This window comes from Oncorhynchus kisutch, linkage group LG20 (assembly GCF_002021735.2).
Source record: "Oncorhynchus kisutch isolate 150728-3 linkage group LG20, Okis_V2, whole genome shotgun sequence".
Taxonomy (NCBI): Eukaryota; Metazoa; Chordata; class Actinopteri; order Salmoniformes; family Salmonidae; genus Oncorhynchus; species Oncorhynchus kisutch.
Window position 1 is genome coordinate 46,170,987 of NC_034193.2, and position 288,358 is coordinate 46,459,344.

The following is a 288,358-nucleotide window of genomic DNA, read 5'->3' on the forward strand; positions in this document are numbered from 1 at the left end:
CTCGCACACACTTTTTCAGTTCTGCCCCCAAATTTTCTATAAGACTGAGGTCAGGGCTTTGTGATGGCCACTCCAATACCTTGACTTGTTGTCCTTAAGCCATTTTGCCACAACTTTGGAAGTATGCTTGGGGTCATTGTCAATTTGGAAAACCCATTTGCGACCAAGCTTTAACTTGTCTTGAGATGTTGCTTCAATATATCCACATAATGTTCCTTTCTCGTGATGCTATCTATTTTGTGAAGTGCACCAGTCCCTCCTGCAGCAAAGCACCCCCACATCATGATTCTGCTATCCCCGTGCTTCACGGTTGGGATGATGTTCTTCGGCTTGCAAGCCTCCCCCTTTTTCCTCCAAACATAAAGATGGTCATTCTGGCCAAACAATTCTATTTTTGTTTCATCAGGCCAGAGGACATTTCTACAAAAAGTATGATCTTTGTCCCCATGTGCAGTTGCAAACCGTAGTCTGGCTTTTTATGGCGGTTTAGGAGCAGTGGCTTCTTCCTTGCTGAGTGGCCTTTCAGGTTATGTCGATATATGACTCACTTTACTGTGGATATAGATACTTTTGTACCTGTTTCCTCCAGCATCTTCAGAAGGTCCATTGCTGTTGTTCTGGGATTGATTTGCACTTTTCGCACCAAAGTACATTCATCTCTAGGAGACAGAACGTGTATGAAAGCTGTGTAGTCCCATGGTGTTCATACTTGCGTACTATTGTTTGTACAGATGAACGTGGTACCGTCAGGCGTTTGGAAATTCCTCCCAAGGATGAACCAGACTTGTGGAGGTCTTCAATTTTCTTTCGATTTTCTTTCGATGTCAATCAAAGATGCACTGAGTTTGAAGGTAGGCCTTGAAATCCATCCACAGTTACACCTCCAATTGACTAAAATGATGTCAATTAGCCTATCAGAAGCTTCTAAAACCAAGACCATGACCATCATTTTCTGGAATTTTCCAAGCTGTTTGAAGGCCCAGTCAACTTAGTGTATGTAAACTTCTGACCCACTGGAATTGTGATACAGTGAATTATAAGGGAACAACCTGTCTGTAAACAATCATTAAAACGAGTTCACGGTTGGGATGGTGTCATTAAACGAGTTTTAATGACTCCAACCTAAGTGTATGTAAACTTCGGACTTCAACTGTATGTAGGCCTAGAAGTAGTAACTGCATAGAATAAGCTGCTAGTAGAAGTTGTAATAGCTACATGTAGAAGTACAGTAGCAGTAGAAGTGATAACTAGTTGTAACTAGTAGTAGGTAGATTTGCTATCAAACTACGTTTGGCGTTCAAAGGGACAAGTTGAAGGTCTCCATGTTTCTCAACACTGTGGCTACCTTCCGTGTGAACTCTCACCTCTAGAACACCCTTTCTGAGACATGCCTTTAAGCCCCGTGTCAGCGGTTATAAGGTGGCTTGGCTCAATACACAAAAGCAATTAATCTGGCCCTGTATTCCTCTGTGTGTGATTTGAAGCCTGGGTGACCTTCACCAGTAAATTGACTGCCAGAAAGACCTCTTTTCTAACCTTACATGGCAGTCTTGAACCGCGTCTCGGCATGAATGATCTGACTCTGTGTTCGTTGAACTGAAAAAGTGTTTCTGGAAAAGGAGGGTTGCAGAGCGCACTGGTGGTGGTGAGTCAAGGCTAGTTGTTTTCCGCTGGGTCATGGCTAAGGATTGTGTTCTGGCAAGATCATATTGGTTTGATCTACTCTGAACAAAAAGATCAATACATTTAGGCAGAGGCTCTTATCCAGAGGGACTTACAGTAGTGAGTGTATACATTTTAATTCACACTAGTCTCCCGTGGGAATCAAACCCACAACCCTGGCATTGAAAGTGCCATGCTCTACCATCTGAGCCACATGGGGCCGCCAACATGTAACCTGCAGCAGTGCTGGTCCCATGTTTCATGAGCTGAAATAAAAGATCCCAGGAATGTTTAATACGCACAAATTATTTTACATCGATTTTTAGTAAACATTTCTCCCTGGACCAGATAATCCATCCATCTGACATGTGTGGCATATCAAGAAGCTGATTAAACAGTATGATCATTACACAGGTGCACCTTGTGCTGGTGGCACTAAAAGGCCACTCTAAAATGTGCAGTTTTGTCACACAACACAATGCCACAGACGAGACGTCTGCACAAGCTTTGATGGAGCGGGCAACTGGCATGCTGACTGTAGGAATGCCCACCAGAGTTGTTGCTAGATAATTGAATGTTAATTTCTCTACCAATGTCGTTTCAGAGAATTTGGCATTATGTCCAACCGGCCTTACAACCTCAGACCACGTGTATGGCGTTGTGTGGGTGAGTGGTTTGCTGATGTCAACGTTGTGAATAGAGTGCCCCATGGTAGATGTGGGGTTATGGTATGAGCAGGCATAAGCTACAGACAATGAACACATTTTATCAATGGCAATTTGAATGCACAGAAATATAGTGATGAGATCCTGAGGCCCATTCTGAGGCCCCCTTTTTTTCAAAGGTATCTGTGACCAACAGATGCATATCTGTATTCTCAGTCATGTGAAATCCATAGATTTGGGCCTAATGAATTTATTTAAATTGAATGATTTCCATATAATGGGGGATACCTCCTCAGTTGTACAACTGAATGCACTCAATTGAAATGTGTCTTCCGCATTTAATGCAACCCCTCCGAATCAGATATGAACTGTAACTCAGTAAAATCTTTGAAATTGTTGCATGTTGCGTGTATATTTGTGTTTAGTATATTTCTTGGGCAACTCAATAGCTGTAGGTTTGTCATGGCCTCGAAATGGTTAGCCCCAGCAGCCTATAGTAATGGACTCATCGAACCTAATGTGGATTTCCCGTTTGTCTACCGATTGCTCTTCTCGCTGTTGACGTTTGACTGCCGACGACATTTTTGCACGATTCTACATGTAAAATGGTTTGTCACTCTGTGAGCAAAGTACTCTAGGCAAGCAAACGCTATTTGTGATTCCGAGCTCTGAAGTCGAGATAAGATCATATTCCCTAATCAACCAATTGCTCTTTTTGAATTGAGACAACTGCGTTTGCACGATAGGCAGTAAGTATCTTTACACATACAAAACATTGGTGATAATAATTTGGCCATCTCGCTTTTACCTATGGATCTCTACAGACAAAGCAACATACATTACATTCTGGATGAAGTCATCACAATTGACTAAGGTTGTCCAGAGACGGTATTATCACCTCGGTCCCTTTGCTCAATCATTATTTCTGTGTCTGTCTGTCTCTCTCGCTTTCTTTCTCTCTACTCTCTCTGGAAAACAAAAATGGCTTATCCGGTGTCCCATCTGAATGACATGGAGATAATTATCGAAGGAAGGCCTCATCGGAATTCACCAAAAGCCCCCTCTTTCTATGAGACAATGTTACTATTGTGCTAAAAATCCCCGTCAGCTATTTTGATCATATCAGCAGCCAGATCTGGTTGTCACTGAATTCATAGCAGAGAGTAATGAGTTTATAGGCTCTGGAAAAACAGGGCGGCGGCAGTCGACAGCTTAAACTAACCAACACCCTAGGGTTGTCTGGCAACTGAGGGGATGGAGGGGTGGAAGGATGTGAGTGTGGGGTGGGGGGGGGGGGTCAATGAGAAACATAGTTATAATCAGAGGGGAGAAAAGGAGATAAAGCAAAATATTACATGATTACTATTTCGTCCAATGACTGTTTACTGCGAGGAAACAAAATGACAGGCGACGGAGGTGATGAGTGTGATTAAGTCGTAGTCCCTGAGCGAATTAGAAGGTGAGCCACTGTGCATTAGGTCGGAGTGTAGATTTGGAATTGTGCAGATGACTTGTCGCTGTGTTCTCATTGGGGAAAACATTGAGAATTTCATGTACAGTATCTGTCATTAAAATGTCAATTACATGCAACACTGGGACTGTGCTTTTTGGCAGTGATGTTTTTGATAGTTTGGTGGCTTGAAGTCGGGCCCAAACTCTAGGCCCTACTCCTATAAGCAACCAAAGAGACACAAAAAGAGCAATAGTGTTTTATGTAGTGATAACTGACCTTAAGCTATATAGAATCACCAGTGCTTGACTTGGACTGAAATAGGTACCGGTACTCATTTTGGTTGGCGGTACTGTTTACATTTAGGTGCAGGAGTTCCACGCTACTTTCTATAAGAGGAACAGGAGCTCAACCGGTAGGTAGTGTGAGGTGCCTGTACTCAGTTCCGGTGAGCTCCTGCTCATGTCAAGCACTGAGGATCACAATAACATACCTTCATGGTTGAAGAGAACAGCCTACATAATCTGTAGCCCTCACGTTCACTACAAAAACACAGAGGAATGATTCAGTCTGTTTTATTTCCTCGCAACCCTATCCATCACCATTCAGGTGAGACACCTTTTTAATGAATCTGGATCACATCAAATGATCACATTTATCATGTAGACACGCGCAATCCTCCAAATTGTTGTTTGAAATGGAAAGAGGGACTGACAGGAGACATATTCCCCCATCAATCGTGCCTCCATCCTGGGACTAGAATAGATTTGAGAAGTGCCGAATAATAATGTTTTGTTCTCCCCATAGACACATAGTTAATGAAACGCGCTTTTGGAAATGTCGTTTTGTAAAGTAGCATGGAGTAGTCTGAGTAGTGCTTTATTCTCTTATCATCAAGTTGAACTGTATGTAGCTACTACAGAGGAAGACAATGAACAGCACAAGTAATCAAAATTGAACCAGGCAAACATTTAGTCGTGCAATTCATGAGAGGAAGCTTACATTTAAAAGGAATGTTGATAACAGGACACAGAGCATTTATTATGTTGCAACCGCCAAGGATGATTGGGTGGGAAAACATGGCACAATTGATAAGATTATTTGAAAAATAATCCCCAAAATGACATCTACAACCTAAATAGCCTCAACACCACTACAGTTACTTCCAACATATCACAGCATTTGACCACTTTGGCGTGACACTCAAATCAAATCAAATTGTACTTGTCACACGCGCCGAATAGAAAAGGTGTAGACCTTAGAGTGAAATGCTTACTTACAAGCCCTTAATCAACAATGCACTTTCAAGAAAAATACCTAAAAGAAAACAATAAATAAAAGTAACAAAAAGTAACAGTCTACACCCATCTCTAGCAAACGTCAACATGAGTAACCCAGACACCGATCTGCGTCAACTGGTGGCAAAATGAGGCAGTACAATCTCCTCATGAAGACTTCCTTGTTTTTCCATGGTGGTACCAATGATCCAACGATCCGCGGCTCTCTCGATCTTTCACGGCCCATTCAGAGCCTCCCATTCTGGAGGCGTGCCAGGTGAGTTGGTGAATAACCAGCTAGGCAGAAGACCACCCAGTGTTTATTTAGTACTGAAGGGGGGAGAGCGAGGGAGAGAGGGAGAGAGAGAGAGACAGAGAGAGAGAGAGAGAGCAACAGGGTTTGTTGGCAGGGAAGAAGGCATCAGGGAGATTGATGAGGTTGCTGGATTTAATTACTTTTATTGGTGTTTTTGGCACAAGGTATCTTTGAGCTGTTTTAAGGGAATACAAATCACAGGCGTTGCAGGATTCACAGAATGGGCTAATCTCTCTTCTTCTCGCTCTAGATTGTCAGTCATCATACCTGGAGAGAGACACATGTAAGACATACGTTCCTCTCTAGGAGGTGTGGAAATATCAACGACATACAAAGGTTTAGGAGAATTTCTGTCACCTTTCGTGTCTGTTTGAGGTGTCAGGATAGAATGAGCAGCGGCCCTTAAATTAACCCAATATAGACCCCTAGAAAGTTTTAGCACAACATGACGTTGCCATGTAAAAACACACTGTAATATTGATATCCAGGGGTCATCACTTTGTTATGATGGATGTTACACCCAGTGAGTCAATGGACAGGTGTTGAGAGAGAGAGACACATCAAGGGATAGAGAGAGAGAGACAGAAAGACAGAGACAGAGGTATATTGCTGAAATGACCCTTATATGTTGGCAGGTAATTATTGAGCCATATTGTTTGGTAGCAACGGTGAAGGACCTCAGCTTTCTCAGCTGGCATGAGATAAAGAATAGCTACATTAGAGGAAATTCATCTGGGTCCTGTGGGTGTGTGTGTGTGTGTGTGTGAGAGAGAGTGTGCAGGTCTAGAGAGCCTGTGTGTGTGCATATGCGTGTGAGTGTATTGGTCTAGAGAGCCAGTGTGCGTGTGCGTTCGTGTGTGATTTGGTCGGTCTAGAGAGCCGTAACCTTCAGAAGACTGGTAATCCCCCCTTAGCTGTCGGTAGTTGAAGAGACACTCAGTACAGGAGGCTCTGTTGATGTGGGGGTGGCTGATGACAATAGGTGTTGTTCTGAGGTGTGGATTGTACAAGAAAAGAAATGGTAGGGAGATGTTATGATTGTATCCACTACTAGATAAGTCTTGTAATGGGAATGATGGCATGGGTGTGTGTGTGTGTGTCTGTGCTTCCGTTTGTGTGTGTGGGTGTGTGTGTGTATGAACTAACTATTCAGCACATTGGTTTTGATAAGACCGGACATATGAGGTCTCTTAGGAGCAACAAGTAATGCAATGTTTTATTGTCAGATGTGGAGAGGACGAGCAGAAACAAAGGAATGATGCACCCACGAAGAACATGCTGATGCCCTGGGGGCAGAGTTCACTACTTCCATTTTGAGGCATCCTCACTGTCAGATTCATCCTCACTGTCAGATTTCAGTACCGTATCCCTCACCTTCCTCTGTTAGCATAGCAAGTATGATGGAAATGTGGAAAGTCAGAGTTCATCAGGAAATAGGGATCCCCAACCTCCAATTCCAAACATGAGATTACGGTGATCGTTTTTTCCGTTAGAGTGAAGTAATGACAGCAGGGAGAAAGAACTTCAAATGAGACAACATGGACTATATCACAGAAAAAGTATTGAATATGTAACATATTAAATCAGGGAATTTGGCCTCTTAGTTTACATGTTAATCTCCTGCAAACAGTCAGACACACACATATAGAGTACAGAGCCAAAACAACCAAAAATGTGTCACGGTCCTACTATTTTTGGACCTAAGTATATAACCACCTGTTTAACTGCGTAGCCGTACTGCTTACAAAGTATTGTTTGGTAAGGACAAAACATAGCATCCCTGAGGCATTGCTGTTTTCAGTGCATCAGAAGCAATCTGCCTTGCTCGACACTGTCTGTCTCCACATCCATTCTCTTTTCTCCTTGCAAAAAAATGGTGTGCATCCCGAATGGTACCCTGTTCCCTTTCAAGTGCACTTGGCAACACTTGCCCCTTTGGACCCTGGTCAAAAGTAGTGCACTATATAGAGAATAGGGTGCATGTTGGCACGTAGCCTAGTCCTGGGTCTCCATTAGTGATGCACTGCAAAAGAGGTAATTTGCAACAGATTTGTACCTTCAGGGCCTAACCATTGTCACCCAATTTCAGCTGTATTATTCTGCAACCCTAGAATCAAGTGACCTGTCCTCTGTCTCCTCTCCCCTTTTCTCCTCGTCATTTGCTCTAAAGAGAGAGAGATAGATGTGTGGAGAGTTCTGTTTGGGAGGTTATTTTGTCCTGGCTGGTGATTACACAGGCCCCAGATAGTGTGTGTGTGTGTGTGTGCGCGTGTGTGTATCCAACTTGAAGTGGCCCTTTGGTTGATAGCGCCTTACAGGACGCCCTGCTCTCTCCTAGAAACGGGCGAGTTTTCCTGTCTTCAATAACATATCTCCCCTGAGGAAAAGTCATTGTCATTTCTAGTTGTTTGTCTGCTCAGTTTTGAGGACGGTTACGTGTTCATCAGTCCCAGTTCTTTTCAGTTTGACACTATGCTGATACTTCGGTGTGTGTCGGGTTCCTGGAGAGGAAACGGGAAACTGAAAAGGATCCCCCTGTAAGACAGTCATAGGTGTGTCTTTTTGATAATGAGTGTTTTGAGGACTGAATCTGGCAATTCCACCGAAACGTGGGTCAGATTGACGAGGTATTACGCGATGTCATCTGGCACAAAATGGCAGAACATGGACAGATTGATGAGGCGTTAAGTGATGTCATTTGGCACAAAATGGCCACGAAGCACCTGAGGCTATTTCTCCCAGTTTCCTTAGGGACCACTGATTGATAGGTGTCACAGTGGTGGTAAGGTTTGTCCAGAATACCGCCCATTAACCTGGAAGAGGAAGTTATTCACCTAGGAAGAGTTATTCAACTTCAGTTTAGAGAGATGGAGGAGCAGGTCAGAGCTATTAAAATAATAAGCAACTGAAAATAAAGTTGATATAAACTTTAAAGGCCTCAACCTATTACAAAGTTTCCATTGTATAACTTGAACTATGTTGATTTTTCTGTTCAAAGAAGATAGTAAATATACCCTCAAATCATGAACCTGACTGCTATTGAGAGCTACAAGACTGATTAATTGAATGCATGTTTCCAAATCCGGAAGACTAAGTTGTAATGGGTCAACAGGAATATTCCATATACTTTGAGGGAAGAGGTCTTAAATTGTCGAAGTGTTCTTGTCCTAGCCAATTGAAGGATTAAGCTGGAGGGATCAAGGAGTGTGTGCATGCATGAATCAAAGATCTTGTTCAAATACACACTCTCTGTTTGGATTTCAAATGAGTGGAGGCATCAACTACTTTGATAATGCATATAGATTTTTTCCTTCTACTTTCACTTTGCGTTTCAAGGACTTTTGCAGAAGTGTCCATGTCACTTGGCTACACTTGCAAAAAGTAGTATATCTTACAGATGACAGAAAAAAATATGCTTTGCTTTTTAAATGTCAGGTTCGCTCTTGAAGTGAAAAATATTTGTTTGCAGGTGAATTTATTCTTTGATTGTGACAAGGCTGCGTTTCTGAAAAACATGTCCTGATCATAAATTGATCTGATGACAACTATACAGAGGCGAAGGCAGAAATTGCCATATGGCTGGGCTTGAGTAAAAGTGACTGGGCCAACATTTATCCAGCCAAAATACAGCAAAAATACCCAAACATCAGTCGTGTAGTTGTGGTGTATGGAGAAGTGGGTATACTCTAAATAAATAAAAATCCCAACATTTCCCAAACGCCCTGCCTGGCGAACGAAAGGCGCCCTGTGTAAAATATTCGATGAGGAGCAAATGTAGGCTACACTGAATGACCTAAAATCAAGGCAATGCGAAATACACCCAGCATTATCATCCAGAACTAAATAATAGACCTAGCACTTATGGCTGATATGTTAGGCTGAGGGACCAGATCAACACAGAGGTAAGAAAATAAACAGATTTCTGTGATGGTGCGTTGCATGAGAACGGGATACTGGGGGAGTTCCTACACTTCACAGCAGCTGAAAGCTTGGATGCTAGTCGCTGCTAGTTCATCTCTGTATTGTGCGTTTTGTAGAGGAGATTTATTGGTAAAAAAAAAAAAAAATGCCTAGGCTACATTCAATTCTATACACCTTGGTTTTCACATATTTCTTCCCTAATATTACTATTCTTGTATACCTTTTCCAGGCTGTAGTCGTTGCCACATGATGTCTGTAGGCCTATAGGCTATTTCATCTATAAGGGAAATGGTGATCGCTACCGGATCGAGTCCGGGCCCTGGCCTAAACCTCATAGCCTGTCCCTAAAGCTCTTCTACCGAGAAGCAAAATCAAGAGGCTAAACACTGTAGAACTCGTGAGACATGGGGGAATAAATGCACAACTCTCTTTTTGAATGCGAATATTAGGAGACGGAGAACAGAAAAGAGTGCAGAGCTGTCCAGTTCTGAAGTCTTTGATCTGATTCCCGCGGGCTCAGCTAGCACAGGGCCAAGCCACATTACCTGTCCGTGGGACTGAATAATATAGACCTATGCTATGGTTTCACACTCACACTTCTCAAGCAAGGATTGATTTGTGTTTTTGTAGGCGACTTTGTGCAGGATTTCTCTATTGTACTATATAATTGATAGGGTGTACACCTCCGCTACACCACTTTGACACGCATAAGTGGGGATTAAGAAAGACTTGAGACTAGCCTCCACTGCCCAACATATTTAAGGGGAAATTTGTGCAATTACATTGCATAATTTCATGCGTAACACAGGATAAAAAAACATTAAGTTGCCATGACAAAACAAGCCCGTTGTCGCAAAATAGGCAGAGCGAGTGTGCAACTACAGAGCCGTTTACAACAACGTTGCTTACAAAACAGCCCGATGAATGTCTGAATCTGACAGTAAACAAACATAATGAAATACACAACATGTCTGTCACTTACATATTCAGAGAGAGAGAGAGAGAGAGAGAGAGTGGGAGAGAAGAGAGAGAGAGTATCAGGCAAGTGCAGTGGTAAAATGGGATATGATATATTGTCACAAAATATAGATGACGGATGAAGCGTTCACTCCTCGTGAAATAATCAATATATTATCAGATCAGATCGACCACTCCCAATCAAAGGAGCGATCTACAGTACAGGTAGGTGGATTCTGGGAACTGGATTCAGGACCGTGGTCAGCGCATCTGCCGGACACCAGATTGCACTACTGCGCAACAAAGAATATAACGCCCTGAAAGTGTCACAATTTTTGCCATATGACAACAGCCAAACACAACACAATGCAAACACTTTAGGCTTGTATCTCAAACTGTATGGCGGGCATGACATGAATAGATTACTTTGAATAAGAATACGCTGCTGTATAGGCATTCAGGCATGAAAACATATTATCATTAAATACACTGCTCAAAAAAATAAAGGGAACACTAAAATAACACATCCTAGATCTGAATGAATGAAATATTCTTATTAAATACTTTTTTCTTCACATAGTTGAATGTGCTGACAACAAAATCACACAAAAATGATCCATGGAAATTAAATGTATCAACCCATGGAGGTCTGGATTTGGAGTCACACACAAAATTAAAGTGGAAAACCACACTACAGGCTGATCCGACTTTGATGTAATGTCCTTAAAACAAGTCAAAATAAGGCTCAGTAGTGTGTGTGGCCTCCATGTGCCTGTATGACCTCCCTACAACGCCTGGGCATGCTCCTGATGAGGTGGCGGATGGGCTCCTGAGGGATCTCCTCCCAGACCTGTACTAAAGCATCCGCCAACTCCTGGACAGTCTGTGGTGCAATGGTGGTGGATGGAGCGAGACATGATGTCCCAGATGTGCTCAATTGGATTCAGGTCTGGGGAATGGGCGGGCCAGTCCATAGCATCAATGCCTTCCTCTTGCAGGAACTGCTGACACACTCCAGCCACATGAGGTCTAGCATTGTCTTGCATTAGGAGGAACCCAGGGCCAACCGCACCAGCATATGGTCTCACAAGGGGTCTGAGGATCTCATCTCGGTACCTAATGGCAGTCAGGCTACCTCTGGCGAGCACATGGAGGGCTGGGCGGCCCCCCAAAGAAATGCCACCCCACACCATGACTGACCCACCGCCAAACCAGTCATGCTGGAGGATGTTGCAGGCAGCAGAACGTTCTCCACGGCGTCTCCAGACTCTGTCACGTCTGTCACATGTGCTCACAGGTGTGAACCTGCTTTCATCTGTGAAGAGCACAGGGCGCCAGTGGCGAATTTGACAATCTTGGTGTTCTCTGGCAAATGTCAAACATCCTGCACGGTGTTGGGCTGTAAGCACAGCCCCCACCTGTCGACGTCGGGCCCTCATACCACCCACATGGAGTCTGTTTCTTGTCCTTTGAGCAGACACATGCACAATTGTGGCCTGCTGGAGGTCATTTTGCAGGGCTCTGGCAGTGCTCCTCCTGCTCCTCCTTGCACAAAGGCGGAGGTAGCGGTCCTGCTGCTGGGTTGTTGCCCTCCTACGGCCTCCTCCACGTCTCCTGATGTACTGGCCTGTCTCCTGGTAGCGCCTCCATGCTCTGGACACTACGATGACAGACACAGCAAACCTTCTTGTCACAGCTCGCATTGATGTGCCATCCTGGATGAGCTGCACTACCTGAGCCACTTGTGTGGGTTGTAGACTCCGTCTCATGCTACCACTGGAGTGCAAGCACCGCCAGCATTCAAAAGTGACCAAAACATCAGCCAGGAAGCATAGGAACTGACAAGTTGTCTGTGGTCACCACCTGCAGAACCACTCCTTTATTGGAGGTGTCTTGCTAATTGCCTATAATTTCCACCTGTTGTCTATTCCATTTGCACAACAGTATGTGCAATTTATTCTCAATCAGTGTTGCTTCCTAAGTGGACAGTTTGATTTCACAGAAGTGTGATTGACTTGGAGTTACATTGTGTTGTTTAAGTGTTCCCTTTATTTTCTTGAGTAGTGTACAATACCGCAGAGGGTATGAATATAACAGCTCATTTGAATAAAAAACTATAAACCTGGCCTATCAAGGCAGGCATGAAAACATGAAAACATCACACACAGCCTAATATCACAGTGGGTATGAATACAATGGCCCACTGGAATCAAACACATACAGTGCCTTCAGAAGGTATTCATACCGCTTGACTTATTCCACATTTTGTTGTGTTACCACCTGAATGAAACATTTATTAAATAGATTTGTTTTCTCTCACCCATCTACACATAATACCCAGTAATGACAAAGTGGAAACATGTTTTTCAAATGTTATTCAAATGTATTGAAAATGAAATACAGAAAAGCTCATTTACATAATTATTCACAACCTTTTGCTGTGACATTCCAAGTAAAGCTCAGGTGCATGCCGTTTCCATGGATCTTCCTTGAGATGTCACTACAACTTGATTGGAGTCCACCTCTGGCCAATTAGGAGGAGGGGCGGCAGGGTAGCCTAGTGGTTAGGGCGTTGGACTAGTAACCGAAAGGTTGCAAGTTCGAATCCCAGAGCTGACAAGGTACAAATCTGTTGTTCTGCCCCTGAACACACTGTTCCTAGGCCGTCATTGAAAATAAGAATTTGTTCTTAACTGACTTGCCTAGTAAAATTCAATTGTTTGGACATGATTTAGAAAGAAACGCACCTGTCTATATAAATTCCCACAGTTGACAGTGCATGCTAGAACAGAAACTATACCATGAAGTCCAAACGGGCAAGAAGGACCTTGGTCAGTAAGGTGAGCGAGAACCCATGACCACTATGACAGAACTACAGAGTTCATTGACTGAGATGGGAGAACCTGCCAGAAGGTCAACAGTCTCCACAACACTTCTCCAATCTGGGCTTTATGGGACAGCGGCCAGACAAAAGCCACTCCTGAGAAAAAGGCACATGGAGTTTGCAAAAGGGCACGTGAAAGATTCTGAGAGCATAAGGCAAAATATTCTGTGGTCTGATGAGACAAAAATATAACTCTTTGGAAGGAATGCAGAGTGCTGGAGAAAACCAGGCACAGCTCATCACCCATCTAACACCATCCCTACCATGAAGAATGGTGGTGGCAGCATCATAATATCGGGGTGCTTTTCAGAGACAGGGACTGGGAGACTGGTAAGGATAGCGGGAACAATGAATGGAGCCAAATATAGGCAAATCATTGATGAGAACCTGCTTCAGAGTGCAAAGTACTGGGGGCAAGGATTTACCTGGACAATGACCCCAATCCTACAGCCATAGCAACACTGGAATGGCTTCAGAACAATAATGTGAAAAGTCCTTGAGTGGAAAGACTTGAAGATTGCTGTTCACCGTCGCTCCCGATCTAACTTAACAGAACATGACAAAATCTGCAAGGAAGAATTGGAGAAAATCCCCAAACTCAGATGTGCAAAGCAAATACAGACATTCAGTACCCAAGACAAGTCAATGCTGCAATCGGCAACAAAGTTTTTTTGGTAACACTTTACTTGACACCCTGCACCATAACGCGTTATGTCAAAATGTCATAACAGCTGACATAACTTGTCATAATATGGTCATAACACCTATATTTAGACCTGGTGTGACATTGTTCTGTTATTTTCTGACTGGACACGACACCACCTAAGGCAAAACATTCCATTACACCGTAGCCTACTTGTCAACAGTATGTTTATGTTATATAACATTTTCTGAAATTGTCCATATTAAATGAACATTGAAATTATGCACACATTGATGTCATGCACTTACCCCATGCACATGCACCTACCCCAATGCTCTGTTGCTGGTAACTGGGAAGAATGCAAGAGAAGATTTCAGGAGCAGGACAAGACACCCTCTTTTTTTTTTTTTTACTGATGACTGACATAAGAGCATAAGAGTATCTGACCTTATCATAGGGCTATATATCAATCTAGAACAGGATTATCTGTTTTGGATGCAATTTGAATGGGTTTGATGGAGAGAGAGAGACTGCAAGAGAGTTCTCATGCGTGCATTGATTTAAAGAAACAATATTCGAGTGATAGGCTGTTTTAAAACTCTTAAAATTAATTAAACAACAATTAAACAACAAGGTGGCTCCCAAAAGACAGGTGGAGATGGGTAAATTAGACACGCAAAAATACTCAACATTTATTTTTCAGCAATGGGACATTAGTCATCAGGATACTAGGAAGAAGAGGCTGTGTAGCCCGTTATTTTAACCTAGCTTGGAGACCCTCTTTCTCTCTTTCGTCACAGGCGTAGCCTTAGGTCATCAAAGGACAACAGGGCTACATTGTTGAGATGTGCAGTCTGCATGCAAGTTCTGATACATTTTATTATATGGCCTGTACTGGAGAAGAGTGTCTCAACAGTGCATGAAGTCATAGGAAGGGTGGCGATGGTCGTTAGTGGTCTATTGATGTTAGGGAAAATGTCAATGTCTACACATTTTTGAGAAAACAGTGTCTCTTGTTGAATTGTATTCACTCCAATAAAAATGTCCATACCACTTCCATGAAATTAAACAAATTCATAAAAGATTGGACAAACCTACTCATTCAAGGCTTTTTCTTTGTTATTCATATTTTCTAAATTGTAGAATAATAGAGAAGACACCAAAAGATGTAGTAACCCCCAAAAAGTGTTGAACAAATCATAAAGTATTTTAGATTTAAGATTCTTCAAAGTAGCCACCCTTTGCCTTGATGATACTTTGCACACTCTTGGCGTTCTCTCAACCCACTTCATGAGGTAGTCACCTGGAGTGCATTTAAATTAGTGTGGTGTGGTGCCAGGACAACAACCTCTCCCTCATTGTGAGCAAGACAAAGGAGCTTATCATTGACTACAGGAAAAGGTGGGCTGAACAGGCCCCCATTAACATCGACTGGTCTGTAGTGGAGCGGGTCGAGGGTTTCAAGTTCCTTGGTGTCCACATCACCAGTTCTACAGCTGCACCATCGAGAGCATCCTGACCGGTTGCATCACCGCCTGATATGGCAACTGCTCGGCATCTGACCCCAAGGCGCTACAGAGGGTAGTGCGAACGGACCAGTACATCACTGGGGCTTAGCTTCCTGCCGTCCAGGACCTATATACAGTAATAGGCGGTGTCAGAGGAAAGCCCATAAAATGGTCAGAGACTTCAGTCACCCAAGTCATAGACTGTTTTCTCTGCTACCGCATGGCAAGCAGTACCGGAGCGCCAAGTCTAGGACCAAAAGGCTCCTTAACAGCTTCTACCCCCAAGCCATAAGACTGCTGAACAATTATTCAAATCGCCACCCCCACCCCCTCATATTCGCTGTTTAATATTTATGCATAGTCACTTCACCCCTACCTACATGTACAGATTACCTCAACTAACCTGTACCCCCGCATACTGACTCTGTACCGGTACCCGCTGTGTATAGTCTCGTTACTGTTATTTTATTACTTTACTTTTTATTATTTTTTACTTTAGTTCATTTGGTAAATATTTTCTTAACTCTTCTTGAACTGCACGGTTGGTTAAGGGCTTGTAAGTAAGCATTTCACGTTGTATTCGGCGCATGTGAATTTTTTTGTTATTGATTTGATTTGATTTGAATTAACAGGTGTGCCTTGTTCAAAGTTAATTTGTTGAATTTCTTTCCTTCTTAATGTGTTTGAGCAAATCAGTTGTGTTGTGACAAGGTAGGGTTGGTATACAGAAGACAACCCTATTTAGTAAAAGACCACATCCATATTACGGCCTGAACAGCTCAAATATGCAAAGAGAAACAACAGTCCATCATTACTTTAAGACATGAAGGTCAGTCAATACGGAATATTTCAAGAACTTTGAAAGTTTCTTCAAGGGCAGTCGCAAAACCCATCAGGCGCTATGATGAAACTGTCTCTCATGAGAACTGCCACAGGAATGGAAGACCCAGAGTTACCTCTGCAGCAGAGGATAAGTTTGTTAGAGTTACCAGCCTCAGAAATTGCAGCACAAATAAATGCTTGACAGAGTTCAAGTAACAGACACATCTCAACATCAACTGTTCAGAGGAGACTGTGTGAATCAGGCCTTCATGGTCAAATTGCTGCAAAGAAACCACTACTAAAGGACACCAATGATAAGAAGTGACTTGCTTGCGCCAAGAAACATGAGCAATGGACATTAGACTGGAGGAAATCTGTCCTTTGGTCTGATGAGTCCAAATTGGAGGTTTTTGGTTCCAACCGCCATCTCTTTGTAAAACACCGAGTAGGTGGTTGTTTGAAGAATCTGTTGAACACTTTTTTGGTTACACATGATTCCAAATGTGTTATTTCACAGTTTTGATGTCTTCACTATTCTTATACAATGTAGAACACAGTAAAAATAAAGAAAAATCCTTAGGTGTGTATCCAAACTTTTGACTATATATATGCATATGAAGTCGGAAGTTTACATACACCTTAGCCAACTACATTTAAGTTCAGTTTTTCACAATTGCTGACATCTAATCCGTGTAAAAATTCTCTGTCTTAGTTAAATTAGGATCACCACTTTATTTTAAGAATGTGAAATGTCAGAATAATAGTGGAGAGAATAATTTATTTCAGCTTTTATTTCATTCATCACATTCCCAGTGGGTCAGAAGTTTATGTACACTCAATTAGTATTTGGTAGCATTACCTTTAAATTATTTAACTTGGGTTAAACGTTTCGGGTAGCCTTCCACAAGCTTCAATAAGTTGGGTAGATTTTGGCCCATTCCTCCTGATAGAGCTGGTGTAACTGAGTCAGGTTTGTAGACCGCTCGCACACGCCTTTTCAGTGCTGCCCACAAACTTTCTATAGGATTGACGTCAGGGCTTTGTGATGGCCATTTTGTAGTCCTTAAGCCATTTTGCCACAACTTTGGAAGTGTGCTTGGGGTCATTGTCCATTTGGAAGACCCATTTGCGACTAAGTTTTAACTTCCTGACTGCTGTCTTGAGATGTTGCTTCAATATATCCACATCATTTTCCTTCCTCATAATGCCATCCAATTTGTGAAGTGCACCAGTCCGTCCTGCAGCAAAGCACCCCCACACCATGATGCTGCCACCCCCGTGCTTCACGGTTGGGATGGTGTTCTTCGGCTTGCAAGCCTCCTCCTTTTTCCTCCGAACATAACGATGGTCATGTTGTCCAAACAGTTCTACTTTTGTTTCATCAGACCAGAGGGCATTTCTCCAAAAAGTAAGATCTTTGTCCCATGTGCAGTTGCAAACGGTAGTGGGGCTTTTTTTATGGCGGTTTTTGAGCAGTGGCTTCTTCCTTGCCTTTCAGGTTATGTTGATATAGGACTCATTTAACTGAAGATACTTTTGTCCCTGATTCCTCCAGCATCTTCACAAGGTCCTTTGCTGTTGTTCTGGGATTGATTTGCACTTTTCGCACCAAAGTATGTTCATCTCTAGGAAACAGAACGCGTCTCCTTCCTGAGCGGTATGACGGCTGCGTGGTCCCATGGTGTTTATACTTGAGTACTATTGTTTGTACAGATGAATGTGGTACCTTGTAAATTGCTCCCAAGGATGAACCAGACTTGTGGAGGTCTACAATTTTGTTTATGAGGTCCTGGCTGATTTCTATGATTTTCCCATGATGTCAAGCAAAGAGGCACTGAGTTTGAAGGTAGGCCTTGAAATCCATCCACAGGTACACCTCCAATTGACAAATGATGTCAATTAGTCTATCAGAAACTTCTAACGCCATGATATCATTTTCTGGAATTTTCCAAGCTGTTTAAAGGTACAGTCAACTTAGTGTATGTAAACTTCTGACCCACTGGAATTGTGATACAGTGAATTATATGTGAAATAATCTGTCTTTAAACAATTGTTGGAAAAATGACTTGTGTCATGCACAAAGTAGATGTCCTAACTGACTTGCCAACATTATAGTTCGTTAAAAAGACATTTTTGTCATGGTTGAAAAACAAGTTTTAATGACTCCAACATAAGTGTATGTGAACTTCTGACTTCAAGTGTATGTATATATATATATATATATTTTAAGCCATCCTGATTGGGTGGGCCAGTTCAAGCTGGCCCTGCCACGGCTTCGCCTCTGCAACTGTAGAAATTAACTGCAAAAATGACTATATTCTGATTTTAAACCCTATTCTCAATTTCTAGCTCTCAGTAGTTAGCAACTAATTTCACATAAAGTAAGCACACTCCTACAATATGTTATCCCTTTGTTCGAAAAATACATTATACAAAAGGGTGTAGGCATGAAAATCATCATTATTTAGTCAAGTTTACACATTACACTCTTCATGTGGCTATATAAAACAGAACGATCATGTTCGTACGAACATGAAACATTAACATTTTGCTGGCTTATGATTATGAATGAGGTTTTGAATGTTCAATAATGTTGTTCCTAGGAGATAAATTAATTCCAATAAAGCAATCTCCACTAATCGTTTTTATAATCCTCTTGGCTGAAGCACACTTCAGGAGCGGTATCTACTCCTACGTATTGTACTTAGGCTTCATGTTGAGAGGAGTACTTGTACAAACACCACAGGGACTATCAGTACGGTTGAGAAAAGACAGCAGCCACTAGATTCTATGATAGTTAATTCTCTCTTATATGCCAACCTAAGTCATTATACAATATTTTGAAGAGCCATTTTCCCTCGCACTAACTTACCAGTCAATTTGGATAATTTTCCATTCTGTTTGGATTCAAATCCTGCACTTTTAAGAGTCTACTAGGAATTTTAGAGCAGTGTGCCTTATTATGACAATTTAATATAGTCAGCTCACTATGCACCCCAACATGATTGGTTAGTTGATTAATTGACTATTGATTGACCCATTGGAATGTCTTATCGTCCATCTACTGTCCCTTCCCTCTATCCTGGGTAGGAACTGTTATGTTAGCTAATGAATGACTGTAAGGAGACTTGCGATTCCATTACAGTGTTGACTATAGCTACTGGATCTATATAATCCACAAGTGTTAAGGACATTAGATGCAATTGCATGCTGATTGGGTTGATCCTCGTTGATGGACACCCATTCATCCAACCAAATGTTGTCCACCCTGACCACATGACATATCTCACTGTGTATCAATCAATTAGTGACTAGTTGAAACTAGTGTTTCTCACATATACATGACCAAATGTACAACCCTTCTAATGTATGTGTAGTTAACATGCTTGGATATTTCAGTTACTTACAGTATACAGCTACAGTGCCTTCAGAAAGTATTCACATCCTTTGGCTTTTTCCACATTTTGTTGTGTTACAAAGTGGGATTCAAATGGATTTCACTGTTATTTCTGTCAACGATCTACACAAAATACTCCGTAATGTCAAAGTGGAAGAACAATTATAACATTTGTAATACAATACGAATATATCTTGATAAGATAAGTATTCAACCCCCTGAACCAATACATGTTAGAATCACCATTACAGCTGTCTCTAAGAGCTTTCCACACCTGGATTTCACAGCATTTGCCCATTATTCTTTAAGAATTTCTTCAAGCTGGGTCAAATTGGTTGTTGATCATTGCTACACCACCACTTTCAGGTCTGGCCATAGATTGTCAAGTAGATTTAAGTCAAAACTATAACTCAGCCACTCAGGAACATTCACTGTCTTCTTGGTAAGCAACTCCAGTGTAGATTTGGCCTGGTGTTTTAGGTTATTATGTCTGGTGCAAAGCAGGTAACCAGGTTGTCCTCTGCTTAGCTCCATTCCCCGGACGTTAACGGTTACAAGCATACCCATAACATGATGCAGCCACCACTATGCTCGAAAATATTGAGAGTGGTTCTCAGTAATGTGTTGTATTGGATTTCCCCCAAGCATAACACTTTTGTATTATTTGTAATGACTGGGTGTATTGATACACCATCAAAAGTGTAATTAATAACTTCAACATGCTCAAAGGGATTTTCAATGTCAGCTTCTTTTTTTTTACCCATCATTCACTGCTCGACTGAGGGAGGGACCTTACAGATAATTGTATGTGTGGGGTACAGAGATGAGGTAGTCATTCAAAAATCATGTTAAACACTATTATTGCACACAGAGTGAGTACATGCATTTTATTGTGTGACTTTTTAAGCAAATATTTACTCCTAAACTCATTTAGGCTTGCCATAACAAAGGGGTTGAATACTTATTGACTCAAGATCTTTTCAATTTTTAGGAATTTGAAAAATAATTGAAAAACATAATTCCACTTTGAAATTATGGGGTATTGTGTGACAAAAAAATATAAATGTAATTCATTTTAAACTCAGGCTGTAACACAACAACATGTGCAAAAAGATAAGGGCTGTGAATACTTTCTGAAGGCACTTGATAAAACAACATGTTTGGTGAAATCGCCATTAAATCGGGGCATTATCACCAGCATTGATCTGTGGCCAATTTGTAAATCAGCAAAAAAAGTGTTGGGTGTGGGGAGGGAAAAAACAGTCGGCCCACTGCCTGCCATGATATTCACTCGTTTATGAATCCTCGGAGGGTGTAAAGGTTAAGAACTGTCATCAGATTAGCCATTGATTCCAATTAGTGCTGCTTGCTACTGAACAACCTTTGTCTGTCTGCGATCACTGCTCGGGTATTGATTCGCCAGGCTTGTTCCATTATGTTTGATTGCTGCCGGGGCACTGTCTGTTCTGAGAACCTGATTACCGTCTTTTCTCGCTCCCCCACATTTCAAACCACCCCTTTTTTAGATAGATCCATGAATAAAGGTTTATAAAGGTTGCTAATAAGGTTAGCCCACGCACTGCTTTCCTATAGGTATTCCGAAAGGTCAAATAGAGATATTATGGCTGTGGTAAAGGAAACAAAAAGGCTAGGAATGGCTCATTATGAACCGGGTACAGAGAGGCCTGGGTATCTGCAAACAGCACAGTCAAGTCAGACAATACACTATATACACTGGCTGACTTAGAATAAGGACACAATACAAATAGTCTTACAGCAGTGTTATAATAGGACAGTAGCTAGTTGAAATACATAAAGTTATAAAGAGTGGTAAATCAGTTTCTGGTTTTGAAACGTTTTCTCAGATGATTCTGATTTCATGTAAAGATTGTGTTGTATTATTGAAGAGCAAAGATAAAACATTTCATCGTTTCTCCAACGAGAGAAAATATACTGATTTTTCCCCCCACACAAATGGAAGTCAATTAATTGGGCCCCCACACTGATCTACAGTACATCAATATTTTTGCCTATTCCACCATAGCCTATACTCAGTGACTAGCCATGCTAGTACAGGGCATTCAAATTGGAACTGAGCCTAGTCTCAAAATAGCTGCATCGCTACAAATGTCACCACCCCTCCGCTTGGTTAAATTAAACGCATTTCAGGCAATTAATGTTGTATAAATGTCTATTACCATTCTGACGCTTGGAAGTTATGGAGTTTCTTGAAACTTTGAAATTAGGTTATTGATCCTCTTTGTTCTACCTTTACCCCATTCTCTCGTCGAAATAAGTGTTTTCTTGAAAATATTTTATGTGTTTTTTCACTTTGTTATGTGGCTGAAATTGGTTAATTGAATACCAATGCAATTCTTTTTTGCTTGTCTGATGTATTTATCTGAGTTAACGATCATTTAATTAAATTCAGCAAATGGCAGATGTGATCTGTATAAGTGTACATGAAATCATTCGTTTTTACTCTGTGATCTGTACCACAGTGTTACTACATACCCCAAGCGAATCACTGATTAAGGCTTTAAAACGTCCAGCAAATGTTTTTTTTTTTTTTACATTGGCAGAACACTTTAACGGAAGAGAAATGTTTTTGTCAGACCACACTCTCACACACTCCCCCAAAATAAAAGCATTACTGTCATTTACAAGTGTTCGAGCCTTCACCCATTTCCTAGCTGCCCAAAAGCAATACCAGAACATCGCTAATTGGCCAGTAAATTTTGAATTTCCAGGTGGACGTTCAGAGAGGAAAAGTTATGTTGGTACTGTATAGAATTAATCAAAAATAGTCTTCTATAAAAATATACCCATTTTCCTTTATTCTTCATTAAGGTCCCATGAATTCCAAATAAAAAGGAATACTTAATACAAAGTATTCCAACTGCCTACAAAGGCCGCTCATTGCTGCCCGTTCACTGGGCTCTCATTTGAACTAATTATTCGCTCAAGAGAAGTCAGGGTGAGGTGTGAAGAATAGGAATCAATTACGATATTTTTCAGCTTTCACGTTTGTTAAAGAACAAGAAATGACTAATGGGCTAGTCTGGAATCACTGGAATTTCTTTCTTCCGAAGTCTGGCATAACACAAAGATACAGTACAAAGCTCCTCCATAGCTCAAAACCATTTACAAGCCACCAATCAGGATGATCCTTTTATTCTCTGCAGGACGTGGCGTTTTAGAGGACGGAGGACATTCCAGTACAGCTATACACAGGAGGAATCATGTAACCCTAGAAATGCCATCATCTTAATCACCCTCACCAAGCCCCAAAAATGGAAAACAGCATTGTTACACAGTACAGCAGTAGCCTACAATCTAGATATAGTCCACGTCTTACACATCCAATGAATTAGGTCCTGCTTTGAAAAGCCTCCATGACAGAGGAGGATGCCACAGACCTGTTACACCAGAGGACTGTCTCTCTCAGTGTGCCCGTCCATTCAGGTCGCCCGCTTAATCGAGATACCATTGCGATGATGGAACAAATATGAATGTTTTTCATCCATATTAAAGTCCTCTCTGCATCTCCCTTTGGGGGAATGTTTCACCCTTTCAACTCTGCGGAGGGAGAGTGGTTAGTATTCCGAGTGATAGATTACAAGGCTATAATCACGCCTCGTGAAAGGCACACAGTGTTGTAGGGATGGGATGCCACAGTGGTAGATAAAAGGATCTTAATGTCTAGAGCATTGGGGTGATTTAAATATAAGCAATGCTAAAACACAAAGTAGAATAGAGAAGAGTTGAAGATAATATTAATTTTCAAATATGAGCAAAGTGTAGCCTATCCCATTGTGACCAGTTTTGGCCCCGTTTGGGAAACATGTTTGATTTAAATGAGTTTTTTAAATATCTGAATAAGTCTTGTGGATAGGTAATGCATTAATACTAAGTGTAGTTAATTACAATAAATTGAGTCCATGTTTTATGCACAAGGGTAAACAGAGGAGCGGATTATACAGCATATAAAAATACATCTAAGTATAGTGTTCTTTTGATCAAAATCTTATTGTTAGATCTTGTGAATCATATTAATATGATTGAAGATGAAATGAACATTAGAAATTCAGTTAAAAATAAAACAGCTCTCTATGTTGTCTTAACTGGCGAATTAATAATAGCAGTATCAAAGGCAGTGAAGATCGCTTCATAAATCATAAATCATTTCAGGGCTGAAATATTTGAGTCCACATTTGATAAATCCCATTGAATTGTCTGTTTCAGAGGTACCTACCTATAGGCCAATATGAAGTCATGAGCTTTAACTAGAAATTCATTTGAGTCCTCTCCTTCGATCCCACTCCCGTTTACTGAGAAGGGAAGTCTATGACATTTGTACGTGTCTGTAATAAGCTTGTGGATTTACATATTGCACAAGCAGGGTTGTTTAATTTGTAAGTCCAAAGTCTATCAAGAGATATTTATGCCTGGTTGATTTAACACATCTGTAGTGCTGTAGCAACTATAGGGTTGCTTCCCAAACGGCATCCTATGCCCTCAATAGTGCAAGAGCCCTACGGGCCCTGTTCAAAACTAGTGTACTAAATAGGGAATAGGATGCCATTTGGGATACAGATAAGGATTTCTATGACTAGGAGGTTAAAAAAAAGGCCAGATTTACAGCATAAGTTTGCCAGTCCCCACATTCAGCTCTTTTCAGTAGATCTGAAGGATTAGCCGTCAGCTATCTGTCACGCCCTAAGAGCATTGAAGATGGGTCATGGCTGGGTCTTCCAGCATGACAACGACCCGAAACACACAGCCAAGGCAACTAAGGAGTGGCTCCGTAAGAAGCATCTCAAGGTCCTGTAGTGGCCTAGCCAGTCTCCAGACCTGAACCCAATAGAAAATCTTAGGAGGGCGCTGAAAGTCCGTATTGCCCGGCGACAGCCCCGAAACCTGAAGGATCTGGAGAAGGTCTGTATGGAGGAGTGGGCCAAAATCCCTGCTGCAGGGTGTGCAAACCTGGTCAAGAACTACAGGAAACGTATGATCTCTGTAATTGAAAACAAAGGTTTCTGTACCAAATATTAAGTTCTGCATTTTCTGATGTATCAAATACTTATGTCATGCAATAAAATGCTAATTAATTACTTAAAAATCATAGAATGTGATTTTCTAGATTTTTGTTTTAGATTCTGTCTCTCACAGTTGAAGTGTAGCCATGTTAAAATTGCAGACATCTACATGCTTTGTAAGTAGGAAAACCTGCAAAATCGGCAGAGTATCAAATACTTGTTCTCCACACTGTACCAACACACACATACTGTAACATCCATTCCATTTCATATACAGTGCCTTGCAAAAGTATTCACCCCCTTGGCGATTTTCCTATTTTGTTGCATTACAAACCTGTAATTTAAATTAATTTTTATTTGGATTTATGTAATGGACATACACAAAATAGTGAAATGAAAATAAAAATAACAAACGTAAAAGTGGTGCGTGAATATGTATTCACCCCCTTTGCTATGAAGCCACTAAATAAGATCTGGTGCAACCAATTACCTTCAGAAGTCACATAATTCACTAAATAAAGTCCACCTGTGTGTAATCTAAGTGTCACATGATCTGTCACATGATCTCAGTATATAGACACCTGTTCTGAAAGGCACCAGAGTCTGCAGCACCACTAAGCAAGGGACACCACCAAGCAAGTGGCACCATGAAGACCAAGGAGCTCTCCAAACAGGTCAGGGACAAAGTTGTGGAGATATATAGATTAGGGTTCGGTTATAAAAAAAAATCCAAAACTTTGAACATCCCACAGAGCACCATTAAATCCATAATTAAAAAATGGAAAGAATATGGCACCACAATAAACCTGCCAAGAGAGGGCCGCCCATCAAAACTCGGGGGAGGGCATTAATCAGAGGCAACAAAGAGACCAAAGATAACCCTGAAGGAGCTGCAAAGCTCCACAGCGGAGATTGGAGTGTTTGTCCATAGGACCACTTTAAGCCATACACTCGACAGAGCTGGGCTTTAGGGAAGAGTGGCCATTGCTTAAAGAAAGAATAAGCAAACAAAGAAAAGGCATGTGGGAGACTCCCCAAACATATGGAAGAAGGTACTCTGGTCAGATGAGACTGAGCATTTGGCCATCAAGGAAAACGCAATGTCTTTCACAAACCCAACACCTCTCAGCACCCAGAGAACAACAGTGAAGCACGATGGTGGCAGCATCATGCTGTGGGGATGATTTTCATCGGCAGGGACTCGGAAACTGGTCAGAATTGAAGGAATGATGGATGGTGCTAAATACAGGGAAAATCTTGAGGGAAACCTGTTTCAGACTACCAGAGATTGAGACTTGGACGGAGGTTCACCTTCCAGCAGGACAATGACCCTAAGCATACTGCTAAAGCAACACTTGAGTGGTTTAAGGGGAAACAAAGCCCAGACCACAATCCAATTGAGAATATGTGGTATGACTTAAAGATTGCTGTACACCAGCAGGAACCCATCCAACTTGAAGGAGCTGGAGCAGTTTTGCCTTGAAGAATGGGCGCAAATCCCAGTGGCTAGATGTGCCAAGCTTATAGAGACATATCCCAAAATACTTGCAGCTGTAATTGCTGCCAAAGGTGGCTCTACAAAGTATTGGCTTTGGGGGGGTGAATAGTTATGCACGCTCAAGTTTTGTGTTTTTTTGTCTTATTTCTTGTTTGTTTCACAAGAAAAAACGTTTTGCCTCTAAGTGGTTGGCATGTTGCGTAAATTAAATGATACAAACCCCCCAAAAACTATTTTAATTCCAGGTTGTAAGGCAAAAAATTTGAAAAATGCCAAGGGGGTGAATACTTTCACAAGGCATTGCGTGAAAAAAGTATGAAAATGTATGCTTTCGTTACCGTAAGTCGCTCTGGATAAGAGCATCTGCTAAATTATAAAAAATTAAATTTTTGGGAGATAATTTTTAAATGCAAACTTGTAATGCATTCCATGTTTAAAAAGGCTCCTAAAATGTGTAATTTATAATTTCAGATTTAATTTGCCCTCATGAAAAATGTATCAACCCCTTCAAAAATGATAAATCACATAATAATGAGAATGCCCTGTTCTTGCAGAGTTATTTTCCTGCTGGGAGAAACTGGTCAAATTAATACATACTATGTCTGTAATATAGGCCTAGTCAATACAAATATCAGCAAACTCTGAAGCATTGTTGCTATACAGTCTGTTGATGTTGATCCAGTTAAAGCCCTCCCATATGTTACAAAACCAGCCAGCCAGCCTGTGAATAAATCTACTCTTGCTATATCTTAGGGTCCTAGGCCTGCCTAGCTATGTCTTAAACCAGTGTTTCCCAAACCTGGTCCTCGAGTACCCCCAACAGTACACATTTGTATTGTAACCCTGGACAAGCACACCTGATTCAACTTGTCAACTAATCATCAAGCCCTCAATGAGTTGAACGAAGTGTGTTTTTCAAGGGCTACAACAAAACTATATACTGTTGGGGGTACTCGAGGACCAGGGTTGGGAAACATTGCCTTAACCTGTTTGAATGTGTGCATTTGTATTTAATCATACATTATTTCCCTATCCATTCAACTCTATTTGGACAACAAGTGACTTAGTTTGACAACATTTGCCCTTGTAAATACATCTACAGTACCTTGTGAAAGTATTCGGCCCCCTTGAACTTTGCGACCTTTTGCCACATTTCAGGCTTCAAACATAAAGATATAAAACTGTATTTTTTTGTGAAGAATCAACAACAAGTGGGACACAATCATGAAGTGGCACGCCCAATTCTTCCGTTTTTGATTTGTTAAAAAAGTTTGAAATATCCAATAAATGTCGTTCCACTTCATGATTGTGTCCCACTTGTTGTTGATTCTTCACAAAAAAATACAGTTTTATATCTTTATGTTTGAAGCCTGAAATGTGGCAAAAGGTCGCAAAGTTCAAGGGGGGCAAATACTCCCGCAAGGCACTGTATAATGTATTCACATTGCACAGAAAATTCCATTGCACCCCCCCCCCCTCTAAGTGCTAACCAACTGCTGATTTGTAATTCTAATTCAAGGTGGGAAATAGCGGCGTTGTTTTCTTGTGCGAGGTCTAGCTGGAGCAACTGTGATTTAGTTTGCTCTGATACCCACCTCATTATAATGACTGCAGCTCTTGCGAAACAACAGGGAATAACCATCACCTAACTATTAACTCCAATTAGTAATTTCATGCAGACTTCTCATGCCTATAACAGCCATGTTCATATCAGAGCGTCTAGATCCATCAACATACGATACAGTATGTTACACATGTAGGACATGATAACACAATGTTCTTCCCGTGCTGCTTCGGTCCCCGCCTGTCACAGGAACGATTATCTCTCACACTAACAGCATAACCAGTAGGGTTCCCCGTTTCATTTGCTCAATGACAGAGGACAGTAATGAGCCTTATTCAATTTTCCAGCATGTTGTACAGTACATTAAGGTTGCGGGTAGAGCTTCAGCCCCTTTATCAATGTTCTTGGACGTTATGAAGGTCCACACGTGTTCTGTTAATGTCTTTCTGATAAACTCTACCGCCTTGTAGACCTTAAACCTTGTAAACTGGAGCGAAAATAAATCCAACATGTATCTGCATTCATCAATTCGATCTAATTCTGATGAACAGTTTTTGATTACTGGATTATTATGTAACAACATATTACTGGAGTAGTCACACAGTTATTGCACAGGTACGCGATCAACTTTATGTAAAATAGAAATTAGAAAATAAACTTAATGTAAAGGTAGAAGAAAAACATACAGTAAAGCTATAAGAGAAACTTAATGTAAAGGTAGAAGAGAAACGTAATGTAAAGGTATAAGAGAAACGTAATGTAAAGTATAAGAGAAACGTAATGTAAAGTATAAGAGAAACGTAATGTAAAGTATAAGAGAAACATAATGTAAAGTTATAAGAGCAACTTAATGTAAAGGTATACGAGAAATTTTATGTAAAGTATAAGAGAAACTTAATGTAAAGGTATAAGAGAAATGTAATGTAAAGTATAAGAGAAACTTAATGTAAAGTATAAGAGAAATGTAATGTTAAGTATACGAGACACTTCATGTAAAGTTATAAGAGCAACTTAATGTAAAGGTATACGAGAAACGTAATGTAAAGTTATAAGAGCAACTTAATGTAAAGGTATACGAGAAACGTAATGTAAAGTTATAAGAGCAACTTAATGCAAAGGTATACAAGAAACTTCATGTAAAGGTACAAGAGAAACTTAAAAGGTCAATTGTTACCCAATAGCATCATAGTTTTGACATGTTTTCATATGCTAATTAGGAACCATGGCCTTCTCCACTTGCAATCTCACTGGCAAGAAGCCTACATACGTAGCTCTCAAGGCCTTTCACACATGCAATACCTTAATTCACCTCCTTCTCCTGGGAGTTTGTGTGTGCAGCAAAGGGCCCATGATTGACTTCCTTCTTGTCTTATTAAAGGGGAAGGAGCCAGGTTGGCTCCCCTAAGCCTTTCCCCTGGCCTTTATTAGAATCTTGAGCAAACACAAGCCAAACAGAGACGGATAAAAAGGTTGTATACGAAGCCCTTTCCTGCAATCAAATGACCTAGTGGCCTCATGTGTTGAAGGTTATTCTTATTTTTCATAACTTCATAATTAATCAACATAAAAATATATAAAATAAACACCAAACATCTGGTGTTTCTATGTCAAACTGTTTAGTTATAGTTCAGTGTTCTGTTCAGTATATACAACATGTAATATTGGGAGGCAAACCCAAAACGGAATACATTTCAACTCCATATCTGACATGTGAGGTGTATACTTTTGTTTCAAACTAGATTTGTTTAAGACTACCAAGAAACCCTTTGTGTGACCCTGATTTAGCCCACCGCAGTAAAAGGTGTTTTTATTTTCTCTGTTGTTCATTAAGGGTAAATACTACTTATGCATTATACGACAAGACTTAGAAGATGTTAATAGGACTCGTTATGTGAAAGTTTAATGAATTAGCACAGTAAATTGACTGAAATAACAACAAACATACAAAAACTCCATTCCTTTGAATTACTATATTATTGTCAGCGTCGTGTGTATAGGTGGCAGGGAAGTCAGGCGCAGGGGATTCAAAATGGAGTGTAAATGGAGTCTTTTAATACATGTCCACGGAACATGCTCCATCACACTAAAAGTACAGACATGAACAAACATGGGTACGAGGACCCGTCGCGCACCAACCCAACAACAAACAACACTGACAATAAAACAATCTCCGACAAAGACATGAGGGGAAACAGAGGGTTAAATACACAACAGGTAATGAATGGGATTGAAAACAGGTGTGTGAGAAGACAAGACAAAACCAATGGAAAATGAAAAATGGATCAATGATGGCTAGAAGACCGGTAACGTCGAACGCCGAGCACCGCCCGAACAAGGAGACACATCGACTTCGCATCGACTTCGGCAGTCGTGACAATTATGCACATTGTTATTGATTCAATCATAAACTTCATTTTTTGGGATGATGAATGCAATTACAATTTGTGGCTGTTTCTGTTAATGTTAAATCAAATGCCATATCGTATATCTTGGGCTACTTGCTCCGTGTATCCTTCACATTAACCTCTTGGCCCCAAAATGAAGTCTAACTGTCATCCAAAATACTCAGCTCACATTTCATATCAAGACTTGGAACTGGGGGCTTATTGTTCCTATCCAAACAAAAACATAGATTTTTTGAGCATTTTCTTCTTACTTTCTCCTTCTGTTCTCTTGATCTGTCTTGAGGCTTCTTAATGCAGCAGTGATTTGTGAGGTCCACAGACAGGGTTGACTATAACATCCTTCTGGTTCAGTAAAGCGTGTGGGTTTAACAAGTTCATGACAGCCAATGTTCAAGAATTGAATCCCTCCGGGGAGGCAACAGAAATTTTCCCTGTTGCTTCTGTGTGTTTGTGTGTGTGTGTGTGTGTATCATACCTCACACACACACGCACACACACACAATCGCACACACACGCACACACACACACACACACACACACACACACACACACACACACACACACACACACACACACACACACACACACACACACACACACACACACACACACACACACACAGATGAGCGCATGCATGGATGCACACACACACACACACACACTACAGCACTTCTCTGCTAACAGTACAGAGGCAGTACAGTAAGCAACCTTAACTGAACCCCCCCCACCTCCATTAACGCTCTTGGCTGCGCTGGCAGATTTCTTCTTCATGGGTCCTATTTAAAATAACGCTGACGTGCTAACAAATCTAACAATTAGCTCTTTTTCTGTTTTAGTAACTCCGCTGCAGTAACAAAGAGTTCATATTTCCTTCTACTCCACCACATGCCAAGGAGGGTGGGGACCTGAAGGAGAAGACGCCCCCGGAGAAGAGTAAATATAGACGTCTTATGAGCAGTTACCGCGGCTTCGCTTTGCGACAGGCGTTTTTTTAAACGGTGGATATTAAACACTACCTGTGAGAAAGTCACTGTACACAGCAGAGTACTCTACATGTTTCTAACCACGCTATTGGCAGTGCAAAGCAAGACCTTTCTACAGTGTCAGTGTGTATCATCAGTGGCCATGGTTCATTTGACATTTTGAAAACAATCTTACCCAAAGCAAATTACAGTAGTGAGTGCATACTTTTTCATACTAGCCCCCCTCATGGGAATTGAACCCTCAAGCCTTGCATAGCAAGCGCTGTGCTCTACCAACTGAGCCACATGGGACCATATCTGATTTTGATGAGAGAGCAAGGGATGTTGTGTTAACATGCCCTCAGCCTGGCCTACTGTGGAGGTATATTATCTTGATGTCCTAGCTACTAGAGCCTGCTCATCCTCCCTTACATTCATTCGACTCCCTGTGCTATAGAACATTTGTGTTTGCATTATCGTCGGGGATCTGGACTTCCGCGAGGGATTGCAGACAAAGGCATTCAATAATCTTGATGAGTGAATATTTAAGTGTACATTGCAGGCCCAGTTGAATGGACCGGGTCCTTTTGAAGAGAAATCCTTCACAAACGGTGCTACTGTCTCTATGCCTCCGGGTCTCCTTGTGTGTCTGAATGCACCGTCTCCCTGCTTTGTATTTCTACTCACCAAAAATGATGTTTCTGACACTCCGAATATAAGCAATAATTGAAAACCGTCTTTGAAGAGGTTTCTTGCAGCGCTGTGCAAAAAAATGACAATGATGTATAGGCCTACAGTGTCACTCTCTAACAAAAGAGCATTGTGCTAATGCATCTAAGCTACAAAAGGCATATGATTTTATCAAATTAGTTGGGCAGAGGCATGCCATTGGCTCTTGGCAACAGTTGCTGCGCTTCTGTCTTACTGGCACATGCTAATTCCTTGGCGTCCACATCACATTAATGGGCATTCATTTTTAAAAACAAATTCAAATAGTTTTTATGTGGTACCTTCCCAATAAGACACATTCATTTGTTACGGGTCAAATGTTCATTTCAGTTGATGTGACTGGGAGAACCCTTAGCCTGGCACATTCCACTTCATATTAAGTTACCCTTCGCCTGTGTAGTTACACTGTAATTAGGCTAGTAATAACATGTTAATAACTGTGACTTTGAGGTTCCGCTCACATCATGTGCATAACGTGGTAAACTATTGGTGAATATTTGATTTTCCACACCACCTCCACATTTACAAAGGCAACTCTCCCATATGTAGTCAGTATGGTTACCATTCACAAGATACCAGGACCAAAGAGTATTAAAATAATACAATATAAGAGTACTTTTTCAAGAATGACATAAAACATATTTAATTTACAACACGATCAAGGTGGTTTTTAAAAGATAGTGTATATTAAAAGGTATAAACGAATCCAATCAGAACAGGCTCACAAAGAGCTTGATGTTTCAATAAACGTCAAAGCCTCAAAGAGCCTGCGTTTGGTTTTGATGCTGAAAAGAAACGTTATTCAAGATACTGACAATGTAATATGCCAGTGCAACCTTGATGTGTTGGCCAAGTAGATTGTTTCAAAGAGGGCTTTTGAGCTGAAGCTCAGTTTTTTCTACTTGAAGGCAATATCGTTGTTAAGAATCTCCTCATCGACAAAGATAATAGTCAACAGTGTCAGGGTAGTTGTCGGGCTTGAGATACAAGGAAGAGGACATGTAACTGGTCACTGGTGATGACCAGAATCACTTGGTCTCTGATAACCGTACTAGGTCATGTACGGGCCTTAAAGGGAAGTTCAGTGTTTTATAACATAATGTTTGGATGGTTCCTCACATTGAAAGCAATCTATTGGCCTGGAGAAACCATCAACCATGGTTTGGTTTTCTTCAAACAGCCACTGCCATGTCAACTACCAGGTCACGTAAGGTGCTTAATTCAGTTGTATACCAGCACATGTGTTACCCAAAAGTTAGCCTATACAAAAGCGAGTGTGACCAAAATGACTTTTCATCAATGGATGCTCAACTTATGTCACTTAAAACCAGTTGAAATGCCTTCAATCTTAATCAGCAAAGTTGTCCGTCAAGGAGCAGGAAATACGTGGCAAATCGTATCTTTCACGAGCAGTAAAGCATGTCGACTAGTCTAGTGGCTGTCTTAATATTGGCAGACGAAGGTGAAAGCGCTTTCGAGACAAAAATAAAATAAAATTTTAAAAAACGTCTCTCAAGAGTGTTATTGTCCGTGACAACTAATCTCCATTCATCTCTATGCATTATTAAGAGACTAAACCAGAGAGTGATCGAGAGGAAGGAAGAAGAGAGAGCGAGAAGAGAGAGAGAGAAGAGAGAGAGAGAGAGAGAGAGAGAGAAGAGAGAGAGAGAAGAGAGAGAGAAGAGAGAAGAGAGAAGAGAGAAGAGAGAGCGACGAAGGAAGAAGATATGCAAGCCGATGCAAGCCATGGCCCCACATTTTGATCTAGAGGACTCGTGTCAAAAGCGGTGACATAAACGATGTATCTCGCAGGGCCCATCAATAACTCCCAAAGAGCTCCTAATGGAGGTATAAAACTGGACAGATAAGAAGTTTGGCCAGGAGCATCCATAAATCACCACCTCAGAATGACCTATATAAAAGTGAATGGCTGTGACAGGCGCACATAAATTACAAATGGATACTGTATTATAAGAAGTATTACTATTATTATAATTATCAAGGAGCCATAGACACCTTAAGTACATATAATATATTAAATATTCTGGAAAAGTGCTGCGGGTTACAGCACATTGAGGCCTATGTGATTTACAGTACATATCCAATATTGTCAGCAATTGAGGCTTATGCTATAGTGATTGATTGATTTTTCCTATTAATATCAACACTAAAGTTGTAATTTTTGGTGTTAGATATCTGTTTTTGCATGACCATTATCTCTGGGCAATTTCCTAGAAAAACTATATGTCTGGTTTACCAAATATCCTTTGTACAAGGCTTTTTAACGAACTAAACTAACTAACTAACTAATCCCTGTTGTTTACATGTGGCTGTATTTGTTTGATTAATCAGCTAATACAGTTTGATGCGTGAGGATTCTATCATGACCTTGAAAAGAGAATGACTTTGCGGTTTAGAGTTGAATCCCTGGGGGATACTCCATTTTGAGGCTCCAACCTGTTTGACATATGAGGTATATTATCCCCTACCTCTTCAATCTAACAAGAACATGACCTTTCAACATAACATAAAGTTGGAGATGAGAATGAACTCATCAAAGATGAATTGCAAAACCACGTACACTGCCTTCGCACATCAAACTTCACATCTTGCCTCAAGCCACCATTTCAAACCCCAGACAAAATTATGTCTGAATCTTCACTGTAGAGCCAAACATGGAACGAATGCCATTTGTGATGAAATTCTACATGATCGGTTTGATCTCACAGTGCATTACTTCCCTGCTCTTTTAATCTTTCATCAGCATCAACCCCTTGAAAAGCTCCAACCGTACTGTCCCAATCACTATTACTGTGATGAAGAATGCTCCACCCTGCCTATTTATGACTAGAGCCGACATCAGCAGTATGGAACTGAGTCAGACAGTAGTTGCAGTGAAACCTAGGATTTAATGCTTCATACTCCAGAATAAATGTAATGTCCCAAAGACGTAAGGTTAAAACCTTTTGGATGTCCCAAAACTCCTACCAAACCCCCCTCTTCCCCATTCAACCCATGATAAGATGTCTGGAATTTGCAGGAAATTCAGCTGAACTGCAAACTTGCATCATTTTCCCCGTCCCCTAGCATAGGCCCGGTAATCAAGTGAAACTGGTTGAGACAGCTCTTCCACCTTGCATTGCTAACAGAGCTGAATGAAAGAGTTCTGGCCGCTGACTGGTGGGTGAAGTAGTTTGTCCCGTTCTGTAACAAGTTCGGTCCAATGCTTGAGCAATGGGAGAGGCAGCCGCCTTTGCCTCACTCACCACAGAGAATGAGAAAGAGAGTGGGAGATGGAGAGACCGAATGAATGAGAGATCAAGAATGAGAAGAGAGACAAGGAATGACAGACAGAGAGAGAGAGAGAGAGAGAGAGAGAGAGAACAAGACAGAACACCAGAGAGAGAGAGAGAGTTAAAGAGAGAACAAGAAAAATGTAAAGAGAGCGAGAGAGCACTGAAAATAATTTAAAGCTAAATGCCAACTAAGAATAGACTTTGAATCAATCAAGCACAGCTGTCTGGTGGCAGAATTAATATGTCCCTTAGAAAGCAACGCCTTCCCCCAAAGTCTGCAGCCTGAGCCAGACATATGTTTTCACAGCACATCGCTGATATATTAGCACGGTCACAAGACCAACATTTTTCTACTTCTAGAACTTCACTTTTGTGAACTGCGATAAGAAATTAGGTAAATCTGAAGAAGATCATTACTTTAGAAACAATGAAATGGTCGATAAACAGAGCATCTCTAAAATATTAGCAGTCAAAACACATATATATATTTTTTTAACTTCTTCTGCTTCACTGAGCCTAGTACCAACCATATAAAACACAATATCCTACACAAATTGGGATTAAGTATCAATAAAGAAGAGTACGACTTGGTCGATAAACGACGGGAACATTGTGTTTTGTTGATTCCTGTTGCCTTTTAGCATGCCATGTTTTCACCAGATACAAATACCTTGATGAAAATAACTTTCTAACACATTCTATTATTGACCACTTATAAAAGAACATGAAATCCATCATATAGCAACTATATTCAAAATGTCCCTCCAAACAGCTCCCCTGCCTTTGTACCAGAATATAATTTACTGGTCTTCTTGCTTTGACTTAACAACCCAGAGCTGAGAGTTACCTCCTGAGTTATCTCCTACACTAGTTATCTCCTGAGAGTTAGAGTGACCTGTCCTGAAGGACCACTGTGATTCCAAGCCTGTGTGATGGACTCTCTGTATCCCTTCTCACCAACAAAAAAAGTTCCCTTTAAACCTTACAAGCTAGATGGAGCCCTGCAGCTTTGCACATTTCTCAGATGTGTTTTGTAGAATACAGGTCTAGTTTCTCAGCACTTCCAGCTGTTGAGAAAGAAGCCACAAGAAGTCCTGGAGTCTAGACATTAAAGACAACAAAGTCTGGTCCTTAACTTGCAGAAATACACTTTTTGCATGTTTCTCTCAGAGAGCTATGTATAGTTTTACAAATAATATTTAAGCCTCCTTCCACTTGTGCGTGTGAAAGGCTCATCGCTGCTGTCACGGTCGTCTTGAATCGGACCAAGGCGCAGCGTGATATGTGTACATTCTTTATTATTATAAGAATGAACACTGAACAAACTAACCAAAATAACAAAACGACACGTGAAGCTATACAAATGAGTGCTGACAGGCAACTACACATAGACAAGAACCCACAAACACCAAAGGGGAAATGGCTACCTAAATATGATCCCCAATCAGAGACAACGATAAACAGCTGCCTCTGATTGGGAACCATATCAGGCCACCATAAACATACTAATACCTAGACCTACAAAACCCTAGACATACAAAAACCCTAGACATACAAAAACCCTAGAAAATACAAAACCCCTAGACAATACAAAAACCAGCGAATCCACCCTAGTCACACCCTGACCTAACCAAAATATAAAGAAAACAGAGATATCTCAGGTCAGGGCGTGACAGCTGCCAACGATGCTATAATGGATGTCAAGTGAAACACAGTCACGCAAAAATTCCCACGTCCCCATTTATCACTCTAAATCATTTCCTGAAGATTTCTCAAGACCACATTTATTGAATGCATCTATCTTTCTCTTGTGGAGCTGCAGACAGAAATGGATGGTCAAGGAGCCTGAATATTTAAGGACTACCCTAGCCCCACAGAGCAAGGTTGATAGTTCCTAATAATTCTAAATGCTAACCACTGTTCATATCAGGCACACATTTTACCAGCACACTCCCACACAGACACACATGGCTTGAGAGATACAGTATATATATAGTATATTCAACTCTGTTGACTGGAGTGCTTGAGATCAACAATGCTTGTTTTTAGTGTTGTGAAATGTGAAGTGCTTAGAACAAATCAAAGGCATGTCCTGTAGCCTACTGTAGTAGCACAGCTGCAAATTGCCGCTCATCAAACATGGATTACATTTAGCTAACTTTAGGTAACCATGAATAGCTGTGACAGGTTGATACCAGTACAGAAAAAAACACGTTTGATGCTATGCTTTGTAATTTAAAGTCTGCTTTAAGATAATGCTTAACACAGCACTGTGCCTGGAGTCTCAAGCTCAACCACTAAATGGGTTAAAGAGATTTCCATTTGCACAATTGAAGATATTGACCGCAAGCGTTAACTATGCCCCCTCAGTGTTCTGTAGCTTAAAATTACTTGAAATGCATTCCGCCATTATGCATGAGTGTACCCTTGCACCCTCTCGACCCCTCCTCCGTAGGAATTGTTTCCTGCTTTTGCATGTGACCAGCCAAGAGGTCGCGACCCTCATTAAAAGATGGAGTCGGAGAAGCGGAGAGGGACCTTTTTTAGATTGCTGAATAGACTGCAGCCGAATTAGAATAATGCTTTGAAAAAAGGTTTGTATGTTGAGCTGGCTGCTGCTGGCTGCTGAGAAAATGTTTCCTGTTTCGCCCGCAGTACCATTTCTATACGTAATCACCTAGCTCATGAAAATTGCAAAGGCAGCGGTGAATTATTTAAAATGCCTAGCGTTGAAAATGATGTGATGCACGCTGTCATAACTCTCTATGGTGGTCCAGAGTAGACGTGGGAGTCAAAGAAGCGAGGGGAGTAGATAAAAAAGAAATCTTCGTAACTGATTTTTCTTTCTCATTCATTTATAGTGCCTACATTTGGTATTCCTCAATATTTCTTTATTGGTACTCTAGGGGCATTCTTAAACCGAGCCAGGGTACTGTAGGACTGGAGAAGAGATGGAACGAGGAGAGAGGGAATGGAATAAGAAGTCGGAATAAAAACATATATGGGTATTCGACATTGCTAGAAAGGGGTAATATATACTTGTATGTTTCCTAAGGGTTATTTACGTCCAAGATTGTTTACCATAGATACACTACAAATGTGTTGTTTTTATCTCATTATACCATATTCATTAACAGTTTAAGAATTTCTTGTTTTCTTTCTGCTGACCAAAGAGGAAGCACAGTCATTAGGAGAGAAAACATTGAAAATAGTTTGGTGTTTAACACCAGGGGAGTTCTGGGCTGATATGAGGTGATTAACTGCAGTCTTAATGTAATCCTTCAGGTTTCTGACCTCTTCCTTGTTATACAACCTTTTGCAGTAAGAATATAAATAGGTAGGAGTCGAGCTAGGCGTAAATTAAAACTATGCTTCATATTGTGTTAGTGCAGATATATAGGTTATTAACCACGAGAGTAATGCTGCAATGTTTTATGATAAGGTAATGGCTATATTGTGTAATCGCAACAGCTATCAAACCAAGCCAGGCGTGCATTAACTATGGGTTGATTCAGACAATATTCATTTGTAATGAGGTCATAAAGCATTATTCGTCATAAAACTGTGCATATCTGGCCCAGTGGTTCTTGTGCTTGTTCAGTCATGCTTAGGTCCTGTCACGCCCTGACCTTAGTATTCTTTGTTTTCTTTATTATTTTGGTTAGGTCAGGGTGTGACATGGGTTATTATATGTTTTTGTCCTGTCTGGGGCTTCTGTATGTTTATGGGGTTGTTACCAGGGGTTTTGTATGTCTATGGTTGCCTAGATTGGTTCTCAATTAGAGGCAGCTGTTTATTTATTACTCTGATTGGGAACCATATTTAGGCAGCCATATTCCTTGAGTATTTCGTGGGTGATTATCTATGTCTATGGATGTTGCATGTTTGCACTCCGTTGATAGCGGTCACGTTCGTTTTGTTATTTTGTTTGTTTAGTGTACTTCGTGTTATTTCGTCTTACATTAAAATAATGTATTCCCTTCACGCTGCGCTTTGGTCCTCCGATCCTTACTACTCCTCCTCGTCAGAAGAGGAGGAGGACAATCGTGACAGGTCCTCATAATTCTGGTGGCTTATGAGGTCGGTCCTCATAATGCTGGTAGTTGATGAGGTTCTTATAAATACATATTAATCACTGAAATATGAATCACTTTCTGTCTGTGAAGACAGGGATGAGGACGGAATGGGAATCTGGCATTTGAATGAAGGTACAGTACAGGCTGAAATTCATGACCACTGCAGCAGAGGGGAAGTACTGTAGGTCTTGGCTTTGGTTCCCCTAGCAACCTTTTCCTGCCTTTTCTATGCAACTAAAGCCTCACAACCACCAAGTCAATTAAGACCTAGCTCAATCACAATGATGTCTTTAAATACAGTTATGTGGTTTGGCCAGGAGAATAAGTGTGATGACATATTTCAACACAGATATGTAATTAGGCAATGACCTTTTTAATGATGTCTGGTGATTTGAACTGTTATTTTCTTCCGCCAAAAATATATTCTAGTCAACTCACTGCAGCTACGGTGATTTGCTTTTCCCTTAGATCTAGTTACTCAGCCCAGGGTAGCAACTGGCCTCACATAATCACTGCCTCATGGGCATAGCCTTCACAGCATTTATATGCAGATTGCTTGTAAAAATTTGAAGACTGAACACTACCAGTGCCTTGGCAATTTCCCAACCAACCTAATGTCAAGTGCAGTGTGCGTTTTAAACTGAGCCCCAATTCCAGAGTATCTATATTTTCATACAGAAATCTTTAATTAACTTTCCATAACTACCTAATAAAATTGACAAACTTTGTCAACTCCTGCCACCTTTTCCCCTGCTTCATTAGTGAGTTTTTCACCGCCCAAGTGTCACTGGCAAATTTACATGCTTTATTTAATTTGGCTTTTTATTTTAATAAGACAACTGAAATATTATCGGTGACATAATCCATTTAAAAAATGATCCTATGGTGATGTATATCTCATTCCGAAGTCTTTATGATGAGCCATTTTCCCTGCAATATACGATCCGAGGTTGTGTGTTTGTGTGTTATGAATAACCATCCATCTCATTCCCATTTAAAAAGCCAGTTCCCCAGCTGTATTCTCAAATATATATTAATACTGCAACGGATGAATAAGAGGTATAAATTGTGCATAATGGCTCATATTTCATGGCAACCCTGAAAAATATTAATGGCTGTATACCGAGGTGTTGCCATGCCGTGCACATCAATAGTGGAATCAACAAGTAAGCAATCATATTTCTTGAAGATGTATAAACACTGTAGATTCTGTGACAGGCCTACTGGAATGGCTGTTTTGCATTGTTTTCCCTAAGGTTTAATTTTGGCTGCTACATGATGGTTAAGTAAATCAAATCTTTAGTTTCCCCATTTTCCCTTTAAATGTAGGTCGTGCCTCCCGAGCAGAGCAGTGGTCTAAGGCACTGCATCGTAGTGCTAAAGGCATCACTACAGATCTGGGTTCGATCCCGGGGTGTGTTACAACCGGCCGTGATTGGGAGTCCCATAGGGCGGCACACAATTGGCCCAGTGTCGTCTGGGTTTTGGGAGGGTTTGGCCAGGGAGGCTTTACTTGGCTCATCATGCTCTAGCGACTCCTTGTGGCGGGCCGGGCGCCTGCAGGCTGACATCATTGTCAGTTGAACGGTGTTTCCACCAACACATTGGTGCAGCTGGCATTCGGGTTAAAGTGAGCAGGTTTGATGGGTCATTTTTCGGGCCCACCAAAATATGAAAAGGAAATAAAAATTACAAAATTGAAATTTAGGTCATAACCATTATCCTCTGAATGTCTAAACGTAGGAGTTTTTAGGTACTCAATGGTATATAGTGAATGACTTGGAAACACTTAAGTCATTACTTGCAATAAAGTACAACTGACTTTTCTGTGATGCAGAATCTTCAGGTCTTAAACACAGTTGATTAACTCAAACCTCTACTAGTTGTTGCAACATGTAGGCTGCATTTTCTACCTCCTCATTACCCATCATCCTTTGCTCCCTTAGCTCCTTCTCAACCCACACGTTACAAAACAAAACAACAACCTCAATCCGACTGTAAGGTTCTGTATTTATTTTCTTAGTCAACCTTGTGTTCTGTTTCGCTGTGTTCTTGAATGTAGCCCTGTCTTTCATTTTGTTCGTTACTAAGCCTTTTCCTAGCTTGTTTGTGAGAGCCAGTTATAGCCTTCAGTCCTAGTTTTCACCTGCCTGTCACCTGCCTGTTTGCCTACCTGTGTATGACCATGATTCCTGCCTTCTGCGAAGGCGAAATATACACCTGCCGCTCTCTGCGCGTGAATCTACACCTTTTTCATTACAGAATACCTCACCTATAAACGGAATGGATTCAGCGGAGCTACAGCAGCACCTAACCCAGCAAGATGAGCGTATGGAGGAAATCTGTCATCTTCTCCGACAGCCTATCCCTACTCGTCCGATGCCAGGTATTGTAACCCATAGCCCTCCATTCGGATGGGGCCACAGTGTCTCCTGACCCCTCTTGTCTCAGCCTCCAGTATTTATGCTGCAGTAGTTTATGTGTCGGGGGGCTGGGGTCAGTTTGTTATATCTGGAGTACTTCTCCTGTCCTATTCGGTGTCCTGTGTGAATCTAAGTGTGCGTTCTCTAATTCTCTCCTTCTCTCTTTCTTTCTCTCTCTCGGAGGACCTGAGCCCTAGGACCATGCCCCAGGACTACCTGACATGATGACTCCTTGCTGTCCCCAGTCCACCTGGCCATGCTGCTGTTCCAGTTTCAACTGACCTGAGCCCTAGGACCATGCCCCAGGACTACCTGACATGATGACTCCTTGCTGTCCCCAGTCCACCTGGCCATGCAGCTGCTCCAGTTTCAACTTCCACCTGACTGTGCTGCTGCTCCAGTTTCAACTGTTCTGCCTTATTATTATTCGACCATGCTGGTCATTTATGAACATTTGAACATCTTGGCCATGTTCTGTTATAATCTCCACCCGGCACAGCCAGAAGAGGACTGGCCACCCCACATAGCCTGGTTCCTCTCTAGGTTTCTTCCTAGGTATTGGCCTTTCTAGGGAGTTTTTCCTAGCCACCGTGCTTCTACACCTGCATTGCTTGCTGTTTGGGGTTTTAGGCTGGGTTTCTGTACAGCACTTTGAGATATCAGCTGATGTACGAAGGGCTATATAAATAAATTTGATTTGATTTGATTCATATCCAACATTGATGAAACACTCAAACGGTTTCATTCGTCCTTCTTCGTCTTCTTCCCTGGCTGCGTCCAACTTCTTCTTCATTGGAAAAAGGGACGGTGGCCTCCGTCCATGTATTGATTACCGTTCCCTGAATGACGTCACAGTCAAGAACCGTTTCCCTCTTCCTCTGATCCCAGCGACCCTTGAATAAGTGACCCACGCCAACATCTATACAAAACTCGATCTGCGAAGTACATATAACCTTGGTCATATACGTGAAGGCGACAAATGGAAGACGGTCTTTATCACCGCACGAAGGCACTATGAATACCTGGTCATGCCCTATGGCCTTAATAACGCCCCCGTCGTCTTCCAATCCTTTATGAACAAGGTTTTCCAGGAGATGATCAACCACATTCTCATCGTCTACAATGACATCCTGATTTACTCCCCCTCCCTGAAGGAACACATACAGCGTGTGCAAAATGTTCTTCAACGGCTCCTTGACCAATACCTTTATGTGAAGACTGAAAAGAGCAGCTTCCATGTAACCTTGGTAAACTTCCTCGGTTTCGTACTGACACCTGGAGTGGTCAGCATGGATGAGAACAAAGTCACCGCCTTCAGTCCCTGGCCCAAACTCACCACTGTTAAGGAACTCCAACGTTTCATTGGGTTCTCCAACTACTATCGCCGGTTCATTCGGAACTTCAGTTCTACTGCTCGAGGAGTGTCGCCACTGATTGGAGGGCACACAACATCCCTTTCTCATCCTAACAGATCATTGTAATCTGGAATATATCAGAAGGGTCAAGAGGTTAAACTCCAGACAAGCCCACTGGGCTCTCTTCACACGCTTCCATTTTCATGTTACTTACATCATTGGAAAGAAACTTAAACTTAAAAGCTGATGCTCTCTCCCGCCAGTTTGACCTTCCGACCAGTAACTCAGACACCCATTCTTCCTTCCTCTTGCATTATGGGACCTGTACAGTGGGAGGTTCACTCTGCCATACAAGAAGGCCTAACCTCAGACCCGGCTCCTCCTGAGACAACAGTTGGGAGGAGTTATGTACCAGCAGATGTTAGACCCCAACTGATGCAATGGTGTCACACATCCTTGGGGTCAGGACATCCGGGCATTACACGAACAACCGAACTTCTAGACCGTAAGTTCTGGTGGTCCTCACTGGCATCCGACGTAAGGGATTATGTACTCTCCTGTCCAGTCTGTGTTTCCAAACCAAAAGCCCTCGTCATCTCCCTATCGGTAAACTTCAACCTTTGTCAATCCCTCACAGACCCTGGTCCCACATAGCTATTGACTTCATAACAGACCTTCCTGAATCCACTGGTAACACCACCATCCTTGTCATAGTCGATCATGGTTCATCTTCCTCATTTACCTAATGCCATTGAGTGTATGTTTCAGTAGGTGTTCCGTCTGTAGGGGATTCTGAAAGACATCGTCTCTGCCCGCGGGCCCCAGTTTGTCTCCCGGGTGTGGCGAACCTTCTGTGACCGACTGGGTGTCGCCCTCAGCCTCTCCTCCGGGTACTAACCCCAGGCCAAAGGGCAGACGGAACACCTGAACCAAGAAATAGGGAAGTACCTCCGCCAACAATGTTCTGCCTCTCCACACGACTGGAGTCAATATTTGGCCTGGTACTGTCCCAGCTGTCAATGACTGGTTTCGGTGGAGTGAGCAGGTCTGGGATACCACTCATCTGCAGGAAGCCTCTAATACCAGGAAAATGCATTGCCGACAGATGCCACCAACCTTTCATTCTTGCATTCTTGCATTCTTTCACCACGGACAGTGTTTGTGGCTCTCGACCAGAGACATCCGGCTCCGCCTCCCCTGCGAGAAGTTCTGTCCTCGCTTCATTGGTCCCTTCAAGATAACCCATCGTAGGCCTCCCGGGTGGCGCAGTGGTTAAGGGCGCTGTACTGCAGCGCCAGCTGTGCCATCAGAGACCCTGGGTTCGACCCAGGCACTGTCGTAACCGGCCGCGACCGGGAGGTCCGTTGGGCAACGCACAATTGGCCTAGCGTCGTCCGGGTTAGGGAGGGCTTGGTCAGTAGGGATGTCCTTGTCTCATCGCACACCAGCGACTCCTGTGGCGGGCTGGGCGCAGTGCGCGCAAACCAAGGTTGCCAGGTGCACGGTGTTTCCTCTGACACATTGGTGCGGCGGGCTTCCGGGTTGGATGCGAGCTGTGTTAAGAAGCAGTGCGGCTAGGTTGGGTTGTGTATCGGAGGATGTATGACTTTCAACCTTCGTCTCTCCCGAGCCCGTACGGGAGTTGTAGCGATGAGACAAGATAGTAGCTACTACAACAATTGGACACTACGAAATTGGGGAGAAAAAGGGGTAAAATTCAACAACAAAAAATACAACAAAAAAAAATAAAGAGAACCCATCGCATCAACTGCAAGGCAGTTACCCCTTTTTCTCCCCAATTTCGTAACCCCGTCAGTATAAAATCTCCTCGTCCTTCCCCGTGTCTCTGTTAAAACAGGTCACCTACAGTCCCCCTCCAGTCTCAACCCGCAACCCCCAGTCTCAACCCGCAACCCCCACCGCAACCCCCACCGTTGGACATCGCCTGCACAATTTAGGCCCTCCTTGATTCCAAATGCCACTATCTAGTGGACTGGAAAGGTTATGGCCTGAAGACCGGCCCTGGGTCCCCGACCACGAACACACCGCACGCTCCACCCTCCGGTGCTGTTGGGTCGTCAGGAGCCTCCCCTGGGGGGTTCTGTGTTTATTTTCTTAGTCAACCTTGTGTTCTGTTTCGTTGTGTTCTTGAACGTAGCCCTGTTTCTTTGTGTTCTTGAACGAGGCCTCTTTCATTTTTGTTCATTTTGACTCTCCTAAGCCTTTTCCTAGGTTGTTTGTGAGGATCAGTTATAGCCTTCAGTCCTAGTTTTGATTCACCTGCTTGTTTGCCAACCTATGTATGACCACTGCCTGCCTGTGACCACGATTCCTGCCTTCTGCGAAGCTGAAATAAACACCTACCGCGCTCTGCGCGTGAATCTACACGTTTTTCTCCCTGAGTGTAAATTACACTGACACAACCCTATTTAGGCTGCTACAGTGAAATACTCACTGACACAGATTTGGCACCTTGCCCTTCCAACCAATTTGATTAAAAATAATCTCATTGTCCAGGCCGGGCTAATGAATGCTAGCGCAATATGAGTCACCTTTGTCCAATAAACACTACAGCCGGCTAGAGGAACATGATCTCTTGAAAATGCATCCAATCTGATGATATATCAGCCAAACAGAATGATTGATTGACTGTTTTGCTCACCAATTCCTTTTATAAAGCCATAGATTGCCAATCCGCCGTCTTAGCAGCCTTACCCAAAACAACGATTCCCGCAGATAAATCGTCCATGCCGACCAACAGGGCGACTATTTAGTCATAAATATGCATATTGGACTCAATAACTCAGCATGTCATATATACACCACAGTCCTGGCCAACAGTCTAAGCCTCTGCGTAAACAAATGTGTTATTTATTTAGGTTCATGTGTGGGAGTGAAGACTGTTTGCAGTGTGAAATGCTATGGTCAGCTGTTTTCAGGTGATTTGTTTTTCTACTGTGTGTGGTTTGGGCCTTGTTAATATGGCAAGTGTGTACGAGATATTTCCATGATTGCAAATGTTTTTGTTATAGCCCTACTGGAAATAGAACACTTAGTTGTTTCTCTTTAAGGAACTAGATTCCTTCCATCATGTACACACTGCAGTATGTGTATCTAACATGCTGGGTTTTCAGACGATTTGGTAGTAAACTAAAACCAAAACGCATTTTATATGTACAGAGCTCTGTCTGCTTTAGGGAATAAACATATTATCAACACATTGAAAATTCCGAACCACAAACTCTCTGACTGAAGTCATTAGGAGGAGCATGGCCATGAAGATCCCCAGGAGACCCAGTACTACTGCCCCTTGGTGAAACCAAAGGAAACCCCAAGTGAGTGGATCCATGTGTACTGGTAACAGCTTGACTCTGGGCTAGATAGTTTACAGTCACAGAGCTGTGGAGCCGGGTGCTGCGATGCAAAACAAATCATGAGATCTCTCTACAGGCTACTAGCATTTTTCACCTCTTAATTACAAGACACGATGCATTAAACCCGAACGTTACATGTTGACAATCTTGCATAGTAAACAGGTGGCGAAGTCAGCATCATTAATTAACACTCTGAAAATTCCTCCCTTTGACATTAATATTGATACATCCACTTGTTTTATTAATTGAGTTAATGTGAAATTACACAGTCCAAAACATTGAGGGATAATTTGGATTGTTCCTCACATTGGTGGTCAAAGAGGGACTAAAGGTGAGAATGCTATGACGGCAAAAATAATATTAGACTCGCTTCTCTGTGCAATTATTCACCAACGCACCACAACAGGGGATCAGTGCTAATAGTTATTGAGAGGCAAAATCTCTTAAACATTTTTCTCAGACTAGCACAACAAGAACACCGACTGTGTTGCAATTAAATTCTGGCCCGTGCCTCGTATTAGTGCTTAATTAAACTTTTCACAATTATATAATTTGCAAACTCTTCCCCGGGTCAAAGTTGTCAGGGTGGCGAGGGTGTAGAAACTTAAAGACATCATTATCTCGGTTCCACTAATAATTATACTCTCAGGCTGGTGACTCTGTTCAGATGTGAGGTCAATTACAAATATACTGCATAGAGGTGCATGCAGTAGGGGTTGCATATTCAACCTGATGAATGACGACATTGCTACCCTGCTGCATAAATTCCTTCACTGAACACGTTTGGTACATGGTAATAGGAGGTGGTGTGTGTATGGACCAACTTAGCATATTAGCTTAGTTTTGTTTTTAGTCAATACATTTTTGCTTAAAGGCCTTTTTAAAAAACGAGTTTTCGATCGCCTCACTGTAGATATGGACCCCTGCACAATCTTCACTTGTTGTAAATACACTTCGAGGCCCTGGCATCTCAGGGTGTGTGCAGGGTCTTTCTATCAGACTACCTATGCTCTCAGCGTTGGATATCCTCACTCCATCCATATGCAGGTTGAAGCTCTTGTATTGTGAGCCATTGATCTGCTGGTTTAAGGACAGCCAGTGGTCGTGAAAAATAAAGGTGTCACTCTTTCAGCTCTAACAGTGTCACAGCACTGAAACACTGTCGCAGTGTGTAGAATAGCAGACACAGAGTAGCCAATGGAGTTGATAGGTGGGAATGAGGAGGACCTGTAGTTGCAGAACATTTTTTATATGATAGGTTTCACATTTTGGATTTTTTTTTGAGGAAACATGGCTTGGCTTTAGTGGCGGTTCTAGACTTTCCAGGTCTATGCCCAAACAGTTCGAACTTCTAATTTTTAAAATTAATCTCTCCAGAAATAAGTCTCTCACTGTTGCCGCCTGCTACCGACCCCCCCTCAGCTCCCAGCTGTGACCTGGACACCATCTGTGAATTGATCGCCCCCCCATCTAGCTTCAGAGTTTGTTCTGTTAGGTGACCTAAACTGGGATATGTTTAACACCCCGGCAGTCCTACAATCTAAGCTAGATGCCCTCAATCTCACACAAATCATCAAGGAACCCACCAGGTACCACCCTAAATCTGTAAACATGGGCACCCTAATTGACATTATCCTGACCAAATTGCCTTCCAAATAAACCTCTGCTGTCTTCAATCAGGATCTCAGCGATCACTGCCTCATTGCCTGTATCCGCTACGGGTCCGCGGTCAAACGACCACCCCTCATCACTGTCAAACGCTTCCTAAAACGCTTCTGCGAGCATGCCTTTCTAATCGACCTGGCCCGGGTATCCTGGAAGGATATTGACCTCATCCCGTCAGTTGAGGATGCCTGGTCATTCTTTAAAAGTAACTTCCTCACCATCTTAGACAAGCATGCTCCGTTCAAAAAATGCAGAACTAAGAACAGGTCTGGTTCACTCCAGACCTAACTGCCCTCGACCAGCACAAAAACATCCCGTGGAGGAGTGCAATAGCATCGAATAGTCCCCACGATATGCAACTGTTCAGGGAAGTCAGGAACCAATACACTCAGTCAGCCAGGAAAGCAAAGGCCAGCTTTTTCAAGCAGAAATTTGCATCCTGTAGCTCTAACTCCAAAAAGTTCTGGGACACTGTAAAGTCCATGGAGAACAAGAGCACCTCCTCCCAGCTGCCCACTGCACTGAGGCTAGGAAACACTGTCACCACCGATAAATCCGTGATAATCGAAAACTTCAACAAGCATTTCTCAATGGCTGGCTATGCCTTCCTCCTGGCTACTCCAACCTCAGCCAACAGCTCCGACCCCTGCAGCTACTAGCAAGTGTGCTGAAAGAGCTGCAAAACCTGGACCCATACAAATCAGCTGGGCTTGACAATCTGGACCCTCTATTTCTGAAACTGTCTGCCGCCATTGTCGCAACCCCTATTACCAGCCTGTTCAACCTCCCCTTCGTATCATCTGAGATCCCCAAGGATTGGAAAGCTGCCGCGGTCATCCCCCTCTTCAAAGGGGGAGACACCCTGGACCCAAACTGTTAGAGACCTATATCCATCCTGCCCTGCCTATCTAAGGTCTTCGAAAGCCAAGTCAACAAACAGATCACTGACCATCTCGAATCCCACCGTACCTTCTATGCTGTGCAATCCGGTTTCCGAGCCGGTCACGGGTGCACCTCAGCCACGCTCAAGGTACTAAATGATATCATAACCGTCATCGATAAAAGACAGTACTGTGCAGCCGTCTTCATCGACCTGGCCAAGGCTTTCGACTCTGTCAATCATCATATTCTTATCGGCAGACTCAGTAGCCTCGTTTTTTTAAATGACTGCCTTGCCTGGTTCACCAACTACCTTGCAGTGTGTCAAATCGGAGGGCATGTTGTCCGGTCCTCTGGCAGGCTCTATGGGGGTACCACAGGGTTCAATTCTCGGGCCGACGCTTTTCTCTGTATATATCAATGATGTTGCTCTTGCTGCGGGCGATTCCCTGATCCACCTCTACGCAGACGACACCATTCTGTATACTTCTGGCCCTTCCTTGGACACTGTGTTATCTAACCTCCAAACGAGCTTCAATGCCATAGAACACTCCTTCCGTGGCCTCCAACTGCTCTTAAACGCTAGTAAAATCAAATGCATGCTTTTCAACCGTTTGATGCCCGCACCTGCACGCCTGATTAACATCACTACCCTGGATGGTTCCTACCTAGAATATGTGGACATCTATAAGTACCTAGGTGTCTGGCTAGACTGCAAACTCTCCTTCCAGACTCATATCAAACATCTCCAATCCAAAATCAAATCTAGAGTCTGCTTTCTATTTCGCAACAAAGCCTCCTTCACTCACGCCGCAAAACTTACCCTAGTAAAACTGACTATCCTACCGATCCTCGACTTCGGCGATGTCATCTACAAAATAGCTTCCAATACTCTACTCAGAAAACTGGATGCAGTTTATCACAGTGCCATCTGTTTTGTTACTAAAGCACCTTATACCACCCACCACTGCGACCTGTATGCTCTAGTCGGCTGGCCCTCGCTACATGTTCATCGCCAGACCCACTGGCTCCAGGTCAACTACAAGTCTATGCTAGGTAAAGCTCCGCCTTATCTCAGTTCACTGGTCACGATGGCAACACCCACCCGTAGCACGCGCTCCAGCAGGTGTATCTCACTGATCATCCCTAAAGCCAAAACCTCATTTGGCCGCCTTTCATTCCAGTTCTCTGCTGCCTGCGACTGGAACGAATTGCAAAAATCTCTGAAGTTGGAGACTTTTATCTCCCTCACCAACTTTAAACATCTGCTATCTGAGCAGCTAACCGATCGCTGCAGCTGTACATAGTCCATCGGTATATAGCCCACCCAATTTACCTACCTCATCCCCATACTGTTTTTATTTTATTTACTTTTCTGCTCTTTTGCACACCAGTATCTCTACCTGCACATGTTCATCTGGTCATTTATCACTCCAGTGTTAATCTGCTAAATTGTAATTATTTGCTCCTATGGCCTATTTATTGCCTACTTCCTCATGCCTTTTGCACACATTGTATATAGAATCGTTTTTTTCTATGTTATTGACTTGTTTATTGTTTACTCTATGTGTAACTCTGTGTTGTTGTCTGTTCACACTACTATGCTTTATCTTGGCCAGGTCGCAGTTGCAAATGAGAACTTGTTCTCAACTAGCCTACCAGGTTAAATAAAGGTGAAAAAAAATGGAATGTGGGTTGATTTGGCACTCGAGCATCAATACATTACGCATACCCTTACACTGTCAACCAAGAGTCACGACTAAACCAATTCAACCTCGGTGGTGTGCAGACTGGTTTTATATTATTCTTAACGATTTCGAACAAACCAGAAAAAAATGCAACAATATGCATGTGAAACTATATATTCACAGTATTATGAATGAATTGTGGCTTATTTGGTAGCATTTCTTAGTGTGACTGATTTTACTTATTGCATTAGCACTGTACATGTTAGAGTTGAGCCCCCCTCCCCATCTCGTACTTCTGAGTGGGAGACCTCCCAGGCAGTAGCCTGTCTAGCTCACAAACTAGAAACAGGTTTCAAGGGGTTTGTTTGAATTTACAAAATAATCCGTTATTTATTTTGCTCCATGAAGTACAGTGCATTCGGAAAGTATTCAGACCCCTTGACTTTTTCCACATTTTGTTACATTACAGCCTTATTCTAAAACGAATTAAATAGATTAAAAATCTATCTATACACATTACCCCATAATGACAAAGGAAAAACAGTTTTTTTTTTGTTGAAATGTTTGCTTCCTCATTATGGGGTACTGTGTTTAAATAGAAACAAATAAAAAAAATCATCAATTTTAGAATAAGGCTGTAACGTAACAAAATGTGGAAAAAGTCAAGGGGTCTGAATACTTTCTGAATGCACTGTAATCCAACAACGTGTACGCCGCCATCTTATCTATTTCAAATCATCTCGTATTGATCAACACAGGATAGTGTCATGACATGCAGCACTTTCGGGCATACAAACACCCATCGCAATCAATGAGAGAAGATTGGACATAGACAAGATGGTGGCGTACACATTGTGGATTATATCATGGAACAAAACATTTATTTTATTTAATAAACAGGGCAATTTCTCAATTCTATGTCCCTGCAACTTCACAACATCACCTACCTAATAATGCCTTCCAGCCAGCTGGAACAGTAATAATGGTCTGACTAGGCAATATTTTTAATAGCAACCACTCAATAGGGTTTCACCTGCAGCGAAGACTAGGCCTAAATGCTAAACAGCACAACTAGGAATTACCCATTTTCCAGCTCTAAACAGAGCCTACTGTAACACTGACCTTTACTAGGACTAAGGAGTCCACCAGTACAGCTAAGGTCAACAGGGAGCCAGTTGTAAAATTGAGTTCAACCCTGAGCTGAGAGAGAAGGACAGCATTTCTACCTTTGCTCTTAAAGCTCACCCACAATGATTAACCAATGAGAATGGACATTTAATTGTTGATTAGACAAGGCAATACTATAGAAAACATGATTTTAGTTAATTGCATTCATTACTTTAAATTACCATAGTTAGTCAAGTACACTTTAGTTTAAAAGACACAGAGCTGCATAAAATAGAACATGATTAGAGCTACTACTTAGGGACACTGAAAGCAAGGCTGAGCAGCACACTAATTATCTAATTCACCACACCTGTGCAATCAACATTGGCAGCAAACAATAATGTATATAAACTCTGCAGTACAGATTATATGTATTGGCCAATGAGAGGCTTAGAAGCAACCAGTCGACCATATTGCCACTTCCCAGAAAAAGCAGTCCTCTATAGGAATGTTTCAAGGTGTCACGACTTCCGCCGAAGTTGGGTCCTCTCCTTGTTCATGCGGCGCTCGGCGTCGCCGGTCTTCTGGCCATCATCGATCCACTTTTCATTTTCCATTTGTTTTGTCTTGTTTTTCCTCACACCTGGTTTCAATTCCCTCAATTACTTGTTGTATATTTAACCCTCTGTTCCCCCCCATGTCTTTGTGTGGGATTGTTTATTTGTAGTTCTTGTGCACGTTCCCCATGAGCGCTCGACGGGTGATTTTTGTGCCTAAGTATCTTGTTGTTCTGGATGCCGTTGGTTTCGCATAATAAGTATCCGGTTATCACCCAGTTCTGCTCTCCTGCGCCTGACTTCTCTGCCGCAAATTACGCACCCGCTACACAAGGACAACATTTCATGTGTTTAAGTTGTTTTTTGTTGTTGTAGTGGGGACAGTAACATTAGAACTTTCAAAAAAATATGTATATGTTTAGCTTACATAATATACTTTAAAAGTATGCATTAACGTGTCTGTAATAAAACAAACATGGAAAGAAAACAATTTAGACGTTAATATATGCATTTATTAAGCCTCCAAAATATGTTTTACTATAGTGAGGAAGTGCCAAGGTGTAACGGTTTTCATTAGGTGAAGTAGAGGCGGACCAAAACGCAGCGTGGTTATATTGATTCATGTTAAATAAAATAAAAAAGAACACTACAAAAAAATAAACGTGGAAAACCAAAAACAGCCCTATCTGGTGCAAAACACAGAGACAGGAACAATTACCCACAAACACACAGTGAAACCCAGGCTACCTAAATATGGTTCCCAATCAGAGACAATGACTAACACCTGCCTCTGATTGAGAACCATATCAGGCCAGACATAGAAATAGACAAACAAGACATCCAACATAGAATGCCCACTCAGATCACACCCTGACCAACCAAAACATAGAACACACAAAGCAAACTATGGTCAGGGTGTGACACAAGGTGGAGGCACAGAGCCTTCAAAACAGCGCCCCAAGTCAACCATCTAGTGTATATATAAATCATTGGTAGCAAACAATACAAAAAAAGGTTTATAGTCAGAGATCTGTATATAATGACGAGGTGCTCATGTCTCCACCCTAACAATGGGAGTCGTTGTCCCAAAGGTAGGAAGGTAGAACGTCACTAGTTACCACAGCCACAATGTCTAAACCCTGCCCATTTCTACAATCTTTGAAAGGATGTCCCAGCATCAGTGGAAGAGAGCGAGAGACTGATGCGCCTATTGAAATAAAAGCCAGGCATCTGTCCATTTTTAAAGACACTCGATTCATGAATAAGTCATCATAGAGGAGCAGGGTTGAGGTAAACAATTTTTTTTAAAGTCACAACTGCAAGATCTAAAACTGTGATCCCATAACAGATTGATCTGTTCTTGTCTGGTGAGTCCCAATTTGAGGCTATGCTTCCCCTTTTCAGTACAGTAGGCTTCTGAAGTAAGAGTCATTAATAATTATCATTGCTTCACTTTGAAGGCTCCCGGTAATGTTCCGTCTGCAGCAAAATATTAATATTTCAGCCCCGGTAGTGAAAGCTTTTAAAGTAGTCGCTCATCTAATCCCTCAAATGGATTAAGAGTGATCTTTTTCCCTCTCTTACCTGGGCTCCTCCAAAAAAACTTTTCAGCAGCAGATGATGTTGATGAGAGTGCTACTAAGTTTAGTCTAGAGCTGTGTTGACAGACTTATTTTTTTCTGATGGTGGATGGCTCATCTTCAGTCCCTTTGTTCTTTCCTGTTAAGCAGGGCACTGTAGCAAGTTTAACTAAATAAAACTAAACTGTAATACACTGAACTAAACAAAAACTGAACTGTAATAAGTTGAACCAAATAAAACTGAACTGTAATAAGTTGAACTAAATGTACAATAGGGCTGTGACGAATCAGTATGACATATCAGACCAATGCGCAGCGTGGTAAGTGCCCATGTTAATTTATTAACTGAACACACAAAAACAAAATAACGAAGTGAATGGAAGACCCGAAACAGTTCTGTAAGGTGACATACACTAAACAGAAAACAACCACCCACAAACAAGAGTGGGAAAACAGGCTATCTAAGTATAGTTCTCAGTCAGAGACAACGATTGACAGCTGCCTCTGATTGGGAACCATACCAGGCCAAATACATAGAAATACCAAACATACGAACAAAAACATTGAATGCCCACCCCAACTCACGCCCTGACCAACATAAAATAGAAACATACAAAAGGAACTAAGGTCAGGACGTGACAACGGTAGTTTAGTGACATCAAACAGACTTGATGGAAATTACATTTTTTTTTTAAACAGAATATTCAGTACTCTATAAGAAATTGGAGTTTCTAGAAAGCCTGAACAAATCTATAGAATTAGAGTTTGTGTGTGATTTGACTTGATTTATTCCTGTTAGCCCCTAGTGGAGCAAGGGCCCTCATGCATCTAGCTTTCTTTGTGAATTATACTTATTTCCTAAACCTTCTCAAAGGAACCACTGTGTATAAAAGATAATTCTTTATTCTCATTGTTGTTGATAATAACTGCAACCATTTACAAAAGCAGCTCGATAGTCCAATTAAGTACCCTGCAAGAAAACATACATTTGGAGGCTTAAGTGAATTAAGGAGAGTACAATAAGGGCTTGATCAAGTACAGGTGGGTTGCTCCCAAATTGCACAGTGTGGCAAAACAAACCTCTGTTCAAGATCACCCAATGTGAAAAATGTAAAACAAAATAAATTGTATTCACTCTCCACAAGGTAATACATATATTTTTTAAACTATCTGGCATACTAACACCCTTCAGTGTGTGTCACACCCTGACCATAGAGAGCCGTTGTTTGTTTCTCTATGGTGTAGTAGGTCAGGGTGTGACTAGGTGGTGATAGATAGATCTATATCTATGTCTATGTTGTGTTCTAGTTTCTTTTTCTATGTTGGTGTATAGTATGATTCCCAATTAGAGGCAGCTGGTAATCGTTGACTCTAGTTGGGGATCATATTTAAGTAGTTATTTTTCCCACCTGTGTTTGTGGGATCTTGTTTATGTGTAGTTGCCTGTGAGCACTCCATTGTCTTCACATTTCGTTCATTCTTTATTGTTTTTGTGCGTTTCAGTTAATACAACATGTGGAAACCATATCATGCTGCACCTTGGTCCGATATTCTTACGACGAACGTGACAGTGTGTTGAACAAGAAAGTCTCTGACAGTATATTCTATTGGCTGGCTTCAGTGGGTCCTTGTTATAACAGCTACTGTACATGTATAATGCTTTTATGACCAAGGCTTTTGGTTTCAGCTGGATGACATCATTGCTAAGCTATGGCTTTGTTCATTAGGGGAGATCTCTCATTGCCATAAAACCTGGGTCTCTCAGTTCTGTTTAAATGGATAATCCAATTATCCATGTCCCCAATGCCTCACTATATCCACCAGACCTTGGGGTCGATTCAATTCAAACTGAGCCAATTTAGAGGAGAGGAATTGAAATTTGAATCATGAATTGGAAACGGGGGTGTTAACTTAACCACCCACGGTCAAGCCTACTTTTGTGACTTTTCATTCATAGCAATTGGGCTTCTGATTCTCCCAAAGTCTGACTTTGAGTTTGAAACCTCATATTGTTATGGATGGACGGTCGGGCAATTAATCTTTCCTAGAAACAAACATCCCAAAACAGTGGAAATTGAAAGTGTTGAACTCAGCTGTTGAACTCTTCTCAATGAGTCACTGTCAACTGATTGCTCCTGACCCGACGATTGAACCCGGCAGAGCCCCACAGAGGGTGAATACCAAATAAATGCTGTAATACGGGAAACATCTCCATTCAATAGAACTCTCTGTTTGAGACTCCACAAAGTGGAAAGAAAAGAACCATTCACTTGATCTCTTGTCTTTTCTAGCTTTTCCTGGAGCTGGAGCCTTTAGATTTTTTTCCAAGACTTCAGTTCCTCCTTTTCCCCTTTATTCTAGTCACCACTTGTTCTCTTCTTACCCCTTTAGAAAAAGATCCCTTTGGCTGCGTTTAGACAGGCAGCCCAATTTTGGTCTTTTTTCCCCACAAGTTGGTCTATTAACCAAAATATCTGATGTGAAAGGATGTCATGTGATTGGTCAAAAGACCAATAAGTGGGGAAAAAAATATCAGAATTGGGCTGCCTGTCTAAACGCAGCCTGGACAACTTCCTTGTTCGAGGGCTACTTTTACGAAGGGAATGTTTTGGCATTTAACTATATAAAAAGCCATGGCTTTTCTAGTTTGTGTCTGGCGATTTCAATTACTTGTTTGTGTTGGTGTTGCAGGCCTGTTTAACAGAGCCAAGGGTTTTTATGATAGGCTATCTGTGGCTGTGGTGTTGAAATGTGGCCCTGGGAGCTTAACTAAATCAAATCAAATGTATTTATATAGCCCTTCGTACATCAGCTGATATCTCAAAGTGCTGTACAGAAACCCAGCCTAAAACCCCAGACAGCAAGCAATGCAGGTGTAGAAGCACGGTGGCTAGGAAAAACTCCCTAGAAAGGCCAAAACCTAGGAAAAACCTAGAGAGGAACCAGGCTATGTGGGGTGGCCAGTCCTCTTCTGGCTGTGCCGGGTGGAGATTATAACAGAACATGGCCAAGATGTTCAAATGTTCATAAATGACCAGCATGGTCGAATAATAATAAGGCAGAACAGTTGAAACTGGAGCAGCAGCACGGCCAGGTGGACTGGGGACAGCAAGGAGTCATCATGTCAGGTAGTCCTGGGGCATGGTCCTAGGGCTCAGGTCCTCCGACAGAGAGAAAGAAAGAGAGAAGGAGAGAATTAGAGAATGCACACTTAGATTCACACAGGACACCGAATAGGACAGGAGAAGTACTCCAGATATAACAAACTGACCCTAGCCCCCCGACACATAAACTACTGCAGCATAAATACTGGAGGCTGAGACAGGAGGGGTCAGGAGACACTGTGGCCCCATCCGAGGACACCCCCGGACAGGGCCAAACAGGAAGGATATAACCCCACCCACTTTGCCAAAGCACAGCCCCCATACCACTAGAGGGATATCTTCAACCACCAACTTACCATCCTGAGACAAGGCTGAGTATAGCCCACAAAGATCTCCGCCACGGCACAACCCAAGGGGGGTTGTATGAGTAAAGTTGTATCTATGTAGCATGGAGGCCCAGTTGATCAGCTGTCACAGAAACTTCTAACCAGAAATAACAATTCTAGCCTAAAAAAGGGGGTTCTGTGACTAAGTTACATTTCATGTAACTATTTGGGTTACAAACGAGACATACATTAGCTTGTTTTTGAAAGTCCTCCAGTGACGTTCGTTATATGTCCTTTAGCATTCTTACTCAACATATTCTAAGGATAGTCTGAATCACCCACACTTCTACAGTCCTCTACAGTCACCTTCAGTCAGATGGCATCTTAAACTTAACCAATGTCCTTATGCGTCCTGATACTGTCCCTCCTTTCTCCCAGTCCCTCTGTCTGTGTGACTCATTGACCTTGTCGTGCATTCATAGTCCACGTGCATACTAGTACAGTCTGAATATCATATTCTGCAACATCCTCCAAATCCATTTCTGCTATTGACAGGGCATTGATTCTGTGTGAATGGATGACGTGTCCAGACTTGGATGTGAGATGATGGGGTGTGAGACTGTACCACCCACTCACACACATGCAGGTGCACACACACACGCACACACACACACACACACACACACACACACACACACACACACACACACACACACACACACACACACACACACACACACACACACACACACAGCGATGGACATGATGATGGGAGTGATGGTGATTGAAGAGATGGTTGCCTGGCCGAGTGTGTGTGTGTGTGTGTGTGTCTGTGTGCACACTGGGGGAAGAACCACTTGATAAGTGTCTTCCAGCCACATGGGGCCTGTCCATCACAGGACCATTAATCCAATCCAAAACGTCTGCTTAATGCAGTGTGCCACGGAGAGAGGCAATACTTAATTTATTTTAGGTCTATGGTAGGACGACAGGGGATTTAACACTTTAGGCCACCAAGAGGGAAGAAACATTCCAGTACAATGGGAATGATATTGGAATTCTATACCAATGATGAAGAATGAAATGTTAAAAGTACATGTTGGGAATTGGATAGCCTACCACTGATCACAGTCCTTAAAAAAATACCATGGTTTTTAATCTGAGGTCGATGTTTTAGGCTACTTGGATGAAAGCCATGAACATATTATGCACAGTAAACCTAGGCCTACTGGTACATACAATCTACAGCTGTTAGGGATATTGTCAACAAGACCATAGTAACAGCCAACAACATTAACAAAGGACTCCTATACAAAATAGTATTTAAATATAAATCGAATAAGATTACTATTACATACGTACGATAAATACTAACAAATTATTTATTACGAAATGATTAATGCGTTGTACTGGGTGAGGGGAAAAAAACAGGCGCAAGAAGAAATCTCGCCTATCTTTTCCCCCGGATACTGCCAGCTCCTCCCCCGCGCGCGCAAGGCTTCATTCGATCAAATCCTTCATCTGGGACCACTTCGCCGAGTCGCACTTTTTAACACTGCAGAACAATTGGACGAGCCACAACTTGCGACGAGTTCTGTTGCTTAACATCAATTACAGTCACAAAGGGGAGAGAAGAAGAGAGTAAAAAAAAGACTTGTATCCAGACTGAGTATCTTTCTCTGCCACCAGCTATGGAGAGGGGGGTCAGATTATGCCCTATTTGGCACACCAGCGTTTTCTGGTTTCTGCTTTTGATAATGCTATCTTTCTTTCTAGCCGCTAAATCAGAGATAACTTGCAGATCATGTCAGCCGGGAGATAAGGGGCGTATTAAGGAATTACTGCTTAAAACGGACACACGAGAATTCGCAACAGGGCACGGAGGGGAAGTTATTGGAAATGGAGACGGGACAACTGCTTCACGGAGTTTAAATTCTGCAAGTGCCGAAACTCAACAGCTTGATTGCGCAGCTAGATCCGATGAATGCATCCAGGGGAAAAACATATACTCAAGGCGAAAACGGAATACTGACATACTGCTCCGTTCCAAGAACGCACTACTCGATGGAGGAATGCAATACGGTGGTGGTAAACAGAGAAAATTCACCCCGCGCGGTGAGTACAAAGTTTCCAACCTGAAAATGAACCGTCATGTAGGCAATACAGATGTCGGGAAGGCTCGCGCAGATTTAATTCCCGGCGTCTCACACGAGCACCGAGTTCGTAGGGACAGCCCGGGAGCTAATATTGGGGATGTTAAAGTGAAGTCCTCCGGTTTACCCCAGAGAAGGGAGACACTGCCTCAGAGTTACTCGCGAGAGGGCATCACCTCACGGACTGGGCGCAGCAGAGTGACACGGTCCGAATTGCGATGGAGCAACGAGGACAGAAGAGCGGCCAGTTCGAGGCAGGACGAACTCAAACTCACCAGTTCAACCTTCGCATTGACCGGAGATTCCTCTCACAACCAAGCCATGGTGCACTGGTCTGGGCAAAACAGCAGTGTAAGTGAATACTTGTACAGTTGTTTTTAAATAATATTTGGCCTATGTGCGCATTCACGCAGCGCATCAATGGAGATAAAATGTAGCCATCAGTTTGACTTTGATGAAATTGCCAATAACTTAGGCCTACGAAAGGTGTGTGCGTGCGTGCGTGAGTGTGATGGAGCGCGCATATAGTGTGAGATTCCCAGGATTCATTCCGAGGCAACTGTGCATGCTGTCATCCCCAGTATAATTGCCAAAGCCTATTCGACATGCATCTCTTTTGTTGTTAAGTGATATCATCAAGTGACTGAACAATCATCGAACAAATCATGGCAGAGACAATCAAGACAGTTAACACAATCACCTCAGCATTTACTTCTCCGAGACAGTTTCCCCATGCTTTGCAGAGAGAATCGGTCTGACCCTCCTCCCATTCCTCATTACCCACTCGTAGTCCTGTCTGTAACGAACCTGATTTCATTTCAACACATCACCAGTCCCCAGTCAGTCATGGCAGAAGTGACATCCCCCATGCCTCCAGGTGTTTCTGAGGGGGCATGAAAAACCAACTTCCAAAGTTTGACCGTATGCACTTGTGGTGGGGGGATATCAAATACACCAACATATATTACCTATTTCTTCTGTCGAGGCAGTAGTAACTAATGGTCATCCTAGGCTCTTGTCAAGGGTTTCCCAATACAAAGTGGTGCACATTTTTGTTCCTACCCAGCGATAACACTGTACTGTACTGAACTGTACTCTATACTGTATTGAACTCTACTCTACTGAACTGTACTGTACTGAACTGTACTCTAGTGTGCTGAGCTTTGATGTCCAAACTTATGATTGGTTCAGATTTGTCCGGTTTCTACTCTACTCTATACTGTAATGAACTCTACTGTTCTGTGCTGTGCTTTACTGTGCTGAACTTTGATGTCCAAACTTGTGAAACATAGACATCTATGATTGGGTCAGATTTTGTCCGGTTTGGACCAACCAAATTGGGTTTTATTTGGGGGCAGAGCTCATAAAAATAATAGCCAGTGTGTGGAGTTATACCCAGGGTGTAAGGTCCTGGGTGTCGTGAGGGTGAAATCAGGCGCAGGAAAGCAGAATTCAATAAAGTGCTTTTTTTTATGCACACACGGTGAACTATGGTCACCCCACTTACGGGTGCTCAAACCAAATGCCCCAGACACAGGGAAACAAAACAGTCTAGCACTAAATACACGAACAAGTACATCTAATGCAAACACCAGGGTTACAATAATCAATCCCACACAAAGAACCAGGCGGGCCGGCTGACTAATAAAGCCTCACTAATTATAACCAACTCAAAACAGGTGTACTCAATAAACACATAAGGAGGGGGAGAAAATAATCAGTGGCAGCTAGTAGGCCAGGGACGACGACCGCCGAGCGCCACCCGAACGGGAAGGGGAGCCACCTTCGGTCGGAGTCGTGACACAGGGACCCATGATGAAATTCCATTTCTGTAATTCTGTTACCGAGTGTAAATTCAAGTCAATAGCTGTGTTCGAATACTCATACTAACTAGAGGTCTACCGATTATGATTTTTCAACGCCGATACCGATTATTGGAGGACCAAAAAAAACCGATAGCGATTAATCGGACGATTTAAAAAATATATATATATATCTTTTAAAATTATTATTATTATTATTTTTACAACAATACTGAATGAACACTTATTTTAACTTAATATAATACATAAATAAAAATCAATTTAGCTTCAAATAAATAATGAAACATGTTAAATTTGCCTGCTGCTGCCTACCATCGCTCAGTCAGGCTGCTCTATCAAATCATAGACTTAATTATAACATAACACACAGAAATACGAGCCTTTGGTCATTAATATGGTCGAATCCGGAAACAATCATTTCGAAAACAAAACGTTTATTATTTCAGTGAAATACGGAACCGTTCGGTATTTTATCTAACGGATGGCATCCCTAAGTCTAAATATGCTTGTTACATTGCACAACCTTCAATGTTATGTCATAATTACGTAAAATTCAGGCAAATTAGTTTGCAATGAGCCAGGCTGCCCAAAATGTTGCATATACCCTGACTCTGCGTGCAATGAACGCAAGAGAAATGACACAATTTCACCGGGTTAATATTGCCTGCTAACCTGGATTTCTTTTAGGTAAATATGCAGGTTTAAAAATATATACTTCTGTGTATTGATTTTAAGAAAGGCATTGGTGTTTATGGTTAGGTACAGTTGTCCAACGATTGTGCTTTTTTCGCAAATGCGCTTTTGTTAAATCGTCCCCCAGCGTTGCATCGATTATATGCAACGCAGGACACACTAGATAAACTAGTAATATCATCAACCATGTGTAGTTATAACTAGTGATTATGATTGATTGATTATTTTTTACAAGATAAGTTTAATGCTAGCTAGCAACTTACCTTGGCTTCTACTGCATTCGCGTAACAGGCAGTCTCCTCGTGGAGTGCAGTGTAATCAGGTGGTTAGAGCGTTGAACTAGTTAACTGTAAGGTTGCAAGATTGAATCCCCGAGCTGACAAGGTGAAAATCTGTCATTCTGCACCTGAACAAGGCAGTTAACCCACCGTTCCTAGGCCGTCATTGAAAATAAGAATGTGTTCTTAACTGACTTGCCTAGTTAAATAAAGGTATTAAAAAAATCGGCGCCCGAAAGTACCGATTTCCGATTGTTATGAAAACTTGAAATCGTCCCTAATTAATCGGCCATTACGATTAATCGGTCAACCTCTAATACTAACTTTACTATTTGTAACGTAAATTGAGAATGTAGTATGCTTATTGGTCATAGTATGAATAGAGTTAGTATGCCAAAAGTTCCCGGATGTTGTACTACATTCGCCAAAATATGAAGTATACACTATTTCCGTACTTTTAGGGCCGATCATGCAATTCTTCAGGAAATGGGCATGGCTTCATAACATTTTCAGATTTGAAGAAAATGGAGGAAAATATGCAGCTGAAGTCCAAAGATAAAAATGTATTGTTTTAACTAATTATGACAGATGGTAAGCAATGTAATAAAGTAATACTGCACGTTATGTTGGTTGACAATGTGTTGGCTACGCTATCCTTACGAACTGCATAGTATATCATTACAGCAGTAGGTACTACCGGTATGTTAGCTAGCTACCTCGTTAGTTGGTTACTAATACATTGAACTTGCCAGTATATTAACTATATGCTATCTAACTAACTACCCAATGTTTATTGACTTGATTATTCACGTCATTCTTAGCTAAGTGGTATAGTAGTTGTGATTTCTCAATGGACATAAATTCACTCTGGCTATCTACTCCAATTTCAGAGCACTCTCGTCTGAGTGAGCCAGAGCGTGGAAAAACGGATGAATTTACGAACGCTCAACATATGGCCGGGGTCATTAAACATCGGCAAAAAAGCCCAATTAAATTGTTGCCAGCAGCACAGTTACAGGCACCAACGCTCTGGATAACATGCAAACAGCCTAACCATCTCTGCTGTGGCGAGAAGAGGTTGCATAGCAACAGAATCAACTTCCGGTAGACAGTATGCTCAACTGAAAGGATATCGTTTGTTTACAGTAAAATGAACTAATAGTATGTAGTATATACTCATTAAGTATGTAGTATACAGTATGTTAGTATGGCTGTGTTCGAAAACCCAATCTGTCATGTCATAGCTTACACCCCGTTCTTTCTGCAGACATCGTTGCATCTGAATTCGAAGCAGATATTTACATTTTTGGGGAAAAACGTGGACACAAAAAAAAAACAAGGGAGATGTTACCAAACTTAGCATCTGCACAGTTCTTCCACTAAATGTGTTGGTTTGTTAAACTTTGAAATCAATGTTTTTTGTTTGACATACATTTGAATAGAAAAAATTGAGTCTCAGCGTAATTCTGTAACCGTGGAATTGCTCAGCAGCATCACCACCATCTAGTCACATGGAACCTGTGCTGTTTTGTGATATGAATAGATTGGGTTCTAATTGTGTGCAACTGTGAAACAATTCCCCCCTCTCTTCTCGCTTGTGACGCAAGCAACTTTGGAATAAGCAAGAATAGATCCTCTGCATTAAATATGTAGAGTTGTTGCTGTATGCGGAAATAAATAGAGACTTAGATTTTTCCCATCTGAGCACAAATGTGAATAAACAGATGAGTTGACGATGCTTCATGGAGCAGAAATGGAAGTGTCTGTCTGTCCGTCTGTCGTTATATGGGATGTATGCTGCTGCGGCTGTATATCTAACCTATTGGGCATTTACATAGTTAAGGGTATTAATGTTCCCATATGCTTTGTGTGTGTTTGAGCCAGATTTTAATATGAAGGAATGTGCCTTCTCATGATAGCCCAAGAGACAGTGGTGGATTAAGTGATGGAGAGATGGAGTCATGCAGTAGAAGAGATGGGAGGTCTGTGTGTGTGTGTGTTAAATACTGTATGATTGTACATGTAGATAATGGATGATTCATCTGATCATAAGTAAGATGAAACAAACTAAAAAAGTTCAATTATGGAAATGTTTGCCTCAAAAAGGAGCTGAGATAATTTGTACATTCTGATCATTGTTAGGAGAGGCGTTGGGACAAGTTTGGGATTTTAAATCTCATGGAAAGGTTACAGCAAAAATGCCAGAGTCCCAACGGGGGATATGTGGCACTGGCATATTCCTTGCATGCACATAAAAGTGTGTCAGGAGACTGCATATTTACATTATTGAAATGTCAGGGCATTAAGTACTTTGCTTGTCACTCAAGATAACAAGATGCAGCCTGACATATAGTCAATCCATGTAACAAGTTTACTCCGCAGCTTTGGACTGCCTCGGAAGATGTAGAATGTGCCCACATGCATCATGGGTATTAATATGGATTGAGTGGTATGGAAGTCAATGGCTCAATCCCAAATCGACCCCGCCTTATCCACTTGTGGAGATCTGATAGGTTAGGTAGAAGTTTTACTATATTTCTTACACCAATCAAATTCTCTCAGATCTCCACAAGTGCGTAGGCTGTAGGGCTTAGTGGTCCATTTGAGATTAGGCCAAAGTAGCGTTGAAGCTTCATCCTTGAATTCATGTTGCCACAGTACTCCTCAGTATCGGGTATTGCTCAGAAACATCTTCACTTTAGTCATAGCAGATCTGGGTTTAAATAGTATTTGTTTTCTGTCAAATACTTCAGCTGTGCTTGACTGAGCTTGCCTGGCGCAATGGAACCAATGGAATAGTCCCAGAAGTGCCAACCCCGCCCATCTGGGACTTCATGAACCCAGGTCTGAGTCATAGAACCAGAATCAATGAACCAGAACCAAAGCCAGACTTGAACAAAGCCAGGAGCCATACTCTGATTCCATTTTCCCAGTTGAGGCAGTTCTTTCTCAAGACAAAGACAAAACCCATACTGAAAATGAAACGAGTTCTTAGCCATACAATGATCAAACAAAAGCATTTGTCAGAGAAGTTTATTTTAGAGCCGAACAGAAGAAGAAAATCAAATGTTTTAGTAGCCAATTAGTGAGTGAGTTGATCACATGAAGTTGGTGGAGAAGTGTGTTGTGAGAAACCATCTCTCACCAGCTGTCTCGGTTTGACGACGCTCTCACTCTGGCTGTTCCTATGTGTTGAAGGAATCTATTTATGGTTCTGTATAGCTGTCGTCTCGTACAGCAGTGGTGGCACATTTACAGCATAAAAAAGAGAAACAGTCCTCTTTCAAACTAACATCTCTGATGTTTTTCTGCCTCATCAAATGTTCTGTAATTTGCTCGTTTTCCAACAATTTGATGGTGTCAACGGGTCCCGCTTTCAATAGTGGCCATGGCGTAGCTAGTTGTGTTAAACCAAGTACAACCTGTTATCCAAGATGGTTGAAAATCAAACAGGCAATTTAAATGAGCCGTATGGTAAACTGACAGACCCACACAATCAGGGCCACAGCAGTTGAATAAGAGAACACAACCATTGAAATGTACTATTACATATTCATTGGCCCTGTCAGAGAGGAGTTTGTGTTTGATGTTGCTATTTCTTTCCATTCATTTGTCACTTTATTATTATCCTGCACCACCAACTGTGCTGTCCCTGTATTCCCACTCCTCACACCCCAACTCCCATGTACAAAACAGTGAGTCACGGAGTGATATCACTTGAATACGAACAACAATAACAGCAGCCTAACAAAGGGCGCAGTGCAATCCACTCTTTCAATTGTCCCCCATCTCCAAAAGGAAGTAGGTATAGAAACACATTTACTTGCATTGCAATGGGATTCCCTCCACACTACAGGGGCTAAGGATAGGACTGAGCAACGGGTAAATATCTGGTCATATTCTATAACAGATACAAATGTTGTCATTATGTGCTACATTCAACAGTTGAATGTGGTGTTTGGTTGGTGGTTGTGGGACTTTACACTAATATTTATTTGTGTAGACAGACATACAATCTTCTGATAAATACTCTTTCAATGGCATATGATTGGCTTATTATCTTACTAGAGAACACTTCCCAAGCTCTGCCCCCCCCCCCCCCCTCCCCCTCCCACTGGTAGGAGAGTTAACTCTGGTGTCTGTGTCTGTCTGGGATAATTGAGCCGCAGGGTATGTGCTGGGTCAGGCACTGATCAGGTTGGCGGGCCCAGGGAGGCCGTCACGGTCCGCTAGCCAGCGTTTATTTACCGGTCTGCCTAACACAGCCCTCCCTCGTTTGCCTGTAAACAAAACCCACCAGGCCCAGGTTTGCTCTTCGCTTCTCACTTTTCTTTCTCAGACAACTCCCAGAGGATTATTCACAAATAATAAAGACGGCCTGAGTTGGAAAACCTTATTAACCAAATCTAGTAGCGATATTGAAAGCATCAGCTTTCCTTGTTGTTATAGAGCCCCAGACTCTGCATGCATGGACAAATAATAAAACCGAGTTTATGAGTAATGTACCTGGGTAGCACTCTAATCCTCACCCTAGGAGGCCTCAGGAGTGCACACTTAATTTCAGTAAGTACCCTTCCCCTACCTCCAACCCTCCTTCACTCACACTGGCTTTTGGATCCTGTGTCAATCATATTTTGATATGATTTCATCATCTTTCATGTTTGCTTGCCCTGGACAATATTCCAGGTCCCTATAGTGTTAAGTGAAGTAGATTAGTTATTTACCAATCAAGTAAAAGCCAACTGGTAGATAATGCTTGCTGAGAGCTTGGGGGTAAATAGATTGCGGGGCTGTAATCACTGGTGGTTCAATTTCAAGGGTTATCAGTGTAATGCTATGCTATTTCCAGGGGATTGTAGGTGAAATAATTGGGTTTAAAATGCATGGTTTGGTGTCAAGAAGTTGGAGAGCAGTGATGGGAAGCCATTGTAGCACATTACTGCTGTAAAAGAAAATGTACTTATCTATCTTATCTGTTGTTAACCATACAATTTATTATTTAATTCAAACCGATTCATTTGGAATATGTTTACAGATTTTAAGGTTTGCACGAGCCAATTCAGCTGAAATGAACAACAAAACATTTGTCATATTCCTTTTTGAAAGTACCCCTTAGTTGACCTTTTTTGACAAATGTTGATTTATTCAGATACCTACAGTGCCTTGCGAAAGTATTCGGCCCCCTTGAACTTTGCGACCTTTTGCCACATTTCAGGCTTCAAACATAAAGATATAAAACTGTATTTTTTTGTGAAGAATCAACAACAAGTGGGACACAATCATGAAGTGGAACGACATTTATTGGATATTTCAAACTTTTTTAACAAATCAAAAACTGAAACATTGGGCGTGCAAAATTATTCAGCCCCTTTACTTTCAGTGCAGCAAACTCTCTCCAGAAGTTCAGTGAGGATCTCTGAATGATCCAATGTTGACCTAAATGACTAATGATGATAAATACAATCCACCTGTGTGTAATCAAGTCTCCGTATAAATGCACCTGCACTGTGATAGTCTCAGAGGTCCGTTAAAAGCGCAGAGAGCATCATGAAGAACAAGGAACACACCAGGCAGGTCCGAGATACTGTTGTGAAGAAGTTTAAAGCCGGATTTGGATACAAAAAGATTTCCCAAGCTTTAAACATCCCAAGGAGCACTGTGCAAGCGATAATATTGAAATGGAAGGAGTATCAGACCACTGCAAATCTACCAAGACCTGGCCGTCCCTCTAAACTTTCAGCTCATACAAGGAGAAGACTGATCAGAGATGCAGCCAAGAGGCCCATGATCACTCTGGATGAACTGCAGAGATCTACAGCTGAGGTGGGAGACTCTGTCCATAGGACAACAATCAGTCGTATATTGCACAAATCTGGCCTTTATGGAAGAGTGGCAAGAAAAAAGCCATTTCTTAAAGATATCCATAAAAAGTGTCATTTAAAGTTTGCCACAAGCCACCTGGGAGACACACCAAACATGTGGAAGAAGGTGCTCTGGTCAGATGAAACCAGAATTGAACTTTTTGGCAACAATGCAAAACGTTATTTTTGGCGTAAAAGCAACACAGCTCATCACCCTGAACACAACATCCCCACTGTCAAACATGGTGGTGGCAGCATCATGGTTTGGGCCTGCTTTTCTTCAGCAGGGACAGGGAAGATGGTTAAAATTGATGGGAAGATGGATGGAGCCAAATACAGGACCATTCTGGAAGAAAACCTGATGGAGTCTGCAAAAGACCTGAGACTGGGACGGAGATTTGTCTTCCAACAAGACAATGATCCAAAACATAAAGCAAAATCTACAATGGAAGGGTTCAAAAATAAACATATCCAGGTGTTAGAATGGCCAAGTCAAAGTCCAGACCTGAATCCAATCGAGAATCTGTGGAAAGAACTGAAAACTGCTGTTCACAAATGCTCTCCATCCAACCTCACTGAGCTCGAGCTGTTTTGCAAGGAGGAATGGGAAAACATTTCAGTCTCTCGATGTGCAAAACTGATAGAGACATACCCCAAGCGACTTACAGCTGTAATCGCAGCAAAAGGTGGCGCTACAAAGTATTAACTTAAGGGGGCTGAATAATTTTGCTCGCCCAATTTTTCAGTTTTTGATTTGTTAAAAAAGTTTGAAATATCCAATAAATGTCGTTCCACTTCATGATTGTGTCTCACTTGTTGTTGATTCTTCACAAGAAAATACAGTTTTATATCTTTATGTTTGAAGCCTGAAATGTGGCAAAAGGTCGCAAAGTTCAAGGGGGCCGAATACTTTCGCAAGGCACTGTAACTCGCACTCAACAGTCAGTGGTGCAGTCATACAAGTGCTAGTTGTCCCTCTCAGCACATCACACATCTGGATGGGTTCCCTCTTCATAGTATCCAGTGACACGTCATATACCAGGCAGGTAGTGGTGGTGGCATATTATCCTAAAGCCATCTCACGTGCACACACATACACACGGAGGCAGACGGCGATGGACATGATGATGGGAGTGATGGTGATTGATGCCTGGCTGTGTGTGTTTGTGTGTGCTGTGTGGGAGAGATGAGGGGTGCTTAGCAGGGCCATGCCATTAGAGGTGCATTGAAGCGCGGTGCAAAGGCCTGGCTTCAAGGTGGAACACGATCAGGCTCTGTGAGAATTCATCACTGTTCGGATATCGGCCTATGATTTATGTATATACTGAAGAGTAGGCAGACATCTGAGGATGACTCAAATATGGAAGGGGATAATAAGAATGACTGAATTATGAGTCAGGTTTTTCCTTCTGCAGGTGTTTCAGGAAAATAAAATAAAAAATGTATTTCTTTATTTTACTAGGCAAGTCAGTTAAGAACAAATTCTTATTTTCAATGAGGGCCTAGGAACAGTGGTTTAACTACCTGTTCAGGGGCAGAACGACAGATTTGTACCTCGTCAGCTCAGGGATTTGAACTTGCAACCTTTCTGTTACTAGTCCAACACTCTAACCACTAGGCTACCCTGCTGCCGACTTATCATTGAGTAGGAAATAGTCATCTGTATATTTGTTGTGATGGCTGTTATGGTTGGTGTCATGCATCAGGTTAGACTACTTTAAAACAAAAACCCTGTTGACTTCTGGTAGAAAAGTGATGTGTTCACTATAATGCGGTTAGTGTTGATGTCCACACCTGCTTCAAAACTGCAAAAAGGCACGGAAAATATGAATCATTGGTGGCATCATATTCTTACAATTAGGGAAACAGAAAATGCATTATCTCAAGTGTTGGATTTCCTTGATTGCCATGCTATTGAGTTGATTATCTTGTGTGTGCTTACGTCTCTGCTCTCCATATGGAATAGAATGGGCCCCAGTGCAGAGTTTTTCATATTAGATCCATTTGGTCAGATGTATTTTTTCTCATTTCAGATTTGATTGTAATTGTTGAGTTTCACATTCACAAGGCCTAGCCACTTTGGCAGTGAGTTGAGCCACTCATGTCCATAGCTCCAGTAAGTGGAGTTTGTCCTTTTAATAACCAGAACTGGACAGAAATAGTAGCGGTCCCAACCGCCCAGTAGGAGGATGGTTGAGTATCTGGACCGTACATATACTCACACATCGTGCTAATCCCATTGACATTTTGGACATTTGATACAGCATGAGGAACATTTTGATACATCAAGCCACTTTTCCATGTCTGTCTTGCAAATCACATCGAGAAATTGAACGCTTTATACGTCCATCCAGCAACATTTCCCCCGGTTGCGAGATGAGGCGTTTGAACGACAGCTTTGTAAAGCTGCACGATTCCAGATCTGATGATTATGTCCCTTCAGTAAATAACTACAGAGAGATCAAGACGGATGGAAAAAAAACAATATGAACTTTTATTGAATAGGTTGTTCTGCAACACACGGAGCTGCAACACAGTCCTCCAGAAACATACAGTAAGCCCTACATCAAGCTGCCAGAATGGGTTCAGCTTTCAGCTCGTCTTCTACTCTCTCCTCTTAATCTCAGGCAAATGGGAAGCAATTGGGATGAATCGCTGTGCACAGAGTGTGTACACATTAGTAGTTTCCTCGGAGCTCGTAGCAGCTCGTGTCCCCTTTCGCCATTCAGATTGACAGGGATGATTGTTGGCAGCTATTGAAAGACAGTCGGAGGTCCTCTTTAGGCAGCCAGACAGTCCCATCTAGGCCCATCTCCGCACTGATCAGGTGCAGAATTGTATGTGGCACAAATTGAATGCCAGGCAATCTGTAACCCCGAGGAGTATGGCTGAAAGCGAAGATAAAATGAATTTTTTTTCAATGAAGAAACGCTGGGGAGGCAGACGGAGTGAAAGAGATGAGGTGGGATGAGATGACTGGCTCCAGTTAATTGACCAGGTCCAGATAAAGCAAGGAGATAGACCGGGGAGGAGGGGGGGAATGGTAACCCACCCCCCAAAAATATAGAATGGCATTTGCTCTCCTTAGGAACCATCAGCCGACGTGTTTCTCCTTTCAATAAGCGGCTGGTTATGTCTGGCGCCGTCTATGGGCACAGCGAAAAAATCAAACTCGAGATGAACCTTGTTTTTGCCCCACTTATGCTCTGGGAAACCGACATTTCACAATACAAGGGACTTTCAGATTCAAAACAAAAAGCGAACAGCAAAGTTCTCCTTTTACTTCCACACCCACTGGAGGTGGTTTTAATAGATTACGACGGACGACCTGAGGAGTGCTTAACAACGACTCTCTTTCTATGATGACCGGTAGGATTCATGTCTATACTTTCTCCGCTGTACGTGACTTGGCTCTGTATCAGCTTCTCTATGCTATTATAGAGAACATATATACAGTTTGGATTTTTGTCACCCAATTTTTTTTAAATATATTGCACGGGTTAGTTAAGTCCACACAATATTTCTCCAGCTGCACTGAAGGCCATTCTGTTGCGTGTGTGTGTGTGTGTGTGTGTGAGTGAGAGAGAGAGTCAGAGAGAAACATCGGTAGATAGAGGGCGAGACAGACAGACAGAAAGTGAGAGAAGGAAGGAGGCCAGAAAGACTAATCCATCTTACATGTGTAATTGACATTCCCCCTAGTTGTTATTAAACATGCAGCACGCTTTTGCCCAGAACAAACAGAGAATTCTAGCTGCCCGCTTCCGTCGCTACCCGCCGACAACCACCTGACAACATTAAACAACTGGAAAAAGTTTTCACCACAATGGTGTGGTTGCACACAAAATGGATTGAGTACCTGCTATTGGTTACAGTATTCACTACAGTACAATACTGGATTATGTTCCTGCTACTGGTTACAGTATTTACTACAATACAATAAATACTGGATTGTGTTCCCGCTATTGGTTACAGTATTTACTACAGTACAATACTGGATTATGTTCCTGCTACTGGTTACAGTATTTACTACAGTTCAATAAATACTGGATTGTGTTCCTGCTATTGGTTACAGTATTCACTACAGTACAATACTGGATTATGTTCCTGCTATTGGTTACAGTATTCACTACAGTACAATTGTTACGGTTTTCTAGGTGTGAAGGATAGTCGGACCAAAATGCAGCGTGTAGATTGCGATCCATGTTTAATGAATAACGTGAAACACAAAACAAAGAACGTAATGAAAACCGAAACAGCCTATACTTGTGTAAATAAACAAAGAGATAGGAACAACGAGACTAAGGACAATCACCCACGACAAACTCAAAGAATATGGCTGCCTAAATATGGTTCCCAATCAGAGACAACGATAAACACCTGCCTCTGATTGAGAACCACTCCAGACAGCCATAGACTTTGCTAGATAACCCCAAGACAAAACACACCACAATACAAAAACCCCATGCCACACCCTGGCCTGACCCAATACATGAAGATAAACACAAAATACTTAGACCAGGGCGTGACAACAATACTGGATTATGTTCCTGCTATTGGTTACAGTATTCACTACAGTACAATACTGGATTGTGTTCCTGCTATTGGTTACAGTATTTACTACAGTACAATAAATACTGGATTGAGTACCTACTATTGGTTACAGTATTCACTACAGTACAATATTGGATTATGTTCCTGCTATTGGTTACAGTATTCACTACAGTACAATACTGAATTATGTTCCTGCTATTGGTTACAGTATTCACTACAGTACAATACTGGATTGTGTTCCTGCTATTGGTTACAGTATTTACTACAGTACAATAAATACTGGATTGAGTACCTACTATTGGTTACAGTATTCACTACAGTACAATATTGGATTATGTTCCTGCTATTGGTTACAGTATTCACTACAGTACAATACTGAATTATGTTCCTGCTATTGGTTACAGTATTCACTACAGTACAATACTGGATTGTGTTCCTGCTATTGGTTACAGTATTCACTACAGTACAATACTGGATTGTGTTCCTGCTATTGGTTACAGTATTCACTACAGTACAATACTGGATTATGTTCCTGCTACTGGTTACAGTATTTACTACAGTACAATAAATACTAGATTGTGTTCCTGCTATTGGTTACAGTATTTACTACAGTACAATACTGGATTATGTTCCTGCTACTGGTAACAGTATTTACTACAGTACAATAAATACTGGATTATGTTCCTGCTATTGGTTACAGTATTTACTGCAATACAATAAATACTGGATTGTGTTCCTGCTATTGGTTACAGTATTTACTACAGTACAATACTGGATTATGTTCCTGCTATTGGTTACAGTATTCGCTACAGTACAATAAATACTGCATTGTGTTCCTGCTATTGGTTACAGTATTTACTACAGTACAATGCTGGATTGTGTTCCTGCTATTGGTTACAGTATTTACTACAGTACAATAAATACTGCGTTGTGTTCCTGCTATTGGTTACAGTATTTACTACAGTACAATACTGGATTATGTTCCTGCTATTGGTTACAGTATTTACTACAGTACAATACTGGATTATGTTCCTGCTATTGGTTACAGTATTCGCTACAGTACAATAAATACTGCATTGTGTTCCTGCTATTGGTTACAGTATTTACTACAGTACAATACTGGATTGTGTTCCTGCTATTGGTTACAGTATTTACTACAGTACAATAAATACTGCGTTGTGTTCCTGCTATTGGTTACAGTATTTACTACAGTACAATACTGGATTATGTTTCTGCTATTGGTTACAGTATTCACTACAGTACAATACTGGATTGTGTTCCTGCTATTGGTTACAGTATTTACTACAGTACAATAAATACTGGATTGAGTACCTGCTATTGGTTACAGTATTCACTACAGTACAATATTGGATTATGTTCCTGCTATTGGTTACAGTATTCACTATAGTACAATACTGGATTATGTTCCTGCTATTGGTTACAGTATTCACTACAGTACAATACTGGATTGTGTTCCTGCTATTGGTTACAGTATTTACTACAATACAATAAATACTGGATTGTGTGCCTGCTATTGGTTACAGTATTTACTACAGTACAATACTGGATTATGTTCCTGCTATTGGTTACAGTTTTCGTTACAGTACAATAAATACTGGATTGTGTTCCTGCTATTGGTTACAGTATTTACTACAGTACAATACTGGATTGTGTTCCTGCTATTGGTTACAGTATTTACTACAGTACAATAAATAGTGGATTGTGTTCCTGCTATTGGTTACAGTATTTACTACAGTACAATAAATAGTGGATTGTGTTCCTGCTATTGGTTACAGTATTTACTACAGTACAATAAATACTGCATTGTGTTCCTGCTATTGGTTACATTATTTACTACAGTACAATATTGGATTATGTTCCTGCTATTGGTTACAGTATTCACTACAGTACAATACTGAATTATGTTCCTGCTATTGGTTACAGTATTCACTACAGTACAATACTGGATTGTGTTCCTGCTATTGGTTACAGTATTCACTACAGTACAATACTGGATTGTGTTCCTGCTATTGGTTACAGTATTCACTACAGTACAATACTGGATTATGTTCCTGCTACTGGTTACAGTATTTACTACAGTACAATAAATACTAGATTGTGTTCCTGCTATTGGTTACAGTATTTACTACAGTACAATACTGGATTATGTTCCTGCTACTGGTAATAGTATTTACTACAGTACAATAAATACTGGATTATGTTCCTGCTATTGGTTACAGTATTTACTGCAATACAATAAATACTGGATTGTGTTCCTGCTATTGGTTACAGTATTTACTACAGTACAATACTGGATTATGTTCCTGCTATTGGTTACAGTATTCGCTACAGTACAATAAATACTGCATTGTGTTCCTGCTATTGGTTACAGTATTTACTACAGTACAATACTGGATTATGTTCCTGCTATTGGTTACAGTATTCGCTACAGTACAATAAATACTGCATTGTGTTCCTGCTATTGGTTACAGTATTTACTACAGTACAATACTGGATTGTGTTCCTGCTATTGGTTACAGTATTTACTACAGTACAATAAATACTGCGTTGTGTTCCTGCTATTGGTTACAGTATTTACTACAGTACAATACTGGATTATGTTTCTGCTATTGGTTACAGTATTCACTACAGTACAATACTGGATTGTGTTCCTGCTATTGGTTACAGTATTTACTACAGCACAATAAATACTGGATTGAGTACCTGCTATTGGTTACAGTATTCACTACAGTACAATATTGGATTATGTTCCTGCTATTGGTTACAGTATTCACTATAGTACAATACTGGATTATGTTCCTGCTATTGGTTACAGTATTCACTACAGTACAATACTGGATTGTGTTCCTGCTATTGGTTACAGTATTTACTACAATACAATAAATACTGGATTGTGTGCCTGCTATTGGTTACAGTATTTACTACAGTACAATACTGGATTATGTTCCTGCTATTGGTTACAGTTTTCGTTACAGTACAATAAATACTGGATTGTGTTCCTGCTATTGGTTACAGTATTTACTACAGTACAATACTGGATTGTGTTCCTGCTATTGGTTACAGTATTTACTACAGTACAATAAATAGTGGATTGTGTTCCTGCTATTGGTTACAGTATTTACTACAGTACAATAAATACTGCATTGTGTTCCTGCTATTGGTTACATTATTTACTACAGTACAATACTGGATTTTGTTCTTGCTATTGGTTACATTATTTACTACAGTACAATAAATACTGCACTGTGTTCCTGCTATTGGTTACAGTATTTACTACAGTACAATACTGGATTGTGTTCCTGCTATTGGTTACAGTATTTACTACAGTACAATGAATACTGGATTGTGTTCCTGCTATTGGTTACAGTATTTACTACAGTACAATACTGGATTGTGTTCCTGCTATTGGTTACAGTATTTACTACAGTACAATACTGGATTGTGTTCTTGCTATTGGTTACAGTATTTACTACAGTACAATACTGGATTGTGTTCTTGCTATTGTTTACAGTGTTTACTACAGTACAATACTGGATTATGTTCCTGCTATTGGTTGCAGTAATCACTACAGTACAATACTGGATTGTGTTCCTGCTATTGGTTACAGTATTTACTACAGTACAATACTGGATTGTGTTCCTGCTATTGGTTACAGTATTTACTACAGTACAATACTGGATTGTGTTCCTGCTATTGGTTACAGTATTTACTACAGTACAATACTGGATTGTGTTCCTGCTATTGGTTACAGTTTTTACTACAGTACAATACTGGATTGTGTTCCTGCTATTGGTTACAGTATTTACTACAGTACAATACTGGAATGTGTTCCTGCTATTGGTTACAGTTTTTACTACAATACAATACTGGATTGTGTTCCTGCTATTGGTTACAGTATTTACTACAGTACAATACTGGAATGTGTTCCTGCTATTGGTTACAGTTTTTACTACAGTACAATACTGGATTGTATCAACGAATAAAGCCAGATAGAAAAAAGGAAGAGGAAATGACCTTCTAAATTTAGATGAGATCTCAGCTCTTAAAGTGAAGAGGAGAAATGATTAATAAGTAGAATCAACAAATTAACATGATGATTTATCTGTAGAATTAACCTTTTCGTGAACAAATTCCACTCAGTCCTTTATGGTATGTAAATTACATCATATCAGATGTTAGATGAAAAAGCACATCAGCTGTACCTGGCACGCACCGGTGACTGTTCACACTCTACTGATCATTTCAGTCTATATTCCCTTGGCAACATCCATATTGGACTAACTCTACTTACAATTTCAGTACACGCTATTCCCTTGAGAATACTGCAGATTGGACTGTGAAGAAGTAACACTTTCAGCTGTCCTTTCGTGAACCTGTAAGGGCTCAATTCTTCCCTCGGTAGTTTTATATATTCTAGTCAGGTGAGTGGTGGCCCTATTAGCAGATTGAATAGAGGTATTAATATTAAATGAGGATGTATGGAAGAAAAAACTTCCCCTAGAATGCAACATCAAACAGCTGTGAGTGTGGAGAGGAAGGGCCCCCTGTCTTGAAAAGGCGAGAGACGTATCAAAGGCAGGTATGAATTAATATATTAAATAAATCATGCCCAGAAAATGTTCATTCCTTTTGAATCTCTAAGCTGGTGCGTGCATATGAAAATATACACATATTTGAGGCTCAAAAACAAACCGATGTCTAATCTCGTTGTTTACACAGTAAAATAATGTTTGTTCAGTGAATTAGTTCAGCGTGTTTTTGTGGTGTGAGAAATCTGAGACTGACTGGGCTTGTAAAGTTGTTTTTTAGCGTTCTGATATGTGCCTCTGACCGGCTCCCACCGTATTTGATAGATCTGGAAACCGGGCCGCCATTTTGGTTCTGTCTTTGAAGTAAGGAATGGTTTGGATGCAACTGGCAGAGATACGCCTGGTGCTCTTGGCAGCTCCCATCTGTGTCAAACCTCATTGAAAGACACGTCGGAGACTGATGAAGGCATCTGGAGATACTACCTGCCACATCTGCCTGCCACAACTACCCGCATCCAAATGTGTTTACCTCAACTGGCCTCATCACTGCCGAATTACCATGTAGCCTTCAGATGACGCTTTGATCGGGCCACTCTCAATGCCGCAGCTCCAGGAGCCAACCGGCAACCATCAGTCTCCATTAGCTGCCACCAAAGTGACTGTTTTGACATCCCACATAGGCTAGGCTTCATTAGAGGCTTCCTGGCTGGACTTTGTCTTTAATCTCTATTCTCATAGACTAGAGACCGGCTGTGGATGTCCGCTTGTCCCCATGTCTGTAATCGTAGGTGTTCAGTGGCCTTGAATCCCATCACCGTGGGCTAATCGTCATCATTCACCAACCTCACGGTCATCACCATCTAGCAGATCTGATTTCCTGCATCTAAACATTGTTACATATTGAATGTGCCTAGAGTATAGTTGCATTAAAAGGGATGCTTTTTGGTGTGTCATTTCAATGTAAAGTTGTAGTGGGGGTGCATGTGGCGGTTGATTGATAGTGTCTGACTACAGCGGGGCTAGGCTCATTAGTATTTCTGGGCTTTCGATTGGTGCACCAGGAAACAGGGGCTTAATTAGTTCATCCACTCAGCAGCGATATGCTCCCGGGGTTCACCGGGCCTTAATAAAGGCTTCTACCATTCAGACAGAGATGAATTCTCAGCCCTCTTCGTTGACGTGGAGTTCAAAGGAAATCACCCAAGACTAGATACAACGTCTGGCGGTCTTGGTCAATTTAGTACTGTCTCTGTGTATTACCTGTTTCATACTTCTTTGTAATGCCAAGATGCTCCAGATAGATGAGAGAGACAGGGGATAGGGATATATTACCTTCACTCTTTCCCATAGACCTTCATGGAGGAAGCTTGAGTGAGTCCTCTTGCGAGATTAGGTGATACTGTATTAGATTATTTTAGCATGAGTTGTGATTTGAGAAGGCACATATGTCAACCTGCCAGGTAGGGGCTCATGGGAGCCCTGGTGGTGTAACACCGTATTACCTCCCAACTGCCTCCAATGCAGAGGTGGAGGATCGAAAGGAGTTTGTTTGTACATTCCATTATTCATGAATCAGTCATTTATTCATTATACATAGGTGGGGGGGGGGTTTCAAGCAGGTGGGCTTTTTGACATTTAAATTATGATTTTTAATGGGATCCGGCCTTCATTTTGATTGTGGAAAAACAACATAACATGCTTGACCAAACATCTGGAGTGTTTCTTTGTTTGGTACTCGGGGGGAGTGCTTCAATGACTCTGTCTTTTCTAGGGATGTTTTAAGAGGCAAAACCAGACCAATATTTTCAGTCATTTTAACAATATACATCACCAAGTCTGTTTCATGCCCTTTCTTACTTATCTCAAGATTGGATCAATTTACACAGCAACTGTATTATAAAACCTTATTGCTATTCACCTTTATAATATAATTATGGTAATTTCAAGTAATTTTGTCATTTTAACAGTTAAAGAAGATTACATCCATTTTCATTTACATCTATAAGAGCAGACTGAACCATAATCACACTCATCTGTCATTTTGTAATTTACAATTTGACAACTGGTTAAGATGTTTTTTCACACACCGCTAATTAACATCTACTTTTTAATCAAGTAAATTATCTAATTAGGGGAACTTTTGAATCTAAGTTAAAAGCCTGTGCTAGCAGACATGAAACCATAATGATTACTTCTAACACACACTATGATTATAACTATAACTATAACCAAAGGTCTTTGGTAATGAAATCACTCCTACACATACATAGTCTGTCCATTCAACACCATTCAATGCTTCCAATTCCAACTTGTATGTGGTATTCCCCTTTAACAGAGAAATACAGAGGCATATGTACACCTGCAACCAGTAGGAAGTCACCTTTGACCTTTCCTCTCCACTTGGTACCCTTCCAGTCAGAGATGGTGCCATGCTGGGATGTACCATCCAAATCAAAGTGGACTCTTTCCTCCTTCTGGCGGTCTGCCAGATCCTACTATGCCAGGTTTGCCAGGTGCTCATGAGCCCGACACAAGGACCCAAGGCAGGTAGCCCTCCCCAGTCCCCAAGCCAGATGGCCCAACCCTGAGGCTACATCACCGAGACCTCCCCCTGGGGCTGGCTGCCACGGACCGCTGGTCATCATCACCAGGGTTGCCAAGAAAACCCATAACCATCCTGTTTAAATTTAAATCAGAGAGATCAAAGAATCAAGAAACTGAGCTTTTAGTGAACTTAGCTACTAACACATGGTGCCTCAGATCAGTCACTTTCCTAGCGCTACTCTTCCCTGGTCTTATACACTGCCCATTGTGATTTAGCTCACAGAAGGGGCAATCAAGGCGGGTTTCATCTCAAAATGACTTTGCCATTAACATTAAAGCTTATCAATGTAGGATAGCAAGGCAGAGGACTCTAGGCTTTACACATACTGTACCAGCAGTGCTTGATTGCAAGTAAATCAAGCCACGGACAATCAAATAGAAAAAATACAATAGCATGCAGAGGATGGCGAGAGGTGCTCAAAGCAAAACCGTCCAGTTTTCTCACATAACGCACACACCCTCCAGGCTTGTCCAAGGTCAAGGTCGGCCGGCAGAACTGACTGTGCAAGCATATCTATTCGCTTCATATCTGTAAAAACTTTAACTGGTTGTCTCATGCGAAATGACCCAGGGTCTGCAGAGCTGTTGCCTACAGTGTTATCTCTTTGGATGAAGAGATTGTGGAGGTGGATAACAAGTTTAAAATGGTGTTCATACAAAATGTGGATGATTCCCCGAGACGATAAATGCTGTGTTTAAATGCTGTGTTTAAATGTTGAATGTGATTCGGAATAATTGTTTGACTACCAAACCATTTGCACAAAGACAAATAAAGATTACACTGAATGTAATCAATTATGCTGGCATACACACATAATAATATATTGAATAAAAATATGAATGCAACAATTTCATTTTTTCCCACTAAAGGGCTTCATTACAGCTGTCTGGGTGGTTGGTCTCAGACTATCCCGCAGAGAAGAAGCCAGATGGGGAGGTCCTGGGCTGGCTTACACATGATCTGTAACTTTTAGTCCGGTTGGAAGTACTGCCAAATTCTCTAAAATGACGTTGGAGGCGGCTTATTGTAGAGAAATTAACATTACATTATCTGGCAACAGCTCTGGTGGACATCCCTGCAGTCAGCCTGCCAATTTCACGCTCCCTCAACTTGAGACATCTGTGGCATTGTGTTGTGTGACAAAATTGAACATTTTAGAGTGACCTTATATTGTCCCCAGTACAAGGTGCACCTGTGTAATGATCATGCTGTTTAGTCAGCTTCTTGATATGCTACACCTGTCAGGTGGATGGATTATCTTGGCAAAGGAGAAATGCTTACTAACAGGGATGTAATCAAATTTGTGCACAACATTTGAGAGAAATAAGCGCGTATGGAATGTTTCATGAAACATAGGACCAACACTTTACATTTTGCTTTTTATATTTTTGTTAAGTGTAGTTTGTAGGCTATTGTTTGTACTTTCTATTTTGTCATAATTTCCTTTTTTAATTTTGCTGGATAAGCTATGTACACAGCAGTGGAGGCTCCTCAGAGGAGAAAGGGGAGGACCAACCTCAGAGAATTTCATAAAAATGGTCAAACATTAAAAAAGTAAGTATTTTCAAAAAATGATATGCTAAATATAATCACGTCACCAAATAGTTGATTAAAACACACACTTTTGATTACCAAAAATGACGAGATGGCCTACAGGGAGGTGAGGGCCCTTGGAGTGTGGTGTCAGGAAAATAACCTCACACTCCATGTCACCAACACAAATGAGATTATCGTGGACTTCAGGAAACAGCAGAGGGAGCACCCCCCATCCACATCGACGGGACAGTAGTGGAGAAGGTGGAAAGTTTTTTATTTTCCTCTGCATACACATGACGGACAAACTGAAATGGTCCACCCACACAGACAGCGTGGTGAAGAAGGCGCAACAGCGTCTCTTCAACCTCAGGAGGCTGAGGAAATTTGGCTTGTCACTGAAAACACTCACAAACCTTTACAGATGCACAATCGAGAGCATCCTGTCGGGCTGTATCACCGCCTGGTACGGCAACTGCTCTGCCCACAACCGTAAGGCTCTCAAGAGGGTAGGGCGGTCTGCACAACGCATCACCATGGGCAAACTACCTGCCTTCCAGGACACCTACATCACCCGATGTCACAGGAAGGCCAAAAAGTTAATCAAGGACAACAACCACCCGAGCCACTGCCTGTTCACCCCGCTATCATCCAGAAGGCGAGGTCAGTACAGGTGCATCAAAGCTGGGACCGAGAGACTGAAAAACATCTTCTATCTCAAGGCCATCAGACTGCTAAACAGCCATCACTAACATTGAGTGGCTGCTTCCAACAAACTGACTCAATCTCTAGCCACTTTAGTAATTCATAATTGGATGTAATAAATGTATCACTAGTCACTGTAAACAATGCCACTTTATATAAGGATTACATACCCTACATTACTCATCTCATAGAGTTGAAGTCGGACATGTACATACACATTTAAACTCAGTTTTTCACAATTCCTGACATTTAATCCTAGTAAAAATTCCCTGTTTTAGGTCAGTTAGGATGTCCAGTTTATTTTAAGAATGTGAAATGTCAGAATAATAGTAGAGAGTGATTTATTTCAGCTTTTATTTCTTTCATCACATTCCCAGTGGGTCAGAAGTTTATATACAACTCAATTAGTATTTGGTAGCATTGCCTTTAAATTGTTTAACTTGGGTCAAACATTTTGGGTAGCCTTCCATAAGCTTCCCACAATAAGTTGGGTGAATTTTGGCCCATTCCTCCTGACAGAGCTGGTGTCACTGAGTCAGGTTTATAGGCCTCCTTGCTCGCACACGCTTTTTCAGTTTTGCCCACAAATATTCCGTAGGATTGAGGTCAGGGCTTTGTGATGGCCACTCCAATACCTTGACTTTGTTTTCCTTAAGCCATTTTGCCTCAACTTTGGAAGTATGCGACCAAGCTTTAACTTCCTGACTGATGTCTTGAGCTGTTGCTTCAATATATTCACATAATTTTTCTGCCTCATGATGCCATCTATTTTGTGCAGACCCTCCTGCAGCAAAGCACCCCCACAACATGATGCTGCCACCCCCGTGCTTCACTGTTGCGATGGTGTTCTTTGACTTGCAAGCTTCCCCCTTTTTCCTCCAAACATAACGACGTCATTATGGCCAAACAGTTATATTTTTGTTTTATCAGACCAGAGCACATTTCTCAAAAAAGTACGATCTTTGTCCCCATGTGCAGTTGCAAACCATAGTCTGGCTTTTTATGGCGGCTTTGGAGCAGTGGCTTCTTCCTTGCTGAGCAGCCTTTCAGGTTATGTCGATATAGGACTCGTTTTACTGTGGATATAGATACTTTTGTACCTGTTTCCTTCAGCATCTTCACAAGGTCCTTTGCTGTTGTTCTGGGATTGATTTGCACTTTTCACACAAAAGTACATTAATCTCTCGGAGACAGAACGCGTCTCCTTCCTGAGCGGTATGACGGCTGCGTGGTCCCATGGTGTTTATACTTGTGTACTATTGTTTTTACAGATGAATGTGGTGCCTTCAGGCTTTTGGAAATTGTTCCCAAGGATGAACCAGACTTTTTTTTCTGAGGTCTTGGCTGATTTCTTTTTGTTTTCCCACGATGTCAAGCGAAGAGGCACTGAGTTTGAAGGTAGGCCTTGAAAAACATCCACAGGTACACCTCCAATTGACTCCACAGGTACACCTCTACCTCCAAATGATGTCAATTAGCCTATCAGAAGCTTCTAAAGCCAAGCTTCTAAAGCCAGTTTGAATGACTCCAACCTAAGTGTATGTAAACTTCCGACTTCAACTGTATTTACTGTACTCTATACCATCTACTGCATCTTGCTTATGCCGCACGGCCATCACTCATCCATATATTTATATGTACATATTCTTATTCATCCCTTTACACTTGTGTGCATAAGCTAGTTGTTGTGAATTTGTTAGATTACTTGTTACTTGTTAGATATTACTGCGGAACTAGAGGCACAAGCATTTCGCTACACTCGCCTTAACATCTGCTCACCATGTGTATGTGACCAATAAAATATTGATTTGATTTGATTCATTCTGTAGATTCTGTTGAAAAACGTTTCTTAAACGGAAGATAAACATACTTGAATTTGTCCAATAGAAACGTGCGTTTGCAACTGCTGGACGAATGATAACACCCTTTATCAGCTAGATGCACTCAAGAGTGTGCAAGTCGATATTGAATGTCACTGTCATCTCAAATGTGTCTCTCTACCTGTGTGCAACTACATTGTAAACTACAGTTTACAACTACATTGTAAACTCATTCATAGGCTAGGTTTCAGCAACCTCATGATGGGTATAGGGGAAATGTGAGTATCATGTAGTAGCCTTAACCTATCGCTGTTACATTGAACTAGATGAATGGAATATGAGTGACAGTCATCCAATATGCTGTAATAGAAATAAGGCCATGCTCATAAAAAAATTGTCCTCCCTCATCTTAAACAACACTGACCGCCACTGGTACACAGGTGAATAGTATCTCACCAGGGAATAGTACCATCAACTCAACAACATTGTCTATAGGGAATAACAGTAATATTAGAGACCGGTAAAGGTACTACTACAATACACTCTTAGAAACAAGGTTTCCAAAAGGGTTCTTCGGCTGTCCCCATAAGAGTATACTTTTTGGTTCCCTCGGGGGAAAGGGCTCTACATGGAACCCAATAGGGTTCTACCTGGAACCAAAAAGGGTTCCTCAAAGGGTTCTCCTATGGGGACAGCCGAAGAACCCTTTTAGGTTCTAGATGGCACCTGTTTTTGCTAAGATTGTATGGTAGCTCTTGTATTCCTCTGTTCGGATCGGATAAAGAACAATATTTGCTTTGTGTGTTGGCACCTCAATGCCAGATCTCTCTCTCCCTCCTTCTCTCTCTTTCTCCTGTCAGATTTTGACTGAATTGGGTTAGACATGTGAGGCACAAAAACAGAAGCATCACTGATGGAAATGACAATGCATCTGTCGTGTTGTTATATTGAGATGTAAAAAAATAAAAAAAACTCTCAAAAGCAACAGCAACTTGTGTAACCCCGGCAAACCACAAACTTCTGGGACAGTTATGTTGCTTACATACAAACATACTGTATAGACATTGTGAAAAAGTTGAGATTGCTTATACTACATGTGGTATGCCTATGATGAAAACTATCTAGACAATGACATGCAGAACAGTTTGGTACTGTTTCAACAGTAGACTAATGAACAGAAACAGAATTCAAGATATATTTTTTTACTGAACCCTATGGATATCAATGCCTGAAAGTGTGCTGCGGAATAACATATTTAAAGTCTATTCTGTTTGGAGTGGTAGTGTGGCGTCTGTATTCTGTGTTCAAATGCCATAGATCGTGGTGTCGTGCACAGGGACCTGTCTTGTGTGTTGGTTAGTAGACAGGGCCTGATTCCTCCACCATGTTGTCTCTTGTTTCCCTGCCTGCTCCTTCTCCATGTTGTCTCTTGTTTCCCTGCCTGCTCCTTCTCCATGTTGTCTCTTGTTTCCCTGCCAGCTCCTTCTCCATGTTGTCTCTTGTTTCCCTGCCTGCTCCTTCTCCATGTTGTCTCTTGTTTCCCTGCCTGGACCTTCTCCATGTTGTCTCTTGTTTCCCTGCCAGCTCCTTCTCCATGTTGCCTCTTGTTTCCCTGCCAGCTCCTTCTCCATGTTGTCTCTTGTTTCCCTGCCTGCTCCTTCTCCATGTTGTCTCTTGTTTCCCTGCCTGCTCCTTCTCCATGTTGTCTCTTGTTTCCCTGCCTGCTCCTTCTCCATGTTGTCTCTTGTTTCCCTGCCAGCTCCTTCTCCATGTTGTCTCTTGTTTCCCTGCCAGCTCCTTCTCCATGTTGTCTCTTGTTTCCCTGCCTGGACCTTCTCCATGTTGTCTCTTGTTTCCCTGCCTGCTCCTTCTCCATGTTGTCTCTTGTTTCCCCGCCTGCTCCTTCTTCATGTTGTCTCTTGTTTCCCTGCCTGCTCCTTCTCCATGTTGTCTCTTGTTTCCCTGCCAGCTCCTTCTCCATGTTGTCTCTTGTTTCCCTGACTGCACCTTCTCCTCCTTCCTGGTTTATCTTTGCCACATGCTTTCCCACCTCCCAGAATAAACGTGACAGCTAGAAACGACATTGTGCCCGTGCGTTTAAGATGCCAAAGATAAACTGCTGAACATGTTCAACTGTTAAACAGTGACGTTGTTAACGTCTGAAATACACGGATACTCTCTGAATCCTCTCACAGAAAGGTAGATGTGAGGAAATACAAATAAATGGTGCATTTGTTTAAATGAGCTAATGTGCTTCAGACGTCTGGCCTCCATCTTGAATTTGTGTTTTTATGACTCATGCCAGAGAGCTGATTAGATTGTTTTACGATGCAGTCTGCTGTACAGCGTAGTTTACTGACTTAGCAAATTTCACCATCCAGATATTTGTTTGTGAACAGGCGAGACATTTGGCCAGAATTTTCATGTGAGATTATGTTATTGCATCAGATTTACTTCTTACTACTAGAGATTAATTTAAGTATTGATTTAATGATATCAACAAGGGAGTGTGTGGGTGTGTTTTTTGTGTTGGTGCAATCCTTGAGAATTCACAAAGTCTGGACTTGTTTGAAGTGATCTATTTTTATCTGAGGGAAATGTTTGTTTATGTGTGCCTCGTATGCAAGAGCTTCCTCCACCTGGGACTTTTAAATATTGCTGGTTTTGAGCATTTTTACTTTTTAACAAGCACATTTGCAGTTGTTGCAGCTTTTTTTTATGCCTCTGTTTCCACTGCTGCTGAGGTCTTACGATGCGCTCGTTCGCTTGCGCTGTGTTTCTTAGGTTTTCCCTCTCCTCTCGCTACACCTCTTCATCTGAATAACTCCTTAAAACCTGAGTACCTCAGCTTCCCCCAACTCCTATGGCAGGGCCATGTAGATAGAGAACAGGTATGCTACCTAATGAGATTTCCTCTATCTTTTCCCCCTTGCCCGGGGGTCTACGAAACAAAAGTCTGCTTAGTTGAAACGGGTAGCTACCTTTATTACCGTATTCCTCAGTCGAAGGACTCCTTCAGATTCACACCTCAAGCAAATTCCCATCGTGTTTGATCCGTCAGCCCCGGCTGAATTGATCTGAGGTAAATCAAAGGTGCTTTACTCCGGCAGGATGAAAGGGAGGAGACACGCTGCGCACCACAAGACTTCAACTTCGGCTTTCCAAGCTTTTTAAAATTAACTAGAAATAAAAATATATATACTCTACCGTTCAAATGTTTGGGGTCACTTAGAAATGTCCTTGTTTTGAAAGAAAAGCACATTTTTTTGTCCATTTAAAATAACATCAAATTGATCAGAAATACAGTGTAGACATTTGTTAATGTTGTAAATTACTATTGTAGCTGGAAACGGCAGATAAAAAAAAAAGCAATATCTACATACTGTAGGTGTGCAGCAACCATCACTCCTGTGTTCCAATGGCACGTAGACTTTCTTCTGAAACTCGCCAGTCTATTCTTGCGGCGCTCCTTGTGGCTGGGGACTTTAATGCAGGCAAACTGAAATCAGTTTTACCCAATTTTTACCAGCATGTCACATGTGCAACCAGGGGAAAAAAAATCCTAGACCACCTTTACTCCACACACAGATGCATACAAAGCTCTCCCCCACCCTCCATTTGTCAAAAATGACCATAATTATATCCTCCTGATTCCTGCTTACAAGCAAAAACTAAAGCAGGAAGCACAGTGACTCGCTCAATACGGAAGTGGTCAGATGATGCGGATGCTACACTACAGGACTGTTTTGCTAACACAGACTGGAATATGTTCTGGGATTCATCCAATGGCATTGAGGAATACACCACATCAGTCATCAATAAGTGCATCGATGACGTCATCCCCACAGTGACTGTACGTATATATCCAAACCAGAAGCCATGTATTACAGGCAAAATCCCTATCGAGCTAAAGGCTAGAGTTGCCGCTTTCAAGGAGCGAGAGACTAATCCAGATGCTAATAAGAAATCCCGCTATGTCCTCAGATGAACCATCAAAAAGGCAAAGCGTCAATACAGGATTAAGATTGAATCCTACCACACCGGCTCTGACGCTCGTCGGATGTGGCAGGGCTTGAAAACTATTACGGACTACAAAGGGAAACTCAGATGCGAGCTTCCCAGTGACGCAAGCCAACCAGACGAGCTCAATGCCGATCATGCTCGCTTCGAGGCAAGCAACACTGAAGCATGCATGAGAGCACCAGCTGTTCTGGATGACTGTGTGATAACGCTCTTGGTAGCCGGTGTGAACAAAACCTTTAAATAAGTCAACATTCACAAAGCCGTTGGGCCAGACGGATTACCAGGACGTGCACTCAAAGCATGCGCGGACCAGCTGTCAAGTGTCTTCACTGACATTTATAACCTCTCCCTAACCGAGTCTGTAATGCCTACATGTTTCAAGCAGACCACCATAGTCCCTGTGCCCAAGGAAGCGAAGGCAACCTGCCTAAATGATTACCGCCTCGTGGCACTCACGTTGGTAGCCATGAAGTGCTTTGAAAGGCTGGTCATGGCTCATATCAACAGCATCCTCCCGGACACCCTAGACCCACTCCAAATTGCATACCGCCCCAGCAGATCCACCGATGATGCAATCTCAATCACACTCCACACTGCCCTTTCTCACCTGGACAAAAGGAACACCTATGTGAGAATGCTGTTCATTGACTACAGCTCAGCGTTCAACACCATAGTGCCCATGAAGCTCATCACTAAGCTAAGGACTCTGGGACTAAACACCTCCCTCTGCAATTTGGATCCTGGACTTCCTGACGGGCCGCCCTCAGGTGGTAAGAGTAGGCAACATGTCTGCCACGCTGATCCTTAACACTGGGGCCCCTCAGGGGTGTGTAATTAGACCCCTCCTGTATTCCTTGTTCACCCACGACTGCATGGCCAAACACGACTCCAACACCATCATTAAGTTTGCTGACGACACAACAGTGGTAGGCCTGATCACCGACAGCGATGAGAGAGCCTATAGGGAGTAGGTCAGAGAACTGGCAGTGTCGTGCCAGGACAACATCCTCTCCCACAATGTGAGCAAGACAAAGGAGCTGATCGTGGACTACAGCAAAAGGTGGGCCGAACAGGCCCCCATCGACAGGGCTGTAGTGGAGCGTGTCGAGAGTTTCAAGTTCCTTGGTGTCCACATCACCAATGAACTATCATGGTCCAAACATACCAAGACGCTAGTGAAGAGGGCACGAAAAAACCTTTTCCCCCTCAGGAGACTAAAAAGATTTGGCATGGGTCCCCAGATCCTCAAAAGGTTCTACAGCTGCACCATCGAGAGCATTCTGACCGGCATTTGACCGTAAGGCGCTACAGAGGGTAGTGCGAACAGCCCAATACATCACTGGGGCCAAGCTTCCTGCCATCCAGGACCTATATAATAGGAGGTGTCAGAGGAAAGCCCATAAAATTGTCAGAGACTCCAGTCACCCAAGTTATAGACTTTTCTCTGCTACCGCACGGCAAGTGGTACCGGAACGCCAAGTCTAGGACCAAAAGGCTCCTCAACAGCTTCTACCCCCAAGCCATAAGTCTGCTGAACAATTCATACAATTTACACTGATCCCCCCCCTCCCCCCCTCCCCCTCCCCCCTTTTGTACACTAGCTGTTTGTTTGCTATGCATAGTCACTTCAACGCCACCTACATGTACAGATTACCTCAACGAACCTGTACCCCCACACACTGACTCGGTACCGGTGCCCCCGGTATATAACCTCGGTATTGTTATTATTATTATTGTGTTACTTTTATTATTACTTTTTATTTTAGTCTACTTGATAAATAATTTATTATTCTTGAACTGCACTGTTGGTTAAGGGCTTGTAAGTAAGAATTTCACAGTAAAGTCTACACTTGTTGTATTTCGCACATGTGACAAATAAAATTAGATTTGAAGGTATCAGTTTATGGTTGGATTGAGATAGGTCATTTCCCATTCATTTATATGATGGAATTCTTCAATTGAACACTTACAATAGGTCGCCTAACAAATGGAGAGGTCTTCGCCATTGGATAGCACCTGTCTGATCTTTGTACTGTACAATACTTTGACAGACTTTAACACTTCAACCCCAACGCGCAAAGGATGGATTTTCTGCTCAAGGGATGGATTATTTTTCCCAACTAGAGGAAATTGAGGAAGTCGTGATTGCCAAACAGATGACTTAACATATTGTGGAATTCTCTGATAATTCTTTGGCATTCCTTAGTTATTCATGAGGTTGTTATGGCAATAGTATCAGAGACAACGTTAGGATTCGTAGGAAAGAGAGAGAGAGAGTGAAGTCTCTGCTAATGGAATCTGCTAATGAATAGAGTGAGGGCAGTATTTTCATGACCATCAATCATTTAATTGTTAATTTCAATGATTAATGTTGGCTTCAGTTTCATCCACCAGAGTTGCCTATCTTTTGCTGCACATATTCTGTTCGTAGAATGATTTGAAAGCCTGTATAACTTGGAAGGGATGCACAGATCACACTCCAATGCAGTGCTATGTGTTTGGTGGTACATGGACCTATACAGCGACAGAATTCAAATGAACGAATGACCAATGTCGACTAAAGAGGGAATAGATTTTTCCATGTACTTCAAGTTTAACTGGATATATTAATTACGCAGCTACAAGACAAGAACCAGCTTAGTAATACACTATATATACACAAGTGTATATATAGTGTATCAAATTAGTGGATTTGGCTATTGCTGACAAGTGTATAAAATCGAGCACACAGCCATGCAATCTCCATAGACAAACATTGGCAGTAGAATGGCCTTACTGAAGAGCTCAGTGACTTTCAATGTGACACCGTCATAGAATGCCACCTTTCCAACAAGTCAGTTCATAAAATGTATGCCATGTTAGAGCTGCCCCGGTCAACTGTAAGTACTAGGAGCATCAACGGCTCAGCCGCGAAGTGCTAGGCCACACAAACTCACAGAACGGGACCGCAGAGTGCTGAAGCGACACTCCCTACCGAGTTCAAAACTGCCCCTGAAAGCAACGTCAGCACAAGAACTGTTTGTAGGGAGCTTCATGAAATGGGTTTCCATGGACGAGCAGCCGCACACAAGCCTAAGATCAGCATGTGCAATACCAAGCGTTGGCTGGAGTGGTATAAAACTCGCAGCCATTGGACTCTGGAGCAGTGGAAATGCGTTCTCTGGAGTGGTGAATCACGCTTCACCATCTGTCGGACGAATATGGGTTGGGCGGATACCAGGAGAAAGCTACCTGCCCAAATGCATCGTGCCAACTGTTTGGTGGATGAGGAATAATGATCTGGGGCTGTTTTTCATGATTCAGGCTCCTTAGTTCCAGTGAAGAGAAACCTTAAGCTTCAGCATACATTGACATTCTAGATGATTCTGTGCTTCCAAATTTGTGGCAAAAGTTTGCAGAAGGCCCTTTCCCGTTTCAGGATGACAATGCACCCGTGCACAACGTGAGGTGCATACAGAAATGGTTTGTCGAGATCCGTGTGGAAGAACTTGACTGACCTGCACAGAGCCCTGACCTCAACCTCATCGAACACTTTTGGGATGAATTGGAACGCCGACTGCAAGCCAGGCCTAATTTGGACTATAAATAGTCCGCACGCTCCTGTCTAACAAGTGTCTTGAAAGATTGTATAGCTTTTTTCACTGTCACTTACAAAGCTCATCAGCTGTGCAAAGTGACCTACTCTAATTTGACCTACGGTAAACCGTGTCAACTGTGAAATATGTGAAAGGAGTGGAAAGGCTAAATTCTATGGATTGATTTGCTTATTATACTTAGGAACACTCTACCCGAACCCCCAGTCAAACAGCCCACGTTATTAATGTACCGTTAATTGTGTCACAACAAGGTACCTTGGAGTTACGACAACTGTCTGTTTATTACATAGTTTAATGCCATCATTTCCTACACTGTTGGTGGCAAAACGTCAACAGTTAATTCTAGCTCCAGCATCAAGCAGGTAGGGGGTTCCTATCTCTTTGATATACGCTATATGCAGTGCACATTTACATAGCAAAGCATGGCTTTTATTTAAGTTTCCGTCTCCACTTATTATTACTGTTCTTATTTTGGTGTCGTTATTCATAGGTTTTTGCAATCAGAGGACTAGTATAGACCATATCAGCTTAGGATAAGATTAGATATTTTTTTACTTACTCATATACGGTAAAAAAAGAAGCTTTCAGATCTTTTTATTAAGTGATTTAAATTCCACTCTTTTCTGCTATGTGGACACAGTGTGATACGAAGTGACAAAATGGCTCTTGCATATATTTTCCGCAGTGTGCATTAGTAGTTCCTTTACTTTGAGAACATGCTTTCACATCACAAGTGCATCAGCAATTTCTTAAATGAAAGTGCTGAAAGTTATATAGGAAAGCCATTTTTTTTATCTATAGGTTTAGGCAAGTGGACCCAGTTGAAGTGAAAATGTAAGTTAAATTAAACTAAAAAGATACAGCAAAGAAAAGATTAAGTCAAAAGTAGTTACTCTTCACTTGGATTCATATGAATCTAGCAAGCGTGTTACGGAGATATTACGTAATAGTGCAAAACAACAGGCGTACTAATGTTTTTAATTGGACATCTGAAGACTGTTTTTAGATTGTATGATAATTAAGTGACGCTAGATCTTGCTGAAGGTGGTATATTATCTGAAAACATCTAAATATAAGCCAAAAATAGTTTTTATATTGTTTTGTTTTTTTGTGATTATTATTTGACTTTTTATGCGTCATGGATTTATTATGAAACATTGTAAGTGCTTATTTTGTTGTTTGTAAAGGTGTTACCAGATAGTTAAATCATTATTTTTGTGGTATAACTTATCCTGGACACAGAGAAAACCAGTTTGATTCAATAGTGCTGGAATTGATCGTTTTCTTTAAACACACAGCAGGCGCCAAGGCAACCTGCTGTTGAATTTGATCGCTTTGTGTTTGGAGTTGTTTCCTCTATCAAAGGCAGTTGGATGATTAGGGCTTTACGCAGGAAACTAGACAGCCCTGAATAATTTGGCCAAATGATGCACTGTCATATGGCACTCACTGCTAAAAGCCTCACTGGGCAAATGTTTGTGTTTCTCTCATGTGTTATTGTGAAAGTCATTTTGTCAGGGTTTTAGGGATAACAAATCAAGAAGTTAGGTGTAAATTTAGTTAGGTTTTAATTTAGGTAAGAAGCAATGTAATGTTTACACTGTAATGTATGCAGAACGTTTTGTTTTTGTTAGTCACAGAATTTAAGTGCCAATTTACCTGACTTTTCTGAAGGAAGATAATATTTACTGATGAACAGATGTTTTCTGATAGTAGATATCAAAATAGGGTAGCTGTAAGGAGGGCTGGCACAATAACCGTATAACCATGTAAATGACGGGTGTGCATGAAGACCGTCGTGAAAATAAAATAACCACCATCGTTACATTTTTGTTGTGTTTCCTTATAGTTTTTAGGGGGGAATGAACAGCTGACTGAAGTTTCTGCGATAACATGGACTCTTTAACAATGTGATGAAACTTGCCCTTTGCTGAAAGAATGAATATAATGGGCTTGGAATCCTGGCAATCTGTCTCGAACCATCAAAAAGGCAAAGCATCAATACAGGGCTAAGATTGAATCATACTACACCGTCTATGACGCTCATCGGATGTAGCAGGGCTTGCAAACTATTGCAGACTACAAAGGGAAGCACAGTTGCGAGCTGCCCAGTGACACGAGCCTACCAGACGAGCTAAATCACCTCTATGCTCGCTTCGAGGCAAGCAACATGAGAGCATCAGTTGTTCCAGATGACTGTGTGATCACGCTCTCCGTAGCCGACGTGAGTAAGACCTTTAAACAGGTCAACATACACAAGGCTGTGGGGCCAGATGGATTACCAGGACGTGTGTTCCGGGCATGTGCTGACCAACTGGCAGGTGTCTTTACTGACATTTTCAACATGTCCCTGATTGAGTCTAATACCAACATGCTTCAAGCAGACCACCATAGTCCCTGTGCCCAAGAACACAAAGGCAACCTGCCTAAATGACTACAGACCTGTAGCACTCACGTCTGTAGCCATGAAGTGCTTTGAAAGGCTGGTAATGGCTCACATCAACACCATAATCCCAGAAACCATAGACCCACTCCAATTTGCATACCGCCTAAACAGATCCACAGATGATGCAATCTCTATTGCACTCCACACTGCCCTTTCTCACCTGGACAGAAGGAACATCTATGTTAGAATGCTGTTCATTAACTACAGCTCAGCGTTCAACACCATAGTACCCTCAAAGCTCATCAGCAAGCTAAGGAACCTGGGACTAAACACCTCCATAGGCAACTGGATCCTGGACTTCATGACAGGCCGCCCCCAGGTGGTGAGGGTAGGTAGCAACACATCTGCCACGCCAATCCTCAACACTGGAGCTCCCCAGGGGTGCATGCTCAGCCTCCTCCTGTACTCCCTGTTCACCCAAGACTGCATGGCCAGGCACAACTCCAACACCATCATTAAGTTTGCTGATGAAATAACAGTGGTAGGCCTGATCACCGACAACGACGAGACAGCCTATTGGGAGGAGGTCAGAGACCTGGCCGGGTGGTGCCAGAATAACAACCTATCCTTCAACGTAACCAAGACTAAGGAGATTATTGTGGACTACAGGAAAAGGAGCACAGAGCACGTCCCCATTCTTATCGACGGGGCTGTAGTGGAGAAGGTTGAGAGCTTCAAATTCCTTGGTGTCCACATCAACAACAAACTAGATTGGTCCAAACACACCAAGACAGGCGTGAAGAGGGCACGACAAAGCCTATTCCCCCTCAGGAAACTAAAACGATTTGGCATGGGTCCTGAGATCCTAAAAAGGTTCTACAGCTGCAACATCGAGAGCATCCTGACCGGTTGCATCACTGCCTGGTACGGCAATTGCTCGGCCTCCGACCACAAGGCACTTCAGAGGGTAGTGCGTCTGGCCCAGTACATCACTGGGGCAAAGCTGCCTGCCATCCAGGACCTCTACACCAGGCGGTGTCAGAGGAAGGCCCTAAAATTGTCAAAGACCCAAGCCACCCTAGTCATAGACTGTTCTCTCTACTACCGCATGGCAAGCGGTACCGGAGTGCCAAGTCTACGAAAAAAAGGCTTCTCAACAGTTTTTACCCCCAAGCCGTAAGATTCCTGAACAGGTAACCAAATGGTTACCCGGACTATTTGCATTGTGTGCCCCCCCCGAACCCCTCTTTTACGCTGCTGCTACTCTCTGTTTATCTTATATGCATAGTCACTTTAACTATACATTCATGTACCTACTACCTAAATTGGCCCGACCAACCAGTGCTCCCGCACATTGGCTAACCGAGCTATGTGCATTGTGTCCCACCACCCGCCAACCCCTCTTTTTACGCGTCTGCTACTCACTATTCATCATATATGCATAGTCACTTTAACGATACCTACATGTACATACTACCTCAATAAGCCTGACTAACCGGTGTCTGTATATAGTGTGTCTTGCTAATGTTGTCTTGCTAATGTTTTTTCAAATGTCTTTTTACTGTTGTTTTATTTCTTTACTTACCTACACACACACACACACATACAATTTTTTTCGCACCATTGGTTAGAGCCTGTAAGTAAGCATTTCACTGTAAGTTCACCTGTTGTATTCGGCACACGTGACAAATAATCTTTGATTTGATTTGAAAGAACAAGTTCCCATTTGCAACTGCGACCTGGCCAAGATAAAGCAAAGCAGTTCGACATATATATATATATAAAATGGGGTGCAAAGGAGCAAGATAAATAAATAAATACAGTATGGGGATGAGGTAGATCAGTTGAAGAGCATACATTTAGTTTTACTTGCATTCAAGAGCAGTTGGAGGCCGCGGAAGGAGAGTTCTATGGCATTGAAGCTCGTCTGGAGTTTAGTTAACAAGTGTCCAAAAAGCTAGGACATGTTTTCCTTTCTACTTGCACGCCTGTACGCACACACACACACACACACACACACACGCAGACAGATAAATCAGTACCATGGACAGCCACATAATATATAGCTTATGTTGATTGGACGAAACCATTTTTGGTATCTTTGAGTTGTTACTGTATTAGACTAAGCATAGGTGATTTGTTGATGTTGAAATGTTGATGTTGAAATGGTTCTGGAATAGTGGAGGCAGTTCCTGTTTTCTTTGCGTCTTGCGATAACTCTCCGTGGTTCTAAATCAGTAGTTGATTATTGGTCCGAAAATGTTGGAAACATGACCTTTCTTGACCATGCTGTAGGTTCTGCAACTCTTTGTTACATGCGCAATGTTTTGTGGACTTCACCGGTCAGATGTTACTCTTCGGTTTTGTGATAAAACAAAGGTGCGGTTCAATTTATTTTGCCTCTGTGTCTTCTTATTGTCTCGGCCTTAGGCCTATACATCACGATGTCAATGCATATGAACTAACGCCGCAATTTTCACAACACAGGTTGAAACTGACTTGAAAGACGCCCGACCTATTCATTCTATTGCTATGGCAGCACATGCCATAGTAATAGAGTGCCATTTGAACGGTTATTTGGCTGGCCAATTACCATAATCCAAAATGTATTAACTGTCACAGCCCTAGCCCGAAGTCAATGTTTGTTTTCTTGAGATGCAACTGTAGGGTACATTGCATTATAGAAAGAACATTCACTCAGTGGTGTAAAATAACCTCCTAAGACATCTAACAACCTCTATGCATTTATTGATTTATTCCCTTTTTACTTCCTCCCCGTTCTTTGGCTCAGATCGTGGAATCCAAAATGAAAGACCTATGTAAAGAATGCCTTTTTCTGGGAACACATTTGTTATTAAATGATGACTGTAGGTGTATGACACCACAGTGATTTCTGCCAACACGTACACCACATGGTGTGGGCTGCCATCTTATTCAAAGTACAAGCTTCTGTAGCCTTTTCTTTCCAAAACATCTGAAAACAACGGTCATAATTTTGCGTTGGATTTTTGAAAATATACATTAAATACAAGTTTCCGCTTAATGCAATATAAATAGGGATTTATATCTGGGACAATATTGTTTTTAATATTCTGAGGAAACAGAAGCACATTATTGGCAAGGTAAGATGAATGTGAGTCACTTCAATTGGAGTATGATTACAATCCAGATCTCCAGAAATTGGTTACCTTAGCTACATTGTTCCCACCAAGTCCCGAGCCAAGTAAATTAAACCCTGAATAACACTAGCTTTAGCTGCCAGTCTTAAATCTGTCACTCGGTGCCTCGAGAGATCCAGAGCTATAGGCCGGAGCTAAATTTGCTGTCTGTAGTAAGTTGGCTTTGAGAATAGACACTCTACTCAATTCAGGGCTTCTAGGCATTCCAGAACATACCGCACATGATTTATGTGGATTTTCACCAAAATCCCTATTCAGTGAAGAAAATCCAAGAACAGTGTCTGAGGGGCGGAACAACCTGTCATGGAATGAAACCTAACTCTCTCCTCCTAGCAACCACTCTCTGCAGTGCTATGATATTGTCATGGTCGGCTCTGGATAATCATTGAGTCTTGGAATATTTGAAATCAGTACACGTTGCTTATTATTTGGCTAAATGTTGTCTTGAAACAAGACCTGGGTTCAAACAGTATTTAGAATCTTTCAAATAGTTAAGCTGTGCTAAACTGATATTGTCTGACACAATGGAATTTACCCAAAATTGCTAAATCCACCCATCTGGCACTCTTGTCAGGTTCAATCAAACAATCAACCTATTCAAAAATTGCATTTGAACCCAGGTCTGAAACACCATAAATTAGGCATAGTAATGACCCATAATCCAATAACACTTTATTTGGATAGTCTGCTCTACAGACTATCAGTAACATTTCAGCTAACTATCTACTAACCCTTGCCCTAACCCGAACCCTTTTATTAATGACCCCTAATGTTAACCCAGACCTGAACCCTTACACTTATTCTAAACCTAACCATAATCAAATAAAATACATTTGTATTGGTAAAATACACGTGATTAGCAGATGTTATTGCGAGTGTAGCAAAATGTTTGTCCTTCTAGCTCTGACAGTGCAGTAATATCTAACAAGTAATATCTAGAAAATTACACAACATATACCCAATACACACAAATCTAAGTAGGAATGAATTAAGACTATATACATATGGACGAGTGACGTCAGAACCGAACGGACTAAGATATAGTAGAATAGCAAAGAATACAGTATATACATATGAGATGAGTAATGCCAGATATGTAAACATGATTAAAGTGACTAGTGTTCCATTCCTTAAAGTGGCCAGGGATTTCTAGTCTATGCCTATAGGCAGCAGCCTCTAATGTGCTAGTGATGGCTGTTTAACCGTCTGATGGCCTTGAGATAGAAGCTGTTTTTCAGTCACACAGCTTTGATGCACCTGTACTGACCTCGCCTTCTGGATGATAACGGGTGAACAGGCAGTGCCTAGGGTGGTTGATGTCCTTGATGATCTTTTTGGCCTTCCTGTGACATCGGGTGCTGTAGGTGTCCTGGAGTGTGGGTAGTTGCCCCTGGTAATGGATTGGGCTGACCGCGCCACCCTCTGGAGAGCCTTGCGGTTGCATGCGGTGCAGTTGCCGTACAAGGCGGAGATACAGCCCGACAGGACACTTTCAATTGTGCATCTGTAAATGACATAGGTGAGCGCTATGGAGTGATAGTCATTAAGTTTAGTTACCTTTGCCTTCCTGGGTACAGGAACAATGGTGAAGCATGTGGGGACAGAAGACTGGGATAGGGAGAGATTGAATATGCCCTGAAACACACCAGCCAGTTGGGGTGCGCATGCTCTGAGGACACAGCTAGGGATGCCGTCTGGGCCGGCAGCCTTGCGAGGATTAACACGTTTAAATGTTTTACTCACGTCAGCCACGGAGAAGGAGAGCCCACAGTCCTCAAAGCGTGCAAAGAATGTGTTCAGTCTGTCCGGAAGCAAGACGTCAATCTCGGTGACTTCGCTGGTTTTCCTTTTGTAGTCCGTGATTGTCTGTAGTCCCTGCCACATACAGTGGGGAGAACAAGTATTTGACACACTGTCGATTTTGCAGGTTTTCCTACTTACAAAGCATGTAGAGGTTAGTAATTTTTATCATAGGTACACTTCAACTGTGAGAGACGGAATCTAAAACAAAAATCCAGAAAATCACATGATGTATGATTTTTAAGTAATTAATTAGCATTTTATTGCATGACATAAGTATTTGATCACCTACCAACCAGTAAGAATTCCGGCTCTCACAGACCTGTTAGTTTTTTTTAAGAAGCCCTCCTGTTCTCCACTCATTACCTGTATTAACTGCACCTGTTTGAACTTACCTGTGTAAAAGACACCTGTCCACACACTCAATCAAACAGACTCCAACCTCTCCACAATGGCCAAGACGAGAGCTGTGTAAAGACATCAGGGATACAATTGTAGACCTGCACAAGGCTAGGATGGGCTACAGGACAATAGGCAAGCAGCTTGGTGAGAAGGCAACAACTGTTGGCACAAATTATTAGAAAATGGAAGAAGTTCAAGATGACGGTCAATCACCCTCGGTCTGGGGCTCCATGCAAGATCTCACCTCGTGGGGCATCAATGATCATGAGGAAGGTGAGGGATCAGCCCAGAACTACATGGCAGGAACTGGCCAATGACCTGAAGAGAGCTGGGACCGCCGTCATGGATTAAAATCCTGCAGCGCATGTCCAGGCCCGTCTGAAGTTTGCCAATGATCATCTGGATGATCCAGAGGAGGAATGGTAGGAGGTCATGTGGTCTGATGAGACAAAAATAGAGCTTTTTGGTCTAAACTGCACTCGCCGTGTTTGGAGGAAGAAGAAGGATGAGTACAACCCCAAGAACACCATCCCAACCGTGAAGCATGGAGGTGGAAACATCATTCTTTGGGGATGCTTTTCTGCAAAGGGGACAGGACGACTGCACCGTATTGAGGGGAGGATGGATGGGGCCATGTATCGCGGGATCTTGGCCAACAACCTCCTTCCCTCAGTAAGAGCATTGAAGATGGGTCGTGGCTGGTTCTTCCAGCATGACAATGACCTGAAACACACAGCCAGGGCAACTAAGGAGTGGCTCCGTAAGAAGCATCTCAAGGTCCTGCAGTGGCCTAGCCAGTCTCCAGACCTGAACCCAATAGAAAATCTTTGGAGGGAGCTGAAAGTCCGTATTGCCCAGCGACAGCCCCGAAACCTGAAGGATCTGGAGAAGGTCTGTATGGAGGAGTGGGCCAAAATCCCTGCTGTAGTGTGTGCAAACCTGGTCAAGAACTACAGGAAACGTATGATCTCTGTCATTGCAAACAAAGGTTTCTGTACCAAATATTAAGTTCTGCTTTTCTGATGTATCCACATGAGTATGTCATGCAATAAAATGCAAATTAATTACTAAAACATCATACAATGTGATTTTCTGGATTTTTGTTTTAGATTCCGTCTCTCACAGTTGAGGTGTACCTATGATACAAATTACAGACGTCTACAAGCTTCATTTACCGTCATCTTTGTAAGTAGGAAAACCTGCAAAATCGGAAGTGTATCAAATACTTGTTCTCCCCACTGTACGTCTCATGTCTGAGCCGCTGAATTGCAACTCCACTTTATCTCTATACTGACGTTTAGCATGTTTGATTGCCTTGCGGAGTGAATAACTACACGGTTTATATTCTGCCATATTACCAGTCGCCTTGCCATGGTTAAATGCGGTGGTTCATTAAGTTCAGTGACCTTTGCCTTCTTGGGTACAGGAACAAGAGTGTCAATCTTGAAGAATGTAGGAACAGCATACTGGGATAGAGAGAGATTGAATATGCCCGTAAACACACCATGCCGTCTGGGCCTGCAGCCGCGTGAGGGTTAACACATTTAAATGTTTTACTCACGTTGGCCACAGAGAAGGAGAGCCCACAGTCCTTGGTAGCGGGCCGCATCGGAGGCACTGTGTTATCCTAAAAGCGTGTGAAGACTGCGTTTAGCCTGTCCGGAAGCAAGACATCGGTCTCGGCGACTTGGCTTGTTTTCTTTTTGTAGTCCGTGATTGTCTGTAGTCCCTGCCACATACGCCTCTTGAGACGTTGAATTGCGACTCCACTTTATCTCTATACTGACTTTTAGCATGTTTGATTGCCTTGTGTAGTGAATAACTACACTGTTTATATTCTGCCAAATTACCAGTCACCTTGCCATGGTTTAATGCAGTGGTTTGCGCTTTCAGTCTCGCGCAAATGCAACCATCTATCCACGGTTTCTGTTTAGGGTTGGTTTTAATAGTCACAGTGGGTACTACATCTAATATACACTTCCTTTTGAACTCAGTCACCGTATTCGTGTATCCATCTAGACTATTTTCGCAAGCTACCCGGAACATATCCCAGTCCACCTGATCAAAACAATCCTGAAGCATGGATTCCGATTGGTCAGACCAGTGTTGAATAGTACAGTGCCTTGCGAAAGTATTCGGCCCCCTTGAACATTGCGACCTTTTGCCACATTTCAGGCTTCAAACATAAAGATATCAAACTGTATTTTTTTGTGAAGAATCAACAACAAGTGGGATACAATCATGAAGAGGAATGACATTTATTGGATATTTCAAACTTTTTTAACAAATCAAAAACTGAAAAATTGGGCGTGCAAAATTATTCAGAATTACACCATGAGTTGTTAATCGTGAAACACACCCCTCAGCCCTTCTGCTTCTTGGAGAGATATTTATTGTTGTCTGCGCGATGTACTGCGAATCCTGCTGGCTTTACCAACTCTGACAGAGTATCCCGAGAGACCCATGTTTCTGTGAAACAAAGTATGTTACAGGCCCCTTAGTTAGTTGGTCGTATGCCCATCTATAGAACATCTACAGATGGGCAATCAGGACTATCCAAATAAAATGTGACCCACAATCCTTCTCAATGCTTGCGAAACCTGTCTTTTCTCAGTGAGATGAGTTAGCAGCGTTCCCTAGACCTTTCATTTGTCAGTGGCTAACGACCAGCGTCCCTCCCCTCCGCCCGGGTGTTGTTTTACCTATAATAGTGGATTGATTTGTGACTCCCAGGAAAATTGTCTGGGAGTGAGCGAGTCGAAAGTTGGCATTGAACTCATTAAAGTTTGTATTATCCAGTGTTTAGCACACTGATTAAGGAAAGAGGAGCCATCTGCTTGAGGGACCAGGTCTCCCCTAACAGCCCTGTGTAATTCAACCAAACAAAGTTTGCCTCTCCATCCAAGATGGCTGCCCTGAGGGGAATAGCCAATTCTTCTGTTGCTCTGCTCTGCACACTACAGGAGCAGGTGTATCTTGTGATTGAATCAACAGTAGTATGTGGCTGTTCCTTTGATGTCTTCCCTTCCTGCCTCTTTCGTCGCTATCCTATTGGCCAAACATTTTATTAATGAATTTTCTCATTAATCAGTTCCACACAATAGGATTGGCTGATTTAAATTGAGTCACGGTGCCTCGTCAGGGGGTAATATCTCAGGGTCCCCCCCCCCCCCCTGGACACAATGACACCATTTATCTTTGGTTCCTATTCACAGGCTTTGACTGCTGTTTGGCAGCTGTGGATGACACATTGCTGTGGATGACACATTGCTGTCGAGATGGGCTGATATTTAGGATAATGATCGTTTTCTCCTGAATTTATGTGTTATGCTTGATTTTGCCTGAATTGATAGCAGGGGAGTTGACACACGGTTGATTATAGATGATGGTAACCTTTAATGGGGTAAACAAGATAAGCAAAACAATGAATCACTAGCAAGACAAATAGTGCCAACAGTAGGTAAAGAAAGCTGGAGGTCTACTTTTCCCGTCTCTTAAAACTTTTATGAAAAGTTTTATGAAAACTAGGACAGCAGACAACCATTAAGTACCTTCGTACTTTTGACAGAAGAGGTGGGAGTGAATTGATTTGATTTGATTTCTCTGCTATTTCCTGGATTACTGCTGAAACATTCAACAGAGATGGAGAACGCACACTGGCTGACTGCTGTTATTAAATCAACAGAGATTAATGATTAGTTAGGAAAAACATTTGTAAAGTGACATGCCCTGTTCTTATCCCATAGATGGGCTTTCATCACTCATGTATTGGAGAAGAGTTTTTTGGAAGTTTGACAGGAAGTTTCAACAAGTTATGGTTGGTTGAGCGTCTGCCCAAGACCACAGCTCTTCATTTGTTCAATGCAAAGACTTACCAGTAAGGTCGTCTGATATGTTTACGGGTATCTAATATATTTAGTAGTCAATTTTAGTGTCTTATTTAAGTGCCCACTCCATTTCTCACAGCTAATAAAGCCGGGAATCTTGTCAGGGGATAAGAAATGTTCATTACCTTTCAAAGTTCAATGGGTTTTTATATTTTCTGTTAAGAGGGTTTTAAGCGCCTTGTTAAGTTGCCCATTTAGTCAGTCCATATTGATCTCTCATCGTGCGCTGGAGTGCTAGCCAGCTATCATATTTCCCCAAAACTACCTCTTGTTTAAATGTTTACATACTAATTATTTTTGAAAAGTTGAACCTGCGCAACCCCTTACTCAAACCATTAGTGATCAGTTGTTTTATATTTCACTGTCAGTGGTAGTTATTTGTACTAGTGTTGCAATTACAGTGCCTTGCAAAAGTTTTCACCCCCCTTGGCATTTATCCTATTTTGTTACATTACAACCTGTAAGTTAAATGGATTTTTATTTGGATTTCATATAATAGACATACACAAAATAGTCCAAATTGGTGAAGTGAAATAAAAAAAATAACTTGTTAAGAAAAAAACTCTAAAATGTGGAAATGTGGTGCATGCATATGTGGTGCGTGCATATGTATTCACCCCCTTTGCTATGAAGTCCCTAAATAAGATCTGGTGCAACCAACACACATCATTATTTAAATAAAGTCCACCTGTGTGCAATCGAAGTGTCACATGATCTGTCATATGATTTCAGTGTATATATATACACCTGTTCTGAAAGATCGCAGAGTCTGCCACATCACTAAGCAAGAGGCACCACCAAGTAAGTGGCACCATCAAGACCAAGGAGCTCGACAAACAGGCAGGGACAAAGTTGTGGAGAAGTACAGATCAGGGTTGGGTTATAGAAAAATATCCAAAACTTTGAACATCCCACGGCGCACCATTAAATCCATTATTATGGATCAATCACCATATTCTTATCGGCAGACTCAGGAGCCTCGGTTTTTCGGATGACTGCCTTGCCTGGTTCACCAATTACTTTGCAGACAGAGTTCAGTGCGTCAAATCGGAGGGCATGCTGTCTGGTCCTCTGGCAGTCTCTATGGGGGTGCCACAGGGTTCAATTCTCGGGCCGACTCTTTTCTCTGTGTATATCAATGATGTTGCTCTTGCTGCGGGCGATTCCCTGATCCACCTCTACGCAGACGACACCATTCTATATACCTTCGGCCCGTCTTTGGACACTGTGCTATCTAACCTCCAAACAAGCTTCAATGCCATACAACACTCCTTCCGTGGCCTCCAACTGCTCTTAAACGCTAGTAAAACCAAATGCATGCTTTTCAACCGGTCGCTGCCTGCACCCGCATGCCCGACTAGCATCACCACCCTGGATGGTTCCGACCTAGAATATGTGGACGTCTATAAGTACCTAGGTGTCTGGCTAGACTGCAAACTCTCCTTCCAGACTCATATCAAACATCTCCAATCGAAAATCAAATCAAGAGTCGGCTTTCTATTCCGCAACAAAGCCTCCTTCACTCACGCCGCCAAGCTTACCCTAGTAAAACTGACTATCCTACCGATCCTCGACTTCGGCGATGTCATCTACAAAATGGCTTCCAAGACTCTACTCAGCAAACTGGATGCAGTCTATCACAGTGCCATCCGTTTCGTCACTAAAGCACCTTATACCACCCACCACTGCGACTTGTATGCTCTAGTCGGCTGGCCCTCGCTACATATTCGTCGCCAGACCCACTGGCTCCAGGTCATCTACAAGTCCATGCTAGGTAAAGCTTCCGCCTTATCTCAGCTCACTGGTCACGATGGCAACACCCATCCGTAGCACGCGCTCCAGCAGGTGTATCTCACTGATCATCCCTAAAGCCAACACCTCATTTGGCCGCCTTTCGTTCCAGTACTCTGCTGCCTGTGACTGGAACAAATTGCAAAAATCGCTGAAGTTGGAGACTTTTATCTCCCTCACCAACTTCAAACATCAGCTATCTGAGCAGCTAACCGATCGCTGCAGCTGTACATAGTCTATTGGTAAATAGCCCACCCTTTTTCACCTACCTCATCCCCATACTGTTTTTATTTATTTACTTTTCTGCTCTTTTGCACACCAATATCTCTACCTGTACATGACCATCTGATCATTCATCACTCCAGTGTTAATCTGCAAAATTGTAATTATTTGCCTACCTCCTCATGCCTTTTGCACACATTGTATATAGACTCCCCCTTTGGTTTCTACTGTGTTATTGACTTGTTAATTGTTTACTCCATGTTTACTCCATGTGTAACTCTTTGTTGTCTGCTCACACTGCTATGCTTTATCTTGGCCAGGTCGCAGTTGCAAATGAGAACTTGTTCTCAACTAGCCTACCTGGTTAAATAAAGGTGAAATTACCTCTCTGAACCACCCATCCCGGATCCGGTATAATTGTCATCAGCAACGCTGAATAGCATAGCGCCACAGTCAAATAATATTACTACAAAATATTCATATTCATGAAATCACAAGTACAATATTACAAAACACAGCTTAGCCTTTTGTTAATCCACCTGTCGTCTCAGATTATGAAATTATGCTTTACAGCGAAAGCAATACAAGCGTTTGTGTAAGTTTATCGATCGCTCGAGTACACTTAGCATCAGGTAACTTGGTCACGAAAATCAGAAAAGCAATCAAATTAATCGTTTACCTTTGATGATCTTCAGATGTTTTCACTCACGAGACTCCCAGTTAGACAACAAATGTTCCTTTTGTTCCATAAAGATATTTTTTATATCCAAATACTTCCGTTAGTTTGGTGCGTTATGCCCAGGAATCTACCGGAAAGATCGGTCACGACAACGCAGACAAAAATTCCAAATTATATCCATAATGTCCACAGAAAAATGTCAAACGTTTTTTATAATCAATCCTCAGGGTGTTTTCAAATATCTATTTGATAATATATCAACCGTGACAGTTGGCTTTTCACTAGGACCCGGAGTAACAATGGCCGCCTTTCTCTTTTGCGCACAACTCACTCTGAGAGCCCCCACCTCTCCACTTACGCAATGTGGTCGTTCACGCTCATTCTTCAAAATAAAAGCCTGAAACTATGTCTAAAGGCTGTTGACACCTTAGGGAAGCCATAGAAAAAGCCATAGAAAAAGGATTGATATCAGATTAAACAGAATATCAGTTCTGTTTAACTCACAGACAAAATGTTGACAGTTTTGGAAACGTTAGAGTGTTTTCTATCCTAATCTGTCAATTATATGCATATTCTAGCATCTGGTCCTGAGAATTAGGCCGTTTACTTTGAGAATCTTATTTTTCCAAACATAAAAATAGTGCCCCCTAGCTTCAAGAGGTTAAAACATGGAAGGAATATGTCACCATAACAAACCTGTCAAGAGAGGGCCGCCCAACAAAACTCACAGAGAGGCAACAAAGAGACCAAAGATAATCCTGAAGGAGCTGCAAAGCTCCACAGCGGAGATTGGATTATCTGAATATAGGACCACTTTAAGCCGTACACTCCACAGAGCTGGGCTTTACGGAAGAGTGGCCAGAAAAAAGCCATTGCTTAAAGACAAAAATAAGCAAAAACGTTTGGTGTTCGCCAAAAGGCATGTGGGAGACTCCCCAAATATATGAAAGAAGGTACTCTGGTCAGATGAGACTAAATTGAGCTTTTTGGCCATCAAGGAAAACACTATGTCTGGCACAAACCCAACACCTCTCATCAACCCGAGAACACCACAGCATGATGTCGCCACCACCATGCTTCACTGTGGGGATGTTTTTAATCGGCAGGGACTGGGAAACTGGTCAGAATTCAAGGAATGATTGATGATGCTAAATACAGGGAAATTCTTGGGGGAAACCTGTTTCAGTCTTCCAGAGATTTGAGACTCGGACAGAGGTTCACCTTCCAGCAGGACAATGTCCCTAAGCATACTGCTAAAGCAACACTCGAGTGCTTTAAGGGGAAACATTGAAATATCTTGGAATGGCTAGATGTGCCAAGTTTATAGAGACATATCCCAAGAGACTTGCAAGACTTGCAAGAATTACTGCAAAAGGAGTAATTAGTTATGCACACTCACGTTTTCAGTTTGCATCTTCAAAGTGGTAGGCATGTTGTTAGATTTTTGGGGGTTTGTATCATTTGACTATTTTAATTCCAGGTTGTAAGGCAGCAAAATAGGAAAAATGCTTTCGTGAATACTTTCACAAGGCACTGTTGGTACTGATGTGAAGCGGAAGCTCTTTATTCAGGTATTGATGTACATGTTTAACTTTTGGCACAGAAGCGAGAATTTGACCAGGAAGTCAGGATTAATCAATAGGACTTGATCTTCATTTTTTCCTCTCACTCTCATGGCTCATCCTTCATATTTCTTCAATAGACTGCCATATTGATCATATGTCATGCAAACGTCTTACATGTTTCCCTTTATTCTATCCAGTCACTATTCCTTATTACCAACAGCACAAGCATACAGTACAGTAGCACTCCTGTCATTCCCGAACCAATCAATACAACTTTTCTCACCCGTCCCCATAACTCCCAAGTTCACATCAGAAAGCAAAGTCAGGCACCGTTGTCATAAACATTCCTTCCTAACGTTTCTCTCTGATTCCCTCCAAACCCATCCTTCTCTATCCTCGCATCCCTCCCCCTGCTGGGAGATGTAGTCAATTATAGCTGTAGGCATCCGTCCATCTAGACCCCTCCCGGCCCTGCCAGGCTCTAGGTGATTGATCCTGGTTCCCCAGCGAGGCTCGGCCCCTGCCATGGCTCCGGCCCAAGGCACCACCACACGGTCACCTCTCAACCTCCCTTCAGGGGGAGACCTTTTGTTCTCTTCACCGCTGAGAAAGATCTGAGAACGATGACCTGTCTGAAGTGATTGAGCTCTCCAGCATGTGAAACGGTGGCGGAGGAATACATTTCATACCTAGGAAGGAGGGGGAGGGATGGAGGACTGTACGCCAGGGGGATGGCACAGACGAAGGTCACGGGCAAGGCAGGGAGGCAGACGGGCATCACTCAGAATATATGACAGCTGGTTTGACACTTGTCTGATCGGGGTGTTCGAGGGTTGTAGCGATGATGGAAGTGGTACGTAAACTTAGTTACTCAATGTTGTTTGTTCTAGTGTGTTTGTAAGATAGTAACCTTTTTGATTGGTAATTTACTTCCATCTAGAAATCATAAATGATGCCAAAATAGTTCCAACAGATGTTGAATGTTGACTACTTGAAGTACTTCACTTTGTCACGTTGGTTTATGCGGTCAGCTTTTGGATATGCTTGTCTTTTGTATCCTACATAGTTATTAAGAGACCTGTAGCAGCCTGTATCGTGTGCGCTGGGAGTCAGGAAGCAAGTTCAGGGAGTGCACAATTGAATAAACAAATGAACAGAAACATGAACAATGCACGGACAGGAACCTGAAACAGAAACAATGACGCCCGGGGAAGGAACCAAAGGGAGTGACATACATAGGGCAGGAAATCAAGGAGGTGATGGAGTCCAGGTGAGTCTGATGACGCTCCGGTGCGCATAACGATAGTGACAGGTGTGCGCCATAATGAGCAGCCTGGTGACCTAGAGGCCGGAGAGGGATCACACGTGACACAGCCCAACATGATGGCTTTGTTCCAATATAAACACTAGCATGCCACTTAGTATGAAGCAATGTATCGAGATAGTGGTATGCTACTTTAGTATAGACTAGAGGTCAACTGATATATTATTTTTCAACGCTGATACCGATTATTGGAGGACCAAAAAAAAGCTGATACCGATTATTCAGCCAATTTTTATATAAATATTTGTAATAATGACAATTAAAACAATATTAACAATGAACCCTTTTTATTTTAACTTCATATAGTACATAAATAAGATCTATTTAGTCTCAAATAAATAAGGAAACATGTTCAATTTGGTTTAAATAATGCAAAAACAGTGTTGGAGAAGAAAGTAAAAGTGCAATATGTGCCATGTAAAAAAGCTAACTTTTAAGTTCCTTGCCCAGAACATGAGAACATATGAAAGCTGCTGGTTCAATATTCCCAGTTAAGAAGTTTTAGGTTGTAGTTATTATACGAATTATGATTCGTTGACTATTTATCTCTATACCATTTGTATTTCATATACATTTTGACTATTGGATGTTCTTATAGGCACTTTAGTATTGCCAGCCTGTTCTCGGGGGTTGATAGGCTTGAAGTCATAAACAGCGCTGTGCTTCAAGCATTGCTAAGAGCTGCTCGCAAATGCAGTAAAGTGCTGTTTGAAGGAATGCTTATGAGCCTGCTGCTGCCTACCACCGCTCAGTCAGACTGCTCTATCAAATATCGAATCATAGACCTTATTATAATAAACACACAGAAATACGAGCCTTTGGTCATTAATATGGTCAAATCCGGAAACTATCATTTCGAAAACAAAACGTTTATTCTTTAAGTGAAATACGGGACCATTTTGTAGAGTCTAAATATTGCTGTTACATTGCACAACCTTCAATGTTATGTCATAAGTATGTAAAATTCTGGCAAATTAATTACGGTCTATGTTAGGAAGAAACACAGTTCACAACGAGCCAGGCGGCCCAAACTGTTGCATATACCCTGACTCTGCTTGCACTGAACGCAAGAGAAGTGACACAATTTCCCTTGTTAATATTGCCTGCTAGCATATATTTTAACTAAATATGCAGGTTAAAAAATATATACTTGTGTATTGATTTTAAGAAAGACATTGATGTTTATGGTTATGTTTATGGTTAGGTACAATGTAATCGGCATCCAAAAAGGCAGATTACTAAAAACTTAAAATCGCCCATGCCGATTAATCGGTCGACCTCTAGTATAGACATTGGAACGTGGCCGATGTTTTGTTTTACAGCTGTGGATAGCTACCACTTCATATGATGTGGTTCAAAGTCAGAGACATACAAATGATCTGTTAGAACCAAAAACAACAGGAAAAACACAATTATTGATGTCAATGCTGTATTGCCAGTCATGCAGACTACCTTGAGTTGGCACGTCCTTAGCACACTCTGTGTTGATCCTTTGCTGTGCTTTGTATTGTTTACTGTTAACATATACTGTAAATTTAAGAGAAGTTGGCTGTGAGTTTATAGCTAAGATACTATTGGTCAGCTCTAGAAAGACTGATGTATGTAAATGTTTGAAAGGCTGTTGTAAGTGTATACAGCATACATCAACCCAGTTGCATTATTGAGGGGAAAATGATCCTCTCACATTTGATCTTTCTACACTCTAGTCGTTGTTTACACAGTGTACAAAACATTAAGAAAACCTGCTCTTTCCATGACATAGACTGACCAGGTGAAAGCTATGATCCCTTATTGATGCCACTTGTTAAATCCACTTCAATCAGTGTAGATGAAGGAGAGGAGACAGATTAAAGAACGACTTTTAAGCCGTGAGGCAATTGAGACATGTTTTGTGCATGTGTGCCATTCAGAGGGTGAATGGGAAAGACAAAATATTTAAGTGCCTTTGAACGGGGTATGGTCATAGGTGCCAGGCACAAGAACTGCAATGCTGCTGGGTTTTTCACGCTCAAAAGTTTCCTGTGTGTATGAAGAATGGTCCACCACCCAAAGGACATCCAGCCAACTTGACACAACTGTGGGAAGCATTGGAGTCAACATGGGCCATCATCCCTGTGGAACACTTTTGAAACCATGCCCCGACGAATTGAGGCTGTTCTGAGGGCAAAATGGGGGCGCAACTCAATATTAGGAAGGTGTCTTTAATGTTTCGTACACTCAGTGTATATTTCCATTATAAAATGACTAAGTGGTATGCAGGGACACATTGTGCATCATTGCGTTTGTAGAAGTTCAGTCACACACCCATAATGACAAGCGATTTATATAGAAAACAATTTCCAAAAATGCTCATATGCAACAACTTTGGAAACGAAAGCTCCAAAAACCCACCTTTAATTCATACGGGTTCTAAATATTATGCAGCTGCTCCCGGCTTCTCCAAACCTGGTTTAGAGTGGGAAAATATGGCATTGATGCATGATCATTTGCTGGTGGAAATGATTGATACCAGCCATTGGATGGACTAAATTGCCACAATTTGTTTAGATCCCTCTGCAGAGAATATCTGAGCATTAATAAATCATTATCAGTCATTAGTATGGAACTGAGAGGGATCGTGTGAGCCCCGGCACAAATTTGTCTCCTCCTGTTTCTATGGGAGACGTGCTACCCGGCAGACCTAAACATATACGTCTTGTCACTTACGATCCGCCCATGCCTGAAATTTTAAACAAGCCCACCAAAAATGTGTTATGTATGAAGATTGTCGTGCTTATCGTATCTAAGTGAGGATTAATGGGAATGTGACTTACTGTCCCTCCTGTCTTCTATCACCATTCATTTCTGTATTGTCACGCAATGCTCATAGGATTTGCCTTAATTTATCTCTGAAGAATATGATCAGATGAATATTGACTCACGTCTGTGAACCTGCGATGCTGTATATCCGGAGGTATGTTGTATTACGTGCACCTATCATTTTATGGTCAATTGACTAATGTCCCAAGTGTATGGGGAGGGCAATGCTAATGATACTGAACAAACAACCTGCCAGCATGATTTCATGACACTTCAGCTAACCAAGTTCCTGTGGGAAAGAAATGTGTGGAAAAAGAACCAAGAACCAAGAAAAATCATCTCTGCAGAAAAAAAATGTTCTACCTCGTCTTATGTTAAATATAGAGGACAGCGTCAAGGAACAGAGAAGGCTTCAGAAAATAATTAGTCTCCATAGAGGGAGAGAAGAGACAGACAGGCTCATTTCTCTCCATCCCTGGGCCTTTTTTTTGTACAGGACTTTCTTTTCCATCACTCCCCGAGAACAGAGTTACCGTTCCGTTCTTTTTACCTGTGATGTTTGCATCTATTTGCTCAGACGTGAGCATCTGAGGTAATTAAACAATAATCAACACAGACAGGCAGGAAAACTGGGGAGGAAATCATTTTTGCCTTCTCTTCTTCGAGAGCTCAACGGGCAGATGATACCGCTGTCGACTTTGTTGCTGTTCCTCCAATGACACCTGAAAAACAGAGCTGTGCAGAATAACACCGACTGGCCTCAGCATGGGAAGACATTTATCGACCAATGATTATTAGACACATGTTGCTTTGTGGAGGAGCTTGTAAGTGACAATTCTAGCTTCATCAATGCAGGTGGGAACCTCTGCAAAGTTATCTCTTACACATATCCCTATCTCATTTTGCTATGAACAACATCCCCAAACTGAAAAGGTCTAAAATGATCGAATAGAGCCATCACTATTATCATCACAACCAAGAACAAAAAAAAAAGTTAAACTGTCGAATAGCAATTCCCGGTAGTTTCTTTCATGTGTCTGGTATAATAGAAAGATTTAGGCGATACTCTCCTTTCCTGATTTAGCGACCGATATCGACACTGCTGGCGTCTATTCAATTTGGCAGTCGCCAGGGCCCCGACAATGGTCCAAATGCAAATTGAGGAGACAGCATGACATTTAAGTAAGCACCATGCCTTCTCCTTTGACTTCAGCTCTCCCTCCAGCCTCTAACCCCTGTCTCATCTTGAAAGCTGATGCAAGCGGTGCGACGGCTTCGGTATTGGATTCCCTGAAGGAGGGATGGAGAGTGACTCAGTGTCAGTCTTTTATTCGGAAGGCACTGTGCTAAAGGAACAGGCAATCCGGAACAGTATGAGAGATGCATTGTCCATTGCATGGCTTTTATAGTGGGAATAGCAAAGATGGGTTTTGAGAAAATCATGTTAGACTCCATGTAGAGTTCATTGTAGAAGACTTACTCTGGGCGGACTGTGGTTAAAGCCGATCTATGGTTACCACTTGTGGCTGAGTGAACCATGTTCACAAATGTGAAAACCCCCAGCTATTACAGGAGCTATTCATGAACCTCAATGGACAACAATAGGGGGTCAGCCTCACATGGGTAGCCTAAAAGCTGTAGATATCAAAAATATTGGATATATGAACTGTGTACCATTGACATTTTAGTTCTGGTCTAATTAACTGGGTGTGTCTCCCATAGACACCAGTGCAATAGCAGCTGGATCTGGTCTACTTCCTTGACTTTCATCGAAACATAAATACAACTGTGAGTGGGGTGTCTCGCCCCCTCTTCCATCTCTGGTAGATATCTCTCCAACCCTTTCTGGGTTGGTTTTCAGTACTTACACCTTAGCATGGAGAGTTTCTACAGATCTTCTACAAATCTGATGAATATCCACCCCACTGGTCGCCTGAATAGCCTCTTAGCTTTCTCCTCATGTACCTGGAATACACTTTTTTTAAACTCCAGTGCCAGCCCTTTAAAGAGTGTGAGGTGCAGGATGCAGGTGTGTGGTTCACTGGCCTCGATACAACAGGGCAGAGGAGAGGTAGAGAGCTAACTGAACTAGCCACTACCCTTCAACCCCGCTGAGGCTTTTTCATTGGACCCCAGCTGACAGCTCCTACACTGCTCCCCAAGAGCCTCCACTTCCAGGTATTTAAGATAAGGTCCAGGAGGAGAGGAAAGACCGGCAGAGGGAGGAAAGAAAGAGAGAGAGGTAGTCAAAGTGAGAGCGAGAGAGGGAGAGTAGAAAGAAGTTGAGTTGGCATGTCCATAGCATACACTAGTTGGCTGTGAGTTTATAGCTAAGATACAATTGGTCAGCTCTAGAAAGTTTGAAAGGCTGTTGTATACACTTACATCAATCCAGTTACATTATTGAGGGCGAAATGATCATCTAGCTCACGTTTGATCGTTCTACACTCTCTACTTGTTGTTTACACTGAGTGTACAAAACATGAAGAAAACCTGCTCTTTCCATGACATAGTCTGAACGGGTGAATCCAGGTGAAAGCTATGATCCCTTATTGATGCCACTTGTTAAATCCACTTCAATCAGTGTGGATGAAGGAGAGGAGACAGGTTAATGATAAGATCCAGGGATAGAGGAAAGACTGGCAGGGGGAGGATAGAAAGAGAGAGATTTTGTCAAAGTGAGAGGGAGGGAGGGAGGGAGGGAGGGAGGGAGGGAGGGAGGGAGGGAGGGAGGGAGGGAGGGAGGGAGGGAGGGAGACAGACAGAAAGCGGGAGAGAGGTAGACAGGTATTCAGAGAGAGAGAGGGGTAGTCACAGAAAAGTAGGGAGGGAGAGCGAGAAAAAGAGAGAGCTAGACAGAGAGAGTGTGAGAATTTTATTTTGTTATCAACCGTGCTGGCGGCTGCATGGGATTTCCCATGGGATTGAGCGCAAACAGACTGTATGGGGAGTTGCGTGCTCTCCTAATTTCTCCACCTGCTTCTCCGCAAACCATTGGGGCTCAACGTTCGGTGTTTGTGCGAATTTTAGTTAACACATTTTGGGTGCCTTCTTTACTGACGTCTCCCCAGATTTGAATTGGCACTGTACATTTTAATCCCCACCCCCTCCCCAAATGATAACCTCCCTTTGAAATCAAAGAATCTGGACAAAGTTGTCCCAGAATATGAGTAGTAACACAATGCAGCACAGATGTCTTGGCCCTATGTAGCCACAGGAGCCAGCATTAGGGTTGAGATTTAGTTGATGGCATATTGCCTTTAAAGTCCTTGGCATATTGGGGCTAAAGTCACAGTCCTCAGTTAACACACCGTCAGCACTAAATGATTATTTCTAATCTATTTTATCTAGTTTATTAAGCAATCATGCTTAAAGGCCCAGTGCAGTCAAAAATGTGATTTCCTGTTTTGTGGAGGATATTTCCACGCTGTGATGGTAATGCACTTTTTGTGTAATAGCTGTATGGAAAAAATGCCTGGAATTTCAGCCTTTTCTGGTGGGAGTATTTGGCCGATGCATAACGTCACAATACGATCCGATTATTACAAACCAATGAATGTTTATATAGTTTAATTTTGCTTATATCCTCCTAGTTCTGGCGCTGGCCCAAAAGCAAGAGAAACTGAAGTATTGCTGTCTTCCATCCGAACAATCACTTCGTCTGATTTGGCTTCGATTTATTTTTCATAATCAAGTGTCAAGAAATGAAGTCCGAACTGCCGCACGTGCACAGCACACTTCGCTTTGGACTGATTTGGCTAGATACACACGTGGATTTCCCAGCAGTTGCATCAATGTTGCCGCATGGATCTTGAAACCGGCGGCAGCAGCAACCATTCATGAAGTGTTTAGATAGTTAGTTTTCTATTATAAGTAAAGGACATGCTTTCATGTGTTGTATGCTTCGTCACAATATTGTCTTGAACATTCTCTTGAGTAGTGATGCCCGGACTAACGTTCTACTACTCAATCAATGCATTCTCTGACCTACACTACACGTTCAACCCCCTTGGCGTTTTTGTTGCATTAGAACCTGTAATTTAAATGGATTTTTATTTGGATTTCATATAATGGACGTACACAAAATAGTAAACATTGGTGAAGTGATTTATTTTTAAATTATGGAAAAGTGGTGCGTGCATATGTATTCACCCCCTTTGCTATGCCCCTAAATACGATCTGGTGCAACCAATTACCTTCAGTCACATAATTTGTTAAATAAAGTCCACCTGTGTGCAATCTACGTGTTGCATGATCTGTCACATGATCTCAGTGTATATATACACCTGTTCTAAAAGACCCCAGAGTCTGCAACACCACTAAGCAAGAGGCACCACCAAGCAAGCGGCACCATGAAGACCAAGGAGCTCTCTGAACAGGTCAGGGACAAAGTTGTGGAGAAGTACAGATCAGGGTTGGGTTATAGAAAAATATCCAAAACTTTGAACATCCCACGGAGCACCATTAAATCCATTATTAAAAAATGGAAAGACTATGGCACCACAACAAACCTACCAAGAGAGGGCCGCCCCCCACCAAAACTCACAGACCAGGCAAAGAGGGCATTAATCAGAGAGGCAACAAAGAGACCAAAGATAACCCTGAAGGAGCTGCAAAGCTCCACAGCAGAGATTGGAGTATCTGCCCATAGGACCACTTTAAGCCTTAAACTCCACAGAGCTGGGCTTTACGGAAGAGTGGCCAGAAAAAAGCCATTGCTGAAAGAAATGCTGTGGGGATGTTTTTCATCGGCAGGGACTGGGAAACTGGTCGGAATTGAAGGAATGATGGATGGCACTAAATAAAGGGAAATTCTTGAGGGAAACCTGTTTCAGTCTTCCATAGATTTGAGACTGGGACAGAGGTTCACCTTCCAGCAGGACAATGACCCTAAGCATACTGCTAAAGCAACACTCAAGTGGTTTAAGGGGAACCATTTATATGTCTTGGAATGGCCTAGTCAAAGCCCAGACCTCAATCCATTTGAGAATCTGTGGTATGATTTAAAGATTGCTATACGCCACAGGAGCCCATCCAACTTGTAGGAGCTGGAGCAGTTTAGCCTTGAAGAATGGGAAAAAATCCGGATGGCTAGATATGCCAAGCTTATAGAGACATATCCCAAGAGACTTGCAGCTGTAATTGCTGCAAAAGTTGGCTCTACATATTACTGACTTTGGGGGGGTGAATAGTTATGCACGCTCAAGTTTTCTGTTTTTTAGTCTTATTTGTTGTTTGTTTCACAAGAAAAAATATTTTTCATCTTCAAAGTGGTAGTCATGTTGTGTAAGTCAAATGATACAACCCCCCCCCCCCCCCAAAAAAAAATTTAAAGGCAACAAAATAGGAAAAATGCCAAGGGGGGTGAATGCTTTCCCCAAACATTACTCTTTCAATAAATGTATTGTTTTATTCATATTATGCTATTTGTGTATGTCTTTCCTGTTAGATTGCGTTCTGTAATTTGTTTTGGTGCAGGAATGTATTTAATTTACTCAAAATATTCCTTATTTTGTAAGGATCAGAATATACATACATTATACTGTGAGTTATACCTTTCAGAGCTTGAGTTGTAAAACAATAACTTGAAAAGATACTTACATGCCAATGTTTTGACTTTCATTATAACCTTGTTTACGATCTGTTTATTCTGTTATGTAAATAACTGACGAGAAATTATGATGACGACAAGCTTTCATTTCAGTCTGGTTTATTTATTTCCCCTCAATAACAGAAAACATTCCGGAATGTTTAAATCGAGTGTTTACTCATTAGAAACATTTAAATAACTTATCTCCAGTATCATCACAAAGTCTATCTTGCAAGAAATATGAAATAGACTTTGCGATGATACTGAAGATTAAACAGCAAGTATTACTTAGTGTGTTAAGCCTCTGAAGCAGTGACCTACAGTATGGTCTGCCCTGTAGATAATCATGGCATTCTGCAATTAATAGACGGCAGGATGGTCTACCATGTAAACAGGCTGTTCTTGTCCTGTGTCTTCTGGTGAGCTCGTGCTTGGTTTCCCAAACTCGCCCCCCCCCCCCAGAGTTTTATTGGAAAAAATCAACACACAGTGATGATTTAAAAAGACTGCATGGGGGCTCTCAACATCAATTGTTTTTGGAGGAGAAAAACACTGAAGTTAGCCTCCCTCCCCAACACCATTTGTTGAGCTTACTCTGGAAGGGAGGGTCTTTTTAGTCCTGGTTGTGTTCTTGAGGGGAAGAATAAACATATTATATTTTAGTGTTTCAGGTTGTCAGCCCTCAAAGGTAATGCAGTGAGCAGACTTAGAAAAGGAATGATTGATGTGTTACCTATGAGATGTCTTGATGAAAAAATGACTTGATTCGATAGTCTATCTATTTCCTTTCAGAGAAAATCTTCATATGAAAACAGTCACTTCTCTGAGATTGCAGGTTTAACTTTGGCACCAGAGAAGAGTGACATTGGCATCTAAAGCAAAGTCCCCAACCCCCTAGTGGGACGAGGACACAATTTACATAAGTAACATCTTGATTTGCTGTAACACGAAATTAGTGCCTCTGTTATGTTCAATTAACTCTGCGGTTGTCGTTGTAATTAAAAACTCCCGGTCCCCTACTGTTCAATAAGAAGCCCTAGCCAGGAACTAGGCAAAGGAAGAAAAAATTTAATAGTTGAAAGATGAACTGCTGGTTCATCAGGTTTTCATCAGATACGACCTTGGCAATCCATAATGGAGTCGGGTTCAAGATATCTTTGGAGGAGAGCCACACTATCCATAAGTTGAAAGTTAATGGGGGAAGCATCAGCTGTGGCCAGTCCCCTGACTCCCTGTTATGGAACCCCTTGCCAGCTGTTACGTGGAGGAAGTGGCGGTTGGCTTAGTTGCACCCCCTTACTAGACATTTCTCTTTAAATTGATTACATTGGGGAGGGATTATGTTCCGCCGTATTATGCTAAGTAGTTTAGCTTTTTTGAGGTTAACAATTTTCCAAATTCACACTCGAGCATCTGGAGCTTCCTTTGCTCATTGGTAATTGCCGTAATGCTGTGTTTAAGAGCAAGTGGGAGGGAACCTCCGTCGTGTTCCGTTTCACATTACGTCTTTATCTTACTATCCCACTGGACGTGCTAGGAGGGAGAACCAATGAACTTCTGCTGACTAATTGCCTCTGATTAGTGTTTTGATTGTCCAGAGTCTAAATGAGGGGGCGTTTCAGGGTCCCCAGCAATACTCCATAGTGGAGTTTAGGTCTGTCACTTTTGTAACGATGCCACATTGTGATTGATTAACTGCAAAGTAGAGAACCCATGCTGTCATTGTAATATGGAACTATTCTACAACACACTATTTAGCTCCCATGCTTTCCTTTTATGCAAACCATTCATCTTTATTTTACACTGAAGCTGAAGATGGGCATTTTATTTTTTGCTAAAGTCTCTCTATCTCTCTCTGTGCCTGTAACAGTATGCATCTAAGTGGTTGTTTTATGGGATCAGTTGCAGAACTATAAGCCATAATCCCAAATGTTTTAAAATTGCTTTCAAATACTTTTTATGTTTAATTCATGAAGTGGTAATATGCAGGTAATAAATCTGGGAGCGAGAAAAGCCAACCCAAACCATATTCATTAGGCATCTGCACCAGTTACACTGCGTTGTCTTACAGTATATATGGTACCACTCTTTGCTTCACTTACTTTTATGTGAAAGTCTTTGCTGTATCTACAGTTTCTTTGAGTGGATTAATATAGGCCTGTTATGCTCTAGCTAGCTGGTTGAATATAGGCCTGTCTGTTGAATGCTCTAGCTAGCTGGTTGAATATAGGCCTGTTATGCTCTAGCTAGCTGGTTGAATATAGGCCTGTCTGTTGAATGCTCTAGCTAGCTGGTTGAATATAGGCCTGTCTGTTGAATGCTCTAGCTAGCTGGTTGAATATAGGCCTGTCTGTTGAATGCTCTAGCTAGCTGGTTGAATATAGGCCTGTCTGTTGAATGCTCTAGCTAGCTGGTTGAATATAGGCCTGTCTGTTGAATGCTCTAGCTAGCTGGTTGAATATAGGCCTGTCTGTTGAATGCTCTAGCTAGCTGGTTGAATATAGGCCTGTCTGTTGAATGCTCTAGCTAGCTGGTTGAATATAGGCCTGTCTGTTGAATGCTCTAGCTAGCTGGTTGAATATAGACCACCTGTTGAATGCTCTAGCTAGCTGGTTGAATATAGGCCACCTGTTGAATGCTCTAGCTAACTGGTTTAATATAGGCCACCTGTTGAATGCTCTAGCTAGCTGGTTGAATATAGGCCACCTGTTGAATGCTCTAGCTAGCTGGTTGAATATAGGCCACCTGTTGAATGCTCTAGCTAGCTGGTTGAATATAGGCCACCTGTTGAATGCTCTAGCTAGCTGGTTGAATATAGGCCACCTGTTGAATGCTCTAGCTGGCTGGTTGAATATAGGCCTGTCTGTTGAATGCCCTAGCTAGCTGGTTGAATATAGGCCACCTGTTGAATGCTCTAGCTAGCTGGTTGAATATAGGCCACCTGTTGAATGCTCTAGCTGGCTGGTTGAATATAGGCCTGTCTGTTGAATGCCCTAGCTAGCTGGTTGAATATAGGCCACCTGTTGAATGCTCTAGCTAGCTGGTTGAATATAGGCCACCTGTTGAATGCTCTAGCTGGCTGGTTGAATATAGGCCTGTCTGTTGAATGCCCTAGCTAGCTGGTTGAATATAGGCCACCTGTTGAATGCTCTAGCTAGCTGGTTGAATATAGGCTACCTGTTGAATGCTCTAGCTGGCTGGTTGAATATAGGCCTGTCTGTTGAATGCCCTAGCTAGCTGGTTGAATATAGGCCACCTGTTGAATGCTCTAGCTAGCTGGTTGAATATAGGCCACCTGTTGAATGCTCTAGCTAGCTGGTTGAATATAGGCCTGTCTGTTGAATGCCCTAGCTAGCTGTCAATCCTCCCTATGTCTATCAACATTTGGTGCCAGTAGTGCTTCCTGGTCAGCTCACATGGTCAGAGAGAACTCCTGACCATATTTACATATAAAAGTTGGGGCTAGGAGTTCATTTCTTGACATTTTATGTTTTAACATTTTTGTCATTTATTTAACAGACGCTCTTAGTGCATTCATCTTAAAATAGCTTGGTGAGGCAACCACATATTACAGTCATAGTATGGCCTGAACCGGAAAACTGAATTCATTGTGAAGCTAACATAAATAAGTGAATAGTTTGCTTTCAGTGTGACTATAGCAGTTAACATTAAAAAAAAGATTATCCCAAATTGCCAGATTACTGACCTTACCTTGTCCTACGCCCCAGACGTATTAGAATTCCATGGCACCCCAGTTACCTTGATACCATGTTTTATTCATCACAGCAGTAAACGTGGCTTGAATTTTACCGTGTATTTATATTTCTAAAAAAGTCACGCTCATTAGGCTTGAGGTACGGTTGTTTAAGTCAGCGTCCAATTTTGGGACCTTGAACATTAGAATAATCTAAGTGCTCATTAACATGTTGGTAAAGACCAGCTAGACCATATTAATTTGTGCATGTTTTCATCCAAGTTGGCAGAGCAGCTTACACCTGCACTTTCCAATACAAAGCCCAACAGGCCCAGCATACTATAAAATGAGCTGCATAAATTACTTCTATATTAAATGCTGCATCCTTGCTGCTGTACTCAGGAAATGCATTCTCTCCATGGGGATACCAATGCACTCTATTTATACATAGTGGATTCATAATAGGCTAGTCCGAGACTATACTGCTAGTCCACTTTCAGAGATAATGAACATTTTCTGTCATAAATCCAGATCTGGCCAATTAGCTATATTGGCATATTAACGGCATGTGACATGACTGCAGTTTCCCCTGTATACTTACACAATCAAGTAGTTATAGATTATTAGTTAGTGTGTCGTCTTAAAATGATCTCAAATCAAAGTTGAATGGTCAGGCACACAGATCTGCTGGTGCAGTGAAATGCTTATGTTACTAGCTCCAACAGTACAGTATAATCTCTCAAATACAAATACACAAATAATCAAAAATCAAATCAAGAAATGACAGAACGAGTCCAATTAACAATCCAGGGGTAGATATATTAGAGTGAGTATGTGTCGGAATCCGTAACAGAACACCACATTTACACACAACCTTTATTGAATACCTCAGCTTTGTATTATAGAACAATTAGGATGACAAAACCACCCATCTATTTTTGGCCCAAGGTTTACTGTAAGTGCATCTTCAGAACCAAGCATCCCGCTGTGGAACGCTGTTTGTGGATATTATAGATTGCTGACAACAACCTGGCAGGTACCGAGAGTCGAAATGTAAGTTACAGTCTAATGGCGGAGGCTACCCGTGGCAGGAAGACAGGCATGCGTGCAGTGCCTCTGTGAAAGAGTAATTTATCACCAAAAGAGTTAAGTCCCAATCAATGAAAATGTAAAGCAAGGCAACCTTTATTCTATTTGTGCTGATACCAGCTCAAAGCACCGCTATTGAAGGGGCTCAGAATCCATTTGCAAGCCCCTGGCACAACTCCTAGTCATGTTCCGAGCGGAGCAACCCAGATACTGTTAAAAAGGCTCCCTTTATATGGTGAAGCTGGGAGATGGAGGCAACATTGGCAGGCAGGTGGCGGATGGAAAGCAGTAGAAGAAGTGGAATCAATGGGAACAGGGGCACCTGCACCAATTATGGCCATGATTTCAAATGTAATCTCATAACACATATTCAAATACTTTTCCTGTTGATTAAATTTTACATGGCACAGGTGATTATTCCCAAGTCTGGAAGCCAAATAGTGTGACAAGGTCTTTTTGTAGCTGGAGTGTTAGCGGTACCCTCTTAGCATCGAATACATAATGAATGTAATTTCAAAAGCTGCTGTTTAGGTATAACAAATTCTTCCTTTCCCCCCTTTTTTTGTCTCCTGATCGGGTTATGTATGTTTCGCTGACGCCAGTGTTTTTTCCCACTTAGTCGTCAAAATGCACGGCGCAGCTTGTTAGGGGTAAGCTAGTGTGTCAGCCACTGATAAGGGAAACTTGAGACATAATTCACCCTTGAATCTTTATGGTTCGCGCTAGGCGCTAGCGTTTGAAAGTTCCAAAGGAAGTCTTGATCAAAGTGATTAAGGCTGTGCAATAATGACAAACATTAATAGTAATCTCTGCATTATGCATTCTACTGATAATATACAGATCTTTTCAATGAACAACCGTACATACCCTGAATACAACAATGCTGAACATCTCTAAGACAATCCTTCAGCAAGTGTCCCTCAAACAAACCTTGTTCATTTAGCAGTCTTTATGGTCCTCAAGCTCCACTTGACAAAGACATAAATACCTCTTTGTTGGATACTGAGGAAAAACACACTCAGCGTTTAATGGCCACTTTTAGTAAATGAAGACAAACAGAATGATGATGCCATGCAATATAAAAGTTGCTATATAATAATATCCAACTGTTATGGTGTAGTGGATGGATTCACAGTCAATGGAACGCTGATGACATAAGGCGGCACTATCGACGACTCACCCTCATTAAAGCTAGAATTCTTAGTTGCTACATCCATTTCTGGACTTATAAATGAATGATATGTACCTATTGGTTCTTGAAGAATATAAATGCCTCATGAGATTAGTTCTGTTTTACCCCTTCTGAACCCCAAAATATAAGCTTGTTTTACTCCAATGTTTGTAAACAATGTAAATGTTACCAAGCACTGTATAGCCTCAAAACATGGTTAAAACTATAATTTTGATATCATGACCTTGCATCCAAAGCTCTGTGTATGATTTTGAGAGTGGTTACATTTCTCCAGGGCCATCCCTCAATGTTTTACCAAAACTATTTGATTAAGGATTTTTAGCTTTATCAGTGATCACAAAAATTCAGAGTATAACACAACTTTCATAGCAGAATTCCTTCCTTATTGTTCCTCAAATGCAGTGTATGATATACAATGTTGTATCTCTGAGTCTCTACTTTTATATAATGTAAAACTACTATATTTCAAATTTTGCTACATAATCCAGGTTGGGAGTCCCGCTGAAAACTTAGACGGATATTGTCCTAATAACCAAAACCTTTTAGGCCTTTTTACTATAGTTTATGTGATGATATGGCATCAGAGGATACTTGAGTGTCAGCTGCATCTTGACACTTCTACCCCATAAATCATCTATGCAATACCTTCCAGAGTGGTTCCTTGGTAAAGCTAAGACTCCCTGTACAACTCTACCATGATGATAAGGATTAACACCTGTTTGTATAGCTGTAGGTACGCTGTTTCACCTTCCAGAAATCTTAATTATGCATCATTTGATGCCATTTTCACAGCGAAGTAATGCAATTATCCCAAAGGCCTCCAAGCTTAGCCGCTTCACATTTTTGCTTCATAACCGCCACTGATGTTTTACCGAGAAACTGTTGTCTTTGAGGGTTGTTGTTTTTGTGAAGGTTGAGGTTTTTTTGAAACCGTCTTCTCTTTTAAACTCTCCAGATTTGTTTGTCTGGTAAGGAGGGATTTGGAATAAATTTAAAGCGATCATGTTTTTTTTATTTTTTTAAGTCTCTGCACAACAGTTTTAGTCCTCTCCAGAGATGTCCGCATAAACCAAGCCGTCTGTTCAGAATCATTAATACACTAGTTTCCCTAGCACTTCACTATGTGACGTAAGACATTCCATTTCATTTTACCCCCATTACGTTCATATTCTCTTCGGGGTTTAATACTACAACTAAGGCAACTGACAAATAATCACATGATACATTTCCTCTGCAGATATTGTGCTAGAGTTATATTCCATATATATTTTTTTACAAACATTATTTAGATGTCAATGTAAAGATGGTATGCTAACACATAGCCCAGTCACAGGAGGGATCAGGCTTTAGAGAAGGGAATCAGTCAGAACATGGACAGATGAAATAGCAGACAGATTAGATATCAATAGGCTTCATGTTGACAGTCGGAAGGTAATCAGAGAAGATGTGATTCCATCTCAATGGAATCATAAGCTCCTTGGCCGTCGGTGAGGATTCGCTGATCCGCGACCTTCTGTTTTAAAGGCTGAGGATTTTTAAGTAATGAGATACATGCTATGATACAGCTTCTACCCCCAAGCCATAAGACCTCTAAACAAGACTGCTAAATAGCTAATCAAATGGCTACCTGGACTACCTGCATTGACTTTGTTTTGCACTGACTCAATTCACACGCACTGGACTTTAGCCACACATACTCACCCTGACATCCCAATACACACACACACACACACACACACACACACACACACACACACACACACACACACACACACACACACACACACACACACACACACACACACACACACACACACACACACACACCCACACACACATAACAATGCACACGTACTGGACTTTAGCCACACATACTCACTCTGACATCCCAATACACACACACACATTACGTACACCCACACACACATAACATGCATAACATACAGGGTACTTCCTGTATACAACCCTAATATTTTCTACTGCCTATATATAGCAATGTCATTTTTACTCTCTATTTTTATTTGTTATTCACTGTGTATGTATTCCTCGGTCACAAATAATTTGTATGTTAGAAAAGGACCCGTAAGTAAGCATTTCACTGTTTGTCTACGAAGCATGTGACAAATACAATTTGATTTGTTTCTGATGAAACGGCTATATCGCAGACTTATACAGACAGACGCTGGGCTCCACCATAAGGTGTGAGTCAAAGCGCATCAGATGAATTTTCCCGAATGTAGAAATATGCTGTGCCAGTGAAGACGCTCGGGTTCTAGGGCAGAAGAGGGGGAAATTCACATTTTGTCATCAGGAAATGAATTTGCCATGATATTTAATGTGGAGAGCTTTCTCCTCTCCTTTGCAAATGACCCCGTATTGGAAAAATCAGATGGTTTAAGAAATCCATGAGATTAGATTCTGATACATTATGGACAGTGAGGGAACAATATAAACACAACACTTAGTTCTGCTGAAGAGACAACTGTGTTTGTGCTCTCCCCCGGAATGCGGAATGTGGTTTAACCCTCTCAGGTCTATAAGTCATTATCAATACAACGTCACAATAAGGTGCAGAGTGTTCGATATTCCTGCAGGGGGCATTGGTCCCCAAGCTCCGTTAAAACCATTGACAACTGTGTGACGTTTTCAAGGGATTGTTAAATAAATGTCAATTATTTGGTTGTAATATAATGTAATGTAATACCTCTTGAAGAACATACATTCTTAGAAAAAAAGGTTCCAAAAGGGTTCTTTGAAGGGTTCTCCTATGGGGACAGCTGAAGAACCCTTTTAGGTTGTAGATAGCACCTTTCTTTCTAACGGTGTAGTCAGAGCATCAGATTTCCAATTATTTCATGCAAAACAATTGCACACATTTAGCTCTATCATCATAGTTATGTTTAATCACAATTGCTGCTGACAGACATTATAGGCTACATAGATTGATGGACCAGGTCAACTTGGCTAGCTAGCTAATAACAGATCATGTCAGTATGGCTAACAGACTAGTTAACAGGCTAACTTTCAGGGGATAAACTAGATGACTATATATCCAAATATTGTTTGATTTGATTGCCATCTATGGTGGTGATGACAGTAGGCCGACTGATCATTTTACCAGGACGAGGACTTGTTGATGTCAATCACTTTCCAAAAGCCTAATCTCTGATGAAGCAAGCTAAATGACATGTTTTTTTGCTTAGCGCGGCTACATGCCCAACGGATAAGATACCGTCACGTATCTGAAATGACATGATCAATTGATGTTTTCTGATCATGAAGATCATGCAGTTACTTGCTGTATAACTCTGATAGAACTAAATGTGGAATAATCTGAACGGTGTAGTTCTGACTATTCTCTTCACGAGGTAATGATATTAAAACCAAACAGTTATAACATTTATTTAACAATCCCTTGAAAACGGCACATAGTGTTCAGTGGTTTTAGCGGAGCTGGGTGTCTCCTTGCCCCCCGCCCACCCATCCACCCAAATGGACAAGGAACATAAATGGACTCTTTCCAAGGAACTGTTCATGTGTTAGCATCCTTGTTTTCTAAGACATCATCTCTAGCATCTCAAGGTACAATAACAAGGTCAAAAAGTGAACGGGGCGATGCTTCAGAAGTCTCCTCTAATCCTCCAACCATCCCATTAGACCATCTCTCCTCTTTCTCTTTCCAGTCAGCACCTAATTGGTCCCTGCTTGTTATTTCAGCTCATAAATGATCTGATAGTTAAAAAAAGAGGCAGTCTTTTTCATATCAGTGTGGAAAGATGTGAAAAGCTTGACTCATTAATAAAATCCTGCTGTCTCCGTCATCCAAATGAAGGGGAATATTTTTTTTCTCCAAAACTCTTCAAGAAGGTCAAACAGCTCAATATGGGGAATTACGCACGCACGCACGCACGCACGCACGCACGCATGCACACACAAACGTAGAGAGAGTCTTTTAAAATGCTGCCAGCGGTACCATTCATTCCATTCATCTAATTAGACTAAATAATCATGCATCCTGTTATTTGATCTAATTTATTTCATAGATTTTTATTTTCAACTGAACGTGGGAGTTTTAGCTGGTTGGAGGCATATTTTAGTGTCAGATTTGCTTGACATTGACAAGCATTTTAATGTGATGTGGGTGGTGTGTGTGTGCATGATTTTTTTGTGTCTGACAGAGTGTGTGTATCTGTTAAAAATTCATGCTGTCTTTCCTTTAGTACTCATCACCAGAACTGGTGTCAGATCCTATGATGTCGTATGTCGAAGCTACTATGTCAAATAACTTCTTTCTCCATCACTAATGAAAGTCCGATTCTCTCTCTGTAAATTCCCCATCGCTTTGAACCTTCCGACAAAGTAGTCGTCCTCAGTTAATGCATGTACATGTATATTACCATATTGCGGGTCAATAAGTGTCAATTCCATTTAGAGGGTTACTAAAATCATAATTTATTTTCTATTAAAGTTCAGTGAGATGTATTGACTGTATTACTAGGCAGTGTATAAGGCGGTAATAAGGTATACCTTTGATTATCTCAGGGGAATAATTGCGGTCAGACCAGATCATACCAGTCTAGGGAAGTAATTTGAAGTAATTTACTAATGTTTGTGTAAATATGCCGAACATCTATCTGTATGACAGACGGTCTGATGACAGAGAATGATGTTTCATATTAGCTAACTGTAACACGCCCACTGTTTAAGTTCTCCAACCAATCAGTTTGTGATGAGACAGGACATCCTTGTCTTACCACTGATTCTGCACCTGTCCGTATAGATTCTGTTGGCTCAGTCGTTTTTTTAACCTATGCAAAGATATGATCTTGTGTGTGTTTGTTTACCCTCAACACACATCTGTCAGGTTAGGCAAACATCGATTGGAAACTGAAACGGCAGCAGCAGAATGCCTAGCATGTTAAAAGCCTCTTAAGGATACGCCCCCTTTTTTTTCAATTGTCACCTAAAATGACAGCCAAATCTAGCTGCCTGGAGCTCAGGCCCTGAAGCAAGGATATGCATATTCTTGATACCATTTGAAAGGAAACACTTTGAAGTTTGTGGAAATGTGAAAGGAATATAGGAAAATATAATGCATTAGATCTGGTAAAAGATAATACAATGAAAAAAACAACCTTTGAAATACAAGAGAAAGGCCAACATTTATTATTCCAGCCCATGTGCAATTTAGATTTTGGACACTCGATGGGAGCAGTGTATGTGCAAAGTTTTAGACTGATGCAATGAATCATTGCATTTCTGTTCAAAATGTTGTATCAAGACTGCCCAAATGTGCCTAATTGGTTTATTAATTACTTTTAAAGTTCAAAACAGTACACTCTCCTCAAACAATAGCATGGTTTTCTTTCACTGTAATAGCTACTGTAAATTGTGCAGTTAGATTAACAAGAATTCAAGATTTCTGCCAATGTCTGATATGTCCTGGGAAATGTTCTTGTTACTTAGAACCTCATGCTAATTGCATTAGCCTACGTTAGCTGAACCATCCCATGGGTGGGACACCGATCTGTAGAGATCCTTAAGAGGTCTAACCACTTATCAAGCATAAAAAATTGACTAAACATTCAAATCCTGTTGCTGACGGATTATTTTGCTGTGACAATATAGGTCAAATTAAGATCCTACATCTGTATCAAAATATACTTTAAGGGGATCATTTGTGAGTGGAAAAATGACAGCATCAACAACTATCCAAAATCTACCCAAAGACACAAACATTGCTCACCGCAGAACTCAAATACACCATCAACACCATCAACCCACTCATTTGATGAACACCAGGTTTTTCATGACGTTTTAGCCTCATCACATGTTAGCAGCCACCCGTGATCTAGTGCCTAGCGCTAAAATGGCGGATGGGATCCTTATAGCAATCATCCCATAGCATGCTGATGGGCCATGACGTCTGCTTGCTCCAGTTAGCTCCGTGCCTCTAGCCTAGCCGTGGAAATCTGTCTCGTCTGTCTGTTTCTGCACATCAATATGAAAAAAAAGTTGTGCCTGCCATCACCATCGAATGCCGGTATAAAGAGATGGAAGTGATTGGATTGAAGAATGGGAGTGGGGGATGAGAGGAAGGCTGGAAAGCTTGTTTGGCTATGCACAGACTGGATGTATATTGTATTTATATATAAAAGTCAGTCGGAGAACAAACTAGCTCTGCTTCTGATGAGTCATCCGTTTTGTGTAAGTACTGTATCTGTACTTTTACAAAGTAATAGTGTTGAATAGTTTTGGTGTAACATTTATACAGAATCATTACAACTATTCCCGAGGAACCCAGATAATGATAGATAGCAAACAAAAGTGGAAATTTGCGAAACACTTTTAAAAAAGTACTTTTTTTCTTGCAGATAATATTCTCATTTTCCATTCATCTCATTTGAAACCAAGACAAGTGGGAAGCTTGTAGTACAGTGGGTTCCGTATCATACCTTTTTTTCCCTCCTTTATTTAACCAGGTAGGCAAGTTGAGAACAAGTTCTCATTTACAATTGCGACCTGGCCAAGATAAAGCAAAGCAGTTCGACACATACAACGACACAGAGTTACACATGGAGTAAAACAAACATACAGTCAATAATACAGTAGAAAAATAAGTCTATATACAATGTGAGCAAATGGGGTGAGATAAGGGAGGTAAAAGGGTAACATTGGGTAACATTTACCTCCCGTGACCTCGCCAAGTCAATACATCCACTTATTACTAATTGCATCTGGTAATACAGTAGACTGTACAATTGAAAAGGTAAGCGAAGTGCTGAATTGGCAGAATTTGGAATGCTGGAAATTCATTGTAATGAATGGATCAGGCTTGTTTTCTTCATTTCTGGTTTTCTCCCACATCCCTTTGCTAATAATAACCATATCCCCAGGATACACTAAATGAATTACATTTAACTGAACTTTGCGTAGCTGTATAGCACGATATTGTACAATAAAGCCGCTCTACATTTCTGTAATCATAAAACACATTTCAAATGCGAATTCCCTCCATGTGTTCTTCAGATTTATAATGAATTTCTTCGGGGGCCCACAAATCAAATTAGCTGGCGACCTTTTTACAGTTCGCACAGATTTGAGGTTGAAGATTTAATCATCAGGTAACAACTGTCTAGGGAGAGGGAGTTTAATTTCACAAAGCCAGTGTCAAAAATGACAACTTCAAGAAGGTTTTGTTTAAAGTTTATAGATTTAAATGCAGCAATTTAGAATGGTATTTGTACATACTGAACAACAGTATGTTTTTAGAGTTTATTAATTAGTATGCTCAATCTCTTCCACTGACACTTTGCTCCACAGACTGGGCTGAACTTTAGTCCCTGAAAAGTAAGCAGAATGTCCCTATCTGCTAACGGAGCAGCTTATTTTAGCCGTGCCTTTCAAACGGGGCTTTTCTCCCCTGCATTACAAGAACATGTGGACCGATCTGCAACACCAAGGTGAGCTTCCCTTGGCTTTCTATGGATCCTGCCTCAGTCTTTGTCGATTAGTCAATAGATAAACACTTTAAACCAGTTATGCGTCTCTCAATTGTGAATTCCCCTTCCCATAATCTCCCTGCTATCCCTAAGGACTCATTCGCTCTCCTCCATTTTAGCTGACCAAGGAGAATCCCATTCCCTTTTTCCTTTCTCGGGCCTATAGAGGTGAGTGGATCTGTGTGTGCTGCCGTATGTATATGTGAAGTCACAATAAACAATAAATAGACAAGAGGATAAGGGGAGTGGAGGTTTATGTCCTACCAATAACCCCCAGGGTTTATTGCTTTCAATTGTCTCCTCGCGGAGGAGTTCCTTGTATACAGTAGCCTCCTCTCTCCATCAGAGATTGAACAACTCCCCTCCCAGTGGCCTGGCCTATTAATTTATGCATTAACTTGGACTCGATCCAGTCTCACATTTCCAAAATGCAGCCAGTCATCAGCTCTCCAAGCCCAAATAATTATTCTAAGTAATTGGATATAGTGTCAAGAACGCCATTAAAAACAGTAAAAGGGGTTGGCTGACGCGGATCAACCAATCAATCATTCCCGATCCCTAACCACTAACCAATAGGGGCCTCCCGCCTGTCCGTTACACGACAACTCTTTGTTGTTGACACTTTAAATAGCCATATGGTTCCACCTGGACTTGCCCAGGCATGTCCCTCTGTAGTAAACAAATACACAACGGCTCACTAACCCCACTATATACATGATATACTGGGACATCTATGCAAAGGGCAATGCTAAAGGTGTCACGGCAATTCTGAGTTTAGAGTACTACTGTTCGTGGCGTGTAATGCGCCCCCCCATATGATGATAAACCATAAGTAATCAAGGAGGTGATAGAGGACTATAAATTGTACTTGAAGGGAGTTTACATTACAGTGAAGGTGAGACTGTTTGTTAAGCGCTGTGTTGAAAGGAGAGGCCTTGGGGTGACGGACATTGATCGTGTTTACATCATGTCCCCTGTATTATCCCCTAGTTAATGACACTGTTCAGATCAATGAATCTGATTGCACCCCCTGTAAATGGCTTCGGTGGATGGTAGCCAATGAGATCGTCTCCAGATGACACTTTAGAAATGGGTGCCATTGACTCGACAACTGGTTGTGTTTTCCTCCTTGCAGGCTACAGTGTTGGTCTCCTCTGGTCCTATCAATCTTTTGGCCCTAGCATGGCGGCTTCCCTTCTGTCCTTGTTTGTGTGTGTGGCCTTCTCAGCCAAGGCTGGCACTAACGGTCTGGCCTTGAATGATTTCCTGTGTGGGCTGGGTTGAAATCTTGGTCAGATCTGACATCATGGGGAGATTGATCAAACTCCATTGAACCGTGATTGAAACCAGAGTTCTGTCTTTCTTCTCCTTCCTCTTATCTTGTTTTTCTTTTTTGTTGTTGCTTTATACAGGACATATTGACTATTCTGAATACTGCTATATCTCTAACATTGGTGACTATTCTGAATACTGCTATATCTCTAACATTGTTGACTATTCTGAATACTGCTATATCTCTAACATTGTTGACTATTCTGAATACTGCTATATCTCTAACATTGTTGACTATTCTGAATACTGCTATATCTCTAACATTGTTGACTATTCTGAATACTGCTATATCTCTAACATTGGTGACTATTCTGAATACTGCTATATCTCTAACATTGGTGACAATGTTGACTATTCTGAATAATGCTATATCTCTAACATTGGTGACATTGTTGACTATTTTGAATAATGCTATATCTCTAACATTGTTGACTATTCTGAATACTGCTATATCTCTAACATTGGTGACATTGTTGACTATTCTGAATACTGCTATATCTCTAACATTGGTGACTATTCTGAATACTGCTATATCTCTAACATTGTTGACTATTCTGAATACTGCTATATCTCTAACATTGGTGACATTGTTGACTATTTTGAATAATGCTATATCTCTAACATTGTTGACTATTCTGAATACTGCTATATCTCTAACATTGGTGACATTGTTGACTATTCTGAATACTGCTAAATCTCTAACATTGGTGACTATTCTGAATACTGCTATATCTCTAATATTGTTGACTATTCTGAATACTGCTATATCTCTAACATTGTTGACTATTCTGAATACTGCTATATCTCTAACATTGTTGACTATTCTGAATACTGCTATATCTCTAACATTGTTGACTATTCTGAATACTGCTATATCTCTAACATTGTTGACTATTCTGAATACGGCTATATCTCTAACATTGTTGACTATTCTGAATACTGCTATATCTCTAACATTGGTGACATTGTTGACTATTTTGAATAATGCTATATCTCTAACATTGTTGACTATTCTGAATACTGCTATATCTCTAACATTGGTGACATTGTTGACTATTCTGAATACTGCTATATCTCTAACATTGGTGACTATTCTGAATACTGCTATATCTCTAACATTGTTGACTATTCTGAATACTGCTATATCTCTAACATTGTTGACTATTCTGAATACTGCTATATCTCTAACATTGTTGACTATTTTGAATACTGCTATATCTCTAACATTGTTGACTATTCTGAATACTGCTATATCTCTAACATTGTTGACCATTCTGAATACTGCTATATCTCTAACATTGTTGACTATTCTGAATACTGCTATATCTCTAACATTGGTGACATTGTTGACTATTCTGAATATGCTATATCTCTAACATTGGTGACATTGTTGACTATTTTGAATAATGCTATATCTCTAACATTGTTGACTATTCTGAATACTGCTATATCTCTAACATTGTTGACTATTCTGAATACTGCTATATCTCTAACATTGTTGACTATTCTGAATACTGCTATATCTCTAACATTGGTGACATTGTTGACTATTTTGAATATCTCTAACATTGGTGACATTGTTGACTATTTTGAATAATGCTATATCTCTAACATTGTTGACTATTCTGAATACTGCTATATCTCTAACATTGGTGACATTGTTGACTATTCTGAATACTGCTAAATCTCTAACATTGGTGACTATTCTGAATACTGCTATATCTCTAATATTGTTGACTATTCTGAATACTGCTATATCTCTAACATTGTTGACTATTCTGAATACTGCTATATCTCTAACATTGTTGACTATTCTGAATACTGCTATATCTCTAACATTGTTGACTATTCTGAATACTGCTATATCTCTAACATTGTTGACTATTCTGAATACGGCTATATCTCTAACATTGTTGACTATTCTGAATACTGCTATATCTCTAACATTGGTGACATTGTTGACTATTTTGAATAATGCTATATCTCTAACATTGTTGACTATTCTGAATACTGCTATATCTCTAACATTGGTGACATTGTTGACTATTCTGAATACTGCTATATCTCTAACATTGGTGACTATTCTGAATACTGCTATATCTCTAACATTGTTGACTATTCTGAATACTGCTATATCTCTAACATTGTTGACTATTCTGAATACTGCTATATCTCTAACATTGTTGACTATTCTGAATACTGCTATATCTCTAACATTGTTGACTATTCTGAATACTGCTATATCTCTAACATTGTTGACCATTCTGAATACTGCTATATCTCTAACATTGTTGACTATTCTGAATACTGCTATATCTCTAACATTGGTGACATTGTTGACTATTCTGAATATGCTATATCTCTAACATTGGTGACATTGTTGACTATTCTGAATACTGCTATATCTCTAACATTGGTGACATTGTTGACTATTCTGAATACTGCTATATCTCTAACATTGGTGACTATTCTGAATACTGCTATATCTCTAACATTGTTGACTATTCTGAATACTGCTATATCTCTAACATTGTTGACTATTCTGAATACTGCTATATCTCTAACATTGTTGACTATTCTGAATACTGCTATATCTCTAACATTGTTGACTATTCTGAATACTGCAATATCTCTAACATTGTTGACTATTCTGAATACTGCTATATCTCTAACATTGGTGACATTGTTGACTATTTTGAATAATGCTATATCTCTAACATTGTTGACTATTCTGAATACTGCTATATCTCTAACATTGGTGACATTGTTGACTATTCTGAATACTGCTATATCTCTAACATTGGTGACATTGTTGACTATTCTGAAAAATGCTATATCTCTAACATTGGTGACATTGTTGACTATTTTGAATAATGCTATATCTCTAACATTGTTGACTATTCTGAATAATGCTATATCTCTAACAATGATGACATTGTTGACTATTCTGAATAATACTCTATCTCTAACAATGATGACATTGTTGACTATTCTGAATAATACTATATCTCTAACAATGATGACATTGTTGACTATACTGAATGCCATATATTTTCTTACTATACAATGCTCTCTTGTGCTGAAATTGAGTGTGCCTATTGGTGTGCAGCGTGTGTCTCCTATTCTATTACCAGGGTATGAAGCTCAGCAACAATTGCTCCCGTATCGATACAGCTGTCTGTGTACACGCTAGAATACGGCTTGTTCCAACCCCCCAGGGAGCCGTTTTATCATCTCATTACAGTGACGTGCGAGACGAGGTTAAGACCCCCGTTGATTGTAATTCTCATTCCTCTGTGTTCTCGTGTTAACGGCTATCTCTTTAGCCACCTCAGCTACTTGAAAATCTTGTTTCTCATTTGTATCGTTTTTATCCCTCCACGTAATACCTACTTTTGGTTTGTCTTAACGTGTTTTTCTTTGACGCAAATTAAGCACGTGAATGATGTTGAGGTGCCTCACACAATGGTTTGATACACAATGGTTTGATACACAACAGAGCCGAACAACAACAGAAAGGGAGTCAGTGTCATGGCGGTGGTGAGTGTTGGCGGTGATTGCAAAACTAGCAGTAGGTGGGTGGGCCGCGATGATTCCAAGGGAGGGAAGTATTGGTTTAGACTGGAGCTCTACTGCTAATCACCTTTAATCACATGCAAATGCTGGGAATCAGGAGTCTTTGATTCTGAATAATGGGAACAAAGAAAGAGATTGGCAGAGAAGAGCTTGTTAGCTACTACCACCATCTCTTCTTCCCCCTGTCTCTCACTCTCTCTCTCTTGCTCTCTCCCTCTTCCTCCTTCGCTCTCTCCCTCTTCCTCCTCTCTGTCTCTCTCTCTACCGCTCTCTCTGTCTCTCCCTCGGCCTTCTTCTCTCTCCCTCTTCCTACTTCTCTCTCTCGCTCGCTCTCTTTTGCTCTCTCTTGCTGCAAAGCCTGGAGGGACAATTCATCTGCCTTCTGCCCCTAGTACTCAAACTACCCAGCCCCAAACTGGAGGCCAATCAAGCAATATCAATGAGACAAAAAGTGGACCGATTATTTTGCCTCCGAGGGAGAGAGAGAAGAGAGGGAGAGAGTGTCTTTGCCAGATAGATAGATAGATGTAGCTTTGTAAATACCTTTTATTATCCTATTAGTGAGCTGATGCTACTTCTGAGGATGAACATCTGAATAATTAATCTGCGATGAGCGAGATTCTTTTTTAGTTTTATTTGTCACGCTCCATCTGGCTAGTAGTGTAGCGACTGTAGCTAATAATCTCATGTAGGTTGTGCTGTTAACACATAGGGGAAAAACAGCCGCTAGACTAGCCTCTTGGGCCTCTGCAGTCTAGTACCAAAATCCAAGTCAGCCACAGCATTTTACTCATAGACTCGGTTTCATAGACTCGGTTTGTGTAATGCTTTCATCATATCCGCACCTTTCTGTCACCGCTAACATAAAAACTTGATTTTCAACTCGTTGAAAATCATATACCCACAGACTTCTCATTCCCATTCAATACCACTAGAAACTTTGAGTATGTCTGTGAGTTTCATAGTGCTTTCATATCCACACCTTTCTGTCACCGCTAACATAAAACTCGATTTTCCACGTTGACAGTTCCAAGGTTTTATGTGTTATTGCAATATCCCCCGGGGATATGTGAGCGGGTTCATCGGATTAACATTCATATATTCAGTTTTATTTGTCAAATGATCAGGAGTGAGCAACCACATTCCTCTCTCGCAGTACGGAAGTGATGTACTATATTTAACCAGTGGGTGGATTGTAACCTACTTTGGAAGTTAAAACTCAATTGTTGGAGCTCGGGCTTTTCATTCTACGCAGGCAGGAACTCTTACCTACTTGGGATACGGTGAATAGTCCCGTTATCTTTTGTCTAAAGCGAGAGTGTCCATGAATTCAATTTCAATAATTCTGTCAAGTGTTATCTTCCCCTTATTTCAAAGTACTAAACAATGATTTATTACCCGAATCGACATTGTTTTCAGATACATCATTCATTTGAAGACCCATGTGCGCACAGACACGCACACGCTCATTCGCACTCGCACACATGCACATTTGCACTCGCATACAAGCATGCACACGCATGCACGCACACACACACTCAAACCCCCCAAAACAATAGATTGTGAACAATCTCTAGAGTCTATGTGCATAATTCATGGCAGTATACAGTAGCAGTCAAAAGTTTGTACACATGCTCATTCAAGGATTTATTTTTATTTTTATTTTTTACTATTTTCTACATTGTAGTATAATAGTGAAGACATCAAAACTATGAAATAACACGTATGGAATCATGTAGTAACCAAAAAAGTGTTAAACAAATCAAAATATATTTAAGATTCTTCAAAGTAGCCACCTTTTGCCTTGATGACAGCTTTGCACACTCTTGGCATTCTCTCAACCAACTTCATGAGGTAGTCACTCTGGGGTCCAACTCATTCCAAAACAGCTCAATTGGGTGGAGGTGGAGGTCGGGTGATTTATGGAGGCCAGGTCATCTGATGCTGCGCTCCATCACTCTCATTCTTGGTCAAATAGCCCTTATACAGCATGGAGCCTTTTTTTCTGTACAGCACTTTTATATATCAGCTGATGTAAGAAGGGCTATATAAATAAATTTGATTTGAAAGATAAATGTTAATCCCACTAAGCGCACACCAGATTGGATGGCGTATCGCTGCAGAATGCTGTGGTAGCCATGCTGGTTGTGTGCCTTGAATTCTAAATAAATCACAGACAGTCTCACCAGCAATGCACCCCCACACCATCACACCTCCTCCTCCATGCTTCACGGTGGGAACCACACATACAGAGATCATCCGTTCACCTACTCTGTGTCTCGCAAAGACATGGCTGTTGGAACCAAAAACCACAAATTTGGAATCAGACCAAAGGACAGATTTCCACCGGTCTAATGTCCATTGCTTGTGCTTCTTGGCCCAAGCAAGTCTCTTCTTCTTAATGGTGTCCTTTAGTGGTTGTTTCTTTGCAGCATTTCGACCAGGAAGGCCTGATTCACACAGTCTCCTCAGAACAGATGTGTCTGTTACTTGAACTCTGTGATGCATTTATTTGGGCTGCAATCTGAGGTGCAGTTAGTTAATTGTCGATTTCTGAGGCTGGTACTTTTGACTAGTGTATATACAGTAAGTGAATTCAACAGTGTTCAGTTGAAATTAAGTCGGGGTGCCCAGTAGCTCGTTCATCTAGACACACACACACACACACACTCACACACACACACACACACACACACACACACACACACACACACACACACACACACACACACACACACACACACACACACTAGCTCAATGTCTTCCCCTGTTACAGTGATCACGCTGTGAATAAGGCGAATCCTGCCATCTAATCAGGCCAGTAGCATTGCAGGTTGCAGAATCAAACTACAGCAATGAAAATCTGCATTTGCACTTTGGATGTGTTTTAGTAATTTCAGAGTCTTCTTCCCACCACAGTGCTTTGTGTTTATCTGTTCTTCTGCTGATAGGGCTAAACACATACAAGCATGGCAGATAACTACTAAGTACAGTTGAAGTCGGAAGTGTACATACACTTAGGTTGGAATCATTAAAACAGTTTTTTCAACCACTCCACAAATTTATTGTGGAGTGTTTTGGCAAGTCAGTTAGGACATCTACTTTGTGCATGACACAAGTCATTTTTCCAATAATTGTTTACAGACAGATTATTTCACTTATAATTCCCTGTATCACAATTCCAGTGGGTCAGAAGTTTACATACACTAAGTTGACTGTGCCTTTAATCAGCTTGGAAAATTCCAGAAAATGATGTCATGGCTTTAGAAGTTTCTGATAGACTAATTGACATCATTTGAGTCAATTGGAAGTGTAACTGTGGATGTATTTCAAGGCCTACCTTCAAACTCGGTGCCTCTTTGCTTGACATCATTGGAAAATCAAAAGAAATCAGCCAAGACCTCAATTTTTTTTGTAGACCTCCACAAGTCTGGTTCATCCTTGGGAGCAATTTCCAAACGCCTGAAGGTACCACATTCATCTGTACAAACAATAGTACGCAAGTATAAACACCATGGGACCATGCAGCCGTCATACCGCTCAGGAAGGAGACACGTTCTTTGGTGCGAAAAGTGCAAATCAATCCCAGAACAGCAGAAAAGGACCTTGTGAAGATGCTGGAGGAAACAGGTACAAAAGTATCTATATCCACAGTAAAACGAGTCCTATATCGACATAACCTGAAAGGCCACTCAGCAAGGAAGAAGCCACCGCTCCATAAAAAAGCCAGACTACGGTTTGCAACTGCACATGGGATCAAAGATACTTTTTGGAGAAATGTCCTCTGGTCTGATGAAACAAATATAGAGCTCTTTGGCCATAATGACCATTTGTTATGTTTGGAGGAAAAAGGGGGTGGCTGGCAAGCCGAAGAACACCATCCCAACCGTGAAGCACGGGGGTGTCAGCATCATGTTGTAGGGGTGCTTTGCTGCAGGAGGGGCTGGTGAACTTTACAAAATAGATAGCATCATGAGGCACGAAAATTATGTGGATATTTTGAAGAAGCATCTCAAGACATCAGTCAGGAAGTTGAAGCTTGGTCGCAAATGGGTCTCCAAATGGACAATGACCCCAAGCATATTTCCAAAGTTGTGGAAAAATGGCAACAAAGTCAAAGTATTGGAGTGGCCATTATAAAGCCCTGACCTCAATCCTATAGAAAAATTGTGGGAAGAACTGAAAAGCATGTGCGAGCAAGGAGCCCTACAAACCTGACTCAGTTACACCAGCTCTGTCAGGAGGATTGGGCCAAAATTCACCCAACTTATTGTGGGAAGCTTGTGGAAGGCTACCCGAAACATTTGACCCAAGTTAAACAATTTCAAGGCAATGTTACCAAATACTAATTGAGTTGTATGTAAACTTCTGACCCACTGGGAATGTGATGAAAGAAGCAAAAGCTGAAATAAACAATTCTCTCTACTATTTATCTGACATTTCACATTCTTACTCTTCTTTACTAGGATTAAATGTCAGGAATTGTGAAAAACTGAGTTTAAATGTATTTGTCTAAGGCTTATGTAAACTTACAACTTCAACTGTATATCAGTACAATATAACATCTTATTTCCAGTAGTATCCAACCTGGAATATATATATCAACATACGATATCCAGCCGTGAATAGAGAGATTGTGCATACTGTGTGACAGATCTTGACTAAAACCCTGGGGGTATGTCAACAAGTTGGTTTACAACACTGAATATGTTGGTCTTAAAATATACAGAAAACTGTGGTTTCGGGGTAATATTGTCAAAAGAAAAAAAATATATACAGACTTTCTATTAGACTAGCTAATTAGGCCCCAGAAATAGGCATCCCAAAACCCAGAACATTACTATGCATGTTTGGTATTTATACTAACATTCCTTTGCCTGGGACATTGCTCTCAAATGACACGTTTTGATCCTCAATGGAGACAGATTTTTGGGGGGATATCCAAGAATTTGACAGATGACTTGAAAATCCAGGTTCGCAGCAACATTTTACTTTCATATCGGGGATAGGCATGGATTGTGAAATATTTCCAAAATATGAAACGACAACAGCTAATCCTACAGAGAGAAGGCATGTTGTCACAATGATCCCTCCGGAGTTTGACAGATTCAGGTTTTTGAACATCTAGGAAGATGAATCATGTTTAGATATGATATATATGTATTTGACTAACTTGTTTTTTCTCGGGAATATAATAGATATGTAGTAGCGTGCAATGCATTCCTTATAGATTTAAAAACACAGAGAAGCATTGGGTGCGAGGACTCAAGACTACAGTATCTGAATATCTGAGACGATACCTGAAACATTAATAAGAGTGAGGAATACAGAATTGTACTTTAGCATGCAGTCAGAAAAAAACATGACTAAACTCTCTCTCTCGTACAATTGAGTGAAAGAAATACAGAAGAAGACGAAGAGTTTTATATGAAGTGTGTGGTTAACATGTCTAATGTCTGGGAGTTTCACAGTCAGACAAAGCCGTGGTTAGGATCCCTGTGTTTTCTATTTGTTTGCTGTTCTGGGCTCTCTGTTGCCATAGGAGATCGTAATTATTATTTGTATATGCGTGTTTGGGGATTTTGATCGTTGTTCATCATTTTAATTTTTTCTCCCCTTGTCAAGGACAATCACCAGATAGCGGGAAACACAACGAGCCGTTTTCTGGCAGCAAAGACACTCAGTGTGTGTGCGTTTTTTCTTTCTGTGTGTGTGTGTATTCATGTGTGTGTTTCTGTCTCTCTCTGTGTGTGTGTATTTGCGTGTGAAAGAGAAACTCTAAGCACTTAAGTCTTTGCAGAAACACAGCTGTTATTGATCCGCACCCTGAGCTCAAACCTCTCTTTGCATTTCTAATACCCCCTAAAATTCTGCCAACCAGACTTTGCATAACATTTGCAAACTCCCTCAAACTGGCCTTCAATGCACTTTGAAAGTTTTACTTATCCGAAAGGGAACACTTAATTACAAACCTCGCCAGGCCTACCACCGCGAACGTTCTTCTGAAGCCCAGTGACATACTTCAATGTGGGGTTTTCAGCATAATGCATCCATAAACAGAGCTGTCGCCTCAACCTGCCACAGCCACGGAAACCCAAACGCCTCACAAGCTAAAAGTCAGTCTTCCATCGTCTCTCCCTCACACAACTCTCTCCCCTTTGTTAGTCCTTCTCAAATATCTTCATTTCCCAAAAGTCTGTTTTTTCCTTCTATTGCTCGGCAAAGGTAATATTTACAGTAGGAGTCTACCCACGGGCCTAATTGGCAAGCTCGGTAATGTAGCATATGCACTTTCCAGCGGGGAGACCATCTGACACGGACGCACGCTGATGGCCACCCACATTAGGCTCCATATGTGGCAGACCGATGGGTCCGCATGCACACTGTCCTTCAGCTAATGATGCCAGCTACACAGCCAGCCCTGCCTGGCCTGCTCCGCTTTTACAGCTCTGCTTACTTTGCTTTTAAAGGACTTTATCTGCCCAGGTTATTGGTTGTTTGAGCGAGGGCGAGGTGATAGAGAACCTGGCTCTAGTACACAGAAACAGGCAGAGGTGGAGGCATAGGCATGGAGTACAGAGATACAGAGATACATTGGTACAAGGGCACCTGCTCTGACAAACAGACATAGAAAAACTGAATTTAGAGGTTTGGTAGAATTTAGGAGAGAGAGAGTAGGGAAGGAGATCGAGGGAGAGAGAGAAGCCTTGTGGAGGTGGTTGTGTGTGTGTGTGTGTGTGTGTGTGTACGCGCCTGTGTACGAATTCTCCCTCCAGCTGGCCAGCGAAATGGACTGGGTCATTAGCATGCATTGGTCTCATCTGCACATGTGAGGTTATTCATCCCCTGGGGTAAATCTCTCCTCACCGGAGTATCTACCACTCAGACGCTTTGAGGAGACGCCGGGCTACGTTGTGAACAGGCTCTTCATTTAAAGGAGTTTTGTGTTGATGTTTTCTTCTCTCTAACCTTAACTCCTCCACAGGTCGACCCAAAGCAGCCGTGTGTGTGTGTGTGTGTGTGTGCGCGCGTGCATTGGTTCGGTGCGTTCTGAGGCCGCAGATGTTGCCTCATACATAATACAGCGTGATCAAAGGGGCCTGCCTCACAATGTAATTCCCCGCTGCAGAGGTGCATCTGTTCTGGCGTTGTAACTCACTCGCGGGGCCCCCACGCTGGCGGAACTCACTTCACAAAGTCACACAAGTTCCACGGTGGTGACTCCTCTGCCACGCCTGTCTCTACAACATGCAGCGGGGGGTAGACTCAAAGGTATCCGAGGGACAGGGAAACAGTTGGATGTTGCCATGACGCAGCGTGCAGCCAAGGAACATTGTGTAGCCGGTCTTGGAGACGGCATGTACAAATTGTTTATAGGCTCCGGTTGTTTTGTTTTTGCTGTACACTATGGACTTGGGACGATATTCCACAGAGTTTTTTCCCCTGAATATGCAGTTCCCTGAAGTTCCTCTTAGAAGTTTCAGACTGCCTATGGGTGTTTGTGTATGGAGGGGGAAAAAATAAGCTATGTAGATGATGCTAAGGTCATCTGGATGACATGAGGCTGATAAAGATAGACATAACACTGCTGCTGGATCTGTTCGACTTGTCCATGTTGTTACTGACCTCTGTGTTGTATGACATCCACACGCATTTGAACAATCCTGAAACTGTCAAACCCATGACATCATACTCCAGGCGATTTCACACAGTTACCAACATGCTAACAGACAGCAAACATTGCGTGAAACGTCAGGGGCCTATAGTACCAAGTCAAAGTAGACTGGTAAACTACAGGTGTGCTTGGTGAGTAGCTCCTTCGCACACAAATTGCAATGCATTTCAAATATACCTCGAGTCATAAAATAAATAGATTGCGAGGGCTTCTGTAGTTCCATGCTTCTGTAGTAACATGCTTCTATAGTTCCGTGCTTCTGTAGTAACATGCTTCTGTAGTTCTCATTCTGCTTCGGGCGGAATGCGATTTATCTGTCTTTTCGTTTTCCCCCGAAGACTTGGATCGACCCAGATTTTCCTTCTAAATCCCATGCACTTTAAGGGTGTTACAGTTATAAAGAATATTTACAGTGCCGCGTTTAGATTGAATAGGATATGATTAAGTAATGAGCTCTAAATAATTAGTCGTCACACGCTGTTCATCTGATGTATCTTTTAGTTCTTCTCGCTGACAGTTCAGCTGAGCTTGCTAGTCAGTAGTCAGATCCCCTGAACAAGCTAGGTGGAGGACACATTTGTTTAATGTATTCTCTATCAGGTAGGACCGTGAGTTTCCCAAAGACGGGACTATGCCTTTCATGTGTGGCTACAGAGGCTACATATCAAACATTTAATAGCTTCCTTTCTCTGTTCCTTCTGTTTTCTATTTTGAAAAGGATGTGATAGGTGATTTTAGAAAGTATGGAAGAAGCATCTTGTCTTACACAAGTGATCATGAAATAAAGGGACACCATTTGAACGTGGGAAAAGAAAGGGGGAGACCTAGTCAGTTGTACAACTGAATGCATTCAACGGAAATATGTCTTCCGCATTTAACCCAAGCCCTCAATCAGAGAGGTGCGGGGGGCTGCCTTAATTGACATCCACGTCATCGGCACACGGGGAACAGTGGGTTAACTGCCTTGCTCAGGGGCAGAATGACAGATTTGTACCTTGTCAGCTCGGGGATTCGATTCAGCAACCTTTCGGGGATGTTAACAGGCCAAATTGTTGATGACCTGTGGCTTATAACACCAATAACAGATCATTTCCTTGGATTTCACATACTGTAAAAGAAACACGGTCTCCTTGACTGCTGACAATGTAATTCGGGGACGAATCGTCAAATGTTTGGAATTGCTTTGTGAAATGCGATTACACCTAAGTTTAAGATGAATTGTTTGTTGAAACGTGCATTTATTGTAGGATCCGTGTTAAAGTGTATTCATAAGGATTCTCCCTTCTGTCTTGCAGGTGATTCTCATGCTGACCAAGCTGTTTGACTTCAACCTGAACAGTGTCACAGAGAGCTCGTTGTGGAGGTAAGCACATCATGCAACGACAAAGTAAGTCTTCTGTGTACATTTCTGTGTCAAGTCTTCAGCGACTGCCCGTTATATTGGATTCTCAGCTGCAACAAGGTTGTGTTTCATGCTCTGTCTCCTTTGTATACCACAAACATTATAAATGCATATAATAAGTATAAGTACATCGCCATAAGAGGTTGACAAATCGAAGGCTTACACAAAATCACCTTGAATATTTAAACGGTGCAACTTGCCCTCTCCTCATTGAGGAGACTTTTCACCCGAATAACGTGCACCTGTCTCCAGAACCTTCCAGCTGACCGACCAGATGTTTAATTCATCCCAAAGCAGACAGGCATTAGTGTGAATATGAGTCACAGCTACTCACGGGCAGCCAATGTGCTCTCCAGTGTTGTCCAAGTGCACTTACTTTGACTGGCCTTGAGTGCAGCTCAAGCGAGGCTCGTTGCACTTTCAGCTCAAGGGTCTCCACCGCATTACTGAAAACTGAATTCATACATAATCCACTCCCTTGGCTATAGTTGTAATATCTTGTGTTTGTAGGTCTACAAGTTGTGTTCTTGCTACCTTGATATTCGGTTCCCAATAGGTTATTTATACAGTATGACATTCTGTGATTCTGTTCAGAGTCACGTACAAGTATGTTTGAGACTTTGCCGAAAATGTAAAGTGCTTGACTGTCCATTGGAAAGCCCACAGTTAAAGGATTTTAGTTGTTCTTCTATAGACTCCTTTCAGCGGAGCATGTTTTGTGACGTCTCGCCTTATTTTACCCCGGTCTTTTGTAAAAAAAAGTCAAATTGAAAGCTCTTACATTTGTTCCACTTGGCAAATCATCAAAGTTGATTGAATGCGGGTTTTGGCATTTTAAGAGACTTCGGAAACAGTAGGCCTGTCAAATCTGTACAAATCTCAGCGGTGCGGGTCTGCTGGAACATTGCGGCCCTCATGTGAGAAAGAGGAAAACAGACCTCAGGACTTTCCGGTGATTTCAGCGGCCCACAACTGATCCGTGGGTCCACCCCCCAAGGCCCATCTCCCAACCACAGCAGTGGTAAATGCAGCGTTATGTGATTCTCTATGTAAGTCCTAACCACTAACCGTTAGTGGCTCAAGGCCGTGGATGGCTCAAACGTGAACGGGCGTGATACCTCATTACCCTGTTAATGGTGCGTCTAACATCGAGAGAGAGAGAGACTGTCCTGGTAGTTTAAGAATGGTAGACAGCCATCAAACCTGGGGCAGAAATGGGAGGGGGGTACAAGCCCAACCTGCTCCTCTCAAAGCGGAGTGGAGAGAGAGAAATGCTATCGGAGTGCACCGATGCAATTCACACATTCATTTGGAATACTTAGCAAAGCTGCCATCCGTTGGACGTTTCAAGCTGTTTATTGTTTGTTGCACCCCGCTAATGCAATTAGCGACCTCTCGCTAACCATCTCCAGATACCCCCCACTCATTGATTAATCAAACTCCAATAGGGAAGACAACAGGGCTTCGGGCTGCTGCTGTCATAGTACAGTAGATATATGGGGGGAAATCTAATTGGGCGTGCACTGGGGTACTCTAAGTCTCCTCCCAAAATAAAGTTGTTGTCCTTGAAAAGAACCCAACAAGGCAATATCACATTAGTACGGTATGAATAAAAGAGCTTGAAATTGAACCCTCACCTAAAACAGAGGAGTAGCTAGGTATATGATGTGAGGAGTAGCTAGGTATATGATGTGAGGAGTAGCTAGGTATATGATGTGAGGAGTAGCTAGGTATATGATGTGAGGAGTAGCTAGGTATGTGATGTGAGGAGTAGCTAGGTATGTGATGTGAGGAGTAGCTAGGTATGTGATGTGAGGAGTAGCTAGGTATATGATGTGAGGAGTAGCTAGGTATTTGATGTGAGGAGTAGCTAGGTATATGATGTGAGGAGTAGCTAGGTATATGATGTGAGGAGTAGCTAGGTATATGATGTGAGGAGTAGCTAGGTATTTGATCTGAGGAGTAGCTAGGTATATGATGTGAGGAGTAGCTAGGTATATGATGTGAGGAGTAGCTAGGTATTTGATCTGAGGAGTAGCTAGGTATATGATGTGAGGAGTAGCTAGGTATATGATGTGAGGAGGAGCTAGGTATATGATGTGAGGAGTAGCTAGGTATTTGATGTGAGGAGTAGCTAGGTATATGATGTGAGGAGTAGCTAGGTATATGATGTGAGGAGGAGCTAGGTATATGATGTGAGGAGTAGCTAGGTATGTGATGTGAGGAGTAGCTAGGTATGTGATGTGAGGAGTAGCTAGGTATATGATGTGAGGAGTAGCTAGGTATATGATGTGAGGAGTAGCTAGGTATATGATGTGAGGAGTAGCTAGGTATATGATGTGAGGAGGAGCTAGGTATATGATGTGAGGAGTAGCTAGGTATTTGATGTGAGGAGGAGCTAGGTGTATGATGTGAGGAGGAGCTAGGTATATGATGTGAGGAGTAGCTAGGTATTTGATGTGAGGAGGAGCTAGGTATATGATGTGAGGAGTAGCTAGGTATATGATGTGAGGAGTAGCTAGGTATATGATGTGAGGAGTAGCTAGGTATATGATGTGAGGAGTAGCTAGGTATATGATGTGAGGAAGAGCTAGGTATATGATGTGAGGAGTAGCTAGGTATTTGATGTGAGGAGGAGCTAGGTATATGATGTGAGGAGTAGCTAGGTATTTGATGTGAGGAGGAGCTAGGTATATGGAATAACTCAATCACCTGTAACACAATACACAATCCCCAGTGATCCAAATATCACAGTGAACCAGATCACTGTTATCAGACTCGCTTTACATTTGTATTCATTTAGCAGACGCTGGTACAGTATCCAGAGCAACTTACAGGAGCAATTAGGGTAAAGTGCCTTGCTCAAGGGCACATCGGACAATTTTTCTTTCACCTAGTCGGCTTGGGGATTATTAACCGATTTGAACCGCTAGGCTACCTCCCACCCTGTTATTCTTGTCTCTTTATAATATTCCATCCAACACATGAACAATCCAGAGAATTGGCTGGCTGAAACCAGAGGTCATATGGAGAAGATAACAGCAGAAGGACAGGGGTAGAGCCACCATTTCACAACCTCATAACCAGCACAGCCTTTTCCGCAATCATTGTCCTTGAGCAACCAAATGGGGGGGAGGGGGACGATTGTATTGGTTTCATTGGTTCATGTTGAGAGTTGCTGCACCACTAAAAGTAAGTCATTGGGCCTTAAATCACAGCAGGTGTATGATAGGGTTCTATGAGGAGCAGATCAATAGCCAGATGATGTCATTGTCCTGTGGTCCAAAGTGTCGATGGATCCACCCGTTGATAGATGTTACCGCTGGTATTCAGGAGTTCACCGAGAGACGCCCATATTTAATCGACATGGAAACCATCCCATAATAAATCTGAAAAAGTACAAATGAAAGTCACGGGGCTGGGCTGTTTGTGTGTTTCTATGTGTTGTTTGTCGACTTCACCAGAAGAAAAAAAAACTACTTAAAAATTGTAACGGTTCCATTTCAATAGAGTTTCCAAAATCAGGATTTAACATTTCTTTAAGCACATGATGAATGAAATCCCTCTATCGAAGTCAGTGATTGCTTTGTTTGTAGTAGGGACAAGCATTGTAGGGTGATGCATGCATGGTGTATTTTTTAAGCTTTGCCTGCTTTGAATGTGTGTGTGTGTGTGTTTATGTGTGTGTTTATGTGTGTTTTAGCTGAACATGAAATGGCTCCTTGATTGAGCCTCGCTTCTCTATAAATAAAATGAACCTGGCAGGGGAGATAAGTTGTTCAAACTTCGAGACGTTCTGGAATGTAACATCTCAGACAGGACACAAATTTCACATTAGTACTCTGACCATCGCTTAAATATTTCAGCACAATCCCCTTTCATCCACCGTTAGCTTTGACTCAACTGTTGGGATCCATATTGGGTTGTAGTTTTATGCAGACAGACATGGCGATACTTTGAAACCACAGAGTTGTGCTACCTAGACACGACCTCCAAAAAAACTTCACACATTATTTAGCCTTTTCAGTATTCTTTACCAAATCCACTCAAACATTGATGTTACTTCCTTTAAAACAGGAAGCTTTGTGTGAATGACAATGCAGGAGGCCGTGTGAAAACTTTGCATAAAGCTAGTCTAACTCATGGTCCAATGGCTTCATCTTTGACAGTCCACTTGAGACTATGCAGCCAGTCTTTCAAATGTACGTGAAGTTTTGCACTTCGTTGTGTCTTTTTCTCCTAAAAGATTGGAATGAAGGAAAAAATTACATGATTTGACTTCAAGAATCTTGTCCTGGATCATAACAGAGCAACTATTCCAGAAAAATTGCTATTGTTCCTGGTGATGCTGTTTAAAAAAAATTCTGTGCCATTTTAAAAGAAGTGATGGTCATTGGTCAGACAGTTGGAGACATACTGTATTTCAATGAATGTTGAAGTAGTTTGTTTCGACGGCCACATATAGCAGAGTGTGAAGTACGGAATTTGCCAATTTAGAGGTTGGACATCTGTTTCAAACTGGTAGGAGACTATATGTCAACAAGTGTCACAATTTCAAAAAAATAAGTATTCTACTGAGCTAAAAAAGTGGCTAACAAGTACATACTTTGCTGTGGAACTATTTAACTGACATTAAAATGGACAGTCCTATAGATGTAGGATGTTAATTTGACCAGTTTCTGGTCAAATCATCCTGCTGCATCAGAACATATACACACTTTAGAAGCCTTTTTAAACCTTGATTACACTACCAGTTTGCATTTCCTGCAACAAACACTGTGATCAAATGAAGATCCTTCATCTGTATGATTCATATGAAAATCAAAGATCAAAATGGTTAACTATGCCAAATATGTGCTGTAGTGATATGTAGAGCCCCCTATTCTAACTATACGTTACAGGTACTGATATTTGACGCTTAGGCTTATACAAAACATGAAGGTCAAACTTCCCACTTGAACCCACTACACCCTGGCTAGGTTATGGTGGATTATCCTGTGTAATCTGAGTGTGTCGTCGTAGAACAGCGAACCACAAGGAGGTGGGACTTAATTGTGCATGCTTTTTTTTTCTCTCTCCTACTAAACATTCTCCAGGGGATTTTTTTAATTACAACAAGTAATTCATCAAGTCTTCATCAAATACTCTGATTCAATTCCAGGTCAACCGACTACGGAACCACTTACCAGAAGCTCAATGAGAAAGTGGGGGCGAAAACAATCCTCAGCTACTTGTACGTCAGTCCCAACAACAAGAGAAAGGTAATGTGCATTTATGTGTTTTGAGGTGTAACGTTCTAGTTCTCTGTCTGCTTTCCAAATGTCTCTCTGTGTGGGGTTGTTTCTTACACTGTTAAATGCTGACAAATGTCCTAGCTCATATAAAACAATCCACTTGACTCAAATTCGAACGATCTATCAGTATAACTTCTAAGTCGTTTTTGTAGTAGAAAACGTTGATCTGCACATTGCGGCTCAGTTAGATACACTTACGAAGGCACGGCTATGGACTTGCAATGCTGATGTCAACTGCCAATATATAGCGAACAGAAACATTATGAAGTTTGTACTGCCATGTCTGTTTGGTGCCTCTGTCATCTTCAACAACATCCGCCACATCCATTAAGCCGTGCTAATCTCCACCCAGAGAGTTAGCAGTGCTCTTCTAAAAAAATACTTCTAATCGTTAATATTTATACCGACCCTATAATTTCTCTCTCTTTCCGGAACGAATGAATTATAGACCAGACATAGAAAAAAAGGAAGGAAGAATTCCAGTGTTTTAATCAAAGGATAGACGAGCTCTTCATATTTGCGACCGTTGGCTCACCCCCCCACCCCCTGTACCCCTAACCCCATCCAACCCCCTCTCCCACAACCCTCAAGAGGAGCCATCCTGACAATTTGAATCATTAGTCCCATCTCCCTTCATCCTTCCTTTCTCACATTCCTCCCTTTTTAAGAAGACTAATCAGAACAGGTCATTTTCTCCTAGTTAATTCTTGTCTAATAATGAAGATGAAATGCACCCCCCACCTCCACTCCCCACCCCACCTCTCCTCGCCCCCGTGTTCAGTCCAATGAGAAAGCTTCTGTCATAGTCCAGGAAAGAGGTGTCACGCTAATGGTGAGAGGACAGGAAAAACAGCAGTAGGCTTTATCATTGCTGTGGACTGTCATGTGGAATGTTAGCCTGTTTTGTTTGGAACATGAACACTTTGTATTACAAGAGGTAGGAGGTAAGCCTAGATAATTGTGCAAAATAAAAAAACATCAAAGACCAGGGAAATGTTGTCAAGGTAACAGATGTTGATAGTGAGACATGCAGGGAATACAGTATAGTGAGCTTTACCATTTCCATTAAATATAGTGTGGACTGTTAGCCCGTGGAACGTGTGTACAAAACATTAGGAAGACTTTTCGTAATATGGATTTATCCTCAGGCCAGACTCAATTCGTCAGGGAAATGGACTCTACAAGGTGTTGAAAGTGTTCAGAAGGGATGTTCATAATGTTTTGTGCACTCAGTGTATGTCTCTCTGAACAAAACACAGACCGCTAGTGGGTTTCTAAAATGGCTACAGCATACTACTGCAGAGTCACCCCTTTAACACAGAACTCAGGTGATATGACGTGTAAAAACAGGTAACTGGGTGCTAATCACACACACACCAAATCACTCACACACACACACACACACACACACACACACACACACACACACACACACACACACACACACACACACACACACACACACACACACACACACACACACACACACACACACACACACACACACACACAGAGAGCCTGTGGGAAGAGGGACCCAGGTTACCTTTGTCATCATCACTCTGGCTAGCTGTCACCCACGCTGTTAGGGTAAGTCAACCTTCTGTTGCTGCAGGGGATGGTAGAGTAGAGAGGAGTGGAGGAGAGGGATGCATGGGGTCACTGGTGTACAAGGACCAGTGGAAGGCCAGTCAGAAACAATGGATCACTATTCTATCACTCAGATCAGAACACTGCATGCATTCTGACTCATTCTGAGTATGAGAATGCTTATAAGGGAAACGCTTGCGAAGGCAAATAACCGTACTATCAGTAGTTTCTAGTTGTATTAGATGTGTGTATGGGATACGCATGGTATAACATCGTTCAACAAAACCTTACTGTTCCTTCTGGACGGTGCAACCACAAGTTCAACAAAACCTTACTGTTCCTTCTGGACGGTGCAACCACAAGTTCAACAAAACCTTACTGTTCCTTCTGGACGGTGCAACCACAAGTTCAACAAAACCTTACTGTTCCTTCTGGACGGTGCAACCACAAGTTCAACAAAACCTTACTGTTCCTTCTGGACGGTGCAACCACAAGTTCAACAAAACCTTACTGTTCCTTCTGGACGGTGCAACCACAAGTTCAACAAAACCTTACTGTTCCTTCTGGACGGTGCAACCACAAGTTCAACAAAACCTTACTGTTCCTTCTGGACGGTGCAACCACAAGTTCAACAAAACCTTACTGTTCCTTCTGGACGGTGCAACCACAAGTTCAACAAAACCTTACTGTTCCTTCTGGACGGTGCAACCACAAGTTCAACAAAACCTTACTGTTCCTTCTGGACGGTGCAACCACAAGTTCAACAAAACCTTACTGTTCCTTCTGGACGGTGCAACCACAAGTTCAACAAAACCTTACTGTTCCTTCTGGACGGTGCAACCACAAGTTCAACAAAACCTTACTGTTCCTTCTGGACGGTGCAACCACAATAAAACTTAATAAAAGATAACAATAGAAACATAAAGTTAATGGTTCAGTAGAACAGAATAAACATTTTAGCATAAGTGTAATGAAGGAAGGCACAATTTATAGTCCAATATTTACTCATGTTTTGGGGAAGAGGGGTGGATGGGGGGCAGTGTATAAATTGAGCAGTATTATAAGTCTTGTAGCAGCCGTTGTGATGTGTGTGTGTGTGTGTAGCATGAATGTATATGTGTGTGTTTGTCTGTGTTGGTGTGTGCATGTGTGCTAAGGTGCAGAGAATCAGAGCAGGTGGTCAGTCCAGTTGAAGAGTAATCACAAGCAAATAGCGGATAAACAGGTTTTAGTACGGAGAAATAACGCGTAATGACGGTAAATATCGACAACCCCTCTGACATGCTTGCAGATCATTTTCTTGTACAAATGTTTGGTAGGGCGGCTAATGCTTCCGGAAAATGAAAGGAATTTGAGGGGAGGGTGATTGAGCGACGGACAGATTCAGACAAACAACCTCTCTGGTTCCCTCAGAAGCAGTCATTTTTGTGTGGAAGTAATAGCTGTGCTTTCCGTGAAAATTGCAGAACAAGCTCAATTGTGGTGGCTTCTGGTACATTCTAATGCCTTGATTCCATCCAAAATGCACCCCTAAATTATAGAATACTTTAATGACTTTTCCTCGCATTTTGGTCAAATTTGTTGTTGTATTAACTAGAAAGACATTACTTTACAATAAAATGACTGAAAATGATTGAAATTCAGTGTGTTAGTAGTTTTGGATATCGTCTAGGCCTTGTCCTGATCACAACTCTTTCCTAAGTAAGAAAACCTTTTCAACATCAAACCTGTCTTCTCTTGAGATTCAAGTCACATTTACAGTCTTACTTCAACAGGTATGATTGAATAATGAAGCAGGTGTTAAACATGGGCTTTGCTAAACAGAAAGCAGCAGTTGTCTGTTAACTTTAATTAAATCAGTAGGCCATATATCTATCTGTCTTTAATACTAGCATATAAGTATCATTATCAATCTGTTTTATTTGATAATATTTTGGACCTGAACGCTCTCTCCACTTCCTATTGTTCCTGCAGTGAGAATTCAACATCTTCACTGAATATTTTCATAATTTCTCTGCAGATAATCGCTAAAAAGCAGGAGTAGCCTACCAGTAAGCAAATTAGGGAGTCAAAACACACAGCTCTCTTATGGAGGAGATTCGGTTCCATTAACCTAAGAGATCCATTCAAAAAGAGCCGTCAGTTCGCGAACAACCCATCGCTAGGCTACACTGACGAGACACTTTAGCGGTCACTGGCATGTCTTTTCATAGGCTTCGAATCCTAGGAAAAAACAAACAAGATCTTTGGTTTTACATGTCCCGATGCTATACCATGGACATAACTACATTGTATGATTTATAAATAGCAAAGGGATATAAGGGATTGAATTTATTCAGTCGTTTCGACACTTTTTGTAAACTAGTCAACACTTGCCGTTTGGTAATCAATCAAAGCACAGTAAATAGCCTTTGCGCCCCGACTCTGTGGCTGTATAGGCCAATAAAACATGTGAAAGACAGGTGTCTGTACTATCAATAGATCAATAGATGATGCATATCATTCTTTTTAGTGGCAGAAGGCTACATGGACTTTTCTGACTAAGATTTTAAGTGGAAAAAGTAGCCCGGCTTACAATGAGTCTGTTATCGGCTATTTAGCTGACGGCCGGGCGCTTATGGAAAACACTGATGAATGCTTTTTCTCATGAACATATTGACTAAAGCAGCAGTCAGTGGCACACATTTTTCAGATGAGGGCCTTATTTATTTATCTCTCTCTCTGTGTGTGTGTGTGTGTGTGTGTGTGTGTGTGTGTGTGTGTGTGTGTGTGTGTGTGTGTGTGTGTGTGTGTGTGTGTGTGTGTGTGTGTGTGTGTGTGTGTGTTGTGCTCCAAAACAATGATAGCCTCTGTGCAGCTCAGACATCATCATCAGGCAGGTGGGTGGAATATGAATTTGCTTCAGAGTTCAAATACTTCCATTCATTGCCACTATTTTTGAAACAAGCACATATTTATAAGTGCAAATTAATATTTAATGTCCTTGAACTGTCCTCAAAGTAGTAAAGACAAACTCTTTAGAAATGTTCCCATCACTTCCCAAAGAAGTGCAAATGAGGGTACGTACAGATGTAGGACCTTCTTTTGATCAGTCGTTTGCTGAGAATTTTCCTGCATGGCAGGAAATGCAAACTTGTAGTGTATTCAATGTTTAAAAAGGCTTCTAAAGGTTGTAATTTCCACTTTAGAATGTTTAGCGTGCTAGCAACTGGAACTGCCATGGGACCCAACTGGCTCTAGCATGATAGTTTAGCGTGCTAGCAACTGGAACTGCCATGGGACTCAACTGGCTCTAGCATGATAGTTTAGCGTGCTAGCAACTGGAACTGCCATGGGACTCAACTGGCTCTAGCATGATAGTTTAGCGTGCTAGCAACTGGAACTGCCATGGGACCCAACTGGCTCTAGCATGATAGTTTAGCGTCCTAGCAACTGGAACTGCCATGGGACTCAACTGGCTCTAGCATGATAGTTTAGCGTGCTAGCAACTGGAACTGCCATGGGACCCAACTGGCTCTAGCATGATAGTTTAGCGTCCGAGCAACTGGAACTGCCATGGGACCCAACTGGCTCTAGCATGATAGTTTAGCGTGCTAGCAATTGGAACTGCCATGGGACCCAACTGGCTCTAGCATGATAGTTTAGCATGCTAGCAACTGGAACTGCCATGGGACTCAACTGGCTCTAGCATGATAGTTTAGCGTGCTAGCAACTGGAACTGCCAAGGGACCCAACTGGCTCTAGCATGATAGTTTAGCATGATAGCAACTGGAACTGCCATGGGACTCAACTGGCTCTAGCATGATAGTTTAGCGTGCTAGCAACTGGAACTGCCATGGGACCCAACTGGCTCTAGCATGATAGTTTAGCGTCCTTGCAACTGGAACTGCCAAGGGACCCAACTGGCTCTAGCATGATAGTTTAGCGTGCTAGCAACTGGAACTGCCATGGGACCCAACTGGCTCTAGCATGATAGTTTAGCGTGCTAGCAACTGGAACTGCCATGGGACCCAACTGGCTCTAGCATGATAGTTTAGCGTCCTAGCAACTGGAACTGCCATGGGACCCAACTGGCTCTAGCATGATAGTTTAGCGTGCTAGCAACTGGAACTGCCATGGGACCCAACTGGCTCTAGCATGATAGTTTAGCGTCCTAGCAACTGGAACTGCCATGGGACCCAACTGGCTCTAGCATGATAGTTTAGCGTCCTAGCAACTGGAACTGCCATGGGACCCAACTGGCTCTAGCATGATAGTTTAGCATGCTAGCAACTGGAACTGCCATGGGACTCAACTGGCTCTAGCATGATAGTTTAGCGTGCTAGCAACTGGAACTGCCAAGGGACCCAACTGGCTCTAGCATGATAGTTTATCATGATAGCAACTGGAACTGCCATGGGACTCAACTGGCTCTAGCATGATAGTTTAGCGTGCTAGCAACTGGAACTGCCATGGGACCCAACTGGCTCTAGCATGATAGTTTAGCGTCCTTGCAACTGGAACTGCCAAGGGACCCAACTGGCTCTAGCATGATAGTTTAGCGTGCTAGCAACTGGAACTGCCATGGGACCCAACTGGCTCTAGCATGATAGTTTAGCGTGCTAGCAACTGGAACTGCCATGGGACCCAACTGGCTCTAGCATGATAGTTTAGCGTCCTAGCAACTGGAACTGCCATGGGACCCAACTGGCTCTAGCATGATAGTTTAGCGTGCTAGCAACTGGAACTGCCATGGGACCCAACTGGCTCTAGCATGATAGTTTAGCGTCCTAGCAACTGGAACTGCCATGGGACCCAACTGGCTCTAGCATGATAGTTTAGCGTGCTAGCAACTGGAACTGCCATGGGACCCAACTGGCTCTAGCATGATAGTTTAGCGTGCTAGCACGGCGCAATTTACCATCCTTCAGCTGGTGGAGGTAAACACTAGCACGGGAGTGGTTCCTCATCTCACTGTTCTTCATGGGAGACAATACAGGCGTGATCTGAGTCAAGGCGAGTTAGCCATGCTCTGGCTGAAGGAAGGGAGTAGCTGTGCATGTGGTGGTAAACGTGATGGAAGCGAACAACCTAACGGTGGAAAAAATATAGAACATCTGTCAGCCCTAAGGCACAATCTACAAATGAGAGCGAGGCAAGAACACTAAGGCCCATGAGCAGGCTGGGAGGGAGGGAGGGAGGGAGGGAGGGAGGGAGGGAGGGAGGGAGGGAGGGAGGGAGAAGCCAATGGAGAGAGAGAGAACCCCTTGGAGTGCTTCCGCAATCTCACACAGATCACATCTCATGACGCCACATGCGATTAATCTTACATTCCATTATGATTTATTAATGTTCCACGTATCGTGATTGTTTGAGACAAAGCAAAATCAAGGTAGTGGCAAAACGGCATGCTTCCTTGCCCTTCAAGTAGACCTACCTCAAACGGTGTTGTGTGCCTTTCCTTGTATTACCTCATTATTATGTGATGCAGTGTAGAGGGTCTGCACTCCAAAAATATCATTTACATATTTTTTTCCATTCTAGAGGCAACAAGTGCAACGCAAACAGGATTATCATTAATATGCTTAATATTATGCATCGATCCCCCACTAGCTCCGACTAGCTTGTTGTACACAACACTCCACCATATCTTCCAATGTGTTTTTGTGTGTGTGTTGGGAGGTAGGGGCTAGGATGGGAGTCATAAAGCCCCAATTACCGTCAGTGTGAAGATGCGATGTTAGTGTTGGTGAGATTCCGGGCCGGGCCGGGGTGCAGTGGAAATGTCAAGGTGGCAGTCAATTAGTCTCGACTTCAAATGCCTGGGCTCGAGAGACAGTACTTGTGTTTAATAAGGAGAGTTCAAAGTGTTGCAGCACCTGGTTGGCTGGTAAAAGAGAAGAGAAGGGCTCATTACGTAGTCCAGAATAGAGAGCTGTAATACCGTATGCAAAGACAAGACAAAGTTTTAAGGGAGTGATCAAATACGGGTGAAATGAAGAGGTGAACTAATGACGAGGTAATAATGATACGGCCAAATCCAAAAAGATGGTCCATGCACCATTTGCCGCAGTGTGTTCTCACTTGTTCAATGTCCCTCTTTCTCTTCCTCCCGCTTGGCACCCCTTTAATTTTGGTGAGACCTTTACCCGAGCATCCCAAGTCTCCCGGCTGACATTTTTATTAGCCTCTTATGAAGACTTCACCTCTTTTCCCACGCCAGACCTTGTCCCTGCTTGACTGCCCTTTTGCCCATAGCCTCAATCAGGCGTCTACTCGGTCTCCCATCCAAAGCAAGACCTGGATTGTGTTCGAAAACGGACTGAAACCAAGGAAGAGACTACCTGGGACGTGTCCACTAAGAAATGCTCATTTTAGTTTTCCGTTGTAAAACATTTTAAAACCTGCCCTAAATGAACATAACCCTGTAGTTAAACCCATTCAATCCCTTTCCATTGCTGACATGTTCTCCGTAAATAGGTTATGCCCTGGGTTCAAAGCAGCAACCGCGAGATAACTCCTTAGGTAGATCTTTAGTAAGCGCTAGGACAGTACATTGTATTAGCAGATGAAGAAAGTGAAGTCCATTAGGAAGAAATGATCTCTCCAAGGCACTGCGGGGCTTTTCATTAAAGATGTATTATCTTTCCTGGGTCTTAGTGAGTGTGTTACACTGAGATTTCTCACAAAGGAAAGAGGAGGCCATTTTTATTCATTCCAGACAGGCATACAGAGGAAATTGAAGCCATTCTGTCAGTAATTAAAATGCACGGTGGACAATTATCTCAGTTGCAATAGCGTTATTAAGATACAATCTTAAGACATTAATATAGAATGTCCATGTGAATATTGGAACATTTCACTCACAGTAGATAGATGTACATTCTGATTTACTGTAGTTCAAGAGCAGTATGTCTTATAAGATTTACGCAATATGATCTTGCTGCCTTTTCTCCTGCCAAGTTGGACGGTTTCTATTCATGATTTTCCTCATGAAAAACCCCTACACTTCCTATCCATCAAACTCAAACGTATTTGCTGGGGAGTTTTCTTCTCTTTTTGGACACATTTTGGAATCGCCCTAACTCCAAATATAAATTGGACTATCTGACCGGCTGATGCAGAAAGAACTGTCGAATGTTTTGAACAGAGGAAATGATTTAAAAACTCTGGGGGGGTCCATGGAGGTACTGCAAGGGTACTGCGAAAATATATTTTTATTTAATTTAATTTAATGAATATTGCTTGCAACAACAGAATAAACACATTTAAAATGACATACCTACAGTAGAAAATAGGATATTATCTCATTTCTAATGATGCCAACTTTATTTCTCAACTCCTAATATTGAGCAAGTTACACTCATTGGAGCCAATTACACTCACTGGACTATTTGACATAGGCTTTGAAAAGCACCTGTGTTAAAGGCTACCAGTGCAGCAAGTGACGCTGGCTGCTGGTATGCTTTCTCAACTTGGACATACAGTTTCTCCAACACATGGCGAACCTTTGTTTAACCAGCTGAACAGCTGCTCTTAGCCACTGGTGCAGCAGAAACTCCCGCAAGCTCTGGGGGCTGATGAGACCGTCCAGCTCACACCTAGAGTGGGGATAACAAGTATTTGAAACACTGCCGATTTTGCAGGTTTTCCTACTTACAAAGCATGTAGAGGTCTGTAATTTTTTTTATCATAGGTACACTTCAACTGTGAGAGACGGAATCTAAAACAAAAATCCAGAAAATCACATTGTATGATTTTTAAGTAAATAATTTGCATTTTATTGCATGACATAAGTATTTGATCACCTACCAACCAGCAAGAATTCCATCTCTCACAGACAGTTAGTTTGTCCACTCATTACCTGTATGAACTGCACCTGTTTGAACTCGTTACCTGTATAAAAGACACCTGTCCACACACTCAATCAAACAGACTCCAACCTCTCCACAATGGCCAAGACCAGAGAGCTTTGTAAGGACATCAGGGATAAAATTGTAGACCTGCACAAGGCTGGGATGGGCTACAGGACAATAGGCAAGCAGCTTGGTGAGAAGGCAACAACTTGGCGCAATTATTAGAAAATGGAAGAAGTTCAAGATGACGGTCAATCACCCTCGGTCTGGGGCTCCATGCAAGATCTCACCTCGTGGGGCATCAATGATCACGAGGAAGGTGAGGGATCAGCCCAGAACTACACGGCCAATGACCTGAAGAGAGCCGGGACCACAGTCTCAAAGAAAACCTTTAGTAACACACCACGCAGTCATGGATTAAAATCCTGCAACGCACGAAAGGTCCCCCTGCTCAAGCCAGCACATGTCCAGGCCCGTCTAAAGTTTGCCAATGACCATCTGGATGATCCAGAGGAGGACAAGGAGAAGGTAATTTGGTGTGATGAGACAAAAATAGAGGTTTTTGGTCTAAACTCCACTCGCCGTGTTTGGAGGAAGAAGAAGGATGAGTACAACCCCAAGAACACCATCCCAACCGTGAAGCATGGAGGTGGAAACATCATTCTTTGGGGATACTTTTCTGCAAAGGAGACAGGACGACTGCACCGTATTGAGGGGAGGATGGATGGGGCCATGTATCGCGAGATCTTGGCCAACAACCTCCTTCCCTCAGTAAGAGCATTGAAGATGGGTGGTGGCTGGGTCTTCCAGCATGACAACGACCCAAAACACACAGCCAGAGCAACTAAGGAGTGGCTCCGTAAGAAGCATCTCAAGGTCCTGCAGTGGCCTAGCCAGTCTCCAGACCTGAACCCAATAGAAAATCTTTGGAGGGAGCTGAAAGTCCGTATTGCCCAGCGACAGCCCCGAAACCTGAAGGATCTGGAGAAGGTCTGCATGGAGGAGTGGGCCAAAATCCCTGCTGTAGTGTGTGCAAACCTGGTCAAGAACTACAGGAAACGTATGATCTCTGTCATTGCAAACAAAGGTTTCTGTAACAAATATTAAGTTTTGCTTTTCTGATGTATCAAATTCTTATATCATGCAATAAAATGCAAATTAATGACTTAAACATCATACAATGTGATTTTCAGGATTTTTGTTTTAGATTCCGTCTCTCACAGTTGAAGTGTACCTATGATAAAAATTACAGACCTCTACATGCTTTGTAGGTAGGAAAACCTGCAAAATCGGCAGTGTATCAAATACTTCTAAATTTCATGTTTTTCAGAAATGATTTTGACAGTAACCCTCCTTTTTTAATTTCCACATCTAACAAGTGAAGTGTTTATTGTCCAATCTAAATAGTAGTAGGTTAGTCAGACAGACTATATAGTTGTCATGCATTTAATTAGCCTATTACCGAGCAGTGCCGGCGGTAGCCCGCCTCATCTTCCTCACCTATTTGGCTATCAAAAGTTCAAAACAGTTAGGTGAATCAGGTCGGACTCAGATGGAGAGTGAGTGCATTGTTGATGGTGGATGAACAAAAAGCCAAGTGGTCCACAAAAACGCAGCAAAAAAAGCTTTATTTGACCAACCTCATGCCAAATGACCACCTTGTCCTCGAATGAGGAAACACCAGGTGGAAGCTAATAGGACTAGTTATGCAGCAGCTAGCACTAGCAGCCTGACAATCCAGACTGAGACCTCACTGCCCGGGCCCTGCTATAAGAGTGGACTTATAGCAGGGCCCTCCTCTTCTTCCTCCCTTTGCGAATAGTGACAAGTTCCTCTAGTGAGAGTGTCGAGCCTCCACCTCCTCCTCCTCTCCCAGAAAACCAAGCTGACGGTAAAGCCTATGAGTGATGAGACGGATAGCCCACAGCGTGGAGTCCGAGTTCCAGTGTGTAATATATATATAGGCTACCATGCTAAGTACTGTATATAGCTATAGATAGGCTAGTAGGCTAGACTGCATTGTCTGTATAATGAAACAATCCCTAGTAAGCTATTGTTTTGATCATTGGCATTAATAGACTGGTTTTACGTTCTACCCAAGCTGCACGAGAGCGCGAGGACGGCAAAGGTAGGCTTTTAGGGCTACAGGACAGTTGTATCCTATTTAAAAACATAAATTGGTTACTGATTAGTATGTTGTTGCATGGAACATTCATTTCACAATCTGCATCTTTTGAATGTCCGACTTTAATGACTGAGGTAGTAAATACATCATTGCAACCAGACAGCATTCTAAACAGCAGCATTGCAACACTGTAGGCCTATAGCTTAGTAAAACATAAGTGTTAGGCTCAACATGAGAAAATGACAATCCCCAAAAATAATACATGTATCCATTAAAGCAAAGTTATAGGCTACTACAAGCACTAGCACCAATCTGATAGCCTATCGATAGGCAGCCACATAGACGTTGGACAGCGATCGGTAGTCTACACTGACTTTGTGGGGGTCCAGAGAAACTGCGTTTGGAGTTCCACTTCCTCTTCCAATTATAATGTGGGGTTGAAGTCAAAATGTAGAGAAACCTCACCAAATATATTCATTATAAAATGTGAATTACTTCTCCTTGCCATTATCATTCATCTGATGATAAGACAAGACATGTGAAAGAAACACGTTTTTGCTAACATATGATGAGGGTTCCTGGGTCGCTGGCTTGCCTGGGAGGGGGGTCCCTTGAAAAGAAAAGGTTGAAGACCCTCGGTCTAGTTATGTTGGGTGTTGTGTAATTGTTACTTGGGCCACTAGATGGTGGCTGATTCATGGCTTCTACACTACTCTGCTGCTCTTCAGACGCTCTCTACAAGGCGAAAGAGACAATCAAGACTGACTTTTTTTGTCTGAGGAGTTCACCTACTGGTCACCAACCGTCCATGGGATGACATTAGTCGAACAAGCAACTCCTATTGAGCAACTCCTATTGTTTTCCGTTCAACAACAAATGCACCTGCTGCTCGTTTACAGGAAGTAACATCTGTCATGTTGCCCATTCAAACTCTCATAATCATGTCTGGGTAGTCAAACTAGTTGCAACATGTCAGCCTAAAAGTGGGGGTCTGTTGTTAGGAGCTACAATTTAGTGAGTACTACTTTCCCTCTACTCCTCTCCATGAACTTCCTTGAAATCTTGCCATTTGAACCTCCTATAGTGCAAAGAGAGTATATTTGTCGCTGGGGCACCGACTGTGTTACGCTTGGATTTAGAGAGAGGCTTCACAATCCAATTACTGTGACTGGGGTGAAATGGAAAATATGGGCCTAATTTCATTAATATTCTATCACTGAGTATTTACTGCTGCACGGCTATTAACTCACTGTGTTATTCATCGCACACTTCTTAAACGTCTTGCAGTTGGTGGCTGCTTCATTATCCTTTGGTCATTTTGAACCTCTTTGGCTTCATAAACTAAATACGTGCACACACACACACACACACACACACACACACACACACACACACACACACACACACACACACACACACACACACACACACACACACACACACACACACACACACACACACACACACACACACACACACACGCACATACGTATACACACACACACAGTATATACTGAGAAGAAATATAAACTCAACATGCAACACACACACAAATGTAGCAATTCCATGCATGCCCTCTCTTTTCCCTGTGCCCCATTTGGACATGCATTTTCAGAGTTGTTTTGACCAGAGTGTGATGGTTTCTTGAAATTTCCATTGGAAACATTGATTGAATCAACATGTTCAGTCTGTCATTTCCTGCCTAAACATGACACCGTAATGTCATGTTGTGTGAAGAGGATGTTGACATTTCCATGCAGTTTTATAGAAATCCGTTCAATTACAAGGTGAAGCTCCAAGATGGCGTATCTAAAGATACAGCTATGTCTAAGCAAACAGTCATGTAATTACAAGGTAAAGCTCCAAGATGGCTTATCTAAAGATACAGCTATGTCTAAGCAAACAGTCATGTAATTCTGCATGATGAGGACGTTGTTGACATTTTTATACAGTTTTATATAAATATGTAAAATGACAAGGTAAAGCTCCGAGCTAACATAAGTCTAAAGGCTTATCCATGTTAAGTGAAGTTGAGTATTTAGATAAAAGTATAACTGCTGAATACTTGGCAACTTCATTGCCCTGTTTACCACTCATGGTTAATGTCATCTTATGAAGCGGGAATATAGTATTCAACACAACTCCTACAGGATTCATTCCCTCACAGCCACATCTGTCCAACTCTTCCCCTCATTTCTCTCTCATCTGAAGGTTATAAGTGGAACTAATCAGATACAACCACATCCCCGAGAAGCTCACCAGAATCTTCGTAATCCATTTCCACGTCGCACTAGGATATATCCATTTCCATATTCCAAAAACATATTATTGAAATAAGTTGTTGTGAGTGTTCCCCGAATTGATGAAACTGCTTATAATCCTCCCTTCACAATAGCTGCATTAGCTTACATAGGCTAGGCTAGAATAGGGCTGTATCACAATAGCTGCATTAGCCTACATAGGCTAGGCTAGAATAGGGCTGTATCACAATAGCTGCATTAGCCTACATAGGCAAGGCTAGAATAGGGCTGTATCACAATAGCTGCATTAGCCTACATAGGCTAGGCTAGAGTAGGGCTATATCGCACTAGGGTGTTGTTTCCATATTTATAGGAGCAGACAAAAGTTTTTATAGTGCCCAGAGTTAAAATACTGTCTCTTACAAAGTGTTAATTGTGAATGGAATGTAAAAAAGAAACCTTGTTGGGTGCTACATTTGATATTTGATTGGATCGGTCAGCATGTGGATCACGTATGGCGCTACGCTAGCTAGCTCACTGTGATTGATGAACTTGTGTTTGGGGTCGGCCCACTATAGCTACCATTACCATGCATAGTTTGACAAATGACTTCGCAAGCTTGAGCAGGCGCGGCTGAGACTATGTTATATAGCCAATGGTTCCTGCTGGAAGTGTATTGGGCATTTTAGCTCATGCCCCATTCCCAAATCCACCGCTAGTGATGGTAATCAGGGAAACTTAGGAGATTTGTCAAATGGGGAAAAGCTGAGAAAGTGTGATAACTGATTGGAAAGACAGCTGTCATGTGACACAGGGGAACCTGTTAAAATCACCTTGGGATGTTGGTTGAAGGTTGTGTCTCCCTACTGACACTGAAATTGTGGACACTACTAGGATGGATGAGTTAGAATAATATATACCAATCAGTTCATGGTTTTATTAACACACACACACACACACACTCTACTTCCTTCCCACTCTGCTACTGATAAGGGGTTATGTAAGTGTTCAGGATGACTGATTCAATTACATTTGCTGCTGATTATATCTTTTGATATATGTGTTTTTGTTCTCATTTGGCACAATCACAGGGAAAAAATTGTGAACCTCCAAGAAAAGAACAAAGCTTGTGGGAAATTAGAGCTTTCAAAGCCTGACTGAACAGAGCGCAAGAGAAAGAGAGACAGGGAGAGCAATCTGAATGAGTTACCCATACACACTCGCTACAAGATAGGCAAAAGGTGTTTTAAAAGACTGTCTGTACAACAGTAATTAGGATCTAGCAGAGCGGAACACAGGTTTATAATTGAGATATCTAACAAGCGGGAGATGACAGTGAGTCTAAAGATGCCAATTTAGAACCACAAATGACTGACATTATATCTGTTATTAAATGTAGACTTTATAATCAAATCATATATTTGAATAATTATTTTATTTTTTACAATCGTGCAACTTAAAACTCTCAAGCTGCCTATCACATGGATTCAGTGGTGGTTGGCGACGTTTAAGATGAGGGAGGATGAGCATGGCCTTATTTCTGTTATCAGCTCAATGTAAAATCGATAGGTTTAGGTTACTACATGATACTAGAATTTTCCCTATTCCCATCATGAGGTTGCTACAATCTAACCTATCAATGAAAGTTTACAACTTAGTTGCAAATGTCGAGAGGAAAATTGGAGTAATCAAGGTGACAGTGACACATTCAATACTTTGCACACTCTTGACTGTATCTAGTTGATCTAGGGTGTAATCATTAGTCAAACAGTTGCAAACAAGAGTTTCTGTTTGACAAATTCAGGTATGTTTATCCCTGTTTCGTTAAGTTTGCTTCCGTTTAAGAAATGTTTTTCCAAAAAATCGGCGAAATGAATAAACCTTAAATCACATTCAAACACAGTTCACTTTCATAGTAGCCACATACAAACAGCATGATCATTTTGCTCATTGTATAATTCCTTCTCGCATCTACACGCTCTCCTCCGCTCACATTTTCCCTTCGCTTGTGGACTTCAGTACACAACACATTAGCTGTCTGTGACCAGGCGAAAAAACCTTTCTAAGCCAAACCTTCATATTGTAACCGCCAACCGCGACACACGGCCTACATCATTGTCACCATATTAACTAACGTCATAGTCAACATGGTTACTAGAACTAACATGTTAGTAAACCTGCTACAATCATGCAGTACAGTGTACAGTCAGCAAGCAGTTTAGCAGTTACACTGATGGTGCCTGGTAGCAATATATTAATAAAACCAAAAGCTTACCATGACTTGGCAGAGTTCCAGTGTTGGATAGCCATAGCCAGCTAGCTAACATAGCATCCATCTCTGTTTGAGCTGGGTGTTTGAGCAGGCTAAACTAGCTAGCTGCATTCGCTAGCTAAGTGAAAGTGAAAAAAATACAACAAAATATAGCTCTCTCTCTCTTGCTTCTTCATTTTTAACTAAATTATTTTGTTAAACTGTTCAACTATTGGCTTTCTCTTTCTTTGAGTCTACTACTCACCACATTTTATAAACTGCCATGCTAGCTAGCTGTAGCTTATGCTTTCAGTACTAGATGAATTCTCTGATCCTTTGATTGATTGGGTGGACAACATGTCGGTTCATGCTGCAAAAGCTCTGATAGGTTGGCGGACGTCCTCCGGAAGATGTCACAATTACTGTGTAAGTCTATGGAAGGGGGTGATTTTGTATTGAAGTCGTTGTACCCAGAGGAGGATGGAAACTAGCTGTCCACCGAGTCCATCATGGTGCTACCCTACAGAGTGCTGTTGAGGCTGCTGTAGACCTTCATTACAAAACAGTATGTTTTAATAAACTATTTGGTGACGTGAATACATTTAGTATAGTTTTATCTAAAAGGGATAACTGTTTTAATGTTTCACAATTTTTTTATGATATTTACTGAGTAGGATGGTCCTCCCCTTCCTCTGAGGAGCCTTCACTGCATGGATTACCAAAATATATACCATTTAAATCTTTATCCAACACTGATTAAAACGAAGCCTCACTGCCAAGCCAACTATAATATCTCCCATTCTTCCAGGACCCTCCATGGCTAGCTCTGATTCTATTTCTGTCTGCTCTCATTCAGATCATGCTTCTGACTGACCCGGAGGTGGAAAGCAGCCTGCTGATCAGCTCCGATGAGGGAGCCACCTATCAGAAGTACCGCCTCAGCTTCTACATCCTCAGCCTTCTCTTCCACCCCGAGCAGGAGGACTGGATCCTTGCCTACAGCCATGACCAGAAGGTAAGAGGAGAGGGAGGAGAGAGAACTGACTGACACACGCGCGCACACACCCACTCAGAGATCACTTAACTCCTGTATCTGGTAGCTAGCTATAGTCTCTTTTTGTCATCAGAGGCTTTCTGTCTTTTGTCTGTTTTGCCCTCTGTCAGACATCAAAACAAGATGAGCTGTTATGAATGATTTTTTTCCTTCTTTTTTTCGTGTCAAATCGTCAATTGGCAACCCCATCCCTTATGGGATTAATTGACACATAAACAAACATTATAATAATTCACTATGGTAATTAAATGATAATTCTTCTGAGTCAGGCGGTGGGGTGAGGGATGAGGTGGCATCAGTTGGGGACTGGTTGCTCTGCAGTTGAGTGAGTCGCGTTACCATGGTGAGAGAGAGAGAGACTTGATTAGCATATTTTGTGGATTGCCAGTGGATTTAAACTTATGATAGCCCTCAACTAAGAAAGTGAGTGGGTTTTAAACTATGAGGGTTGATGATTGTTGAATCTATTTAATATATTGGAGTTTAGACAAGTGGCAAAGTCAAGTGTTCATAACTTACGCAACGATTTGGTTTATTTTAATAAATTGAGTATCTGTGGCTGAGACTAGAGCCATGTACTCTATACCCCATATACTCTATATATAGTGTCATATACTCAATCTACTACATATTGCTGTATATGGAGCCATACACCGTATATAGTGCCATACTGTATTCTCAATATTCTCCATATATTCCATATATGGTGCCATACACTCAATATACTCAATATAGAGTCCTACTGTATATGTGGCTCAGGTGGCCCTACATGAGGATTTTACGATGCAGTTTGGGGACTTTAGAGGACGAATCCCTAAGTCCCTTAAGCTCCTCATCCGTTAAATGTAGGCCCGGCACCCCTTCCAATAACTTTAGGAGAAAGAAAAACCAACAGAGGTGAACCCCGATAAACAGTCATATGCACCTTAACAAAGGCTAAACGTGTATTATATACCCTTAGACCGAGCGTTTGACTAATTCCTTTTCACCATGACTCAGGGGTTTGATATCCCCTACAGTATTTTCGGGAAAAGGCATCAAAGGTATAACATATGTGGCGATGAATCATCAAGATTCTAGTCCAAGGGAATGAAGCGTTGCCGTTTTAAGAATAAATAACCGTCTAATATATGAGACGCCGTCTGATGATGGTAATTACTGATGAACTACTGAGGCAGGAGATGGTAATATGTAAAATATATATTCCAGACCTGCGATTTATAGCAATTTTGAGAATGACCATTACCATTAATAAATGCCTTGCTTGCAGCCAGAGCCATTTGCGCCTAATGTTTCACATCTGATAAATAATGAATGTTTCTCTTTTCTTTCCTGAGGAGGTACTTAGTGTAACTTGGGAGGTGTTTGGCTGTAGTTATAAGATGCACCTGGCCATGCATATACACTGAGTGTACAAAACATTAAGAACATCTTCCTAATGTTGAGTTGAACCCCCCCCCCCCCCCCCCCACTCTTCAAGGTGTCGAAAGCATTCTACAGGGATGCCAGCCCATGTTGACGCCAATGTTTCCTACAGTTGTGTCAAGTTGGCTGGATGTCCTCTGGGTGGTGGACCATTCTTGATACACCCAGGGAATTGTTGAGCATGAAAAACCCAGCAGCGTTGCCGTTCTTGAGACAAAGCAGTGCGCCTGGCATCTACGACCATACCCCGTTCATAGGCACTTAAATCTTTTGTTTTGCCCATTCACCCTCTGAATGGCAGACATACACAATCCATGTCTCAATTGTCTCATAGCTTAAAAATCCTTCTTTTACTTGTCTCCTCCACTTCATTTACACTGATTGAAGTGGATTTAACAAGTGATATCAATGAGTGATCATAGCTTTCAACTGGATTCACCTGGTCAGTGTATGTCATGGAAAGAGCAGGTGTTCATAGTGTTTCGTACACTCAGTGTATACAGCATACAGGTTTAATATATGTGCGTACCTCTCGTTCTGTCTCTCATTCTTTCCCTCTCTCTTCCTCCTTTTCTCTCAATCTCAATCGCTCACTCTCCTTACCTACCCCCCTCTCTACTTACCTGACTACCCAGACTCCTTGCTCCAGCTAAATGCTACGCCACGCCCACGAGCGTTAGTTTATTCTCCGCAATGAGTCTGAATCCGAGTACATCCCAGACGATTTCTTGAATGCAAACAAATTCTATCCATTTTGATTGGTCCCAGAAATCGATGGGTTGGGCCAGAGCCAGAACACACGTGGGTAAAGCAGTGGGTTTGAAAACGGGCTTTGATCACCTGATTGGTTAGAAATGATCCAATCACTGATGACTTTGTTTTGTACAACACCCCTCATTTTGACATCACGACAAATAGCTTCAATGATGGCAGTCTCAGACGAGCAGTGGAAGAATTCAGTTTGAGTCGTCAGGCAACCTCTCTACCTCCCTCCCTTCCTTCCTTCCTCACTCCCTCTCTCCTACTCCTGTCTTTCCCCTTTCCTTCATTTATCTTGCAGTGGTCCCTTAGAGCTATTCCTCTTCATTATTTGCATTATTTGCATGTCTTAGATTGAGGGACTTCTAGAAAACACACACACACACGCACACACACACACGCACCCACACACACACAGAGAGAGAGAGATCACTTAACTACTGTATCTGGTAGCTAGCTACTGTCTCTTTTGTCATCTGAGGCTTTCTGTCTTCTGTCGGTTTTGGCCTCTGTCAGACATCAAAACAAGGTGAGCTGTTATGAGTCAGGTGGAGGGTAAGAGTGAGGGGTGAGGCAGCATCAGGGGACAATTTTTTTTCTGCCGGTGAGTGAGTGGCGTGACCATGGCGAGAGGCTATTGTCTGACTCATTACTCATATTCAGATATGACAAAGAGAGAGGGAGAAGAGAGGGAGAAGGAGGGAGAAAGAGCGATTAGACGAGTTAGAGACTCGATTGGTGTCGGTGGATGTAAACTGAAAGTAGCCCTGAAGGTAGCCCTGAACTTTCCAGAAAGCGAGAAGCATTCACACAATGGGTTGATGATTGTTGACATAATGACACTAGACTGTGTAATATGTTTAAGTTCAACTGAGTGGCAAAGTCAAGTAGTCATAACTTACTCAAACTGATTTGCTCATACTTGAATAAATTCAGTTCTTGTGACTGAAACCGCTCCATATATAGAGCCACATACTCCATATACAGTGCATTTAGAATGTATTCAGACTCCTTAACTTTTTCCACATTTTGTTACGTTACAGCCTTATTCTAAAATGGATTAAATAGTTATTTTTCCTCATCAATCTACACACAATACCCCATAATGACAATGAAAAAACAGGTTTTTAGAAAATTTTGCAAATGTATTAAACACCAAAAACTGATATCACATTTACATAAGTATTCAGACCCTTTACTCAGTACTTTGTTGAAGCTCCTTTGGCAGCGATTACAGCCTTGATTCTTCTTGGGTATGACGCTACACGCTTGGCACACCTATATTTGGGGAGTTTTTCCCATTTTTCTCTGTAGAATTTCTCAAACTCTGTCAGGTTGGATGGGGAGTGTTGCTGCATATCTATTTTCAGGTCCAGAGATGTTTTATTGGGTTCAAGTCCGGGCTCTGGCTAGGCCACTCAAGGACATTCAGAGACTTTCCCGAAGCCACTCCTGCGTTGTCTTGGCTGTGTGCTTCGGGTTGTTGTCCCGTTGGGAGGTGATCCTTCGCCCCCAGTCTGTGGTCCTGAGCGCTCTGGAGCATGATTTCATCAAGACACTCTCTGTACTTTGCTCCGTTCATCTAGTTTCCCAGTCCCTCTACTGTGAAGCATGGTGGTGGCAGCATCATGCTGCCAGGATATTTTTCATCTTTGTCATTGTGGGGTATTGTGTGTAGATTGATTGAGGGGAAAAAATGATTTCATCCATTTTAGAATAAGGCTGTAATGTAACAAAATGTGGAAAAAGGGAAACGGTCTGAATGCTTTCCAAATGCCTTGAATAGTGCCATACACTCAACATACTTCATATATTTCATAGAGTCCTATAGATGGCCCTACATGAGGACTTTATTTTGCAGTGTGGGGACTTTTGAGGACCAATACCTAAGTCCCTTAAGAGGAAACTTCACCATTTTTCAACTTCATGAACATCACCCCCAACATAGACATATGTGACAATTGTTTATTTCCATGTTTGGTAGTAAAAAGAGATAGAGGAAGATACGTGTTTCCAATGATATCATCATTGTGCATCGTTTGATTTTGACCAATTGTGCGCAGGCATTGCCAACTAATTGCCTACTAATTCTCTACTAATTGGTTGATGATGTCCTTGGAAAGACTCATCTTTCTCTATTGTTTTTACTACAAAACATAGAAACGGGCCATTTTCACATATGTTAATGTTGGGGTGGTGCTGGAGATGGTGAATATGAGGTAGATTTCCCTTGAAGCTCCTCATCCGTTAAATGTAGGCCCGGCATTCCTTCCAATAACTTTAGGAGAAAGAAAAACCAACAGAGGTGAACCCCGATAAACAGTCATATGCACCCTAACAAAGGCTAAACGTGTATTATATACCCTTAGACCGAGGGTTTGACTAATTCCTTTTCTCCATGACTCAGTGATTTGATCTCCCCATTTAAGCTCGATGAATCAGACAAACATGTAAACATTGTGCTTATAATTAATTGATATTGGAGTCTAAGGGAATGCAGTGCATATTTGTATCGAATAAATGGTTATGGAATGGTTAATGAATAAATAATATAATACATGAGACACTGTCTTGTGATGGTAATTGTCTGTGAATTACTGAGGCAAGAGAGAAGGTAATTATGCCAAAGATATATTCCAGACCTGCGATATATAGCCATTTTGACCATTACCATTAATAAATGCCTTGCTTGCAGCCAGAGCCATTTGGGCCTAATGCTTCACATCTGATAAATACTTATTGTACTTTGGGAGATTTTCTGCTGTTGTTATAGGATGCACCTGGGCCATGTGTATATATATATGCTACGCTCTATAGACCCTCACTTCTTTCTTCTCTCTCTCTCTAAATCTCAATCTCTCACTCTCCCCTCGTCTCCCTCCCTCCCTCTATCTCCTGCTCCCGTCTTTCCCATTCTCTTTATTTACTCTCTATGGTCCCTTGGAGCTATTCCTCCTTCCTCCTTGGCATTTCCTAGATTGGAGATCTGGCTCTCTAGCCAGTACTTATTTCAGTGTACAAATCCCTCTCACTCTCCCTCCTCTCCAACTTGCCTGACTAAGTGCTAACACTCTATGTGTCTCAAATGGCACCCTATTCCCTATATGAGGCACTACTTTTGACCAGATCCATATGGGGCCTGGTTAAAATTAGTGCACTAACTAGGGAATAGGGTGCAATTTGAGACAGAACCCCAGTGTGGGGGTTAGCTAATTAGTCAGTGATTTCCTGCCTCTCTACCCCTTCTTCTTGCATCTGTTTAATTCAACTCTGTTCCTTTATGAAAGTCATAGCTCAGCTCAAATAGAATTTTTCACATTTTCCACTGCCATGTATTGACATAGAAATATATTGACCATGTTCTGTGGCCAGAATAGCATATGCCTCATAGGCAGATATTGGTATGGAAGGCACAAATAGGCACAAATGGTATGGAAGCAACCGACTGTATAGTACATGCAGTACAGTACTGTACATACATGGTAACGTGTTCAACCTGACCTGATCTAATGTTATGACATGGTTATGAAATGTTTAATGATGTTACGGCTGGTAGTAGGATGTGTTGTGGACTGAAGACCCTAATGGTTGGCCTTCACTGGTGTTCTTTGAAGACCATTTTGTAAAGACCTTGTTAAAGGTCTTACATAATGGAACATCATTTCACTACAGTTCAAATGCCTGCAATTCAGCTTTGCTTTAATGGTGGTTCGGATCAGTTGAATTAAACATGATTATCAATTGAATAACAAGAATTGTCAAAGGGATTATTTGAATGAAAATGTTATTGAGGTCTGTTAACTGAGGCCTTGACTTCACCCTTCAGGAAAGAGTAAAAAACTACAATTTTAAAAAATAAACAAATATTAACAAACAGTATCACCATTCAGTCGGCCGTTAATAAATGACTGTTTACATGTTATGCTTGATCGCTCACGTTTAAAATGGAAAAAGTCCACAAACTAAAACAATTAAATAAGGTCTCATGCCTCGTTGACTTCTCTGCTATAATCAGTAAACCAATACATCATTTGGCTTAGCTGTCGCAGGTGTAAAAAAAAAACACGTCCAAACTTTCACAACTTTACCATTCTCACTTTGGTTTGCGTCTCATTGGCTGGACAGCAGTAAACAGATTAAGCCCAAAAAACAACAAACAAAACAAAGCCCAATATTGACATTATTCATGGATAGTTCATAGTTCACAGTAACCAGAAAAAATACTGACTCCAAATTAAATAGTGAAAAAAGAAGCAACCAAAAGGCATTTATTCCATGCTTATTCAGGATATTCAATTGTGCCATGCTTCCTTCCCCAAATAAGATTTCCTGTTTCTTGAAAGAATCCCCCCTCGGCTCAAACCATCTACCAATAGAGATTGCGATGCCTATGTGTGTGTGTGTGTGTGTGCGAACCATCTCTGTGTAGCAGCTCTCAGTAGAGATTGGGATATCTCAGCAACCTACCGAAGTGCTGACTAGCGAAACAATGCTCACATTGAGACCACCGGCTGTGCTGCTAGGCCCCCCGCCACACACACACAAACACACACATCGCCCCCCCCCCCTGCTGATCTCTAGCCTTGTTAGGAGTATGCAGCCATATATCCAGTACAATGACACCCTCACCATACACAATCCCTTTTCAAGCTTCATATTTAACCTGGGAATGTGTGTGAGGTTTTCACATGGAAAGAATGTGTGGAGAATTGACAGATCGTGTCCATCAGCTTCAGCCCTGTTCTGAGGCACATTTTTTTGTTGCTCTCTTGTGCCAAGTAGGTAACATAGCATCTCAAGAATGTAAATGAACTTGAGAGCAGTTTTTCCTACAGAAGTAATTGCCTGATTTGCGTCATTTGTGAAGTGAGCAGACTAATTGTATAACGAGCTATGCTCATATTGTATCACATTGAGTGTAATGGGAAAATGCTAAACTATTTGAATTAAAGTAAACTATATCTGGACTGTCACTTAGGGCTTGCGTTTAATGATTATTTTACAGTATTCATTTAATCTGTCTTGTCTGACTGAATACAGTATGTAAGTCCCACCGGCTTTCTCCCCACAGCTGTACAGCTCGGTGGAGTTTGGAAGGAGGTGGCAACTTGTCCATGAGAGGGTGGCCCCCAATCGATTCTACTGGTAAGCACAACAACCTATAACCTTCTTCCTGTCTTCCCTAATGTCAAGACTAACTATACATTGAAATCCTTATTTGGTCTTTGGAAGCAGATATGCCAGAGTGAATCCTCTTCTTTGCGTTACATTATTGACGTGTCTGCGCCTGTGCTTTCTCAGCAAGGTGCTGGCGCTCCAAAGAGTTTCAGACTTCTAACGAATGCATTAGGGCTTGTTCGTGAACTCACTGTGCTGAATGGTTCAGGATTTGGAATGCAGCTAACGATGTGGTCTTCGTTTGGTCGAGCGTGGCTAGTGGACACGGGAATGTGAACAGACCGAGTAGTCGACACATGAGTGGGATTTGGGATTTTGAGTGGGATTTTGGAGTTTTGTGATTTCAGCCAGAACCTGTTGGAGCTCAGGAGGGGTCCTGTTCAATGTTATTCCTATAGCAAGGTCATATCCAAGGTTTTGGAGTTACGTTTGGAATGTTAGTTTGAGGGAGTTAAATGGGTTTGGATATGCATGAAATACCTTATACAATTAATGCTGCAAATATATATTTATTATCCTTTTTTTATGAGCTTCTCCGTCATGGGATACAGCAGTCCTTGATAATACTTGATAATGAGAGCATTGTAGTTTGATTTGGATCTTCTGTTTGAACCATAAAGCCCTAGGTCTTTCGAAATCATGACCTTACTTGACCGTGTCAGTCAAATCCACCCCATGAGAATGCTCTCGTCTTCTATCTATATTCTGCCGGGATTTGATCTTCCTTCTACTGTTTCGTTTCTTGTTCTCCTCCTCTGTTCTCCGTCTGTTCTACTTCGTAGCTGGTCCCACGTCTGCCAGACACGAACTGTCAAATCCAGTCATTTTTAACACAACTGGCTTAAATCGGATGTATAAAAAAAGAAGCTTTTGTTGAGTAAATTTGTGAGAAACTGTCAGTGGTAACAAGCTAGGCAGTTCTGGGAAGAGGATGCCTAGAGGGTTTGCTTCTGCACTCCTTGAGTGAATGAGGTTTATTTTTAGGACTGTGTGCACCCTGTTGATAAGGTTTTTGGGAAACGTCCTTTCTGAATCGGACCATTGTAGTTGAAAAGAAAAGGCACAGTCGTGAGCAGGATCTTGTTCTGGAGGCAGCTTTGCTGCGAGTGGTCGCTAGCACAGCCACAAATTCATAACATCTGCTTTTAAACCTAACCCTAATCTTAATCACACTGCTAACCCTGATGCATAACCCTAACATTAAATTAGACCAAAGAGCTAATACATTTTTACAATATAGCCAATTTTGACTTTGCAGCAGCAGAAGTCAAAATCAAGCAGAAATCGCTCAGTTCTGACTCGAGGACAGGACTCGTCCCAAAAAACATCAACCTGCCAGCCGTGAGCAGATTGTCATCTAGAATCTGGATCACATCTATAGATCACATCTTCTCTGGGTTTTTTATGTGAGGCAAGAGCTCCATCTCATGACAATCCTTCTAATCATTTGTACCTGTTTAAACCACTAGTCTCAAGGAAAGACAACATCACAGCTAATCACATGTCAAATCATTATTACTGCCCCTTACATCTTTCCACATTGTAGATGCTGTAGATTCAAACTCACCACTAGTACAGTCTATGAGAATTGAAATAGGTGAGCTTAAATAATGGTTGTTCACCCTTAGTTTTTGAACTGAAGAGAGAATGAGGGAGAAAGGTAAATAGGTCAGTCTCCAGAGATTATGCGTTTTATCTAGGAAATCACCAATACTGCCAAAAAGTGCCATAATTAAGACCGGGGGGTGGGCTCTGTGCATGATCTCATCTCCCTTTGTGTGCTGTCTCATTTGCTCTATGAAGATATGTAAATATTTGAGGCCTGTAATGATTTTGTGCAGCTGCACTATATCTGCGGGCCTTCTGAGCAAGCAAATCAATTACCTTCCCTCTTGCTAATGTTAGGATGTGTTCTCCATCAATCTGTCAGGAAAGTAAGGGCAGTTTGGTATGGTTTGGCCTTGAGCACGGTAACATCACACGCAACACCTGAGGTAGCTTTCCTTTTTACCTCAATGAACAACCTTTTGAGGTGTTCCTCAAGGTTATAGCCTGGGGCCCTTGAAGTTTCTGGCAATCGTTATTCTGGTTGTCATTTCCCCTCAGTGTTCTGAATTTATCTGACAAGCAATCTCAGGGATGAGAAGGTAAGTATAAGCTCGGTAGCATCAGTGAAGTCCTTCTGTCCTTCCTTGCTAAAGAATAGTGATGTACATGAAAGAAATGTGTCTTTTCCCCCGCAGGTCAAAAACGGGTTTAGACAAAGAACCGGGCTTAATTCACCTGGAAACCATCATCTCTGAAGGACGTGAGTAATTCAATTTTCAGAGTTCCTGCTCTGTTCCTCAATTTTCCGGTGTCTCTACTGTACTATGAGCCTTGAACTAAAGTGGAAAGGGATTGAGAGGGTATGTAGGGCTACGGGCCACACGATTGAAGGCGCAGGGGACGCACAATGACGATTGAGAAAAGTAATGCATATATTAGAATGCCTTTAAAACCAGAGTGATCCCGATACTCAACATTCTGAATGTCAATGGAATGGATGGAAACACAATGGCCACCTTTCCGGTGTTTTGGCACAGACAGAATTCACTTGAATGGATCTACCTGATACAGTGACGCAATACGCATGATACAATACCAATTCACAATTTATCTTTTTCTACTCTGTCATGAACATATTATATTTACCATGTATCCTAACGTCAAAAGGTTGAGACAGATATGGAGGTAACACATGATATATACACCTCATAGTTAATCTACGCCATTGTACTGGGGATACATCTCTCAAAATTTAAGGGGTATTCTTCCCAGCCCTCAACTAACTCAATAGACAAAAATAGAAGCTCCCTTCTAATCCCTGACAGAAAGCAAACAACCACCCTTTTGGCCGGGGTGGCAGAATCACCCCCAGTTAGCAGCCGCCACAGATACAGACACCCTTGTGACAGCGCAAGCTTTGCCCCAGTATGGCCATCCCCATTGATCACGCGGCTCACTGTGTAAACCAGACAACATAGTTAGCTGAAGCCTAACACACAGGGACAGCCAGTCCCACACCTCGCTCCCCACCTCACACCGCGATAGAGGGGAAAGAAAGCAATTGGCCTCCCTGGTCCACCCTCCACTTTCCCCTCGCTTTTCTCTCACCACTTTATTGACGCAATTAATGTGAGACACCTGATGGAAGGCTAGCTCGCTGTGAAGGCTGCCTGTCCCCCATTGGCTAATATGATCATTGGTTCAATGGCTGCGGTTTCTTCTCTCCGTGTGTGCAGAGGCGCTGTACGTCACCTGCAAGCTGCAGAACTGCACCGAGGCCAATAAGGGCAAGCCGTTCCCTGGCTACATTGACCCCAATTCCCTTGTGGTACAAGACGAGTATGTGTTTGTCCAGGTAGGTAATTGTACATATCTGACGTGAACCAGAACAGAGCTGTGTGTGTAAGAGAACATGTAGTAGGATTATCAGAAATGTTGAGATCATATCAGTATGTACATTACGTGAATATGCCATTGGGATTGATGTGTTATACTGCTTGAATGTGAACGAACAATGGTATGTGTGTGAGAGAGAACATGTTATACTTTTATTGGAAATGTATTATAGCAGGTTATATTAATCAGCGCTCTAGTGTGTAGTATGTTTGATGGGTAGTATATCTTGAATGTGTTTTTTCATTCAATGGTTTCATGACCTGCAGGTGTCAACTGGTGGGCGTCCAATCTACTATGTGTCAGCCAAGCGGGAAGTCTTCACACCCATGAAGCTACCCAAGTACACCTTGCCTAAGGTATAACTCACAGACACACATGGTCATACAATGGTTGATCAACATGCCAGGATAGGAGCAGAAGCAGGGAGACAGAGTAGAGAGAACAGAAGCAGGAAGACCGAGTAGGGAGAACAGAAGCAGGAAGACTGAGTAGGGAGAACAGAAGCAGGAAGACTGAGTAGGGAGAACAGAAGCAGGAAGACTGAGTAGGGAGAACAGAAGCAGGAAGACTGAGTAGGGAGAACAGAAGCAGGAAGACTGAGTAGGGAGAACAGAAGCAGGAAGACAGAGTAGGGAGAACAGAAGCAGGAAGACTGAGTAGGGAGAACAGAAGCAGGAAGACTGAGTAGGGAGAACAGAAGCAGGAAGACAGAGTAGGGAGAACAGAAGCAGGAAGACTGAGTAGGGAGAACAGAAGCAGGAAGACAGAGTAGGGAGAACAGAAGCAGGAAGACTGAGTAGGGAGAACAGAAGCAGGAAGACTGAGTAGGGAGAACAGAAGCAGGAAGACAGAGTAGGGAGAACAGAAGCAGGGAGACAGAGTAGGGAGAACAGAAGCAGGAAGACTGAGTAGGGAGAACAGAAGCAGGAAGACAGAGTAGGGAGAACAGAAGCAGGAAGACTGAGTAGGGAGAACAGAAGCAGGAAGACTGAGTAGGGAGAACAGAAGCAGGAAGACCGAGTAGGGAGAACAGAAGCAGGAAGACTGAGTAGAGAGAACAGAAGCAGGAAGACTGAGTAGGGAGAACAGAAGCAGGAAGACTGAGTAGGGAGAACAGAAGCAGGAAGACCGAGTAGGGAGAACAGAAGCAGGAAGACTGAGTAGGGAGAACAGAGGCAGGAAGACTGAGTAGGGAGAACAGAAGCAGGAAGACTGAGTAGGGAGAACAGAAGCAGGAAGACCGAGTAGGGAGAACAGAAGCAGGAAGACCGAGTAGGGAGAACAGAAGCAGGAAGACCGAGTAGGGAGAACAGAAGCAGGAAGACCGAGTAGGGAGAACAGAAGCAGGAAGACTGAGTAGGGAGAACAGAAGCAGGAAGACCGAGTAGGGAGAACAGAAGCAGGAAGACCGAGTAGGGAGAACAGAAGCAGGAAGACCGAGTAGGGAGAACAGAAGCAGGAAGACCGAGTAGGGAGAACAGAAGCAGGAAGATCGAATAGGGAGAACAGAAGCAGGAAGACCGAGTAGGGAGAACAGAAGCAGGAAGACCGAGTAGGGAGAACAGAAGCAGGAAGACCGAGTAGGGAGAACAGAAGCAGGAAGACAGAGTAGGGAGAACAGAAGCAGGAAGACCGAATAGGGAGAACAGAAGCAGGAAGACTGAGTAGGGAGAACAGAAGCAGGAAGACTGAGTAGGGAGAACAGAAGCAGGAAGACTGAGTAGGGAGAACAGAAGCAGGAAGACTGAGTAGGGAGAACAGAAGCAGGAAGACTGAGTAGAGAGAACAGAAGCAGGAAGACAGAGTAGAGGGTGCAAAAGTGTCTAGGGCTCATGCCGGAAACAATCAGTGATCCCTGCTGCAGGAGGAAGTTTTTGGTTCCGGAAGCGAGAGTGTTACCCACTCGACCAGACTCCGGTCCAGTGGATATATATCTGTGTTTCAACCAACCTTAAATGCATCAAAAGAATAATCTCTATGGGAATTCAAACCTAAGCCATCATGAGACCAATACTGGAAACATCACAGGTAGCTTTCTATCCAGCATCTCTTTGTTATTTATGAGTGAACTGAGGCCAAAACCAACTGCCGTTATTTCTGGCATTGTTATTCAATGCAGCTATATGCTTGTGGTCTCCTTTGTGGCCTTCCCGCCTCTCCATTGACAATTAAACATGTTTTATTCAATCAAGCCATGGGCCATCCTAGTCTCTTTCTCTCTCTCACACACTCTCTCGCTCTCTCTCTCTCTCTCTACACACTGAGGTGTGCAGGCGCAGTCAGAGGTAGATGAAATTCACTAGTGAGAACAGCTTGTGTCCCTCTGTGTTAGTGCGGGCCGACAAGCATGCAATTCAAGTTAATAAGTGTAATATCCTCCTCGCTGGAGTTACGTTGGTGAGAATGAGGTCGGATACTGATTTAGTCTTATGATTAAACCCAGCGGGGGTGGGATGAGTAAATTGGGTAGACGGAGGTTCTCGAAAGGCCACTGTAATACACCCGTTGACATATTATTATTATTAACAGCCGTTGATTGTGGGTACATGGAATGTCAATTTTTAAGGTTAATCAAGGGAGATGTTAGATTCGATTGTAATTTATGTTATTTTCTTGTGATTATGTGCTGGATGAGTTAGAATGCATTCTAAATAAACTATCATCTCCATTGGGGAGCTACAGTAGTTAGAGAGAGTACCAAATCAACATTTGATTTAATCAGATCACTTCCATTGTACTATACTTCTGAAGCAGTAGATTGTTTTTCTGTTACCTTACTGGTGAAAAGGAGGGGGAAGCTATACATTTTGAGAGTTACATACTGCATCACCTCTGTTAATTTGATAATTAGATGGGGATTTTGAAATTGGAGGTGTGAGTTTGAGTTTGTGTTGCTTGATACTCTCTTCATCAAGTTGTTCATTCCAGTGTAATTTCACTGTAATTACTATTGTGTAATTATTCTATTGTGTAAGTGAAATTACAGTTGGCCTTCATGTCATTAATTAAATCTGATTGTTTCACCAATGCAATCTATTTGAAATGGTTAGCTACCAACTAATGATTGAATTGTAATCAAACAAAATCGCTGTAAAAATGATTAATTTAAATGTTCATTAAAATGTTCAATTAACTTAGTGCACCAAACATTGAGTTGCCCTCAGAACAGCCTCAATTCGTCGTGGCATGGACTCTACAGCGTGTCAAAAGCTTTCCACAGGGATACCGGCCCATGTTGACTCCAATGATTCCCACAGTTGTGTCAAGTTGGCTGGATATCCTTTGAATGGTGGACCATTTGTGATACACACAGGAAACTGTCGAGCGTGAAAAACTCAGCAGCGTTGGAGTTCTTGACACAAACCGGTGCGGCTGGCACCTACTACCATACCCCATCCAAAGGCACAAATCTTCTGTTTTGCCCATTCACACTCTGAATGGCAAGAATACACAATACTTGTCTCAATGCTTAAAGATAATTTTGTAACCTGTCTCCTCCCATTCCTCTACACTGATTGAAGTGGATTTAACAAGTGACATCAATAAGGGATCATAGTTTTCACCTGGTCAGTCTATGTCATGGAAAGAGCAGGTATTCCTGATGTTTTGTACACTCAGTGTATATTAGTCTGTAATTAATTACAGCTCACAAATGTATGTATTTGTTCCAATTACATGATAAAGTATATATGCAACTTCATGTCAAATGTAACCAGCTGACATTCTTTCTCTGCTAGGATCTGCATGTGATCAGTACGGATGAGAACCGGGTGGTTGCGGCGGTGCAGGAGTGGAACCAGAACGACACCTACAACCTGTACGTGTCAGAGACTGGAGGGGTCTTCTACACCCTGGCCCTGGAGAACGTAGTCAGCAGCATGGGGCACGAGGGCAACGTCATGATAGACCTGTATGAGGTAAATATAAAACATCATGATAGACCTGTATGAGGTAAATATACAATGTCATGGTAGACCTCTGTGAGGTAAATATACAACATCACGGTAGACCTGTATGAGGTAAATATACAACATCACTGTAGACCTGTATGAGGTAAATATACAACATCATGGTAGACCTGTATGAGGTAAATATAAAACATCATGGTAGACCTGTATGAGGTAAATATACAACATCATGGTAGACCTGTATGAGGTAAATATACAACATCACAGTTGACCTGTATGAGGTAAATATACAACATCACTGTAGACCTGTATGAGGTAAATATACAACATCACAGTTGACCTGTATGAGGTAAATATACAACATCATGGTAGACCTGTATGAGGTAAATATACAACATCACAGTTGACCTGTATGAGGTAAATATACAACATCACAGTTGACCTGTATGAGGTAAATATACAACATCACTGTAGACCTGTATGGGGTAAATGACATCATGGTAGACCTGTATGAGGTAAATATACAACATCACGGTAGACCTGTATGAGGCAAATATACAACGTCATGATATACCTGTATGAACTAAATATACAACGTCATGATAGACCTGTATGAGGTAAATACTCTATACAAGGTCATGATAGACCTGTATGAGGTAAATATACAACATCATGATAGACCTTTATGAGGTAAATATACAACGTCATGATAGACCTCCTGTACATGTACAAAGTAAATATACTGGAGATAAGGTAGATGTACCTGTATGTGTGCCTGAGGCTGGTCTAGTGGGTAACACTGCTGCCTGGCTCCACGGCTTCTCTGAATCTTTCTGTCTCTCTGCTCATCTCTACCTATCTCTGTCTCAATAAAATAAAAAATACTGCGAATAATATATATATATATATATATATATATATATATATATATATATATATATATATATATATATTTAACTCAGCAAAAAAAAGGTCCCTGCTCATCTGCGTGAACGTGCCTTAGGCATGCTGCAAGGAGGCATGAGTACTGCAGATATGGCCAGGAGAATGAAATGCAATGTCAGGTGATCATCCTCGCAGTGACAGACAACGTGTAACAACACCTGCACAGGATCGATACATCCATACATCACATCTGCGGGACAGGTACAGGATGGCAACAACAACTGCCCGAGTTACACCAGGAACGCACAATCCCTCCATCAGTGCTTAGACTGTCCGCAATAGGCTGAGAGAGGCTGGACTGAGGGCTTGTAGGCCTGTTGTAAGGCAGTTCCTCAGCAGGCATCACCGGCAACAACGTCGCCTATGGGCACAAAACCACCGTTGCTGGACCAGACAGGACTGGCAAAAAGTGCTCGTCACTGATGAGTCGCGGTTTTGTCTCACCAGGGGTGATGGTCGGATTTGCGTTTATCGTTGAAGGAATGAGCGTTACACCGAGGCCTGTACTCTGGAGCGGGATCGATTTGGATGTGGAGGGTCCGTCATGGTCTGGGGTGGTGTGTCACAGCATCATCGGACTGAGCTTGTTGTCATTGCAGGCAATCTCAACGCTGTGCTTTACAGGGAAGACATCCTCCTCCCTCATGTGGTACCCTTCCTGCAGGCTCATCCTGATATGACCCTCCAGTATGACAATGCCACCAGCCATACTGCTCATTCTGTGCGTGATTTCCTGCAAGAAAGGAGTGTCAGTGTTCTGCCATGGCCAGTGAAGAGCCCGGATCTCAATCACATTGAGCACTTCTGGGACCTGTTGGATCGGAGGGTGAGGGCTAGGTCCATTCCCCCCAGAAATGTCCGAGAACTTGCAGGTGCTTTGGTGGAAGAGTGTGGTAACATCTCACAGCAAGAACTGGCAAATCTGGTGCAGTCCATGAGGAGATGCACTGCCGTACTTAATGCAGCTGGTGGCCACACCAGATTGTTACTTTTGATTTTGACTCCCCCTTTGTTCAGGGACACATTATTACATTTCTGTTAGTCACATGTCTGTGGAACTTGTTTATGTCTCAGTTTATGTCTTGTTAATCTTGTTATGTTATGTTCATGCAAATATTGACACATGTTAAGTTTGCTGAAAATGAACGCAGTTGACAGTGAGAGGACGTTTCTTTTTTATATATACAGTGGGGCAAAAAAGTATTTAGACAGCCACCAATTGTGCAAGTTCTCCCACTTAAAAAGATGAGGTAGGCCTGTAATTTTCATCATAGGAAAAAAATCCAGAAAATCACATTGTAGGATTTTTAATGCATTTATTTGCAAATTATGGTGGAAAATAAGTATTTGGTCACCTACAAACAAGCAAGATTTCTGGCTCTCACAGACCTGTAACTTCTTCTTTAAGAGGCTTCTCTGTTCTCCACTCATTACCTGTATTAATGGCACCTGTTTGAACTTGTTATCAGTATAAAAGACACCTGTCCACAACCTCAAACAGTCACACTCCAAACTCCACTATGGCCAAGACCAAAGAGCTGTAAAAGGACACCAGAAACAAAATTGTAGACCTGCATCAGGCTGGGAAGACTGAATCTGCAATAGGTAAGCAGCTTGGTTTGAAGAAATCAACTGTGGGAGCAATTATTAGGAAATGGAAGACATACAAGACCACTGATAATCTCCCTCGATCTGGGGCTCCATGCAAGATCTCACCCCGTGGGGTCAAAATGATCACAAGAACGGTGAGTAAAAATCCCAGAACCACACGGGGGGGACCTAGTGAATGACCTGCAGAGAGCTGGGACCAAAGTAACAAAGCCTACCATCAGTAACACACTACGCCGCCAGGGACTCAAATCCTGCAGTGCCAGACGTGTCCCCCTGCTTAAGCCAGTACATGTCCAGGCCCGTCTGAAGTTTGCTAGAGAGCATTTGGATGATCCAGAAGAAGATTGGGAGAATGTCATATGGTCAGATGAAACCAAAATATAACTTTTTGGTAAAAACTCAACTCGTCGTGTTTGGAGGACAAAGAATGCTGAGTTGCATCCAAAGAACACCATACCTACTGTGAAGCATGGGGGTGGAAACATCATGCTTCTGGGGCTGTTTTTCTGCAAAGGGACCAGGACGACTGATCCGTGTAAAGAAAATAATTAGGGGCCATGTATCATGAGATTTTGAGTGAAAACCTCCTTCCATCAGCAAGGGCATTGAAGATGAAAGGTGGCTGGGCCTTTCAGCATGACAATGATCCCAAACACACCACCCGGGCAACAAAGGAGTGGCTTCGTAAGAAGCATTTCAAGGTCCTGGAGTGGCCTAGCCAGTCTTCAGATCTCAACCCCATAGAAAATCTTTGGAGGGAGTTGAAAGTCCGTGTTGCCCAGCAACAGCCCCAAAACATCACTGCTCTAGAGGAGATCTGCATGGAGGAATGGGCCAAAATACCAGCAACAGTGTGTGAAAACCTTGTGAAGACTTACAGAAAACGTTTGACCTCTGTCATTGCCAACAAAGGGTATATAACAAAGTATTGAGATAAGCTTTTGTTATTGACCAAATACTTATTTTCCACCATAATTTGCAAATAAATTCATTAAAAATCCTACAATGTGATTTTCTGCATTTTTTCCCCTAATTTTGTCTGTCATAGTTGAAGTGTACCTATGATGAAAATTACAGGCCTCTCATCTTTTTAAGTGGGAGAACATGCACAATTGGTGGCTGACTAAGTACTTTTTTGCCCCACTGTATGTATGTATGTATACAGTGAATATACTGTAAACAAGGCAGGAGTGTGGTGAAAGAAAATGCTTAATGTCATGATTGATCTGTAAATACACTGGAGAAATGGTTAATACACATACAGGTTCCCAATGCACAAGGGTGGCATGTAATGTTAGAAACAGAGGTGGTTTGAGCTAGAGTGTAACCTTGAGATACCAATTGCCTTCATCTTTCCTGAGACCGGAAATGAATTGTTGCCTCTGGAGCTAGGCTCTGGAACACCTATACCATATACTCTAGTGGTACAGCAACTAGGCCCAGGCCTATAGTAGGCTTTGAAGTGTGGCGTCCCTGTGGGGCCATGATATCGAATGCAGCCAGACAGAGTTGGCAGAAGTACAAACTATACAGTTTCAAGGTGTTCGACCCCCAAGCACTTTAATGTATTGAATGATTTCCAATCACACAGTTGACAGATGGAATGAATATATCACTGATAATAACCATCAAACACAGCCTCGTTTAAATGCAATCTTCCCAAATAGACCTATTCTTTCTCTATATTACCTACTCCAGTAATATTAGATTATATTGACTAGCGATCAATGTGGGAGAGTTTAAGAACCAGGAGGTGTAGAGAATCAAGTAATCTCCTGTCACTTTTGGAAGTAAACCGAGTTGCTGTTCCATTTTCAAAGGCGCTTTGGAATGAACACAGAAGCAGTTTCAAACTGCTGACGTGCACATTCTTTTCTTTGATGAATAACTGCAGACATTAGCTTACATACCTGATTCAAACGTGGGGCCCGCTGTACACCAGATTGCCAGGGAAGAAAATATCAGCTCCATCGAAAATTAAATAATTAAGCTGTTGATGATATACCAGCCGCATCTAAGCCCCTCATTTGGCCTTGAGATCGGCGATAGAATCAAATCCAGTCCCTTGATTGGGGTCGGGGACCCGAAACACAGCATATGCTAAAATCTGAGCTCCAGGCGAGACTGAAGTATCTGTCAATTATTGACGAGAAGGGAGTGCTTGGCAGATGCATGTGAGGACTTCAACTCAATTTCATATTCAGAGTTATTTCCCAAGCCCCCAAGTCAGATTAACTTAGGACACACGCATCTTACTACATACAGAGAGTCTAGTCTAGACGATAAATCGCTTCTTACTTCTTTTGTAATAAATGGCTTTTAGCGAGATGTTATCACGCTTTTACAGTTATAGGATGTGTGTGTGTATCGCCAGAGGGGGATCTACTGTAATATGCATCATAATATATTGTGCTCTGCTTAATGCAGGAGATATGATTGTGATACAGATGTCGGATCTGAATTTGTTCTCTCTTTTGTTGCTGAGAATTTTCCTGCACTGCAGAAAATGCAGATGAGCTTTGTGATTTGCATAAATTAACTGAAAACCCGCACTAACACACGGTTATGGAGCCCACTTTTTGCCAGCTAATAGCCTAACCACCGATCAAGCAACATTATGGACTAAACGTTAAAATCCTGTGGCTGCAGGATTATTTTGCCTTAACAATATAGGTCTAATTAAGATCCTACATCTGTATCACAATCATATCTCCTGCATTAAGCAGAGCACAATATATTATGATGCATATTACAGTAGATCCCCTCTGGCGATACACACACACATCCTATAACCATAAAAACGTGATAACATCTCGCTAAACACCATATAATATATGTTTGTATTAAGTAAGACGTGAGTTATCATCTAGACTATGAAAATGCGTAATATTAGTCAGGTATTTTTGTCTCTCATCCATTATCTTGATGAGACAGCCTGGTCTCGTACTTTGTTCATAACAAACTTACATTTTGCACTTCTTACGTGAATAAAATACATTTTTTTATACATAAGATCACTTTTAGTTGAGAACAATGTGTCTGACCATTTCCCTAGAAATAGGTCTACAACCTTCCTTGAAGTAACCACTCATTATTAGACCAGCTACAATTTGGGGCAGATAGCAGGATCTATTAAAAGTATTACATCTTTACTTCTTTTTGGAGTATTGCATCATGTTTTCCCTAATCTCTATCTCCTAGGTGGCGGGTATAAAAGGGATGTTCCTCGCCAACAAGATGACGGACAGCGTGGTGAAGACTTACATCACCTACAACAGAGGGAGAGACTGGAGGCTCCTGCAGGCTCCCACTGCTGACCTGAGGGGCAACAGCATCCGCTGTGAACTAGTGAGGACACACACACACACCACACAAACAGATGCACGCACGTACCAAACACACATGGATACACACATGGGTACACACACACACATACACACACACACACACACACACACACACACACACACACACACACACACACACACACACACACACACACACACACACACACACACACACGTCATAACACTGTTGGACTTGTCAACGGGGCCTTGTCAGAAGTTGACTGAGCCGGGCCGTTGCCGTGGTGCTGAGGTGGTGAGCGAAGGGGGATAGCGCTCTGAAAGAGCACTGCTCGTCAAAGCTGAGCGCTCCGGAGGTTGTGCAGCGTAGGAAGCTAGCGGACCTGAAAGGTCAGCCATTTTGATTTTGATCCAGTCCAATAAACTGATCTCACGTTTAGAGCTGGAGATGTGTCAGAAAGAGAGAGACAAACTATGCCTTTCTTTTCTTTGTTTCTCCACAAACTTGGGTGTTGATTGTTCATGCTAGCTAATAGCTACTTTCAAGTAGTTCCAAAGTTGAGACCTTTGCTGTATTGTTTGTGGATATCAACTCTATTCGGGGTCTTTCTCATGTGCTGGCCGTCTAAAAGGCTCAAAGTAACACAGATTTGCTTTAATTGTCAGCTTTATTACAGTGTGTATTATAGATACAGGTCCCAGTCAGCCAAGGGGTAGAGCATAGCCACTTTTTAGCTTCCTTAATACACCCCAAAATAATTACCCTTTGATAAAGTAATTAGTGATTCAATAGCGCACCTCGCCTTCACCCAGTATTATGCAGTCGTTTGTCAGAAAATGTCAGCCTTTTAATAAACCTCTAAACACAACACACACACAACACATACGCTCGCACTACTGGCATTTGCAGTGTCCTAATGAGAATTGTGTAGCTAAAGGTTATTCCAATCAAAACTAATGGTCGAAGGAGCCAATGGGGAGTAGTGTTTGTGTGAGGATTTATGATGAGGGGGGGGGGGGGGGGTGTATGTGCAAATGCATGTGTGTGTTTCTGTGTGTGTGTGTGTGTGTGTGTGTGCGTGCATTCATGTGTGTGTCATTAAATCCCACCTCGATGGCCATTTGCTTGAGGGTCTTCTCTCATGGGTGTTTGTGTTGACATACAGTTAAGTCTATTCTGTTGACAGATCTTCCCCCTCCTTTGTTAACGAGTCAGGCTAACTGTTCTGTTTGTTCTTCTTCCCCAGCCATACTGTTCCCTACACCTCCACCTACATGTGTCGGCCAACCCCTACACGTCGGGGAATATCGAGAGCAAGGACTCTGCCCCTGGGATCATTGTGGCCTCAGGTAGGTGAACATGGGATTTTATTTAAAGTGGCAGTGTGTATTTGTAAAGTTATATTTACTGTGTACATTTTGTGAAGCTCAGATTCTTGAGGGGTTTCTTTGACTTTATGAGTTGAGTTTAGACAATTTGCATACTTTATCGTTCCGGGAAGAACATATAGGCCTGTATTAAAGTTTTCAAACACTGGCAGTTATACAATTTAGGGGCTTCATTCATGTTGCAAATATATCCGGATTTAAATTATGTACTCAGCCCAAAGCATTTCCTGAAAAGTTTCTGATCCAGCATACTTTAGGACGGCCGTGCATAATATTTGTTGTTGGCCCATACTGACGTCCCCGCGCTGTCACCACTGTGCGTTGTATACAGATGGATTTACTAGCTAAGTGCTACACTTGGGAATTCTAGAGTGGGACAGCATCTTCAGAGTGCCTGCTGTTCCTCTTAAGTGCCTTTTCTTATTCTCCTCCAGTCACTGCCTGACTAGCGCCCTTCTATTGTCTTTTATATTGTGCTGTATGTAACTGTTGACTCTTCGTGACAGACTGCTTATCACTGGCTATACATGGGCCTTTCAGTCAGATATGACAGTCTCCCATTTGCACATGAACAGAGACTAAATATATGGTTTCGTAATGGTAGAATACCACCTTTGCCACCCAACTGAACATGCTTCTATTTCAGGGAAGTTAGGAACCAATATGCACAGGCAGTTAGGAAAGCTAAGGCTAGCCTTTTCAAACAGTAATTTGCATCCTGTAGCACAAAATCAAAAACGTTCTGGGGCACTGTAAAGTCCATGGAGAATAAGAGCACCTCCTCCCAAGCTGCCCACTGCACTGAGGCTAGGAAACATTGTCACCACTGATAAATCCACTACTATTGAGAATTTCAAAAAGCATTTTTCTACGGCTGGCCATGCTTTCCACCTGGCTACCCCTACCCCAGTCAACTGCCCTGCACCCCCACAGCCAATCTCCCAAGCCTCCCCATTTCTCCTTCACTCAAATCCAGATAGCTGATGTTCTGAAAGAGCTGAAAAATCTGAACCCCTACAAATCAGCCGGGCTAGACAATCTGAACATTCTCTTTCTAAAATTATCTGCCCAAATTGTTGCAACCCCTCTGACTAGTCTGTTCAACCTCTCTTTCGTATCGTCTGAGATTCCCAAAGATTGGAAAGCTGCCACGATCATCCCCCTCTTCAAAGGGGGAGACACTCTAGACCCAAACTGCTATAGACCTATATCTATCCTACCCTGCCTTTCTAAGGTCTTCGAAAGCCAAGTTAACATTTCAAATCCCAACGTACCTTTCCCGCTATGCAATCTGGTTTCAGAGCTGGTCATGGGTGCATCTCAGCCACACTCAAGGTCCTAAACTATACCATAACCGCCATCGATAAGAAACATTACTGTGCAGCTGCATTCATCGACCTGGCCAAGGCTTTTGACTCTGTCAATCACCACATTCTTATCGGCAGACTCAACAGCCTTGGTTTCTCAAATGACTGCCTCGCCTGGTTCACCAACTACTTCTCTGATAGAGTTCAGTGTGTCAAATCAGAGGGCCTGTTGTCCGGACCTCTGGCAGTCTCTATGGGGATGCCACAGGGCTCAATTCTCGGGCCGACTCTCTTCTCTGTATACCTCAATGATGTCGCTCTTGCTGCTGTTGATTCTCTGATCCACCTCTACGCAGACGACACCATTCTGTGTACTTCTGGCCCTTCTGTGGACACTGTGTTAACTAACCTCCAGATGAGCTTCAATGCCATAAAACTCTCCTTACGTGGCCGCCAACTGCTCTTAAATGCAAGTAAAACTAAATGCATGCTCTTCAACCGATCGCCAAACCCACTGGCTCCAGGTCATCTACAAGTCTTTGCTAGGTAAAGCCCCACCTTATCTTAGCTCACTGGTCACCATAGCAGCACCCACCCGTAGCACATGCTCCAGCAGGTATATCTCACTGGTCACCCCCAAAGCCAATTCCTCTTTGGCCGCCTTTCCTTCCAGTTCTCTGCTGCCAATGACTGGAATGAACTGCAAAAATCTCTGAAGCTGGAGACTCATATCTCCCTCACTAGCTTTAAGCACCAGTTGTCAGAGCAGCTCACAGATCACTGCACCTGTACATAGCCCATCTGTAAATATCCCATCCAACTACCTCATCCCCATACTGTATTTATTTATTTATCTTTCTCCTTTTCACCCCAGTATCTCTACTTGCACATTCATCTTCTGCACATCTATTCACTCCAATGTGAATTAATGTTGTAATTACTTCGCCATCATTCCTTACCTCCCTTATCTTACCTCATTTGCACACACTGTATATAGACTTTTTCTAATATTATTGATTGTATGTTTGTTTATTCCATGTGTAACTCTGTGTTGTTGTATGTGTCGAAATGCTTTGCTTTATCTTGGCCAGGTCACAGTTGTAAATGAGAACTGGTTCTCAACTAGCCTACCTGCTTAAATAAAGGTGAAATAAAATAAAAATGAAAAGTGATAATGCCTTAGATGCCGCTGTTTGCAGGATATATTGGCACGGGTGTTGTTAGTCTTGAGATGAAGTCAATCACTTCAAACTGAAGTTGAAAAGACTGCAAGCTAGCTACACTTTGTTTCGTTTCACCTCTTTTCAATTGACATTTCTTTGTATACATCTATAAAGATTATGCCAGCTAATTCGATTTCGACTGGCTGAGAAACATTGCCAATCTGCCTGTCTGTCTCGTCCCGACTCCCGATACATTCATTACTATGGGACAGCTGAACTTGAATATTGAATCAATGACAGACAGACAGCAAGGTTTCTCTACTGTTGAAAACTAAATGTTAGTCTAAAAGTTAGTCTAAAATAAATGTGGAGATCAAGTTTATAAATTGCCTGGCTGGGCTGATGAGAAAGTGGATTCCACAGTCAGATGGAACAGAGTAAATAGGTATTTTAACGTCATAGATTTAGCTGGTGGTAACTTGTGGAATTGACATCAGATGGAATGCGGTTCAGGATTAGACCCACCCGTTGTTATATAGTTTTTTCCTTAAACTAAACAACCAGCCCTACCATCCACTGTGAGTTTTTCTCTTCCACGAGAACCTAGGTGGCAGCATGTCTGTGTCAGCTCAAATTTGTGGCTAAACACAGGAAACCATAATCCAGAAACTCACAGTGGTGCACAAAACTATACCCATCACGGTTTAGCCCTTTATGGCTGCCGACTGGGAGTCCGGGCACAGGAGTGCATGTCCGCTCGATGCACTCATCATCTCCCCACCGTTAGTGGAGTAAAACAAACACCACAGGAGGATCAGAGACTATGTCGTGCCCCAAATATCACCCTGTTCCCAATATAGTGCACTACTCTTTATCAGAGCCTATGCACTAAATAGGGAATAGGGTGCCATTTTGGACACAATACCAGCATCAGTCTCAGAATGACTTCCCGTTTTAGCTGTAGGGCTTTTAATTCCTGCTGGGATAGACTAGTCTATGACAGATCTCCACACGCCTTAGGAGTCAGGAGTGGGTCTAGTCTACTACTAGACAGTGCCATGTGGTCTCTGGAGAACTGAAGGGCTGGGACTTCATGGGGTAGTATAACTGGCATAGTATGACAGAAGGTCTATCACTAGTACATGTACAATTGCTATTACAGAACATCTCTGTATCCATTATATAGAATATTATATCCATAATGTAACTGACTGTGTTTAGCTGAGTCATTGCAAACACACAAATCGTTATTTCACATCTCTGTATCCATTCAAAGTAGGCTACTGTAACCGACAGTGTTTTGCTAGGTCCTAGATCTCTAAAGCAACAGCTGTAGGGAAAGTGAGCAGAGCACTGTTTCACCTCGACACTGGATAAAAGCCCTTAATCCTAGGGTACAAATCTAGTTAAATAAAATCACATTTCATTTGTCACATGCGCAGAAAACAACAGGTGTGAAATGCTTACATACAAGCCCTTCCCAACAATGCAGAGTTTTAAAAATTCCAATAAAAAGAAAAATAGTAACACAAGAGGAATATAATACACACGAATGGAGCAGCATACAGGGACTAGATCAATGCGCAGTAGTATGAGGTATTTGAGGGAGATATGTACGTGAAGGCAGGATAAAGTGACTAGGTGTCATGATAGATAATAATAAGTTAAACAAAGAACAGTAGAAGAGGCATATAGCATGCAGGGGGGAGAGAGATGATTTGGAGGGAGCGGGGCTCTGAGGGTTACACTCTGGAACAGTTCTCCTGTACCCTCCTGTTAGGAAGGAGGTCAGGAGAGGGAAGGAAGGTAGGAAGGAAGGAGAGTGAGAGAGAGAGACACACAGAGCCAATGAGACACACACGCAGAGCCCGTGACACACACGCAGAGCCCGTGACACACACGCAGAGCCCGTGACACACACGCAGAGCCCGTGACACACACGCAGAGCCCGTGACACACACACAGAGCCACTGAGACATAGGGGTAGCCAACTCTGCCTCTGAGGGGTACACTCTGGAACACTTCTCCTCTAGCCTCCTGTTAAACCACCTGACTCTAATTAGCTACTAAATGGGAGTAATTATAGTAGAAGACTCAACAGCCTCAGTCTGAAAGTGGAGGTCTTTATGTGATAGAGGAGACTGGATGGTTAATACTGCACAGTAAGTGGACTATATTACTGTAATGTATGTTAGGAAACCTTTTTACTTATCAATGTCAATGTATGAAAGGACATGACTGACTTTGACTCTAGTATATAGTCTGTGTGTCCTTCAGGAAGAAATGACATCAATCACTTCTGTAATTTAAGACACTTCCTGTATGACTTTGAACTTTTTATTAAGGTCATGTACAGTATATCAGACAGCTGTGGAATTTTGGATTTGATTTAGATCAGCCCCACACCCTCAAGGATATCAATAGTTTAGCAGTTGGCTAAAGTCATACGGGACTCTCTCATCCTGAACACTTCACCCAACCCCCCCCCCCTCTCATCAGGCTCCATCGGAGCGGAGTTGACCACCAGCAACGTGAGCATGTTCATCACCTCGGACGCCGGCAACACGTGGAGACAGGTGAGGGGGAGGGAGGGAGGGAGATCCTCACCATCTCAATAACTACATCATCATCCCCAGGATGGTGTTTAATCCACCACTTTGCCACCCGCCGCTGTGATTTAGTGCAGATAATCAAATGAGATCTTGAGACTAATGTCATTCGGTAGCCCCCCTGCCTTTGCCCGCACAACGATGCCCGTGGGTGGGTGTCTGTGCCACCTTCTCCTCCACCTCCCTTATATGACGGCCGCAATTTCAATATAAGGGGCCTCGTGTCTAATTAAAGGACGCAGATGAAAATTAATGAGTAGAGAATTGACGCTGCAACGTCACGCCACATCGAAGTGTGGTGTGATTTGGTGTTGAGAGGGGCGGGGGAGGAAGGGAGATCTGATGCGTGTAAGGGGGGTGTGTATGTGTGTGCTTGCCTACGTGTGTGTACCTTCGTTCATTAGGTTGCTCTTTCATCAACATTAAAGTCCACTACTAAAACAAAAATGTCTTGGTAATCAATAACGCTAGTAATATAATGAGTTTATACTTTTTACCTTTTGTCTTTCAGATCTTTGATGAGGAGTACAGTGTTCTCTACCTGGACCAAGGAGGGGCCCTGGTGGCTATAAGACACACTCCACTCCCCATCCGACACCTATGGTGAATCTCTATTAGAAAAATAGAATTTGGCATGGTTTGCATCAACTCTCTCTCTCTGAGGAAGACTTACGTCCTCACGTTCCCACAAGCCTGATAGTGTAATGAGTATGTCTAAGAACATAGGAAGTTATTAGTGTAATTCCAAACCAGTAGGCGGTGAGATATTCTCCTCCTTTGACGATTGCTATTCAATTTCACCTTTCCCTGTTCATTACGTGATGTAAGCGTTGCCTTTCAATGCCTTTAGAAATGCAGTGCTCATATCCTATCCTATGTGGAATAATTAAAATTCAGTTTTTAGCAATTGGATAAAACACTGGAGAAGATGTTTGTTTTCTCCCATAGAGATGCATATAATACTGTAATAGTATACACTATAATATGTTCTAATTCTGTCCATCAGTTATGAAATGTGTTATTATTATATTGCTATGGTTTCTGCCATAAAGATAGAAAATACTAAACTATACAGCAGAAAATACTAAACTGAACAAAAAAAAGAAACGTCCTCTCACTGTCAGCTGCATTTATTTTCAGCAAACTTAACATGTGTAAATATTTGTATGAACATAACAAGATTCAACAACTGAGACATAAACTGAACAAGTTCCACAGATGTGACTAACATAAATGGAATAATGTGTCCCGAAACAAAGGGGGGGATCAAAAGTAACATTCAGTGTCTGGTGTGGCCACCAGCTGCATTAAGTATTGCAGTGCATCTCCTCCTCATGGACTGCACCAGATTTGCCAGTTCTTGCTGTGTGATGTTAACCCACTCTTCCACCAACGCACCTGCAAGTTCCCAGACATTTCTGGGGGGGAATGGCCATAGCCCTCACCCTCCGATCCAACAGGTCCCAGACGTGCTCATTGGGATTGAGATCCGGGCTCTTCACTGGCTATGGCAGAACACTGACATTCCTGTCTTGCAGGAAATCACGCACAGAACGAGCAGTATGGCTGGTGGCATTGTCATGCTGGAGGGTCATATCAGAATGAGCCTGCAGGAAGGGTACCAAATGAGGGAGGAGCGTTGAGATTGCCTATAATGACAACAAGCTCAGTCCGATGATGCTGTGAAACACCGCCCCAGAACATGACGGACCCTCCACCTCCAAATCGATCCCGCTCCTGAGTACAGGCCTCGGTGTAACGCTCATTCCTTCGACGATAAACGCAAATCCGACCATCACCCCTTGTGATACAAAACCGCAAATTATCAGTGAAGAGCACTTTTTGCCAGTCCTGTCTGGTCCAGCGATGGTGGGGTTGTGCCCATAGACAACGTTGTTGCCGGGGATGTCTGGTGAGGACCTGCCTTTACAACAGGCCTACAAGCCCTCAGTCCAGCCTCTCTCAGCCTATTGCGGACAGTCTGAGCACTGATGGAGGGATTGTGCGTTCCTGGTGTAACTCGGGCAGTTGTTGTTGCCATCCTGTACCTGTCCTGCAGGTGTGATGTTCAGATGTACCAATCCTGTGCAGGTGTTGTTGCACGTGGTCTGCCACTGTGAGGATGATCATTGCAATTTGTTGCCCTGGCCATGTCTGCAGTCCTCATGCCTCCTTGCAGCATGCCTAAGGCACGTTCACACAGATGAGCAGGGACCCTGGGCAACTTTCTTTTGGTGTTTTTCAGAGTCAATAAAAAGGCCTCTTTAGTGTCCTACGTTTTCATAACTGTGACCTTAATTGCCTACCGTCTGTAAGCTGTTAGTGTCTTAACGACCATTCCACAGGTGCATGTTCATTAATTGTTTATGGTTCATTGAACACGCATGGGAAACAGTGTTTAAACGCTTTACAATGAAGATCTGTGAAGTTATTTGGATTTTTTTTACAAATTATCTTTGAAAGACAGGGTCCTGAAAAAGGGCCTTTTCTTTTTTTGCTTAGTTTATAATACTGTTAAATACACTAATGGAGTTCTCATTCTATTGCTATGGTCTCTCCCATAGAGATACAGAAGAAAATACTATAATTCTGTTAAATACATTAGCTCTCACATTCTCTTTCTATGGTTCCTCCCACAGGATGAGTTTCGACGAGGGGAGAGAGTGGAATAAATACAGTTTCACCATGTCGCCCCTGTTTGTGGACGGGTTGCTAGGGGAGCCGGGGGAGGAGACTCTCATTATGACGTAAATCAACTTTATTTACCCAATTTTGAATGAGAGGGAGACCGGTAAAGGGAAACTCTGAACCAAAAAGGATGGATGCAGGATTCAAACGTTGGCCCAGAAGGGTTTCTGTATGTTGTCCGTATAGACTACTATACCACTACACCACACTGTCAAATCAAATCCCATCTGATTGCAGATATACAGTATGTTTGATGTGTTAACATAATGAATTGAGATTGAATGAACCTTAACCATGTTAGATGTGTTGACGTTGTGTGAGGGGTGGGTGGGAGTTTTGCTCGTTTCCAAAGCCCTGGTAGTAACGACAGCGCTGGCTGCCCATTTTCCCTAACATGAATGGAATAGATCCCTCTCAAGGTTTAGCCTCACATCAAAACCATCTGTCTCGGGATTATGATCACAGAGACATCAGTGGTGTTGGGAGCCCGGCGACAGCAGAGCACTGAAGAACACGAGGAACATCATCAAAAATAAAATAGACTATGGCTAAAGGACCGAATAGGAAAGTAGGGCTCAAAAAGTTCTCTCTGCATTATGTAGCAACATTGACTCAATAGTTTTAAGAAACATGGCATGTGAAGTTTTCCGTCTTTTCTACAACTTATTTCCTTCTAGAATGACCCACTTAGCTATACTACGTGAGATGATACTGCTCTTGTTGTACTTTCTTTGGTGTACAACTTTGACGGCTGCTGCATAAGGTTTCCCGTAGCCCTTACATCAGTGTTATCTAACACCTGTCATCACCGAAAACTGAGTGACGGACAGACAGTTGACTTTGTAGTCGGCACGGCAACAGAAGGATAGGCCACAGCTGCTGAGACCGGGAGAGGGAAGGACAGAAGTGGGGAGAGAGAGAGTTGAGAGAGAGAGATGAGGGGAGAGACTGAGACAAAGAGAGAGAGGAAGATGGTAGGATAAGATAGGACTTTCTCCCTGTAGGCCCAGAGTGCACTTCTCTGAACCAGCTGAGACAGACAGGACTGTGGGATATGAGATTGTTGACAGCCTACTACAACTTTTCATAGGGGAAAAAAATGAAATGTGTACTCTTTTTCTCTGACTTTCTGTGTATGGACACCTCATTATTTATCATTATTTCATTTCAGACCATTTTCTTATCAATTCATAATGATTTTACAGTTAGTGACAGTTGTAGACCAGCGCCTCAGTCCGTTAATTGATGGATTGAGTGTGATACATTTGTTGTTTGATTAGCAGAGAGAGGAGGTAAATCCCAGTAAAACCCAATTTTGTCTGAGAAGGAATGTTTTCTGCGACATGTGAATGTTAATTTGATGTGGTGTTATGACCTTGAATTTTGGTTGAAGTTTGTGTTGGATCTGAGGGAAATACGCACCCTGTAAGACATATCTCTTTTTGTTAAGTGATTCATTTCGATTCCATTAGTTGCCAAATGCAATTTCTCTAAAGCTTTTAGTAATAACTGTCATTTTTGTCCAAGTCAAAGAAAATGTTGACTCCACACTTTTACATTCCTCTATCCAACTAAGTATATTTTATTCAGCTCAGAAGTGACTTGTCTTGACTGATGCCTCGGTCTGACAACTGAGGGACTTCCTAATATGGGTGCCGTACCTGACACTCCTTAGTTTGACTAGTGTTTTTCCCTCTGTCACCCTAATCATTATAACCATACAGCTGTGTTTCAGTGTAGTGTACCTATCAGTGTTCACAGCTGCTGTGGCTTTGCTATCTGACAACCAGATACTAGTGTACCTTTTCTGCTGCAGCTGTAAGGTTCCTTGCTGTTTGCAGGATCTTTGGCCACGTCAGTCACCGGTCCGAGTGGCAGCTGGTCAAGATTGACTTCAGGTCCATCTTCAACCGGAGATGTACAGAGGGGGATTACCAGACATGGCACCTACACAACCGGGTAATGGCACCTACATACAGTTGAAGTCGGAAGTTTACATACACCTTAGCCATACACATTTAATCTCAGTTTTTCACAATTCCTGAAATTTAATCCTAGTACAAATTCCCTGTTTTAGGTTAGTTAGGATCACCACTTTATTTTAAGAATGTGAAATGTCAGAATAATAGTAGAGAGTGATTTATTTCAGCTTTTATTTCCTTCATCACATTCCCAGTGGGTCAGAAGTTTACATACACTCAAATAGAATTAGGTAGCATTGCCTTTAAATTGTTTAACTTGGGTCAAACGTTTTGGGTAGCCTTCCAAAAGCTTCCCACAATAAGTTGGGTGAATTTTGGCCCATTCCTCCTGACAGAACTGGTGTAACTGAGTCAGGTTTGTAGGCCTCTGTGCTCGGACACACTTTTTCAGTTCTATAGGACTGAGGTCAGGGCTTTGTGATGGCCACTCCAATACCTTGACGTTATTGTCCTTAAGCCATTCTGCCACAACTTTGGAAGAATGCTTGGGGTCATTGTCCATTTGGAAGAGCCACTTGCGACCAAGCTTCAACTTCCTGACTGATGTCTTGAGATGTTGCTTCAATATATCCACATCATTTTCCCTCCTCATAATGCCATCTATTTTGTGAAGAGCACCAGTCCCTCCTGCAGCAAAGCACTCCCACAACATGATGCTGCCACCCTCGTGCTTCACGTTTGGGATGGTGTTCTTCGGCTTCTAAGCCTCCCCCTTTTTCCTCCAAACATGACGACGGTCATTTTGGCCAAACAGTTCTATTTCATCAGACCAGAGGACATTTCTCCAAAAGTACGATCTTTGTCCACATGTGCAGTTGCAAACCGCTTTGCACTTTACGCACCAAAGTACGTTCATCTCTAGGAGACAGAACGGGTCACTTTCCTGAGTGGTATGACGGCTGCGTGGTCCCATGGTGTTCATACTTGCGTACCATTGTTTGTACAGATGAACCAGACAAGGATGAACCAGACAATATTTTTTCAGAGGTCTTGGCTGATTTCTTTTGATTTTCCCATGATGTCAAGCAAAGAGGCACTGAGTTTGAAGGTAGGCCTTGAAATTCATCCATATGTACACCTCTAATTGATTCAAATGATGCCAATTAGCCTATCAGAAGCTTCTAAAGCCATGACATCATTTTCTCTGAATTTCCCAAGCTGTTTAATCAACTTAGTGTATGCAAACTTCTGACCCACTTGAATTGTGATACGCTGAATTATAAGTGAAAAAATCTAGCGGTAAAAAATTGTTGGAAAAATGTCTTGTGTCATGCACAAAGTAGATGTCCTAACCGACTTGCCAAAACTATAGTTTGTTAACAAGAAATTTGTGGAGTGAAGTTGAAGTTGTAAAACGAGTTTTAATGACTCCTACCTACGTGTATGTAAACTTTGACTTCAACTGTAACTGTGACTCTGTCTGCAGAAAACTGGTTTCAGAGGCCTTCCTCAGCCTGGTCATTTCAGCCATGGATAGCTCCTAACATGTAGAACATTAGCAACCCCCCTCTCAGTGCTTTATGAGCAAACAACTTCTATTGCAAGAAGTTGTGAGCACTTTATATCTTACACTTTGAAGTGTCACCCAAACTTTTAAGATGAGGATTAAACTTGTAATTTACTCTGACTTCTTCAAAAATGTGTCAAACATTAAGAAATTCACATAGGAATGTGAGTTATAGATCTGTCATTCTCATTGACAGCAAGTCTTAAGAAATGGTAGATATGTTCTATGTGCGCTATTTCTATGCCTCCTGCTCATTTGAGTCTTACTTACAATTTTGTACACCAGCTTCAAACAATATTTTTGCTTACAGGAAAATACATTTCACAGAGGTTTAGGTGTTACAATGATTCTCTACACTATACTTGTCACATAAACTGAAATTAGGCTAATTCTAATTAACTATTCAAATTTTATCAACCAGGAAGCGGCGGAGCGATTTCTGCACGGTGTGTCTTTAACCTGCGACATAAAATGTTTTGTCATTTAGCATATTCTCTTATCCAGGTAAAGTGCCTTGCTCAAAGTCACATTGGGAGATTTTTCACCTAGTCGTCTTGCCAGTGACCTCTCGGTTACTGAGCCAGTGACCTCTCGGTTACAGGCTCAACGCTCTTAACCGCTAAGCTACATGCCGCCCCTACTGCTACCATGTGTGCTCTGTGGCCATTCCCACCAACCTCCATCTCTTATCATTTACTTGACAGAGAGGTCCAGATAGACCGAGACCCTTAATCAAATGAAAGACGGTTACGACATGCAGTGTACTGCTTGATCACTCCCCTACCTCCATCCTCTGCTTTGTGTTGAGCTGTTGAGTGTGAGCTGGACAGGTGCCGGGCATTCCTCTCCCTCAGGCCCAAAAGCTCTTAGGCATACTCCCTCTAATTCTTGTTGATGTATGTATGTCTCTACAACTCTCCTTATAAAACACTGCATACGTTTGAGCCAGAGCGAATGCTCTACCTCAAACCTAGACAGACCCAGAGCGAAACATAAGGATGAGACGGAGAGTGCTTCTTTATTCTGACCAAGCTACCGTAATTGACTCAGACATCTATATGATTGGGCTGGCCCTAACGATCAAAACATTTAGCCATGGAAGTGGAAAACAGTCCAATTCAATTACAGAGGTAAACATTGAAGAACAGATCAGGAACTGGCCCAAAGGAAAGGCTGTGATGTGTTTAAAAAAAAAGCAACAGTCTGTGGCAGGGTAAGGTGTTGAAATGGCAGATTGTGGCTTTAAGACCATTTGGACCCTTTTGCGTTATCACCTTGAGAGAGAGAGAACCAACTCTGCCTCTGAAGTGTATACTCCTCTAGCCTCCTTTTAAACCATCTGACTCTAGGAGAGAGAATGGCAGAACCACTATTTCACCCCTAAAAAAATAATTTTGATTCATCCAGCAAGGCCCTATGTACCAAAACGAAAAATCGTAATGTTTTTCCAAAACTAAGTCAAGCGAGCTGCAACAGCTTGGGTGCAGGATACATGAGAGAGAAGTGTTTTAAGTTTAGCATCGCTTACCGCTAGCACACCACACAACATGAGCCTCAGTGGGCAGCGATGCAAAATAAGCCCATGTAAAGGGAAAAGCAACTGCATGCCTTTTCACACACATGATGATACAGGCATGGTTCACCGCACTGCAGTAAATGATTTATGGCGATGGCAAATGTAACAAAAACAACCCCTTTTCTCTGTTTTTCTTTCAATCCGTAAAATATATCCACAGGGCGAACCGTGCATCATGGGAGTGAAAAGAATCTACAGGAAGTTGAAGCCCATAGCCAGGTGCGTTATGGGTAAGACATACTCGGTCACGATGACCTCGGCACCCTGCGACTGCACAGAGGCCGACTTTGAGTGGTGAGTGGACAGATGGGTCTCGCTTCACATGAATTATCCCTAAATTATGCAGAAGTAGGTACAGTGTAAATACAATTTAAGTAAACTGCCACACAATACACGTAGGAAACATCACACAAGTTAACGGTTTACTTGAATGGAATAGTACTGGAACAGATCAAATAACCGGAACTGGCCGATGGTACTTGAGGAGAGACTGCGACACACTACTCGAACACAAACACATCTAGCGTTACAACTTCTGCCTAAGCCACCCTATCAATATACCACTGGCATATGGAGTGGAGGATCGAAAAAAAAAGAAGCCTGGAAGCGAAGGATGAAAAGATAAGGGATCACCGTCATGGTGAAGCTCACTCCAGATTAGAATTGCAGAGGAGACTTAGCTTTTGGATTCTCTTGGAGGCTGCTCCGGCTAAATGGAATGCAGTCAACTGCACCACTCCAAGCTGTGTGTGTATCGAAGAATGATGGAAAAAGCACAGAGAGAGAGAGGAGGGTTGCAAGGATCCAAGTTTGCACGGGGATAGGGAGTGGGATAGGGAAGTGTGTGTGTGTGTGTGTGCGTGTGTGTCTTTCTCCTTGAATGTCTGCCATTGCTCTTCCCTACAATGTCACCATACGTTTATGAAACAAACCAACTCTCACTGCTTTTGTGGCTTTCAGCTTGGAACAGTGACTCTCTGTTCATCGACGACGTATTTCCAAAGCATATTTGCTGCAAACTTCACCATCCATTTCTTTGAATTATCTATCAGTATTATTAATGTTGCTTTTGTTAATTCCCAAATCCGTGGGCCCCTTGAGTGAGGCGGTAAACTTGGAATGAGGTTTAGTAAGAGACGATTAATCACCGGGCTTAATAGCATTCATTAACTATCACAACACTTCTGCATCTGTGTGCATGTCGGCCTAATTGGGCCAATTTGTTCCTATCGTTTTGAGGAGGCGCGTGCTGGCAACGTTGCCTTTTAATGATAGGACACACAAACCAGAGCTGTGTTTGAAAAAGTTTTTTTTGTCAAATCAGTTTGTTTGAGAGTGAGAGTGTTTTCAGGCCCCAGTGCAGAGTCCCACCCCAAACCCTCAAAGACAATTCCTCTACGTCACATAAATCAAATATATCAAAACAAACTTCATAGAATTTCACTCGACTGTGTTAATGCTATTATTGTAGCATAAACACCGTTGTCTGGTTTTGAAAAACTAAGAAGACAATGGCATTATTACAGCATTTCTGTCAAATCAATAAATGCCATTGAAATTCTTCAATTATTTTGAGTCAGGAATTTAATCACTTATAGAAGTTTACTGTGTAGCATTTCACTCGACTGTTGTTTATTTTGGTATGATCCGAACATTACAGTGACTATGGCTACGATAGGCGGAGTGATGGCAAGTGCACCCCTGCCTTTTGGTTCCTCCCATCGTCCATGTCTAGAAGCTGCACCACAGGGACTACTTTCATCAACAGCACTGGGTAAGCAGATTATTCCCAGGACTCTCATTAGTCTCTTACAGATGTTGGATCTTAATTTGATCACCCTGTTGATGGAGAACTTTCCTGCAATGTAAGAAATGTAACATGTGTAGTGTATTTGTGGTTTAGAAAAGGCTTCTGAAGTTACAAAAAAAAATGTATCAATCCTTACAAAAATGTTCAGTAGCCCTTTCCTGCTGTCAATGACCAAAAGAGACATTTTTGGTGGAATGTTATTCATATTTTTCATAAAAACAACTCAAATCCGGTGTTTCTATGTCAAAAAGTTTTGGTATATTTCAGTCTTCTGTAATGTCTATAAATAGTAATTTTGGGATGCAAACTCAAAATGGAATACATTTCAACTGTATATCGGACATGGTACAGGTGTCTTCTTTTTTTAAGCCCATAACTTTGTGTGTGAGATGTATACTCTTGTTTCAAAGTAGATTTGTTTAAGACTACCAATAATCACACAGTGCGACCCTGATTTAGCCCACTGCAGTAAAAGGTTATTTTCTGTCTCAAATTAAGTTCCTACATCTGTATGTACACTCATTCACTATTTAATTCAAACTGACTGCAAAGGTACAATTGGAATAAGGATATTTGTAAGATAATGTGTTCTCAATAGCCAACCTGCTAACCTGCTAAGGTCGTCCTTCTCGATGATCATCTATCCATCAGCAAAGCTTCTAACCGCGGTTGTGACCTGTGTACATTCAGCTACAGGAAGGTGGTGTCCAATAACTGCACAGCGGGAATCATAGCAGAGTACACGGCCAGGAGGCAGCACTGTCCTACCCAGGCCCCCAAAGGCCTGCACCTCGTCACCAGTGAAGGAAAGCTGACAGCTACGCTGGGCACCAATGTCACCTTCCTGGTGTTTCTTGAAGAGGTGAGTGGTTTTTCCTAAGGAGCAATACAGTAACTGGCTCCCTGTTCATTCAGACAGGGCGCTGACTTTAACTCAGTATTGTAAAATGTATGTCAACTCTCCACTTCTGTAATAGCAACAAAATACTCTCTATTCTCTTACTATGCCATTACATCTTCATATAAAGTGTTACCAAATAACATGTTAATGGAAATACCTACAGTAGCTTAGTGTAAGTGTACCGTTTTCTTTCTTCAATCGTTGATGACTGTCACCTCCTGTATAGGGTGACGGAGCCAGGACGAGCATCATGGTGGACTTCGGGGACGGTCACGCTCTGACCTACTCCAACGTGAGCTCCATAGAGAATGGGGTCAAGCATGTCTACAAGGCTGTCGGGATCTACCGTGTGACCGCTACAGGAGAGAACAGGCTGGGGTCGGAGAGCGTGGTGCTGTACCTCCACGTCACATGTGAGTCTGTCTCTCTCACTGTGGGTTCACCAAGTCATGGTCTTCAACCTCCATACTTCATGTTTGGTCTTCAACCTTTAACATGTGAGTGTAGTTACATACCTTAGCTTAGCTTAGCTTACTGTACCTTACCTCAAGTCAGTGTAGCCCGTAATCTACAGACATATGAGTGAGGTAGTTATACAATTCTGACACACAAAAATGTTCCTTTGCAGACTTTTACTTGCATAGAACAGTGTTTCCCAACCCTGGTCCTCGAGTACCCCAAGAGTACACATTTGTATTGTAGTCCTGGACAAACTCACCTCATTCAACTCATTGAGGGCTTGATGACTAGTTGACAAGTTGAATCAGGTGTGCTTTTCCAAGGTCACAATACAAATGTGTACTGTTGGCGGGGTACTGGAGGACCAGGGTTAGGAAACATTGGCATAGAACATTCAAATGTTTTCTGTTTGTGTCATATGCATGTCATGGTCCGACATCAGTGGAGATGAAGGTAGCCTAAATTACAATTCCAGTCAAACCGAAGCCATTTTCTCTATATGGTAGCCCTTCATCGTACCCCCACTCTAACTCTAACTCTAACATGCAAGTCATTCCCGTCTTCTCTGTGATGATGGGGCTGACCACCCCTGGTGGTTTCGTGGGTGACAGATGTAACGTAGTTGACTTATTGATCAGGGAGCTGTGGGACCTTGCAATCTGTCTATCTTGATGTGCCAGCCATTACAAATGGGGACCAGCCAGGACTCAGGAGTGCCAGGGATGAAAAATAACACACAGATGGCGACCACAACGTCCCAGAATGGACCAGATCCTCTGAATGCAGCTCACATTTTTTTTGCTATGTGCCTTCTGTTCACAAGGGGCCCATAGACGGATACTCGGAAGTGTTCTGCTTACCTTCATTTAATTAGAGGCCCCAAAACTTTAAGGAGTCAATCGGTTCACTGTAATATGTATTTTTGTGCCTTCATTTCATATTATAAGGGGCTACACACTTACTTTGTGGATTCAGTCAGTTCACTGTGATGCATTTTTAGGGCAGATCATTTTGAATGCAACTTTATCCATTTCATAAGAGGCCCCAAAACGTTGTGGAGTCAGTCTCAGTGGGTTCACTGTCGTGTATTTTTGTTACTTTGAGTAGGTCAGCTGGAGTATATCCATCTCTCCGCTCCCTTTGTGGCGGTGAAGAGTAAGGAAGTCAACCTCACTGCTGTGCTGTGGCCGAGCCAAGTGGGAACAGTCACCTACATCTGGTGGTTCGGAAATAACACTGAGGTAAGATAAGATACTTCAATACTGCTGGGACTTGTAGTTTTATTGTGTGCTCATCCTTCACACTGTAAGATAAAGTGACGTGAAGAAAGATTTGTGCAAGGTTTACAAATTAGAGCAGTATTTGTCTGACTTAATTCAGAATTTGTTTTGTTTGGTTGGGCAATGAGTTTAGCTACTAATGCAGCTGCTAGCTATTCTAGTACATGAGGAAATGATCCAGAATTAGCATGTCTGAGCTATTTCAAAAACAAATGGAGATCCAAGTAACGACAGAGAGAACTGCTGGTGTCTCATGGAACTCTCCCCGGACAGTTCTATGCAGCACAGCTGCGATCATGGTTCCTTGGGGGGCGATGTGGGTTGTGTTTATGTGTGTGGCTGCCTGCCTGCCTCCCGGCTGACACCTCTGTAGTGTAAATAGTGCCTGTGTGAGATGTTAACAAGGTTGATAAGGGCCTCTCTTGGGAACCCCCGTGCTCTCTCGCTCTTCCCCTCTCTCGGTCGCTCTCTCTCCCGCTCGTTCCCTCTCTCCTCTCTCTCTCTCTCCCTCCCCCTCCCTTTCCCTCTCTCCCTCCCCCCCCCTCTCTCTCCCTGTCTCCTCTCTTTCTCTTTGTAGCCGATAATCACCCTGGAAGGGAGCGTGGCGTGCACGTTCTCCCGGGAAGGCGTCAACACTGTCACCGTGCAGGTGTCCGCTGGGAACGCCATCCTACAGGACCGGAAAGCCATCGCTGTCCACGGTGAGCAGTGAGCAGTTTTTTTTGTGTGTTTCTTTTTGTTGAATTGTAAACAGCCAGACAGCCATGTATACTGCCGGAGGTTTGTTTCTAGTTAAGTTTGTAGATTTTAATGCACTGGAGGTTGGCTAGTAAGTATGATTTAAAGTAGCTGTTTAGAAGTAGTTAAAAGTAATTGTTTACTACTCATTCATTTGACACATTCATTATTTCAGACAATAGGGCAGAAATAAAAAGCATCGTCATCAGCTGATCATCATATAGTTGTTTCTCTGTGCAGAATATTTCAGGTCACATCTACTAGCCTTCTCATCTAACCTGGATGACCACAACCCCGACGTGGCCGAATGGAGACTAGACGTCAGCAGAGTCATCAAGAACTCCATGGTCAAAGTGAGTGGTCCTTGTATATTACATGCACACACACACACACACACACACACAGTATATACTGAGCAGAAATATAAACTCAACATGCAACAATTTCAACAATTTCACTGAGTTACAGTGTAAGGAAATCAGTCAATTCAAATAAATTCATTAGGCCCTAATCTATGGATTTCACATGATTGGTTAGCGGCACAGCCATGGGTGGGGCTGGGAGGGCATAGGCCCACCCACTTTGGAGCCAGGTCCAGCCAATCACAAATATTTTTTTCCCCACAAAAGGGCTTTATTACAGACAGGAATACTTCTCAACACTCCCCCGCCCCCACCTCAAATGATCCCGCAAGTAAAGAAGCCAAATGTGGAGGTCCTGGGCTGCTGTGGTTACAAGTGGTCTATGATTGTGAGGCCAGTTGGACGTACTGCCAAATTCTCTAAAACGATGTTGGAGGCAGCTTCTGGTAGAGATATGAAAATTACACTCTCTGGCAACAGCTCTGGTGGACTTTCCTGTAGTCAGCATGATAATTGCACGCGCCCTCAACTTGAGACGTCTGTGGCATTGTGTTGTGTGACAAATCTACACTTTTAAAGTGATCTTTTATTGTCCCCAGCACAAGGTACATCTGTGGAATGATCATGCTGTTTAATTAGCTTCTTGATATGCCACACAAAACAGGGATGTTAACAAATTTGTGCACAACATTTGAGAGAAATAAGCTTTTTGTGCATATGGAAAATGTCAGGGATTTTTTTTTAAATTAAGCTTATGAAACATGTGATCAACACTTTGGCGTTTATATTTCAGAATCTTTACTAGGATTATATTTCAGGAATTGTGAAGAACTGAGTTTAAATGTATTTGGCCGAGGTGTATGTAATCTTCCGACTTGAACTATAGATCAAACCTAAAAATGCTTAGTCATGGCTGGTTCCACCTCTCCCATGCAGATTGGGGCATCATAAGCCACCTTGGGTCCATCTTGTGGTTATGTGCACCGGGTGTTGTTTACCTCTCCCTAGCATAATTTCTCAGAAGAAAAGATGATTAGGACAAATAGGGGTTTGTTCTACCCCATCCAGGCAATCTCTATCTCAGGTCACACTATGTCCTTGATTATACTCACAGACCAGCTGCAGGGGGCTAGAGGAAAACCATCCCTTTTTAGAAGCACTGCACTACTAGTTATGAAAGTTTCTTACGATTTGTTCAGCATATCATTGTTAACTATTAATTTTCAAACAAAGCAGGTAAATACGTATTTTTTCTCACAGGTCGGGCACTGATGTTAGGCGATTAGGCCTGGCTCGCAGTCGGCATTCCAATTAATCCCAAAGGTGTTCGATGAGGTTGAGGTCAGGGCTCTGTGCAGGCCAGTCAAGTTCTTCCACACTGATCTCGTCAAGCCATTTCTACATGGACCTCACTTTGTGCACAAGGTGTTGTCATGATGAAACAGAAAAGGGCCTTCCCCAAACTGTTCCCATAAAGTTGGAAGCACGAATCGTCTAGAATGTGGAACTAAGGGGCCTAGCCCGAACCATGAAAACAGCCCCAGACAAGTATTCCTCCTTCACCAAACTTTAGTGTTGGCACTATGCACTGGGGCACATAGCGTTCTCCTGGCATCCGCCAAACCCAGAGTCGTTGACATTGCTTCCAGAGGCAGTTTTGAACTTGGTAGTGGGCTACGCACTTCAGCACTCGTTGGTCCCATTCTGTGTAGCTTGTGTGGCCTACCACTTCACTGCTGAGCTGTTGTTGCTCCTAGATGTTTCCACTTCACAATAACAGCACTTACAGTTGACCGGGGCAACTCTAACAGGGCGGGCGGAAATTTGACGAATGAAAGGTGGGATCCTATGACGGTGCCACGTTGAAAGTCAATGAGCTCTTCAGAAATGCCATTCTGCTGCCAATGTTTGTTTATGGAGATTGCATGGTGGTATGCTCAATTTTATACACCTGTCAGAAACAACTGTGCTGAAATAGTGGTGTCCACATACTTTTGTATATATAGTGTATTTCAACTCCACACATGACATATGACCTGTTTGGTAGACATTGTCGTATCCAAAAAATGTATTGAATTGCTCATACTATTCAGTATTTTTGAGAACGGAAATCGTATCATATTTGATACGAACGGCTCAGGACCTGAGTAGTATGATAATTTCACATCTAAGTCTCATTGATGTTCGTAATAATGTATCACAGTGAGTATCGCAGCAATGTATCACAGTCACACTAATTACGACCATCCAGACAATTCCTATTTTTCGATGCCACTGCTTTCCTCTTTGATGATGTGCTTAGTGACATGAAAAGCGATCCAGTCTGGTCCAAATGGTTGATGGGGAATTCTTCCTCTTACTCCTCCTCTTTCTGTTATTCTTCATCTTCCTCCTCTCCATCTCCCTCCTCCTCTTCATCCTCTCCCTCCTTTTCATCTTCCTCCTCTCCATCTCCCTCGTCTCCCTCTCTTCTTCTTTTCCTCTTCCTCTCCCAACTCCTCATCCTACCATTCTCATCTCTCTCTTCCTTCTCTCCCTCCTCATCCTTCTCTAGGCCACAGGGGTGACACCGGAACGGCTCCTTGTCAGTGTCCTACCAGGGTTGCCCACGGCAGCAGAGTTTTTCCTCCTACCAGACAAAGAGTTAACGGAGGGAAAGCCGGATAAGAACTCAGCTCATTTAGACCAGGTATGATTGATTAATAACAGGCATTTTGTGTGAGTTGAAACACAGGCATAACATATTATAGGCCTTAGCCTATAATAGCGGCTTCTTCATGTCTGTAACAGGTTAAAAAAGCATTATATCTGTCAGTGTTACCTGTCAGTTAAATATTTCCAAAATGGTTATCTGGCAACTACATTTCCATAAAAGTAAACCATAAAATTCAATTCATTAAGTTCCGATATTGATTCATGCCAGATGTTTGAGTGGGAGTAGGAGCATACTTTTAATTTGACATATACTTACTCTGAATTATCACTGAATGACATTTGGAGCTATATTTCAGGGGGATATTACTCTGCTTGTTGGATGTTTGGGTTTGACAGCTAAGCACTTGTTTTCTTGCACCAACATGTTCGCCATCTGTTGATTTCCTTGTTATTCCATTTGGCATAATTTAGAAGTCTCCACTGAACTAAAACATGAGTAGGCTTAGAAATATTCATTTTTCTTACATTCCTCACTAATACATAGCTGCGGTTGTCTATAACCGCTACATGGTCTGAAAACAGAATTGCAACATACTTATATGTTCAAGGCTGAGTTCATATTTTCTCCAGTAGATGTCAATATTGTCCACATGGGCTTACACACACACACACACACACACACACACACACACACACACACACACACACACACACACACACACACACACACACACACACACACACACACACACACACACACACACACACACACACACTGCAGAATATCAACTAGCCTCCTCAATAAGTGTGACAAGCTTTTAAAAGTCATCACTGCTGACAACTTTACTGTAGAATACCCCGAGTCATCTCTATGTGAGAGGGCGGGGGTTGCAGTCTTTCACAGGAATAAAGCCAGTCAAAGATAGTGTCTCTGCTGATACTGGCCACTGAATCAGCAGCAGGTATCAAGATGTACTGAATTAGCTCCTAGGCTCATATAATAGATAATGGATGATGATTAAAAAGATGTGAGTAGAATAGAACCAGGAAGAAATTAATTGTACCCCCCCCCCCTTCAAATCTGCCTGGTAGCCTGGCTATGGCTAGACCCTTCTCACTCAGGCCCCAGCAATGCATCTTTATTCAAGGTTTGCATCTTGAAAGTGTAATGTGCGGTTGTGCTTATTAGATTGTATAATAGATTTAGTGAGCCCGATACACAGTGAGAAAAAGTAATTATTCATAGCTTCTAGTCTAATTTTAAACTTGGTAGGAAATCTAAAAGCGGGTAGGAATGTGAAGGACTGGGAGAAGCTACTCATATCACAATTCATTTGGTAAATGAGGCAGATCAAATTTAATGAAGCCTAGCAAAGAAATAAGACGGATTCCGTAGGGAAAAAGGAATTTGTTTGGCCAGGGTCGTTCTATGCATGACCTGCGTACAGATTCTCGGTTTTAGTCTTTGGTCTGAATGCAAAGTAAAAAGGATACAACTTTGTTAAATGACATATCTGACATAATGTGTTACAGTTTAGATTTATAACGGCACAAATCATCACTTGTGTGATTGACATCATATGGACGGTGTAGTTCAGGGGACTATGTCCGGACTAAATTGGAAGCATCATGAAGTGGAACACTGTATTCCAGCTTTAGCCTCCAGATCAGGGTGATACGTCTGATATATGTCCAAACTGCACGTTCTCTGTGCAGAAGGTTACTTGTCGCTCTAAAACCCGGAGTAAAAGCCCGGTTTTTCATCAAATAGGCCCTACATTATGTATTAAAGTGTTGGGGACCGGCACGGATTCATCCATAGATATTTCACTTTAAATGGGTTTCTGGGTGGAGGGAGGGTGCAGTGAGCTGTGGGGGTGTGTAGTATCAGTGAGTCAGGGTGGGTATCAGTAAGTATGTGGTGGAAAGATCTACCTCAGTATGGTATGCATGAGAAGAAACTAATTCTGAAACTAACCAATAATATGACTCGAGTAGTTCTACTGGTTATACTATTTAATGCTACTGCTAGATGTCTTCTGTCTCTTGTACTGTACGGTGAAGTGTATTGAGATGATTTATGCAGTTTAGATACAGTTGGATTTGATTTAGTGTTTACCTATCGACTAGGGGTCAAGAGTGTTGGGACAGTAACCGAAAGGTTGCTGGTTTGAATCCCCGCTCCTACTAGGTGAAACATCTGTTAATCAGTCACATGAGCCGAACACAACCTTACCATGAAATGCTTACTTACAAGCAGTTAACCAACAATGAATGCAGTTCAAAAAAGAGTTAAGAAAATAGTTACCAAATAAACTAAAGTAAAATATAATAAAAAGTAACATAATAAAATAATAATAATGAGGCTAACAACGTGTGGGTACCGGTACCGAGTCAATGTGCGGGAGGACAGGTTAGTCTAAGGTCATTTGTACATGTACAGTAGGTAGAGTGACTATGCATACATAATAAATAGCGAGTAGCAGCAGTGTAAAAACAAATTGGAGGGGATGGGTGTCAATGTAAATAGTCCGGGTGGCCATTTGACTAATTGTTCAGCAGTCTTATGGCTTGGGGGTAGAAACTGATATGGAGCCTTTTGGTCGTAGACTTGGCGCTCCGGTACCACTAGCCATGCAGTAGCAGAGAAAACAGTCTATGACTGGGTGACTGGAGTCTTTGACAATTTTGGGGGCTTTCCGCCTAGTATATAGGTCCTGGATGGCAGGAAGCTTGGCCCCAGTGATGTACTGGGGCCAAGCTTCCTGCCATCCAGGACCTATATACTAGGCGGAAAGCCCCCAAAATTGTCAAAGACTCCAGTCACCCAGTCATAGCGCATTACAGTCAGATGCCTAGCAGTTGTCATACCAGGAGGTGATGCAACCAGTCAGGATGCTCTCGGTGGTGCAGCTGTAGACCTTCTTGAGGATCTGGGGACCCATGCCAAATCTTTTCAGTCTCCTGAGGGGGAAAAGGTTTTGTCGTGCCCTCTTCACGACTGTCTAGGTGTGTTTGAACCATGATAGTTTGTTGGTGATGTGGACACCGAGGAACTTGAAACTCTCGATCCGCTCCACTACAGCCCGTCGATGTTAATGAGGGCCTGTTCGGCCTGCCTTTTCCTGTTGTCCACGATCAGCTCCTTTGTCTTGCTCACATTGAGGGAGAGGTTGTTGTATTGGCACCACACTGCCATGTTTCTGACCTCCCTATAGGCTGTCTCATCGTTTGTCGGTGCCAGGACAACAACGTGTGCCCTTGACCCTAATTGCTCCTATAATTCACTCTGGATAAGACGCTAAATGTAAATGTACTCTCACAGATCTCTGATATAAAAAGTTCCAATACGTTGATTTAGAAATCTTAATACTCTAATTATATAAATCGATGCACACATACTTTTTTTAATTTATGTTTTTTGTCGTGTTTGTCTCTCCCGCTCTAGCTCACTGAAATCATACTTAGCGCCCTCAACCAAAACCTGGTCCAGTTCACCCTTCGTCCTGGGGTCCAGGTCACAGTATATGCTGCACATTTGTCAGCAGGTAAGTGTCTGCATCTCTTCGAATACAAATACCTACATTTTGTTTGTGTTTGCTAGGTGTATTGAGGATAACTGGGTCTTTTTAATGAGTATATAGATGGATAGAGATAGTTCTAGATAGAAATAGAGAGCTAGGGCCCGTATTCAGAAAGTGTCTCAGAATAGGACTTCAGATCTAGGATCAGTTTTGCCTTTTAGATCATAACAAATAAGATTATATGGAAAGGAAGGACCTGATCCTAGATCAGCACTCCTACACTAAGACTCTTTGTGAATACAGGCCCAGGAGGTTTATTTCCTGCCCAGCGACTAACTAACACCCCCCAACCCTGTTGTCTGATTGGCTCCCATCATGTAGCTACACAGAGACATTCAGAGAGTGAGCATCGTTACAAGTATGTGTGCCTCTTCCTTTTGGGGATGCTGCTACTGTCCTAGGGGCTTATAAGATAAAGAGTAAGAGAAGTCAATAAATACTTACAGTATCAAAAACGTAATCACAATACAATTTAATATTTTTTTTTATTATTTTGTTATATTTTGTATTTTATTAATTAGTAGGTGTCTCTTTTCATGTGACTTCTTAAACGCATGATTTACTTGTTCTCTATGGAAACTGTTTGGAATTTAATGTATACTGTACTGTGTGACTCTTGTCTCCCACCTCTACAGCGCCCCTAGTGGACATGAGTGAGAACCACAGCGGCTCGGCCATGCTGATGCTGCTGTCGGTTGTGGTTCTGGGTTTGGCGATATTTGTCGTCTACAAATTCAAAAGGTACAGTGCTCATGATATACTGTAGAGATGATCTCGATACCCCATATCTGGTTGTAAGTTGCTAGGACGTTGGGAGAATGTTACTAACCAAGTGGGAAAGTTCCTGAGTGTTGACGAAACATTTTGAGTTAGCTAGGACACTGAGGAGTGAGCTATGATCTCACTGTTCGACTAGGGTCTAATCCCACTTCTGACACCAATTGTGAGCTATGAGCTACTGTATAATTATGGTTATATATCAGAAAGAACATTGGGTAAAATTACTAACCAAATGGGAGTTACTGAGTGTCTAGACATTTGGCATTTAACAAAAATACTGTCTATCAAACGTCTGTGAAAACTTTCAGTTTCAAGGGAGAAATGGCTTATATCTCAACTTTCTTAGAATCCTTTTGTCGAGGTGTTTTCTCTGTCCGCAAATGAAATGCCAGTCAGCCTTCAGGCATTATCAATATTTAGCCCTTTGAGCTTTGCTAGTTGACCTTTCTGAAATGTTAAATTATTTCCGTTCACCAAGGTACAGTTCTGTGTGAAAAGGGCAGTAGGGGTCAATGAGACAAGATCTATAGAGAGAAACAGAAGAGGGAGAGAAAGAGAACGCAACAACGTATAGATCTTAGAACATAAATGTGTTTAGACAGTAGAATGTCTAATTGCCTTCCTTTTTTTATAATATTGTATTTTTAGGTGTTCCCTTTCTTTTTTTGCATCAAATACAAACAAACACCTACGAACAGCAACTTACAGATACACACAAACAACGACTACAGTTGAAGTCGGAAATGTACATACACCTCGGCCAAATACATTTAACCTTTCTGGCGCTGGCGTTCCGCTAGCAACCCACCTGGACAACATCCGGTGAAATTGCAGAGCGCCAAATTCAAAATACAGAAATAGTCATAATAAACATTCATAAGAAATACAAGTGTCTTACATCGTTTAAAAGCTTAACTTCTTGTTAATCCAGCCGCTTTGTCAGATTTAAAAAAGGCTTTACGGCGAAAGCACACCATGCGATTATCTGAGGACAGCGCCCCACTTACAAAAGCATACAAACATTTTACAACCAAGTAAAGGAATTACAAAAGTCAGAAATAGCGATACAAATAATCACTTACCTTTGAAGATATTCGTATGGTTGCAGTCACAAGAGTCCCAGCTACACGATAAATGTTCATTTTGTTCGATAAAGTCCCTCTTTTTAAACCCAAAAACTCAGTTTGGTTTGCTCGTTTTGTTCAGTAATCCACTAGCTCAAAGGCGGTCAAAATATGCAGACGAATACATCCTAATAGTACCGGTAAAGTTCATCGAAACATGTGAAACAATGTTTATAACTAATCCTCAGGTTATCAATTGTCTAAATAATCAATAATATTTCAACCGGACATTAGCGTATTCACTAGAAAGGAAAAACAAAGAAAGGTGCGCACTCGGTCACGCACTGCATGATTCTACAGTCCACTGACAGAAAGGTCGCATTCTTCTTAATTTTTCAGAAAACAAGCCTGAAACAATGTCTAAAGACTATTGACATCTAGTGGAAGCCATAGGAACTGCAATCTGGGTCCTAACCCATTAGATACTCTATTGGTATTAAATTGAAAATACCCACATCAAAAGAATCCCACTTCCTGGATGGCTCAGGTTTTCACCTGCCATATAAATTCTGTTATACTCAGACATTATTGTAACAGTTTTAGAAACTTTAGAGTGTTTTCCATCCAAATCTACCAATTATATGCATATCCTAGCTACTGGGCCTGAGTAACATGCAGTTTACTTTGGGCATGCTTCTCATAAGAAGTTTAAACTCAGTTTTTCACAATTCCTGACATATAATCCAAGTAACAATTCCCTGTTTTAGGTCAGTTAGGATCACCACTTTATTTTATAATTATTTATTTAAGCTTTTATTTCTTTCATCACATTCCCAGTGGGTCAGAAGTTTACGTACACTCAATTAGTATTTGGTAACATTGCCTTGAAATTGTTTAACTTGGGTCAAATGTTTTGGGTAGCCTTCCACAAGCTTCCCACAATAAGTTGGGTGAATTTTGGCCCATTCCTCCTGACAGAGCTGGTGTAACTGTGTCAGGTTTTTAGGCCTCCCTGCTCGCACATGTTTTTTCAGTTCTGCCCACAAATGTGGGCTTTGTGATGGCCACTCCAATATCTTGACTTTGTTGTCCTTAAGCCATTTGGCCACAACTTTGGAAGTATGCTTGGGGTCATTGTCCAAGCTTTAACTTCCTGACTGATGTCTTGAGATGTTGCTTCAATATATACACATAATTTGCATTCCTAATGACGCCATCTATTTTGTGAAGGGCAGCAGTCCCTCCTGCAGCAAAGCACCCCCAAAACATGATGCTGCCACCCCCGTGCTTCACTGTTGGGATGGTGTTCTTCGGCTTGCAAGCCTCCCCCTTTTTCTTCCAAAGATATCGATGGTCATTATTGCCAAACAGTTCTATTTTTGTTTCATCAGACCAGAGGACATTTCTCCAAAAAGTACGATCTTTGTCCCCATGTGCAGTTGCAAACCATAGTCTGGCTTGTTTATGGTGGTTTTGGAGCGGTGGCTTCCTCCTTGCTAGGTGCCTTTCAGGTTATGTTGACATAGGACTTGTTTTAATGTGGATATAGATACTTCTGTACCTGTTTCCTCCAGCATCTTCACAAGGTCCTTTGCTGTTGTTCTGGGATTGATTCACACTTTTCGCACCAAAGTACGTTAATATCTAGGATTCAGAATGCGTCTCGTTCCTGAGCGGTATGACGGCTGCGTGGTCCCATGGTGTTTATAGTTGCGTACTAATGTTTGTACAGATGAACGTGGTACCTTCAGGCGTTTAGAAATTGCTCCCAAGGATGAACCAGACTTGTGGAGGTCTACACTATTTTTTACTGAGGTCTTGGCTGATTTCTTTTGATTTTCCAATGATGTCAAGTAAAAAGGCACTGAGTTTGAAGGTAGGCCTTGAAATACATCCACAGGTACACCTCCAATTGACTCAAATGATGTCAATTTGCCTATCAGAAGCTTCTATAGCCATGACATCATTTTCTGTTTTTTCCAAGCTGTTTAAAGGCACAGTCAACTTAGTGTATGTAAACTTCTGACCCACTGGAATTGTGATACGGTGAATTATAAGTGAAATAATCTGTCTGTAAACAATTGTTGGAAAAATTACTTGTGTCATGCACAGAGTAGATGTCCTAACAGACTTGCCGAAACTCTAGTTTGTTAACAATATATGTGTGGAGTGGTTGAAAAATGAGTTTTAATGACTCCAACCTAAGTGTATGTAAACTTCCGACTCCAACTGTCAATCTCCTCTGCCCAAACCCTCTGCCTTCCAAAGACATGCAGTATAATCCTATTTTACATACAAATATATACAAAATTATACATAAAGCCTGAAGGCATCGAAACAAAGCATTTAAGTCAACTCGGTATATCTCCTGGGTGCGGCTACACATTATTGCGTTGTTAAGGGGAGCATCAGAATTATTTGGTCCCCAATGCAGGCAATCCCTCCCATTTTATTAGTCTGGCAAATGTCTTTATCCCCCGTCTCATTGTAAATATTTCCTCAAGGAAGATCCCAGGCCTCAACGTCTATGCGCAGATGCAGAACGAAAAAGAACAAGAAATGATCCAGAGTCCAGTAAGTCCGACGGAAAGCACCCTGGTGTCCCCGAACACTCCGAGGGAGCTGGTGACTTCTCCGGAGCTTATGGACACAGAGTTGAACACACGGCCCATCGGTGAGTGACTACGCCATTTTTTTCTTTTTCTTTTTTAAAATCTTTATTCTTCTTTCTTTTAATTTATGTATTGTTTTTTATGAGTTACTAAGTCCAGTACTACAAATGTAATTGAACTTTTACTGCCATTCCTTGTCATATAATTACATTTTGTTCCATCTCTTTCACATACTATATATCGGTTGCCATGAAGATAATCTGTTGTCATTCACGTAAAAGAGACTTTCACTGAGGTTTTGATTAATAAATTGATAGCCCCATTCCCACTCAAGGTTCCAGCTAGAGCCTTCATTGTGGAGAAATGTGACTTAACTCATACGGACTGGAATCCCTGCTGACATCTTTCCTCATGTCTCTGTCTCCCATCATTTGATCCTTTAAAGGATGCATCAAGTCTCACGCACATGTCAAGTTCTCAACGGAACTCCCCACGTACATCAACATTTAAAAACTCTGGACAACCCCGAAAACAGCAACTCCATTCAGTGTCATGGACTTTTTGAATCATTTGAGCGGACACAATGGTATTGAGCTTTATACCTGTGCATGTTGGACTTTACTGACTTTGCTGACACGTACTGTGCTCTGTGAAAATCAGAAGACACTGTATACAGGTTTTTTTATTCATAATATATGTCTATCCAATAAAAAAATCTTTTTTGATGAAATGTATTTATACAAAGTCAAGTACATAACTACAAATGGAAAGCCAGCATGATCTAAAGAAAAAAAGACACAAAAAAACAACACTCTTTTGGTTAGCTTACTGTAAGTGTCTTACATCCTTTTTCGCTACTGTGTGTCGCTACCAGAGGTGGTACACTATTTATTCAGTATATAATTGAATTTAAAATCACATTTATTTTGTAAATCATGAATGTCTGTGTGATATTTGTGTATTTTAATAACAAATTACAAACTGAAAAACGGTATCAATTATTAATACAACAATTTTGTTTCCGTTCACTGTCTCATGGAAAGCTGATTATGGCACAATACACTTTTGTACTGAAATGTTTTGTTTTTGCTTACAATGTAATAATTCAAAGACAGATACAGGGTTTGGTTGTCTCTTGATTTGGTGATGTTATTGAACTTTGCTGTTAATCTCTACACTACGAGCTATATTTAACGAGAAACACTAGTTGTAGGACACTTTGTTTTTTTCCCAATGTAATAGCTTGGTCTGAGAACCGTGGCGCTAGCCTGCTACCATGATAGGGACTTCAAGAGAAGCCAATGTAGATGCATTATGTTTTCAGCTCCCTCTGACACCATGCATTAGTTACACCTGATTTCATAGAAGAGAAATGGGCAGAAGACAGTTATTTGGTGGGGGGGGGGGGGGGCATCAAAATCAGTCAATATCCTCTCAAAGTAACCTTTTCTTCCGAAGTTATCTGACGTCCCAATTTGGAGGTTGAAAAAGTAAAAAGAAATACAGCTGCTTTAAGACGGAATATCAAGTGGAGTGTTCAGAGTGAGAAAAAAAGAGTAGACTGCCTTTAAGGACAAGACACACCAGGGCATTGAAATAGGGAGAACAGAACAGAACTGAAAGTCTAGTCGGGAATTGAGTTAATGCAGCCAGTCAAGCTCAATGCTGGTTAAGGTTGGTGACACATTTAGGCTAATGGCCCCTAGTCTCGGCCCCGTATACTCCATCTCCGTAACGTATTATACCCCTTTTCAAGAACCAAAGGAAGTAGAGCGCAGACAGTAGAGGATGTTAGGGTACATGAATGGTTAACTTGTTTTGAGAAGCAGGGATAGACGCAGTCGAACCCCGAAGTGTTTTACATGTGGAATCTGACAGACGTGATTGTTTGATTGATGGTTATGGAATTTCGGAAAGCCCTTCTTATTGTCCTTGTCGTTCCATAAAGACAATGATGGAGGGAAAATTATGATATTTCTGGAATCTTCATATAACCGTTATTCTACTGTAGCTGGACAGTGATGCTAAAATATTCCAAGTGACTTGAACTATGTAGCATACATATTGTATAAACACACACGATCACCCACCAACACACAACCTAGAATGTACAGTACCAGTCAAATGTTTGGACACACCTACTCATTCAAGGGTTTTTCTTTATTTTTACTATGTTCTACATTGTATAATAACAGTGAAGACATCAAAATGATGAAATAACACATGGAATCATTTAGTAACCAAAAAATTGTTAAACAAATCAAAATATATTTTAAATTTGAGATTCGTCAAAGTAGCCACCCTTTGCCTTGATGACAGTTTTGCACTCCCTTGGCATTCTCAAAACCAGCGTCACATGGAATGCTTTTCAAAAAGTCTTGAAGGAGTTTCCACAAATGCTGAGCACTTTATGGCTAATTTTCTTTCTCTAATGTCCATTGCTCATGTCTCTTGGACCAAGCAAGTCTCTTCTTCTTATTGGTGTTCTTTAGTAGTGGTATATTTGCAGCAATTGGACCATGAAGGCCTGATTCACACAGTCTCCTCTTAACAGTTGATGTTGAGATGTGTCTGCTTCTTGAACTCTGTGAAGCATTTATTTGGGCTGCAATTTCTGAGGCTGGTAACTCTAACAAACTTATCCTCTGCAGCAGAAGTAACTTTGGGTCTTCCTTTTCTGTGGTGGTCCTCATGAGAGCCAGTTTCATAAGAACGCTTGATGGGTTTTGCAACTGCACTTGAAGAAACTTTAAAAGTTCTTGAAATGTTCCGCATTGACTGACCTTCATGTCTTAAAGTAATGATGGACTGTTGTTTCTCTTTGCTTATTTGAGTTGTTCTTGACATAATATGGACTTGGTCTTTTACCAAATAGGCTTTCTTCTGTGTACCAGCCCTACCTTGTCTCAACACAACTGATTGGCTCAAACTCAGGAAAGAAGGAAAGGAAAGAAATTCCACAAATGAACATTTAACAAGGCGCACCTGTTAATTTAAATGCATTCCAGGTGACTACCTCACGAAGCTGGTTGAGAGAATGCCAAGAATGTGCAAAGCTGTCAAGGTAAAGGGTGGCTACTTTGAAGAATCTCATATAAAATATATTTTGATTTGTTTAACACTTTGTTGGTTACTACATAATTCCACATGTGTTATTTCATAGTTTTGATGTCTTCATTATTATTCTACAATGTATAAAACAGTATGAATAAAGAAAATCCCTTGAATGAATAGGTTTGTCCAAACTTTTGACTGGTACTGTAATCGAGAAAGAAAAGGACAATGTTCATGTCTTTGACCTTAGAAATAAGAGGTCTTTTCAGATAGATATGGACTGGATACACCGATGTATTGTATGAATTCAGATGTAATTTACTAACTCATTGTTACATTGCTATCTTCCAATAGTGTTTCATAGCAAAGCTTCTTAGATATTTCATTATGAAAAATGACCCATCCTCCGGTTTAAACATGTATATTTGAGGCTGCATGCTAGTGCTTTTTTAAATAACAAACCTAATTACATCTTTTGTTTATTTTGTTAGATTTTTTTTCTTACAAATTGACAAGACAGACTATTTCCTCTCAGAAAGACTACTATAAAGTTGCAATTATTTAATGTATATCAAAAATGTTGACATTGTAACAAATGACTGGTTGAACTACAGGATTTATAACTCCATCAGAGCAGCAGGAAACTATTGCAATATGACCCTATATTTACTTCTGATTATCGTCACATTAAAATACTTTTCTGAGTGAATGGTCGCTTTAACATAAGTCTTCGAATTACAAGCTTTGCGTGCTCCATATAAATATTTTGACCTATAGAACAATGGCGGAGCTCTCAGAGCAACCCCTTGGGCAATATTCAGCTGAGAACGATTCCACTGGCCCACACTGGCTCAAGTTAAGCACCTTCTACCTTTGAATCCTTCAGGTTCACAAATGGAGGCGGACAGGTGGATCTTTCTTGAAGCTCTGCTGGCAACTGATAGGGAAACTGGCCCGGGATGTTCAGACATATTGTGATGTCACAGGACAGGAACCCAAGGTGTGGGCTGGGCTGTATACAAACGACAGACTAGCTAGAGCAAGAGACGGGCATGTCCAGTTTTCAACAGCCTGAATGTCTTGTTTCTAAAGCAGTTCTAATATGGACACCGTAAAACCTTGTTTAACATCTGAAACAAGGTCTGATTCCACCAGGTAAACCAACAGTATGGTGTCCATTTTAGGACCGTATCCAGGTGTGTGAAGGCATTAAAAGGAAACCAGCAGACACTCACGCTTCACAAGGACTTGATTTAGTTCATCCCTAAACTATAATTTCACTTTCTTCCCCCATAGATTTAGTGAGATTATTTTTGTAGACAGAGTTTTATTACTGTAAAGCTTTTATATAAAAATACAAAAGTTTAGGTGTACAATGTTTTTTGTTTTGACCTTAAATGTGCTGTGCGTAATTGTTTTATGCATTTACAATCATATTTATTAAATGGAAAGAATGTTGATGTTAACAGTGTTTTCATTTTTTTTTACAATATTTGTAAAAAAAAAAATACTATGTATTTGCGGAAGTTATATTCAACCTATAAAGAAAATCGAATCAAACAGGTGTTGGTATTTTCTTATCCAGGCATACATGACAAATACATTGACAAATGTTGCATTTACCTATAAATGAATACTTGGTAAATACAATGACAAATGTCTTTTCTCATATACGTACTCTGAGAGATAAACACATTGACATACAGTAGGTGTAGTAGATTTTGACTTAGCGTCTCATAAGTGGTTCCAGTAATGGTATAATGGATAATATGTCAACATTAAGTAACAGCACAAACCTTACCATGCATAAAGCACTCAATATAGCCTATTCTTTTATCAACAACAATGACTTCACTGTAAAATCCTCATCATGCTTCCTGTCCTGTGAGGGTATCTGAGGCAACATAACACAAGAGTGGTGATGATGGTGATAATTCTGACGGTAATACAGAACCCTGTGTCCCTAGCAAAGGGTTAATGAGAGAGAGAGAGAGATGGAGAGAGAGAGAGGAGAGAGAGATGGAGAGAGAGAGAGAGTGATGGAGAAAGAGAGGGAGCGATGGAGACAGTGACAGAGAGAGGGAGAGAAACAAGAAAAGGGAGAGCGAAAGAGGCAGAAAGGAGATGATTGAGCGATAGAAGAGACAGATGGGGAAGAGACGGGGATAGGGAGAGATATAGAGATATGGAGGGAGGGAGAGAGAGCGATGTAGGTGAGAGAGATAGAAAGACAGAGGGGGAGAGAGAGAGCGGAATGGAGAAAGAAGGAGAGTGACAGAACAATGGAAAGAGAAACGGAGACGAGAAAAGTAACGTCCAGGGCCATTAGTGATGCACGGTGATGCCTCATCAGATTGACTTGAGGGACTCTTTAATCGTTCAAAGTCAGACCAGGGCCGGTGCCCTGGGAGACGGAGGGGAGATTAACCAAAGATCAATGCTAACAGGGGGCCAGCCCAGTGCTCCCTAATGCTGCTGCTGACATCTCAAGGAAACGGACTGCAGTGCCCCAGACACCCAGCAGCCAGAGCACACAACACAGCACAGTGTAGCACTGCTGCCTATATAAGGCTGGTATTATTAAACTGAAGAAGAGACACACAGACAGACACAGGCGTTTCACAGGCGTTTCACAGGCGTTTCAACAGCGTTTCACACTGTTGAAGTAAGATATGCGATGATGACATTCAACTTTCAATGCCAATATTAGCCAAATTAGCCAGAGAGAGAGAGAGAGAGAGAGAGAGAAGGAAACACTCTGGAACATTTCTCCTCTAGCCCCCTGTTAAACCACCTGACTCAGAGAGAGAAGAGAGAGAATGGCATCAAACACTTTTAAGTTAATCATGTGATTGCATTTCTAGCGTTTGATCATTGATGATCAGTAATACATTGGTTTTAGCAATTACTTTTTTTTGCTCCTTTGCACCCCAGTATCTCACATTCATCTTCTGCACATCTATCACTCCAGTGTTGAATTGCTAAATTGTAATTATTTCGCCACTATGGCCTATTTATTGCCTACCACCCTTGTCTTACCTCATTTGCACACACTGTATATAGACTTTTCTATTGTGTTATTGACTGTACGTTTGTTTATCCCATGTGTTACTCTGTGTTGTTTGTGTCACACTGCTTTGCTCTATCTTGGCCAGGTCGCAGTTGTAAATGAGCACTTGTTCTCAACTGGCCTACCTGGCTAAATATAGGTGAAATATATATATATTTAAATTATAGAGTTAGCACCACCCCTGATAATGTCAGCATCAATAGTCCATGATGTCACGTTGAGTTAAAGCCCAGACCTAAAGTCAGCGAGTCTAGCTCTGAAGAAAAGAAGACGTAATTGCTTGAAGAGAGAGGAGGTTTAGAGGGGAGGACAGGAGGAGGACAGCAGACTGTGTGTGTGTGTGTTTCTGGTGGGACAGCGCCCTGGGTAGTTAAAACCCCTTCTTAGCCTTTACATCAATCAAAGACAAGGAACTGCATAGTTATAACACAGTCCAGGAGCACGCACCCATTCTCATCGACAGGGCTGCAGTGGAGCAGGTTGAGAGCTTCAAGTTCCTTGGTGTCCACATCACCAACAAACTAACATGGTCCAAGCACACCAAGACAGTCGTGAAGAGGGCACGACAAAACCTTTTCCCCCTCAGGAGACTGAAATGATTTGGCATGGGTCCTCAGATCCTCAAAAGGTTCTACAGCTGCACCATCGAGAGCATCCTAACTGTTTGCATCACTGCCTGGTATGGAAACTGCTCGGCCTCCGACTGCAAGGCAGTACAGAGGGTAGTGCGAACGGCCCAGTACATCAATGGGGCCAAGCTTCCTGCCATCCAGGACCTCTCTACCAGGCGGTGTCAGAGGAAGGCCCTAAAGATGGTCAAAGACTCCAGCCACCCTAGTCTTAGACTGTTTTCTCTGCTACCACTCAGCAAGCGGTCCTAGAGGCTTCTAAACAGCTTCTACCCCTAAGTCATAAGACTCCTGAACACCTAATCAGATGGCTACCCAGACTATTTGCATTGCACACCCTCTCACCCTCTTTCACACTGCTGCTACTCTCTGTTGTTATCATCTATGCATAGTCACTTTAATAACTCTACATATACACATATTACCTCAACTAAACGGTGCCCCTGCACATTGACTCTGTACCGGTACCCCCCTGTATATATAGTCTCGCTATTGTTATTTTATTGCTGCTCTTTAATTACTTGCTACTTTTATTTCTTATTCTTAACCTTATTTTTTTCAACTGCATTGTTGGTTACGGGCTCGTAAGTAAGCATTTCACTGTATTTGGCGCATTTGACTCATACCATTTGATTTCATATTCCTCTGAAGGCAACTCGAGAAGTAGCCCTTTCCTGCAGTCAAATTACCTAGTGGTCCCATGTTATACATGTTTTTCAGAATTTCATAAAACCCCGCCAAAAATCTGGTATTTCTATGTCAAACAGTTTTGTTATATTTTAGTCTTCAGTGATTTATATAAAGTGTAGTATTGGGATGCAAACTATTTTTATTTTATTTTACCAGGTGAGTAGACCGAGAACATACTCTCATTAACAGCAACGACCTGGGGAATAGTTACAGGGGATGAATGAGCCAACTGGAAGCTGGGAATGATTAGGTGGCCAATGTGGTCAGATTGGGAATTTAGCCTGGACAAAGTGCTATGTGATCTTTAGTGACCACAGAGAGTCAGGACATCCGTTTAAAGTCTCATCCAAAAGACAGTACTGTCATGACTTTGTCCTGTTGGGTGAGGGTCATAAACCCCCCCCCCCCTTGTCTCTCTCCACACCCACCGGTTTATGAACCACCCCCCATAATTACCGAAACTCTCTCCACTCTACAGAATGGACTTTTGGAAAGCCCTTTGTTACCACAGGGGAAGACTCTACAGGATGGTGACATCAGAAAGTTGAACAATGAGACAATATTTCTGTAATGAAAGGGTCCGTTGGTGCTTAAAGAATATGATGTCAGATCAGTCATTGTTTTGGTAGATTGTTACTGATGATAGGACGTCGTAATTGTATCTTTGAAAGTCTACTTTGAAAGATGCAATTCTAGTTATCAGATTTACATCAAAATGTCGCAATTTTTTTTGATTGAACATGAAACTATTTGTGAGAAGATAAAATGTGATTTTTAGCTTCTAAATGAGAGAATTGTTCAATAAGAAAAACGTATGCTCAATCAGTAACCCCACCCACGGGAGCACAGACATTGGTTAGAAGGATGAAACACGCCCCTTCTCCTCACCAGTACTAAAGCCCTTGTAACAATCATTAACATTTAGTTCCAGAAATGTAAGGACCGCTGTCTGAATGTTAAAAAGGGTGAATTTCACCGTGTAAGTGACGATCACCACGCTGGGATGGTGAATTTGGTATGAACTTTGAACTATTATTCACTAAAAAAGAAGTGATACATCCTAGATGTCGAGTTATCAGCTGCAGCTGTAAACGTATGTGGCCTAGGAAATGACAGACAATCTCCTGAGAATGACAGGGTACGTCAATGTATCCGCTCTACAAAGCCACGACCAGAAAGATTCTTCAAAGGACAATGGCGATCTCTGCTGGTCAAACCAGTCTTCCATCTTCGACCCATCTTTCGATGCACAGCTCAGAGTAAATATATATCTTGCATTTTCCTTTTCCGAATGGGAGGTTATTAGAATGGATAAGATTCTGTATTTACAGGAGCATAGCTTCTCAAGGTCCGATAAAGACCCAATACCCTTGTCCCTCAGTCGTCCCGCTCTTTCTTTCAAACCCAAACCCCTTCCTTAGTGTAACCAGCCATCTTATATCGGGTTTGTCCACTAGGGACCTCACGACATGATTAGTAATCAATGTATGATCTATCCTATGTATATATGTAATTATGTGTGATTAGTAAATAAATAATTAAGCCAATTTGTGTATTGCTGATTCAATTTGTTAGCCAGGGTTCGTGCAGACAATCAGAATGAGACTGAATAAGGTGACGATTAATAATTGACTACTATTGATATAAAAGATCTTCAAATTAGTTTATTCGGAAGACAGCAACTCCATGAACACTCTTCCGTGGTGCCCCAGGTTATTAATGAGTACATTTTTGCATGGTTTAATTCATTCACGTAACTAATTTGATATATTCACCTGTCATCTCATTTAATCAGTCAGAGACACGACCCTACAAAGGGCAATGTCCCCAGTCACTGCCCTGGGATATTTTATTTAACCAGAGGAAATAGTGCCTGCTACTGGCCCTCCAATAAAACTTCGAGCAGCATCTGGTCTCCCATTGAGGGACCAAGCAGGACCAACCCTGCTTAACTTCAGAGGCAAGCCAGCAGGAGGGTGCAGAGTGGCTTGCTTCTGACATGGTACAGATGCCTTCTTTGTTTTAAGCCCATGTGAGGCGTATACTTTTGTTTCAAAGTAGATTTTGTTTAAGACTACCAAGAAACACTCTGTGTGACCCTGATTTAGCCTACTGCAGTACATTAATTCCTTTACAGACAACAACCTGTATTCCTGGTAGTGGTCGTTCCACATCAGTAGACCTCTCAGAAGGACTATTCATCCTGGAACAACATTTACACCCAAAGATGCGTCTGATAAAAAGCAATAGTAAGACATGTCTTCTCTTCACTTTGAGCCGACACCTCAGAATCTAGCAAACACACACCACCCGGGAACTGTAGAAGTACATCACACAGCGAACCATGGAGGTTAGAAACGGGACCTATAATATACAGGGACACCAGCATGCAGTGTAGCAGTAACAAACCAGCCATCCTCTCTCTATTAACTCTCTACCAACACATGATGGAACCCTGTGTCGTGTCGTGTACTTCAGAGAGGGAGCTGGCTGTCCCTCGAGGAAGGAAGGAAGTAGGGAGGGCTATATATATGGATATATATATTTACCCCAAAAAATATGGGGGATTGCAAATGATGCAGACAATTACATTGGAAGCAACATTCTTTCCGCAATATTAAGCTGATCCACCGTCAAAAATAAAAAATAAAATAAAAAAGGAAGTAGCGAGGGCGAGTGAGGACACTGGTGAGGTCCTCTCCTCTGCGATTTGCATGCTCTAATATTAATTGCCATTGGAAATGCTTTATTTCAGTAAACGGGATTCCCTGAGGGGACAGGTCTACAGAGAGGCTTCAGAGCAGAGAGTTAGAGGGAGAAATGCCTTTGCTGGTAACCTTCTAAAGCAGCAGAGTGGAGAGGGACTGGTAAGAAGTGTGCAGACAGTAGCATGCACACATACTATACATACACACAAACACATGCATTGCAAACAAACACACACATACATATGAACACACAATGGCAATTGTCTTGGTAGAAACATTCACAGAAAGACAACACACACACAAAGACACCAACACACACAAATAATTCTACTGATTACTCCTTTAATTCATTCTAGGGGGGTCCTGTGTATGCAATATTTTGAATGAAGACCAGGTTGCTACAATAGGGCTTTTGTTTTGACTACAGAGGGTGTGTTAATCTATTGAGTTTACAATTAATGTGATTTGACAATGATGTCCCTACAGGAGGCTGGACAAGGCTTTGACAATACAACAGACACACACACGCGCATGCACGCACAGTAGCCCAGCTGTACGTAAACAGGCACACACGCATGCATACATGCACAGTCTCCCACAGCCTCCCACAGCCTCCCACAGCCTCCCACACACACACACACACACACACACACACACACACACACACACACACACACACACACTCGTCACCACCTTCTCAAGATCATTAACATACAGTACCCGGGAGTTTAATGGTCTTACACGTTAATGTTCTCTCCTTGGAAGGGGAGCTTACAGCCAGGTAGTTAAAACTGAGTTCAATGAGGTTGAACTCTTTAGTTATTGGGCCATGGTGCTGAATACTGAACACACACACACACACACACACACACACACACACACACACACACACACACACACACACACACACACACACACACACACACGCACAACACACACACCCACACTCACACTCACTTTCTTGCATAATGATTGATTGGTGAACTCGTAATACTTTCAGACACTTTTATGATAAGTGCAACGGTAAAAAGAAAAGACAGACAACATTCAGAGAAATAAAGGTTGTAGTCATTATGAAGCAGTTTATGCACTGTTTGCTTTTGGTATTGAAACGTTACTAGCAACTCAAACAAATATGAAGCCTAGATGCAGTGAGACTGACAGGTTTTCATTAGAAGCCACTTGGGTGCCTCATATTCCTCGCTTATCTCTGTTTCTACAATAGCTCTGTTTAAAACTCAGTTGCGTTGTGTTATGAATGCTGTAGAGTAGAAGTCAAATCTAGTCAAATCTAGTTTTGTTTCGTAAAATGTCTTCGTAATTGGTAATGAATAGATAATAAAGGCTGTATTCTGAATAGAAAAAGATGATCCAGCTGATCATCAACACAATTCTTTCCAAAAAGTTTATTTTTAACTTCCTGTTCATCTTTTCTGTGATTCAATTGAAAGGAAATCTAAGAGATTAAAATGGATTCATAATTAATTGAGGCAAAATGACATTTTCATAAAACCAGAATGAAACTAGCTGGCGCACAGACAGACATATTATCTGATAATATCAATGAGAGCCATATCTCTTGATGATTGCTAATTAAATGCATGACATTTTTCCTTTCCTTTGGCGCTTGTGAGTGCAGAAACCAGGAGCTTAGTCAAACTAAACGTTTTCATCATTCATGGGACTAAAATGCAATTTCTGTGAACTACACCAGCCTAGGGAATTCTTTCATTAGACAGCCGGAAATCAAGCAGAGCGTAAATTATCAGAAGTGCTCAACATGGCACACCATGTTGGCAAAACATATGTCTAATTTAGGGTTTCTTAAACTATGGGTCGTGACCCAAACTGTGCCAATGGGCATGTGAGAGGTGGGCTTCTTAATTTGGGTCGTTGGATGACAATGTGGGTCCCGGGAGAACAGTCCATTTCTTTTTTGGGTCACGAGCTAAAAAAGTTTAAGAACCCCTGGTAATGGATACAGTATTTAGCTTGGAACTCAATCCCCTTTTGTAGAACATCATAGAGAGTTTATTGTGTGTATTTGTTGAGCAACAGTCATTGGAGTACCATTATTAATCCAATACCCTGACGATATGAACATGGTCGTGTTTCAGTTTGATGGTGTAGGGCCCAGAGTTTTTCCTGTTCACATCCCCGTCACATGATCAGGAAAATCTCCTGGCTCAAGTCATGAGGGGTTTTAAAGTCAACAGTCGCAGTGGTTATGCTTATCCTGGTGTGGAAACTGTCTGCAGCAGTACGCTTTTCCCTCAACAGGGGGAGGTGTGGCTCTGTCAGATTAAAGTACCTTACACTGTGAGTCGATCTGCAACATACTGAAAGAACAGACCACCCTAAAGGCTCTCAGCTCCTGAAATGACAGACAATGAACAAGAGCAGTCAGGTAGACAGGATATATGGCCTACCGCGTATCTGTAGCCTACTGGATTTAATAGGACTTGACATACTACAGGTTTCCACTAACAGAACCAGACTGTGGAAGTTCACTTCCATACAAAGGCTATGCTGGACATGTATGAATCCAAGTATACATGATTGCCATGTTACAGGCATAGTAGAATGACACGCCACTATAGTAAAGAGTTCAGTATGGTTTAACAAAACAGGGGCAGTTGACCTCCACAGAAAGGTTAGGTCTATACATTGAGCATGTATTTATACTTCTTATGGTACAAGTTCTTTATAGATCACTGTACTTACTGTATGTTCCTTCCAGGCACACGTCTGTGGCACAATATGGTACAGTATCAGTAGCTTATTGTTCTATGAAGTTTGATCCAGAACAACAAAACAACATCAAAACAGAACCAGAGAGAAAAAATATATATTTTCCCACTAGAAGAGGGATAGCAAAGCTTTCATGTCTGCAGCGCAGGATACGGGGCGACACCCACTGTGTGTACCGCATCGTAACACTGAGAGCGACGTCACTGATGGGCGACATCACTGATGGGCACAGCGACACTGAGATCCCATGCCTGGGTTCAGAGAGACATCTTAAATTACAGATTCTCCTGCTTTCTGCGTATGCTTCTTCTAACGGGGATACATATACCCATGCAAGGATGGAGGGATGAGTAGAGAAGAAGGGAAGAGAGCAGGATAGAGGGGGTATACGTAAGGGGAGTAGGGAGGAAGAGGGAGGTGGAGATGTGGGAAGAGAGCAGGATAGAGGGGGTATACGTAAGGGGAGTAGGGAGGAAGAGGGAGGTGGAGATGTGGGAAGAGAGGAGAAGAGATGAGGATAGAGGGAATGAGGGAATGGAGGGAGGGAGATTTGTGAGAAGAGGAGCTTTTAGGTCATGTTGTAATTATCATTTTATTCCCCGTCAGAGAAAAATCTGGCAGGAGGCTGTCTGACAGGAATATCACTGACTGGGAGGTGAATGATGATCTTCTTCTCCAAACCTCATGCCTCTGTCATAAAGGCTTTGGAAGAATGAGAATTCAATTTAGACTTTATACACAGAATAGGACCAGCACACACCTGTGGTTATATCCAGGCGTGGTATGTGCCATACGGTATTGGCACATAGCTGAGTAAAAGACTGCCTCTATCATACAGGCTATTGAACTAAGGCGCCATGAACGTTGGAGAGAAATGAAATAGATACATCTGTTGTTATAGCCAGGTGTGCTGTATGTGATAAGATTTTGGCACATAGATATAGGACAAGGCAAATGTCTATATCTGTATTATAATACACTAAGGATTTTAAGCTGAGGGATTTTCTCCTCCTACAATGTTGGGACGCTTTTCTTCCTTTCTAGGTCAAAAGAAGTGTGTCGTCCTCCCACATGGTATTGTCTACTTTACACTGAGTATACCAAACATTAAGACAATGTTCCTAATATTGGGTTTGGGTCCCACTTTAAACAAAGTACAACTTATAAAGGCTTCATAAGCGCTACATGAATGCTTCACAAATCATCTATAATCGTGTGTCATACTTTATAAATGGTGTGTTAAGAATGACAACAATTCCCACTAAATAGTGAAATGCCAAATGTGACATAATGCACTACGTATGTTCATACACCATTTATAGAGTATGACATAGGCTTATAGATGATTTGTGAAGTATTTATGTAGTGCTTATGTAGCCTTTATTTATACTCTGTATTAAACTAACTTTGTTAAAAGTAGGACCTTTTGTCTATTTCCCCAGTCGTTGTGTTTGGAATTGCATGGTAAACTATTGCATCATGTCAATGACATTATGACGTCATTTTGCCACCAAGGCAAAGCCTATAAAAGCCCAGGTACAGAGCTACTCAGTGGGTATAACAGTAATCAATAATCATAATAATCATTTCAATGACTTAACAAGTCAATAGGCTAACATCGTTTTATGTCCACAGCTCAGTTTGAAATGCAGTGCTTCATTGTCCTCAAAGACAAACTGCATTAAACAGAATGAAATACTTTTCTTACCGTCAGTAAGGTATCCCATCAGCTGCGCTGCTGCACTTATAACCTATGGGCCCTGGCGTAAAATCTTCAACTAGGCCTACCTAACAGATGAGTGATGCCTTGCTGTCCTGTTTTCCCCAACTCTTAAAATGGTAAATACACCATTTTTTCCCGCATAAGACCACTGCTGATACAGACCCAAAATGTTTTGTGTGTCTTCAGTCAAGTTTTCAAGATATTGGACTTTCAAGAAGCAAAATATCACCTGCCACGTCATGATTTTTACATTATTATGATAATGCGGCTGGTGACACTTTGCTTCTTGAAAGTCCAATATCTTGAAAATGTACAGTGACTTCAGAAAGTAGTTAATACCCCTTGACTTATTCCACATTATGCTGTGTTACAGGCTGAATTCAAAATCGATTAAATCGTTTTTAAAAATGCCACCGATCTACAGACAATACCCCATATTGACAAAGTGAAAACATGTTTTTAGAAATATCTTATTTACATAAGTGTTCACACCCCTGAGTCAATACTTTGTAGAAGCCCCTTTGGCAGCAATTACAGCTGTGTGTCTTTGTCACGCCCTGAACTTTGTATTCTTTGTTTTCTTAATTTTTTTGGTTAGGTCAGGGTGTGACATGGGTGATTATATGTTTTTGTCCTGTCTAGGGTTTTTGTATGTTTATGCGGTTGTAACCAGCCTATGGGTTTTGTATGTCTATGGTTGCCTAGATTGGTTCTCAATTAGAGGCAGCGGTTTATCGTTGTCTCTGATTGGGAACCATATTTAGGCAGCCACATTCCTTGAGCATTTTGTGGGTGATTATCTATGTCTAATGGATGTTGCATGTTTGCACTCAGTGTTGATAGCGGTCATGTTGTTATTTTGTTTGTTTAGTGTACTTTGTGTTATTTCGGCTTGCATTAAAAGTATGTATTCACATCACGCTTTGGTCTCCTCACTACGACGAGCGTGACAGTCTTTCTGGGCCTTTAAGAGCTTTCCACACCTGGATTGTGCAACATTTGCCCATTATAATAAAACAAATTCTTCAAGCTCTGTCAAAGTGGTTGTTGATCATTGCTTAACAACCATTTTCAGGTCATGCCATAGATTTTCAAGTTTAAGTCAAAACTGTAACTTGGCCACTCAGGAACATTCAGTTTTCTTGGTAAGCAACTTCGATGTAGATTTGGCATTGTGTTTTAGGTTATTGTCCTGCTGAAATGTACATTTATCTCCCAGTTTCTGGTGGAAAGCAGACTAAACCAGGTTTTCCTCTAGGATTTTGACTATGCTTAGTGCCATTTTGTTGATTTATCCTGGAAAACTCCCCAGTCCTTAACAATTACAAGCATACCCATAACATGATATCTCTACCACTATGCTTGGAAATAATTGAGAGTGGTACTATTTAATGTGATGAATTGGATTTGCCACAAACATAACACTTTGTATTAAGGACAAAAAATTGATTGCTTTGCCACATTTTTTGCAGTATTATTTTAGTGACTTATTACAAAACAATATTAATATTTTTGAATATTTGGCTTCTTTCCTTTCACTCTGTGAACTATAATGTTGTTGATCCATCCGCACTTTTCTCCTATCACGGCCATAAAATTCTGTAACTGTTTAAAAGTCACGGTTGGCCTCATGGTGGAATCCCTGAGTGGTTTCCTTCCTCTCCGGCAACTGATTTAGGAAGGACCCCTGTATCTTTGTAGTGACTGGGTGCATTGATAGACCATCCAAAGTGTAATTCATATCTTCACCATGCTCAAAGGGATACTCAATGTCTGATTGATTTTTATCCAACTACCAATAGGTGCCCTTCTTTGCGAGGCATTTGAAAACCTTCCTGGTCTTTGTGGTTGAATCTGTGTTTGACATTCACTGCTTGACTGAGGGACCTTACAGATAATTGTACTTGTAGGGTACAGAGATGAGGTAGTCATTCAAAAATCATGTTTATTAAACACTTGTATTGCAACCTTTAAGTCCATGCAACAGATGTGACTTATTAAGTACATTTTCACTCCTGAACCTATTTAAGCCATTCATTATGTGTGGTGGAATACTTACTGACACAAGACATTTCAGCTTTTCATTAACATTTCTTTTTTTTTTTATCAATAAAACATAATTCCACTTTGACATTATGGGGTATTGTGTGTAGGCCAGTGACACCGAATCTCAATAAAATCAATGTTAAATTCAGGCTGTAACAAAACAAGATGTGGAATAAGTCGATGGTGATAATTCTTTCTGAAGGCACTGTAAATACCAAAGATACGTTTCTGAGGGGATTTTCCCTTCAAACTGTTGTCAAATAAATCCAGATACCTGAGTAAAATAAGCATTAGGTCTAAAACATAGGTAACAAATGTGAGAAAGGTGGAAATTACACTCTCGCTCCAAACGTGGATGTACAGCATGCACAATGGACATGCAGGACCAGACCGAGCCTACCATTAACATTTTGTCTCATTACTCCCATTTTGCCGTTTTGACATTTAGAAAGATGAGGGTCTCAGACATTTATTTCCCAATGCTCAATATTGACCGTTTTAGCACCGATTTGACTTTGAACCGAATTATACTGCTATTGTTGTTATAATACCTCATCAGGGAAAGAAATGACCTTGAACAGTCTCTGAGAAGCCAATGTGTATGCTAAGCCTTATGTCTGTTCTTTCCTTCATTCTCGGGGGAATGTCCAAAATACTGAACACATTTGTACAGTACCTCTACTTGAGGTATTTTTACCACGTGGTAAATGTGCAATCTTTTCAAGAAATTAGCAATCATACCCACCAGCAAGACTGGCATATTCTCACACCCACCTATCGTACACCTAGTTACATTTCCCATATATTCCATCTATGCATTTTGCTTGATTTCCATTAGGTGGCACTGTGCACATGCAGTATTGGGCAGACTGCTGAACAGTCGGATGACTTTCTCCATCTTCAAAGTTGAACTAAAAGCCATTATTGACTCATCAGTGTGTCTGTATTCCCAAATCACATCAATAAAATCACCTTATTAACATTAACATTTTATGGCCGCTGCAGTTATAATAATTTTATAATTACAGAAAGGAACCCCCATCTTACCCGAAGTAGCCGAGTCGACACTCTTTCACAATGCAGACTTGAGTCAGCAAAAAGGAATGGCCTATACCATGTTTGTGGTGACACACAGTGTATTTAGATAGGGACTTCTCCATCACTTAAGGTGCTGAGTATTTTGCCTCTTTTGGTTTGAAGCCAAGTACTACATCAGCTCATGCCAGACTTTCCAACATTTGGAGCAGTACTTGTATGAGAAAAGTGCTTAGCTGGATGTGCACTGTCAATGAACACAACTGTTGGCACTAACTAGATGGCTGCTTTGTCTATCGTCCGATTGGATGCAACCGGTAGGTGTTCATCCAATAGGAATTGGGGCTCATTTTGGGATTAGAATTTCTTCTCATGCATTTCTATGGTGTAGAGTTGATGGTGCCGTCTTTTCTCGAATGAGCTAAGGCATCTTATTGGCCCACATGGACGTCTTGGAATACTCCAAAATGCCAACTCTCACTTACACAATATTAATTAGGGAGGACGGGCCTGTGGTAATGACTGGAGCGGAATCAGTGTAATGGTATCAAATACATCAAACACAGTCCATTCTGGTCATTATTATGAGCTGTCCTCCCATCAGCAGCCTCCTGTGAAAGTAATAGTCTGGCTTTTTTATGGTGGTTTTGGAGCGGTGGCTTCTTCCTTGCTGAGCGGCCTTTCAGGTGATGTCGATATATGACCCGTTGTACTGTGGATATAGATACTTTTGTACCTGTTTCCTCCAGCATCTTCACAAGGTCCTCTTCTGTTGTTCTGGGATTGATTTGTACTTTTCGCACCAAAGTGCGTTCTGCCCCTGAACAGGCAGTTAACCCACTGTTCTTAGGCCGTCATTGAAAATAAGAATTTGTTCTTAACTGACTTGCCTAGTAAAATAAAGGTAACAAAAAAAATATATATATATTTCTATGATTGGTACGGCAATTGGAATGAATGCTGCACAGTGGGTGTTTTTGAGAAAGAATGGCCCTTGGCCTCAAGGGAATACGTGTTTGTGTTTGTTGGAAACTATGCAGGTCTTTCTTGACACTCTGTAGCCCTTCCAGGATATAACAAAAAATATATACTTCAAAGGAGAACTTCAGTGTAATGCAGGAAATGTAAAATTGTAGTCTATTTGAGGTTTGACATTGCAGACTTGATTTTTCCTTAAGATCAGAGAACATATCAAATTCATTCCACACATAGACACAAGACAAAATGTTTAGTCAGCAATAGCTACAACTCTGGGGTTTCCCTGCCCTAATTAGATAGCATTTTTAATGTGTACACCCACACATGAGTACACACACCAGGTAGCCTGGAAACATATAGGGTTGTTTTTGGAAATGCAGATACAGGCAGCACTTGTAATGACTATTCATTATGAAAAATGTAGGCTGAATTAAGGGATGATAAAACGTCTCCCCTTAACCCTATCAGTCCCGAGACCCCAGCAAAAATCAGCTTTTCATTTATCTGACTTTCATTAATCTGCATATCCAGCCTTTATATTTAGCCTCACAATTAAGTGTTTTACCATTTTCTATTCAGGAAAACCTGGGCTACAAGTACAACACTAAACAATTTGACATGAACAGTTGCATTCATGACTATTACTGACATATATCAATAAAAAACACAAGATATGCCAAAGTAAAAACCGGAGGAAAATGAAGTTATATGATTGCTGTAAGTACAGAAATGGTTTGCTCAGTGGGAAATGAATATCCAACTAAACAGTGACAACTGTGGTGAGTAGTTCTGTGAGCTTATTACAATATTATAGACACTACATCATGGGATTTCCTATGATCTTCTATGTAGAAGACACCCTTACCTTCAACAACTCTTGTGTAGCTTGGGAGCGTCAGAGCAAAACATGTTACATGATCATGAGAGTCAGTTTTTAATAGATAGCTTTTACTGTAATAGTTTGTAGCTTAAACCATTTAGACTCTACAGATGTTTTTGTAAAAAGACACGGTCACGGATCCCTTCGGTAACCGCCGTTGTCTCACAAACACCTAGCGCAGCCCTTGTTAATCAAGAGATTAATCCAATTAATCCAAAAATGATAGTTTTGGTAAGTCTGTTAGGACATCTACTTTGTGCATGACATAAGTAATTTTTCCAACAATTGCTTATTATTGATTATTTCACTTTTAATTCACTGTATCACAATTCCACATACGCTAAATTGACTGTGTCTTTAAACAGCTTGGAAAATTCCAGACAATGATGTCATGGCTTTAGAAGCTTCTGATAGGCTAATTGGCATAATGTGAGTCAATTGGAGGTGTACCTGTGGATGTTTTTCGAGGCCAAACTTCAAACTCAGTGCCTCTTTGCTTGACATCATGGGAAAATAAAAAGAAATCAGCCAAGATCTCAGAAAAAAAATTGTGGACCTCCACAAGTCTGGTTCATCCTTGGGAGCAATTTCTAAACGCCTGAAGGTACCACGTTCATCTGTACAAACAATAGTGCGCAGGTATAAACACCATGGGACCACGCAGCCGTCATACCGCTCAGGAAGGCGACGCGTTCCGTCTCCTAGAGATGAACGTACTTTGGTGCGAAAAGTGCAAATCAATCCCAGAACAACAGAAAATGACCTTGTGAAGATGCTGGAGGAAACAGGTACAAAAGTGTCTATATCCACAGTAAAACAAGTTCTATATCGACATAACCTAAATGGCTGCTCAGCAAGGATGAAGCCACTGCTACAAAACCTCCATAGAAAAGCCAGACTACGGTTTGCAACTGCACATGGGGACAAAAATCTTAACTTTTTGGAGAAATGTCCTCTGGTCTGATGAAACACATATAGAACTGTTTGGCCATAATGACCATCATTATGTTTGGAGTAAAAAGGGGGAGGCTAGAGAGCCGAAGAACACCATCCCGACCGTGAAGCACGGGGGTGGCAGCATCATGTTGTGGGGGTGCTTTGCTGCAGGAAGGACTGGTGCACTTCACTCGAAACATTTGACCCAAGTTAAACAATTTAAAGGCAATGATACCAAATACTAATTTAGTGTATGTAATCTTCTGACCCACTAGGGATGTGATGAAAGAAATAAAAGCTGAAATAAATAATTCTCTCTGCTATTATTCTGACATTTCACATTCTTAAAATACAGTGGTGACTGACCTTTTGACAGGGAATGTTTACTAGGATTGTGAAAACCTGAGTTTAAATGTATTTGGCTAAGCTGTATGTAAACTTCCGACTTCAACTGTATATACAAAGTGTTTAAAGTATCTCTCCCTCTCTCGGCCCCCCTCCTTTCCAATGTTCTCTCTCTGTAGGGACGGAGATGAGAAGCAGGTACGAGGACTCAACATTTAATGAGGAACAGACATGAAACAAGACAGGCACAGCGTTATCACATGGGCAAAACAACGACATTCAGCAATCAATGCTGAAGCTGGGAACAGAGCGGGTAACCAGACAGTATTAGGGGAGGTAATGACAGAGGTGATTGACTCCAGGTGAGTCCAATAATAGCTGATGTGCATGATGTGGGAAGGCAGGTGTGCGTAATGATGGTGGTAGGAGTGTGTAAAGCTGGGAAATCTGGCGCCCTCGAGCGCCAGGGGGAAGAGAGGGAGCAGACGTGACACTCTCTCAATTCAGTTCAATACAAAGGGCTTTTTTGGGAAACATATGTTTACACTGTCAAAGCAAGTGAAATAGATCACAAACAAATTTGAATTAACAAAATATAAAATTAACAGTAAACATTACACTCACAAAAACTCCAAAGGAAAAGAGACATTTCAAATGTCATATTATGGCTATATACAGTGTTGTAACGATGTGTAAATAGTTAAAGTACAAAAGGGAAAATAAATAAACATAAATATGTGTTGTATTTACAATGTTGTTTGTTCTTTACTGGTCGCCCTTTTCTTGTGGCAACAGGTCACAAATCTTGCTGCTGTGATGGCACACTATGGTATTTCACTCAGTAGATATGGGAGTTTATCAAAATTGCATTCGTTTTCGAATGATTTATGTGTCCGTGTAATCTGAGGAAAATATGTGCCTCTAATATGGTCATACGTTTGGCAGGAGGTTAGCAAGTGCAGCTCAGTTTCCACCTCATTTTGTGGGCAGTGTGCATCCAGTCTGTCTTCTCTTGAGAGCCAGGTCTGCCTACGGCGGACTCTCTCAGTAGCAAGGCTATGATCAATGAATCCGTACATAGTCAAACCTTAATTTTGGGTCAGTCACAGTGGTCAGGTATTCTGCCACTGTATCTCTCTCTCTCTCTTTCTGTCCCTCTCTTTCTGTCCCTCTCGCTCACCCGCTCACTCTCTCTCTCTCTCTCTCTCTCTCTCTCTCTCTCTCTCTCTCTCTCTCTCTCTCTCTCTCTCTCTATCACTCTCCGTCTTTCTGTCCCCCCCTCTTCTCTCTCTCCCTCTCACTCTCTTTCTATCTGTTCCCCTCTCTCTCTCTTTCCCTGTCCCTTCTCTCTCCCTCTCTCTCTTTCCACCCCCACTCTCTCTTCCCTTCTCTCTCCCTCTCTCTCTTTCTACCCCCACTCTCTTTTCCCTTCTCTCTCCCTCTCTATCTCTTTCTGCCCCCCCTCTCTCTCTGTCCCTTCTCTCTCCCTCTCTCTCTTTCTACCCGTCCCTCTCTCTCTGTCCCTTCTCACTCCATTTCTCTCTTTCTACCCCCCCTCTCTCTCTGTCCCTTCTCTCTCCCTCTCTATCTCTTTCTGCCCCCCCCTTTCTCTCTGTCCCTTCTCTCTCCCTCTCTCTCTTTCTACCCCCCTTTCTCTCTCTGTCCCTTCTCTCTCTCTCTTTCTGCCCCCCCCTCTCTCTGTCCCTTCTCTCTCCCTCTCTATCTCTTTCTGCCCCCCTCTCTCTCTGTCCCTTCTCTCTCCCTCTCTATCTCTTTCTACCCCTCCCTCTCTCTCTGTCCCTTCGCTCTCCCTTTCTCTCTTTCTACCCCCCTCTCTCTCTCTGTCCCTTCTCTCTCCCTCTCTCTTTCTACCCCCACTCTCTCAACCCTTGTCTCTCCCTGCCCCTCTCTCTCTCTGTCCCTTCTCTCCCTGTCCCTTCCTTTGCCCTCTATATTCATCACACACTTTCTGTCTCTTCCCCTCGTTCTCTTACTTTCTAAAGCTATTCTTCCGGCGTCTTCGGTGATTGGACATTAGCTATTTGCTCTAACTCCGAGAAGCGGTGATAACTTCAAACGTTTCCTGGCTTAATGGCATTAGCGGGGCTACGATGACAGTGAACAAAAGTGAGGTAAAACGCTGCCATGGGAGAGGCGACTAACAGGCTATTTGCACATGTCCTTGCACTGTGCAGCCTATAGTAGTTATCTATCTCTCCGGGAGTCAAACGCTGAGCACTATAATGGCAACATTGTGCTACAAATGTGACCATCTTTTAGATTTGTATAATTATTCTTACATTTCCCTCATCTGTCTTTGAGTAATTGATGGTTGGTGGTACAGGGTCCATCACAGACATCAGAGACTGAGCTAGATAAAGGCTGTGTATGTCTTTACCACCCGGCACTAGTGCATGTCATTATGACTTCAGCAAGTAACCATTAGTTTCAATGTCTTTTGTGTCACAGGCAGCAGTACTGAAGAATGTAATTACTTACATTAAATCACTTTATAGACACTAACTATTTATTTTGTATTATGCACTATTTATTCAGGGCAAAAACATTGAGACCATGATCTCATTCCCAAGGGTTCCCTGATCACAACAATACAACAACCAATACAATGTAAAACAAAACAGCAATCAACACAAAACACACAATTTATTATTTATTAAAAACAGTTACAGTCCTCAGTTACTAGGTCCATAATTAACACCTTAAAATACAGAATCATGTCTACCATTAACCTGAACATATAGTCCCAGTAGCTGGCATTAGATCATTATAACATATGGTACACCCCAAATATCTGCTGACAGAAACTACTGTACATGATTGACACCTAATCTGATGGAAGATGTGCAATTGAGGAGGTGTCATCTCTTCTTCCAGCGTGCAGAGAAATAATGGACCAGGCGTTTTCTCCCATTGCCAAGTCCCAATTAAGGCCCCAGTAAGGCAGATGAAGGGAGATGGAGATATGTTAATAGGAACAGAGGACGGAAGGTCAGAGCGGCGAACGAGGGAGCCTAATTGGCTGAGGTTCCCGTGTAGCCTATGACATTTCACATCAAACTCGATTTGGTGGGGAGTCTTTGGTTCTGGGTAAAATCCCACATAATGCCATGTACATGTGAAATGAAAGCGTGGGCTAAGCTAGGTTGTATCATCCACCTCTGTACCACCATTAAAGACTCACTGCCTCATGATCTTTTAGCTGCATGGACTTTCCCTTTGAACATGGAAATCGACCACGAGTTGGATACTGTGTTTCCTCCTTTTGAATGCTACAAGTTTTACAAGATTAAAGGAAGGAATTGTCGCTAATTCCGCCTACTCAGTGTTGCATCTAGAAACGTTGAATGGTACACATTTTTGAAGACTTTATAAGGGAATTGTTATAGATAGCGTTAGCGAACTTCAACTCATGCGTTTGTCAGTGTCTCATTTAGAATGGTACACATGTTCTGAGTGTAAGAAGGGAATTGTTGTAGCTAGCTAGACAAGACCCTTAGAAAGGTACACATTTTCTTACACTCTCTAAAGGAATTGTTTTAGCTATCGTAAGGTACCATACTTATTCATTTGGCAGTGGGATGTACAAAAAGGGTTGGCCAGCTAATCTGCAGTCCTTCTTGCTTCCTAATTCATTAAAAGGAAAACCTAATTTGCGTAGCAGTAGACCAAATTATCCGAAACAGACTTTTACACTGCTTTCAAATAGGTAATGACCATCAATGAATATGTCTCATCCAGTGGCTGCTCCTCAGTGGAGGAGGGGGAGGACAATCCTCCTCAATGAATTTACCCAAAAATTTAATCGTGAAAAAAAGTTGACCTTTTTAAGATAAAACTATTCTAAATATATTCACGTCACCAAATAATTGATTAAAACACACTGTTTTGCAATGGTCTACTGTAGCCTCAGCAGCATGGTAGCACCATTGTGTAGTAGGAGGAAAGCTAGCTTCTGTCCTCCTCTTGGTAATTGATTTGATACAAAATTGATACAAAACCTAAGAGGCTGGTGGTTCTTACCACCTTCCATAGGCTTTCACAGTAATTATGACAACTTCCAGAGGACGTCCTCCAACCTATCAGACCTCCTGCAGCATGAGCTAACATGTTGTCCACCCAATCAAAGGATCAGAGTTTGAATTTAGTACTGAAAGCATGAGTTACAGCTAGCTAGCACGGCAGGGAATAAAATGTGGTGAGTAGTTGACTCAGAGAAAGAAAGACAAGAGTTGAACAGGTTTGAACAAATCAAGAAGAAGCAAGAGATAACTAGAGGGAGAGAGACAGAGATATATGGTTGTATTTTTTTACTTTCACTATCACTTAGCTAGCAAACGCAGCTTGCTAATTTAACCTATGCAAACACCCGGCTCAACCAGGGAAGCTATGTTAGCCATCTGGCTATGGCTATCCAACACTGGAACTCTTTCCAGTCAAGGTAAGCTTTTGGTTTTATTAATGTATAGCCACCGGGGCCCATCGGTGTATCCGCTAAACTGCTTTCTGACTGTACACTGTACTGCACGATTGTAGCGGGTTTACTAACGGGTTAGTTCTAGTAGCTATGTTGACTGACGTGACAATCATGCAGCCTGTGTGTAGTGGTTAACTTTACAAGGTTTGACTTGTAAAGTTTTTTTTTGCCTGGTAACAGATAGCTGATGTGTTGTGCACCTAATTCCACAAGTGAAGGGAAAGGGTGAGCAAAGGAGAGCTTATAGATAGTTGCGAGAAGGAATTATATCAAATCAAATCAAAATTTTATTTGTCACATACACATGGTTAGCAGATGTTAATGCGAGTGTAGCGAAATGCTTGTGCTTCTAGTTCCGACAATGCAGTAATAACGAACAAGTAATCTAACTAACAATTCCAAAAAACTACTGTCTTATACACAGTGTAAGGGGATAAAGAATATGTACATAAGGATATATGAATGAGTGATGGTACAGAGCAGCATAGGCAAGATACAGTAGGTGATATCGAGTACAGTATATACATATGAGATGAGTATGTAAACCAAGTGGCATAGTTAAAGTGGCTAGTGATACATGTATTACATAAGGATGCAGTCGATGATATAGAGTACAGTATCTACGTATGCATATGAGATGAATAATGTAGGGTAAGTAACATTATATAAGGTAGCATTGTTTAAAGTGGCTAGTGATATATTTACATCATTTCCCATCAATTCCCATGATTAAAGTGGCTGGAGTAGAGTCAGTGTCATTGACAGTGTGTTGGCAGTAGCCACTCAATGTTAGTGGTGGCTGTTTAACAGTCTGATGGCCTTGAGATAGAAGCTGTTTTTCAGTCTCTCGGGCCCAGCTTTGATGCACCTGTACTGACCTCGCCTTCTGGATGACAGCGGGGTGAACAGGCAGTGGCTCGGGTGGTTGATGTCCTTGATGATCTTTATGGCCTTCCTGTAGCATCGGGTGGTGTAGGTGTCCTGGAGGGCAGGTAGTTTGCCCCCGGTGATGCGTTGTGCAGACCTCACTACGCTCTGGAGAGCCTTACGGTTGAGGGCGGTGCAGTTGCCATACCAGGCGGTGATACAGCCCGCCAGGATGCTCTCGATTGTGCATCTGTAGAAGTTTGTGAGTGCTTTTGGTGACAAGCCGAATTTCTTCAGCCTCCTGAGGTTGAAGAGGCGCTGCTGCGCCTTCCTCACGATGCTGTCTGTGTGAGTGGACCAATTCAGTTTGTCTGTGATGTGTATGCCGAGGAACTTAAAACTTGCTACCCTCTCCACTACTGTTCCATCGATGTGGATGGGGGGGTGTTCCCTCTGCTGTTTCCTGAAGTCCACAATCATCTCCTTAGTTTTGTTGACGTTGAGTGTGAGGTTATTTTCCTGACACCACACTCCGAGGGCCCTCACCTCCTCCCTGTAGGCCGTCTCGTCGTTGTTGGTAATCAAGCCCACCACTGTGTGTCGTCCGCAAACTTGATGATTGAGTTGGAGGCGTGCGTGGCCACGCAGTCGTGGGTGAACAGGGAGTACAGGAGAGGGCTCAGAACGCACCCTTGTGGGGCCCCAGTGTTGAGGATCAGCAGGGAGGAGATGTTGTTGCCTACCCTCACCACCTGGTACAATGAGCAAAGTGATTATGCTGTTTTTATGTGGCTGCTATGAAAGTGAACTGTTTGCTTGTGATCAGGGGTGTATTCACTCCTCCGATTCTGTTGAAAAACGTTTTATAAACAGAATCAAATGAGGATAAACAATCCATGAATTTCTCCAATAGAAATTCTGATTTGCAAATGTTGGACTAATGTTTACACCCTAGATCAGCTAGATGCAGGCAAGAGTGTGCATGGTGGTATTGAATGTGTCACTGTCTGTCACCTTGATTACTCAATTCCCTTGACCTGTGCACCTACTTTGTAAACTTTCATTCATAGGCTAGGTTGCAGCAACCTCATGAGTCCATGTAAAATTTGAGTATCATGTAGTAGCCTAAACCTACCGATGTTACATTGAGCTGTGTGCAAGGAATATGAATAACAGTCATCCAATATGCTGTAATAGAAATAAGGCCATGCTCATGAAAAATGGGCTTATCATACGTTTTACTTTGAGCATACACCCCCAAATAGAGTGAAGTCAATTTGGTCCAATATACAATATGTGTAATTTCACCAATAGAAAAATACTTTTGCTGTGATAAACAGAGTGATGCTCTTGCAAGGATGTATCGTCTCTTGGGGAAATGTGCAATCTGAGTGAAATATTGTGACCTACAAAATAGAGCAGTGGCAAGCCAGGCTCACATCTCAAAGATAAAATAGATGATGTCTTTTAGCACTATTACAATGTGTGTTGGACGAGCTGCCAGAGAGCAAAGTTAGAGAAAAGTTATTAATCTTGTTTTGACACCCAGAGAAGGAACGTCAGATGAATATTCTGCACAAGCGGTCAAAACTCGGACTGAAAGAGGCTAGGTGCTTCTGTCAATTCCCCCATAGAACAGCTTTCTCAAAGATAATTTCAAATCATACCATAACTTATATGTAAGCATTATTAAATTAATGTAATGCAAATAGAAATATACCTAACATATTGTAGCTATTCTCGTTATATGAGCCCCATCACAATTCCCACCGAGAGGGCTCCTGAGTGGCACAGCTGTCTAAGGCACTGTGTCTCAGTGCAAGAGGCATCACTACTGTCCCCTGCTTCGAATCCAGGCTGTATCAAATCCGGCCGTGATTGGGACGGCGCACAGGGCGGTGCACAATTGGCCCAGTGTAGTCCAGGTTTGGCTAGGGTGGGTCGGCATTGTAAATAAGAATTTGTTCTTAACTGACTTTGCCTAGTTAAATAAAGGTTACAAGTGGGTAAACCCTATTCACGGCAGCGACCCAAGTTCACTTCCCTTTTGCTGCAATATTCAAATTTATTTAGGTATATTGTCATTGTAAAACAACATGAACCACACAATGAAGTAAGCTTTCATGTCTTGGAGTTTAGTTCATATTTTTTTTACTAATTCCAAACCCTATTGTCTTCATATCATTACATTTATTCTAGTTTTATCACACAGCTGATTCACATCAACAACCGACGTCCACAGAAGCCAAGACAATATTGTCCGCAGTGACATTCGTCTTTTCATGTTGATCGTATCGGGCATAATCAGATGATAATGATAATCTGTTAATGTGCCAATGTGATATAGATTGAGTTAGCCCCAGACACACTTATTATGCATCTGTCTGATGCCTGTGTAGACGTGGAGAGACGGCCACCACAGTAGCAACGGAGGGAACGGAAAAAGTGTCTCTGGGGCTAACTCAATCTATATCACATTGGCACATTAACAGATTATCATTATCAGTGTCATCCAAACTCTGTAAAAGGCCCAGTTCATGTTACTATAAAGATCAAACTAGTTGTCATTGAACTAGAGCAGCTACGCCCCAATACTCTTAAATAGCTGCAAGTGGACAGATCTGAGTGACTGGAATCAGGGGCTAAAGAATGTTTTTAATCAACCTTGAACCCCATTGGACAGTCACGTAAGTAGCTGCATCTCTCTCTTCTTAGCTATTCATAAATTGCCAGATCTGAAAGGACTGGAATCGTGAAGCAAACATTGAATGTTTTAAATCCTCATTGTCTTCAATTGGACAGTCATGATGACTTTTCACCAACTTTCACCAACAGAAGAGTTAAGCAAAGGAGAATATGTATTAGTAATTAACATTGGGCCGAAGACTTACACATGCAGTATTTTGGCTACAAAGAAGTCCAGATTGCCTGTTGAAATACTAAACAGACTGGATTAGGTTGTTTTTTGGTGAATTAATAATTGTAACACTGTTTTTTTGTTCTCAAAATACACATGATCCAAACCTTTATCTCATGCGGAGCCCTGGAGTTTATGCCGAATGTGCATGACAGCGTGTCAGTAAAGCATTTGACTGGGTGACACTGAGCTGGTGGGGGGTCTTTTTGAACAGAATCCATCACTATGGTTACACTATGGTTATTCTATTCTCAGCGATTGGTGTTTGAAACTTAAAAATCTATAAATTGACCAATCTTGACGTAATAGAAATATTGTCCAGTATTGCAATGCTTCACTGGATCAATCTGAAATGTTGCACACTACTGCCATCTAGTGGAGGTTAACCCATGCCCTGAGTGTCCCCAGTCGCTCTAATTTCTTGACTTCTGTAACCGCAAAAGCCTTGGTTTCATGCATGTTAACATCAGAAGCCTCCTCCCTAAATTTGTTTTACTCACTGCTTTAGCACACTCTGTCAACCCTGATGTCCATGCCGTGTCTGAATCCTGGCTTAGTAAGGACACCAACAATTCTGAGATTTCTATCCCCAACTACAACGTTTTCCATCAAGATAGAACTGCCAAAGGGGAAGGAGTTGCAATTTACTGCAGAGACAGCCTGCAAAGTTCTGTCATACTTTTAAAAATAAATCTCTCCAGAAATAAGTCTCTCACTGTTGCCGCCTGTTATAGACCCCCCTCACCTGCCAGCTGTGTCCTGGACACCATATGTGAATTGATTGGCCCATCAATCTTCAGAGTTCATTCTGTTTGGTGACCTAAATTGGGATATGCTTAACACCTTGGCAGTCCTACAATCTAAGCTAGATGCCCTCAATATCACACAAATTATCAAGGAACCCACCAGGTACAACCCTAAATCCGTAAACATGGGCACCCTCATAGACATTATCCTGACCAACTTGCCCTTCAAATACACCTCTGCTGTTTTCAATCAGGATCTCAGTGATCACTGCCTTATTGCCTGCATCCACGATGGGTCTGCAGTCAAATGACCACCTCTCATCACTGTCAAACGCTCCCTAATACCCTTCTGTGAGCAGGCCTTTCTAATTCACCTGGCCTGGCCCTTAAATAAGCATGCCCCTTTCAAAAAGTGTAGAACTAAGAACAGATATAGCCCTTGGTTCACTCCAGACCTGACTGCCCTCAACCAGATCAAAAACATCCTGTGGCGGACTGCAAAAGCATCGAATAGTCCCGCGATATGTAACTTTTCAGGGAAGTTAGGAACCAATACACACAGTCAGTCAGGAAAGCAAAGGCTAGCTCAACAGAAATTTACATCCAGTAACTGTAACTCCCAAAAGTTTTTGGACACTGTAAAGTCCAAAAGAATAAGAGCACCTCCTCCCAGCTGCCCACTGCACTGAGGCTAGGAAACACTGTCACCACAGATAAATCCACAATAATCAAGAATTTCAAAAAGCATTTCTCTACGGTTGGCCATGTTTTCCTCCTGGCTACCCCAACCTCTGCCAACACCCTGCAGCTGGTTTCTCAAACGACTGCCTTGACTGGTTCACCAACTACTTCTCAGATAGAGTTCAGTGTGTCAAATTGGAGGGCCTGTTGTCTGGACCTCTGGCAGTCTTTATGGGGGTACCACAGGGTTCAATTCTCAGGCCGACTCTTTTCTCTGTATATATCAACGATGTCGCTCTTGCTGTGATTCCCTGACCCACCTCTACGCAGATGACACCATTATGTATACATCTGGCCCTTCTTTGGACACTGTGTTAACTAACCTCCAAATGAGCGTCAATGCCATAAAACACTCCTTCCGTGGCCACCAACTGCTGTATACTACAAATACCTAGGTGTCTGGCTAGACTGTAAACCCTCCTTTCAGACTTATATTAAACATCTCCAATCCAAAATTAAATCTAGATTTGGCTTCCTATATCGCAACAAATCCTCCTTCAGTCATGCCGCCAAACATACCCTCGTAAAACTGACTATCCTACCAATCATCGACTTTGACGATGTCATTTTCAAAATAGCCTCCAACACTCTACTCAGCAAACTGGATGCAGTCTATCACAGTGCCATCCTTTTTGTCACCAAAGCCCCATACACCACCCACCACTGCGACCTGTATGCTCTCGTCGGCTGGCTCTTGCTACATATTCGTCGCCAGACGCACTGGCTCCAGGTAATCTATAAGTCTTTACTAGGTAAAGCTCCGCCTTATCTCAGCTCACTGGTCATGAAAACAACACCCACCCGTAGCACACACTCCAGCAGGTATATCTCACTGGTCATCCCCAAAGCCATCACCTCATTTGGCTGCCTTTCCTTCCAGTGTACACAGCCCATCTGTAAATAGCCCATCCAATCTATCTACCTCATCCTCATATTGTATTTATTTACTTTTTGCTCTTTTGCACACCAGTATTTCTACTTGCACATCATCATCTGCACATCTATCACTACAGTGTTAATTTGTTAAATTCGAATGACTTTGCTACTATAGCCTATTTATTGCCTTACCTCCTCACGCCATTTGCACACACTGTATATAGACTTTTTTCCCTATTGTGTTATTGACTGTACGTTTGTTTATTCCATGTGTAACTCTATGTTGTTGTTTGTGTCGCTCTGCTTTGCTTTATCTTGGCCAGGTCCCAGTTGTAAATGAGAACTTGTTCTCAACTGGCCTACCTGGTTAAATAAAGGTGAAATATATATATATTTTTAAAGGACGGCATTAATCAGAGAGGTAACAAAGAGACCAAAGATAACCATGAAGGAGCTGCAAAGCTCCACAGCGGAGATTGGAGTATCTGTCCATAGGACCACTTTAAGCTGTACACTCCACAGAGCTGGGCTTTACTGAAGAGTGGCCATTGCTTAAGAAAGAAATAAGCAAAAACGTTTGGTGTTTGCCAAAAGGCATGTGGGAGACTCCCCAAACATATGGAATAAGGTACTCTGGTCAGACGAGACTAAAACTGAGCTTTTTGGCCATCAAGAAAAACGCTATGTCTGGCACAAACTCAACACCTCTCATCATCCCGAGAACACCATCTCCACCGTGAAGCACAGTGGTTGATGCATCATGCTGTGGGGATGTTTTTCATCAGCAGGAACTGTGAAACTGGTCAGAATTGAAGGAATGATGGACGGCGCTAAATTCAGGGAAATTCTTGAGGGAAACCTGTTTCAGATTTCCAGAGATTTGAGACTGGGATGGAGGTTCACCTTCCAGCAGGACAATTACCCTAAGCATACTGCTAAAGCAACACTCGAGTGGTTTAAGGGGATACATTTAAATGTCTTGGAAAGGCCTAGTCAAAGCCCAGACCTCAATCCAATTGAGAATCTGTGGTATGACTTAAAGATTGCTGTACACCAGCAGGAACCCATCCAACTTGAAGGAGCTTTAGCAGTTTTGCCTTGAAGAATGGGCAAAAATCCCAGTGGCTAGATGTGCCAAGCTTATAGAGACATATCCCAAAAGACTTGCAGCTGTAATTTCTGCCAAAGGTGGCTCTACAAAGTATTGACTTTGGTGGGGTTATTAGTTATGCATGCTCAAGTTTTCAGTTTTTTTATCTTATTTCTTGTTTGTTTCACAGGAAAAAACATTTTGTATCTTCAAAGTTGTAGACATGTTGTATTTACATTTTTATCCACAAATATTGCATTCAAATCAAATCATTTTTTTTTTTATATAGCTCTTCGTACATCAGCTGATTTCTCAAAGTGCTGTACAGAAACCCAGCCTAAAACCCCAAACAGCAAGCAATGCAGGTGTAGAAGCACGGTGGCTAGGAAAAACTCCCTAGAAAGGCCAAAACCTAGGAAGAAACCTAGAGAGGAACCAGGCTATGTGGGGTGGCCAGTCCTCTTCTGGCTGTGCGGGTGGAGATTATAACAGAACATGGCCAAGATGTTCAAATGTTCATAAATGACCAGCATGGTCAAATAATAATAATCAAAGGCAGAACACTTGAAACTGGAGCAGCAGCACGGCCAGGTGGACTGGGGACAGCAAGGAGTCATCATGCCCGGTAGTCCTGAGGCATGGTCCTAGAGCTCAGGTCCTCCGAGAGAGAGAAAGAAAGAAAGAGAGAAAGAGAGAATTAGAGAGAGCATACTTAAATTCACACAGGACACCGGATAGGACATGGAAAGTACTCCAGATATAACAAACTGACCCTAGCCCCTCGACACATAAACTACTGCAGCATAAATACTGGAGGCTGAGACAGGAGGGGTCAAGAGACACTGTGGCCCCATCCGATGACACGCCCGGACAGGGCCAAACAGGAAGGATATAACCCCACCCACTTTGCCAAAGCACAGCCCCCACACCAATAGAGGGATATCTTTAACCACCAACTTACCATCCTGAGTATAGCTGAGTATAGCCCACAAAGATCTCCGCCACGGCACAACCCAAGGGGGGGTGCCAACCCAGACAGGAAGGTCACATCAGTGACTCAACCCACTCAAGTAACGCACCCCTCCTAGGAACGGTATGAAAGAGCCCTAGTAAGCCAGTGACTCAGCCCTTGTAATAGGGTTAGGGTTAGAGAATCCCAGTAGAAAGAGGAGAACCGGCCAGGCAGAGACAGCAAGGGCGGTTCCTTGCTCCAGAACCTTTGCGTTCACCTTCACACTCCTGGGCCAGACTACACTCAATCATATGACCCACTGAAGAGATGAGTATTCAGTAAAGACTTAAAGTTTGAGACCGTGTTTGCGTCTCTCACATGGGTAGGCAGACCATTCCATAAAAATTGAGCTCTATAGGAGAAAGCCCTGCCTCCAGCTGTTTGCTTAGAAATTCTAGGGACAATTAGGAGGCCTGCGTCTTGTGACCATAGCGTACGTGTAGGTATGTACGGCAGGACCAAATCAGAGAGATAGGTAGGAGCAAGCCCATGTAATGCTTTGTAGGTTAGCAGTAAAACATTGAAATCAGCCCTTGCCTTGACAGGAAGCCAGTGTAGGGAGGCTAGCACTGGAGTAATATGATCAAATTTGTGGGTTCTAGTCAGGATTCTAGCAGCCGTATTTAGCACTAACTGAAGTTTATTTAGTGCTTTATCCGGGTAGCCGGAAAGTAGAGCATTGCAGTAGTCTAACCTAGAAGTGACAAAAACATGGATTAATTTTTATGCATCATTTTTGGACAGAAAGTTTCTGATTTTTGCAATGTTATTTAGATGGAAAAAAACTGTCCTTGAAATGGTCTTGATATGTTCTTCAAAAGAGAGATCAGGGTCAAGAGTAACGCCGAGGTCCTTCACAGTTTTATTTGAGACGACTGTACAACCATTAAGATTAATTGTCAGATTCAACAGAAGATCTCTTTGTTTCTTGGGACCTAGAACAAGCATCTCTGTTTTGTCCGAGTTTAAAAGTAGAACGTTTGCAGCCATCCACTTCCTTATGTCTGAAACACATGCTTCTAGCAAGGGCAATTTTTGGGCTTCACCATGTTTCATTGAAATGTACAGCTGTGTGTCATCTGCATAGCAGTGAAAGTTAACATTGTGTTTTCGAATGACATCCCCAAGAGGTAAAATATATAGTGAAAACAATAGTGGTCCTAAAACGGAACCTTGAGGAACACCGAAATGTACAGTTGATTTGTCAGAGGACAAACCATTCACAGAGACAAACTGATATCTTTCTGACAGATAATGTCACGCCTTGGTCATTGTATTTTTGTGTTTTCGTTATATATTTGGTCAGGCCAGGGTGTGACAGGGGTTTATGTTATTGTATTTTCGTATTGGGGTTTGTAGTATTTGGGATCGCGGCTGATTAGGGGTGTTGTATAGGCTTGGCTGCCTGAGGCGGTTCTCAATCAGGAGTCAGGTGCTTCTCGTTGCCTCTGATTGGGAACCGTATTTAGGTAGCCTGAGTTCGCTTTGTATTTCGTGGGTGATTGTCTCTGTCTCTGTGTAGTGTTCACCAGATAGGCTGTAATAAGTTTCACGTTCCGTTTGTTGTTTTTGTATTTATAAGTTATTTCATGTATCGCCGTTTTCATCATTAAAGATCATGAGTAACCACCACGCTGCATTTCGGTCCGACTCTCTCTCAACAAACGAAGAACGCCGTTACAGAATCACCCACCACACACGGACCGAGCTGCGTGGTTACAGGCAGCGACAGCAGGAGCAGCGAAAGGAGGACGTTATGGACAGCAATGGCATGGATTATAGGACGTGGGAGGAAATCGACAGGTGGGCGGCCGACCCAGAGAGAGTGCAGGAGCCCGCATGGGATTCGCTGGAACAGTGCGAAGAAAGCTATAGGCGAATGGAGTTGGAGAAACAGACACGGCGGCGCAGAGCGAAACCCGAGAGTCACCCCAAAAAATGTATTGGGGGGGGGCTCAGAGGGAGAGTGGCTGAGTCAGGAGATGGACCTGAGCCAACTCTCCTTGTTTATCGTGAGGAGCCAAGGAGGAGACCAGAACCAGAGCCGGTGTTAGAGGTGAGCGAAGCAGAGACTGTGAAGGAGTTAATGGGGAAAGTGGAGTGGAGAGTAATGAGGGAGTTGCTAGCTTGGTGCTATAGATATCATATTCGTCCGACGGATCGTGTCGGGGATTTGATGGCACCTGAGTTAGCGCTCTATACTCGTCCTGAGGTGCGTGTTAGTCGGCTGGTGAAGTTGGTGCCAGCCTCACGCACCAGGCCTCCTGTGCACATCCCTAGCCTTGCACATCCTGTGCCACCTCCACACACCAGTCCTCCGGTAGCAGCTCCCCGCACCAGGCTTCCTGTGCGTGTCCTCGCTCCAGTATCACCAGTGCCCGCACCACGCATCAGGCCTACAGTGCGCCTCGCCTCTCCTGCGCTGTCGGAGTCTCCTGTCTGTTCAGCGCAGCCAGCGTTTTCCTCCTCTCCTGCGCTGTCGGAGTCTCCCGCCTGTTCAGCGCTATCAGAGCCTTTCTTCTCTACAGCGCTGCCGGAGCCTCCTGCCTGTTTGAAACAGCCTGAGCTGCCAGTCTGCAGGGTGCTGTCAGCCTGCATGGAGCAGTTAGAGCTGTCAGCCTGCATGAAGCAGCCAGAGCTGTCAGTCTGCAAGGAGCTGCCAGTCTGCAAGGAGCTGTCAGCCTGCATGGAGCAGTCAGAGCTGTCAGTCTGCATAGAACAGCTAGATACGCCAGTCAACCAGAATCTTCCAGATCTGCTAGTCAACCAGAATCTTCCAGATCCGCCAGCCAGCCAGGATCTACCGGAGCCTACTACCTACCTGAGCTTCCTCTCAGTACTGGGCTTCCTCTCAGTACTGGGCTTCCTCTCAGTACTGGGCTTCCTCTCAGTACTGGGCTTCCCCTCAGTTCCGGGCTGCCCCTCAGTTCCGGGCTGCCCCTCAGTTCCGGGCTGCCCCTCAGTCCCGAGCTGCCTCAGTCCCGAGCTGCCCCTCAGTCCCGAGCTGCCCCTCAGTCACGAGCTGCTCCTCAGTTCTGTGGGGTTCTGGGTGAGGACTATTAGGCCATGGTCGGCGGCGAGGGTGGATTATCCCAGGACGCGAAGGGAAGGAACTATGACATTTATGGAGTGGGGTCCACGTCCCGAGCCGGAGCCGCCACCATGGACAGACGCCCACCCGGACCCTCCCAATGGTTTTGAGGTGTGTCCGGGAGTCCGCACCTTGGGGGGGGGGGGGTTCTGTCACGCCTTGGTCATTGTATTTTTGTGTTTTCGTTATATATTTGGTCAGGCCAGGGTGTGACAGGGGTTTATGTTATTGTATTTTCGTATTGGGGTTTGTAGTATTTGGGATCGCGGCTGATTAGGGGTGTTGTATAGGCTTGGCTGCCTGAGGCGGTTCTCAATCAGGAGTCAGGTGCTTCTCGTTGCCTCTGATTGGGAACCGTATTTAGGTAGCCTGAGTTCGCTTTGTATTTCGTGGGTGATTGTCCCTGTCTCTGTGTAGTGTTCACCAGATAGGCTGTAATAAGTTTCACGTTCCGTTTGTTGTTTTTGTATTTATAAGTTATTTCATGTATCGCCGTTTTCTTCATTAAAGATCATGAGTAACCACCACGCTGCATTTCGGTCCGACTCTCTCTCAACAAACGAAGAACACCGTTACAGATAAGATCTAAACCAGGCCAAAACTTGTCCGTGTAGACCAATTTGGGTTTCCAATCTCTCCAAAAGAATGTGGTGATCGATGGTATCAAAAGCAGCACTAAGGTCTAGGAACACAAGGACAGATGCAGAGCCTCGGTCTGATGTCATTTACCACCTTCACAAGTGCAGTGCTATGATGGGGTCTAAAACCAGACTGAAGCATTTCGTATACATTGTTAGTCTTCAGGAAGGCAGTGAGTTGCTGTGCAACAGCCTTTTCTAAAAATGTTGAGAGGAATGGAAGATTCGATATAGGCCGATAGTTTTTTATATTTTCTGGGTCAAGGTTTGGCTTTTTCAAGAGAGGATTTAGTACTGCCACTTTTAGTGAGTTTGGTACACATCCGGTGGATAGAGAGCCGTTTATAGCATATATTATTGCATAGATTGTAATGGACACCGATGATGTGTCTAAAATACTTTTTTGAAGGTTGTACTGATTATAATGAGCTAAGCTATTTGCCAGGTACTTGTTTGTTGACATTATACAATGCGTTCTGGGTGTCACGTAATCTGCCAGACCAAAGATGTTATAATGAGGTGAAGGAATGTTTCACTCATCTTTCAGGTAAACGTCCGGAAGTGAATGAAGGGAAGTGGGTGAACGTAAACGACACACCCCCTTCAACATTCATACTATAAACAATCCAAACTCATCTTGTCTCCTCTTATTATCTATGCTCGATACGTAAAAAAAGCATGGCAGCGTCACGCACAAACTAACCATCATCGGATTACTTTCGATTTCTATTAATAAGTGTTTTACATAGTTATTTTGATCAATGGTGAGCTCACCAGTGATGTGCTTATTTATAAATAGTAATTGCTATTAGCTAATTCATATTGTAGTTTCTGTCAGCTGAGAGTTACAAAAATATGTGTGTTATGTGAATCTTTCCTCAGTTAGCACTAGGCTTGTAGCCTACATTTTTCCAGTTTGGATGACTGTGTTATGTTGTAGGTACTTCTGTGAATGTCTGAACATTGCATCCAAAAATAAACTGCTCACATTCTGGACATAACTTTGTGTGTTTTTGTGCAAAATGTTTCTGAAAAAACAGCATGGCCAGCTCAAATATTGATTGTTGCATCTTTCGAAACTGGACATTCTAAATACGTGTTCAAATCACACCAATTTGATCATATGCTTCGGGGACCACAGTAGAATGATCACACCAGTGTGTTGGTGTTTGTGAAAAAGTTGAGGCAAAAACAGAGGGTGGTTGGTCAGGGTGGATGGGTAGATGTATGACACAAACGTCTACCAACCCAAAGTTTGCGTATTCAAATCTCATCATTGACAACTTGAGCATTTTAGCTAATTAGTAACTTTACAACTCCTTACAACTTTTTAGCTGCTTTGCAACTATTTAGAATGTTAGGTAACCCTTCCCCTAACTCTTACCTTATCCATTTAACCAAACTCCTAACCATAACCCTGACTTTAACCTTAACCTTAACCCCAAACCCCTAGCCTAGCTTAACATTAGCATTAGCCACCTTGCTAACGTTTGCAACAACAAATTGGAATTCTTAATACATCATGCATATAGTAAATTCATAACATATCGTACAAATTGCAATTCGCAAATTGTAACATATAATAAAAATTGATGATGGACATCCACAGTTAATACATAGCATGCGAAACGTAACATATCATACAAAATACAGGAACACAGAAAATTCTACCCCTGAGTCCAGGTTGGTATATACTGAACTGCCAATCCACACAATTTAATAACTTCAGTAATATTAAGACTTTGTTTGATTTGATTCTGTAGCTATTATTAATCATCAGTAAACACTTGTATTATTGTCACGACTTCTGCCGAAGTCGATGCCTCTCCTTGTTCGGGCGGTGCTCGGTGGTCGACGTCACCGGTCTTCGAGCCATCATTGATCCCTGTTTCATTTTCCATTGGTTTTGTCTTGTCTTCCTACACACCTGGTTCCAATACCAGTCATTAATTGTTGTGTATTTAACCCTCTATTTCCCCTCAGGTCCTTGTCAGAGATTGTTTGTTGTTATGCTCATGATTTATGGACTGGTGTGCGACGGGTTCTTGTACCCACGTTTATTTTTATTATGTACTTTGGTTTTGTAGTTTGTTTTACATTATTAAACTACTCCATTATACCAAGTTTGATTCTCCTGTGCCTGACTTCCCTGCCACCTACACACACGACATGACAATTATACCTATTACAATGTATGTATAATGTGATAAATGCATCCCTGCAATCCTCTGTCAGCCCTATACATTAATTCCACATAATTCATACCAGAAACAATATGACAGCACATGATTCATCGGAGGCGATATATACATTGCCATTGTAGGACCACAACAGTATGTTTATCAAAAAGCCCGACTCAATCAAATCAACAAGAGCGTCAACACGTTTTTTTGTGACTACCTCACAAAGCTGTGGCACATAAAAGAAAGAAAAATAAAATATTTGGAGTCCCTTCTTCCTACACAGCTGGTGATGAATGGGAGCAAGGTAGCTAAAGCTGAGGTCATCAATCATAGACTAGACTATTAATTAATGTTGTAGGAGGTAAGCCAGCAAAGACCTGTTCCACATCAGCAGAAAAAAGGAAAGCTATTCTGAACACAGCCTTATTTTAGTTATCGCAGCAACACCACAGTGGATTAAATGCAGTTTTTGGAAACAAATGCAGCTCTAATGGATACCCACACACACACAGACACAAATAAATGCATGGACTCACATAAGCGCACACACACACACACACACACACACACACACACACACTCTCTCTCTCTCTCTCTCTCTCTCTCTCTAGGTCGAGATAATGTGAGAGAGAGTAAGAGGAAGTTACAGTGTATTCCCGTGGTAAAAAAAACAACAAATACATGCATGGACTCACATAAGCGCACACACACACACACACACACACACACACACACACACACACACACTCTCTCTCTCTCTCTCTCTCTCTCTCTCTCTAGGTCGAGATAATGTGAGAGAGAGTAAGAGGAAGTTACAGTGTATTCCCGTGGTAAAAAAAACAACAAATACATTAAAAGTGTCTTAGTCTGTTTGTTTAAATGAAGCACATGGAACTGCTCCATATATCCTATACACGTGATTTTGCAGACATTTACACTACCGGTTAAAAGTTTTAGAACACCTACTCATTCAAGGGTTTTCTTTATTTTTTTAACCTTTTTCTACATTGTAGAATAATAGTGAAGACATTAAAACTATGAAATAACACATATGGAATCATGTAGTAACCAAAAAAGTGTTGAACAAATCAAAAAATATTTTATATTTGAGATTATTCAGATAGCCACCCTTTGCATTGATGGCAGCTTTGCACACACACCTTGGCATTCCCCCAACCAGCTTCACCTGGAATGCATTTCAACAGTCTTGAGAAGTTCCCACATATGCTGAGCCCTTATTGGCTGCTTTTCCTTCACTCTGCGGGCCAACTCATCCCAAACCATCTCAATATTTGGTTGAGGTTGGGGGATTGTGGAGGCCAGGTCATCTGATGCAGCACTCCATCACTCTCCTTCTTGGTCAAATAGCCCATACACAGCCTGGAGGTCTGTTGGGTCATTGTCCTGTTGAAAAACAAATGATAGTCCCACTAAGCCCAAAACAGATGGGATGGCGAATCGCTGCAAAATGCTGTGGTAGCCATGCTGGTTAAGTGTGCCTTGAATTCTAAATAAATCACAGACAGTGTCACCAGCAAAGCACCCCCACACCATAACACACATGTGGGGATTATGCTTTCACCTACTCTGCGTCTTACAAAGACACGGCGGTTGGAACTAAAAACCTCCAATTTGGACTCCAGACCAAAGGACAAAATTTCCACAGGTCTAATGTCCATTGCTCTTGTTTCTTGGCCCAAGCAAGTCTCTTCTTATTATTGATGTCCTTTAGTAGTGGTTTCTTTGCAGCAATTCGACCTGGTTCACACAGTCTCTTCTGAACGGGTTATATTGAAATGTGTATGTTTCTTGAACTCTGTGAAGCATTTATTTGGGCTGCAATTTCTGAGAATGGTAACTCTAATTAACTTATCCTCTGCAGCAGAGGTAACTTTGGGTCTTCCATTCCTGTGGCGGTCCTCATAAGAGCCAGTTTCATTATAGCGCTTCATGTTGTTGCGACTGCACTTGAAGAAACTTGAAAAGTTCTTGAAATTTTCCATATTGACTGACCTTCATGTCTTAAAGTTTTTATTTTATTTTACCTTTAAGTAATGATGGACTGTCATTTCTCTTTGCTTATTTGAGCTGTTCTTGCCATAATATGGACTTGGTCTTTTACCAAATAGGTTGTCTTCTTTATTACCTCCCCCCTCCCCCCACACACACCTTGTCACAACACAACTGATTGCCTCAAATGCATTAAGAAGGAAAGAAATTCCACAAATGAACTTTTAACAAGGCACAGCTGTTAATTGAAATGCATTCCAGGTGACTACCTGATGAAGCATGTTGAGAGAATGCCAAGAGTGTGCAAAGCTGTCATGATTACATGATTCCATATGTGTTATTTCATAGTTTTGATGTCTTCACTGTTATTCTACAGCGTAGAAAACTATACAAATAAAGAAAACTCTTGAATGAGTAGTTGTTCAAAAACTTTTGAACGGTAGTGTATTGAACTGTTAAGGATGCAGCATGTTCTGGCAGTAAATTCTAAACAACAAAAAAAGAAAGAATTGTGAGTGGTTGACGCTTGCACCAGATGTGCAGTGGAGAGAGCAGTCTGTACATGTTTCATGAAAGATCATCACAGAATTGACATTAAGTTGCATGTTCCTGCGTAAAAACATTGTTCCTAAAATACTTTTCTTTATAACGACATATTTAAACTTTTAATTTACCCTGTGAAATATTTAATCATGTTGAAAGTAAATAGTACTTACACTTTTAAGGTGAATTAACAACGTTTTTTCTAGATTTGATATGATATGGATTCCCATTGAGCACAACTACAACTACTTATCATTAAGTTGCTTGTTCCCGTGTAGAGACATTGTAGTTACAATACTTTTCTTTTTAACAACATTGTAATAACTGACATTTTAATATATCCTGTGAAACATGTAATTGCATTGAAATGACATTGTAATTACACTTACAGCCGCTGTAACAACAGTTATTCTACATTGAGGTGTATTTTCCCAATGATTGTAATAAAAACGTTTACCCTACTGTTTTGCCACTTAATTTGAAGCTGCTTGCTCAAGAGTACCTACATAAACATTATACTATTTGGAACAGCGTTACACCTTTGAAGCCAGAGAAATAAACCCTTAAATCCCTTTTACAAATGCAGGTAAATGGTATTTACAAAGGTTATACCATCATGTGTTTCCCTTCACATTATGTTTCTTGCTCCTGGGTAGGTACATTTGTTACATCTAGATCCATTGTAACTACATTGCTCTTACGTCTAATTCAGTACATCCTTTATGCCAAATTATATGGAAATAAGATGGATAACTGACGCTGTGGTAAATGCTAGGAGTTGCATTGATACAACAGCTGACGGAGACCTAGCCTAGATTATTTTGGTGGTAGTGGCATGCAGTTACATGTAACAAGGTTACACATTAGGATGCATTGTTAACATGGTGCTGAACACGAGACTGCAATAGTGTAACTACAGAACATGTTAGTTACATTTGGAACAAGATATCTTGTAAATGCACATACATAAATCATGAGTAATTAAACATGTGGAATAACCTCCGACAAGCTGATGTCTTTTTTCCACTTGTGTAATAACCTATACCGCTAAACGCTTATTGCAGTGTAATTACATGGTATTTACATAGTAATTATGTTTAACTAATATGTTATAAATACATTTATCGCTATTTAGTTACATAATGAATTATTAAAACTACACTTAAGTAGTACAGAGATAGTGTTACCAAATGATGTTATGCACGTAATTCCCTTTCTTCATGACAGTTGTCCAAGTGTTAGTGTTTAGTGTTAAAAAATAGATATATAGATAAAACAGTGTAAAAACATAGCTTTGAGAAAAACAGTGTTGAAAAAACAGTGTCAACGGTGTTTGGGAAAAGGTCTTTAAATAGCCTACCTTGACTCAAAGTCTAACAGCTCCAGTTTCTCCTAATTCATCAGCACCGAAGTCGTTAAGGAGTCAGCAAACCACATCACTGTACACTGTCTGACAAACCTTGATACATTACACCTGCTTCAGCCAGCTACAGAAGCTACAGCCAGGAGCTGAAGTGTACACAATGCTTTCCCAAGCACCAACACTGCAGATCAGTATCAGCCATCACTTACTTTCACTGCTGCAGGCATTTAGACAACGTACTGCTCTATTCCTGTCTGTCACGATGTTACTGTGTGGAAAATGCATTGTCTAAAGCTATTAGGGGGATATGTACAGTGCCTTGAAAAAGTATTCACCCACCTAGGCGTTTTTCCTATTTTGCTGCAAAAACTTGTTTCAAAAGATTTTAACAAATTAAAAACTGAAAAGTGTTGAGTGCCTACGTATTCACCCCCTTAGCTATGAAGCCCCAAAATAAGATCTGGTGCAACCAGTTACCTTCAAAAGTCACATAATTAGTTAAATAAAGTCCCCTTGTGTAAAATCTAATTGTCACATGATCTGTCACATGATCTCAGTATATATATACAGCTGTTCTGAAAAGCCCCAGAGTCTGCCACACCAATAAGCAAGGGACACCACCAAGCAAGCGGCACCATGAAGACCAAGGAGCTCTCCAAAAAGGTCAGGGACAACGTTGTGGAGAAGTACAGATCAGGGTTGGGTTATAAAAAAATAACTAAAACTTTGAACATCTCACAGAGCCCCATTAAATCCATTATAAAAAAATTGAAAGAATATGGCACCACAACAAACCTGCCAAGAGATGGCCGCCCACCAAAACTCACAGACCAGGCAAGGAGGCCATTAATCAGAAAGGCAACAAAGAGACCAAAGATAACCCTGAAGGAGCTGAAAAGCTCCACAGCGGAGATTGGAGTATCTGTCCATAGGACCACTTTAAGATATACACTCCACAGAGCTGGACTTTACGGAAGAATGGCCAGAAGAAAACACATTGCTTGAAGAAAAAAATTTGCAAACACGTTTGGTGTTCACCAAAGGGCATGTGGGAGTCTCCCCAAACATATGGAAGAAGATACTCTAGTCAGATGAGACTAAAATGTAGTTTTTTGTCCATCAATGAAAACATTATGCCTGGCGCAAACTCAACACCTCTCATCACCCCGAGAATACCGTCCCACAGTGAAGCACGGTGGTGGCAGAATCATGCTGTGGGGATGTTTTTCATCGGCAGGAACTGGGAAACTGGTCAGAATTGAAGGAATGATGGATGGCGCTAAATACAGGGAAATTCTTGATGGAAACCTGTTTCAGACTACCAGAGATTTGAGACTGGGACGGAGGTTCACCTTCCAGCAGGACAATGACCCTAAGCATACTGCTAAAGCAACACTCGAGTGGTTTAAGGGGATACATTTAAATGTCTTGGAATGGCCCAGACCTCAATCGAATTGAGAGTCTGTGGTATGACTTAAAGATTGTTGTACTCCAGTGGAACCCATCCAACTTGAAGGCGCTGGAGCAGTTTTGCCTTGAAGAATGGGCAAAAATCCCAGTGGCTAGATGTGCCAAGCTTAAGGAGACATACCCGAGAGACTTGCACCTGTAATTGCTGCAAAAGGTGGCTCTACAAAGTATTGTCTTTGGGGGGGTGAATAGTTATGCACGCTCAAGTTTTCAGTTTTTTAAAACGTATTTCTTGTTTGTTTCACAAGATAAGAAATGTTGTATCTTCAAAGTGGTATGCATGTTGTATTTACAGTTTTGTCCACATGTTTTCAATTACTGGTGACAAAGGGGTTCAAATCTTCAAAGTGGTAGGCATGTTGTGTAGATACTATACTATATACTATAAAGTCGCTGCGTGTCTCCTTCCTGAACCCAAACAGGTAAGAGGTATTCCCTTGAGGCCCTGGTTTAATTATCACCTCGGCGACAGGATGACTTCACGGTATCATGGGATGCCACCTCCCCTTCTGATCTGTTCCCTCGCTATTCTTTGGACACTAACAGGTAAATCGTCTCTAATTTGACGTCTGCACCGTGTGACACTCGCTACCACTTGAACATCAACAATGAGCGTTGTCTAAGTGGCCATGGTTTTTCTTCATTATCCTCTAGCCGCCTGTAGATGGTAAGAGCTGAAGAAGCGGTGAATTGATTGGAGGCAGAATATTTGCACTTGATAAAATACCCATTGTCAACAAAGATGGCAGCCTTGTCATCTGCAAAGCCACAATCCCCTCAAGGGATTGGGCCTTCACCAGACTATAAAAGTACTCCGTCACTTATATACGAATAAAGGGCTCTCCTTCGATTACAGTTTATTTCACTTTCACAGTTTTCAGGCGAAGTTGGCAGATGGTCTGACTTGGACATGAAATGGATATTGCTGGACTGCAAAGCCTGGCATAAACAAGGGCCATTTGTCTTGACTCCTTCGGAGCAGCCTCATTGTACCTATGGTTAGATTAATCTTGGGGCCTGTCTTTCCCTTTCACCTTGGGACCCCATCACAATGTATTACAGGTCTCTTAGGCTGCGTTTACACAGGCAGACCAATTATGATCTTGTTTCCACTAACTGGTATTTTGACCAATCAGATCCTTTCTAAAAAAGATCTGATGTGAAAAGATCTGATGTGATTGGTCAAAAGACCAATTAGTGGACAAAATATCAGAATTGGGCTGCCTGTGTAAACACAGCCTTAGAACCCCAACACATATGCTAAACCTTGGCAAGGGTTGGTGATAGACCTGCAGCATGGGTAATAGAAGCTTGGAGCTAGGCTGGAATGTCTTTTCACACCGTTTAAATGTGAGCTGGGCTACCACACACAGTATTGCAGAGATCCCACACATAGGATAACACTGATATTTGGTTAGGATGATGGTGCGGTGAAGAGGTGGTTTGATAAGGTTGTACATTTTGTCAAGACCCGACATGGCTCAAGTATGTGTTTTTTGGTGTTTAAGATAGTTGATTGTGAGTAATCATAATGAATATGCTAATTTCACCAGCTAGCATTTTCTATCATAAATTATTTTATGATAGTTCCATGTCCCCCACATATGGTTTATCACAAAAGTTGAACAACAAATGACTGGAGTTTCAGTGTAATCACTCAAACATTGACTTTTGGGCGGCAGGTAGCCTAGTGGTTAGAGTGTTGGGCCAGTAACCAAATGGTTGCCGGATCAAATCCCTGAGCTGACCAAGGTAAAAAATGTGTTGTTCTGCCCCTGAGTAGGAAGTTAACCCACTAATTCCCCGGGTGCTGTGGATGTTGATTAAGGCAGCCCCCCTCACCTCTCTGATACAGAGGTATTGAGTTAAATGCAGAAGGCATTCAGTTGTACAACTGACTAGGTATCCCCCTTTCCCTTTATCAACATACGTATTACTATAGGTCCACTATGGTATTGCATAAACAGTGATAACATGTGATGTCAAATGATGAGGTCTTACTTGAAAACTGCATGCCAATATATGATGACAAAAATCGATTTTTCAGGAAAAAAACTTTCATAAGCATTTGTAATTGCCTCTGACTTTATTTTCCTCCACTAACAGAGGAGTTATTTTCCTCTACTAACAGCAGGCAGGCTAGAGGACAGCTTTCCATTGTCTTACATCCCACAGGGACCGGAAGAGGACAGGAAACCATGCATATTGTAATAATAATATTAATTTATTAATTCTACCACTAAATCACATTCACAAAGAAGGCTTTTACATAAACAGAGGCACTTAGCTAGATGAAAAGCCCTTCTAGTCACTCAAGAGTTCAGCAAACACTTATCCTGAAGAGAGGGGATAGACATCAACCTCTGTCGACTATCATTAGAGAATCGGTTTGATATCAAATCCTCCTAAATGAGCTCAGCAACTTTTTGACTTTGCAAGTGGGAGTAATCTTATACATTTAACATAAAAAAGTTAAGTGACTGCCAGGCTATAACAACAATATATTTAGTATTCCTTCTGGGGTCCTACTACAGACTGAAGTATCTGAGGAGATGTGCTGCTGTCCACAATATTTACAATATCTCTCCCGGTTTAGCATAAGTCAATTCTCAAAACGGTATCAGTTATGAAACAAGAATATTGTCTCGCTTTTAAAAACAAGGGAATTTTTATTTATGATTTCACAAGCTCAGCAGATTATATTATAAATATACATTATCTACCTCTCGTTAAAATGGAGCTTTCAGATATCTAGCCATTTGTTATCAGTTAGCACAACAACACCGGAGTCTATTTGTCGTAATTCAAAGGCTGAATATGTATCCTTGTACCCATATTTAGATAAACCTTAGGACAGAAATCTGTCATCATCCGTTCTAGTGAGGATTTCTGTCACCCAAGGGGATACGTTTGGGAAACCACTGCATATACAGTCACTTGTTGACATCTTTCGTGTGTTGTGTGTTTATTTATATAACTTAGATACAAAACACCGTCAATCAAATTAAAACTCACATTTTATCTTAATCACAATAACTCTACTCATCATTCAGGCATGTTTCTTCTTGGTCTTATCTAAAGCTTCTCCTGTGTTGTAACAGCAATCCAGCCAGAACAAAAAAAATCCTTCAATACTTGGACTGAATCATGGTATGATGTATGAAAAATACAGAAAAAGGAAAGACATTATCTTCTAATTTAACTTCAGTTTATAAAGGTAATATAATTGGCTAAGCCTGACATCATATCTATGACCTCATGATAACAGGGTCATGGAGGAGCATGGGTGAGCATACTGTCCAACTTCACAGCAGAGATTTAGAAAATAGATAAACAAGGGAGATATGGGAGGGTCCGTTAGGTGGTTCGTTGTCAATATGATTATATTGATAGTAATGTAGATATTTAGATTAGCAATATCCATTAAAAGATAAGGGTACAGTGATGCAAAAAAAGCATTTAGTCAGCCACCAATTGTGCAAGTTCTCCAACTTAAAAAGATGAGAGAGGCCTGTAATTTTCATCATAGGTACACTTCAACTATGGCAGAAAAAAATGAGAAGAAAAAAATCCAGAATATCACATTGTAGGATTTTTAATGAATTTATTTGCAAATTATGGTGGAAAATAAGTATTTGGTCACCTACAAACAAGCAAGATTTCTGGCTCTCACAGACCTGTAACTTCTTCTTTAAGAGGCCCCTCTGTCCTCCAATAGTTACCTGTATTAATGGCACCTGTTTGAACTTTTTATCAGTATAAAAGACCACAACCTCAAACAGTCACACTCCAAACTCCACTATGGCCAAGACCAAATGGTAGACCTACACCAGGCTGGGAAGACTGAATCTGCAATAGGTAAGCAGCTTGGTTTGAAGATATCAACTGTGGGAGCAATTATTAGGAAATGGAAGACATACAAGACCACTGATAATCTCCCTCGATCTGGGGCTCCACGCAAGATCTCACCCCGTGGGGTCAAAATAATCACAAGAACGGTGAGCAAAAATCCCAGAACCACACGGGGGGACCTAGTGAATGACCTGCAGAGAGCTGGGACCAAAGTAACAAAGCCTACCATCAGTAACACACTACGCCGCCAGGGACTCAAATCCTGCAGTGCCAGACGTGTCCCCCTGCTTAAGCCAGTACATGTCCAGGCCCATCTAAAGTTTGCTATAGAGCATTTGGATGATCCAGAAGAAGATTGGGAGAATGTCATATGGTCAGATAAATCAAAAATAGAACTTCTTGGTAAAAACTCAACTCGTCGTTTTTGGAGGACAAAGAATGCTGAGTTACATCCAAAGAACACCATACCTACTGTGAAGCATGGGGGTGGAAACATCATGCTTTGGGGCTGTTGTTCTGCAAAGGGACCAGGACGACTGATCCGTGTAAAGGAAAGAATGAATGGGGCCATGTATCGTGAGATTTTGAGTGAAAACCTTCTTCCATCAGCAAGGGCATTGAAGATTAAACGTGGCTGGGTCTTTCAGCATTACAATGATCCCAAACACACCGCCCGGGCAATGAAGGGGTGGCTTCGTAAGAAGCATTTCAAGGTCCTGGAGTGGCCTAGCCAGTCTCCAGATCTCAACCCCATAGAAAATCTTTGGAGGGAGTTGAAAGTCCGTGTTGCCCAGCAACAGCCCCAAAACATCACTGCTCTAGAGGAGATCTGCATGGAGGAATGGGCCAAAATACCAGCAACATTGTGTGAAAACCTTGTGAAGACTTACAGAAAACATTTGACCTCTGTCATTGCCAACAAAGGGTATATAACAAAGTATTGAGATAAACTTTTGTTGTTGACAAAATACTTATTTTCCACCATAATTTGCAAATAAATTCATTAATTTCCCTCATTTTGTCTGTCATAGTTGAAGTGTACCTATGATGAAAATTACAGGCCTCTCTCATCTTTTTAAGTGGGAGAACTTGCACAATTGGTGGCTGACAAAATACTTTTTTTGCCCCACTGTATGTATGTAAGTATATTGAGGCATATGCAACATCTGATAATTTAAGAATATAAGAAAATGGAGGAAAACTTGTTAAATTTGTAATATACTGTAATTGTTGTCTTTGAGAGAGAGAGAGAGAGAGAGAGAGAGAGAGAGAGAGAGAGAGAGAGAGAGAGAGAGAGAGAGAGAGAGAGAGAGAGAGAGAGAGAGAGAGAGAGCCTACCAACTCGCTCAGAGGGCCCTCATATGTTGCTGACGAAACTCAGAGGGTGTGACTTCCAGATTGGTGTTAGGATCAATTACACCCATCAACTTCGGGACACACTCCTCACTTGAATGATGCAATTCATGATCCACTTTTAATGAATAAAACGAGCATGAAATTCAAATTGATAAATCCCCTGTTGTGTTACAAAATATGATCTCAGTAACCTCAGTTAAACATTTCACTTGGGAGGTATTTCATCTGTTACATGTCAAGTCTCGAAATCAGACAAACAAATGCACGTGATATATAATTAGGCACGTCTCTCCATTATTTTGTATGACATTGTGCAAACTCCAAAAATATCGCAGGGTGTTGGGATAGCACTTCGCTCTGAAGCTTGCAGCCTTGCTGGCTCGTTCGAAGTGGCAATCTGATGGTCTAATTAGCCCCTACACCCTCCCTCAGCTTTGGGACACTTGTGCAAATGGCAGAGGCAAATGGAGGTCCAAGTGGCAAGGGATAGGGGGTGATTTGGGATTCAGACAGAGGGAAAATTATGCTACAGTATAGGGAATAGCTGCTTTTCATTATTGGTGCCAACTAGAAAGTTGGTTCATCGCAAGTTCAAGGACAAATCACTGTACATTTGTGTGAAAGAACCAGCACAAACACGCTGCACATTACACTGTCTAACATTGGTCTGTGGAGACAAGATAATATAACCTGTTTTCAATTGCTTTCCCTCAATGATATGATTCGACTCACCTTAGAGAGAAAACATAACTGATACCTCATGTAAGTGGGGTTGTCAGCTCTCGCCTGCACTGAGCAACATACACTCAATGGTTTTGGTATTTCATGACACTTTCAAAAACTCTTTGATGAAGTGTGATCCCCAAACATATTAAGACAGCATCTGTGCTTTCGTTTTCAATTTCACAGCCACCAAAGGACCATACGGAATATGTCTAAAGCTATTATGTCTGAAGCTATTGTGTATTCAGATCAGCTCCTTACACAATGCTGAAAGATTTCACCTCTGAGTTTTAACATGCCGTCAAATGCCTGCAGTACTTGGAAGAATCTCAAATCTCAAATATATTTTCATTTTTTCAACACTGTTTTGTTTACTACATGATTCCATATGTGTTATTTCATAGTTTTCTTTGTGTACAATGTTGAAAATAGTACAAAATATAAAGAGAAAGCGTTGAATGAGTCGGTGTGCCTAAACCTTTGACTGGTACTGTATATCAAAGGGTATAAAACGTGTTGCACACACAGAAGTTGTTTTGTCATTTCAAACCCAAAATGGAGATGTGCAATAAAAATGCAATATGCATCTGCCTGCCGTTGTACTCAGTCAACGCAAAATGAAAGCCAATTCTTCACATTTCACATCTCAGCTGTGACGCGTATGCAAACTCCAGATGATTGGGCCAACGTTACCTCAAAGCTATATATTTCAACCTTGTGATTTCAGCAATTGTTGAAAGATTCTGAAATATTCTAGTAGTTTTTCAAAGCCTGTTTATGTGATTTTTGATGAAAATCAATTTCCATAAAAAACAAACAGCGCAACCTGAGTGGAGTGCAGATGCCGAGCGCTACAGAATAACATGAAAGTATAATGATGAAAGACATCAAGTCCTAATGAAGCATCTGGAATCATCAAATAAGAAGACAACCTGGTGTATTCCTTCTCTCCCTCCCTCCCTGGTGGAATGGATGCTTGTCCTTGATGCTCAGCGCCTTGTAAAAAAAAACTAGGTGGATGTCGTGGGAGGGTTACCAATAGGGGGTAAGGGGGTTTGTCTATGAGTTTGTCTGAAACATTTCTTACATTTTTGAAGTAGGGGACAAGAGTACAAACGAAGCTCACCGGGCTGTTGAACGTGGACCCTGCACATTGGAAACTGAGCATTCAAGTTGTACTTTGCATTTCAGAAAAGAGGAGATGTGGTGGTATTTGTTTAATAACAGCAATGACAGACACCAGCACACAGGGGGATCTTTAATGCAGGTATAGCTGTGTGTGGTGATCAGGGGCTCAACTTTGATGTTAGAAGTGGGGGGAGGGGGCATACAGTACATTCATCGCAGCAAAAAAAGAAACGCCCTCTCACTGTCAAATGCGTTTATTTTCAGAAAACTTAACATATTGTAAATGTAAATATTTGTATAAACATAACAAGATTCAACAACTGAGACATACACTGAACAAGTTCCACAGACCTGTGACTAACAGAAATTAAATGATGTGTCCCTGAACAAAGGGGGGGGGGGTCTAAATAAAAGTAACAGTCAGTATCTGGTGTGGCCACCAGCTGCATTAAGTACTGCAGTGCATCTCCTCCTCATTGACTACACCAGATTTGCCAGTTCTTGCTGTGAGATGTTACCTCACTCTTCCACCAAGTTCCCGGACATTTCTGGGGGGAATGGCCCTAGCCCTCACCCTCCGATCCAACAGGTCCCAGGTGTGCTCAATGGCATTGAGATCCGGGCCCTTCGTTGACCATGGCAGAACACTGACATTCCTGTCTTGCAGGAAATCACGTACGGAACGAGCAGTATCGCTGGTAGCAATGTTATGCTGGAGGGTCATATCAGGATGAGGACAGGATTGAGGACAGTCTGAGTGCAGTGGGATTGTGCGTTCCTGGTGTAACTCGGGCAGTTGTTGTTGCCATCCTGTACCTGCCCCGCAGGTGGGATGTTAGGATATACCGATCCTGTGCAGGTGTTGTTACACCTGGTCTGCCACGGCGAGGAAGATCAGCTGTCCGTCCTGTCCCCCTGTAGCGCTGTGTTAGGCGTCTCACATTATGGACATTGCAATTTATTGCCCTGGCCACATCTGCAGTGTTCATGCCTCCTGCAGTCCTCATGCCTCCACGCAGATGAGCATGGGCATCTTTCTTTTGGTGTTTTTCAGAGTCAGTAGAAAGGCCTCTTCAGTGTTCTAAGTTTTCATAACTTTGACCTTAATTGCCTACCGTCTGTAAGCTGTTGGTGTCTTAACGACGGTTCCACAGGTGCATGTTCATTAATTGTTTATGGTTAATTGAACAAGCGTGGGAAACAGTGTTAAACCCTTTACAATTTGTCCACCATCTTCGAAAGCCAAGTTAATAAACAGATCACCGATCATTTCGAATCCCACTGTACCCTCTCCGCTATGCAATCTGGTTTCCGAGCTCGTCATGGGTGCACCTCAGCCACGCTTAAGGTTCTAAACGATATCATAACCGCCATCGATAAGAGACAATACTGTGCAGCTGTATTAATCAACCTGGCCAAGGCTTTCGGCTCTGTCCATCACCACGTTCTTATCGGCAGACTCAACTGCCTCGCCTGGTTCACCAACTACTTCTCAGACAGAGTTCAGTGTATCAAATCGGTGGGCCTGTTGTCTGGACCTCTGGCATTCTCTATGGGGGAGCCACAGGGATCAATCCTCGGGCCAACTATTTTCTCTGTATACAGTGGGGCAAAAAAGTATTTAGTCAGCCACCAATTGTGCAAGTTCTCCCACTTAAAAAGATGAGAGAGGCCTGTAATTTTCATCATAGATACACTTCAACTATGACAGACAAAATGAGAAGAAAAAAATCCAGAAAATCACATTGTAGGATTTTTTATGAATTTATTTTCAAATTATGGTGGAAAATAAGTAAGCCAAACCCACTGGCTCCAGTTCATCGAAAACTCTTTGCTAGGTAAAGCCCTGCCTTATCTCAGTTCACTGGTCACCATTGCAGCACCCACCCATAGCACGCCCTCCAGAAGGTATACTTTACGGGTCACCCCCAAAGCCAATTCCTCCTTTGGCTGCCTTTCCTTCCAGTTCTCTGCTGCCAATGATTGGAACGAACTGCAAAAATCACTGAAGCTGGAGACTCATATCTCCCTCACTAGCTTTAAGCATCAGCTGTCAGAACAGCTCATAGATCACTGCACCTGTACATAGCCCATCTGTAAATAGCCCATCCATCTACCTCATCCCATTACTGTTATTAATTTGATTTATCGTGCTCCTTTGCACCACAGAATCTCTACCTTCACACTCATTTTCTATCACTCCAGTGTTAATTGCTATATTGTAATTATTATGGCCTATATATTCCCTTACCTCCCTTATCCTACCTCATTTGCACACACTGTATATAGACTTTTTTATATAGTATTATTGACTGTATGTTTGTTTATTCCATGTGTAACTCTTTGTTGTTGTTTACTGCTTTGCTTTATCTTGGCCAGGTCGCAGTTGTTATTGAGAACTTGTTCTCAACTAGCCTACCTGATTAAATAAAGGTGAAATAAAAAAAAGAAACAATGAAGATCTGTGAAGTTATTTGGATTTTTAGCGATAACTGGAATGAAAGTAAATGCAGAGGTATTCATGAGTAATGTAATTGATCAATTTCTTGAATGGCTGAAGTGGCTGTGTTGAAGCCTAAATTGAAGCCAATCCTCCAATGAGAAGTTTTTAATAGTTCATCATAAGCTTTAGTCTAAAGTGCACTAATACTACTTCTTGTATCCTCCAAGTCCAGAGTTCTCCATGCAACAGCAGGGACAGCTGCCCTCGTTCACAGCTCATTTGCTTATGCTTGTCATCTGTGTATGAATAATATCTCTGCCGAGACCTACTGTTTTTTTCCGTCTACTTTTATGTGCCATCGTTATCCCCTGTCAGGTATTTCTGTCAATAGTCTCGTGAAAGGAACACGGTAACTTGCGTACAGTTGGGCACATTTGTAGACATTTGAGAGTTTATTGACCACTATCAATTTAGTGAAGTCACTATTGATTTTATTGAACCACTATCAAACAAATGTTTGCCCTATTGAGTTATTTAGATTATATTTTGTTGAATTACTAGACCAATGTGTTCAGATGCAGTGCATTCGGAAAGTCTTCACACCCCTTGACTTTTTCCACATTTTATTACGTTACAGCCTGAATTTAAATGAATTAAATGTTTTTGTCACTGGCTTACACAAAATACCTCATAATGTCAAAATTGTCACGCCTGCTCCCGCTCCCCCTCTCTGGCGCTCAAGGGCGCCAGGCTGCCCTTCATTACACACACCTGTCACCATCATTACGCGCCGCTGTGCAATATTGGACTCATCTGGACTCCATTACTTTGTTGATTACCCCCTCTTTATCTGTCTGCTCCTCGTGTTATTCCCTGCATTTATGTCATTATTTTTCCCCTGTCCAGATGCTGTTCTTGTCCTGAGTCATGTCTGTTGTTCTTTAAATGTTCTCTCTGTACCTGCTTCCTCTCTCCAGCGTCGATCCTTACAAAAATGGAATTATGTTTGTCCAATTTTTTACAAATAAGTATTCAGCCTCTTTGCTATGGAAAGCCTAAATCAGTTAAGGTGTACAAATTAGCTTAACAAGTCACATAAAAAGTTGCATGGAATAGTAATGTTTAACATGATTTTTGAATGACTACCTTATCTCTGTACCCCACATATACAGTTGAGCAGTGCAATTCAAATACAGATTCAGCCACAAAGACTGGGAAGGTTTTTAAATGCAGTACGCCACAGGATGTTTTTGTGCTGGTCAAGGACAGTCAAGTCTGGAGTGAACCAAGGGCTATATCGGTTCTTAGTTCTACATTTTTTTAATGGGGCCTGCTTATTTAAGATGGTGAGGAAGACACTTTTAAAGAATAACCAGGCATCCTCTACTGACGGGATGAGGTCAATATCCTTCCAGTACACCCGGGCCAGGTTGATTAGAAAGGCCTGCTCGCTGAGGTGTCCTTAGCAATTACAAGCACATAACATGACGCAGCCACCATCATGTTTGAAAATATGGAGAGTACTGTATTGGATTTGCCCCAGACATAACACTTTGTATCAAGGACAGAAAGTTAATTGCTTTGCCACATTTTTTTTGTACGATTGCTTTAGTGCCTTGTTGCAAGCAGGATGAATGTTTTGGAATATTTTTTATTCTGAACAGGCTTCCTTTTTTTTATCACTCTGTCAATTAGGTTCATATTGTAGAGTAACTACAATGTTGTTGATCCATCCTCAGTTTTCTCCTATCACAGCCATTATACCCTGTAACTGTTATAAAGTCACCATTGGCCTCATGGTGAAATCCCTGAGCTGTTTTCTTCCTCTCCAGCAACTGAGTTAGGAAGGACGCCTGTATCTTCGTAGTGACTGGGTGTATTGATAGACTATCCAAACTTCACCATGCTCAAATGGATATTCAATGTCTGATTTTTTCTACCAATAGGTGCCCTTCTTAGCGAGGCATTTGCATTGAATAGCCCCCGCAATATGCAACTATTCAGGGAAGTTAGGAACCAATATACACATTCAGTTAGGAAAGCAAAAGCCAGCTTTTTCAAACAGAAATTTGCATCCTGTAGCACAAACTACAACATGTTTTGGGACACTGTAAAGTCCATGGACAATCAGAGCACCTCCTCCCAGCTGCCCACTGCACTTAGGCTAGGAAACACTGTCACCACCGATAAATCTACTATAGCCGAACATTTCAATAAGCATTTTTCTACAGCTGGCCATGCTTTCCACTTGGTTACTCCTACCCCGGCCAACAGCTCTGCACCCCCCACAGCACCCCCCCCCCCCCCCCCCCCCCCCCCCCTTCTGAAAGAGCTGCAAAATCTGGACACCTACAAATCAGTCGGGCTAGACAATCTGGACCTTCTCTTTCTAAAATTATCTGCCGCAATTGTTGCAACCCCTATTACTAGCCTGTTCAACCGCTCATTTGTATCATCTGAAATCCCTTAAGATTGGAAAGCTGACAACTCGCAGTTATAAATGGCAACTTGTTCTCAACTGGCCTACCTTGTTACATAAAGGTGAAATGAATAAAAGGACTGGGGAGGTTTTCAGGATAAAAATAAACATAAAGGAGCTAAGCACAGGCAAAAACCCTAAAGGAAAACCTGGTTCAGTCTGCTTTCCAACAGACTCTGGGAGATTAATTTACATTTCAGCAGGACACCATGCTAAAGCACAAGGCCAAATCTACACTGGAGTTGCTTACCAAGAAGACAGTGAATGTCCCTGAGTGGCCGACTTACCGTTTTGACTTAAATCTGCTTGAAAATCTATGCCAAGACCTGAAAATGGTTGTCTAGCAATGATCAACAACCAATTTGACAGAGCTTGAATAATTTTAAAAAGAATAATGGGCAAATGTTGCACAATCCAGATGTGGAAAGCTTTTAGAGACATACCCAAAAAGACTCACAGCTGTAATCGCTGCCAAAGGTAATTCTAAAATTTATTGACTCAGAGGGTTGAGTCAATCAAGATATATTAGTGTTGTGTTTTTTTTCCTTTTTAATTATTATTTTTTAAACAAATGTTACCATTTTTATTCCACTTAGACACTACAGAGTACTTTGTGTAGATCGTTGACAAAAAAAGACACTTAAATCCATTTTAATCACACTTTGTAACACAACAAAATGTGGAATAAGCCAAGAGGAGTGGATACTCTCTGAAGGAACTGTATCTATACTTTTCATCTATAATATAAAATATCCCACTGCTGCGAGATATGTCTTGATAAATATATTCATCTTTTGAATGTATTCATCTTTTGAATGTATTTCATCATTTAGATGCAGGGTGTTATAACTCAGTCCATTAAAAGTTATTAAGCATTTCACCATCTACTTCACAGCCCATTGTTGTGAACATTCAGTTATTTTCCAACCACAAGCACATCTCTAATACTCTTCACTGGTGAGAAAGAGGTACAAAAAAAAAACGTCCATGATATTTCCATGTGATTAAGAGTCAAAATAAAAAGTTGTTTCATAAAAATGAATTAGTCCTTTGAGTTATTGTCGAGGAAAGACTGATAAGGGGGACATGTGGGCTCAAATTGATAATGAGTGATGATTGCTGGGTCAGCATTTACATTTACATTTAGTCAATAGTGTGCTTCCCAAATTTTACAAGGTGATTCATTATTTTAGTTGGAGAAAGAGTGACCGGGCCTTCTATAGGTAAGTACCTACTTCAAAAGGAGGCAGAAGACTTGTATTAATATGCAGGGAAGATTAACATAAAGTTCTTCTTTTGATGTTTTATTTGTGTGAGAGGGAAAATGAGAGGCAACATGTTTGCAGTGACTGGTAGGGTCTTCTCACTGGTGCTCTGAGAGGTTTGTCAGATAGTACTACATAACATGTGTTTGGTTTGGTTTTGCAGCAGTCACGAATCTCAATACTCTCGTCTTGCCCTCTGCTCTCCTCTGCTGACTGACTAATGGGTTATTGAGTAATTAATCAACTTCTAACGAGTTGGCCACAGAATTCAAAATGGGGGCCAAAATTAGTCTGAACCGCACACTTAAACATGCACTGTGACTCGATGTTCAGGACACTGCAATTAAAAATGCAATATCTAGTCTTCTCCTCCAATGATTCTCTTGGTGGAGGTGGATGACTCTGGCTTGTGTCCTTGTGAAGAGGAAAAACACTTGACTTTATCTGTCAAAAGTGAGTGTTTACAAGCCTTAGTTTTAAGATTAAAGTTGTATTGTCATGTGCACAATCACAGTGAAAACCTTTTCTTGCAATCTCAAAAACCCAATAATGTAGTAATCAATATCAATGTAAGTACTAAAAATAACAATGTAGAGCAAAAAAATTATAAAATAAAATATAAGTAAGCTATAAGCTACAAGTCAGTTCCTGTGCCATATTTACAATGTGCAGGGATGGACCAAAATGCAGCGTGATATGTTTCCATCCTTTTATTTAGGAAGAGAATACTCAAATAACAATACCGCGAACAAACAAACCGCTCAGCGTAGTGCTCACAGGCAACTATACCTAGACAAGATCCCACAAAGCACAATGAGAAAATGGCTACCTAAATATGATACCCAATCAGAGACAACGAAAAACAGCTGCCTCTGATTGGGGACCATACTAGGCCAACATAGAAATATAATTCACCTAGATAACCCACCCTTAAATCACACCCCGACCTAACCAATATAGAGAATAAAAGCAATCATTTAATAATACTCTTAGTGTTAAGCGGAGCAACACAGAGGAACCCAAGAGCAGACTCAGACCAGTAAACAGGGATGATTGAACCAAGATATTTATTGTAACACAGGGAGAGATGAAGTGCAGATCCAGGGAAGTTCGGATGAGTTGTAGGAAGCCAGATGTGGAGGCCGAGGTTGGAGTGAGCTGGGTTGGGACAGGGTAAACAGGTCCGGAGGGGAATCCAAGGGAGTGATGATGAGTTGTAGGAAACCAGATGTGGAGGCCGAGGTTGGAGTGAGCTGGGTTGGGACAGGGTAAACAGGTCTGGAGGGGAATCCAAGGGAGTGATGATGAGTTGTAGGAAACCAGATGTGGAGGCCGAGGTTGGAGTGAGCTGGGTTGGGACAGGGTAAACAGGTCCGGAGGGGAATCCAAGGGGGTTGTGGTGCGTTGAATCCAGAACAGGGTAGCAGGGTGGTGAGATGTGGAACAGGAGACAGGAACCAGAGTCAGAGTGGCAAAACTGCAGTGCGAGGAGAAACAGCGTCAGGCAGGGAAACAGGCACAGCAGGATAAAGGATCTGACAATTCCTCTGATCTTTCCTCTTATTTACAACAATAACATTAATGCAAATATGATGACATAGCACATATTTTTTCCTTTGGGCAATTTTCCATAAAATGTATTTCTATGGCTAAAGAAACCCATTACACCTAATACCAATAAAAGACCAATAAAAGAGGTTGAATTACAAAATCTAGTTGTACTAGATTCTGTACTAGCCATGCTTAATTAAAGATCAACTCACCAAACCAATACTTTTTCTCCACATGTCTTCCTCTAGTGTATGTCCTGCATCAGTTAGAGAGATAAACATAATTAGCTGAGAGGAAAGGGCACTGAAGAGCTGCTGAGAGATGCTGTGTTTGTTGAGTTTCAACCACTGGTTATCCACATCTGAACATAGAAATATAATTACTGGCATGGGTACACTCATTATGGCCGACGGGCTATCCATTGCAGAACATTGACTTGTAGTTCCAGTAACCACATTTCTATGAATGTGATTTCACAAGGTGGGCCAGACATGGCCGCTCCCCTGTGGGGCTTCGACAATGCAGCTGTAGAGGTTGTCAGTTGGCAGTGTCACTGGAACGCCGGTTTCCCACTTGGAAGCTGTTTGAATAGGAAAACATCTGATGCTTTCGTTCCAGTGAAGGCCTTTGTGATGCAAAATTGTTATTGGGTTTTCACTTCTACCATTTTTGACCTTCGACTCCAGTTTGAAATATTCTGTAATTTATGTCGTTGAGAGTGAGAGAGAGAGACTCTATCCACTCGCTCAGAGGGCCCTCCGTTGTCACATGTTGCTGACGAAACTCAGAGGGTGACTTCCAGAGATTGGGATGGGATCAATACACCTATCATCTTCGGGACACACTTCTGACTATAATGATGCAATTCATGTTCCACTTTTAAATAATAAAACTAGCATGAAATTCAAATGGATAAATCCCCCTGTCGTGTTACAAAATATGATCTCAGTAACCTCAGTTAAACATTTCATCTGTTACATGTCAAGTCTCGAAATCAGACATAAACAATTGCACGTGACATATAATTAGGCACGCCTCTCCATGATTTTGTATGACATTGTGCAAACTCCAAACATATGGCAGTGAGTGGACTCCGGCCGCAAACCTGACACTATAGGGGAGGGTCCGGGTGGGCATCTATCTTGGTGATGGCTCCGGTGTGGGATGCAGACCCCGCTCCACCTCTGGCTCCCCCCACTTTGGTGGCGCCTCGGGTGCGGGGACTATTGTTGCCGACCCCGGACTGGGGAAACTCTCCGCAGGCCCCGGATTGGGGACCCTCGCTGCAGGCACAGGACTCACCAGGCTGGGGATACCTACTGGAGGCCTGGTCCGTGGAGCAGGCAAAGGTCAAACTGGGCTGTGGGGAGCACTGGATATCTGATGCTTAAAGCTGGCACCACTCATCCTGGCTGAATGCCCACTTTGGCCCGGCACGTGCGGAGCGCAGGCACAGGATGCACTGATCTGTGATAGCGCATTGGAGACAGTGCGCAGAGCCGGCGCAGGATACCCTGGGCCGAAGAGGCGCACAGGAGACCAGGAGCGCTGTGCTGGCACAATCCGTCCTGGCTGGATGCCCACTCTAGTACAACACATGCAGAGAGCTGGCTCACAGCGCACTGGAGACACCATGCGCTTCACCGCATAACACGGTGCCTGACCAGGACCACGCTCCCTACCGTGAGCACGGGGAGTTAGCTCCGCCAACCTACCTGTGTGCCCCTAAAAATTATTTTTTGGAGTGGCCTCCCGGTCTTCCTTGCCAGCCGTGACCCTGTGTAACGCTGGGACCCTTTACTAGCTGCTTCTGCTTTCAACCCACAAATAAGAAAAGGAAAAAACGCTGCCTAAGTATGATTTACAATCAGAGACAACGATAGACAGCTGTCCCTGACTGAGAATCATACCCAGCCAAAAACAAAGAACCAGAAAGCATAGACTTTCCCACCCGAGTCGCACCCTGACCAAACAAACATAGAGAATAAAAGGATCTGTGCGTGACAAAATTGTCTAACATTGGTCTGTGGAGACAAGACAATATAATCTGTTTTCTATTGCTTTCCTTCAATATGATTCGACTCACCTTAGAAAGAAAACGTAACTGATACCTTGTGAAAGTCGGGTTGTTAGCCCGCACCTGCACTGAGCAACATACACTCAATGGTATTGATATTACATGACACTGTTAAAAACTCTTTGATGAAGTGTGACCCGCAAACATATTAAGACAGCATCTGTGCTTTCGTTTTCAATTTCTCCGTCTCCAAAGGACCATACTAAATGTGTCTAAAGCTATTATTACTGAAGCTATTTTGTGTTCAGATCACCCAACTCCTTACACAATGCTGCAAGGTTTCACCTCTGCGTTTTAGCATGGCACCTTCTCAGTGTGCCAGACACAACCCAATTCAGTGAGGCTCATAAATACAAATGAATATCACTTGAGCTTTTGGCTTTGCTTTGTATCTGTGCGTCTCAGAAGTGGAGGCAATTTTAGTGGAGGAAAATACAGGTAACTGACAAAATAAAGGAAACACCAACATAAAGTATCTTAACAGGGCATTGGGTCACCACAAGCCAGAACAGCTTCAATGCACCTTGGCATAGATTCTACAAGTGTCTGGAACTCTATTGGAGGGATGCAACACCATTCTTCCACAAGAAATTCCATAATTTAGTGTTTTTTTGGTGGTAGATAACGCTATCTCAGGAGCAGCTCCAGATTCTACCATAGGTGTTCAATTGGGTTGAGACATGGTGACTGAGACGGCCATGGCATATGTCTAACATAGTTTTCGTGATCCTCAAACAATTCAGTGACCCCTCGTGTCCTATAGATGGGGGCAATGTCATCCTGTGGGGGCATAGCCAAGGCAGCCAAAGAACAATTGACAATTAAGGGAGATATTCCCACGGTCGCAGAGACTGCATTCACGGTAGGCCTAAACACTGCATATGTCCTTCACATTTTAATGCAGATCTTCTGCGATACTTCAGTGATACGAATTGAGTGCAGCCTAAAGACTCACCTTAAAACCTCTTGGGGATAGTGAGACGCTAGCCTCGGGAAATGCAGAGCGCCAAATTCAAATAAAACGCTATAAAACTCAAACTTTCATTAAATCACACATGCAGCTATTATCTGATAGCATGCACCCACCTGAACCAGTTGTAAACAAAATAACTAGTGTAGCAGGCGCTACACAAAACGCTGAAATAAAATATAAAACATGCATTACCTTTGACAAGCTTCTTTGTTGGCACTCCAATATGTCCCATAAACATCACAATTGGTCCTTTTCTTTCGATTAATTCCGTCCATGTTTACCCAAAATGTCCATTTATAAAGCAGATTTGATCCGGAATAAAACAGTTTTCCAAAACACAACGTCACTACAAAACATTTCAAAAGTTGCCTATAAACTTTGCCAAAATATTTCAAACTACTTCTGTAATACAACTTTAGGTATTTTTAAAAGTTAATAATCGATCAAATTGTAGACGGGGCAATCTGTATTCAATAGAACAAGTAAACAAAACATGCACCATTTTCCCTCTTGCGTAACTATCAACAGGGTCTGGATGGGTCTATAACAGTGGATGAGTCTATAACAGTTGATGGGTCTATAACACTGGATGGGTCTATAACAGTTGATGGGTCTATAACAGTGGATGAGTCGATAACAGTTGATGGGTCTATAACAGTGGATGAGTCTATAATAGTTGATGGGTCTATAACAGTGGATGGGTCTATAACAATGGATGAGTCTATAACAGTGGATGAGTCTATAACAGTGGATGGGTCTATAACAGTGGATGAGTCTATAACAGTGGATGAGTCTATAACAGTGGATGGGTCTATAACAGTGGATGAGTCTATAACAGTTGATGGGTCTATAACAGTTGATGGGTCGATAACAGTTGATGGGTCTATAACAGTTGATGGGTCTATAACAGTGGATGGGTCTATAACAGTTGATGAGTCTATAACAGTGGATGGGTCTATAACAGTGGATGGGTCTATAACAGTGGATGGGTCGATAACAGTGGATGGGTCTATAACAGTTGATGGGTCGATAACAGTTGATGGGTCGATAACAGTGGATGGGTCGATAACAGTGGATGGGTCGATAACAGTTGATGGGTCGATAATAGTTGATGGGTCTATAACAGTTGATGGGTCTATAACAGTTGTTGGGTCAATAATAGTTGATGGGTCTATAACAGTGGATGGGTTGATAATAGTTGATGGGTCTATAACAGTTGATGGGTCTATAACAGTTGATGGGTCGATAATAGTTGATGGGTCGATAACAGTTGATGGGTCTATAACAGTGGATGGGTCTATAACAGTTGATGGGTCTATAACAGTTGATGGGTTGATAACAGTGGATGGGTCGATAACAGTGGATGGGTTGATAACAGTTGATGGGTCGATAACAGTTGATGGGTTGATAACAGTGGATGGGTCGATAACAGTGGATGGGTCGATAACAGTGGATGGGTTGATAACAGTGGATGGGTCGATAACAGGTCTGTAACCTGTCTTTATGCTGCATCTCTGTCTCAGTAGTGAAGGCAATTTTATTGGAGGAATATATGTGAAATACATTATAAACCCATCCACCTGTGCTGTTGAAGATAGACAACCAAAGACTCATCTTAAAGTTTAGTTACCAACAAAGTTGACGCTTAGCTGTGTCAACAACAGTAAAGTCAGAGAGAAAAAATGGAACCTAGTTTTGGTTTTTAAGAACTGGATATCCCCTTCCCCAAAAGTAATACCTTGGAGATCCATAAAACTGAGTGGGTATTCTGATCCTCTCTGATGCACATTGATATGACATTGTTTTGATATAAGATTCCCTGACAGGGTTGTGCTTTGCACATGGTTAGCTACACATTCAAGATGCTTTGTATTTCAGAATGTGTGGGAAGAGTTGTGCGATACACATTTAGTAAGAAAGGAGCCCTGTTGAATGGGAAGAGTCAGTTGGCATATCAATGAGTGGAGATTTTTTTAGGTCTCACTTCCCGAGTCCCTGAGCATTTTAACTCATCTGTCATGCACAGTTCACTTGTGTACTTGCGGGGCTGAGTAGAGTCTCTCAACTTGGTATCTTGGTCTCAAGATGTTGTCATCTTGATGTGGCTTTGATCTCGAAGAACAAACACGCTTTTATACGTATTACTTATCCAGTGGTGGATAAAGTACTGTATTGTCATACGAGAGAAAAAGTAAAGATAACTTAATAGAAAATGACTCAAGTAAAAGTGAAAGTCACCCAGTAAAATACTTGTTGAGTAAAAGTTTAAAAGTGTTTGGTTTTAAATATATTTAAGGATGAAAAGTCAATGGAATTGCTAAAATGTACTTTAAGTACCAAAAGTAAAAATAGAAACCATTTCAAATTCCTTATATTAAGCAAACCAGATGGCACCATTTTCTATTTTTTTTTTATTGACAGATAGCCAGGCGCGCACTCCAAATCAAATCAAATCAAATGTATTTATATAGCCCTTCTCACATCAGCTGAAATCCCAAAGTGCTGTACAGAAACCCAGCCTAAAACCCCAAACAGCAAGCAATGCAGGTGTTGAAGCACGGCGGCTAGGAAAATCTCCCGAGAAAGGCCCAAACCTAGGAGGAAACCTAGAGAGGAACCAGGCTATGAGGGGTGGCCAGTCCTCTTCTGGCTGTGCCGGGTAGAGATTATAACAGAACATGGCCAAGATGTTCAAATGTTCATAAATGACCAGCATGGTCAAATAATAATAATCACGGTAGTTGTCGAGGGTGCAGCAAGTCAGCACCTCAGGAGTAAATGTCAGTTGGCTTTTCATAGCCGATCATTAAGAGTATCTCTACCGCTCCTGCTGTCTCTAGAGAATTGAAAACAGCAGGTCTAGGACAGGTAGCACGTCCGGTGAACAGGTCAGGGTTCCATAGCCGCAGGCAGAACAATTGAAACTAGAGGAGCAGCACGACCAGGTGGACTGGGGACAACAAGGAGTCATCATGCCAGGTAGTCCTGAGGCTCAGGTCCTCCTCCGAAAGAAAGAAAAACATTTAGAAAAAGAAAGAGAATTAGAGAGAGCATACTTAAATTCACACAGGACACCAGATAAGACAGGAGAAATACTCCAGATATAACAGACTGACCCTAGCCCCCCGACACAAACTACTGCAGCATATATACTGGAGGCTGAGACAGGAGGGGTCAGGAGACACTGTGGCCCCATCCGATGATACCCCGGACAGGGCCAAACAGGCAGGATATAACCCCACCCACTTTGCCAAAACACAGCCCCAACATCACTAGAGGGATATCTTCAGCCACCAACTTACCATCCTGAGACAAGGCTCAAGTATAGCCCACAAAGATCTCAACCAGGGTACAACCCAAGGGGGGGCGCCAACCCAGACAGGAAGATCACGTCAGTGACTCAACCCACTCAAGTGACGCACCACTCCTAGGGACGGCATGGAAGAGCACCAGTAAGCCAGTGACTCAGCCCCTGTAATAGGGTTAGAGTTAGAGAATCCCAGTGGAGAGAGGGGAACCGGCCAAGCAGAGACAGCAAGGGCGGTTCGTTGCTCCAGAGCCTTTCCGTTCACCTTCACACTCCTGGGCCAGACTACACTCAGTCATATGACCCACTGAAGAGATGAGTCTTCAGTAAAGACTTGTAAAAGTTGAAACCGAGTCTGCGTCTCTCACATGGGTAGGCAAAAAAAAAAGACCATAGATGCCCCAATTGTAATGAATTTCCCTGATCCCTGATGTTGCATGGTGTTGGATGTTAATGACTTTTACATAACTTGAAATAAATAAGCACTTTTTTAATCTTGAAATGAGCAGATAATGAAGAATAGTCAATAGACCAGCAGGCCATGTTTTAAACATGAATCATTAGCAATAGAACAAAATAAAACATCATGATTATGTTCAGATGTATATCAGAAGGTATGCAAAGTTTTCCACCCACAGAAGTTGTTTTGTCATTTCAAATCTATAATGGAGATGCAATATTCATCTGCTGGCCGTTGTATTCAGTCAACCCAATGACTCAGTCAACGGAAAATGAAAGCCAATTCTTCACATTTCACATCTCAGCTGTGACATGTTTCCAACTCCAGATGATTGGGCCAACGTTACCTCAATGTTATATCTTTCACTTCACGAGTTCTGCAATAGCTGGCAGATTCTGAAGTATTTTTGTAGTTTTTCAAAGCCTGTTTATGTGATTTTGATGAAAATCGATTTCCCCCCCAAAAAAAACAGTGCAACCTGAGTGGAATGCAGATGCCGAGCGCTACAGAATAACATGAAAGTATAATGATGAAAGACATCAAGTCCTAATGAAGCATCTGGAATCATCAAATAAGAAGACAACCTGCTGTATTCCTTCTCTCCCTCCCTCCCTGGTGCTTGTCCTTGATGCTCAGGGCCTTGTAAAAAAAACTAGGTGGGAGTGTTACCAATAGGGGGTAAGGGGGTTGGAAAACTCATATATTTCCATGAGTTTGCCTGTAAGTAAATTGACACAAAACAACAGGAAGAGGCTAGGACAGCTTAGAAGCCCCCCCCCCCCACCCACCCCCTCCCCAAGGTTCAAATATCAGTTTAAAGGTCAATTAACTTAGATTTCCTCTCTGACTCGGCACAAAACGGAGCTTACTGAGGCAGTTGAATTCATTACAAAAAAGCGTTCACTAATGGAACTGATCAGAAACGGTCTATAAACCTTTGTCCACTTAGGGGCACTTTGGAGTTCATTGGATAAAATACTGCTGTATTCTGCAAAAAAAAAATTGGGACAGACGAATGGTCAGTGGTGAGTATTGTCTTTCAGAAGCCAGGAGGATGGTTTTGTTAGCTTAATATTTCACCTCGGAATGGCAATAACTGGAATGAAAAGAAAATGCAGAGGTATTCATGAGTAACGTAAAATGTCAATTTCTTGATGGCTGAAGAGGCAGAGTTGAAGCCTAATTGAACTAAGTGTTCACTCTGACATCGGGTTTTGGGATATTTACTTATTAAAACAGTTCTATAGAGTATGGCAGTGTTTCCCAACCCTGGTCCTCGAGTACCCCCAACAGAACACAGTTTTGTTGTAGCTCTTGACAGGACGGCATCCATCTCACCGCCACTTTACCCTCCCCGACACACAATCCTCCAATGATAAGTATTTAATACTTTAGCATTAGCCTTAGTGTACTAATACTGCCTCTTGTAAGTCCAGAGTTCTCCTTGCAACAGCAGGGACAGCTGCCCTCGTTCACAGCTCATTTGCTTCTGCTTGTCATCTGTGTATGAAAAAAAAACTGCCGAGACCTCCTGTTTTTTCCTTCTACTTTTATGTGCCATCGTTATCCCCTGTCAGGTATTTCTGTCAATAGTCTCATGAAAGGATCACCGGAACTTGCGGAGTCGTATAGGTGGGCATATTTGTAGACATTTGAGAGTTTATTAACCACTATCAATTTAGTGAAGTCAGTATTGATTTTATTGAACCACTATCAAACAAATGTTTTCCCTATTGTGTTAACATAATGTTTTGTTGAATTAGTAGACCAATGTATTCAGATATATACAGTGCCATCAGAAAGTATTCACACCCCTTGACTTTTTTCAGATGTTTTTGTGTTACAGCCTGAATTTAAATAGGATTTAATTTAGATGTTTTTTGTCACTGGCCCACACACAATAACCCATAATGTCAAAATGGAATTATGGTTTTCCAATTTTTTTAACAGATTAATTACAAATGAAAGCTAAAATGTCTTGAGTCAATAAGTGCTCAACCCCTTTGTTATGGCAAGTCCAGGAGTACACATTTGCTTAACAAGTCACTAAAGTTTCATGGACTAACAGTGTTTAATATTATTTTTTAATGACAACCTCATCTCTGTACTCCACATATACAATTATACAGTGCATTAGGAAAGTATTCAGACCCCTTGACCTCCTAATTTTTTTGTCATGTTACAGCCTTATTCTAAAAGGGATTTAAAAACACTTTTGCTCATCAATATACACACAATACCCAATAATGGCAAAGCAAAAACAGGTTTTTAGACATGTCGGCAAATGTATAAAACAAAAAAAAGAGAAATATTATATTTACATAAGTATTCAGACTGTTTACTCCGTTATTTGTAGAAGCACATTTGGCAGCAGTAACAGCCTTGAGTCTTCTTGAGTACAAAGCTACAAGCTTGGCACACCTGTATTTGGGGAGTTTCTCCCATTCATCTCTGCAGATCCTCTCAATCTCTGTCAGGTTGAATGGGGAGCTTTGCTGCACAGCTGTTTTCAGGTCTCTATAGAGATGTTTTCACTTTGCCATTATGGGATATTGTGTGTAGATTCATGAGAAAAAAACAACTATTTAATCAATTTTAGAATAAATCTGTAATGTAACAACATGTGGAAAAGGGGAAGGGGTCTCAATACTTTCTGAATGCATTGTTTGTAAGGTCCCTAAGTTGAGCAGTGAATTTAAAACACAGATTCAACCTCAACGACCAGGGAAGGTTTTCAAAAGCCTCGCAAAGAAGGGCACCTATTGGTAGATGGGTAAAAATAAAAAAGAGGACATTGACTATCCCTTTGAGCATGGTGAAGTTATTAATTACACTTTGGATGGTGTATCAATACACCCAGTCACTACAAGGATGCAGGGGTCCTTCCTAAGTTGCCAGAGAGGGAGGAAACGGCTCAGGGATTTCACCATGAGACCAATGGTGACTTTAAAACAGTTACAGGGTATAATTGCTGTGATAGGAGAAAACTGAAAATGGATCAACAACATGGTAGTTACTCCACAATACTAACCTAATTGACAGAATGAAAAGAAGCAGCAAAATTATTGCAAAACATGAATCCGGTTTTCAACAAGGCACTAAAATAATACTGCAAAAAATGTGGCAAAGCAATTCACTTTTTGTCCTGAATACAAAGCGTTATGTTTCGTGCAAATCCAATACAACACATTACTGAGTACCACTCTCCATATTTTCAAGCATAGTGGTGGCTGCATCATGTTATGTGTATTCTTTAAATAGTTAAGGACGGGTGAGTTTTTCAGGATGAAAGAGAAATGTAACGGAGCTAAGCACAGGCAAAATCCTAGAGGAAAACCTGCTTCGGTTTGCTTTCCACCAGACTCTGGGAGATGAACCTAAAGCACAAGGCCAAATCTACACTGGAGTTGCTTACCAAGAAGACTATGAATGTTCCTGAATGGCCGAGTTACAGTTTTGACTTAAATCTGCCTGAAAATCAATGGCAAGACCTGAAAATGGTTGTCTAGCAATGATCAACCAATTTGACAGAGCTTGAAGAATATTTAAAAGAATAATGGGCAAATGTTGCACAATCCAGGAAAGCTCATTGAGGCTTACCCAGAAATTCTCACAACTGTAATCACTGCCAAAGGTGATTCTAACATGTCTTTTTTTTACCTTTATTTAAATAGGCAGGTCAGAACAAATTCTTATTTTCAATGACAGCCTAGGAACAGTGGGTTAACTGCCTTGTTGAGGGGCAGATTTGTACCTTGTCAGCTTGGGATTTGAACTTGCAACCTTTCAGTTACTAGCCCAACACTTTAACCACTAGGATACTCTGCCACCCTTACTCAGGGGGTTGAATGCTTATCTAATCAAGACATCAAGACACATATGTTTTACTTTTCATTTTATTTTTTACAAATGTTGGCATTTTTCTTCCACTTTTACATTGCAGAGTAATTTGTGTAGATCGTTGACAAATAAATGACGGTTATTTAAATTTTAATCACAATTTGTAACACAACAAAATGCG

At 41.8% G+C, this 288,358-nt stretch overlaps 1 protein-coding gene across 3 annotated transcripts; it reads left to right on the top strand.

The window, feature by feature from the left end:
* Positions 1–58,658: 58,658 nt before the first annotated feature.
* Positions 58,659–222,444, top strand: LOC109865961 (VPS10 domain-containing receptor SorCS1). Of its 3 annotated transcripts, XR_004204514.1 has the most exons (28): positions 58,659–59,633; positions 144,303–144,370; positions 149,571–149,670; positions 166,598–166,756; positions 174,051–174,124; positions 176,401–176,465; positions 177,442–177,560; positions 177,868–177,957; positions 181,339–181,518; positions 187,267–187,413; positions 188,618–188,720; positions 193,729–193,805; positions 194,350–194,441; positions 196,478–196,585; positions 198,368–198,485; positions 201,752–201,885; positions 203,252–203,365; positions 204,092–204,263; positions 204,529–204,715; positions 205,869–206,002; positions 206,619–206,742; positions 207,020–207,132; positions 209,696–209,830; positions 213,245–213,344; positions 213,702–213,799; positions 214,016–214,121; positions 217,733–217,898; positions 218,282–222,444. XR_004204514.1 is itself a non-coding variant. In XM_031799698.1 (27 exons), exons 1-27 carry the CDS (start codon positions 58,821–58,823, stop codon positions 218,344–218,346), a joined length of 3,867 nt encoding a protein of 1,288 aa, XP_031655558.1. In that variant the 5' UTR covers positions 58,659–58,820; the 3' UTR covers positions 218,347–222,444. The 3 variants fall into 3 exon arrangements, 2 of the variants coding, with proteins under 2 accessions (XP_031655558.1, XP_031655559.1); XM_031799698.1 differs by lacking the exon at positions 213,702–213,799 and having other exon boundaries at positions 217,729–217,898; XM_031799699.1 differs by lacking the exons at positions 213,702–213,799; positions 218,282–222,444 and having other exon boundaries at positions 217,733–217,893.
* The last annotated feature ends 65,914 nt before the right edge of the window (positions 222,445–288,358 follow it).

Bases quoted from the DNA above. Each gene is read 5' to 3' on its own strand.
- LOC109865961 (XM_031799698.1), top strand. From the start codon at position 58,821: ATGGAGAGGGGGGTCAGATTATGCCCTATTTGGCACACCAGCGTTTTC. The intron at 144,371-149,570 runs GTAAGCACATCA...ATTCAATTCCAG, and splicing joins ACAGAGAGCTCGTTGTGGAG to GTCAACCGACTACGGAACCA. The intron at 193,806-194,349 runs GTGAGGGGGAGG...TTTGTCTTTCAG, and splicing joins CCGGCAACACGTGGAGACAG to ATCTTTGATGAGGAGTACAG.